Raw genomic sequence first — 248,480 nt, 5'->3', positions numbered from 1 at the left:
CTTCACTGTGAAGGGGAAAAAAAAAGAAAAAATTGTTAAACAATGCACATACATTTTCAGGTTCACTGCTGCAGCAGACCACATTGAAATCCTTACAAAAATCCTTTCTGTAATGTGGCGTGGCATGGTCCCAATCATCCAGCAGCGATCTTGCCACTTCTTCCCAGAGTTGTCGAATCAAGACTGTGTCGGAATGGTTCTGATCACAGGAGTCCCACAACGCTGCTCGCTCATGCACTGATTGAATAAGAGTGTCAATATCAATCTCTGGTTTGCGATCACGTTGTTCAACCTATAGAAAAAATAGAAAAAAAAATTGGTAAGTAAAACTGACAAAAAATTCAATTACAACTCTGATAATGAAAAGAATACTTACACCACGTCTTTCCTTCCCAGAAGCTTGAGGCCAACGACTCTGGGAAGATTCATTTCCACTTGACTGCTGCTGCTCTTCCTCACTGTCAGATACCTGTAAAGAAAATACATGACTCACATGTATAGTATTGACAGTCAATACATACCAAACAGTATATCAAATGTGCTTACGTAATCACTGTCATGTCTACCTTGGGATGATTCACTTGAGGACATGTTGTAATCGCAGTCAGCAGTCAAGTGAAACACTACAGAAAAAAACAGAAGAAAAATTAAACTTGTTAAGAGCCAAAAACCCCCCCAAAAAATACTTACATTACAGGCAGTAGTCCAACAGCACAGCAGTCAGGCAGCAACAGCAACAGAGATGGCAGGACCGAAGCACTAAGGACGGCAGCACAAGTGAAACACTTGGAAAAATTGAGTCACCAATTGCTGCATAAATAGACAATTTTAATAATTACAAAAGGACATATATTGGGACGAGACAAACTTCACAAAATAGTCACATAATGAGTGAAAAATGACGGGAGAATAATGACCATTACCCGGAAAAGAAAGGCCGGTATAGCCCTATTGTCAGTAACCCCTGGGTAGAGGAATGCTGAGGCTGGTCAGAGTGCCAGACGGATAGGCGACATGTAACCAGAAATGACAGGTAGTAATGCACGTGTAAGGGGATAGGCACCCTGCCATACCAATTACATATCGACCAACAGAAGGCAAAGAAAGGCCAGGCTCAGCACACAAATGTACAACTGGTAGCCACCAAAGGGGCACACAAAATAACATATGAAGTGGGGACTAGACAGGGCACAAAAAAGTAATAGGACAGCCATGGTATGCCCTACTAAAAAGTACAAGTCTCAGGATGAGATTATCTTCATTTCTACCTTTAACAGTGAAAAGACAACCATGAGGGAGTGTCTATGGAGACATTGGGGCATCTTAAAAACTGAACCTTCTTTATCTAGCTATGTCCTTGACTACCCTCTAATGACTTAAGGCCCTTTTACATTTAGCGATGCACCAGCGATCCAACCAGCGATCCGACCCGGTCAGGATCGCTGGTGCATCGCTAAATGATCGCTGGTGAGCTTTCATACAGAAAGATCTCACAGCGATGCAGCAGCGACGCAGCGCACGATACCATTCACACACAGCGATCCTGCGTCCTCCTGCCCGCCTCCACGCGTCGCTGGACGTCACAGCAGGAAGCCCAGCAGGAAGCGCCCGATGAGAAATGGAGCCGGACATTCTCGCGCGATCAGCGATGGACAGCGGGGGAGCCGGTCGTTGGTAAGTATCACACATAGCGATATCACTAGCAATATCGCTATAACGTCACAAAACCAGTGACGTTTTAGCGATATCGCTTAGTGTAAAACCCCCTTTACCGTAGGAGCCCTAATTTGGGTGACATGCTTGTCCTCAGTCACTATACCCCGTTCCTTAAAAATCCCTTTGGAAGCTGAAATCCACCTCTAGGCTGCTTTCCGTGTGGCAATTGTGTGGCATGTGCTAATATCTTGAGGTCTTCCTCTTTTACCTCAGCAGTTGGCTTAAAAACCTTCCACATCAAGAAATACATCACTTGCAATTCTTCTCAAGTAGTGTACTATGCCACATGTGGGTGCCCAATGACATATATTGGACTTACCTCCCATAAACTTAAGACCCAAACTAGGGAACACGTGCGGGACATTTTGGCGGGTGCAGACGCCATCGAGGTGGCGCATTTAAAAACGATCCCGCGCCATTATAAATTAGTTCACCAATCCAACCCCAAGTCCTTTAAATCATGAGGAATCCAACTTACCACTGTGGCATCAGGAGAGGCGACATTAAGCGCCTCCTCGCACAATGTGAATGCAAGTGGATTAGCACTTTGGGGACAATGACCCCTTATGGCCTCAATGGGGTTCCTGAACTGCTGCTGCCCCATGTGGCACACTTTTTAGTTTTGTATTTATTAATTGTTTTTATGTGTGTTTTTTAACTAGTCACTATTGGTGTCTTCTATTGTTGTTTCCATAGATATACTGTAGATACTAATGTTCACCTGGGCCACTTGCCTTGCCTGGACCTGCGGTTTTTCCATGACCGTATTGGACCTCCTGCTGGATGCCTACCATCTGTGACTTCCTCATCTCTTTTCATCGGGACCACAAATCAAGGATGACCTGCACATATTATCCTCCATGGGATTATCTCTTTTGGGACTTTATTTATGTGTAGTAGCTTTTTTCTGTGATGGTTAATTCAGCAGGATGTGTGTCCTAAACTGTATCCCTGCGAGGCTATTTAGCATTGTGTGTGTCTAAAATTGTTTCTTAGTATGGTTATATACAATATTAATATGGATTTGATATACCATTTTTGAATTTGTGCATTTATGTATGTTTTTTGAGGATGTCTTTTTTGGGCATTCACTTGCTTGACATATGCATTTTTAGCAGGGTTTCACCTGTCCTTGCGGGGGTTCTTTTTGTGGTGGCACCATTTTTTAACAGAGCATTTTACTGCATTCCCCCTTTTTTCCATACTGTATGTTCATGAGTCTTTTTTGCATTAATACTTATGGGAATATTCGGCACACTGGTGTCTTTAGCTGAAGCATATATCTTTGGAGTTTCTTTGTACAAGTGAAACTGTCATGATCCCAGTGCAGGTTTTTGAGCTGCACACCAGGGGTTAATGTCTGGAGCTCTGTGCAGGTTTTGACCTGCACACTTGGGGTTAATGATTGTGGCCTCTTTCTGGTTCTGGGAGAGCTTCATAAACCCCTGGGTAGCTTCAATCCCTGCCAGTTACACTTTTGCCTTTGGCCTAGTGTGCTGACCCCCGTGTGCCTGTTTGTTGCTATAGCTTGTTTATATGGTTCTGACCCGGCTCTGTTTCCCGTTGTGAGTTTGCCTGTTGATTTTGTACTGCGTTATTATCTGTGTATGACTCATTGCCTGTGACCTGACTACTCTCTGCTCGCCCCTCTTGTACCTTGCAACTATCTGTGTATGACTCATTGCCTGTGACCTGACTACTCTCTTGCTCGCCCCTCTGGTACCTTGCAGCTATCTCTGTGTGTGACTCATTGGCTACGTCCTGACTATCCTCCCTGTCTATGCCCCTTGGTAACTTTGTCTCGCAGTTACTCTGCTAGGAATTGTCTTGCAGCTCCTAGCTCTGTGGAGTTTAAGCCACGCCTCTAGCAGTCACGTGCTTCAGGTCCTGCGGCTCTGAAGTACACATCTATTCGGTTGCTGCCCGCTCCACAGGTAGCTTTGAGCACTGTTTGCTTTACTCAGGACACGCGCACTGGCTCAGTGAGCAAGTTCAGTGCGGTGTCTCTGACATTATAACTGGCCTACAATTTTTTTTTCTCTCCTCACTTCTGCAGCATGGACCCAATGTGTGCTTTATCTGAGCAGGTGAAAAGCTTTACTCAGTCACTGCAGAAGCTTAGTTTGGAACACCAAGCTCTGGCCCAGTCACAACGGCGGGTTGAGGACTCAGTTCAGGGGGTACTTTCCGCAGGCTTCCAGCAGGTGGGGAATAGAGATGTCATTTTAGTCCCACCTGAATCCCCGGTTAAATTGCCAGATATATTTTCTGGTAACAAGGATGAGTTCAGGGCATTTAAGGAGGGCTGTAAGCTTTTTTTTCTTTGAGACCCCGCTCCTCTGGGGATGAGAAACAGAGGGTGGGGGTGGTGATGTCCCTGCTCAGGGGGTCCCCACAAGCCTGGGCATTCTCGCTTTCCTCTTCTGCCCCTGAGAGAATGTCTGTGGATGCATTTTTTGAAGCCTTAGGGCTTATTTATGATGAGCCTGATAGAGTGCGGTTGGCTGAGGACAAAGTTATGAGTGTCTGTCAGGGGGAGCACTCGGCCGAATGGTTCTGTACTGAATTCAGACGTTGGGCAGCGGAGATTTCCTGGAGTGATGCTGCCCTTCGGGGGGCTGTTCCACAGAGGCTTGTGTGAACGTCTGAAGGATGCTTTGGCACTCCATCCTCCGCCTGACTCCCTGGAGGATGCCATGGTCCAAGCGGTTCGCATGGATCGCAGGCTGCGGGCTAGAGGCATTATGCAACTGGAATCGCCCTTATTCTTCAGTGGAGATGAGACCCAGACTCTTCCTATGGCTATGGAGGTGAGCGCTGTCACCTGTGAGGGAAAGGAAAGAAGACGCCGCCGGGAAAAGCAGTTGTGCTTCTATTGTGGGAAATCTGGACATTGGAAGAAGGACTGCCCCTCCTGTCCATCATCCTCCAATATGGCGGGAAACAACTAGGTCTGGGTAGTAATCGAGGAGGCTACTCAGACCTTGAGGTACAATTTTCCTCATGTGCAAAAATGGTGCTGCAGGTGGAACTGGAACTTGGTTATGGTCCTGTTCAGACTACTGCTTTTATTGACTGCGGTTCGGCTGTGAACCTGATTGATACCAAGGTCATGACTCTTAATAAGATAGGGACAGTCAGGCTTCATGATCCTGTTAAACTTGTGGCAATTGACTCATCTCCTCTTACCCAAGACAGTATCTGTTGCAGGTCTGAACTTTTTTCTCTGAAAGTGGGTTCCACTCATGTGGAGAAACTAAGTTGTCTGGTGCTAGATAACTTGCCTGCAGGACTGGTACTGGGGATGCCTTGGCTTCAACGCCATAATCCTACCATTGATTGGGTTACAGGGGAAATCACTCAATGGGGATGCAATAATAAATGTGGTAACCGGGGAGATCTTGTTAACGCTGTTAAATCAGTGTCTGTGTCGTCTGTCGATCTGGAAGGTATTCCGGAGTACCTGAAAGATTTCGAAGACGTTTTTTCCGAAAGTGAGGCTGAGGCACTGCCACCACATAGACCCTATGATTGTGCCATTGATTTAGTACCCGGAGCCAAGTTACCTAAGGCTCGATTGTTCAATTTGTCTGGGCCTGAGCGCCAAGCCATGAAGGAGTACATAGCTGAGAGTCTCCGCAAAGGGCATATCAGGCCTTCTGTGTCACCTGTGTCAGCAGGGTTCTTCTTTGTGAAGAAAAAAGATGGTGATTTGCGGCCGTGCCTCGACTTTCGGGAACTGAACAAGATAAAGGTTAGGAACTCTTACCCACTTCCCCTCATCCCAGACTTATGTAACCAGTTAGCTGGGGCCCAATGGTTCTAGAAGTTAGATCTGCGGGGGGCCTACAATCTGATAAGGGTTCGGGAAGGGGACGAGTGGAAAACGGCATTCCTCACATCAGAAGGACTCTTTGAGAACCTGGTAATGCCATTTGGGTTAACTAATGCACCCGCTATTTTCCAAAATTTCATCAATGTTGTGTTTTCTGATCTGATAGGCCGTTTTGTTATTATTTATTTGGATGATATTTTGGTGTATTCCCCGGACAGTCAATCTCACTTGCAACATCTAAAGACAGTTCTCCAGAGACTCAGGGAGAACCAATTGTTCGCCAAATTGGAAAAATGTTCGTTTTTTGTACAGGAGCTGTCTTTTTTGGGGTTGATTGTGTCCTGTGAGGGGTTTCTTTTGGATCCTAAGAAGGTGCTGGCGATCGCTGACTGGGTTCAGCCTCGAGATCTCAAGGGGCTCCAGCGCTTCTTAGGATTTGCGAACTATTACCGGAGATTCATTAAAGGTTTCTCACAAGTGGTGAAACCACTCACGGATCTTACCCAGAAGGGAGCTGATGTAAAAAATTGGTCTGTACTCGCTAAGGAATCCTTCTCAGCGATTAAGAAATGTTTTATGTCTGCCCCGGTGTTGGTGCAACCTGACCCGTCCAAACCATTCATTGTGGAGGTGGATGCCTCTGAAGTGGGGGTGGGGGCTGTGCTGTCCCAGGGTCCGGCCACCCTTACCAATCTCAAACCCTGTGCCTTCTTCTCCAAGAAGTTCTCTTCAGCTGAGAAAAACTATGATGTAGGCAATAGAGAACTTCTTGCGGTCAAGCTGGCGTTTGAGGAATGGAGGCACTTTTTGGAAGGGGCGGCTCACCCTATCACGGTTGTCACGGATCACAAAAATTTGGCATACCATGAATCTGCTAAGAGGCTTACTCCTAGACAGGCCCGTTGGTCACTTTTTTTTTCACGATTTCAGTTCTCAATTACTTTTCGACCGGGGTCCAAAAATGTTAAAGCGGATGCCCTGTCCAGAAGTTTTGATCCAGTGTCTCCCCCTGAGCCGCCGTTCTCCATTCTTCCCCCAGGGGTGGTAGTGGCGGGGGTCTCAACTGAGTTGGAACAAGAAATCCTAAGGGCTCAGGCCCTAGCTCCGGCAACCAGGCCAAGCGATAAACTGTTTGTTCCAGATTCATTGCGGCCTAGACTTCTGCAGGAGTTTCATGATTCTAGGCTGAGTGCTCATCCAGGTATCACGGCCACTAGAGAGGCAGTAGCCAGGTGTTTTTGGTGGCCTTCATTAAGGTCCGATGTCAAGGAATTTGTTTCTGCTTGTGGCATATGTTCCCGTTCCAAAAGCTCGCATAACCGACCGACTGGGGAACTCATACCTTTACCGGTTCCTGATAGGCCATGGACTCATCTTTCCATGGATTTTATTACCGGCCTTCCACCTTCCAGGGGCAATACCGTGATCTGGGTGGTGGTGGATAGGTTTTCTAAACAGGCCCATTTCATTCCCTTGGCAGCATTACCTTCAGCAGAAACGTTGTCAAGATTGTTTGTGCAGCATGTGGTCCGATTGCATGGGGTACCCCTGAATGTTGTGTCTGACAGAGGTGTGCAGTTTGTGGCCAAATTTTGGAGGGCGTTCAGTATGAAATTGAGCATCTCACTCTCCTTCTCGTCGGCATATCACCCGGAGAGTAATGGTCAGACAGAACGCACCAATCAATCCCTGGAACAAATTCTCAGGTGTCTGACCTCCGCCAGACAGGAGGATTGGTGTGATGCGTTACCATTGGCTGAATTCGCTTTTAACAACCGGGTGAGTCAGTCCACCAACATGTCCCCATTCCTGATTAACTATGGCTTTAATCCGCATTTTGGGGAGTTTTCTCGGGTGGATTCCGGTTGTCCAGGAGCAGAGGGGTCCATTCAACGGTTAAAAAACCTCTGGGCTGAAGTCCGGCGTAATATCTCTCGAGCCCAGGGGAGATACAAATATTTTGCGGACAAAAAGAGAGCCTCGGGAGACATGTTTCAGGTGGGAGAGAAGGTTTGGCTCTCCACGCGTAACATCAACTTAAAGGTACCATCAGTTAAGTTGGGACCAAAGTTCATTGGTCCCTACGAGATTATGGAGATAGTCAACCCTGTGGCATATAGATTGACTCCTTAAAAATATCTAATGTGTTCCATAAGTCTCTGTTGAAACCAGCAGGATCTGTCAAAGAGAACTCTGAGACTGTTGTTCCTCCAGTGCTGGTGGAGGGTCAATTGGAGTATGAGGTCGGACATATTGTGGACTCTCGGCGGGTGCGCCGCTCTTTGCAGTACCTGGTCCACTGGAAGGGGTATGGACCAGAAGAGCGCTCATGGGTCCCTGCTCGCTCGGTACATGCAGATCGCCTGGTTCAGGCGTTCCATGCCAAGTACCCGGGGAAGCCTGGGGGTCCAGAGTCCCCCCGTTGAGAGGGGGGTACTGTCATGATCCCAGTGCAGGTTTTTGAGCTGCACACCGGGGGTTAATGTCTGGAGCTCTGTGCAGGTTTTGACCTGCACACTTGGGGTTAATGATTGTGGCCTCTTTCTGGTTCTGGGAGAGCTTCATAAACCCCTGGGTAGCTTCAATCTCTGCCAGTTATACTTTTGCCTTTGGCCTAGTGTGCTGACCCCCGTGTGCCTGTTTGTTGCTATAGCTTGTTTATATGGTTCTGACCCGGCTCTGTTTCCCGTTGTGAGTTTGCCTGTTGATTTTGTACTGCGTTATTATCTGTGTATGACTCATTGCCTGTGACCTGACTACTCTCTGCTCGCCCCTCTTGTACCTTGCAACTATCTGTGTATGACTCATTGCCTGTGACCTGACTACTCTCTTGCTCGCCCCTCTGGTACCTTGCAGCTATCTCTGTGTGTGACTCATTGGCTACGTCCTGACTATCCTCCCTGTCTATGCCCCTTGGTAACTTTGTCTCGCAGTTACTCTGCTAGGAATTGTCTTGCAGCTCCTAGCTCTATGGAGTTTAAGCCACGCCTCTAGCAATCACGTGCTTCAGGTCCTGTGGCTCTGAAGTACACATCTATTCGGTTGCTGCCCGCTCCACAGGTAGCTTTGAGCACTGTTTGCTTTACTCAGGACACGCGCACTGGCTCAGTGAGCAAGTTCAGTGCGGTGTCTCTGACAGAAACACTACTGAAAACAGAGAAGAAAAACTAAACTTGTCAAGAGCAAAACAAAAACCAAAAAAAATATTGACACCAATACTTACAGCCTGTAGTCCAATGGCAGTGTGGTGTTTGCAGGTACGCAGGATGCAGTGACGAGTCGCGAGACAATTTGGTGCTTTCTATAATAATGTTTATAAGACTAGAGGGAACTTTCCTCAGTCACGGCCTGATCACCAAAAGGGGTAACACGGGTTGCCCTCGCAAGGGCTCTATACAAGCAAACACAAACGGGTAGAACACGTCTACTTCCGGCAATAGCCGGTCACTATAGGGCCGCGGTATGGCCGACTACGGGTCCTTAAATATATAGTCAACTTAGCCATCCAGAAGAACCTTGCCGTTCAGGATGGGTGGTCTTTCGGCGTAGTAGTTGCTGGGCCCAGTTGCTGAGGTGTTGACGAAGTCTTAGCACGCTCCGGCGCGCTGATGACACTGGAGCCCTACAGGCCCCGGCGGAGTCCTTGGACGGTTGGGCCGCAGCCCCCAGACTGGGGCAAGCGGCAGCGATGTGTGGTGGCAAATGACAGGCCACCTGCGCAGCTAACGACTGCGACGGGGAGTCCGTGGTCAGCAGAGACCCAACCCCTGCTGTGAGCCGGAGCGGGACAGTGGTGGCCGCCGATGGCACTGGGCTTGCTGCGACCACGGGTGAAGGCAGAGCGGCTGCGGGCAGCGGGAGACAGGCCGCAGCCGCGGGTTGGAGCGAGGCGGCAGCGACCGCTGGTGGCCGCGGGCAGGCCGCAGCCGCAGGAAGGAGCGAGGCGGCAACGGCCGCTGGTCGACGCGGGGCAGCGGTTCTCAGACGGTCGTCTCGGCGCCGTCCCACTGATGTCCAGGGGAAGTATATCTCCTGTCTCTGGCTTCCTTCCTGACTCTGGTGAGTCGCTCTGGCTCTCAGTCGCTCCCACAATCTCCTGCTCCTGTCTCATTCTGCTGACTCATTGTCCTGGGAATTCCCCGCCTCCTTTATACTGGTCCCTCCCCAGCCCATCTGTCTGTCACAACAGTCCGTCCCCGAACTCTGTCCCCCGGAAGCAGTTTCCCCCGGAACCCAGGTGACGGTCTCCTTGGTTTCGACCCGGACACTCGACAGGGACCCTCTCTCCCACACTGCCCCACCCTGTATGCTTGCCAGTCCTCGGGCGATGGCTTAAGTAGACTCGAGTTAGTCTTTGGAGACGACAGTTCTTGTCGCCATACGAACTGGTCCTGTTCGTAACGTTCAGGGGGTTTGCCAGCTGTTGACCGTTCTGAGCGTCTAAGTTCGACCGGGGTGGAGCTTTCTGGGGTGGTGGATGGTGGTGGGTTGGTCGATTCTGGCAGGCTAACTGGGTCCGCTGCAATGTCATTACTTGGAGGGCCTGCGGATGTGGCTGGGAAGTCCTCTTCATCATCCAAGTCCCAGACCGTTGACGGGGGGTCGGGGACCTGAGTGATCGGCTCGGGTCGCATGATGTTACGCTGCGGATGACGGTAGCGAGAGTGGACCCTCTGGACCGTGACGCCGAACCCTCCCCGAGCGAGCGCACCAAGTGGACCGACCCCTATACAGGGACCGTTAGGGAACAGACTTGGGGAGTTCAAGCGCCACGGCAGCCAGGACCAGGGGTCGGCTCAGGAGGGTGAGCAGATGATGAGGAGCAGTGGAAGATCCGGAGAGGAAACAGGATGACCAGGGTCCAGAGGTGGAGGGAGGTGCAGAAGGACGGAGGCGGATGGCGGGAACCAGGAAGAGGCAAACTGAAAAGGGAAGGAGACACAGAAGGTTACCAGGAGGCACAGGCGGGAGAAACAGGGATAAACAGGAGGAAGAGGCAAAGACTCAAGGGGTAACCAGAGAGCGAGCTGCAAGCAAGCAGCTGGTAGCAGCGAGCGCGGCCTAGACAACAGAGAGATAACTCAATAGTCAGGCGCCTTCACTAAGGGAGGGTGGCCTGAAATACCTGGTGGTGGCCTCTGATAGGTCAGGAGGCTGGTCCGGGTCAGGTCACGCAGGGCAGGCGGCTGACGGCAGAGGCGCATGGCCTAACCCTCCGGCGCGTGCGCAGAGGCACAGTGCGCGCGGCCGAGGGAAGTGGAGGAGTGTGTCGTGACGCCGGCTGCCGGAAAGCGAGAGGAGCGGCTGCGCGCATCCAGGCTGCGTCAGAGGAGGGAGTCGGACCGGGAGCGGAGGCAGTGAGTATGGCAGCGGGAGCGGGGCAGTGGAACGGGGAGTGGTGCTGACAGTACCCCCTCTCTTACACTCCCCTCCCCCGCGTCTGGCTAAAAATCTCTTAGGAATGCGTGGAGCATTGATGTTCCCCTGCGGCTCCCAAGATCTCTCCTCGGGACCAAAACCCTTTGAATCGACCAGAAAAAAGGTTTTACCCCTAACCCTTTTCGAGGCCAGAATGTCTTTTACTTCAAAGACATCATCAGACGTGACAGGAAGAGGAGAGGGGTTCGGGGCCGGGTGGAACCGATTCAAGACAACTGGCTTAAGGAGAGAGATGTGGAAGGAGTTGGGGACCCGAAGCGACGCAGGCAACTCCAGTTTGTAAGATACGTTGTTAAGGCATTTGAGAATCTTGAAAGGCCCAATGTAGCGCGGTCCCAACTTGTAAGAAGGGAGCTTTAGCCTAATGTACTTGGCCGAAAGCCAGACTTGTTGACCCAGGAGGTAAGTTGGGGCATCCAAGCGTCTTTTGTCAGCGTGCCTCTTCATGCGCTCCCCAGACTTTCTGAGAGCTTCCTTAGTCTCAGACCAGATCCTAGAGAACTCTTGTGTCAGGGATTCGGCTGCAGGCACACCGGAGGAAGCGGATATAGGTAGAGGGACACCGGGGTGCATGCCAAAGACCACGAAGAACGGAGACTTGGCTGATGACTCGCTGGGATGATTATTGTAGGAGAATTCTGCCCAGGGGAGTAGATGGACCCAGTTGTCTTGATGAGCGTTAGAGAACTGCCGTAAGTAGGACGCTAGCACCTGATTAACGCGTTCTACTTGACCATTGGACTGGGGGTGGTACGCAGATGAAAAGTCCAATCTTACCTCCAGAAGTTTACACAAGGCCCTCCAAAATCGAGAGGTGAACTGTACACCTCGATCAGAAACAATATGCTGCGCAAAGCCGTGGAGGCGGAAGATGTGCTGGATAAAAATCTTTGCCAACTCTGGAGCGGAGGGCAGTGCTGGAAGAGGAATAAAATGGGCCATCTTGGAGAAGCGGTCGACCGCTACCAGGATAGTCGTAGATCCGGAAGAGTTTGGCAGATCCGTGATGAAATCCAAAGCTATATGTTGCCAAGGAACCGAGGGAATCGGGAGAGGAAGCAGATGGCCGGAGGGTGGCCGCCTAGGGATCTTGACCTTGGCGCAAGAGGGACAGGAGGCCGTGAAGTCCGTCACATCCTGGCGGAGTGAGGGCCACCAATAAAAACGAGCTATGAGCTCCAACGTCTTTTTGACTCCGACATGTCCAGAAACTTTAGAGGAATGTCCCCAATGCAGTACCTTTTTTCTTTCAGAGTCAGGAACGTAGGTCTTGCCGGGAGGAGGAGTAATCAATCTCACAGGGGCCACTGTGATGATCTTAGCTGGATCGATAACGTGAGTTGGTTCCTCCACCAGACCAGGAGTCTGCAGAGACCGGGACAATGCATCCGCCTTGACGTTCTTTGGCCCGAGACGGAAACGCAATTCAAAATCGAACCGTCCAAAGAAGAGAGACCATCTGGCCTGCCGAGAGTTAAGTCTCTGGGCTGACTGGAGCTATGCAAGGTTTTTGTGGTCGGTAAAGATGGTAAACGGATGGACCGACCCCTCAAGAAGGTAGCGCCACTCCTCCAGTGCCAATTTTATGGCCAGCACCTCGCGATCCCCGATGGCGTAGTTACATTCTGCCGGCGAGAAGGCCTTTGAAAAGAACCCGCAGGTAATCAGTCGGCCGGACGGGGACTTCTGAGAGAGCACTGCACCCGCTCCGGTGGAAGAGGCATCTACCTCCAGGATGAATGGCTTGTTAGCCTCGGGTCGATGTAAGACAGGTGCAGTCGCGAAGGCTTGTTTTAAACAGGAAAAGGCCTCTTCAGCCTCCGGAGGCCAGAACGAGGAGTTGACGCCGTTGCGAGTGAGACTGGAAATGGGTTTGATGACGGATGAAAAATGTGGCACAAATTGACGATAATAGTTGGCGAAGCCGAGGAACCTTTGAATCGCCTTGACCCCCACTGGACTGGGCCATTGAAGAATAGCCGACAGTTTTTCAGGATCCATCTCCAGCCCAGAATCCGAAACAATGTAGCCCAAGAAGGGCAAGGAAGACTGCTCAAAGAGACACTTCTCAAGCTTCGCGTAGAGGCGATTCTCCCGCAGACGTTGTAGAACCAGACGGACACTCCTCCTATGGGACGCCAGATCCGGGGAAAAAATAAGGATGTCGTCCAGATACACCACCACGCAGGAGTATAACAGGTCTCGGAAGATATCATTGACGAACTCCTGAAAGACCGCGGGAGCATTGCAGAGACCAAAGGGCATAACCAGGTATTCGTAATGCCCGTCCCGGGTGTTAAAGGCGGTCTTCCATTCGTCACCAGGGCGAATGCGGATGAGGTTGTAAGCTTCGCGTAGATCCAACTTCGAGAAGATGCGGGCTCCCCGCAGCCGGTCAAAGAGTTCTGGGATGAGAGGCAAAGGATACTTATTCTTTACAATAATGTCGTTCAGACCCCGGAAATCAATGCAAGGATGGAGAGAACCGTCTTTCTTCTTCACAAAGAAAAACCCTGCTCCGGCCGGGGAGGAAGACTTCCGTATGAAACCTCTGGCTAAATTCTCACGAATATACTCGGACATGGCCGTAGTCTCTGCTGGAGACAAGGGATAAATTCGCCCTCGGGGCGGGGTCGTCCCGGACCGCAGGTCAATAGGGCAGTCATACGGGCGATGCGGGGGAAGAACCTCTGCTTCTTTCTTATCGAACACATCAGAGAACGCCCAGTATGCGGCTGGTAGGGCCTGAGGAGGCTGGAGGGGGACTGGTCGGGCGGACAGGCCCCAGGCACCTCTCTTGGCAAGGATGCCCCCAGCGGAGGACCTCACCGGAGCACCAATCCAAGACAGGTTCATGTGTCCTAAGCCACGGAAGACCAAGCATCAGAGCATGGGAAAGGTTGGGAAGAACGTAGAAAGCGATCCACTCCCGGTGCAAGGCCCCGATTTGCAGACACACCTCCTCCGTAACCAGGGACACGGATTCTTGTAGGGGTCTTCCATCTACTGAGGCGATGACACGTGGCGTCTTCAGGGAAATCACGGGAATCTTGTACTTCTTCACCTCCTTCAACCTAATGAAGTTCCCTGCCGCGCCCGAGTCCACCTCCGAACCACGTCTCTGACCAAAAACCAGCTGAACCGAAAGGGTAAGGGGATGAGAGGAGTGAGACACACCTAGGTCGGCCTCTCTTACCTTCCCTAGGTGGAGGAGTTTCCCAACCTCTCAGGACAGGAGCGTAGGAAGTGAGACGCGCTGCCACAATACAGGCACAAACCCTCCGTCAGTCTCTCCTTACGGCGCTGTTCTGCCAACTTGACCTGATCCACCTGCATCGACTCTGGCGCCGGACTGGAGGGCGCCCCAGGGGAACGTGGACTGGACGGCCTGTGAAAAGAAGCAGATGGTCGAAGCGGTCTCCTATCTCTAGCAGTCTCCCGAGAGCGCTCCTGGAACCGGAGGTCGATTCGTGTGGCCAAAGAAATTAGATCCTCCAAGGAGGTCGGGGTATCTCGCCCTGTTAGTTCGTCTTTAATCTTGCCAGAGAGACCACGCCAGAAGGCCCCAACCAAAGCCTCGTTATTCCACCCCACCTCAGAGGCCAAGGTACGGAACCGGATGGCGTATTGTCCGACCGTAAGAGTACCCTGGGTGAGGCAAAAAAGAGACTCCGTGGCGGAAGCCAACCGTCCGGGCTCGTCAAAGACTTTACGGAAAGTGTCTGTGAAGGTCTGGAGGCTGGAGACTACGGGATCATCCCGCTCCCACAAGGGATTCACCCAGGAGAGTGCCTCACCCTCCAAATGGGAGACAATGAAGGCGACCTTGGCCCGGTCAGTGGGGTACTGTTGGGGCAGGAGTTCGAAGTGCAACCTGCACTGATTTAGGAAGCCTCTGCACAACTTTGGATCGCCGCCATACCGAGGCGGTCTACCAAGCCTGGGAGGCGGGGAAGGTACGGGATCAGAGCTGCGGGACGAATCGCGCCCGGCAGCCGACTGAAGGGAAAGCAGCCGATCGTCGACCGAAGCCATATAGGAGAGAATATGGGACTGGTTGTCCCGTTGTTGAACCAGCTCCTGCTGGAGGCTGGCCAGTTGGGAGGCGTTACCTGGGTCAGCGGCCTGCAAGGCCGACAAGCGGGAATCCATGGTCTTCATGAACGACATAATACGGGTCTGGTTTTCCCTTAGGAAAACCAACTCCTTTTGGGCAGTGGCCCCGGCGGGGTCCATGGCCTGACTATACTGTTACGCTGCGGATGACGGTAGCGAGAGTGGACCCTCTGGACCGTGACGCCGAACCCTCCCCGAGCGAGCGCACCAAGTGGACCGACCCCTATACAGGAACCGTTAGGGAACAGACTCGGGGAGTTCAAGCGCCACGGCAGCCAGGACCAGGGCTCGGCTCAGGAGGGTGAGCAGATGATGAGGAGCAGTGGAAGATCCGGAGAGGAAACAGAATGACCAGGAAGAGGCAAACTGAAAAGGGAAGGAGACACAGAAGGTTACCAGGAGGCACAGGAGGGAGAAACAGGGATAAACAGGAGGAAGAGGCGAAGACTCAAGGGGTAACCAGAGAGCGAGCTGCAAGCAAGCAGCTGGTAGCAGCGAGCGCGGCCTAGACAACAGAGAGATAACTCAATAGTCAGGCGCCTCCACTAAGGGAGGGCGGCCTGAAATACCTGGTGGTGGCCTCTGATAGGTCAGGAGGCTGGTCCGGGTCAGGTCACGCAGGGCAGGCGGCTGACGGCAGAGGCGCATGGCCTAACCCTCCGGCGCGTGCGCAGAGGCACAGTGCGCGCGGCCGAGGGAAGTGGAGGAGTGCATCGGGACGCCGGCTGCCGGAAAGCGAGAGGAGCGGGGGCGCGCGTCCAGGCTGCGTCAGAGGAGGGAGTCGGAGCGGGAGCGGAGGCGGTGATTATGGCAGCGGGAGCGGGGGCAGTGGAACGGGGAGCGGTGCTGACACATGGGATCAGTGGAGACACAGGGGCGCAACATATTTCGGTGCACAGTACGAGTGAGAGGTGCACTGTCTCTTTCCGATTGTATTTCATACACAGGCCCGTCAGGGCTTATCCGGCGCAACACTCGGTACGGCGTCTCCTCCCACCGTGGTTCTAACTTGTCTTGGGGGCGTTGATCTAGTACGAGTACCCGATCCCCAGCCTGGAAGTCAGTTGGTGGGGGTAGCGCTCCCCCTGGGTGTTCTATATCCTGGAGCTTTGTATGGACGATTTGGTGGAGGGTTGGCAGCCGGTGCCGGTGGTTTCGGACCCACGAGGATAGAAGTTCCTCCGGGTTTAACTCCACTTCCGTGATTCCTTTGCCTTCCTGTCCAAACAGCAATGAGTAAGGGGTGTAACCAGTCACCCGGTTATTATATACCCACACCAGCTCCGGGACGTATTCAGGCAAGCAGGCCTTTCGGTCGCTCTCCAGGGTACGCAGCATTTGGATTAGTGTCCGATTGAATCGTTCACAGGCTCCGTTTCCCTGCGGGTGGTGTGGTGTAGTCTGAGACTTATCGATACCGTAGAGATGATGTAGTTCTTCCCTGACTTTTCCTAGGAAGCACGCCCCTTGGTCCGAATGTATTCATTGTGGACAGCCGTACACTTGGATAAAGTTCTTACAAATCGCATAGGCGGCCGCCTCTGCTGTTTGGTCTCGGGTGGGGGTGACCACGGCGAACATGGTGAAGTGGTCCACCATAACGAGACAATGTTCATCCCCCTGATAGGCATGACCTATGGTCAGACAGTCCACCGTAAGAAGCTCCAGAGGGGCTCATATTACAATAGTTTGCACCGGGGCTCGTTGCGCGGGGGGTTTAGTGAGCTCGCACGGGCGGCAGGTCCGACAAACTTCCTCTACAGCAGCGTGCAAGCGTGGGTGGTACACTATCTGCTGCAACCATTGTAAAGTCTTTTGAGCACCAAAATGAGCCCCTTTTTCATGGGCTTCCTGGGCCAGTTGGTCAAGATGGGCTCCGGGCACGATCACCTGCCATAACGTAGCTGACGTGGCTCGTGACATGGCTTTTTGGTATAAAAGTCCCTTTTTGATGGCTAGTTTTTCCCACTGGCGCAACATCAGCAACATATCTTGGGTCAAAGTCTGTCTTTGTGAGCCCGTGGGCAATTTACCGGTGGCCACCCATCGGCGCAGGAGTCCAATTTCTATATCTTCTTGTTGCTGCTGGATCCAGTTGTCATGGGCTGTTCCAGCATCCCTCCTAGGCGTCCCAGATGAGATGCTTCTTGCGTGTGGACTGTAAGCGCGGCGGTGGTGAGGGTGAACGGCATCTCGTCTGCCTCTAATTTGTCGTCTCGACTTCTCCCTGGGGTGGTGTGTCGGATTCTGGAGAGCGCGTCGGTGTGCACATTTTCAGCTCCCCGTTTGTAGATGATCTTATAATTGAATTTGGCCATCCAAGCCACCCACCGCTGCTCGAGGGCCCCAGTTTGGCATTCTCCAAGTGGGCTAACGGGTTGTTATCGGCCCGCAATACTACCTCGGAGCCCGCCAGGTACTCTGCGAAGCGCTCCATCATTGCCCACACTACCGCGAGGAGCTCGAGCTTAAAGGTGCTGTAATTGTCCGGGTTGCCTTCTGAGTCGTGCAGCGACCGGCTACCATAGGCGATCACTTTCTCCAGGCCGTCCTGCACCTGTGACAACACAGCTCCTAGTCCCTGGAGGCTCCCGTCGGTATGCAGGATGAATGGTTGCGAGAAATCCGCATATGCCAATACCGGGGCGTCTGAGAGAGCAGCCTTGAGATCTTGAAACGCATCCTCTTGTGGGTGCTGCCACTGGATCTTCCGTCCATTCGCCCCGGCGGGAGCCCCCTTCAGCAGGTCCTGCAGGGCTCGAGCTTGGCGTGCAAAATTCTTCACGATCCGAAGGTAATAGCCGGCCAACCCCAAGAAGTCCCGCACGTCCTTCACGTCTCGGGGGTAGGCCACCCATGGATGGCAGCGACCTTTTCCTGGGATGGTCGGACGCCCTCCACCGAGATGGTATGCCCCAGGTACTCTATTTGGGTGCGGAACAGGTGGCATTTCTGGGGCTTTACCTTTAACCCGTACTTCTGCAGCCGGCCGAGCACCTGCCCCAACCGCTTCAGGTGGTCCTCGAACATGGCGGAATAGATGATAATATCATCCAGGTATATCAATGTGGCTTCAAAGTTGAGGTCTCCCAGACACCGCTCCATCAACCGCTGGAATGTTCCTGGGGCATTGGCCAGCCCAAACGGAATCCGATTGAACTCAAACAGTCCCATGGGCAGGATGAATGCCATCTTGGCCCTGTCTTCCTCCGACATCGGCACCTGCCAGTACTCACTGGCCAGGTCAAGGGTTGAAAAGTATATCGCGTTCCCCAGGGCGGACAGAGACTCTTCTATGCGGGGCAGTGGATACGAATCCTTGATGGTGCAGGCGTTCAACTTCTGATAATCCACGCAAAAATGCAGAGTGCCATCTTTTTTCCTAACCAGGACAATAGGGGCCGCCCAAGGGCTTTGGCTTTCTCGTATGACCCCCTTTCGGAGAATTTGGGCTATCAGAGTTTTCACTTCCTGGTATAGCTGCGGTGGTATTTGCCGATATCACTCCTGGATGGGGGCCGCTCATGCCGTAGGGATCCCATGCGTGATGGCCGTGGTACATCTGAAGTCGTCCTTGTGGCTGGCAAAGACACTGTAAAATTGTCCAAGAAGTGTCTCTACTTGGAGAAGCTGGGCTGGCACTAGGCCGGAAAGTTCAGCCTGCATTCTCTCCAGGATGACTCGACCTTTTTCTTGGGCCGAGGATGTGGCAGCCTGTTGGGTTTCTACACTTACTGCCCAGGGATCTTCGAGTTACACCCTCAACTGGACCGCGGGGTCTGGCAGCATCTCCTCCAAAGGCCTCACTAGTTTGGCCATTTCGGCCCGGGGCTTCAGGGCGATATCTTGGTCTTCCAGGTTGACACAATGCACCAGGACGGTCCCCTCCTGCACCGTGGCCAGGGAGCGGGCTACCAGTATGCCAGGGTGCAGGCGCTCCAAGTAACATGGTTCCACCTGCACCTCCACGCCCTCCAGTGGCATCGGGGTGCGGATCAGCAGAGCTACCACCGTCTGCCCTGGAGGAAGCACGAGCGGGGGGGCTGCTGGCGCGATGACCTTGCCCAGCACCTCACCCTCCTGGCACTCCTGGAGCCCTCGCGCCTCCTGCACCAACCGCTGGAAGACCTGCCCTTGGGCTGTGCGAGAACCCCAGTAGCTCAGAATCTCTTGTGTGGGTTCGTTGAGGAGGAGGTTGCCGAACTCTCGTAGTATGTTCATACCCAGAATGACCGGATGTTTGCTGTCTGTGTCTCCCTAGGTCAGGACCACTCCCCGGCGGCCGAGTGATTTGCCGCTTATCGAAATCTGCATCCAGGCTACTCCGACGACAGGAACTGGTAGCTGGTTGGTGGCTACCAACGTTATCACTGTCCCCCACAGAGGTTTCACTGCTTTGGGAAAATGCTGCCGAAAATAAGTCTCTGGCATGGTCGTAACCTGCGATTCCGTATCCACTAGGCATCGCACGGCACGGCCTTCGATCTCTGCCCATACCACTGGGCACCGCGCGACCAGGTCTTCGTGACTTCCTCCACCCCAGCTCTGGGCGGCGTCTCCACGGCTCAGGGTCCTTCGCTCTACTTGGCCAGCGGGGTGAGTTTCCCCCGGAACGTGGGCACTCTCGGGTGGAGCGTCCCAATTCTCCACAATCGTAACAGACGAATGGTCGTGGGGACCAACTTGGGTGGGGGCCGCGATGGTTCATGCCTCCATTACCCGGCCCTGGCCGACTCCTTGTGGCCGCTTTCTTGGCTTCTGCCAGTTCACCTTTAATACTCTGTATCTCTTGCTTCACCTCTTGTACCCAGTGGGGTTCGCTCAGGGCGCTTATGGATGCTTCGATACTCCGAGCCATCCCCACGGGGACCATCACCTCTTGCTCCTGTTCTCGAACCCGTGCCTCCTTCCCTATCTCTGAAAAGGTTGGGTGTGGGTCCACTTGCACCCGCTCTCGCAAAGCCTGTCTTGTCAGGGTGTCTCGTAGCCCGGTCACTAACAGGTCACGTAATGTTACGTCCACGGTCCCCACGCCAACTCCATCCTTCCTTTCAATGGCTAAAAACAGTTCCTTCAAAACATTCATATACTGAATCACTGTTTCCCCCTCTTTCTGCGTCCAAACATCTGGATTCTCAGTTCCCCCACATCGGTCGGGTCCCCATAGGTCTCTTCTAAGATCTGTAACACCCTGACGAAGGTGTTTCGCTGCCCCAGGGCCTCAACATTACGATATCCAGGGCTTCCCCGTCCAACGCCATCAGGGCAACTTCTGCCTCTAGGTCAGAGGTAAGCGGATGCATCCTGAATAACCCACGCATTCGCTCCGTCCAATTACACAGCATAGTATTGCTGCCGGAGAACCTGGGTAGATTGCTTAGCATAGCCCCCAAAGAAATGCTGGGCCGGGGGCCCTCGTTGTCCGCGCTCGGAGACTGCATCCTGCCGACTATGCCAAATGTGGTGTTTGCAGGTACGCAGGATGCAGTGACGAGTCGCGAGACAATTTGGTGCTTTCTATAATAACGTTTATAAGACTAGAGGGAACTTTCCTCAGTCACGGCCTGATCACCAAAAGGGGTAACACGGGTTGCCCTCGCAGGGGCTCTATACAAGCAAACACAAACGGCTAGAACACGACTACTTTCGGCAATAGCCGGTCACTATAGGGTCGCGGTATGGCCGACTACAGGTCCTTAAATATATAGTCAACTTAGCCGTCCAGACGTCCCTCGCCATTCAGGATGGTGGTTTTTCGGCGTAGTAGTTGCTGGGCCCAGTTGCCGAGGCTTTGACGAAGTCTTCGCTCGCTCCGGCGCGCTGATGACACTGGAGCCCCACAGGCCCCGGCGGAGTCCTTGGACGGTTGGGCCGCAGCCCCTGGACTGGGGCAAGCGACAGCGATGTATGGTGGTCAATGACAGGCCACCTGCGCAGCTAACGGCTGCGACGGGGAGTCTGCGGTCAGTAGAGGCCCGGCCCCTGCTGCGGACCAGAGCGAGACAGTGGTGGCTGCCGACAGCACTGGGCTTGCCGCGACCATGGGTGAGGGCAGAGCGGCTGCGGGCAGTGGGAGACAGGCTGCAGCAGCGGGTTGGAGTGAGGCGGCGGCGCCCGCTGGTGTCCGCGGGCAAGCCACAGCCGCAGGCAGGAGCAAGGCGGCAACGGCCGCTGGTGGCCACGGGCAGGCCGCAGCCACAGGCTGGATGAAGGCTGTGGCGGCCGCTGGTCGACACGGGGCAGCGGTTCTAGGACAGTCGTCTCAGCACCGTCCCACTGATGTCCAGGGGAAGTATCTATCCTGTCTCTGGCCTCCTTCCTGGCTCTGGTGAGTTGCTCTGGCTCTCAGTCGCTCCCACAATCTCCTGCTCCTTCTGTCTCGTTCTGCTGACTCATTGTCCTGGGAATTCCCTGCCTCCTTTATACTGGTCCCTCCCCCAGCCCATCTGTCTGTCACAACGGTCCATCCCCGAACTCTGTCCCCCGGATAATGGTCCCCTTGGCTCCGACCCGGACACTCGACGGGGACCCTCTCTCCCACAGCAGCACCAAGACGGCACCAGCAGGACTGGAGCACCAGGACCGGAGCAGCAGGACCAGAGCAGAAAGACCAGAGCAGCAGACTGTCTACAAGGAATAGAAAAAAAATTAGTGCAGAGTAAAGACTGCAGAGACAGACAGACATTTTCAAACCTTCCATACTTACATAGGAGACTGATGCTCACATCCACAGAAGCCAGAGAGTAATGGCTTTGCAGTGTCCACACTTCCTTTTATAGGGCTGGCAATTAGCAGGTGGTATATCACTTCCAGGCCAAACCCATTAAAAGTATGCATGCGTTTCGAACGCAAGCGTACGCATGTCCTTGCGTACGCTTGTGTTCCCATAGACAGTAATGTGTTGTTTTGACACACTCCATCTTAATCATCCGCATGCGTATGGCGGCGCATAATTGACGCCTCCAAAAATGCAACATGTTGCAATCGCCGGACACTTCCGCACACTGCGAAAAATGCATGCGTACGCAAACGCATGCGAACTGATGCAAACGCATGTCCCTGCGTACGCCATGTTAAATATATGTATGCATGACGCATGCGGATGAAACGCTGCGCACAGACGCAAATGTGAAACCAGCCTAAGCGTTTACACAATTAACAAGCCAGCACCTGCAGCACACTACTGTATTGGTTTGGTGTGTACGGATGTAATATTTGACTAGCAAAACAGATATGCAAAAAAAAATGTTTGTGGCATGCACACTTTGTAAGGTGGACAGTTGCAGATAAATATCTGGATTTCAGGGATTTTTTTTCATTTTTTTTCCACAGGCTATTATAGCTCCTCCTCACTTGCTGCCCTATAACATGTAATGTGATAGTTGCAAGACATTATGTGAAAGCTCATCTTATTGCTCCTGATGTCACGTCAGCCTTGTATAACTGATGTGCAATGTGTAAAAGATCATTTCTAGCTAACATTCACATCATGGGATGTGAGTAATGACACTTTGCAAGATCACAATAAATTTCATTTTTGTATCTTTGAAACAATATTTTTAATTTTTGCATTTTCATTTTTTCTCCATTTTTTCTAAGAGCCATAATTTTTTACATTTTCTGTACATATAGCTGTATGAGGGCTTATTTTTTGCATGTCAAGTTGTAGTTTTAAATGACGTCATCCATTTACCATGTAACCTGCAGGAAAACATGTAAAGAATTCAAAGTGCGGTGAAATTGCACAAAGAAAAGCCGTTCCACAATTGTATTTTGGTTCTGTTTTTTACGGCATTCATTGTGGAATAAAAATGAACTTGCAATATTGTTTTCCAAGATAGGATGCTTACGGCGATACCAAACGTGCATACAGCTCTGACAAAAATTAAGAGACCACCACATCAAAACCCTGTCATGGCCAGCCCATTCTCCAGACCTGAACCACATTGAAAACCTCTGGAATGTAATCAAGAGGATGATGGATAGTCACAAGCCATCAAACAAAGAAGAACTGCTTAAATTTTTGTTCTAGAAGCAGTGTGAAAGACTGGTGGAAAGCATGCCAAGACGCATGAAAGCTGTGACTAAAAATCATGGTTACTCCACAAAATATTGATTTCAGAACTCTTCCTGAGTTAAAACATTAGTATTGTTGTTTTTAAATGATTATGAACTTGTTTTCTTTGCTTTATTTGAGGTCTGAAAGCACTGTTTTAGTTTTTTTTTTACCATTTTTCTTTTGTCAGAAAAAAATACAAAATTTATTGCTTAGAAATTCGGAGACATGTCAGAAATTTATAGACTAAAAGAACAATTTACATTTTATCCACAAATATAAAGAGAAAAATCAGACAAACTGATCATTTTGCAGTGGTCTCTTAATTTTTGCCAGAACTGTATTTGTATACAGGGTGGGCCATTTATATGGATACAACTAAATAAATTGGGAATGGTTGGTGATATCAACTTCCTGTTTGTGGCACATTAGTATATGGGAAAGGGAAAGCTTTTCAAGATGGTTGGTGTCCATGGTGGCCTTTTTGAAATCGGTCATTTTGGATCCAACTTATTTTTTTCAATGGGAAGAGGATCATGTGACACATCAAACTTATTTTCACAAGAAAAACAATGGTGTGCTTGGTTTTAACATAACTTTATTCTTTCATGAGTTATTTACAAGTTTCTCTTTGTTACAGCCATTGACATGTCGCAGAGGTTAACACATGAGGAGCGGATAGAAATTGTATTGATGTCTGGTGAACGCAGTACCAGGTCATTGCAGCAGATTTCAATGCAAGACACCCTACGCAAGAAAACTGTCACCATCAGGGGTGGATTAAGGGTAGCCAGGGCCCGGGGCAGTTCAGACTCTGTGGGCCCCCCTCGTCACGTGACGGGGGTCACGAATCGTAGAGCCACACTCTACATAGAGAATAATGGGGCCTCCAGCACCGACCTCCACCTGCAGAGCCCCACTCCACATAGAGAATAATGGAGCCTCCAGCACCGACCTCCACCCGCAGAGCCGCACTCCACATAGAGAATAATGGAGCCTCCAGCACTGACCTCCACCCGCAGAGCCGCACTCCACATAGAGAATAATGGAGCCTCCAGCACCGACCTCCACCCGCAGAGCCGCACTCCACATAGAGAATAATGGAGCCTCCGGCACCGACCTCCACCCGCAGAGCCGCACTCCACATAGAGAATAATGGAGCCTCCAGCACCGACCTCTACCCGCAGAGCCGCACTCCACATAGAGAATAATGGAGCCTCCAGCACCGACCTCCACCCGCAGAGCCGCACTCCACATAGAGAATAATGGAGCCTCCAGCACCGACCTCCACCCGCAGAGCCACACTCCACATAGAGGATAATGGAGCCTCCAGCACCGACCTCCACCCACAGAGCCGCACTCCACATAGAGAATAATGGGGCCTCCAGCACCGACCTCCACCCGCAGAGCCGCACTCCACATAGAGAATAATGGAGCCTCCAGCAACGACCTCCACCCGCAGAGCCACACTCCACATAGAGAATAATGGGGCCTCCAGCACCTACCTCCACCCGCAGAGCCTCACTCCACATAGAGGATAATGGAGCCTCCAGCACCGACCTCCACCCGCAGAGCCTCACTCCACATAGAGAATAATGGAGCCTCCAGCACCGACCTCCACCCGCAGAGCCGCACTCCACATACATGGCTGCTCTCAGTGCTCTGTGCTGTGCGCACAGGACCTGTGATGAGGTCACAGGAGGGGAGGAGTCAGGGGTCACATGATCGGGGGGGCCCTGACACCTTACCTCCTGTGATCTCATCACAAGCCTTTGCACGCTACCAGCAGCATCAGCGTTCACGCTACTTGTAGATGCTGCTGGTAGCAGAGCACATAATGCCGCCCCCACGGTCACTCACTTTTAGGTGGTGAGAAGATGGAGTGCCATTGCAGCAGCCAGCAGGAATGTGGTGGGGGCCCCCTTAGAAGCTCTTGTGGTGGGGGCCCCGGGGCTGAAGCCCCGCCTGCCCTGCCTATAATCCGGCCCTGCGCGGTGGCGGATTATAATGGGGCAATTTACTGGCCTGGGCTGTGGGCCCCTTAACCCCACTGGGCCCGGGGCAACTGCCCAAATTGACCTCATTATAATCCGCCACTGGTCACCATTCCCATTTTATTTTGGTGTATCCATATAAATGGCCCACCCAAAAAAGTTTGCCTTATCGCTGAACATAATGTTCTGTGTAAACTGAGGGTCCTGCTCCAATTTTTGTTTTGCCCTTTCTGCAAATTCAGCGCGCCAATCTGGGTCACTAACCATTCCCATTTTATTTAGGTGTATCCACATAAATGGCCCACCGTGTATATATATTTTTTTCATTTAAGTGGCAAAAAGAAAATTCAGAACTTAGTAAAAGCAAAAATGTACTTGTGGCGACATGTTCCATAATGCTTTAATTTTTTGGTCTATGTGCTTTGAGAGGACTTGATTTTTACTCCCTCATTTGATTTTTTAGTGATACCATTTTTGGGTAGAATTAAAGGGCTTAAATGTATGAAAACATATCCAAAAAGTTTAGCTGCTCTTTAAGGTGTATTTACAAAAATCTAGCAGGCTGTCAATCACCTGATGCATGAATGAAATGTTCTTTCTGAGGTGGAAATTATTTATAACCTCGCTTAAATATCATCTTTCCCAGCACAAAAAATGACCCCACACTGTCTCTCTTATGATATATGGCGTCCACATTACCCTCTCTTATAAAATGACTACATTTATTGTGTAATATGACAACGAACCACACTGTCCTCCCTTATGTATTATGGCCACCACACTGTCCCACTTTAAGTAATATGACCTCCACATTGTCCTCCTTATGAACACAGCCCTCTTCACACTGTCCCATATTGTATCCTTTCCATACTGTGTCCGTCCACACTCCTTGCTGCCTCCTCTTCTTATTGTGCTCCATCCTTACACTTCCCTCCATGTTGCTCAATTTCTATACTGTACCCCACTTCACACTATTCCCTCACGTTTCTCTTTTCTATAATGTGTTTTTGCGATATTCCTCACTCTTTATATTGAACCTCCCTCATATTAAAAGTCCTTTGAATTTTCAGCTCTATAAAGAACTTAACTTCTCTTTGCTCCAACTTCTCAGCCTCTGTGGCCCTGCAGAGAAATCAGCAGCGTGATGAGGTGACCTCAATGTGCTGCAGCAAATTTAACAGCATGCTCATGCCACTGATTTGTGTTCTTGTAACTTCAGAAAAGCAAGTGTGATTGCAACTTAATTTATATTCACGGCTTAAACAATTGAATGCAAATGACTGAAAGGAAACTTCCATCCCTCACCCTCCCTCCACAAATATGCTGGTTTTCTTAGGCTAGTTTCACACTAGTGTTTGGCAGGGCTGCGGATGGCTTCATCCTTCATGAAGCTCCGCTCACTGCCGCACCTCTTCCTTGAGCTCCGCCTAAGTCGGCATGCGTCCTGCGTACCCTATCTTTAACATTGGGTAAACAGGACATGTAGTTGTATGCAGATGCTTCAGAATGTGTCGTCTTGAAGCTGCGCCGAGCTGCATTGTACACAGCATGTTGCATTTTGTTGCGGTTGGCGCAGCGTCAAAACGACACATGCAGAGTCATCTGAATACATCCGCATGGCCTGCATACCCAATGTTAAAGATAGGTACGCAGTGTTAGGCGTCGGGTTTATCCTTCTGCACAGGAAGAATTCCGAGCCTTGCCTTCTGCGGTCTCCCATTCAGACCTGGCTGCAGAGGAGCCTGCTCAGCAAAGACATCGTTCCCGGCGCTTTGCTCAAGCTAGTGCTGTCGGGTTGGTTGCTGCTGCCGCCATCCCTCGTGCAGCTATAGCAGCCTACACTAGCCAGCGGCGAGTGGCTCCTGGGACTAAGTCACTTTTTCGCTCCACTGAGCATGCCCGTGGCTCAACCTCCCATTGGAGTTCAGGGGTCACATGCCCAGGTCCCGTGCCTGTTCCGATTGGACCACGGGGAAGGTCCCGGAAGGTCGCCACTATAAAAGACTTGCATGTCCGCTCGGCCATGCGCTAATATAGACTCATATTCAGATGGCTACTTGTGTGTGAGATGAAGGATGCTTGTGAACCGCTGACTGACTCATTAAGACTCCCTCCCTCTGGTTGTGCTTATTTACAGGGTTAGGGTGTAAAGTCAGCGCCACAGATCTCCCAGCTCCTCTCACATGTTAGTGCCTGTGTGTGCCAATCTGCATAAGGCACCACTGTACCGCTTGTACAGCAGCTTCCATCAGTGCGGCGCCGTGCGCAGACACTGCGCTTTCCGGCTCTGGCTTAGGCTGGTTAGTGGCGTCTGCCAGGGCGGCGCTGCATGCTGTTGGTGCGGTTATCCCCAGTCACTTTGTCCAGACATCGCAGTTGCGGTGCTGAACGCTAGTGAGGCTAGAGGGACTGTAACCCTGTGTCCTTGGGGAAGAGTCCTGTGTCTCTACACTGGTGCTCTCCTTGCCGGGCTCTGTGAGCGAAACAGGCTCCGGCGTTTTTGTTTTGCGATTCTGCGCAGTAACAGATTTCGCTCCTGTACACACCGGGTCAGTGGTTAACCAGCCGGTGTTCAGTTAGTACTCCACCATTACCGAGCAACAGCTTACCATCTCTGCACGGTGGACCCCGGGTTGCAATCACACTTTCTTATATTTTATATTTAGTGCGATCCGCAATCCTAACACGCAGGCCGCATGCCAACGTAGGCGGAGTTGATGGAAGAGGTGTGGCAGTGGGTGAGGCTTCATGGAGGAAGAAGGCTGCCATCCACAGCCCTGCCAAATGTTAGTGTGAAACTAGCCTTATTTGGTTTGGGAAGGGAGGGGGTATAGGAAAACAATATTCTTTCATGATGGCTCCGCGAATTGTAAGTAGCAGCCCTAGGCACCGGACCTCCGGTGCCTAGTGGAAGTTAAAGCCCTGTGCCTTATGCACATGTATGCTGGGCTATGCATGTTCATTAGAAGGGGATACGTTACATCTAGTAGTAGCTTATCTCCAGGAGAACAGAACAATAGGGCAGATGAGGTGCACTGTAATTGACAGATTTTTATTTTCCTGACAACTGCCATTGGGGAAAAACAAAAGCACCCACATAGATGAGAGGAAGAAAAAAGTTGTCGGATCACACAGCTGTGTGATCTGACAACTTTTTTCTTCCTCTCATTGTGATCTGACGATCAGACGGAATTTTTTGGATCGCTGCTGGCAAATTCAAGGCTACCAGGCACATTGACACAGTGAGGCATTCCATTTTTCTCTATATTTTTTCTGTTGGCCCACATAGATGGTCAGCCCATCCTGGTCCCAACTGTGTATAGCTACTTTAACACTCACAGAAAGGAGGAGATCAAAGAAGTGGCAGGAGCAGTGGTGGATTTTTGTCAGAATTTGCAGAGCATCTATGTAGGACTTATACATACTCTCAACCTGCAAAATGATAGGCGATTTTTAATGAAGACTTTTAAGAAACTTGCTTAATTTTACATTTAGGAGTCAAACTATAAAAAAAACTTTGAAATTTGGTTCGATCACATAGTAAAATCCATTTCAATTCTCTGATATAGGTAAATCAAGTTTCCTCTCTCTTTTACAAAAATATTGTAGTTTAAAGTTCTATACGTTTTACACATAGCTACACTAAAAGAGCATACAAAATTAAAAGCTACTCTGTGGCTAATAGGTCCACAAGCTCTAATTCTGGGATGCAAAAGTGTTAGGAGACAATATTGTATTTGATATATTGTATGTTTCACCCAAATCAAAAGTAGACCAGTTTCTAAATTCACTTTTCCAACAGATTCATCAAAGCTTTTATGCTAGACTAGCATTTCTGGTGTGAAACAAGCACCAAATTCATTAAATGATGTGCATCTCTTAATGAATTTGGTGCCTTCTATTCCAGCAAAACTGGCACAGTACAAGCGTGTGCTATGCCAGACTTGATGAATCGGACTCATTGTCTATAAAATAGCTGTTTAGAAACACAATCGTAACAGAGCTTATATTGCATTGAGCATGTGTTAAAAATTATAGTCTACATCAAAAAGAAAAAGACAATAAACCCAAGTGCATAAGGGTCTTTAGGGTGAGTTTTGCATATGGGGCTCTGGTTAATTTCATGTGTGCATAGATTGATATTTACTGAGTATGAAAACACTTGTAGGTAGCATGAATAGTATTCTAAACATTTGAACAAATTAGTTCATTAAATGCAGAGGGGTTTAAGTCTGCACAAGCTTTGGACTTCTTTTTAGTTATCTTTCCACTTGTTTTGATGTATTTGTCCTTATTATGGATAACATGGATGTATTGGTCAGTGCTGCTGTTTTGCTGGTCACTGCTAGATGCGTTAGATACCGAGTCAGACTCTGTAAGACAATGTTCACGTTTGTGCTTTGATTTTACTTTCCGGTGGCGTTCCACAAAATGTTCATCAACATCATAGTTCCTCATAGTCATTTTCTTGCGATGATGTGGTGGTTTATCTGAGTCAAACTGAAATCCTCCTTCCCAGGATTTATACTGCATTCGTGCTAATTCTCTGCCTGATAAAATCTGACTGTCAGTACGGTCTCCAATGTAAAAGCGAGGAGGATGACGGAGATCTGACAATGAGCGGGGCCGGTTGGATCTGCAGACTAGATCTCTCTGAAGTTCATCCTCTTCTTCCTCACTAAGGTGTGGTGAGTATGATCTTCTTGGAGTCTGAACAACATATTTCCTGACATTTCTTGGGTATAGCTCCACTATGTCACCAGACTCATCCATTCGGAAATGTCTTGGAAGCCTAGATGTGGAACGAAGGAGTTTTTTCCGAGACTCGTGCTCATTAACAAGAAAATACCTTGTGTGTGGACGAAGAGAGACAACACTTGGGGCACTAGATCCATGATTCTCAGATGATACATGTTTATTTCCTTTTCTGAACAAAGGCTCTGATAAGGTATCTTCACTTTTCTTCTTGTGGGCTACTGGATTGTAGCTTTTAGTTCTGCAGGCATCATTTGAACTTCCTAGTTTTACACTTGGTGGTCTGTGAATAAAACATAAATTATTTATGATCATAGTTATGGTCTTGCAGCAATCAGCCAAAGCATTTAAACTTACCTGACTAATATTGTGTAACACATGGATAAGCAGGCCCATACACAGCCAGCTGGGTGCTCTCACACCTTTGTATCGTATACAGCAGGGGTCCCCAACCTGTAGCTCGAGAGTCACATGTGGCTCGTGGTCCCATGAATTGTGGCTCGCGACTGTCTGCGAGCTTGGTGCATTAGCTCCAGGTCCAGCAAACAGGTGTGAAGAGCACATCTCAAAATGGTGAATTTTATGAGCAGCCCTGCACAGAAGTGCAGATCTGGTTGCACATTTACTGGTCTTAGGGGTTTAGAGATGTTTTAGGTATGGTACACTGGAGGATGGTACTACCTGTTAGAGGAGGTGGTCAAAGCTGGATGTGACAGTGTGTTAGGAGTCCTTGATTAGGAGAATACTGAATGGGGGTATTGTGGGAACCCCTGGACCTCAGTGTACTGCTTTGGAGTGATTTCTGTGGAAAAGCTTTGGTTATCATTATACCTGTAAGGGGGGCTTTGGTTGACACTACTTTGAAGGGGGTGGGAGCTGGATGTGGCTCACGACCCTCTCTCTAAGCTGAATGTGGTTCTTAAGGTCAGAAATGTTGGGGACCACTGGTATACAGAATTAACATTTTCAGCAATGTTTTTGCACTGTTTCTCTTTTGTGGAATCAGACTAGATGGACTAACCTTCAATACTCCCTCACATCAGAAAGCCTAACTGTCCATGACCCTGTCACTTTTTTGTAAGTCATTCTTTCGTAATGTCCATTTAAATCAGCCAAGATTAAGAGAATGAACATTCTCTAAAAAAGGCATTAAACACACAACGAATGAGAAAAATGCTTATGTCACAGGTGCAATGATTTTTAAGATTGCATATTGTCCTATGTAAACAGGTGATGTTCTGTTGATAACATAATGTTATATTCACAAAGAATGCTATTTGGTTTGCATGTAGCAAATTGGTGGTTTATTACTGGCTCCGTTTCTTTTGATGTAAACTCACGCCTGGCTGCTTTTGTCAGATATTACCTGTGCATGCCAGGAACATGCCATAAGACCTGAATTTGTGTCATAGTTTTAGGTTAAAAGAAGACACAAGTCCATTGAGTTAAACGTATAACCCAACATGTTGATCGAAAGTAAGGAAATAACCCCATGAGTCAGATACTAATTGCTCCATGATAGGGGGAACATTCCTTCCCAACTACATGCATGACATCTGCCTAGTTTCTCTGATCAACATCCCATCTCCAAAGTGTAGTACCCATAATCTGTAATATTACATTTATCAATAAACACATCCATGTCCTCATTGAACTTATTTATTGGATATGCTCTGATCTAGTCACAAAGACCTCACATTTTTGCTGTTGTCAAAATCTCTCAGATAGTTAAATTTGCCCATTGTAACGAGATAAACAATGTTATTCGTTTGACTTGTCAGTGGTTAATTGTTTTGGCTGATGTATGATCTATGGTGAGCTGAACCATCTTTGTAACAAGTCAAGAATAGCAGTAAATCTTAGGGTCCGGTTTTAGTGGGGATGTGAAAATGAATGCATTTAGATTTTAATGATCTCCAATGATATGTTTTAGGTTAATAAACTCTTCGATAGAACACATTTACAGATTATCACATTAATCAATAGTGTACACATACCTGCTTGAGTTGTTCTCTGCCTGCTGCTGATTTACCCTGGATGCAGAAGGGCTCAGGTTTACATTAGGGATTTGGGGGACTACCACACGGGGGGCAGATTGGCTTATTGTCTGTATTCGACTGTGTTTGCTCCCGGGAGATTCAAAGTTCACTACACTTCCATTCTTCCTTGGAGTTGAAGAGTGTACAGATGATTCTTGGCTCACTATGTCACTGTCTTGTTCTCGCTTTTTATCTACTCCATCTTTCTTCTGAAACCGGGCTGGGAACACAAAACATTGCAATTACATAGTAAGGACATTACAAAAGACCCTATTGAATGTGAGATTGAAAATGCAATCAGACTGAGATTTGATGAAAGTGGGAAATGGTTTGATCTATTTATGACAAATTATGGAACTCGACAGGCAAAAAGGATAACATTATCAAATCCTTCAACCCATTTATAAGTTATTGTTGCCACAGTGGCACCATTTCCAATGACTAAGATGCATCTGAAGCAAAGTAATTTAATTTATTTAGTTCTAAAGATGAGCAAATCGATTTGCAGGACCCTGGTTTAGTGACCAGGTCAGTACTCAGTGGCCACTGGACATCGGCCATGCGAACCCCTTCCTACATGCCGTCATCCACGGCTCCTTTTGATTAGCTAGTCTGATGTGATGTTGTGTATGACGTCACTACACACTGACTAATCAAAAGAGGAGTCACAGAGGACAGCAAGTAGGAAGCGGACCACAGTGCTCCTTTTCACTGGCTACAGAGTACTGACCTGGCCATCAGATCAGGGTGCTGCAAATTTATTTGCTCATTTCTTTTCATTATTAATGTTCCATAGCAGATGTTATTGCTAATTCTTTGTTGCTTGTTGGAGGTGTTTTGGTGGCCTGTATTGTAGCTCAACTAGTGCTTTCTTTATGGAAGAAATGCAGCAGCAATCTTTGCTATATGTATCTGTGCCTGTTTTCCCACTAAAATTTTGCCCATTTCTATCTTTAAATTTAGCCCTAGTAATATTTTGATAGGGACATGTTCTATAATAGTATTAATTCTGAACAAACTAATCTGCTATAATTTTACTTTTAAATAAAACTGAAAAATTACAATTTTTGTGGCTTTCTAGTGTAATTTAAATAGTAGTAACTGTTCACCTGCTTCATTCCTTAACTTTAGAAACCTTATTAAATTGCTTAAAACTTATTAGAATTATGCATGTATTTTAAAAAGGGTGATATGCACTACCCGAGAGAGGCCAATAAACAGTGTTGTGAAGGCGTGATGATCTGCTCTGTCACAGTTTACTTTCGATCCTGCTGGTGCTGTTAGCAGCTGATCAGAGGGGGTGCCGATTGTCGGCCCACTACAATCTTATATTGGTGATTTATCTGTAGGATGTCATTAATATTGGAGTAATAGAAGGCTTCAGAGAAGAGGCGGAGGTTGCATATTTAACGAATGAGGGTGGAGGAATGTGTAGTAAGTATATCTTTAGTGGGAACTGATCAAGTAGGCAAGTTGTGAGCACAGATGGATACTAGGGGAAGGAGACCACATAAACTACTATACTGGTTAAAATAAAGCCTAAAATTCTTCTCCAAGTAGGCTTAGTAGGATGGAATGCAGTATAGTTAGGCACAATAGAATTTCATATCTGCTCAATCCGGTTTCAGATTTTATAGTCATTAGTGAAAATGTTCCTATATAACAGTAACAATATAAGACTTATTCTGTTTATGATATACTATTTCAATTTCGGATTTTTAACTCCTACTTTCAATTATTCTAATGTATATCTAATATATAAAGCTGAATGTGTGTGTGTGTGTGTGTGTGTATGTTTGTATGTATGTATGTGTGTATGTCTGGGATTGGCATCTGCACTGTCGCAGCTACAGCCACAAAATTTTGCACAGTCACACGTCTGGAGCCCGAGAGCGTCATAGGCTATGTTGTGAGGCAAAATTTTAACCCCGCGCGTTCCAATTCACCAAACAATTTGGCCTATTATTCTTATCATTTCTATGGTGTTATCATCCTTCTGTAAAGCTGGAAATAACACAATTTATTACCGTGCCAACACAGACCACCCTCTGACACAGACTGCAGAGGGAGACCAGTATCACGCAGGATAGGATTAGATACACGGCTCAGCAGTCAGTATCACATAGGATAGGATTAGATACACATCTCAGCAGTCAGTATCACACAGGAGAGGATTAGACACATGGCTCAGCAGTCAGTATCACACAGGATTAGGGATGAGCTTTCCGATATTGAAATATCGGAAATCGGCCCGATATTTGCGATATCGGAATTCCAATTTCCGATTCCGATATTTTTTTCACATCAGAAATCGGAAATCCCATAAACCTTCAGCCTTTGAGCGCTCCGTGGAGCCAATCAGGAGCTGAAGAATTGCTGACAACATTGGGTAACTCCCCTAAGCTTGGTAGGAGGCATCCAAACTTGCTAGCTAGGGGCTGCGCTGCCATTGGCTGGCTGGATGGTGTGATCAGGCAGTATAAAAGGCTGCGCCTGTCATTTTTGCCTCACCCTACTGTGAAAGCAGATAGGGATAGGTTGCTGTTGGAGATAGGAAGAGATCTCGGATCTAATAGCGATATAAATTGTTTTTCAGCGACTGTAGCAGCCCCTGTGTGTTACAGAAGCAGTCTTTTTCCTCACTGACCCCGCTCAGTTTCATTTTTTGTGCTGTGCAGGCTCTCAGTGAGGTGCTTAATGAGACAGTGCAGCGCACATTCACTGCAGCTGCTGCACCTCCTCTTGCTGCAGCACTGTGTGGTGTGTGTCTCACTGCCTTTTCACAGCCTTTTCTTTTCATCCCTTAAATCCCCTTCCACTATTTTTTCCTAAAAGTGTAGCTTCACCATCCAGTAGATTTTGGTGAACGCTATATAGGGATTTTTCAGTGAGGGGTTCACCCTGAACTCCCCCCCCCAATCCCTTACCCCCATTTATCCCTCAATTTTCCTCGTGCTCGGGTGCGCTTTGCACAGTTTAGTCACCTCCGCTGCGCAGACCGTCTGTGTGCTTTTTTTTGGGGAGTGCAGCACCCACTAGGTCAGTCTTTGTAGTCACATCAGACTGCAGGACCCCTAGTGCGGCAGTTCTATTGCGCACCCCCACATTTTTCACCAGTAAATTCACTCTCAGTGCCCCTATAAGTGTTACTTTACCTCACAGCATCTATTGAGGTTAAACACTATATAGGGATTGTATTGTGAGGGCCCAAACCACCCCCTGTTCCCTGTTGCGCTTTGCACAGTTAGTAACCTCCGCTGTGTAAGCCACATGTGTGCTATTTTTTGTGGAGTGATGCACCCACTAGGTCAGTCTTTGTAGTCACATCAAACTGCAGGACTCCTAGTGCGGCCTGTTCTATCGCGCACCCCCAAATTTTTCACCAGTAAATTCACTCTCAGTGCCCCTACAAGTGTTACTTTACCTCACAGCATCTATTGAGGTTAAACACTATATAGGGATTGTATTGTGAGGGCCCAAACAACCTCTGTGGCTGGTGCCACACAGCACCTGGCCCAGTCCCGGAGAATCCTTTTTTTTTGGTATCACAGCAGTGTCATTTACTGCGCTGTGACATCCGACCGTAACGTGTACACCAACACCACAAACACACGTTACTCTTTGTGTAGGCCACACTAGATTCAAATAAAGTGTAGCAGACACCATCATCATACAGTGCCATTAGTGTTTCTTATACCTGTTTGTAGTCCTACAGCAATAAGCACACTAATCCCTAATAATTGCTTTCTTGCCATTCTGAATCCATCGATAGAGATGAAGAAGACATGGAGTAAGGGACGTCCCTGCGGCGGCCGCGGAAGAGGTGCATCAGCAGCTAGACATGGTGCACATCCAGAGCAAGAAGCATCCCCAAGTCACTCAGCACCTACTTTCACCCGGCAGCAGTCATTTATGCGCAGCTTGTTAGGACCGCAGGGCCATAGGCTGATAAGAGAGGATCAAGTAGAAACCGTTGTTGGTTGGATGGCAGCTGAGGCATCCACCTCAATGAGCGCAGCATCCTCCCAGGACCTCTCCACCACATCGGGTCAGGCCACTGAAGAGCAGCACCCATCTGCTTCTTCACCGCCCTCTATGAATGTAGTATATATGTAGTATGTATCTATGTTGTATGAATGTAGTATATATGTAGTATGTATGTAGTATGTATGTATGTTGTATGAATGTAGTATATATGAAGTATGTATGTAGTATGTATGTATGTATGTTGTATGAATGTTGTATATATGTAGTATGTATGTAGTATGTATGTTTTTTTTTTTTTTTTACATTCAACACATTAGCCGGAAGATGGGACTACTACTGTCCCATCATTGGCTAATGTGTCAATCACTGTCATTGTAGCAGGCATCGCCCGATGGGACTTCCCATCGGGCGATGCCTGCACACACACAAGACCCCCGGCAGGCCCGCATAGACCCCCGAGAGGCCCGTACAGGCCCCGGCAAGCCCGTACAGGGCCCCGGCAGGCCCACATAGACCCCCGAGAGGCCCGTACAGGCCCCCGACAGCCGGCACAGGCCCCCGGAAGGCCCGTACAGGCCCTGGCAGGCCCGCACAGGGCCCCGGCAGGCCCGCATAGACCCCCAAGAGGCCCGTACAGGCCCCCGACAGCCGGCACAGGCCCCCGGCAGGCCCGTACAGACCCCGCATCATGATGCGCACAGACCGCGCATCATGATGACATCATTTCAGCAGTCAATCACAGCCACAACAGTGGCTCATTGCATTATGGGGACTTCCGATTCCGGTATCCGATATTGAAAAAATATCGGTACTCGGTATCGGAATTCCGATACAGCGAATATCGGCCGATACCCGATATTTGCAGTATCGGAATGCTCAACACTACTCATACTGTTTTCCATGGGCTCTAGTACCGCCAGCTAGTGCCCATTTCCATGACTGCTGATTTCACAGCATGCCGTGTTTCTGGGCTCTAGTACTGCCAGCTAGTGCCCATTTCTGTGACTGCCACTTTCACAGCATGCCATGTTTCTGGGCTCTAGTACTGCCAGCTACTGCCCATTTCTGTGACTGCCACTTTCACAGCATGCCGTGTTTCTGTGCTCTAGTACTGCCAGCAAGTGCCCATTTCTGTGACTGCTGATTTCACAGCATGCCGTGTTTCTGGGCTCTAGTACTGCCAGCTAGTGCCCATTTCCGTGACTGCCCCTTTCACAGCATGCCGTGTTTCTGGGCTCTAGTACCGCCAGCTAGTGCCCATTTCCGTGACTGCCACTTTCACAGCATGCTGTGTTTCTGGGCAACAGTACCGCCAGCCGTACCTCGTTAGACCAAAGTGGAAAAAAAGGACGACAGATGCCAAACACCTATAGGCAGAAGCACAAGAGGCGGTATCCAGCCACGCCGGCTGTTTCCTGGCAGTGAATTGCGGACACAGGTGCTTCCCCCGAGGGGTAAACAGAGTTCCAGCATCGCCAGCTGGTTCTTGGGAGTGCCCAAGGGCACGGGTACCTCCTGCTCCAAACCGTGTTTCGACAACGCTTGCCGTTACACGGTCGTGTCTGCTGCACTGTTCCATGCCCCCGCTGTACATCATTCCAGCTCAGTTTGCTGTTATCCGTGGTGTCGGCAGTGTAGGAGCCCCCTACGTGGACTCCGGGACCTGGCGCTCAAGGCTGGTCTCGACAGTGCCAGTAGGCCCTGCTCCTCCCCTGCTGCGACTGCGGAGAAAAGAAGACTGTGTCCGGGTTGCGGGGGTAAATGTGGCTCTTGCCCCTTCTGCCGAGAAGATATTACTCCGGTAGAAGACCCAAGACAGGAAGACAGATGCAGAAGACCCAAGACAGGAAGACAGATGCAGAAGACCCGAAACAGGAAGACAGATGCAGAAGACCCAAGACAAGAAGACAGATGGAGATGTCCCCGGACTCACGTCTTTTTTCTCTTGAACTTGCGTCTTTGTGGGGTTTTTTTGGGCTTCTCGGCAGTGCTTTTGGCTTATGCCACTACTACATTGTGGTATCCGGGCTACAGTAATGTCAGCTGTTGCCCAGTACAGCCACTGGCATTTTTACCTTCTGCTGCTTGTCTGGGTTCAAGTAACGTCAGCTAGTTCTCAGTGGAGTCAATGGCTTAGGTCCCTCCTTTGTGGTATCCGAGTTCCAGTAACATCTGCTGGTCCTTGGTAGTGCATTCTGGCACAGGTACCTCCTGCTTAGTTAACGGGCTCCGGTAACGTCACCTGGTGCCCGTTAGTTCCATTGGCTCTTATGCTGATTTCTGCTGCCTATACGGGTTCCAGACTCACCAGCTGGTTCTCTCAAGTTCCTGTGCCTACTGTTATTTCTGCGTATTTCCTCTGGGTTTGGGACATTCTGCCACCAGTCAATAGCAAAATAACCATAGACGGAGGTTTAGGAAGCAGTAGGAGCAGATGTACATGAACCAAAAGCAGAATATCAATATGCAGAATTACTGAATAACAGTAATATAATCAGCAGAAGAAGACTAAGCATGGTTAAAAGGGAGTGTATCCGTTCCTCCACGTGGTGCTCCTGCAAACTCCCTGCAAAGCAAGGTGAGCTGAGCGCAGACACATGTCAGTCAAAGGGCATATTGACACCACCACTGGCAGTTTTAATTTAATAATGTAAAATCAGTAACCCTAACCCTAACTATCCCTAACCCCTAACCCTTAACCCTTACCACTAACCCTAACTAACCCTAACCCTTGCCCTAACCCTACTAACCCTAAACCTAAACCCTAACCCCTAACCATAACCCTACTAATCCTAACCCCTAACCCTAACCCTAACCCCACTAACCATAACCATAACCCCTAACCCTAATAACCCTAACCCCTAACCCTACTAACCATAAGCATAACCCTAACCCTAACTAACCCTAACCCCTTACCCTTACCCTAACCCTAACTATAACCCTAACTAGCCCTAACCCCTAACCCTACTAACCCTAACCCCTAACCTGTACCCTAACCCTTACCCTACTAACCATAAACCCTACCCCAACTAATCCTAACCCAAAGAAAAAACACCACTGTTAAGAAGATGGCGACCAGTTTTCCTGCTACAGGTTTCGCTCTGTGCATTTTTCTAGCGATTTTTTTGCTCCTCTGCCTCTGCAAACTCCTTCCCCGTTATCCTGAGGTGTTCCCTCTCCATTTTATCCATTATATAGCACTGTAGTGGTCATTTTGTAATTCCGATTTTTTTCTCCCATTGACTTGCATTGATATCGGAAATCGGAAATTCCGATATCCGATATTTTCCAATATTGGAAATCAGAATTCCAATACGATATTGGGCAACATCGCTCATCCCTACACAGGATAGAATTAGATACACAGCACAGCAGTCAGTATCACACAGGATAGGATTAGATACACAGCTCAGCAGTCAGTATCACACAGAATAGGATTAGATACATGGCTCAGCAGTCAGTATCACACAGGATAGGATTAGATACACGGCTCAGCAGTCAGTATCACACAGGATAGGATTAGATACACAGCTCAGCGCACAGTATCACACAGAATAGCATTAGATACACGGCTCAGCAGTCAGTATCACACAGGATAGGATTAAATACACGGCTCAGCAGTCAGTATCACACAGGATAGAATTAGATACATGGCTGAGCAGTCAGTAACACACATGATAGGATTAGGTACACGGCTCAGCAGTCAGTATCACACAGAATAGGGTTAGATACACGGCTCAGCAGACGGTATCACACAGGATAGGATTAGATACACTGCTCAGCAGTCAGTTTCACACAGGATAGGATTAGATACACTGCTCAGCAGTCAGTATCACACAGGATAGGATTAGATACACAGCTCAGCAGTCAGTATCACACAGGATAGGATTAGATACACAGCTCAGCCGTCAGTATCACACAGGAGAGGATTAGACACATGGCTCAGCAGTCAGTATCACACAGGATAGGATTAGATACACAGCTCAGCAGTCAGTATCACACAGGATAGGAATAGATACACGGCTCAGTAGACAGTATCACACAGGATAGGATTAGATAGACAGCTCAGCACACAGTATCACACAGAATAGTATTAGATACACGGCTCAGCAGACAGTATCACACAGAATAGGATTAGATACACGGCTGAGCAGAAAGTATCACACAGGAGAGGATTAGGTACACAGCTCAGCAGACATTATCGCACAGGATAGGGTTAGATACACAGCTCAGAAACAGGATGTTCCAAAGGAGAGGACATTTTCATTCCAAGAATTCCACTCATTCCATCTGATTTGTTTTTTGATTTTAAATGCCTCCAGTTTCCAGTTCAACTGCTATTTGCAATGTCCATTAACAATGCTCAGGGACAGTCCTTGAAAGTAGTAGGGATTGATTTGCAATCTCCATGCTTTTCTCATGGTCAACTTTATGTGCTCTGTTCAAGAGTTGGAACTGCCAAAAATCTGTTCATCTTTGCACCGAAAGGAAAAACCAAAAATCTTGAATGAGTTGAAAATAAAATACTATCAATTCTTGGGTAATCGTTTAGTTAATTTGTGTTGCAAATCTGTAGTGTTGAATATATGATGTGAAATGTTTTTATGTGCAATATAATCATTATAATTTGTTATAACTAACCACAGTTGGTTACTTTGCCCAGGCAACGCTGGGCTCTTCAGCTAGTATATATATATATAGATATTAAAAGCCGGGTAGTACTGGTTGGTGCAGCAGCTTAGGTGCTGAGCCGTTTGTTTGATAGCTCCAGGCCAGGTTTTATTGGAGTGATGAGTGGAAATCTGTGATAGGACTCATGACTCTCACACTTGCTCCAGTATGAGTTTTGCTGGGGGCTTAGCCATTTTAACTGAGACAAGGCATCTATCTACTGACACAGAAAAGGCTGATGGAAAAGCTTCAGAGTGTCGCAGGTCAAACGCCTCTCTCACAGCCAAACCAGATCTCACACTTTGCACTGACGAGGGGCAGTACCCCGAAACACAGTGTCTGCAAATTGAGATTCTGGCTTGGCTTTTATCCTAAGTCATGTAACAAGGCTCGTTAAAGGGTCGACATTGACTTTTAGGATTGCTACTTCCAATAGGTGGCACTAGAGTTCTAGTCCTCCTCCTCTCTGAAGAGACAATTTGCATAATTAGCATATTTCCCAGAGGAGCATTGCGGCTTTAAGTCTCCTCATCTCGACATGCTTAGCATGTAATTCTCCGCAAGCAGAAATGATCCTCTTGGATATCAGTCAGACGCCTCTCTCACAGCCAAACCAGATCTCACACTTTGCACTGACGAGGGGCAGTACCCCGAAACACAGTGTCTGCAAAATGAGATTCTGGCTTGGCTTTTATCCTAAGTCATGTAACAAGGCTCGTTAAAGGGTCGACATTGACTTTTAGGATTGCTACTTCCTATAGGTGGCACTAGAGTTCTAGTCCTCTTCATCTCTGAAGAGACAATTTGCATAATTAGCCTCTGGACTGACATGTTATGTTCCCGAGGAGGAAATGCCGAGTTACTGGAAAGCCAAGCTTGCATACATCACTGGTAGCATAAGCGGCATGGTATGTTAGTAAGCGCCTAGCCGGGCAAGACTTTGTTGTTTTTGGTTTCTTTACTGTTTTTTTTAATCTTTTTTGGCTGAAAATAAATCCCCATGTTTTCTTTATATGGACTGTGTTTGCCTATGTCACTACCACGATGCCCAACAACACCCTAACATGTTACAACTTATACAGTTGTTTTAAAAAATTTTGCCCACTTCCTTATTTCCTATTCTTTACATGTTTCACACACTTAAATGTTTCAGATCACGAAACAAATTTAAATATTAGACAAACATAACACAATTAAACACAAAATGCAGCTTTTAAATAAAGGTCTTAAATATTAAGGGAAAAAGAAATCTAAACCTACAGGCCCCTGTGTGAAAAAGTGATTGGTCCTTCCCTTAAAACATAAATTAATGGTAGCTTATCACATGTTTGGGATGCTGAGTTCAAATTCCCTAGCCACATCCAGGCCTGATTACTGCCACACCTAATCTCAATCAAGAAATCACTTAAATAGGACCTGCATGACAAAGTCAAGTAGACCAAAAGATCCTCTATGGATTATATAGCGATCCAAAGAAATTCTGAAACAAATTAAAAAAAAGTACAGCAATTGAGATCAGTCTAGAAAAGGTTATAAAGCCATTCTACAGCTTTGGGACTCCAGCGAACTATTGTTAGAGCCATTATCCACAAATGGCGAAAACAAGGAACAGTGGTGAACCTTCCCAGGAGTGGTTGACCGACCAAAATTACCCAAAGAGCACAATGACGAATCATCCAAGAGATCACAAAAGACCCCACAACAACATCCAAATAACTACAGGCCTCACTTGCTTCAGTTAAGGTCAGTGTTCTTGAATCCACCATAAGAAAGAGACTGGGCAAAAATGGCCTGCATGGCAGAGTTTCAAGATGAAAACCACTGCTGAGCAATAAGAACATAAAGGCTTTTCCCAGTTTTGCCAGAAAACATCTTGATGGTCCCCAAGACTTTTGGGAGAACACACTGTGGACTGATGACACAAAAGTTGAACTTTTTGGAAGTTATATGCCCATTACATCTGGCATAGCAGTAACACAGCATTTTGGAAAAGGAACATCATACCAACAGTAAAATATGGTGGTGGTAGTGTGATGGTCTGGGACTGTTTTGCTGCTTCAGGACCTGGAAGACTTGCTGTGGTAAAAGGAATCATGAATTCTGCTGTCTACCAAAAAATTCTGAAGGAGAATGGAGGGTCATCTGTTCGTGACCTTAAGCTGAAGTATACTTGGACAGGACAATGATGCAAAACACACCTGCAAGTCCATCTCTGAATGGCTTAAGAAAAACAAAATTAAGACTACACTAATCAAAGCCCTGACCTTAATCCAATTGAGATGCTGTGGAATGACCTTAAAAGGCAGTTCATGCTCAGAAACCCTCCAATGTGGCTGAATTACAACATTTCTGCAAAGATGAGTGGGCCAACATTCCTCCAGAGAGTTGTAAAAGACTCTTTGACAGTTATTGCAAACGCTTGATTGCAGTTGTTGCTGCTAAGGCTGGCTGCTAAGAAACTTTCTCATGCTAACGGTGACATCAGTGAGGTGAATGGAGTTCAGCGGCTATGAACTCTGCTCACCTTATTCATGTCATCGCGAGACACTGATGTTGTGCTATCATTCGCAGCTAAGCATGTTTGCTGGATGGCAGGCTGAATGCTCGCATCATGCCAGCGTTCAATTTGGCATCTATATATAGCAAAGCTAGACTCGTCAAGGGACAATAGAATTTTCTTCATGTCGGACAAGTGACGGATATGGTTGTTTATTATTTTTGATTTTCTACAGGGGACATGGGTTTAATGGATTTCAGGTGTAAATGTAACTTTGTTTTTTATATTTAAATAAGTGTATAAAATAAGGTGTTGCGTTTTATTTCAAATAAAGGATTTTATTTATGCTGTGTGTTTATTTCCAAACTTACTATGGGGTTAGTAATGGGGGCATCTTATAGACACCTCTCCATTACTAACCCCTGGGCTTGATGTTAACTGCCAATACAAAGAGCTGACATCAACCCCAACTCTATTGCCACCGCCACAGGGCAAGTGGGAAAAGCAAGGCTAAGTGACACTGTTGGCGCCTCTTATTTTTGTGTAAGCAGGTGCTGAGATGCAGTACGCAGGGATTGCAGAGCAGTATGGTATAACAATACTATTTATTTTTTTAACAGTAAAGGTTAAAGTAATCTCCTCACAGGGAGTTAATAAGCAGTGGCAAAGAGATTGGAACAACAGGGGTTAAATGAAATAAGCAAAATGGGTTCGACAGTCTAAGTTTCAAGCAACACTTATTGTAGCTCCTGGTGGGGTCCTTAGTCTACAGTCCGATGGGGGTAGTAGTAGTCCTCAGATGGGGTTCAAGGTTAGCAATCCATCTTCTGATGGCAGCGGCCGGTCTCTGGTTTTATCTGATGAGCCCCTAGTCCATAAACCCGCACGATCAAAGCGGGAAAAACTGCAGAAGTCTCTGTACAGAACGTAGAGGTGATGCCTGCTCTCCAGCAAAGGAAACCACACTGCAATGTCCTGTAAACAGCCCACGATTCTCTGCACACGTGTGGTCTTTTGCTTAGATGGGAGCACGATTCCCCACACTCACTGTTCCACTAGAGCACTCAAAAGAACTCGGCCGCAGAACGTCGTGGTGCTGCTGCTCGGAGCGGAGAGCATGCTTCTTCCTGCCTTGCACTCTCCCTGATGGTGGGAAACTGCAGGCTGCTTCGCGCACTTTTTGCTCTGTCCTCCCTCTTAACACGCCCCTCTTTCCTGGTCATGGGGTTTGTCCAGTCCCCTATTCCTTCCCCCGGGCAACACGGGACGCTGCCCCGACAGTTGCGGACCCAGCTCAGTGCAGATACCCGCAGCCCGGTATTCCTCCTTACACTTGCACTGTTTTTGGGGAGGCTAAGGGCAGATATTAGTAGCTTAGGAGGAGGGGCAATATCTCTGCCCCCTTCCCAGGCTATTAATATCAACTCACAGTTGTCTGTTTAGCCTTTGCTGGTTTGAATTTATAGGGGGACCCTACATAATTTTTTTTCTCAGATCCCCCGTAAATTCACCAGTAAAGGTTAAACAAACAGATGTGAGCGCTTATTAATAGCCTGGGAATCTTTTGGGATATTGTCCCTTTTCCCAGATTATTAACATCAACCTAGAGCAGTGGGCTTTCTCTCTGCTAGTTATGCAAATTACACAAGAGCACACGCCATTTTTTTTATTTAATTCTTCATTTTACACAGGATGTACACAGCGGGTGCTGAATGCAACTTCCATCATTGTTTTCTGATTATGCTGATCACAGGGAGACCAGGCGACAATGATGAGAGCTGCCTTCAGCAGCCGACACCTGGTAACAGCGTGAACTGTACTGCTTCTTCCCAGGTGCTGTTATGTGTCACATTGTGCATGTCTGCGGCATGCATTTTGTCCGTGATGCTGATAAAAAAACTTACATGTCTGTGGGTATTTCACAAGAAAAACCTAACATGTGTGCACCACCATTGAATACAATGGGTGTGCATGTGTCCATTTTGCGGTCCTTAAAAAATGGACCGCATACAGACACAAAAAACAGACGTGTGAGGTGTGCCTTACTCCTTGGGTTCAGCGCTAAGTCTCTTCCGATGCTCTGGGTGTCTTTTACTGTTTGTAATGCTGACTTCATGTCGCAGCACTGCAGCCAATAACTGAGCTCAATGTCGCAGCACTGCAGCCAATAACTGAGCACAGTGGCTCCACCCGAGTTGACGGCACAAGTCGCTCAGACCTGCTATGCTCAGCTAGTGGCTACAGCGCTGTCAATGTGACAACACAGTAGACAGTAACAGACACTGGGAGCAGAAGTGGAGACTCAGCACTGGACCTGGGAAGGGTGAGTATAGCTAAGCTTTTTTTTTTTTAAACAAACTGCAGCTGGAACAAAAAGATGTTTTCAGAATCCAGAAAATCTTTTTAAAGTTTATAAACCAAAATATAGTGGTTAAAATCATTATTGTTTCATGTAATAAGCAAGGGATGTGATCATTTTGCTGTCAATCATATCGTGTCAGTGCAGATGTGACACAATTTTAGGAGAGAAAAATAAACTACATTTGTAATTAGCACTAGCAATATTTTTTAAAACCCACCTACAGCCATTTGAAACACTTTTTTCTTGTCTTCAGTCCGTTCCTGTAAAAACAATATGTGGTGAGATAGAGGTATAGTACAGTACATGTCATTATGGCTACTCCCTGGAATCTACTTACAGTTTGGATCTGTGCTCTTAGCTGATTATTGGTGAATTTTAATGACCTTGCAATACTCTGAAGGTAATAAATCAACATGCTACGAAAAAACAAACATAAAATACAATTATTCATAATGAATGCACTTAAAGGGGTAAGAAATCATGTATGAGAGGGTGAAATGACAATAGTAGAATGCATCAGGCCAAAGAGATCACACCACTGCAGTATGTAAGCTAATATCTAATATAGAATTGCCAATGGGCTCTGGGTATTCCGATATGGCAGCCAGGATTCAATGAGCGGCGCGGGATTCAAATCCCCCGCCCCGCCGACTGAGCCAATGAGCGTTGCCGCCGCTTATTGGCTGATCTGCCCGCCGGCTGAGGCTTGGCAGGGAATTCAAATCCCACGCGGCAATGCTCATTGACTCAGTCGGCGGGGGATTACATACTTATCTGACCGGGAGGAGCGTTGCCGCGGCGCTTCTCTTCTCTCCGGAGACCAGGGCAGGAGTGCGGTGCCAGAATCGCGCATGCGCATAGCGCTATCCCGCGCCATTTTACTGAAGACACATTTGCAGTGTGCCTTCTGCAATATGGTGCCAGACAGTGTGGTATGGGCATGCGTGTACACCGGCGCCACACTCCTCCCCCCCACACTCCTCACCCGGCCTCCGGTAGAACGTGACAGCGCTGGAGCACAGGGAAGAAAGGTGAGTATAATTTTTTTTTTTGTATGTGTGCAGTCTAATAGGGGTGAGAGGACCATACATATCAGGATAGGGGGTGAGAGGTAGCATGCATACCAGGATAGGGGGGTTCGGAGACCATGCATGCCAGGATAGGGGGGTGAGAGGACCATGCATATCAGGATAGGGGGGTGAGAGGACCATGCATATCAGGATTGGGGAGTGAGGGGACCAGGCATACCAGGATAGGGGGTGAGGGGACCATGCATATCAGGAAAGGGGGGTGAGAGGACCATGCATACCAGGATAGGGGGTTTCGGGGACCATGCATATCAGGATGGGGGGGTGAGAGGACCATGCATACCACGATAGGGGGGTTCGGGGACCATGCATATCAGGATTGGGGGGTGAGGGGACCATGGATGCCAGGAAAGGGGGGGAGAGTACCATGCATACCAGGAAAGGGGGGTGAGGGGACCATGCATACCAGGATAGGGGGGTGAGAGGACCATGCATACCAGGATAGGGGGGTGAGAGGGCCATGCATGCATTCAAATCCTGCGCCTCACCGCTCATTGGTTCAGCCGGTGGGGCTGGGATTTGAATCCCGCGGTGCTCAGCCAATGAGCGGTGCCGCGCGGCTTTGGCGGGGGATTCAAATCCTGTGCAGCACCGCTCATTGGCTCAGCCGGTGGGGCGGGGGATTCAAATCCCCCGCCAAAGCCACGCAGCACAACTCATTGGCTGAGCCGCCCGCCGGCGGATGTTCATTTCACCGCATTCCTGATGCAATAGCATCGGGCCTATTTCTAGTTAATTAATAAGACTGAATTCATACTTTAACTCTAAGGGCTCGTGCACATGACCGTTGTTTCTGTCAGAGTGCTGTTGGTTAAAAAATGGATCACACTTGGTCCAATGGTTTTCAAGGAGGCGGTGCAGATGAGCAATTTATTTTACTGACCGAATCGCTGTGTGAAAAAATCACAGCAAGCACGAGTTTCCTGCGTAAATCGGATGAGACTCACCCATTCAAGTCTATGGATGTGAGAAAAAAAATGGATGCCACATTCGATTTTTAAGGCTACATTGCAATTTTGTATCATAGGAACCTGTAGATGGTGAAAAAAAAATCATCCCACATTACTGGAGAAAATTCTGAACAATTTTATACTGTCATGTGAACCAAGGTCTTGAAAACTCGCCAATTGTCGGGCTATTTTCCTTCACTAGGATGGGGTCACATCACTATTTTGCGCAGGTGAGTCATTGTAGAGCAGGAGAGCAGACTGTCAGTCATTATATGCCTCACACATGTCTCATTCTCAGGGCGATCTATGTCCGGCACATAGATCTTAACAGGTCATTTAGATGTGAAGAAAATGTGTATTTCTCTAGAATAAGAGTTTTTATCGCAGATTTCTAGGTATCATTTTATTAAACTTTCTGTGACCTGCCAGTCCATATAGACGGCTTAAACAAGAGGGTTGATCCAGCTAACAGATTCCCTTTAGTGCTAGAAAGAAAGGGAGCGAATGTTAGAAATTGAAGACTGCAGTACATGCTGCATCCATTATCCATTCACCACTAGATCTTTAAGCTCTTTCCTTGACAGTAGTACACCGATAGGGCTAAATGTTAGCTATTTGCTCACCCAATTCAGTGACATTTGGTCTCTTCTTTAGCTATTACCAAAATAAATATTTGGCCAATAATGTTTTCTAAGGACTGTGTTGAATAATGTGCATCACCATTTGGACCATGATCCAAAGTTTACTTACAAGAGGAGAAGCAGAGCTGGAAGTACTACTACAGGGCTACTGACATAGCTCATGACGTTGTTGAACCAGGCTGGAAAATCTGTTTGAATAGTTTCTGAAATGATGTCATAAATTTTCTCTTGTCCACTGTTGAGATAATAGTTGCAAAGCTGTTTATACGCAAAATAACAAAAAATATAATTGGTTCATTTTTACATTAAAAAATATTATTTTACACTCGAGAGTATAATTTTAAAAATGATACATATTAAAAATATATAACAGACCTAAAGATTTATTACAACTTTATTATTTTTTACCCTTAGTACAATTATTAATGAAAATAATGTAACTACCGCATATACTCGAGTATAAGCCGACCCGAGTATAAACCAAGCCACCTAATTTTGCCACGGAAAACTGGGTAAGCTTATTGACTCGAGTATAAGCCGGGTATGCATTGTCCCCTCATCCCTGTCCTGGTATGTGGCTCCCGCTGTCCTGTCCTGTATGTGGCTCCCCCCATCCTGTCCTGCTGTGGCTCCTCCTGTCCTGGTATGTAGCTCCCCCTGTCCTGTATGTGGCTCCCCCCGTTCTGTCCTGGTATATGTGTCTCCCCCTGCCTCACATTCCTCAGCCCCCCGTCCCATCGTGTATGGCTCATCCCCGTCCCATCGTGCATGGCTCAGCCCCCCCCCCCCCCGTACTACTCACCCTCCTGGTGCCGTCACTGGATTCATCCCTGCATCTTCCTTGTCCCGGGGCTGACAGCTTCTTCCTGTGCAGAGCAGTCACATGGCACCGCTCATTAAGGTAATGAAAATGTGCTCCACACCTCTGGGAGTGGAGACGCGTGCATATTCATTACCTTAATGAGCAGTACCATGTGACCGCTCTGCAGAGAAACAAGCTGCAAGCCCCGGGACAAGGAAGATGCAAGGATGAATCCAGCGATGCTAGGAGGGTGAATATGATGTCTTCTGTTAACTGGCGGCTGCAGCTGTCACTGTGCCACAGCTGCCGGCTCCTGTCGCTCCCTCTCCCCTGCCAGCAATGACTCGTGTATAAGCCGAGAGGGGGTGATTTCAGCACAAAAAAGTGCTTAAAGTCTCAGCTTATACACGAGTCTATACAGTATATTTTTCATAAATATGTTCATGCACAGGAAATCTGGTTATGAGGGTAATAATGGACTAATCGTAAATGCAACAGCAATCTGCAAACATCAAATACACAAAGTACACTATTGTTACACACAATAAAATGTGAGGTTATTGATGTACGTTTTGATTTAAGTGTGTGAGCCCATCTGGTAGCAACAAGGTGACGTTTTTTTGATGGGAGTCTATACTAAGCAGACTCATGTCTCCATGTGCCTAGGCCTAAAATACACATGACACTACACCACAGACGGCGCTTGCTGCCCCAAGCTTCCAGCTCATCTCAGGACCTCTGCCTGGTCCCTGCCTGGCACTTTAGCCCCTCCTGCACATTCATACTGCCGTGATTGCTTCTTTTTCTCTTGTGCTTTAAGTGAGGTTTGAAAAAGACCTGACATAGGGTCCAAACGTTACCTCAACGCACTATTCCCCTGTGGTGTCTTCAATAAAAATTTTTTTGCATTGAAAATCAAAATTTCCCAGAGTGCAGCTGTTTTCTCTTCACTGGATGACCATCTGGACTAAGTTCCAGGTTCAGCTTGCACCTACCTCATATCCACAGAGTGCACGCCTTGTCTGTATCACTAGGCCTAAAATAAACTGGGGAATAGGATCTATCAAAAAAAAAGATGACTTGTTGGCATATGGTCTCACACACTTTGATCAAAATGTGTACTAAGAACATCACATTTTCACCATTTATGTTTGTATTACAACCATGGCACCCTTGTACTTGCATATTAACTTGATGCTATATGTACTGCTGACCTCTCTTGTTTTTCATTATTATTTGGCTAGTTTGTCTGTAAGCCTTTTTAAAAACATGCTGATTTTTTCACAGCTAGCCTTTCTTTCAAATGGTTACAAATGCTAGAGGCCACAGGCCCAAAAAGGCTAGTTCAGACTGACTAGGCGCAAACCACTCCGTCTGGCAGATATTAGAGGAATCCCTGGCTTTCACCCTTTAACCCCTGTGCAGGCATCTGGTCTTAAAACAGGGTACACTGGATGGCTTCCACAGAAAGGCTGTTATCCAAAGGAGTGAACCAGGGCAAGAAAATGTTCAGGTAGCAGCGTCAAAACCAAGAGGGCAGCCAAGGTGCAAAATCGTCAAGCAGGATAAACGACAATAAACAAGCCATGGTCAAATCAAGGAACACATACACTAAACAGGAGCAAAACCACAGAACTCAACCAGAGGAGCACAAATTTATATCTGACAGCTTCCAGCAATAAACTGGAAGCTTTAGTAGGGCGTGGTGCTTTCCTGTTGGCTGAAGCAAATAGCTGATAACTCCAGCTGGACAGATCATACCCATACTGTCAGACAGGAAATTACTGCAGGTCCTAGTCACCCTAGCTTTAGTAGCTGGATAGAGCCTGCGGCATTGACATGGGTGTGTCAGATGCTGCAGACCGTTACACTGCATCTGACTACAGAAGATCTCAGCAGTTTGCTTTGCAGACTTCTTCCTGGTCCTTCTGACTCTAGGAACCAGTGGCAACCTTCCCCCGGCTCTAGTTGACGCACCTCGACTGAGGTGTTTATAACTTCCAGCTTGCTGCTGGGAGTTGCGGGTGGTATTTCTATTTCCATTTCCCTTTCCCTGTTGAGGCTTGGAGCTATAGCAGTCAGCTATCTTCCTCTTTGGTGCTTGGAGGATGTCTGTGTTTCTCTCTGAGTCTACTCAAGCTAAGTGTTCCCCTTGTTTGTGTATCCCTTCTGTCTCTAGTTGTAGCTGGGTTTGACTAGTCACTATCCTGTACTTCCCTATGCAGGGCTTATTGCTAGGGTCAGGCATGGATTAAGTATACTGCTTGGTGATAGGGCAGAACCTCTGTAGGGATGTTAGGGCAGACAGGGTGACGTTAGATCTGCTAAGGGTCTCCACTCCCCCTTTCCCTAGTGTTGGGTTCCCTTCCCCATATCCCTTCGAGTTGTACTTAGTCTTTCCTACACTATGCGTGACAGGCATCCAGAACTTCTGGTCTCAGCTTCGTTTCTATCACCAATGCCACCTGCAGAATGAATAAGGTGGCGTCTAGTGGAGATGTGACACATGTAATTTGTGATATGTTGCCAACATTATGAAAAACTGCTATATGTGAGCTGAAGTTATTTTAATACAAGGCAAATGCTATGAAGTATAAAGTCCCAAACCCTACCCCCTGCCTTAGCCAACATAATTACAGGGCAGTCAAAATACCACTGTCACTTCCCTTTGTGTTTACACCCAACATGAGAGTGCAGGGGTCATGACCGAATTTCTATAAGAGCACAGTGCCACCAACAATAGAAATTATAGTTCATTGCTCAAACAGGTTAGTCATCTCTAAGGCCAGTTGTAGATACGAATATTATACAGGTACATTTGTGCTCCTATATTATTGCGAGTCCTGGTCCAACCATGGGTCTAAGGACTGAAGCTGACAGCTCCTTAGAGATCTGTGAAGCAGTCAGAGCCTTAGATGCACAGTCAGATTATTAGCATTTATCATAGGGGTGCATAAATGCATGCTCAATATGTTAATCTAAAACTGTTCTTTAACTATAAATGTGCCGTGATCTCCAAATGAGAAACCATTCAGCATGAGAATTATGCAATATAACAAGGATGGGGGAAGAACATTTCTTGGCGCTTAGTATATTTTTAGTGGGTGGACATACTTTTGCAGATGACATACCTAAAAGGTCCACAGTTAACGGATGGTTTATACCTTACGATAGCAAACACAGTGGGCAGCATGCAAAGAAAAAGCATGAAGAGAAGCATAGCCAGGTAAAAGTTGTTAGACCTGTAAGGAAAGATAGAAAATTATTTCTCTGTGATTAATACCTATCTCACCTTATACAAGCTTGGTTTTATTTAATTATGTTGTTAGGTACCACTAAGTATAATTATAACAGAGCCCCTGACGAAGCCACCTTGTGGTGGCGACACGCGTCGGGCACTCTACAAGCTCCCCCATGTGAGCGTATTTGATTAGGCCAGTGTGGGCAGGATTTAGCCTTTACAACCTTTCTGAGATCATGTAATCCTTTTTAAGTTAATTCTGGCATGGCTTGCATTTAATTAGCTTATCTCTTAGCCTGTCTTATAGTATCCTATACACTGTCTCTTATGTGTGGCTTTAGCCTATTATGGCAAGTGGTTCATCTATTCATATGGGCAATGTTGATATCTGATTTTTACACTGTGAGTACCTTAACCAATTTTTTGGTAGCGTCTTGGAGCATTCAAATGCATTTATATAATTATGCTTTATAGATTCTATATTTTAAATGAATGCTCTTGACTTTCAATATATATACTCCCTATCTGTGACCATCATGGCCTGTTTATTTCTACGGACAAATTTGTAACATTAGTTGTTCCAGATAGGCGGTTGCATTACTTATAGCTATCTTTGATCTAGCTACCTTTATTTGTTTTCTATTTGACTGTGTAAATATTTTATTGTTTGCTACCCACATTGTTTCTCATCTTTGAACTGCAAAGCCCTTTATTTTTGCTCTCAAGGGGTGTTTCTTGTTTGGTCTACCATGAGCTCTCTGTGTGCTCTTGCATTGTCACTTTGTATGACTTTTAATTGTTTTTTAATTGTTTTTATCTGGTGTTATTCATGTGCCCCCAATAAAATTTATAATATTTTCGTGATCCCTGCTTTTTTTGGTCAGTAGCTTTCTCTACTATTTTTGCATAATTATAACGGATGCAATAGCATTCTATAACCTTAATATGATCTCTAATAGCTAATTACATCTGTAACATTATTTTATATAGAGAGTTGATTATAATTCATAGTAATGCTCAAGATCATTTATTTTTTATTGTGTTTTACCATAATTTTAAGGTTGATGCTTTTTGTTAAATAAATTTTATAAAAACAGCAGAAAAGAATTGCTACATGGGCAATTACATGAACTTTTCAATTCTGTTAGGATCATGGATAAAATGTATCATTTAAATATTAATACCTGAGAAGAAGAACCATATTAATTACAGTAGATTTACCAACTATCAGTATATTCTTAAAAGGATTGTTCCACAAATATACTATATTTTAATTAATAGATCTTGAAATATTAATTTATTCCACAATTGGATGTGTTAAAAAATGTTCCTGTGCCGAGATAAGCTTATAAATTTGCCTCTCATTTATAATATTTGCTTTGTCCGACCCTGCCATGCTCCTTCAGATCACAGCTACTGGCCACGAGGGGAGCATAAGTCAATTATGATAAGTTAGTATACAGACAAAGAAACAGGAGCTTGCAGCTGCTGCTTTCTGAGGTAACACAGGATGGAGTGTTTCTGCCATGTCTCCAGCACTTTTAGCTCATCATAAAATACTGTGCTAACATGTCATTAACTTAGTGAATGTTTTTCCCAGCAATATGCGCTCCTGAAGGATGATGATGGAACTTGATATTTAGATTCAAGGATGTTTTTTATTTTTGATTAAAAATAGAATACAACCGGTTTCGACTGCTAAGAGTCTTCCTCAGGTATAATGTCAAGAATATAAACGGATCTGTCTGAACACATTTTATAGCAGATCTCCCTGCATGTGGTTTTGGGTGGGGGCTGAAAGGTCTGTTTTTCAGACACACCCAGATACTCAGATATGCAGGATTTTGCACTCTGAGGAATCAAACAAAACCCATATACCAAATAAATGTTACACAAAAAGTTTCACACAAAAAAATTTTCACATAAAAAAACAATTAAAAAGTATATATATATAAAAATATTCCAAACTTTTCACACAAAAATTATTTTTATTTTTTTTTTCTCCCTTTTTCTAAAAACACTATAAATAATATTATGTGTAAAATTTCTTTAAAATGTTATTAAACATACTGAAGTGTGATTTGATACAAAAATATAAAATCCTACAAACATGTACATTATAGCAAAATTTAAAACTCTTCCTTAAAACTCTTCCTAATTTAAATATCATATGCCCTCTATAACATCATTTAATCCATCCGGGTATAATGTACCCAGACGGAAGATCCAATATGATTCTTTCCGGTTTAGCTTTTGTATCCTATTAGTACAATTCTCAGGTATTTGCGCCAGCGGAGTCACAGAAATATTGAATGTTTTATTATGCTTCAAAGATAAGTGCCGGGATAAACTCTGCTTTAAAAAAACATTTTTAGTATTGTGTCTGTGGCCATTCATACGGGATCGTAAGGACTGAGTGGTCCGACCCACATATTGCAGCCCACAGGCACAGGGGATAACATATATAACAAAATCACTATCACATGTTAATTTTTGCGTGATTGCTATGGTTTCACCCGTACTGTACGACGTAATGTATTGAGCCATATGACTGATAATTTCACAGGTACAACATTTTCGGGAACCACATCGATAGATACCCAGTTTGAAAGCATCAGTTTCATTTATCCTAATTTTTTCTTTTTTCTTTATACATTCCCGTTCCTTATCTTGGGTCATTCTGAGATTACTAGGGGCAATTATACCCTTCACCGTTTGGCCCCTACGAAAGGTAATATTGGGTCTATCTGGTAAAAGTTTTTTCAAAAAAGTATCCTTTTTCAACAAGTACCAATATTTGTTTAAAATATTTCTTATCTCTGTATTACTATGATTAAAAGCGGTAATAAAATTGTGCTGCCACCCATCTTTTTTTCTTTCCTTATTCCTATTTTTGTTTACATTAATTATCTGCTCAGGTTTTTGTCCTCCTCCTTTAGTTATCGCCTCTTCCACTTCCTTGTTTTTATTGTTCTCTCTAGATTAAAACTCCTGCTGAGTTCTTTCTAGATTAGTTCTGTATGCTGCCATGATTAATCGTTTTGGATATTTCCTATCCATAAACCTATCAATGAGAATTTTCGATTGTTCCATATAATCTTCCTTATTTGTATTGTTTCTCCTAATTCTGCGGAATTGGCTATAAGGAATGTTTTGCTTCCATTTTTGATGGTGTGCACTTCGATAATCGAGGAAACCATTTGTGTCAGTTTTCTTGAAATATGTTTTCGTGCAAATTTTTTTATTTTTATGGGATATTTCTAGATCAAGAAAATTTATTTTTTCCTTATTAACCTCTGCCAAAAAAGTAATACCCCAGTCATTCCTGTTTAATGCCACAATAAATTCTTGAGCTTCAACTTCAGTGCCTTGCCAAAATACAATTAAATCATCAATAAAACGACGATAATATATTATGTTGTTACAATTACGTACCTTTTACAATTCCAAGGCTAATTTTGCTCTCACGGAGGGTTCATTTAAACCCCGAAGAACCTTTACTGCTTCAGAAGCAGGGGCTATTCAAAAAACGAATATTAAAAATATCATGAATAAAAAAAAAATTGGGAACCAGCTAAGCAGAAAACTAGTGTCATATCTTCCACTCCGGGTGTGATTCCTTCACAGATACATAACAAAGGAACTTATGGGGCAGCTAGTGAGGAGACTAGTCTATATAGTTCTGAGGGGGATTTATCCATTAGGGAGGAAGAGGAATCCAACAATTCACTCTTCTCCTTTTTTCCCCCCAATCCAGTAGAATCTAATACAAAACTACAGGAAACAATACGATCTCAGAATCATATATCTGAACTGTGTCCTAGTATTTTCACAATACATGACACCACTGAATCACCTAATCTTTACACCACAGAAGTGCAAGCACCATCTCCTTCTCCAGCAAATTCCAATATATCTTTTTTAGAGATTGTACCAAGAGCAACACTACCACCCACGGAGGTAATTTTACCCAGTCTGGAGACTGGCTCGTTGGTAGCATCCCCAATACAGGTACAAAAGAAGAATCTGATTACAAAGTATTTTCCCCCAACACTGTTGTAAGCCTCAAAAAGAAAAGGAGGACCAGAGGTTCTAGAGGAGGGAGAAAAGAAAAAAACTATGGTGTTTTCAAAAGAGGGAGGGATATAAAAAAGAATATTACTGAACAGAATATAGGAAATAGCACAATAAAATTATTCAATTTATCAAAATATCAACTTTCTAAGGCTGAAGAAGCAATTTTATCTATAGGGCTGGGTTTCTGTCCTACACAGGGAGCCAGGCCTTTGGATTTATTTCTAGATCTAAATAAATATGTCCGCAAATTAACACTTATTAGACAATTTGCTATTATGGATCGAACAGCAGGGTGCAAAGACAAGGATGAAGTAAAAGTGGATACCATACAACTCAGCAAAAGTATACATAAAAATGTTTGTCCCAAATCCACTTTTAACCCCACCCACCATCGAGGTAGCCATTTGGATACTTTTTATGCTTTAGTATCCGAGGAATTTTGGGAATTAAATAAGACTGGGGGTAAAACTATACAAAAAGGGAAAACAGAAACTAGGAGCTTAATATGAAATGGACCAATAAGGCATAAAGGACCCTTTCAAAAAACTAACATTTCAAAGGAAGAAAAAGAAGCCTTAAACAAACTAAAGGACAATGATAAAATTGTAATTAGAGAGGCAGATAAAGGAGGGGGTATTGTCATTCTGGACCGAGATGACTATTTGGAGGAAGCATATAGTATACTATCGGATGCAAAATACTACACAAAATTAGATGCTGATCCTTCCAAGAAACATATTGAAGAATACCATAGGTTGATAGACACTGCCTTTAACCAAAATATTCTAAATAAAAGGGAAAAACGTTTCCTGACTAACAAAAATCCGAATACAGCCCTCTTTTATCACCTGCCCAAGGTGCATAAAAATCCTGTGAAACCTCCTGGAAGACCGATCATTTCGGGTATCGGATCATTAACCAGCCAGCTGTCGCATTATATCGACTTGTACTTACAGGATCTAGTCAGAAAATTACCTTCTTTTCTCCTAGACTCCAGTCAATTAATAAAAGAATGCGAAAATTTCGTTTGGGAAGAAAAGTACATGTTTATAACTTTAGATGTACATGCCCTTTACTCCAATATTGATCATATATTGGAAATTAATTCAGTTTCACATTACTTGAATGGGATTGCAGATATGCCAGAACAACAGAGACAATTTTTAATAAGGGGTTTAAAATTCATATCAGAACATAACCTTTTTACCTTCCAGGGGCAATTGTTCCATACAGCGGCTTGGCACCGCAATGGGGACTCGGGTAGCGCCAAGTTTTGCAAATCTTTTCATGGGGTGCTTCGAGTCCTCATCGCCCGTGTCAGCAACCTTACTGTAACAACATAATATATTATCGTCGTTTTATTGATGATTTAATTGTATTTTGGAAAGGCACTGAAGTTGAAGCTCAAGAATTTATTGTGGCATTAAACAGGAATGACTGGGGTATTACTTTTTCGGCAGAGGTTAATAAGGAAAAAATACATTTTCTTGATCTAGAAATATCCCATAAAAATAAAAAAATTTGCACGAAAACATATTTCAAGAAAACTGACACAAATGGTTTCCTCGATTATCGAAGTGCACACCATCAAAAATGGAAGGAAAACATTCCTTATGGCCAATTCCGCAGAATTAGGAGAAACAATACAAATAAGGAAGATTATGTGGAACAATCGAAAATTCTCATTGATAGGTTTACGGATAAGAAATATCCAAAACGATTAATCATGGCAGCATACAGAACTAATCTAGAAAGAACTCAGCAGGAGTAACATAGTAACATAGTAACATAGTTATTAAGGTTGAAGGGAGACTTTGAGTCCATCTAGTTCAACCCATAGCCTTTCCTAACTTGCCCTAACATGTTGATCCAGAGGAAGGCAAAAAAACCCCATGTGGCAACAGCAAGCTTCACATTGGGGAAAAAAATTCCTTCCCGACTCCACATACGGCAATCAGACTAGCTCCCTGGATCAACGCAATATTAAGGAGACTAGTGTATATACCCTGTAATATTATACTTTTCAAGAAAGGCATCCAGTCCCTTCTTAAATTTTTGTAGTGAATCACTCATTACAACATCATATGGCAGAGAGTTCCATAGTCTCACTGCTCTTACAGTAAAGAATCCGCGTCTGTGAGTATGCTTAAACCTTCTTTCCTCCAGACGTAGAGGATGCCCCCTTGTCCCCGTCACAGGTCTAAGAGTAAAAAGATCATTAGAAAGGTCTAATCTAGAGAGAACAATAAAAAGAAGGAAGTGGAAGAGGGGATAATTAAAGGAGGAGGAGAAAAACCTGAGCAGATAATTAATGTAAACAAAAATAGGAATAAGGAAAGAAAAAAAGATGGGTGGCAGTACAATTTTATTACCGCTTTTAATCGTAGTAATACAGAGATAAGAAATATTTTAAACAAATATTGGTACTTGTTGAAAAAGGATACTTTTTTGAAAAAACTTTTACCAGATAGACCCAATATTACCTTTCGTAGGGGCCAAACGGTGAAGGGTATAATTGCCCCTAGTAATCTCAGAATGACCAAAGATAAGGAACGGGAATGTATAAAGAAAAAAGAAAAAATTAGGATAAATGAAACTGATGCTTTCAAACTGGGTATCTATCGATGTGGTTCCCGAAAATTTTGTACCTGTGAAATTATCAGTCATATGGCTCAATACATTACGTCGTACAGTACGGGTGAAACCATAGCAATCACGCAAAAATTAACATGTGATAGTGATTTTGTTATATATGTTATCACCTGTGCCTGTGGGCTGCAATATGTGGGTCGGACCACTCAGTCCTTACGATCCCGTATGAATGGCCACAGACACAATACTAAAAATGGTTTTTTAAAGCAGAGTTTATCCCGGCACTTATCTTTGAAGCATAATAAAACATTCAATATTTCTGTGACTCCGCTGGCGCAGATACCTGAGAATTGTACTAATAGGATACAAAAGCTAAACCGGAAAGAATCATATTGGATCTTCCGTCTGGGTACATTATACCCGGATGGATTAAATGATGTTATAGAGGGCATATGATATTTAAATTAGGAAGAGTCTTAAGGAAGAGTTTTAAATTTTGCTATAATCTACATGTTTGTAGGATTTTATATTTTTGTATCAAATCACGCTTCAGTATGTTTAATAACATTTTAAAGAAATTTTACACATAATATTATTTATAGTGTTTTTAGAAAAAGGGAAAAAAAAAAATTTTTTGTGTGAAAAGTTTGGAATATTTTTATATATATACTTTTTAATTGTTTTTTTATGTGAACATTTTTTTGTGTGAAACTTTTTGTGTAACATTTATTTGGTATATGGGTTTTGTTTGATTCCTCAGAGTGCAGAATCCTGCATATCTGAGTATCTGGGTGTGTCTGAAAAACAGACCTTTCAGCCCCCACCCAAAACCACATGCAGGGAGATCTGCTATAAAATGTGTTCAGACAGATCCGTTTATATTCTTGACATTATACCTGAGGAAGACTCTTAGCAGTCGAAACCGGTTGTATTCTATTTTGAATTAAAAATAAAAATCATCCTCGAATCTAAATATCAAGTTCCATCATCATCCTTCAGGAGCGCATATTGCTGGGAAAAACATTCACCAAGTGTTACTACCTATGAAAGCGCTGTCCAGTGCTCTCACTAGTTCCCAGATCTTTGCAGCAAACTGAATGGAAAGACGAATGGAGTGATCCAGGGACGGGATCTACATGCAGTATCTCAAGACACCAAATAGGTGAGTGTATTCACACTGAGTATATACCTTTGATAATTAACTACTACACTTAGAAGATTGCGCTTCCCATTTTTGTCCCTATAATCCCCTCTTATTTCATGTCATTAACTTAATTTATGATGAGCTTAGAGGGCTGGAGACTTGGCAGAAACATTTACTATTGTACTACCTCAGAAAGCTGCAGCAAGCCCCTGCTATTTTGTCTCTCTGTATAATCACTTATCTTAAGTGACTGATGTTACCCTCTGGCCAGGAGCTATGGTATGTGCCAACCTCGAATTGGAGTAGCTTTACATGGTCAGACACAGCTATTACACAGTACACAACAGGGGCACAATTATAAGATTATCTCAGTACTAGAACATTTTTTTAAACACATCAAGTTGTGGAACTTATTACTCCAAGATGCATTAATTAGAATGTACTTTGTTCATGGCACAACCTCTTTAAGGCTGAATTCATATATCCATATTTCACATTCTGTGTATGGACCACAATGCCCGGACTGACTGTGAGTCTTCTTACCTAAGCATATAGCCTAACTAAGCTGCTTGAGTCAAGAGGACCACAATTGGTCTTGGCATTGCAGTCCATTCACAGACCATATACAAATTTAGCTTTAGGCCGTTTTCACATTTGCGCTTTATAGCGCAGCGACGGCCTGCGCACGGCCACCGCTAAGCCCCGCCCCCTGCCGGCTCCCTGCCCGCCCCATCCGGTCATCGTCGCCTACTAGCGCACATGGATGCTTGCGATCTGCGCACCCTATCTTTAGCATAGGGTGCGCAGATCATGCGCTGGCCGTGCTCTAGCAGGATTTTGCCATGCGCTGCGCACTTTTGAAGGTGCACCCGTGTGCGCCGAATGCAGCATGTTGCATTTCGGCGCGCACGGCGCAACTTCAAAAGTGCGCAGCGCACGGCAAAATCCTGCTAGCGCACGGCCAGTGCACGATCTGCGCACCCTATGCTAAAGATAGGGTGCGCAGATCGCAAGCGTCCATGTGCGCTAGTAGGCGGCGATGACCGGATGGGCGGGCAGGGAGCCGACAGGGGGCGGGGCTTAGTGGCGGCCGTGCGCAGGCCGTCGCTGCACTATAAAGCGCAAATGTGAAACCGGCCTTACTTCATGTTAAGTCCTCAAAAACATGACCTTCTAGTGTGACCTTATCTTCAACTGGAGGAAATTGGAGCAATATATTTGTAGTACTGTATAACCTTCCCAGGCAATGAACTTCATTTATCTTTATAATGTAATTGAGAGCTGAGATACTGTATTGTGCTTCTGCTTCTTATGAGCTACTTACTACTGACCTTGAAGCTCGGAAAACTTGCTGGTGTGGAACATTGCATGTCAGCACTGCCCAGCTTCTTAAATACATCAGTCCTATCAATTTGAAAACATTGAAAGCAGGAAGACAAGGAGAAAAAAAAGCTCCCATCCTGGAAAATGATAAGGATGATGAGTAGGTTTACCATTAGAAAACTTCTACTATTACAAATAAACACACACAAACATATTACTTGGTTTCCCAGTAGTCTTTTCTCTAAATCCATATTGTTCATGTATTTGTGTATACGAGCGTACATGCATCTACGCTTTGAGACCTGTACAGTGTTGTTTTCAAGAGCCCCCTATCAGGGAACTATTCAATTGTAAACTAAATTGCTATGTCAATTGGGTCACTAAGCAAGTCATCAACTCTCAGGCTCTGTGAACACGTTTGGAATTTCCGTGGAAATTTCCGCGGGAATTCCTGAATTTCATTCCGTGGGAAATATGCGAGAAATCCGCATTTTAAATTCCCGCGAATTTCCTGCGGAAAAACTAGCGATTTGCAAGCGTAATTAGCTTTCACAATGCTAGCGTTTTCCAAGCGATCTGTAGCATCGCTTGGGAAACTGATTGACAGGTTGGTCACACTCGTCAAACATAGTGTTTGATGTGTGTGACCACCTTTTTACTATTGAGGCTGCCTATGCGGCATCAGTAGTAAAAAGATCTAATGTTTAAAAAATAAAAAAACATGTTTTTCTCACCTTCCGGCGTCCCGCGCAGCGTTCCCGATCATCGGGATGCTCTCGGCAAGTCCCGTTCCCAGGGATGCCTTGCGACAATGACCTTTGAAGACGTAGCGGTCTCGCAAGACCGCAACGTCATCAAAGGTCATTGTCGCAAGGTATCCGTGGGATCGGAAGATGCCGGGAGCATCGCTAAGGCCTGCTGACGCTGCAAGTACCGCCGGAAGGTGAGAATAACATGATTTTTTATTTTAAATCTTTTTTTAACAGGGATATGGTACCCAGAGCCTGGAGGCTGGAGGTACCATCCGCAAATGTTCCGCTTACTTTTCGCATGGTGGGCACAGCCACATGCAAAGTAAGCAGAACAATGCTTTCCTATGTGTGTGGATTTTCCCGCAATTCCGCACAAAGAATGAACATGCTGCGTATTTTTCCGCGATGCAATTCTGCCATGGAAAAATACGCAGCATTAGCACAACATGTACGGAATGCCATAGGATTGCATGGGATGCTTTTTTTTTGCGTTTTCATTGCAAAATCGCGTGTTTAAAAATGCAGCGAAAACGCAAAAAAAAAGCTACGTGTGAACTCAGCCTCAGCAGTGAGATTTGTGAGTGTAATGTGGCAGGACGGTGGCTCTGTGGTTATGACCAAAGAAAACATCTGCAAGGAGTTTGTACAGTGGGTACGGAAAGTATTCAGACCCCTTTAAATGTTTCACTCTTATTTCATTGCAACCATTTGGTAAATTCAAAAAAGTTCATTTTTTTTCTCATTAATGTTCACTCTGCACCCCATCTTCACGGAAAAAACAGAAATGTTGACATTTTTGCAAATTTATTAAAAAGGAAAAACTGAAATATCACATGGTCATAAGTATTCAGACCCTTTGCTCAGTATTGAGTAAAAGCACCCTTTTGAGCTAGTATAGCCATGAATCTTCTTGGGAATGATGCAACAAGTTTTTCACACCTGGATTTGGGGATCCTCTGCCATTCTTCCTTGCAGACCCTCTCCAGTTTCATCCGGTTGGATGGTGAATGTTTGTGGACAGTCATTTTCAAGTCTCTCCAGAGATGCTCAATTGGGTTTAGGTCAGGGCTCTGGCTGGGCCAGTCAAAATTGGTCACTGAATTGTTCTGAAGCCACTCCTTTGTTATTTTAGCTGTGTGCTTAGGGTCATTGTATTGTTGGAAGGTCAACCTTTGGCCAAGTCTGAGGTCCAGAGCACTCTGGAAGAGGTTTTCATCCAGGATATCTCTGTACTTGGCAGCATTCATGTTTCCTTCAATTGTAGCCAGTCATCCTGTCCCTGCAGCTGAAAAACACCCCCCCATAGCATGATGCTGCCACCACCATGTTTCATTGTTGGGATTGTATTGGGCAGGTGATGAGCAGTGCCTGGTTTTCTCCACACATACAGCTTAGAAATTGTAGGTGATAATTCTATCTTCTTCTCATCAGACCAGAGAATCTTTTTTCTCATAGTCTGGGAGTCCTTCATGTGTTTTTTAGTAAACTCTATGCAGGCTTTTATATGTCTGGCACTGAGGAGAGGCTTCTGTCAGGCCACTCTGCCATAAAGGCCCGACTGGTGGAGGGCTGCAGTGATAGTTGACTTTTTGGAACTTTCTCCCATCTCCCTACTGCATCTGTGGAGCTCAGCCACAGTGATCTTGGGGTTCTTCTTTACCTCTCTCACCAAGGCTCTTCTCCCATGATTGCCCAATTTGGCTGGACGGATAGGTCTAAGAAGACTTCTGGTGGTCCCAAACTTCTTCCATTTAAGGAATATGGAGGCCACTGTGCTCTTAGGAACCTTGAGTACTGCAGAAATTCTTTTGTAACCTTGGCCAGATCTGTGCCTTTCCATAATTCTGTCTCTGAGCTCCTTGGCCAGTTCCTTTGACTTCATGATTCTCATTTGGTCTGACATGCACTGTGAGTTGTGAGGTCTTATATAGACAGGTGTGTGCCTTTACAAATCAAGTCCTATCAGTTTAATTAAACACAGCTGGACTCCAATGAAGGAGTAGAACCATCTCAAGGAGGATCACAACAAAATGGACAGCATGTGACTTAGATATGAGTGTCTGAGCAAAGGGTCTGAATACTTATGACCATGTGATATTTCAGTTTTTCTTTTTTAATAAATTTGCAAAAATGTCTACATTTTTTTCAGTCAAGATGGGGTGCAGAGTGTACATTAATGAGAAAAAAATAACTTTTTTTAATTTACCAAATGGGTGCAAAGAAACAAAGAGTGAAAAATTTAAAGGGGTCTGAATACTTTCCGTACCTACTGTATGTTCTTCCCGTGTTTGTGTGGGTTTCATCCCTCCCACTCTCCACAGACATACTGATAGGGAATCTAGATTGGGAGCCACAATGTGGACAGCAATGATAATGTATGTAAAGAGCTGTGGAATATAATAGCGCTATATAAGCAAAGCATAATAATAATCGCCACAATTCAGAGTTACCCACATAGTTTGTGGATACATTGAGTGTTGACAGGAAAAATGCGGCAGCTGCATAAAATATGCATATTTTTTATGCATTTTACTTGTGTTTTTACTTGTGCTTTTGATGCAATTTTACTTTATTTCCTTCTCATTCAAAAAACAAAACTGCAAAAATGAAAGTTTCCCAGTCTCTAAAGGATTAAAAATACATTATAACTATTGCTTATTGGCAACTGTTTAGCGTGCCTGATTATCTTCATGTGAACATAGCATAGCACTTGAATCATGATGACAATTGCCGAGTGTTTTGGGCCTTAAATGGGGGGGGCGTATGTATACTTAATGCCCAGGGTAGCAAAAACAGTAAGTAATGCCTTAGGCATGTGTCATGCATTTTATACTGTATATGTAAGCTGAAGTAGGCACTTGGAGAGGCACATGGCAGACATTTTGAAAATTGGGGAATGTGAATGCATATGGATGGTATTGCAGGCATTTTAAATAGTGAATATATAGCTAAAATTTAGTATGAAGGTGTGATGGATCACACAGGGGAAGGGGTGTGTCGACTTCACTCACCTCTGGGGAGGGTAGAGAAGGACTCAGCAGGGATCGGCTCTCTGGCACCACCACTTGCCCCAGATCAGTCACCGAACTACACCAAGGGCAAATAGTCGCCGGAAAGGCTTCCCTTATAGGTACGAGGTGAGGCGCTCCCAGTGGGGGGGGATATGCATCACCAGTCCAGGCTGTGGATATATATATATATACCTCCTGGCCATCACTATTGTGGCTCTTCACTAACACAAAACGGTATGCTGCAACCAGTTACTCGTTCGATATAAGCCGACAGCAGGCTTATATCAGGTCAGAAACCAACACCGGGGTAGCGTATAATATAAGCAACCAAGCGTGCGGACGTGAGGATTCGTGAGTTGAGATAAAAGAGTAGCCCAAGATTAATTTTATATTTAATCACCGAAAGGCGCACCAGAAAGTTACAGATATATATATATATATATATATATATATATATGTTATGAGTTCATTTTCCCCTTCAATGAAGAATGTCTCAAGTGGGGTACCACAGGGCTCTGTCCTGGGCACTGTATTGTTCAACATCTTTATCAACGATTTAGATGAAGGAATTGAGGGTAAACTGATTAAATTTGCTGATGACACAAAGCTAGGAGGGATAGCTAATACTAGAGAAGAGAGAGAGAGGATTCAAAAAGATATAAATAAACTGGAGAAGTGGGCAGCAACAAACAGAATGGTTTTTAACAGGGAAAAATGCAAAGTACTACATCTGGGCAATAAAAATGAAAAAAGCATATACAGAATGGGAGGAATAGGGCTAAGCAACAGCACATGTGAAAAAGACTTGGGCATACTAATAGATCACAGACTGAATATGAGTCAACAGTGTGATGCAGCAGCAAAAAAGGCAAATGCAATTCTAGGATGTATTAACAGAAGCATACAGTCTAGATCACGTGAAGTCATTATTTCCCTCTACTCCTCTTTGGTCAGACCTCATCTGGAATATTGTGTCCAGTTTTGGGCACCACATTTTAAAAAAGACATCAACAAACTGGAGCAAGTTCAGAAAAGAGCGACCAGAATGGTGACCGGTCTGCAAACCCTGTCTTATGAGGAAAGGTTGCAGGATTTGGGAATGTTTAGTTTGCAAAAGAGAAGACTGAGAGGAGACTTAATAGCTGTCTACAAATATCTAAAGGGCTGTCACATTGTAGAAGGATCAACTTTATTCTCATTTGCACAAGGAAAGACTAGAAGCAATGGGATGAAACTGAATGGGAGGAGACACAGATTAGATATTAGAAAAAACTTTTTGACAGTTAGAGTGATCAATGAGTGGAACAAGCTGCCACGAGAAGTGGTGAGTTCTCCTTCAATGGAAGTCTTCAAACAGAGGCTGGACAGACATCTGACTGGGATGATTTAGCGAATCCTGCTTTGAGCAGGGGGTTGGACCAGATGGCCCAGGAGGTCCCTTCCAACTCTACGATTCTATGATTCTATGATTCTATGATTCACCATTGAGGTCTGATGAACTCCCTCTTCTGGTGAAGGAAGGTAGTGAGGCTGATTACCAAGCACCTGAGCTGGGAGAGGATGACTGGGCGACGGGGGTCTCTGACTGGATATAAGGCAGCCGACGCCCTTCTGCCTCGCTGGTGATTTCTCTGTGGAATTCTAGGAGACCAGTCTGATTCCTGCTCCTCAAAAGCTAAGTTTTCTGCTTTGCCTTTTTGCATTTGTGTTTTGGTTTTAGTTTGCCTTGCTTTTCTGGATTCTGCCATTCCCTGCTGGGGTGAGCTGAATTCCTTTTTTGTCGGTTTGCTCTGTCTTCAGAAAATACCTGAGTACTGACATAGTCTTTTTGAAGCCTAGCGTCTTCAGGGCCTTTTTCCCTGTCAGTCTGCTGGCTCTTATTTTGATAGGGTTTTTCACGGATTGCAGACAGCAGCTTTCCTATCCTGTCCTATCTAGTTAGCTTGGGCCCCATCATTTGCTCAGTCTATCTTTCTATCTGTGTTTTTTCTTCTTGCTTCACGGTCATTATATGTTGGGGGCTGCCTATTGCTTTGGGGTCTGCTCTGGGGCAGTTTAGATTTCCCTTTCTGTCTTTAGGCTAGGCAGTTCTCCGGCTGTGATCGAGGGGTCTAGGGCATCGTAGGAACCCCCCACGGCTACTGCTAGTTGTTGATAGGTTCAGGGGTCTGCAATCCGATAGCTGCCAACTTCTCTGGTTTTCTCGACTTAGCTAGCATTTCTGCTTTTGCCTCCTATGGTGACTCATTCATAACATATATACACAAAAGCACATATACAAGTATACAGTCAGGAGTGTAGTACAAGGGTATGGTACAGATAGATTGCAATTACTGTGTTATGTAGCATGTGACCACAGGGAGGCGCTGATGGATCACAGGTCCAAATCTTTGTTACGTGATTCTCTGTCCGTGTCAGCTAACGGCCTCCTGCCAGTAGAAAAGCTCAGTCCAAAATGAGGAGCTGCCTATTATCCACTAGGCTGCTCCCTCCCACACGCAGCACCAGTCCCTGGGCTGGACAGCCTCCCTCCTCCCATATCTGAGAGTATAGTTTTCCAGGCAGAACTGTGGATGCCCATAACTTTCCGCCCGAGGGTCTAACTGACGGCGAAGGCGCCACTGGGTTCTGCTGGATTTTATCTGTGCAGAGAGACCAAATATGCTTACGGTATGTAATTCCTGGTAGCTATGCTTTATAACTCAATAACACAGAGTTCTACAGGTGGCTGCAGGGTATGGGCGTGTGGGGGAAGGAATGCTGATTCTGATTATGTGCTCGACTAGGCTCAGAGGTATTGCATTCTGTTATTATAGGTCATTTTCCAGATTCAATATCCCAGAGCCTTGTGCTGGGATCTGTGGTGCCACGATGTCTGCCTGTGGCTTGAGTCACACAAAGGACTCCAGTTGACTGGTCCTGCACAAGAATTCACACCTTTGTGATAACTGCAAAACTTGGTGCTGGAAGACACAGGGTCTATGCCTTTCGCCCCCTGGAGACAGCTTCAAAGGCCTATTTACTTGGGCTAATTAAAGAAAAACATTGGTCTGCTCTGTTCAAGGAAGTGCCTTCCCTTGATAATGAGGTCCCATTGATTGAGGTGTATTTGAGTTCCCTTATGGCCTGGGGGAATGTCAAGGGTGGGAGCTGAGTATGGAGGAAGTATTTTTGGGTCAAACTGCATCTGACAGGGAAATCCATCAGATATCAAAATGATATCTATTAGATATCATTTTCCCATATCTCACAGAAGGGTCATCTTGCTGCACTGTACATGAAGGATATATGGCGACACTTAGCCAATTGGCTATAGTGAACATGTAACAGTTATTCTGTAAGTTAGGCATGTAACTGCTACTTTATATGACATAGCAGGTCCTGTATACAGTACAGGACAACGTAGCTGGATTAGATGATGTGGTAGTCACTTTATTTGCATTTTTCTGCTTGTTGAAGAGGCTCAAAAAATACCTTACAAGATTGGATCCAAAAATGTGCTGGCAGTCACTCCTTTTCACCTCCAAGCAATATAATATGGCATCAAACCAATAGAGTAAAGCCTATAAATACTGTATATACAACTTGAATATATTTTTGAGTACATACCATATCATTCCTTGGTTGTAGACCAGATGTAGAACGTTCTCAGCAATTTTGAATTCTCCATATTCTGGCTGAATACATATGAAACATTCATATAAATTCCAAAGGATCATTACATAATGTAGGTCAAAGACTGTAAACAGGGTTAAATCCAAACCACAAAACAGGCAAATCAAATTACATCTCATTCCCCTGTTAAACATCCAAACATAATTTAGCTAATAACTATCCATACTCAACAGCGAGGACAGACATGGAGAGATGATCCCTCCACAGAGCATCATCCTTGCACGTATTAAACAATTATGGAAAAGACATGTCAGGAGGAATAAAATCTTATTGTCTGTGAGAGATACTGACACACCCCAGCCACATAATTTATGAGCTGTATACTTGCAAATGACGTTGACTACGCAAATCTTATAATGGTCTCTGTGTTGTGTAAATTCACAATTTAACAAAAACCATCTGCAACTACCATCCAGGTAATCTAAAATGTAGAAACTTGACATCTGGTAATTCTAAAACCCATCAGATGCTAAAAGTCACAGAAAATACGTATATGTATCCTTTTCTAGAAACACTCATGTCTCCACTAAGTGTTTCTAACTATTTTAGAAATATTTCAGACCCATATTCAAAATGTTTTCTTTTCTTGAGCTGAGGATTATAATTTTACAAGTATTTTATCTTCTACTCACAAATTTGCTTTCAAGGTCCCAGCAACAGCAGTCACTCAAATACCGTACAAATAGGCCACGGAAGAAGTCAATAAGGAGGATACTGGCCACGGTGAAAATCATATCAATAATGGAAAGCTTCAGCATCTCCTGGAATGGGAAGATTCCACTCATTAATGTAAATGATCAAAACAATTTCACTAAAGTTTCACATGTTCTTAAATAAAATAAAACAAATGAGTGTTTTGCTAGAGATAAGTGACTTGAACTGCGACAGTATTTGTCATGCCTATGCTACTATTTTAATTAATGCACAATACAAAAAATGTTTGCTAAGCTTTTAATATATATATATATATATATATATATATATTTACTGCTCAAAAAAATAAGGGAACACATCCTAGATATCACTGAATGAAACATTCCAGTTGCAAATCCTTATTCATTACACATGTAATGCATTGAGAGCAATAGAACATAAAAATGATTATTGTAAATTAAAATCAATATCCCATAAAGTGTGATTGACTTGGAGTTATATTGTGTTTAAGTGTTCCTTTTATTTTTTTGAGCAGTGTACATATACAGTATATATATATGTATATATATATATATATATATATAGTGGTGTAGTGACCACTGTGTCTGCTAGGGGGTGCTGTGTGGGTGTCCCAGGATGGATAGTCTTGTCCAGAGTGGTAACAGGAGCAGGGTGCTAAAGGATCGTAATATATCCCAAGGTGGGTGGCCTTGGGATGAAGGCTTGATTATTTCCGATCAGCAGAACTGATCTTTCGTGCCAATGTGTTAGGGAGAAGCCTTCAGGTGATTGGTGAGACAGGTGGGATCAATCACCTACAAACCCACCTAGGGCGTGTGTCTAGAACGCCATAGTAAAGTGTATGTGTGTGAATGCTTGTAGGACCTGTGATGAGGTCATAGCCATGTGATCCGGTGGGTGTGGCTACGGACCATATAAGGTGGCCAGGGAAGGTCAAATGAGTGAATGCTTGGACCCGGTTGGTCCATATGGAAGGTCTCGTCTGGTTGATGTGTCTGCCTTCCTGAGTACACGTGGAGACGTGTGTCTGATAGCTCCCTGGAGGGAATGAACGTCTGCACTGAGAAGCAGCCATGAGGTAACCCTGACAGGGGATATAACAGTGAGGCTAGAGAGCCTGCGTACCGGACATAGCAAAGCCTTTGTGACCACAGGATTAACAGAGGGGAGCTCTGTCATGGACGCTATGCTGATTTGATATGAACTTTCTGTTGCTGTTTGATGGTTTATGCTGCATAATAAACTGAATGGACTGAGTTTGCCGGACCTGATTTACTGGCTACCTAGCGAGTATCCCCTCTCTGAATAACAAGTGCTACCTAACTGTATATATATATATATATATATATATATATCTATATATACATGAGTATACACAATTAAGAGTCAGCCACACTTGAAATGCATCAGTATTTGTTATGTCCATGCTACAACAAAGCTGCTTGATCTATATATATGTACAGTGAAGGGCAGAAGGGTGACAATGTTGTGAGCATTTGACTTTCAGGCTCCATATTTCATTATCCACTTCTGCTTTGAACTTGAGACTGCCATGATTTTATAGACAATTATCTTACATATATCATACTTAAATTTGACTTGCAACTATTGCAACTATTTAGCATATGATTAGTTATGCAGATTCTGGTCATGTTGCTACATTGTTACTGTTTTTCTCCTAAAGACATAAATTTTAAATTTTAGCATTTTGTAAATCCACCTTTGGCTTTCAACACTGCCTAAATCCTTCTGGGCATGCTCACATTCAAACATGTGTTGACTGAAATTTGATCTCAGGTCTCTTCTACATGTTCCCAAAGTTGGTGCATACTGGTAGACTTACTTGGGTATGTATACAGTTTTTTCTTCAATTCTACCCACAAGTGTTTGATTGGGTTTCAGGTCCGGGGACTATTGGGACCATTCCAGCAACTCTACTTCATTGTCACTGAACCAGTCTCGATGTATACTTTGTGTTGTTGTCCTGTTGGAACACTATGTTGTCCTTTTCATACCCATAGTACTTGAGTGTATGAAGTAACTCATCTTGGAGGAAACTCACATATAGCTCAGCATTGAGACCACCATCGATCCTGGTCAAGTATACAATTTCCTTCAATTTCTCAATCTGTTAGCCCCTTGTTCCCTTGTTTCTTTCAGACACACACTAGTCTATTGATTTTTGTGTCATTGCTACAAATTACCCAATTCAAATCTTTAAATGTCCATTTTTCGTACTTGTTTGCAAACTCGAAGCAATGCTTATTATGACAATATTGGAGTTGAGGCTTCTTCACCTTTTTTCGGGCCACCGTTCCAGACTTGTGTAATGTGCATCACATGGTGCTTGCATCAACGTTTGTGAGCTCAATATTATGAAGCATGTGAGCCACCTCCACTGCCATGTTTGTCCCACCAGAACTGATAGACCTTGAGATGAACCGACTTGTTGACTCTGATATTTTTTGCCTGGATGTCCACCTTTTGGCATCTGAATGGATAGACAGACTTAATTTCATATTCTTCCAACTGTCATAGCACTCACATGATGCAGTTTGGCAATTTTCTTGGCCAAGAGACCGCTATCGATGAGCTGGATGATGCTGTTTCTCTTTTCTTGGTTGTCTTCATGGTTGCTCCTTGATTCGAACCAGTGACCTTTCACTTGGGAATCAACCTAATAATGTACTGAGCTATTAGGGAATGTGAGAACAGGTTGTATCTTGAAGTATTCAGGAAGAAAAATATTTTTCAACCACCAGGAGCAAAACAGTAATAATGCAGTGACATGACCAGAATCTGCACTACTAATCATATGCTAAATAGTTGCAAGTCAAATCTATGTGTGAGATGGCCAAGATGATTATTTATAAAATCATGGTAGTCACACGATCAAAGAAGTAGTGGATGGTGAGATATGGAGCCTGAAAGTCAAAAGTTCAAAACGTTGCTACCCTTTTGCTCTTCACTGTATATACAGTATATATATATATATATATATATATCTATATCTATATCTACAATTAAGAGTCAGCCAGACTTGAGACGCGTCAGTATTTGTTATGCCCATGCTACTATTTTAATGAAGTCACAATAAAAAAGTTTGCTTTTAATTTGCTTTCCTGGATTGGAAAACCCTTTTTCTTAACTTCAAACAAAGCCGCTTGATACCTTGCAAGCTTTATCTGTGCTCAGTGGAGTGGATTGCACCAGGAACCATATTGAACAAAATACATATATTTCATGAGTATCCACAAACTGTGCAGGTATCTTTCTCACATAGCATCCTGCCTTTGTGTGTTGTAGCCTTTAACCACATTTTTCCTACTGTACATAAGTCATTTGCCATGTACCACTGTCATTACTCACCTGTCCTACATAGGTTTCCCAACATTCATTTTTATGTGGTCGGATGGTTGGTATAATAGACAATGTTGTCTGGTTGTCAATAAGTGCCAACGGCTTTGTCATGTTCTGCTCAAATTCTAGAAGTGTGGAGTTTGTGTCCATTCCAATAGCAGAAGTTGCAGTAGAAAACACAGTGACTGCTGTGGTAGCATAGAGAGGGGCAGCGTCTCTGAATGTGTCATTACTGCTATTCTGAAACAAAACATGCCAAAAAAAACATGAAAATGCTTGGATCTGATAAAATAAAATCTCTTATACTCTCCTCAGTGCCAGCGCCGTTCCAGCGGTGTCGACACTCTCGTTCCCGGGGCTCTCGTGTGGTTGTTATGACACATGAGCCTGGTGCCCAATCAGTGCTGGTGTTACTGGCTGCCCCTGTCCTTCCTCCTGATGTTCGATTTGTCCAAAGGTGAGGCCAGTGATGCCAGCGCTGATTGGGTGCATGGCTCAGGTGTCATAACCACATGACAGCCCCTTGAACACGAGTCCCAACACCGCTGGAATGGCGTTGGCCCTGAGGAGAGTATAAGCTTTATTATTTTATTGGGGCCAAGAGCGGTGTATTAGAAGGGGTTGTCCAAGTTTGGGTTGGTCCATATTTGCTGACTTTACATAGTTTCTTTTTTTGGGCATAGATTGTTGACAACACATGTAAATTTCCTCAAGGATTCTATTTATATTATATTGTTATTTGATCTATTAAGACTATTTTGATGGTTGGTTTCGATAGACGTGGGCGTCTCAGATTTATTTCAGGCTAATTGTATTTCTTCATGTTATAGTTGACTTTTTAAATGTTTTTATACTTGTGTGCTTTATGTTTCAATAAAATATTTTCCATTTTTTGGTGGTCCCTGTATTCAGTTTTGTTATAGAAACACGAGTGCCGGCATGGGAGGTAAGTATAAGCTTTTTTATTTTATTGGCGCTAAACATTTAGATCAAGAAGGGGTTGTCCTAGTGCTGGACAGAGTTGTCCACTACTAGGTGGAAGATGTGAAGTTAGTTCCATGGCTTTATTGATAATTCATTTGTGTAAAAGCTTCACTTTTAACTTACTTCACTCATGCTGTTTACTTTGTCCAGTAGGGCAATGATTAAACTGTACAAGTTGCCTAGATACAAAACCAGAACCCTGAAGACAGAACAGATAAAGTGAATATCTGGATAACAAGTCTCCATGAAGCCAGTATCATCTGAATTATGCTCTTCATTCTCACCTCGCCAGCTGGAATCGTAATGTTGTTCTAGGATGATACATTTCCAAGGCAGCTACCAGCTCAAATGCTGAAGGAGCAATCATGGTTATAAGTGAAACCACAACGCTCACCTGTGAAGAAGTACACAGCATCCACATATATATCAGACACAACATATTTAAATTCAAGTGTTATTGATTCTCCATTAAATGTGTTTTCCTATCAGGACCACCCCTGCCTCTATGCCTTATTATATCAGGATCACATTCTTGGACACTCCATTTACTAGTGTGAACTTGTGAAACCTATCTGCTCATGTAATAAATGGTCCATTCGTTTGCAAAGTAAATGTTTGGCTGATCACATCTTCTCTCACAGTTCATCATGAGATAGAAGCCGAATGAATTCTAAAGCCCTCTTTACATTTAGCGATGCACCAGTGATTCCGACAACGATATGACCCGGTCAGGATCGCTGGTGCATCACTAAATGGTCGCTAGTGAGCTGCCAAACAGGCAGATCTCACAGCGATGCAGCAGCGGTCGTTACTTACCTTTCAGACGCGGCGATGATGATGTCCTCCCGCCCGCGTCCACACGTCGCTCGTCGGCGCCAGCAGGAAGCGGCCGACAAGAAATGGACGTGGACGATCTCGCGCGATCAGCGACAGCCAGTGGGGGAGCCGGTCGGAGGTAAGTATCACACATAGCGATATCGCTAGCAATATCGCTGCTGCATCACAAAATGGGTGACGCTTTAGCGATATTGCTAGCGATATCGCTATGTGTAAAGCCCCCTTTAGGGCTCGTGCAGATGACAGTATATCTCAGACGAGTGCCATCTGTTGTTTTGATGGCCAGCACTTGTCCCAATGTTATTCTATAAGGCAGTGCACGTGTCCAATTTTTTACCTAGTCAGTCTGAGGAATAAATCACAGCATGCACAATTTAACTCCAATAATTAGATTGCACTCTCACATTCATGTCTATGGGTCCGTGGAAAATATCAGACCACACTTGGGTGACATCACATCACATTTCCATTGACTGACTTTATCGGCGAGGTGGAGAAACTTTTTTTTTGCTCTACACCTGCAAGAAAATCAGATCCTACTCTGATCAAACTCTGATAAAAGTATGATTAGCATAATCAGACCGATTTTCTCGGATGTGCAGAAAGCGGTTGGTTGTTTTTCTAGATGACTCACATACATACGCAATTTAACATGACAATGCCAAGCAATATTAAAGACTTTGTCATTGCTTACTTTTAGCTACAAGGCATAATATTTTTGCCCCAAGGGAAATATTTGTTAACCAATAAACCTAGCAATATTGGGCAAACAAAAATAATGAAATCAATAAAAAGGGTTTATTTGCAAAAAAAAAAATGGAGAAATGCATGCATAAAGTATTGATACTATCATAAAATTAAAAATGCAAGTAATAAAACATAAACTGAATTCATGAAGCCAAACTACTGATTGGGTGGACTGTGCGTAATGTAAAGAGCTTAGCCACACGATTTAGACAATGCGAAACATACTAAACCAGATTATTACCCCAGAGAAAGGAAGAGAATTAAGCTAATTTACCTCATTTTTCTCCCAAAGTGATAGCTCTATTTTTGTACGTTCCAGTTTTTGAGATCTGTCTACCACAAAGTAGATAATGTATATACTGCCGGCAAGCGAGAGTAGAACTAAGATATTGGCAAGAATTCTTAGACTTATTGTAACTGCCCTGGAATCAGAACATGTGGTAAAGTGAAGATGGTTTCATATTTGCTTGTGATACATATAGGTAGAGATGCAAAATTACATTAAAAATTACCTTTATCTTAAAGAGGATGCATAGGATTGAGATTTTGATGATCTATCCTTAGGATAAGTCATCAGATTGTTTGAAGTCCTTCAGCCCTCACTCCCACCAATGAGGTCCTATGGCAGCTGGAAGTATATAGTATAGAGAGCTGGGACACCAAATCTCAGCATACTGCATAGGCCTCTTTCACACTTCCGTTTTTTACAATCAGTCACAATCCGCCAGGTTTTGAAAAAAACGGATCCGCAATTTTCTTTTGAGGATCCGTTTTTTTCCCCATTGACTTCCATTATTGGCGGATTGTGACGGATTGCCGTCCGTTGCATCCGTTTTTTTTGCGGATCCGCCAAAAGTTCCTGTCCGTCACCATCCTCAAAGATTTGAAAACGGAGCTTGCAACGTTTTTTTCTGTGGCGGATCCTCCAGACACTCATTTAACCCGAAATTCTTTCTGGTGCCGGACAAAAAAAAAATTCTCTCTCTCTCTCTCTCTCTCTCTCTCCTTTTCCAGGCTGCGATTCCTTTAAAATTCTTCATTTGTCGGATCCATAAAAAAAACGGACGGGTGCCATCCGTTGTCATCAGTACTAAAACGGATCCGCCATCCGTCCTTTTGGCGGATCTTGACTGATGCAAAAAACTGAAGTGTGAAAGAGGCCATAGTGGTAGTTTTCGAGTACTATAGCATCTGAGAATGGTCACTAATCAGTGAAAAGGAGATTTGGTATCCCAGCTCCTTAAACGTTTTTTTTCAGAGACGCCCCAGGGCCTGCTACCAGTTATCAGTTGGGGTGCCTGACATCGACCCCATCTTCCCCCACTGATCCTATATTGATGAACCTATTCTAAGGATGTCATCAATAGCTAAATCTTAGTCCCTTTTAATAAGAAAAATCACACTATAAATATCAAACCTTTGAAAATACAACGCTACGAACCAACAAAGCCTAATATGTTTATTTGTTACAGGGATTGTTACAACCGTCTGATCACATACTGTATCTGATTACCTTGTATATTGCTGAAATGAAATATAGCATGTTCTCATGCAAACAGCTTATTCCAATAAATTGATTACATGTACAGTATGTTCATCTCCGAATGCCATTTTTAGAGTACATATATTACATATAATATTAGATTCCTTTTTGTCCTGAGTTATGGTCTGTACTGTATTCCAGAGCTACAGTATATTCACAATTTTACATGATTAGACTTTAGTGGTAAACTCTATCCTTATCAGTGCACACGGAGCAATGTAACAAGAATAACATGGGCGCATCTTTTTCCATCATACAATCAATTTAACTATGTAACAAAATCGCATCTAACACAATGTGAAACCTAAAAAAGTAGTTTAGAGTTGTACTTACAAATTCTTGCTTTTTCGCTTTTCCTGCTCTTCTAATATTGCTTCCTTTTAAGAAAAGTAAGAAAAGAAGCAAATTAATAGCCAACCTCCAAAATACAATTGGTCAATATAATAACATCAGTTGTTATTATGGTAAAGATTGTCTCTCCTTACAGGGAATCTGTCAGCTGTCTCATGCCACCCGAACCACAGGCAGGATGAAATACAGGCAGGCAGCTCACTTTGAGGCATTTCAGAGAAAACACAGCTTGAAAAATGAGCCAAGCACAGAGAGAGGAGTCTAGAAGCCCAGCCTGCTGGGCGGCTGGCTTTGATCTTTCTCCATCCAGCTTGTTTTCATTGATTCATCTCTCCCTGAAGCATATGCCTACTGCCTGCATACTGCCTGTGGTTAGGGCAGCATGAAGATCTTAATAGGAACTGCAGAATTTATTGTGTAACTTATGCTTAAGGGAGCCTCAAAATGTAACTGTTGTCTTATTTTTTTCATAAATCAATACTACACATGAAAATAACAAACTTTGTAATATATCTTATTAGAGAAATCTACTTCTTTCTCCTTCTGGATTGATCATGCACTTTCAAAATGCTGTATACAGACAGGACAACATGGGATCGCATCTAAGAAAATGTTCTTCCTCTCAGAAAGAATCAGCTGTGATCCACTACTGTCCGGCCTGTTTACTCTCTTTTGCTTTCCCCCCTGCCCAGGAGATGTGGTATGATCAGACCAGGTTCCTGCATGGCCAGACACAGCCATTACACAGTACACAGCAGGGGCACATTTATAAGATTAGCTCAGCACAGGAACATTTATTTAACACATGCAATTGTGGAAGTTATTATTATTCCAAGATCTATTACTTAAAATCTTCTGCACTTTGTGGGACAGACTCTTTACTGAAGAGCCTTGAACTCACTCATATGATAAATATGATTATACCGTACATACTCGAGTATAAGCCGATATTTTCAGACCATTTTTTGGGGCTGAAAGTCCCCCTCTCGGCTTATACTCGAGTCATATACGCCAGGGTGTCGGCGGGGGGAGGAGGAGTGGGGGTGTCAGATCATACTTACCCCCTCCTGGATCGTCTCTGCAGCCCCCTGCTTCTTCCAAGGTCTCCGGCGCCTGCCTTCAGCAGTCACGTGGTACTGCTCATTAAAGTCATGAATATGCCCATATTCATGACTATAATGAGTGGTACCACGTGACCGCTGAAGGAAGGAATAGCTGACGGAGACCATTGGAGAAGCTGGGGGGCTGCAGAGACCGCGCCAGGAGGGGGTAAGTATATGCAATGTTCACCTGTCCCCGTTCCACCGCTGCACGCCACTCTGTCTGCCGGGTCCTTTGTCAGTGACGTTCAGGCAGCAGAGTATGCGATGATGTGGTTAGTGCATGCCGCGCCCTCTGCTGCCTGAACGTCACTGACAGAGGACCAGGCAGACAGAGCGGTGCGCAGCGGTGGAACGGGGACAGGTGAATATCTAAGGTGCCGAGTCCTGAGGCAGCGGCGACATCGGCACCTGTCCCCCATAGCGTGCCGGTGTCCCCGCCTGCTCAGGACACCGGTCCCTGGCCCCCAGCGACAAGATGTGAGTATGTCTTTTTTTTTGCAGCAGCAGCATATGGGGGCATAATCTATAGAGCATCTTATGGGGCAGCATATGGTGGCATAATCTATGGAGCTTCTTATGGGGCAGCATATGGGGCATAATCTATGGAGCAGTGTTATGATTGGGTCACCGAGGAGGAAAGCAAGACCAAGCTAAGCCACAGAAAACCAGAGTGGTTGGTAACTAAGCAGATTGCAGACCCCTGATCCTAGCCACACAACTAGCAGTAGAAGTGGAGCGTACCTACGATGATTCTAGATGCCTCGACACAGTCAGAGAACTAAATAAGCCTAAAGCAAGAAAGGGGAAATCTAAACTGCCCCAGAGCAGACCCAAAAGAAATAGATAGCCCCCAAACATATATTGTCGGTGAGACAAGATGAAAACACAAACACAGGTAGGAAAATAGGCTGAGCAAACGATGGGGTCCAAACTAACTAGACAGGACAGGAAAGGAAAGACACTGTCTGCAATCACACAAAAAACCCTTCAAAAAATGCACAACACATTCTGATAGAAAAAATACTGAAGTCACTAGACTTCACCCACTATATCATCAACCTGGTATATTCTGAAAACAGAGCAAAGAGAGGCCAATCTAATAAGGGACAAAAACAAACTGGCACAAACAGTAACATAAGGATGGAAATTCAGCACAGCCCCAGCTGGGGCTGGCTGACCACACAAAACTGAAATAGACAAAACCAAATCAAATGTGAACAATAGCACTTAGCTTGAGCATTCAGGGACTGAGCTGGAAACTAAGACCTCAGGAGGCAGGAAAAATCACCAGCAGAGATAGAGGGAGTTGGCTGTCTTAAATCAAGTCAAAAACTCCCAATGTCCAATCATCCTCCTCATTATCAGGTGGCAGGCCTCTGTTAATTAGATCAGCTCCATTACCTCCAGTAACCACCAGAGGGAGCCCAGAAAGAGAACTCGTGACCCCTCTGTCAATAAAATCATCTCCACTACCTTCACCAGCAACCAGAGGTAGGCCAGAAAGTGAATTCACAACAGTACCCCACCTTAAGGAGGGATCACTGAACCCTCATCCACGCCATCAGGCCGATCAGGATGGGCCCGGTGAAAAGCATGAACCAATCTATTGGCATGAATGTCAGAAGCAGAGACCCAAGAATTATCCTCCTGGCCATAACCCTTCCATTTGACCAAGTACTGGAGTCTCCGTCTAGCCAAATGAGAATCCAATATTTTCTCTACCTCATATTCCACATTGCCTTTAACCAATACAGGGTCAGGAGGTGCCACCATAGGAACTACTGGCTCCACAAACCTCTTCAACAGAGATTTATGAAACACGTTATGGATCTTAAACGTAACTGGAAGAGCCAATCGAAAAGAAACAGGATTAAGAATCTCCAAAATCTTATAAGGTCCAATGAATCTTGGCTTGAACTTTGGAGACACAACCTTCATGGGAACATTCTTTGACGGCAACCAAACCATATCACCCACTTTAAACCGGGGACCAATGGTGCTATGCCTGTTGGAAAACCGTTGGGCTTTTTCCTGAGAGAGGGACAACTTATCCACCACTTGGTCCCAAATCTGCTGCATTCTCTCTACCACAGTATCCACACTTGGGCAGGTCGAAGATTCCACTTGCCCTGAAGAAAATCGAGGATGAAACCCAAAGTTACAGAAAAAGGGCGACATAAAAGTGGCAGAACTAGCTCTATTGTTTAGCGCAAATTCGGCCAAGGGCAAAAATGAGACCCAGTCATCCTGATCAGCAGATATAAAACATCTCAAATAGGACTCCAAAGTCTGGTTTGTTCTCTCAGTCTGCCCATTTGTCTGAGGATGAAACGCAGAGGAGAAAGATAACTGAATTCCCAGATTGGAACAAAAAGTTCTCCAAAATCTGGAAACAAACTGGACTCCTCTGTCCGACACAATGTTCTCAGGAATCCCATGCAACCGAACCACCTGTTGTAAAAACAAGGGCACCAACTCTGAAGAAGATGGCAACTTTGGGAGTGGGACAAGATGGATCATCTTAGAAAATCTATCACAAATCACCCAGATAACAGTCATTCTCTGAGAGACAGGAAGATCAGAAATAAAATCCATTGAGATATGGGTCCATGGCCTCTTGGGCACCGGCAGGGGCATCAACAACCCACTAGAACGAGAACAGGGTTTAGACCGAGAACAAGTCCCACAGGACCGCACAAAATTCCTGACATCACGAGATAAGGCAGGCCACCAAAAAGACCGACTCACCAAATCTCTGGTACCAAAAATACCTGGATGACCAGCCAACACGGAGCAATGAATTTCAGACATTACTCTCTTCTTCCACTGGTCAGGAACATACAATTTTCCCACAGGGCAATGCTCAGGTTTGTCCTCCTGAAATTCCTCCAGGGCTAGAATGGCAGTAGGCTCGGTCACAATAAGAGAATCCACAAAGAAACTCCTAGAAAGGGCGTCCGCCTTAACATTCTTAGTGCCCAGAAGAAAAGAGACCACAAAATTAAGACGAGTGAAAAACAAGGCCCACCTAGCCTGTCTAGGATTCAAGCGTTTGGCTGATTCAAGATAAATCAAATTCTTGTGGTCGGTGAGGAACACAACTTGATGTCTAGCTGCCTCCAACCAATGTCTCCACTATTCAAATGCCCATTTCATGGCCAACAATTCCCGATTCCTCACGTTCAGCCCTTGCGTTCAGATGGGGAGAACTTTCGAGAAAAGAAGGCACAGGGATTCATTTTATAAGTTACCGGATCTTTTTGGGATAAAACAGCTCCTGCACCAATCTCAGAAGCATCTACCTCCACCTGAAATGGAAGTGAGACATCAGGTAGCCGTAGAACCGGAGCAGAAGTGAATCTCCGCTTAAGCTCCTGAAATGCCGAGACTACCTCTGGAGACCAATTCACCACATCAGCGCCCTTCTTGGTCAGATCAGTCAGTGGTTTGACAATACCAGAAAAATTACCTATAAATTTACGATAGAAATTAGCAAAACCCAAAAACTTCTGGAGAGTCTTCAAAGAAGTGGGCTGAACCACATAAATGGCCTGTACCTTGGTCGGGTCCATTTCAATAGCCGACGGAGACAAAATAAATCCCAAAAATGAAATCCTCTGTACACCAAAAAGGCATTTCGATCCCTTAACATACAGGGAATTTTCCCTCAAAATCTGGAACACAGTCCGGACATGTTCCACATGAGAATCCCAATCACTGGAAAAGATCAAAATATCATCCAGATAAATGATCAAAAACTTATCCACAAAGTCCCGGAAAATATCGTTCATAAAAGATTGGAAGACAGAAGGGGCATTAGTGAGCCCAAAAGGCATCACCAGGTACTCAAAGTGTCCCTCCGGAGTATTAAACACCGTCTTCTATTCATCCCCGTGCTTGATGCGAGTAAGATTATACGCCCCCCTGAGGTCAAGCTTGGTAAACCAGCAGGCACTTTTAACTCTGGAAAATAAATCAGAATTCAGGGGTAACGGGTACTGATATTTAACAGTGATTTTGTTAAGGGAACGATCGTCAATGCAAGGCCTTAATGAGCCATCTTTCTTGGTCACAAAAAAACCCCAGCACCTAAGAGTGAAGAGGATGGTCTAATATGACCCTTCTCCAACGACTCCTTGATATAAGATCGCATAGCATCATGTTCGGGTACCGATAAGTTGAAAAGCCGACCCTTGGGAAATTTACACTCGGGCATCAACTCAATTGCACAGTCATAACTCCTATGAGGAGGCAAAGATGCAGACTTACTCTCACTGAATACATCAGAAAAATCAGCCAAATAATCAGGAATATCATGAGACTGGGGAGAGGTGGAGAAAACAGGAGTGTCACCAGGCCCGGATTGGTAATATAACCAACCGGGCATTTTCCCGCTGGGCCGCTGTCATGTGGGCCGCGGGCGGCAGCGCCTGATCATCTGCCGCTTGCCAGCTGATGCGGCCACTGGCCAGGCTGTTGCTCCTGCCCCCGGCCCTATGCGGGCACGTGGATATAGTTTCCAACCCTCACGCACAGCAGGGAGATAAGCCGCCACGCCCCCACACGCACCCCATCCTCACCGTAGCATGAGACCTCCCCCCGCAGCCACTCACAGCGTCACTTGCTTGCTCTCTTCTCTGTTCACAGGACCTGTGATGAGGTCACAGGAGGGGAGGAGTCAGGGGTCACATAATCAGGAGCCTTTGTCCAGACCCCTGATCATGTGACCCCTGACTCCGCCCCTCCTGTGACCTCATCACAGGTCCTGTGCGCTCAGCCTTGCCTCTTGGTGTCTGAAAGACTCTGCTGTGCTGTTGTCATGGTGCTGGATGAGGTAAGTACCGTATGTGTGGGGTCAGGAGGGGTTTACAGGGTAGATGTAGCAGAGCTGTTTGTGTATGAGGTGTACGGAGTGGAGCTGTGTGTGTACGAGGTGTACGGAGCGGAGCCGTGTGTGTACGAGGTGTACGGAGCGGAGCCGTGTGTGTTGTGAGTTCATTTTTCCCTTCACCATTGAGGTCTGATGAACTCCCTCTTCTGGTGAAGGAAGGTAGTGAGGCTGATTACAAAGCACCTGAGCAGAATGATGATGACTGGGTGACTGGGATTGCTGACTGGATATAAGGCAGCCGACGCCCTTCTGCCTTGCGGGTGATTCCTCTGAGGGATTCTTGGAGACCAGTCTGATTCCTGCTCCTCAAAAGCTAAGTTTTCTGCTCTACTTTTTGCATTTGTGTTTTGGTTTTGTTTTGCCTTGTTTTTCTGGATTTCTGCCTTTCCCTGCTGGGTGAGCTGAATTCCTTTTTGCTCTGTCTTCAGATAATACCTGAGTACTGATATAGTCTTTTTGAAGCCTAGCGTCTTCAGGGCTTTTTTCCCTATCAGTCTGTTGGCTCTTGTTTTTGAGAGGGTTTTGGCGGATTGCAGACAGCAGCTTTTCTATTCTGTCCTATTTAGTTAGCTTGGGCCCCATCTTTTGCTCAGCCTATCTTTCTATCTGTGTGAGTGTTTTTTCATCTTGCTTCACCGTCATTAAATGTTGGGGGCTGCCTATTGCTTTGGGGTCTGCTCTGGGGCAGTTTAGATTTCCCTTTCTGTCTTTAGGCTATGTAGTTCTCCGGCTGTGATCGAGGGGTCTAGGGCACCGTAGGAACCCCCCACGGCTACTGCTAGTTGTTGTTGTTAGGTTCAGGGGTCTGCAATCCGATAGCTGCCAACTTCTCTGGTTTTCTGGACTTAGCTTGTATTTCTGTTTTTGCCTCCTACGGTGACTCATTCATAACAGAATCACCCGCCATACCGCAGATCCTAGGGTACTCAATAGCAGGAAAGAATTGTAAAAAAAAAAAAAAAAGTTTGTATATTTTTTCCTCTATATCTCTGAGGCCGTAGGGGGAATTTTTTTTTCTCTCAATGGAGATAAAGCAATTGTCTGATCGTGTGGAGCAGCTCGCTGCGGAAGTGCGGGGAATTTCCACCTACCTTGCTCATTCACGTGCTGCTGAACCAAAGATCCCTACTCCTGATGTGTTTTTTGGGGATCTGTCTAAATTTTTGAATTTCAAAAATAATTGTAAATTATTTTTTGCCTTGAAGCCTAACTCGTCAAGGAGCTCCGCGCAGCAGGTTAAAATTGTCATCTCTTTGCTGCGTGGCGATCCCCAGGATTGGGCGTTTTCTTTGAAACCAGATGATCCTATTCTGACTAATGTGGACGCATTTTTTTAAGCCTTGGGGTTGTTGTATGACGAACCTAATGCTATTGATCAGGCTGAAAAGACCCTGTTGGCATTGAGCCAGAGTCGAGATTCTGCAGAATTGTACTGTCAAAAATTCCGAAAGTGGGCGGTCCTTACTACCTGGAATGATAATGCCTTGGCAGCTCTCTTTTGGAAGGGTTTGTCAGAAGCCGTAAAAGATACTATGGTGGGATTTCCTGTTCCCTCTGGTCTTGACGATTCTATGTCATTAGCCATTCAGGTTGATCGACGTTTATGTGAACGCAGGACTGCACGAGATGTGTTGCCACCTGTTGAACAAGTGTATGAACCTATGCAATGTGATAGAGTTTTGTCCAGGGAGCAATGTCAGGAGTTCAGAAGGCGTAATAAGCTGTGTTTTTTTTGTGGAGATGCCTCGCATATTATTTCTGTCTGTCCTAAACGAGAGAAACGTTTTGCACACACGTTTTCTGTGGGTGGTGTTCAACCTAAGTTTCTTCTGGCAATTACTCTGATCTGCTCCCTGTCCACATTTTCCACCAAGGCTTTTGTGGATTCGGGAGCAGCCCTGAACCTAATGGACTTGAATTTTGCTAAACGTTGTGGATTTCCGATGACACCTCTGCGGACGCCTATCCCTTTGAGGGGGATTGATGCTACTCCTTTGGCGAAAAATAAACCTCAGTTTTGGACCCAGGTGGTAATGCGGGTCGCCCCAGACCATCAAGAAAATTGCAGATTTTTGGTGTTGCATAATTTGCATGATACCATTGTTCTGGGGTTTCCCTGGTTGCAAATTCATAATCCAGTTTTGGATTGGAAATCTGTGTCTGTGGTGAGTTGGGGTTGTCGGTGTGCCCTTAGTGAGGCTCCGGTTTTTTCCACCTCTCCTCAGTCGCATGATGTTCCTGACTATTTGGCGGACTTTTATGATGTATTTAGTGAGAATGAGTCTGCGTCTTTGCCTCCTCATAGGAGTTATGACTGTGCAATTGAACTGAGCCCGGGGTGTAAATTTTCTAAGGGTCGTCTCTTCAATTTATCTGTACCCGAGCACGAGGCTATGCGATCCTATATTAAGGAGGCGTTGGAGAAGGGTCATATTAGACCATCCTCTTCACCCTTAGGTGCCGGTTTTTTTTTCGTGGCCAAAAAGGATGGTTCATTAAGGCCTTGTATTGATTATCGTGCCCTCAACAAAATTACTATTATATATCAGTATCCGTTACCCCTGATTTCGGATCTATTCTCCAGAGTTAAAGGTGCTTGCTGATTTACCAAGCTTGACCTCAGGGGGGCGTATAATCTTATCCGCATTAAGCATGGGGATGAATGGAAGACGGCGTTTAATACTCCAGAGGGACATTTTGAGTACCTGGTGATGCCTTTTGGGCTCACTAATGCCCCTTCTGTCTTCCAGTGCTTCATGAACGACATTTTCCGAGACTTTGTGGATACATTTTTGATTATCTATCTGGATGATATTTTGATCTTCTCCAAGGATTGGGATTCTCATGTGGAACATGTTCGGACTGTGTTCCGGATCTTGAGGGAGAATTCCCTGTATGTCAAAGGATCGAAATGCCTTTTTGGGGTACAGAGGATTTCAATTTTGGGATTTATTTTGTCTCTGTCAACTATTGAAATGGACCCGGCCAAGGTACAGGCCATTTATGATTGGGTTCAGTCCACTTCTTTGAAGGCCCTCCAGAAGTTTTTGGGTTTTGCTAATTTTTATCGGAAATTTATAGCAAAATTTTCTAGTATTGCCATGCCATTGACTGATCTGACTAAAAAGGGTGCTGATTAGTGTTGAGCATTCCGATACTGCAAATATCGGGTATCGGCCGATATTCGCTGCATCGGAATTCCGATACCGAGTACCGATATTTTTTCAATATCGGATATCGGAATCAGAAGTTCCCATAATGCAAAGAGCCACTGTTGTGGCCCTGATTGGCTGCCGAAATGACGTCAGCATGATGCGCGGTCTGTGCGCATCATGATGCGCCGTCAGTTCGAGCCTTCCGGGGGGGGGGGTCTATGCCGACTGCCCGGGGTTCTGTACCGGCCTGCCGGGGGTCTGTGCCGACTGCCCGGGGGTCTGTGCGGACTGCCGGGGGACCGTACCGGCCTCCCGGTGGTCTGTGCCGACTGCCCGGGGGTCTGTGCCGGCCTGCCGGTGGTCTGTGCCGACTGCCCGGGGGTCTGTGCCGACTGCCCGGGGGTCTGTGCCGACTGCCCGGGGGTCTGTACCGGCCTGCCGGGGGGCTGTGCCGGCCTGCCAGTGGTCTGTACCGACTGTCCGGGGGTCTGAGCGGCCTGCCGGGGGTCTGTACCGGCCTGCAGGGGGGCTGTGCCGACTGTCCGGGGGTCTGTGCAGGTTGCGGGGGTCTGTGCAGGCATCATCCGATGGGACTACAAGTCCCATCGGGAGATGCCTGCTACCATGACGGTGATTGACACATTAGCCAATGATGGGACAGTAGTAGTCCCATCATCCGGCCTATGTGTTGAATGTAAAAAAAAAAAAAAATACTACATACATACTACATGCTACATACATACTACATACATACTACATGCTACATACATACTACATACATGCTACATACATGCAACATACATACTGCATATATACCACATGCATACTACATATATACCACATATATACTACATGCATGCAACATGCATACTACATATATACCACATATACCGGGGGGGCTGTGCCGACTGCCTGGGGGTCTGTGCCGACTGCCCGGGGGTCTGTACCGGCCTGCCGGTGGTCTGTACCGACTGTCCGGGGGTCTGTGCAGGCTGCGGGGGTCTGTACCGGCCTGTCGGGGGGCTGTGCCGGCCTGCCGGTGGTCTGTACCGACTGTCCGGGGGTCTGAGCGGACTGCCGGTGGGCTGTACCGGCCTGCCGGGGGGCTGTGCCGACTGTCCGGGGGTCTGTGCCGACTGCCCGGGGGTCTGTGCGGACTGCCGGGGGTCTGTACCGGCCTGCCGGGGGGCTGTGCCGACTGTCCGGGGGTCTGTGCCGAGTGCCCGGGGGTCTGTGCGGACTGCCGGGGGTCTGTACCGGCCTGCCGGGGGGCTGTGCTGGCCTGCCGGGGGGCTGTGCCGACTGTCCGGGGGTCTATGCAGGCTGCGGGGGTCTGTGCAGGCATCGTCCGATGGGACTACAAGTCCCATCGGGCGATGCCTGCTACCATGACGGTGATTGACACATTAGCCAATGATGGGACAGTAGTAGTCCCATCATCCGGCCTATGTGTTGAATGTAAGAAAAAAAAAATACATACTACATACATACTACATGCTACATACATACTAATTACATGCTACATACATGCAACATATATACCACATGCATGCAACATGCATACTACATATATACCACATATATACTACATGCATGCAACATGCATACTACATATATACCACATATACCGGGGGGCTGTGCTGACTGTCCGGGGGGCTGTGCCGGCCTGCCGGTGGTCTGTACCGACTGTCCGGGGGTCTGTGCAGGCTGCGGGGGTCTGTACCGGCCTGCCGGGGGGCTGTGCCGGCCTGCCGGTGGTCTGTACCGACTGTCCGGGGGTCTGAGCGGACTGCCGGGGGGCTGTGCCGGCCTGCCGGTGGTCTGTACCGACTGTCCGGGGGTCTGTGCAGGCTGCGGGGGTCTGTACCGGCCTGCCGGGGGGCTGTGCCAGCCTGCCGGTGGTCTGTACCGACTGTCCGGGGGTCTGAGCGGACTGGCGGGGGGCTGTGCCGGCCTGCCGGTGGTCTGTACCGACAGACCCCCGGACAGTCGGTACAGACTGAATGGGACTTCTGGTATCGGAATCGGCGATACCCGATACTTTTTTCGTATCAGGCCGATACCATCCGATCCGATATTTTAGGGTATCGGATGGTATCGCTCAACACTAGTGCTGATGTGTTGAATTGGTCTCCGGAGGCTGTTTCTTCCTTTCAGGAGCTGAAGCGAAGATTCACTTCTGCCCCACTTTTGCGACAACCTGATGTCTCACTCCAGTTCCAGGTAGAGGTGGACGCTTCTGAGATTGGTGCAGGAGCTGCTTTGTCCCAAAAGGATCCTGTAACATCTAAAATGAATCCCTGTGCTTTCTTTTCCCGAAAGTTCTCTCCATCTGAACGTAACTATGATGTGGGGAATCGGGAACTGTTAGCCATGAAATGGGCATTTGAGGAGTGGAGACATTGGTTGGAGGGAGCTAAACACCAAGTCGTGGTCCTCACTGACCACAAGAATTTGATTTACCTGGAGTCGGCCAAACGCTTGAACCCTAGACAGGCTAGGTGGGCCTTGTTTTTTACACGTTTTGATTTTGTGGTCTCTTTTCTTCCTGGCACTAAGAATGTCAAGGCAGACGCCCTCTCTAGGAGCTTCTTTGCTGATTCTCCTGTGGTGACCAAGCCTGCTACCATCTTAGGTGAAGGCGTAGTTCTTTCTGCCATCTCGCCCGATTTGAGACATGCTCTGGAAGAGTTCCAGGAGGCCAAACCTGAGCGTTGTCCCAGTGGAAAGTTGTATGTTCCTGACCAGTGGAAGAAGAGAGTGATGTCTGAAGTTCATTGCTCTGCATTGGCTGGTCATCCAGGTATTTTTGGTACTAGAGATCTGGTGAGTCGGTCTTTTTGGTGGCCCGCCTTGTCTCGTGATGTCAGGAATTTTGTGCAGTCCTGTGGGACTTGCTCCCGGCCTAAACCTTGTTCTCACTATAGTGGGTTGTTGATGCCTTTGCCAGTCCCCAGGAGGCCATGGACCCATATTTCAATGGATTTCATCTCTGATATGCCTGTCTCTCAGAGAATGACTGTTATTTGGGTGATTTGGTTCTCTAAGATGGTTCATCTTGTACCACTCCCTAAGTTGCCATCTTCCTCTGAGTTGGTGCCCCTGTTTTTGCAACAGGTGGTTCGCTTGCACGGGATTCCTGAGAACATTGTATGTGACAGAGGAGTTCAATTTGTGTCTAGATTTTGGAGGACTTTCTGTTCCAAGCTGGGAATTCAGTTGTCCTTCTCCTCTGCTTTTCACCCTCAGACCAATGGGCAGATGGAGAGAACAAACCAGACCTTGGAGTCGTATTTGAGATGTTTTATTTCCGCTGATCAGGATGATTGGGTTTCATTTTTGCCCTTGGCCGAATTTGCTTTAAATAATAGAGCTAGTTCTGCCACTTTGATGTCACCTTTTTTTTGTAACTTTGTGTTTCATCCTCGATTTTCTTCAGGGCAGGTGGAGCCTTCTGCCTGCCCAGGTGTTGACACTGTGGTGGAGAGAATGCACCAGATCTGGGACCAAGTGGTGGATAAGTTATCTCTCTCCCAGGAAAAGGCCCAGCGGTTTTCCAACCGACATAGGACCATTGGTCCCCAGTTTAAGGTTGGTGACATGGTTTGGTTATCATCAAAAAATATCGCTATGAAAGTGGCTTCTCCTAAGTTTAAGCCTAGATTTATTGGACCTTACAAGATTTTGGAGATTATTAATCCGGTCTCTTTTCGTTTGGCTCTTCCTGTCACATATAAAATTCATAATGTGCTTCATAAGTCCTTGTTGAAGAGGTTTGTTGAACCAGTTGTTCCTGGGGTGGCACCTCCGGACCCTGTATTAGTTGAAGGTAACATGGAATATGAGGTAGAGAAAATACTGGATTCCCGTCTGGCTAGACGGAGACTCCAGTATTTGGTTAAGTGGAAGGGTTATGGTCAGGAGGATAATTCCTGGGTCTCTGCCTCTGATATTCATGCCAAAAGATTGGTGCGTGCCTGTCATCGGGCTTACCCTGATCGCCCTGGTGGCGTGGATGAGGGTTCGGTGACCCCTCCTCAAGGGGGAGGTACTGTTGTGAGTTCATTTTCCCCTTCACCATTGAGGTCTGATGAACTCCCTCTTCTGGTGAAGGAAGGTAGTGAGGCTGATTACAAAGCACCTGAGCAGAATGATGATGACTGGGTGACTGGGATTGCTGACTGGATATAAGGCAGCCGACGCCCTTCTGCCTTGCGGGTGATTCCTCTGAGGGATTCTTGGAGACCAGTCTGATTCCTGCTCCTCAAAAGCTAAGTTTTCTGCTCTACTTTTTGCATTTGTGTTTTGGTTTTGCCTTGTTTTTCTGGATTTCTGCCTTTCCCTGCTGGGTGAGCTGAATTCCTTTTTGCTCTGTCTTCAGATAATACCTGCGTACTGATATAGTCTTTTTGAAGCCTAGCGTCTTCAGGGCTTTTTTCCCTATCAGTCTGTTGGCTCTTGTTTTTGAGAGGGTTTTGGCGGATTGCAGACAGCAGCTTTTCTATTCTGTCCTATTTAGTTAGCTTGGGCCCCATCTTTTGCTCAGCCTATCTTTCTATCTGTGTGAGTGTTTTTTCATCTTGCTTCACCGTCATTATATGTTGGGGGCTGCCTATTGCTTTGGGGTCTGCTCTGGGGCAGTTTAGATTTCCATTTCTGTCTTTAGGCTATGTAGTTCTCCGGCTGTGATCGAGGGGTCTAGGGCACCGTAGGAACCCCCCACGGCTACTGCTAGTTGTTGCTGTTAGGTTCAGGGGTCTGCAATCCGATAGCTGCCAACTTCTCTGGTTTTCTGGACTTAGCTTGTATTTCTGTTTTTGCCTCCTACGGTGACTCATTCATAACACGTGTGTGTACGAGGTGTAAAGAGCGGAGCCATGTGTGTACGAGGTGTACGGAGCGGAGCCGTGTGTGTACGAGGTGTACGGAGCGGAGCCGTGTGTGTACGAGGTGTACGGAGCGGAGCCGTGTGTGTACGAGGTGTACAGAGCGGAGCCGCGTGTGTATGAGGTGTACGGAGCGGAGCTATGTGTGTACTTGGTGTACGGAGCGGAGCCTTGTGTGTACGAGGTGGAGCCATATGTTTACGGGATGTACGGAGCGGAGCCAAGTGTGTATGGGGTATACGGAGTGGAGCCGTGTGTGTACGGAATGTACGGAGCGGAACCATATGTGTACGGGATGTACGGAGCGGAGCCAAGTGTGTACGAAGCATACAAAATGGGCTTTTCCAACAGACACAGGAGTACATGACGGAGCCCCGAGGAGCATTTTAAAACACACACATGACTTTCCACCTGAAGTGATGTGCTGGAAGCTGACTGGAAATGAGATAATTTCTTGAGGAGATTGTGACGGAATCAGGAATGCTTCAGATCCATCACCGTGTCCTCCTCCGACAGCGCAGACAGCAGGATTGCCTTGGAATCGGGGATGCCGGCCTTGTGAGCGGATCATGATATGTCCTGCATCGGGAGGCTCAGGTGGGCACTACAATGGGAGCCAGGCTGCTATAGTATCTTTATAGAATCTTTCTTTATTTATTTCTTTCTCTGTTCTTTCTTTCCCTCATTTTCTTTCTCTCGCTCTGTTCTTTCTTTCTCTCTCTAATCTTTCTTTTTTCTTTCTCTCTCTCTGTTCTTTCTTCCCCCTTCTTTCCTCTTTCTTTCTCTCTGTTCTTTCTTTCTTTCTTTCTTTCTTTCTTTCTTTCTCCTCTTTCTTTCTCTCTCTGTTCTTTCTTCTTTCTCTCTCTGTTCTTTATTTCTCTCTCACTCTCCTTTCTTTCTCTCTCTTTTTTCTTTTTTCTCTCTCTCTCTGTTTTCTCTCTTCCTTAGTGCCAGTCAGTGTGCCCATAATGCCAGCCACTGTGCCCTCAGTACCAGTCAGTGTGATCAGCAGTGCTAAATGGGTGCGATTAGGCGTGGACATGGGTGTGACTAGTTGCGAAATGGGTGTGGCCGGGCATGGCAGTCCGCAGTCTTTGTCCCTCTTTCCCTTCTTCAAAAGTTGGGAGGTATGATAGGGGCAGCTATGACCAGGGGGTCTGGTTGCCCAATGGATAGCAGTTCTCCCAGGAATTCTGTCACCATGTGTACAAAAGGGGACAGAGCTTTGGGAGGAGTACTGTACCTAAAAGCAATAAATAGGACTGAGCTGAAATACTGGGCACAGCTCTGACTACATGTTATATAGTCGTGTTAATCTCCTCTCACTTCTTGTAACCTACAAGTGTACAAAGATATTATATAGTCACCATGTGACTAGTGGGCCTATGTAACTTCAAATGCCAGGGCTGAATTTTAGTCCCAGTCCGGCCCTGAGTGTCACTAAGAACACACTGACGGGGTCACCACAGACACAGATTTCCAATTCAAAACAGGAATATGAGTTTGCAACCAGGGAAAACCCAGAACAATAGTATCATGCAAATTGTGCAACACCAAAAATTTTACAATTTTCTTGGTGGTCCGGGGCGATCCGCATTATCACCTGGGTCCAAAACTGAGGTTTATTCTCCGCCAAAGGAGTAGCATCAATACCCCTCAAAGGGATAGGAGTCCGCAGGGGTATCATGGGAAAACCACAACATTTAGCAAAGTCCAAATCCATCAGATTCAAAGCTGCTCCTGAATCTACAAAAGCCTTAGCGGAAAATGTAGATAAGGAGCAGATCAGAGTAATTGCCAAAAGGAACTTAGGTTGTACACTGCCCACAGCAAATGTGTGAGCAAAATGTTTCTCTCGTTTAGGGCAGACAGAAATGGTATGAGAGGCTTCGCCACAGAAAAAACACAGCTTATTACGCCTTCTAAACTCCTGAGGTTGCGCCCTAGACAAAACCCTATCACATTGCATGGGTTTAGACGTTTGCTCAAAAGGCGGCAACGCCTCTCGTGTAGTTTTATGTTCACGTAGACGCCGATCAACTTGAATGGCTAATGACATAGAATCATCAAGACCAGAGGGATCAGGAAATCCCACCATAACATCTTTTACGGTTTCTAATAAACCCTTCCGAAAGAGAGCTGCTAAGGCACCGTCATTCCATGTAGTAAGGACCGCCCACTTTCGGATTTTTTGACAGTATAACTCTGCAGAATCCTGACCCTGGTTTAATGCCAATAGGGTTTTCTCAGCTTGATCAATAGCATTAGGTTCATCATACAGCAACCCCAAGGCTTGAAAAAATGCATCCACATTAGTCTGAATAGGATTTCCAGGTGTCAGAAAAAAAGCCCAATCCTGGGGATCGCCGCGCAGCAAGGAGATGACAATTTTAACCTGCTGCACAGAGCTCCCCGATGAGTTAGGCTTCAAGGCAAGAAATAATTTACAATTATTCTTAAAATTCAAAAATTTAGACCGATCCCCAGAAAACACATCAGGAGTAGGAATTTTTGGTTCAACAGCAGGTGATTGAGCGAGATAGGTGGAAAGTCCCCCGCACTTCAGCAGCGAGCTGCTCAACACGATCAGACAATTGCTTAATCTCCATTAAAGAAAAAATCCTCTTACGGCCCCAGAGAAACAGAGGAAAAAATATATACAAAAAAAAGAATTCTGACACTTTTCTCTTTTTTTTACAATTCTCTCCTTCTTTTGAGTACCCTAGAATCTGCGGTTTAGGCTGGTGATTCTGTTATGATTGGGTCACCGAGGAGGAAAGCAAGACCAAGCTAAGCCACAGAAAACCAGAGGTTGGTAACTAAGCGGATTGCACACCCCTGATCCTATCCACACAACTAGCAGTAGCCGTGGAGCGTACCTATGATGATTCTAGACGCCTCGACACAGCTAGAGAACTAAATAAGCCTAAAGCATGAAAGGGGAAGTCTAAACTGCCCCAGAGCAGACCCCAAAGGAATAGATAGCCCCCAAACATATATTGTCGGTGAGACAAGATGAAAACACAAAGGCAGGTAGGAAAATAGGCTGAGCAAACGATGGGGCCCAAACTAACTAGACAGGACAGGAAAGGAAAGACACTGTCTGCAATCATGCAAAAAACCCTGCAAAAAATGCCCAGCACGTCTGATAGAAAAAATACTGAAGTCACTAGACTTCGCCCACTATATCAGCACTCTGGTATATTCTGAAAACAGAGCAAAGAGAGGCCAATCTAATAAGGGACAAAAACAAACTGGCACAAACAGTAACATAAGGATGAAAATTCAGCACAGCCCCAGCCGGGGCTGGCTGACCACACAAAACTGAAATAGACAGAACCAAATCAAATGTGAACAATAGCAAAAGAACACTTAGCTTGAGCATTCAGGGACTGAGCCTCTAAACTAAGACCTCAGGAGGCAGGAAAAATCACCAGCAGGGATAGAGGGAGTCGGCTGTCCAGTCAGAAAACTCCCAATGTCCTATCGTCCTCCTCATTATCAGGTGGCAGGCCTCTGTTAATTAGATCAGCTCCATTACCTCCTGTAACCATCAGAGGGAGCCCGGAAAGAGAACTCGCGACCCCTCTGTCAATACAACCATCTCCACTAGCTTCACCAGCCACCAGAGGTAGGCCAGAAAGTGAATTCACAACAGAGCAGCATATGGGGCATAATATAAGGAGTTTATTAGGTGGCAGCATATGGGGCATAATCTATGGAGCAGCATATGGGGCATAATCTATGGAGCATCTTATGTGGAAGCATATGGGGCATAATCTGTGGGGCATAATCTATGGAGCAGCATATGGGGGCATAATCTATGGAGCAGCATATGGGGCATAATCTATGGAGCATCTTATGGGGCCATAAACTTTTCGGAGCAGCATATGAGGCATATTCAATGGAGCATCTTATGGGGCCATTATTAACCTTTTTTTCAGTATTATATGGGGCATATTTTGTATCTAGCATCTTATGGGGCCAATCATGAACTGTATGGAGCATTATATGGGGCTCCTGATTCCATATGGATATTCAAAACATTTAACTTACTGATGTCTCAATTAATTTTACTTTTATTGGTATCTATTTTTATTTTTGAAATTTACCAGTAGCAGCTGCATTTCCCATCCTAGGCTTTAACTTGAGTCAATAAGCTTTCCCAGTTTTTTGTGGCAAAATTAGGGGGGTTGGCTTATACTCGAGTCGGCTTATACTCGAGTATATACGGTAATTTCAGAGAAGAGAAGGATGGGGCATTTACGTTAGTAATGGCGAGATAAGACATATGACATTGCTAAAAGCATTTTGTACCCCCTTACTCTTCTCTCCCCATAGAGAACACACAAGTGTTCATGTGTATAGGAGAGGCAGAGATAGGTGTCTTTGAAATGAGCTAGCTATTGAGTTCAGCTGGCAACTATCTAACGGGCATGGGCACTGTTAGGCAGCATTACATCATATTTATGCCTCAATTTATTGATTTAATGATAAGATGATTGTTATCAATACATTTACAAGGCAATATAGAGGATATTGCCAGGTTATGGAAGCAAATAAAAATATTGAAAAAGTTTCCACCAAGTTAATAATGTATTCCCCTATCGATAGGATAAAGTATAAGATATTGATCACTAGGGGCCCAACAGTTTGACCACCAGGGTTTTTGAGAACACGTCGCTGAAGATCTTTATGAATGCAGCAGAGGTCAAGCATATGCATCTCTGTCCCTTTCGTTCTTATAAAGGACCTGTCATCAGGTCAAAAGTGGCCATTTTTTGCCCTTATTTTATTCCCACCTAATAGTCTAAATGTTATGGTCTTTACTAAGAGGGTGGTACTCACAGGATTCTCTGAGGACGTGTCTTTAGGCTGCTATGCATAATTACCATGTGAGCCGTGCCCCCTTTATAAAGACCATGAAAAATAGCACAGTGGGTGCACTGAATAAAAAGACCAAAAACTGTTGAACCATATGAGAGTTTTAAAAAAAGAAAAAAACAATACTAGGAGGGCAGCAGGAATAAAATAAGAGCAAAAACTGGCCACTTTTTATCTGGTAACAGGTCATCTTTAACTACAAAACATATTAGAGCTATGACATATCCATGGCCTTCCTGCACTCTATGTATGATTTATGCTAGGCTCTAGATCAAATAGTTGCAAGGAGGTGGCTGGTTCCCTCAGTTGTTACTCCTCCTTCCGTATGACCCCCTGGCATGTGGAAGTCCACTACTCTTTGGCTGCTGCAAATGCTGTGGGTGCGGTTGGAAAGTGTGACAGGGAGAGAGTAGGAAAATCAGTGCTGTCCTCGTGCCTTTATTCTTCATCACTGAATCAATAAAAAGTTATTTTCCCCGTTGGAATGCAGCTACCTTCTGGACCCTTTATTTGTCTGGACTGCTGTGACTCGGAGAGAAGGTAATCTGTGGGAAAGAACTGTGTTGGATCCTTCTGTTTATGTGCAAGGAACCGGGGGTGCTCGCTGATCGTGTGCTCAGTGGATTCTGCCTAAGTGCTCTCTCTTTAAAGCACCTTGCCACCACTACCCCCCAGTGCCCTTGACACATAGTCATGAAATGATTGAAGTATGTGATAAAGAACTCACTCTAATACTATTGACTATCGCAGCCGTTTTGCTTTCAGAAGCTTCCGAATTCCCAATGAGATAATCCCATGCACAGAAGATTCTCCAGCAGAAGGTGTAGTTTTCATCGGACGCACTTGCCAAACTCATCCGTGAATTCTTTGCCATTCTGAGAAATTAATAAAAGATTATCTTCCTGCATATAGTTAGAAAGAATCACATGGGAAATGCTTAAGAACATCCTAAATAGGCACTGTAAGTGGTTTATACCTTGTGGGAATAAAAGGACAAGAAATAGGAAAGACCCAATGTGGCTAAACAAAGAAGTAAGAGGGGCAATTAACAGTAAAAGGAAAGCATTTAAACTACTAAAGCAGGATGGCACTGTTGAAGCTCTAAAAAAAACTATAGGGAGAAAAATACATTATCTAAAAAAACTAACTAAGGCTACTTTCAGACTTGCGTTACCAGGCGCAGCGCTCGGCCGCCGCTAAGCTCCACCCCCCGGCCGCGCCCCCCGGTCAGCTCCTCCTATGGTCGCATGACGCTGCATGCGGTCAGCGTACCCTATATCTAGTGTTGGGTACGGTGGCCGTGCGCTGGTGTGTTTTTGCCGGCACATGCGCCCTTTTTGCGCTGCGCCAAGCGCACAAAAATGAAACAAGGTGCGTTTGTCGCACGTCGGCACAGCGCAAAAAGGGCGCATGCGCCGGCGAAAACATACCAGCGCACAACCAGCGTACCCAATGCTAAATATAGGGTACTCTGATCGCATGCAGCGTCATGCGAGCATAGGAGGAGCTGACCAGAGGGGGCATGACCGGGGCGGAGCTTAGCAGCGGCCGAGCGCTGCGCCTGGTAACGCAAGTCTGAAAGTAACCTAAAGCTGCCAAAAAGGAAACAGAGAAGCACATGGCTAAGGAGAGTAAAACTAATCCCAAACTGTTCTTCAACTATATCAATAGTAAAAGAATCAAAAGTGAAAGTGTAGGCCCCGTAAAAAATTGTGAGGAAAGAATGGTTGTAGATGACGAGGAAAAAGCTAATATATTAAACGCCTTCTTCTCCACGGTATTCACAGTGGAAAATGAAATGCCGAGAGACAAAGAAAACCCTATATTAAGGGTCACGAATCTAACCCAAGAAGAGGTGCAAAACCGGCAAAATAAGAATAAAATAGATAAATCTCCGGGTCCAGATGGCATACACCCATGAGTACAAAGAGAACTAAGTAATGTAATAAACAAGCCATTATTTCTTATATTTAGGGATTCTATAGCAATGGGGTCTGTTCCACAGGACTGGCGCATAGCAAATGTGATACCAATATTCAAAAAGGGCTCTAAATGTGAACCTGGAAATTATAGGCCAGTAAGTCTAACCTCTATTGTTGGTAAAATATTTGAAGGGTTTCTGAGGGATGCTATTCTGGATTATCTCAATGAGAATAACTGTTTATCTCCATATCAGCATGGGGTTATGAAGAATCGCTCCTGTCAAACCAATCTAATCAGTTTTTATGAAGAGGTAAGCTATAGACGGGACCAAGGTGAGTCATTGGATGTAGTATATCTTGATTTTTCCAAAGCGTTTTTATACCGTGCCACACAAGAGGTTGTTACACAAAATGAGAATGCTGGGTCTGGGGGAAAATGTGTGTAAATGGGTAAGTAACTGGCTTAGTGATAGAAAGCAGAGGGTGGTTATAAATGGTATATTCTCTAACTGGGTTGCTGGGACCAGTGAGGTACCGCAGGGGTCGGTGTTGGGACCTATTCTCTTCAACATATTTATTAACAATCTGGTAGAAGGTTTACACAGTAAAATATCGATATTTGCAGATGATACAAAACTATGTAAAGCAGTCAATACAAGATAAGATAGTATTCTGCTACAGATGGATCTGGATAAGTTGGGAACTTGGCCAAAAAGGTGGCAGATGCGGTTTCATAATGATGAGCGTAAGGTTATACACATCGGAAGAAGGAATTAATATCACCATTACACACTGAATGGGAAACCACTGGGTAAATCTGACATGGAAAAGGACTTGGGGATCCTAGTTAATGATAACTTACCTGGAGCAGCCAGTGCCAGGCAGCAGCTGCCAAGGCAAACAGGATCATGGGGTGCATTTAAAGAGGTCTGGATACACATGATGAGAGCATTATACTGCCTCTGTACAAATCTCTGGTTAGACCGCACATGGAGCACTGTGTACAGTTTTGGGCACCAGTGCTCAGGAAGGATATAATGGAACTAGAGCCAGTACAAAGGAGGGCAACAAAATTAATGAAGGGGATGGGGGAACTACATTTCCCAGAGAGATTAGCAAAATTAGGATTATTTAGTCTAGAAAAAAGATGACTGATGGGCAATCTAATAACCATGTATAAGTATATAAGGGGACAACACAAATATCTCTCCGAGGATCTGTTTATACCAAGGAAGGATGGTCACAAGGGAGCATTCTCTGCGTCTGGAGGAGAGAAGATTTTTCCACCAACATAGAAGATGATATTTTACTGTTAGGGCAATGAGAATCTGGAATTCCTTGCCTGAGGATGTGGTGATGGCGAACTCAGTCGAGGGGTTAGAGAGAGCCCTGGATATCTTCCTGGAGCTTAACAATATTGTATCTTAGGCCTCTTTCACACATCAGGTTTTCGCCGTCAGGCGCGATCCGGCGCTTTTGACAGAAACCGGATCCGGCGAAATGCAATGCCGGATCCGGTTTCCCCCCCATTGACTTGCATTTGCGCCGGATCGCGCCGGATGGCCATGCGTTTCATCCGGTTATCGCCGGATCCGGCAATGTGTCGCAATGTGTCGCGATCCGGCGTCTGGAAAAAACGTCTACTGTAACGTTTTTTGTCTCCGGCGAAAAAGCCGGACACGCCGGATCCGGCGCGTCCGGCTTTTTCACACAACGAAAGCCTATGAGCGCCGCAATGCGCCGGATCCGGCGAAAGCCTGATCCGGCGGCCGGATCCGGTTTTTTGGTCTGAGCATGCTCAGTAGCTCTGCCCACAAGACATATATAAAAGCAAGACAGTGGGACCCACAGCCACACCCAACATGCCACCCAAGACAGCAACCAGGCGCAGGAGAAGGCAGGAGACCACTGCAGCACCATCCGCACCACCACCACCCCAAATGGAGCAGCAAATAGAACATGCTGAGGAGGGGAGGCCAGCAGCAGAGGAGAGACGGTAATTATCAAATAACCCATTCCTCCAAACTAGGGCTATTGAATATCAAGATATTCATTGGCCCTTTGTTTCTCTTTATTCAACAGCCGCCCAATAGATGCAGCAGCAGCAGCAGCAATGGCAGCAGCTTCAACACCACCCACAGGCATGGAGTATGGCCACCAGGAAGACAGCACATCATCTTCTGGGAGCCCTCCCTCGCATCGTCAGCGTTTGACGGTAAGTTTTTATTTCCAAAATCCATCTTCTCTGTAATATATATCTATTCATGGCCTTTTATTTCAAAACAGGAATCACAAGATGAAGAGGAGCTCCCAGAAGAAGAAGGAAGGGGTGGACAGACACCTGGAGTGGGCTCACAATTGGTAAGTTTTTTGCATCAAACGCAGAAACACAACATCACACTACACACAACACATAGAAAACAATGTTCTGCAGACCACACACAGCAAACAAATGCCTACATCCAAAGACATAACTTTTTTTGTTTTCTTCTCTAGTCTTCCCAATCTGGTGCTTGGCCAAGAGGTGCTCGCAGTGCCTCCCAGGGTCGTCGGCGACAGCAACGCGGCGGTCACCAGCGTGTAAGTATAAATATTTTTGCTTTGTTTTTTTGCACTTTTTATTTAATTTCTTTTGTGGAGGCTAATTATGTTATTTTTGTCTTTTTCTTTAACAGCCTTCACAGCGTGCTCCTGACTCTGACGTTGAGGATGGAGGGATTGATATGGACCGCCTCATCGATCTTGTCAGAGAAAGGGAGCCGCTCTGGAATATGGCTGACCGCCGCCACGCTGACCTGATCGTTACCCGACGACTCTGGGAGGAAATCTGTTCGCTCCTTGTGGGCCGCTGGGAGGACCTCGATGTTCGGGCCCAGATTACAGAGCGTAAGTATATACAGTACCGGTTGCTTGATGTAAACCAGTGTTTCCCGAACTCCAGTCCTCGTGGTCCCCACGGATCATGTGTTCAGGATTTCTATTTACTATGGAAATCCTGAAAACATGACCCCTGGGGACCATGAGGACTGGAGTTTGGGAAACACTGATGTTGTATACTAACCACTCCTTTCTCGTTTCAGGGAACAGAATTGTGAATCGGTGGCGGTCTGTGAGGGATCGTTTCAAGAAGGAGTTCAATAAAGAGATGCGGGCCCCGAGTGGATCTGGAGGACGCAGGAGCAAGTACAAGTACGCAGAAGCCCTGTCGTTCCTCCGTGAAACAATGGTCACCAGAAGGTAAATATTACACACCACATGTGAAAAAAAATGTTAGATGTAAATTTTTTTTTCAGCCAGGGACATACCATGTCAGTATTTTAATTGTTTTTTTTTCTCTTTATTCCACAGCACGGTGAGCAGCACTCGGGAGCCTGCACGATTGGACCCTTCTGAGGCGATCCCTGAGGAGACCGGCACCGAGGGACACTTCGACCGCCCCGGTACATCTGCACCTTCCCAGCCTTCCCACACATTCAACCCATCTGTCCCATCCACCAGCACAGGAGCATCGTGGCCGCCCACATTACATGAAGCTGCTGGTGAGGAGATCGCTTTCCCTTTACCCCACCCTTCTGCCCCTGCCACCTCTAGTACACCTGCGGGTACTGGGCGGCAGCGGCAGAGGGGTCAGGAAAAGACTTATGCGCCAGAGTTCTTGCATCTGAATGCATCTTTCCAGAACTGTCTAAAAGTCTTGTCAGAGCAAATCTCCGCAGGCTATCAGCAGATCAACTCCAGCATTCTGGAGGTGAAGACACTTCTGCAAACCATGCATTCAGAAGCAAGATCTTCGCCAAACCACACCTTTTTCAGGTCTGTTGTGGAGCGCATGGAAACGCTCTCTCCTGCCCAGCAGATGCATGTAATGCATTCATGCCACGCTGCTCTCCAGCAAGTTACCTCCCAACCTCCTCCTCCTCCTCCCACCACAGTAGTTCCTCCACCTGCACCCCCTCCAGCCACTTTCCATCCTCCCCCTCCTATTACATCTACACCCCCTCCAGCCACTTTCCATCCTCCCCCTCCTATTACATCTACACCCCCTCCAGCCACTTTCCATCCTCCCCCTCCTATTACATACCATCCACCTCCAGCCACTTTCCATCCTCCCCCTCCTATTACATACCATCCACCTCCCCAGCACCATCCACCTCCCCAGCACCATCCACCTCCCCAGCACCAGCCACCTCCCCAGCACCAGCCACCTCCCCAGCACCAGCCACCTCCCCAGCACCAGCCACCTCCCCAGCACCAGCAACCTCACCAGTACCAGCAACCTCCACAGTACCTGCAAACTCCCCAGTACCAGCAACCTCCCCAGTACCAGACATCTCCCCACTTCCAGCAACCTGCCCCGTACCAGACATCTCCCCACTTCCAGCAACCTGCCCCGTACCAGACATCTCCCCACTTCCAGCAACCTGCCTCGTACCAGACATCTCCCCACTTCCAGCAACCTGCCCCGTACCAGACATCTCCCCACTTCCAGCAACCTGCCCCGTACCAAACTCCATCCCCATACAACTTGCCATCAACATCATCTGCTCCTACAGTCCCTGCCCAACCCTCCACTCCACCACCCACCACCTCTTCTGCTTCCCACATGTCCACCCATTCTGTAGTTTTTTCCATACCTTCACCTCTAACTGTTCCTTCCCCACAACGATCCCAGTCCTCTCTCCACACTCCCAGTGTCGAAGTGTCCCGCAGCCCCTACAGCAGTATTTCCACCACACACTACACAGAATTATAATGTGTGTTTTTAAATAAAAATGACCAGTTTTATGGTTTCAGTTTTATAGTTTCAAATTTTTATTAAACATGTTTATTAAAATTTTAAAAAAGTTTACTAAAAAAAACATTTTTCAATAAAAGTTAAATTATTTTACACTGGTTGTCTGTCATTTCTTTCTGCGGCGAAAAAGGTTAAATACAGGGTATTTAAAAGGTGAAATGGTATTCAAAACTAGGTATATAACTGTGGGTAAATTTTAGCTTTTTGCCACAGTTGTGTTCCTGGTTGTGTTTGAAGCAAAGTATTTCACCTAAAAAGTTGTGTTTATTGTTGGTGATTTCCTAACAATGTACACAACTTTTGTTTAAAGGTGAAATACTTTGCATAAAACACAACCAGGTACACACCTGTGGCCTAAAGCTAAAAATAGAGACCATGACAAGATAGCCAACTTTGGTTGGCAAAGGTATATACTGTTGGTACAGAAGGTACACAAGTTTGGGGCACAAATCTTTCACACTCTGTCATCCTACCAGTGTACTCTGCCTTGAGGTGACATAAAGTATAGTGCAAAATTGTCCCTCATTACTGAAACCGTCACAGAACTTCTAGTGGTAATGTCATGGTAATCTTGCAAGGTGGTTTCTTCAGAGGTGTCCTCAATGGAAATGGGTTCCTTGCATATAACAAAATTGTGGAGTACCACGCACGCTTTGATCACCTCGTCCACAGTTTCTGTCTTGAGGTTGATCGCAGTCAATAGGACCCGCCATTTGGCTGTCAGAATACCAAAGGTACATTCAACCATTCTTCTTGCTCTTGTGAGGCGGTAATTAAAAATGCGTTTTGGTCTTGTCAATCCTCTGCTAGAGTACGGTTTCAAATGGTGTTCTGACAGCTGGAAGGCTTCATCCCCTACACAGACAAATGGCATAGGTGGACCAGATGTTTGCGGCAGCGGTCTAGGTGGTGGGAACTGGAAGGTGTTTCCATACAGTTTACGCCCCATGGCAGACAGTTTGAAAACTTGAGAGTCATTGGAGCGGCCATAGGCCCCAATATCAACCGCAATAAATTTGTATTCCGCGTCAGCGATGGCCATGAGGACAATTGAAAAATATTTCTTGTAATTGAAATATTCCGATCCAGATCCAGCTGGCTTTACAATGCGGATATGTTTCCCGTCCACAGCGCCCAAGCAGTTTGGAAACTGACATATCTGTTGAAACTTGTCAGCAATTTCAATCCACCTCTCTGTTGTGGGCTCTGGTAAAAACTCTTCAGCTAAGGAGTCCCACAGTGCACGGCATGTGTACTTCACAATTCCAGATATGGTGGAAATCCCGAGTCTGTACTGGAAATGCAGTGACGAAAGTGATTCTCCAGTTGCAAGAAATCTGTGGGGAATTAACAAACAATAAATTAGTTTTAAATCACAGCATTATACCAAAACTGACCTAACACTTGGAGATACAAATTACCACCAACAAGATTGCAGTGAAAGTGTGCTCTGATGCGATCATATCCAATAAATGTGGCTTACCTTAAAGTCACCATCAGACGCTCTGCGGGTGAAACGGAGAAGCGGCAATAGGTGTCCGCTTTTCTTATGAGGTGTGCAATGCGCTCCACCAAGTAATCAAAATTCTCCATTTTCATCCTAACATATCCAAAAAATTTATCCGGGTTTCGTCGAAGGTCCATGCATAGTGTAGAATAGACCCCACGCGTCATTCTCTTGGCTGTGATGGGGTGGATCCACAAACGTCGTCTACGATGCCTGATGCGCTGCTGTCTCGCTCTCTCCTTCTCCAGAACAATCACCCTCAAACGATTTGCCTCCGCTGTAAAATCCGCCAAATTCTTCAAAATATTTCCAATGACAACATCCATCTTCGCCAGTAAACTTGCTCTTCTCTCCAACCTGCACTTTCTCCTCTACAACCTGTCAAAGAAGGGCTGTAGGAACATGCTATATATAGTTTTCCAGTAGCCAATCCCGTTCGGAAGGCCACAAGGGTCAATTTTAAAAACCGGATCCGGCGTAATCCGTCGAAAAACGGATAGAAAAACGGATGAACCGGATGAGACGGATCCGGTTTTGTCTGTCAAGAAAAAGACGGATCCGGCAGAAAACCGGATCCGTCACATCCGGTTTTACTAAACATTTGCCGGATCCGGCGTTCCGGCACGACGCCGGATCGCGCCTGACGCCGAAAACCTGATGTGTGAAAGTAGCCTTACAGTTTTTAGATTTTTTAGAAGGAAGTAGATCTGGGGATTTATACTGATGGAATATAGGCCGAACTGGATGGCAAATGTCTTTTTTTCGGCCTTACTAACTATGTTACTATGTTACTATGTTAATCATAGAATAGTAGAGTTGGAAGGGACCTCCTGGGCCATCTGGTCCAACCCCCTGCTCAAAGCACGATTCACTAAATCATCCCAGACAGATGTCTGTCCAGCCTCTGTTTGAAGACTTCCATTGAAGACTATGGCCAAAGAGACTATAACCTACTGGAATATTTATAGAGTTTACTACATATGACTACAGAATGGATTTTATTAGCGGTTTCATTATTTAACTTATGTTTTAAGATACATAAAAGTACCTATTTCTTTATCTTACAGCCCCACCCTATTTAAACCAGAACAAATCGCTATCTATTCAGAAAGAAAGATTTTCCTCTGGCTGACCCAGCCCATGCATTACATGACACCATCAATTGTTCCTCCTCCTCAGTTCTGCTGTTCTCCTGCTCTAGTAAATCCTTTTCTAGGTACCTGAGAATCATGACATACAAAATATCATACTGGCATAAAATACTGTATAATAGCAAATTACTTTCTTAATAGTGTGATGAAACTGTATGCAAAGACTGCCAGTCCAACAAGGAAATATGCCAATGGCAGACGATACCCAGCTCGTCCTATTTTTCTTTCACGTCCATAGTAGCCATAAAATAGCACAGAGTATTGGAGATAACCCTGTAAAATGGCTAAAGGTTAAATAGAGACATGTATTTACATTTGACATCAAATGATTTAAAGGGGTTTCCCACAAATTAAATTTTTTGTGCTGTAAGTGGGTGTATTCATCATCTTTACGGACATAAAAGGGAATCTTGTTAGTAAGATAATTCCCCACTGCCAAAACCACATTTGTGGACATGCAGGTCTTTGAAAGCTAAATCCATCAACATTTTAGCTCATATGCACATTAAGGGCAGGAAAACAACCTTGGAGCCAGAGGTTCAGGAAGTGACGCCCACAGCACTTAACATTTCATTTGCATAAGAATTATAATGCTGATTTTCCTGGAAAAAAAACACACAAATTGATCTTGGTTTGAGTTGGTATACATGCAGCATATAAACGCATGTTCACATTGGCCATAAAGCATGCAAAACCTACAAAAGACAAAATGAGAAAAACCCTGTTGTATTTAAATAAACAAAAAACCAAAAGTGCATTTAAGTAATAGAGAGTTCTTAGCAATACTGTATTTGATCAAATATAGCATAAAAGCCGTCCAACCATTGACAAGGTGACTCTGTGGTCGGGGGGGTCCTACACAGTCTAATATTAAAAACCTTATCATGTGTCAAATTCGACGTTAGGATGTGAATAAGGGCAGACAAAAGGACCGTGTCCCAACCAGTGGACACCAGTCACCGGAAGCCTTTAAATACAATTTCCAGCTCAGGAGAGGGAGGCCACACCCCGGCTTGAACAGAATGCAAAAATACAAAGAAAAAAAAACACAAAAATTGAGCTTGGTTTGAGTTGGTATACATGCAGCATATAAACGCAGTGTAGACAGTGTAGGACTGCCCCGACCACAGAGTCACCTTGTGGGGAGCCATGCATACTAGGATAGGCATGAAGAGTCATGCATACAAGGATAACCATTTTTGGGGTTTAGTGTGAAATAATGTCCAATTTGCCTTTTTTTCTGTTTTTTTTTTGTTTCAATACACACAAAGGAAATAAACGTGTATAACAAAACACGTGTAATTGCACTAATTTTCTGGGAGAAATACTTAATTTTCTGGAACAATTTCAAGTGTGCCAACTGTACGTTATATATCTATTCCAAAAATTAATTTAATAATGTGACATATAGAGAATTATTTGTGCATGTACAATTCTTGCTTAGGATCAATTAACTAATGGAGCTAATATATAATGAAAAGGCAGAGTTAACTAATGAACTGGCCACAATGTACTGTATACAGTATAACATGTATATCTTAAGCAGTGATAAATGGCTTTTAAACATAGATTAGAGCCTTGCCCCAAGTGACCAGATGGTGTTCAGGTCCTGTGCAGCGGAAAATTCCTTATCAGGGATTTTCTTGTTGACAGTGCTTCCAAATGGTGCTCCTGCTAAGATCTGTAAATGAGAAAGAAATATGTGAAGAACAATCATAATTGGTTACAGTTATTAGGCTGCGTTCACATGAACATACAGATATAGCAAAGATTATCTTGGTCTCAGACTACACAGTGCTGAGACATCACTCCTAAAAAAAAGTTTAATTCGACACCTATCTTGATTTTGCTCATGGTTTCTGCAATGCTGTTATCCTAAGGCTAGGGAGACACATGACCACGATGGCTGTGTAAGGAGGAAGACCAGGCTACGGGTACCTGTACCAAGCTAGGTCCAAAGCTGTTGAGGCTGCCTCCCTTGTTGCCTGGGGGAAGGAAAGAGGAGCTGGACCAACCTCATGACCCAGGTAGGAGGGACAACATAAAAGAAAAATTGCGCGCAGCAGCAGGCAGTTTGGCGTGAACCAGGAGCAGCAGCAGCGCGCAGCTGGGTGAGCGGCGTGCTACGTCCCATGAGCACTGGTGCCGTGATAGGCTGCATTTGTCGGCTGCCGCCGTCTTCAGCGGGACCGCTGAGGAGAGAGGTGCATGCGCCCAGTGGCTGCAAGCGAGAGAGGTGCCGTGCGCCCAGTGACCGTGAGTACCGCGCACGTGCAGAGGAGAGGAAGCCAGACATACCCTTGCGGCCTTCCCTGCCGGTTGTTATAAGACAGTTCCCGTTTGACTCTGGAAACCCTGCGGCCTTGTTTGCTTCGGCCACACAAGTTCATTGACTAGGGTGTTGTGAGTTCATTTTCCCCTCTGTCACTGAGGCCTGGTGAACTCCCTATTCTAGTGAAGGAAGGTAGTGAGCCTGATTATCAGGCACCTGGGACTAATGAAGACGATTGGCTGAGTGGAGTCACTGACTGGATTTAAGGCAGCCTACGCCCTTTCTGCCCTGCGGGTGTTTTCTCTGTGGACTCTTGGACACCAGTCTGATTCCTGCTCTCCTAAAGCTAAGTTTTCTGTTTTGCCTTTTTGCATTTAAGATTTGTTTTTGTTTTTCTTGCTTTTTGGATTCTGTCACTCCCTGCTGGAGTGTGCAGTGTTCCGTGAGCTCTGTCTTCTGAAAGTACCTGAGTGCTGATTTAGTTTTTGAAGCTTAGTTGCTTCAGGGCCATTTTTATATCAGCTTGTTGGCTTTTGTCTCTGATAGGGTTTTGGCAGATTGCAGACAGCAGCCTTCCTATCCGTTCCTATCTAGGTAGTTTTTGGGCCCCGTCTTTGCTCAGCCTGTCTTTCTGTCTGTGTAAGTGTTTTCATCTTGCTTCACCGTCATTATATGTGGGGGGCTGCCTATTGCTTTGGGGTCTGCTATGGGGAAGTTAGATTTCCCCTTTCCTTCTTTAGGCCTATGTATCTCTCCGGCTGTGATCGAGGGGTCTAGGTCATCGTAGGAACCCCCCACGGCTACTGCTAGTTGTGTTGATAGGTTCAGGGGTCTGCAATCTGATAGTTGCCAACTTCTCTGGTTTTCTGGACTTAGCTAGCATTTCTGTTTTTGCATCCTACGGTGACTCAATCATAACACTAGGGGCTCAGCGGAAGTTACCGGAGACTGACCGCTGCTGCCAGAAGTTCCAAGGACCCCCTCTGTGGACATCTCCCTGGCCGCTACCGGTGCTACAACCCCTGCGAGATCATCTACTGTGGAGGAGCATAAAGGACACGATAAGTTCCCTAACTGGACTCTTATTATTCTGCACCTGTTGTTTTTATTAACTATTCTTTAGCCATTTATCTCCCTGCGAGGATTTGATACCTTGTTACATTAAATTGTTAAAATCTTGTTAACCCTTGCTTTGCCTCCTGTCTGTCACTGCATCCCACAACCTGCTTACAGCTGCAACAGCAATTTTGTTAACATAGTTTGCTTGGTGCAGCTACTACTTCACAACATTAACCCCTTTGTGACATTTGACGTACAATCCCATCCATGTGCCCTGGGACGTAATGCCCATGGACGGGATAGTACCTCATGTGCAATCAGCCACGCTCACGGGGGAGCGCAGCTGATTGCAGATGGGTGTCAGCTGATAATCACAGCTGACACCTGGCACTAAGTGCAAGGAGTGGTCACGGACCGCTCCCGGCACTTTAACCCTCGGAACAATGTGATCAAACAGCGTTCCGAAGTTGGCAGGGGGGCTGACAGCCCCTCTGCCTTTGGATCGGAGACCCCGCATCATGCAAATCAGCCTTCACAAAATGAGTGTCCTATAGTGGGACACAGTGTAAAAGTAAGAATTAAATAAAAAATGTTTTTAAAATAATTGTAAAAATATTTTAAAAAATAATAAAAAAATCAATAGTTATTCCATCAATAAATAAATATTTAAATAAAAAAATCTAAACAATAAAAGTACACATTTTTAATATTTCCGTGTCCGTAATGATCCGACCTATAAAACTGTCCCACTAGTTAACCCCTTTAGTGAACATCATTAGAAAAAAACACGCAAAAAACCAATGCTTTATCATCATACTACCGAACAAAAAGTGGAATAACACACGATCAAAAAGACGGATTTAAATAAACATGGTACCGCTGAAAACGTCATGTTGTCCCACAAATAAACAAGCCACCATATAGCTCCATCACTGTAAAAATAAAAAAGTTATAGCTCTCAGAATAAAGTGATGCAAAAATAATTATTTTTATATAAAATAGTTTTTATTGTGTAAAAGCGCCAAAACATAAAAAAATCTAAATGAGGTATTGCTGCCATCGTACTGACCCGAAGAATAAAACTGTTTTATCAATTTTACCACATTGCAGAACAGTATAAATGCCCCCCAAAAGAAATTAATGAATTGCTGTTTTTTGTTCATTCTGTCTCCCAAAAATCAGAATAAAAAGCGATCAAAAAATATCATGTGCCCAAAAATGATACCAAAAAAGTCAACTTGTCCCGCAAAAAGCAAGACCTCACATGACTCTGTGGGACAAAATATGGAAAAATTATAGCTCTCAAAATGTGGTGATGCAAAAACTATGTTTTGCAATAAAAAGTAACTTTTAGTGTGTGACCGCTGACAAACATAAAAACCCACTATAAAAACCCGCTTTGAATAGTAAATCACACCCCCCTTTCTCACCCCATTAGTTAGGAAAAAGTAATAAAATAAAAAATATATATTTATTTCCATTTTCCCATTAGTGTTAGGGCTAGGGTTGGGGCTATAGTTAGGGTTAGGTTTGGGGCTAAAGCTAGGATTAGGGTTGGGGCTAAAGTTAGAGTTAGGGTTGGGCAAAAGTTAGGGTTAGGGTTGGGGCTAAACTTAGGATTACGGTTACAGTTGGGATTAAGGTTAAGGTTGGGATTAGGGTTAGGGGTGTGTTGAGGCTAGGGTTGGAGTTAGAATTGGGTGGTTTCCACTGTTTAGACACATCAGGGGCTCTCCAAACGTGACATGGCGTCTGATCTCAATTCCAGCCAATTTTGCATTGAAAAGTCAAACGGCGCTCCTTCCCTTCTGAGCTCTGCCATGCGCCTAAACAGTTGTTTACCTGCATATATGGGGTAACAGCATACTCAGGACAAATTGTACAACAACGTTTGTGGTCCAATTTCTCCTGTTATCCTTGGTAAAATAAAACAAATTGGATCTGAAGTAAATATTTTGTGGAAAAAAAGTTAAATGTTCATTTTTTTAAACATTCCAAAAATTCCTGTGAAGCACCTGAAGGGTTAATAAACTTCTTGAATGTGGTTTTGAGCACCTTGAGGTGTGCAGTTTTTAGAATGGTGTCACTTTTGGGTATTTTCAATCATATAGACCCCTCAAAGTGACTTCAAATGTGATGTGGTCCCTTAAAAGAATGGTTTTGAAAATTTTGCTGTAAAAATGAGAAATCGTTGGTCAACTTTTAACTCTTATAACTTCCTAACAAAAAAAATTTGGGTTCCAAAATTGTGCTGACGTAAGGTAGACATGTAGGAAATGTTACTGATTACGTATTTTGTGTCACATATCTCTGTGATTTAAGGGGATGAAAATTCAAATTTGGAAAATTGTGAAATTTTCAAAATTTTCACCAAATTTACATTTTTTTTCACAAATAAACGTAAGTCATATCAAAGAAATTTTACCACTATCATGAAGTACAATATGTCACGAGAAAACAATGTCAGAATCACCAGGATCCATGGAAGCTTTCCAGACTTATTACCTCATAAAGGGACAGTGGTCAGAATTGTAAAAATTGGCGTCATTAACTTGCAAACCACCCTTGGGGGTAAAGGGGCTAGTAGATGTGAATCAGGTCACATTGCTACACCTACACTACTGCAAAAAACAAGTTGCAAAAAATCCAATCGAGTCTGATTATTAGTGACTGACTTGTTATGATCGCGGTAGTGCAATGCGACCTGACTCACTTCTGTAACTCTGCAATGTAGCAGCTGTACAAAGCAAACTTTGGTTGCACAACGACTGTCGTAGCCAAAGTCACTATGTAGCCCTAGCCTAAGATAACCTTCTGTAACAATTCATCAAGTTGACACATTATGAGTCATAGTAACCTTTACTTCATTTGTAATTTTGGTTAGTGCGATGTCTGTGTGCCAAATGGGTTGCACAAGGACAGCACACCACTGACAAAGTTGATAGCCAGATTATGAGTTACTTTCCACATGCACTGATGGTCATTGTGGATATGATCACAGCATGCACAAGTTAAATTTGTTTTGAAGATTAGATAGTGCCAGTTTCAACGTGTCTAGTGGCACAAAGCTTGTACGACTGTCCTCGATGCATAAGCACAGAGCTATACACAAACACATCCATGTCTGCAATTCATAGTGTCAAACTAGAGTAGAAAGTCAGAAAATTCACCAAATTTATCTCATTGTCTCATGTTGGATGGTAACATTGTTTTCCAAGTTTGCATAATTTCTTGTTTGGCATACTTTTAGACTAAACGTAGCCCTTTACGGAAAAAAAAATATCTAAAATTCAAGAAATTAAGTTATTTGACAGAACACATTATATATAGTGATGTTTTATTAGAATTTGATGCAAAATGCTGGATCCTATGCACTTGATGTACTTGTAATCTTAGATTCTTTCTATTGCAACATTTCAGTATTTAGTTGTTCTAATCCTTTTCGATCTTCCATTACCTTCTACTCCACTATAAAACAGACACTCGTAACCTTCTTACCTAACTCAAAATAAAACATTTATTTCCACAGTGACAAACTGCAAAATCACAAGGACACAATTCAGCCAAAATGAGAGAAGGACTAAATAGAAGGAGCCCCACGTCTGTCTTGGTGTAAGGTGATTTGCCTCGTTCTGATGATAAATATCCCTTGTCTTTTATAGAGGTTACAAATAGTGGTCAAAAGAGGGTGTCATAAATCTGCTAGAGGTTTGTATCAGGAACATGGCTATACTGTATATCATCAGTTAACTGATATGTCTAACCAGCAGTGTCGACATTGAGGCATAAAGTAATTATCTTTTTTTCAATATCTGTGAAAGGACATATACAGTGCCTACAAGTAGTATTCAACCCCCTGCAGATTTAGCAGGTTTGATAAGATGCAAATAAGTTAGAGCCTTCAAACTTCACACAAGAGCAGGATTTATTAACAGATGCATAAATCTTACAAACCAAAAAGTTATGTTGCTCAGTTAAATTTTAATAAATTTTAAACATACAAGTGTGGGTCAATTATATTATTCAACCCCTAGGTTTAATATTTTGTGGAATAACCCTTGTTTGCAATTACAGCTAATAATCGTCTTTTATAAGACCTGATCAGGCCGGCACAGGTCTCTGGAGTTATCTCGGCCCACTCCTCCATGCAGATCTTCTCCAAGTTATCTAGGTTCTTTGGGTGTCTCATGTGGACTTTAATCTTGAGCTCCTTCCACAAGTTTTCAATTGGGTTAAGGTCAGGAGACTGACTAGGCCACTCCAACACCTTGATTTTTTGCCTCTTGAACCAGGCCTTGGTTTTGTTGGCTGTGTGCTTTGGGTCGTTGTCTTGTTGGAAGATGAAATGACGACCCATCTTAAGATCCTTGATGGAGGAGCGGAGGTTCTTGGCCAAAATCTCCAGGTAGGCCGTGCTATCCATTTTCCCATGGATGCGGACCAGATGGCCAGGCCCCATGGCTGAGAAACAGCCCCACAGCATGATGCTGCCACCACCATGCTTGACTGTAGGGATGGTATTCTTGGGGTCGTATGCAGTGCCATCCAGTCTCCAAACGTCACGTGTGTGATTGGCACCAAAGATCTCGATCTTGGTCTCATCAGACCAGAGAACCTTGAACCAGTCTGTCTCAGAGTCCTCCAAGTGATCATGAGCAAACTGTAGACGAGCCTTGACATGACGCTTTGAAAGTAAAGGTACCTTGCGGGCTCGTCTGGAACGGAGACCATTGCGGTGGAGTACGTTACTTATGGTATTGACTGAAACCAATGTCCCCACTGCCATGAGATCTTCCCGGAGCTCCTTCCTTGTTGTCCTTGGGTTAGCCTTGACTCTTCGGACAAGCCTGGCCTCGGCACGGGAGGAAACTTTCAAAGGCTGTCCAGGCCGTGGAAGGCTAACAGTAGTTCCATAAGCCTTCCACTTCCGGATGATGCTCCCAACAGTGGAGACAGGTAGGCCCAACTCCTTGGAAAGGGTTTTGTACCCCTTGCCAGCCTTGTGATCCTCCACGATCTTGTCTCTGATGGCCTTGGAATGCTCCTTTGTCTTTCCCATGTTGACCATGTATGAGTGCTGTTCACAAGTTTGGGGAGGGTCTTAAATAGTCAGAAAAGGCTGGAAAAAGAGATAATTAATCCAAACATGTGAAACTCATTGTTCTTTGTGCCTGAAATACTTCTTAATACTTTAGGGGAACCAAACAGAATTCCGGTGGTTTGAGGGGTTGAATAATAAATGACCCTCTGAATAAACTTTTCACAATTTTAAAAAAAATTAAACAAAGCACTTCCAGGCTGATCTACAGTCCAAATGTCACAATGCCAAGTTAATTCCGAATGTGTAAACCTGCTAAATCTGCAGGGGGTTGAATACTACTTGTAGGCACTGTAGCACAACGATCAAATGGCCGCATGCCACACAACCATGTTACTGCTCCTAACAAGCTCTAATTCCACAGACCTATTACATAGCAACTACGGTGGTCCATGGTATCTGCTTTATACCAATAAGGAGGTACATAGAAGTTTTGGCCCCGATTCATAATTGCTTTTGGTCCTTTTTTTTGTCTGCACCCAAATCATTATTCCATCTGTGCCTATTTTAAGTCTATTTCATATGTGCTCACCACCGGTTAGTTAAAGGGAATCTGTCACCCCATTTTTGCCACCGCCATCAGGGGCTTATCTACAGCATTCTGTAATGCTGTAGATAAGCCCCCGATGTAACCTGAAAGAGAAAAAAACAAGTTAGAATATATTCACTGGGGGGCGCGGTCAGGTGCGGTGGGTGTCGTGGTCCGGTCCGGCACCTCCCATCTTCTAGTGATGACGTCCTCCTTCTTACTTCTGCCGCAGCTCCTGCGCAGGCATACTTTAACTGCCCTATTGAGGGCATAGTAAACTGCAGTGTGCAGGCTCCAGGAAAGGTCAGAGGGGACCGGCGCCTGCGCACTGCAGTACTTTACTCTGCCCTCAACAGGGCAGATAAAGTACACCTGCGCAGGAGCCGCGGCAGAAGTAAGAAGGAGGAAGTCATGACTAGAAGATGGGAGGCGCCAGATCGGACAGCGACACCCATCAGACCGGACCGGACCACCGGGCGAGTATAATCTAACTCGTTTTTCTTATCTTACAGGATACATCAGGGGCTTATCTACAGCATTACAGACTGCTGTAGATAAGCCCCTGATGGTGGTGGCCACAGCTCATAGAGCAAAAATGGGGTGACAGATTCCCTTTAATTTTTTCCAACTTGTGGACGGAGTTTAGCAATTCTAAATACTTTCGTTTGATTTGTCAATTATAACGCAACGAGTCGCAAGGTTTGACGTAACTCTACTCCAGTCTACTTCTAGAGTGATTTTCTGCACTTAAATAAATTTAAATAAAATCACATCTTTTGCATCATTTTGGAAAAAATGCGACTTTTTATTTAAAAAATTCCCAAAAATCAGCAAATACCAAAAACAGTGACTTAAAAACCCTGCAAATGATGAATCAGGGCCTTTGTGTCTATTTTGTGTCACATTACAGAGATTCCCTTTAGAAGCAAGGTATTATCTCCATACAGTGACATGAGGCAGCTCTCGTGTGTGAAGCCATAGCTACGGCTTGTACTATGCTCTTTGCCTATGGCTCTGTTGTGGTGATCGTGACGACATTGATGAAAATAAAAGTTAAAAGATTATCACAAATGTACTTCAGTCCTCCCCTGGAGTGTTTTTTTTATGTACACCAGGTAAGCTTCGAATGTTGTTTTACTACACTTTTCGAAACGAGCGACTTTTGCACTACAAAATCACATGAAAAGTTAAAGACAAAAATAAAGATGATTTTTTGATTTTGCACAAAATTTGTGAACCATGCATGCCATTTTGGATAATGTGGGAAAAAAACCCAGCAAAGAATACCACAAAACAAAAAAGAAAAGTGACTTAAAAAAGTTATACCTCCATATGGCATGAGATACAAAGGCCTAAGGTATGCTATATACAGTATATATATATATATATATATATATATATATATTTGCTACGGTACTTCTTAAAGAAAGTCAAAGTTCCAGTATTTTCACTATTTTTAGAATGTATTAGACTTTCTGTAAGGCCCTTTTCACACGTGTGTGTTTGCAGTGAATGTGGCATCCATTTTTTTCACAGATGCCACATACAGTGGCTTGTGAAAGTATTTACCCCCTTGTCTTTATACCTATTTTGCTACATTATTACAACCATTGGATTTTTGTAATCTGATTTGCGTGTGGGGTTATGAAGGTGGATGAGGAAGACGGATCCTCCGTCGAAACGCGTTGTGGTTTAACCCCATCTCTCGTCTGAGTCTCTTTCCTGCACTCCTAAGACGGTTTTCCATTTTCTCATAAGGTAGAGATTAGCTCATATTTCTGTTAAACATTTCTGACATGTATGACGTTCTTTTTTAGTTTCCATATTAGTAAAACATCAAGCAATAATTATCTGTCAACACCAGTTTTAATCCATGTAGCCGTACCTCTGGTAATACTACAAAGGCTCCAGTCATAATTGTAAGGACAATGTTAATGCCAAATAACCATCGTAAAAAGATAAAATATGAGGCAACACCCGATCCAAAGTGACCTGAAACAGTAAAATAAAGTGTTATGTATCTACTGGATTAAATTTTCACTTAGATATAATTTTGGAGCCGCCTGCAGGTAGTATAATAAGGCTTAATATATTTATATGCTCTTGCGGCTACATTGTAGTAACATATCTACTTCAAGCAATTCTAGTGAACAGTCCTTCCTTATGGACCACTCTATGGTAAGTGCTTGGTATTTATTAGGATGTTGCTTATTGCTAAGAAAAGTCACTATTTAACATACTTACTCTCAATCTTCTTTATTCTCATTTCCCAGGGAATAAAGAGGACGACAAAGTTATAAGACAGGCGACTAAATTTTTTCCAAAGCTGTAGGAAAAAATAATGAATATTTAATTACTTGAATCATAGTTATTACAGTACATTGTATGAAAGCATTCTGTGTTAACAACTGAATTTCTATAGATTAATTTAATAGGTATAATTTATAGTCATTTTAGTTTTGGTGGTGAAGAAATAGGGACAATTAATATATAAGATGCTTATGCTGTCAGGATAATTCTCGAGTCTTGGTAACTATCCAATTATAGCTAAAGAGGACCTACTATGAGGGTAGGGTACCATGGTACAACTGCCATATGTAGCCGAAGACTATGCATTAAATAATGTGAACTGGTTCTTCTACCTCCAAGTGGTCATGGCTTGAATCTGTACAGAGCAACCACATTTTGAGATGGCTAAACTTAAGTCTCAAGAACATTTATATGAATACCATATAGATCTTGAAATTTAGACATTTTGGGGTCATTAGATATATTTTTTATTGTTAGTTAGGTCTTGTTATCTCATTGTGACCCCTTGGGACTTATACACCTTCATTTTCCTTGAAGGTCACCATCTCACTTACCAAAAGTGAAATGATGGTAAGTCTGCCCACTGCATCACCTAAGTGCAGCACTTAAGTGTACTATGACAAATTAGACCAGAATTTAATATGATGTATACAGACTGCACAGCATGTATATTTATCTGTCTTCCTGCAGGCATCTCACACAGCTTTTCCCAACCTGTGATCATTCTTACCACTCCTGCATGTATTTACTTGGTATATTCATAAACTGACCAGTGCACCACCCCCCTCACCACTTCTCACTACCGGTCTGTTTACTCTGCCTGTGATATATCCTGCATCTGGCTCAACTTTGATTATCTGATCAAGATGAGTACAGCCCAGTGCATCACGTAAGTACAGCACTTAAGTGTACAGGTATAAATTAGACCAGAATAATACCAGAATTAAACCAGAAGGGAACTGAAGGTAACAGGATACATAGTCTCAGTAAACAATGCTTCTGTTTGTTTTCTTTCTCATCCCTATAGTCCTTCACTTCCTACTAACCCCCTAATCCATAGACCTAGTAATGAACTGGTCATATCTCCCTCCCCATTCATCTCACCTCCTCCTCAGAACTGTTCCTCAACATAGGATCCTATGTCTCCAAACACTCTCCAAATCCTGGTCTTCCTCACCACATCCCTACAGTCACTTCTACCTCTCATCCATGATCTATCACAAATTTCAGCAAACTTTCTAATCTTATACTCATTTGCCCATTCGCTGCTTCCCCGTTCCTCTAACAGGAGCTCCATGGAACACTCACCCTGTCTGCAACAAACTTTCATAAATCCATAATCTTTTCATCACTAGCAAACTTTCCTTCCTTGGCATCCCCAAAAACCTGGCTCATCCTCTCTGACACAGCCTCTCCAGCTGTACTTTCTTATAGTGGATTCCATCTTTCTCACACGAACGCCCCAGCAGCAAACATGGTCAAGGAATTGGTTTTCTCCTGCAAGATTACTGCTTCTTCACCCAAATTCTACTGCCACCCTCATTTACTCTCCCTTCTTTTGAGGTTTACCATGTCCACATCTACTCCCCTTATAAACTCCAAGTGACTGTCATTTACCGCCTCCCAGGGCCAGCCACCACCTTCTTCGACCACTTCTGCACCTCTCTGCTTCATTTCCTTTCAACTGATATCCCCACTGTCATTATGTGTGACTTCAACATCCCCATTGACACTTCCACTTAGCTGTCTCTAAGCTTCTATCTCTCACCTCCCCCTTCGACTCTGCTCAATAGTCTGCTGGAGCCACTCGCAAAGAGGGCGACAAACTGGACCTCATCTTCATCCGCCTCTGGTCCCTATCTAACATCTTTAACTCAATTTCCCTCATTCTGAAAAACAACCTACTCACATTCTCTTCCCTCTCCTCTCCAGGTGCACAATCCCTAGTCCACAGACTTGCACACCCTTGCAGATATCTCAAATACCTTGATTTACACTCATTCTCTGAATTCCTTCATCCTCTTGCAAACATAAGTTCCTTACACAATGCAGATGCTGCTGCCTCTTTATAAAACACCACGAGAGCTGCAGCTCTCGAATTGGTTGCCTCCTCATACACCCCAAAGCACACACAATCGACAGGCAACCCTGGCTCACCAGCCTGACTAAAGAACTGAGGCGGACTTCTAGAGTTGCTGAACGGAGATGGAAAAGCTCCCACTCCAATGAGCACTTCATCACATTCAAACAGTATCTCACTACTTTCAAGCCCACACTCACTGCAGCAAAACAAACATACTTCTCATCACTCATATCCTTTCTGTCTCACAACCCTAAACAGCTATTTAGCACTTTCAAGTCTCTCCTCCTTCCCCAAGCACTACCTCCCTCTCCTCTCATCTCAGCTGAATACTTTGCCTCATCCTTCAAGCAGAAGATTGATAACATCAGACAAAGGTTTTACCTTCAGTCCCCAAAGCCCCTTCTCAGAAGTACTCATCCCTCCTCCTCCAAAACCAACTACTTCACCATTATGGAAGATCAACTTTCCTCTCTACTCTCCAGGTCATATGTCACCACCTGTGGACTTGACCCGATCCCGTCCCACCTCAACATAAACCTCACCACAGTCTTCATCCCAACCTTAACCCATATCTTCAACCTGTCACTAACAATTGGTGTCTTCTTCTCTTGCTTCAAACATGCCTCGATCATACCCATCCTCAAAGAGCCCTCCCTTGACCCATCCTCTGTGTCTAATTATTGTGAAATATCACTTCTCCCCTATACCTCAAAACTACTGGAATATCATGTCCATCTTGAGCTGTCCTTCCATCTCTCCTTCTGCTCTCTCTTTGACCACTTATAATTTGTCTTTTGACCGCGCCATTCTTCTGAAACTGCCCTGACTAAAGTCAACAATGATCTACTAACTGCCAAATCCAAGCGACACTACTCTGTCTAACTTCTCGTGGACCTGTCCTCTGCCTTCGACACAGAGGATCATTCTATCTTACTATGGATTATCTCATCTCTCGACATTACAGACTTGGCACTATCTTGGATCTCTTCATAGCTAGCAGACAGGACATTCAGCATCTCTGACTCACACAACACCTCCTCATCTCGCCCCCTATCTATCGGTATCCCCCAATGTTCACTTATAGGATCTTTTCTCATTTCCATCTACACTGCAGCCTGGGACAGCTCATAGAGTCCCACAATTTTCAATATCATCTCTATGCTGATGACATACATATCTACCTCTCTGGACCTGATATCACCTCCTTACTAACCAGAATCCCACAATGTCTGACTAGTACTACTATTTCATATTTCATCTTTGCTAGACTTCTAAAACTTCACAACCTCCAATCCTCACAAGATCTCCTTCTTTACTTTCATCTTATCTCCTCTTCCCACAATCGCATACAAGATGTCTCCCGCGCATCCCCCTTACTCTAGAACGATCTATTCCAACATATCTGACTCTTGCCTACCATGGAAATCTTCAAAAGGAACCTGAAGACCGACCTCTTCCGACAAGCGTACAACCTGCAGTAATCCTCGTTTCACCATACTGCTGCATGACTAGCTCGTGGGCAGGGTCCTCTCTCTTGTATCAGTTGGTGACTTGTCTTGTTTAAGATTATTGTACTTGCTTTTTATTATGTATACCCTTTTTCATATGTAAGCGCCATGGAATAAATGGTGCTATAATAATAAATAATATTAAAATTGCTTGGATTGAAATTCTAAAATTAAAATTCTCAACAAATGCAGGTGAGAATTTTCTATCACAGAAAATAATGATGACTGCCCAGATACTGTCGCACAATTAGAATATAGGAGATCACTATTAGGGTTGATCGAATAGCTTCAGATCAGAGCTTATCTGAATTGCTGTAGCATTTACTGAATAGCTGCATTGGGAACCCGGATACCTGGATCGCTCCCGATGATCAGCTGTTCGGCTCCGCAGCCGCATGTGTTGCGGCTGTGTGACAGTCACAACACATGCATGAAGAGCCTGTTTGTTGGGCTCTCCATACATGTGTTGTGACAGTGAAACAGTTGCTACACATGCAGCTGCGGAGCCGCACAGCTGATCATCAGGAGCGCTCCAGGTATCCGGGTTCCTGATGCAGCTATTTGGTAAGCGCTATAGCTATTCGGATAAGCTCTTATCCGAAGCTACTCGCCCATCCCTAATCACTATTCCACCTAACTTTTTACTTATAGTACATTTGCTTATTCAGGAGAATACAAAAGGAAGAATAGTCAGTGTTCCCCCAGAAAACAAAGATAGTACTGTCAGTAGCTGGTCATGTGATGTTTTGCTGATGTCTCATAAAATTTATGGCAGCGCTTAGAGGGATAAATGCAAGATGAGTGTTAAGGGCTGTTTATATTTAGCGATGCATCGCTAAATGATCGCTAGTGAGCTGTCACACAGGCAGACCTCACAGCGATGCAGCGCACGATACTCACCTTTCACACACAGCGATCCTGACGTCCTCTGGTCCGCCTCCACGCGTCGCTCGTCGTCACAGCAGGAAGCCTCAGCAGGAAGAAATGGAGCCGGACATTCTCGCGCGATCAGCGATAACCAGCGGGGGAGCCGGTCGGAGTCAAGTATCACACATAGCGATATCGCTATAACGTCACAAAATCGTTGTGGTTCCTTTAGGAACCAAAATAGAAGCTGAATAGAATAAAGTGGAAGTTGAACTACATGGAAGTAATGACGCCCATACACATTAGGCAAATCTATGGGTTGAGCTGACAGTCTAAAATATAGGCACCCAGCAAATAATTGTCAGTGAAGATAAGGAACCAATATGTCCAATTTAGGCCTTTTGTTCTATAGAGATAAGCTGCTGCCAGAGATGTCTAACAATGGCTCTCTCATTGAAAACACTGGAGTGCTCAGCAGAACGGTTTCTCCCATGTATGGGAGAGTTGGCCGAGATAGCTAATGGTAGAACGATCTACAATAGCAATCTAATGTGTATGGGAAACTTAAGTATACTATATGTAAAAAAAGTAGAAGACTGATAGATAATCAGGTAGGGGGTGCAGTTATAGAAAAAAAATGGCAGTGCTCTTTTAAGAAGAGAAAAAGAGGAAACCCAGCAAACTGACTAATTATTGTAAAAATTACAGGGGATATTCAACCAGATAATATAAAAGGGTCTAGAAATTATATTATAGAGATTGACTAATACATGCTTTTACAAAATTCTGTGTGTTTCTGTATCAATTGTCTCATCTCATCTACATCGATCTTTTGAAACCACAAAGAAATCTTGAGTAACTTGATAATAAATTATTTGACATCATTGTCATCATACTGGACTATTATCTGTTCATTAATACAGCACAGCAATAGGGAACACGCATTTCAATGACACAGTATAGACCTTGGGCTTTTAACAAATTAACGTTTGTGCCTACAGCCAATTGTATACATGACTTTTATTTAAAAGTACACAATAAGAAAAATGGTCTACTTGTTCTTTCAAGAAGCTTGATGAATTGTCTGCATTATGGCCAAAAGGCCTAACTTCAGCTGATCAATACTTAATTAGCCATAATTGTTGTGATTGTAAGTTATCCCCCATCCATATGATTACTGATTGCTAGCGGTCCAACTATTGGGAGACAAGTCTTTGGCTTTCTCTGGCAGTCCCATTCAAGATGTATTTGTGTGATAACTGGAAGTATAATTACTTGGTCATCTAGTGATCAGTAAGTTATCTGCTATCTTATGGGAATAGCCTTTTAAGTTTATGTGTACTGTGATATTTTACATGAATATGTCTCACATTATTAGGGAATAATATTATAGGGTCCATTCTTAGAATATAGGAATTTGCAGCTAATTGGCCAGTCATATGATAGCACATATTTTGTGTATATCAGTGTGTATATTTATCTACCAAATTGTGCACTACTTGTTAGGAAACATCTATTATATACTTACCTAAAATTGTCCGTCACCCACTTCCATCCAGACGTCCTCGAATCCTACAATCCACCGCTCTGCACCGGAAGTATGCCGACTGCCATATTGGAATATCCAAGTGATGGGTATTCCAATATAGCACCCGCTGGTGGTACCAGGCCCTTCTGCAGTACCACCAGCAGGACACCCACGCCGGACCCCGCCGCTGGACCCCTGCAAGGACCCCCCGCCGGATCGCCGCCAGGACCCACCACCGCCTGACTACACGCGCTAGATCCTGCCACTGCGTGAACAACCAACCTCCGCCCTCTGGTGGTGCCGCACCCCATCTCCAGCTGAATCTGAGCTTTTGGGATCTGGCTTGTGAGCAAGCAAGTAATACCTTTTATCGCTCCAAACTCTGTGATATAATTATTATCTGTTTGTAGGGAAACTTGCTGAGGACTACACATATGACTACCAGATGGGGAAGGTGACTGACTAGTGACTCTATTTACAGCTTTCAGAGGAGGAATAGATTGAATGGAAACTTACTGAACACTATAATTACAGATAACGGAGGTTGAAAGAAACAAATGAAGGTAAAGTAGAACAAGATATTGTAGAATTTAGAGCCCAGGCAAAGATTTATGGGAGTGGCAGGTAGAAAGCAGAGAAGTGTGTCATGAGACACTTCGCAGCTACCTGCCCATAACAGAACAAATTAAGGCTACGGTCAGACGAGCATAGATTTTCTCATGCAAGAGAACTGATTATACAAATTTCACTCAGATCAAACTCTGATCAGCACAGGTGAGGAAAAGATGGAAAATAAAATGTCTCCATTGTGTGAGTGTGCAGAAGTTGGACTACACTCTGAGCGCAGTCCGACGTTTTCCATACACCCATAGATTTGTATGGGTGAGAGCAGTTCGATTCTCATGTTGCGATTTTTTTCTCATGCCAGCCTGGCATGAGAAAATAAATGGTGATCGATCAGCACTGCCCCATCGACTAACATTAGTCTAAGTACTATCCAATAAAACAGCAGATAGCACTCTTGATATATACACTCATGTAAGCGAGCCCTAAAGTTCTTTGGATCGGGCAGGTTTATCTGCAAATGGTGTATATTACACGTAGAAATGGTTGAATTATTTGACAGCAGAATTATGGCTGTACAGCGTTTACATTGCATTTAGGATGGTTATTCATCTTTATGTCATTAGTAGAGATGCGCGACTTTGCCTTTTTTCCGGTCGAGTCGGGTTTCATGAAACCCGACTTTCTCAAAAGTCGGGTCGAACGAAATCGGCCGATTATCATGAAAAGTCGAAGGCCGACTGAAACACGAAACCCAATGCAAGTCAATGGGGAAGAAAAGTCGGCAGTGAGTGGAGGACAGGAAACACACCTACAGTGCCCATTTTAATGCCAAAAACATCAATTCTTATTACTTAAGCTTGTCAACCTTAATTTACTTTATAAAAATAGTTAGGCATTGAAAACTGGGGGTTATTTGGCTAAAGTTGTGGGGGGGTAGGGCTGGCTCCAGATATTCGTGGGCCCAGGGCCAAAGAGTGTACATGGGCTCCTTTAACACAAGCCACAATTCATGATCCTCTGATACGGCAGAGAAATAGCAGTATAGTACAATGAAAAATACTTCACTTCTTACATGTCATGACTGATATCCATTTTAAATTCTCCAATAGCTCCAAAAACGGACAGTATATTACTCCATACAGTATTATGGCCACCGCATAGTGCGCTATACAGAGTAATGAGGCCCATATATTTCTCCATACAGAATCATTGGTCCCATATAATGTTTGAAACAGTATATGATGAGCTCCACATAATGCTACAGTATATGTTGGTCCCCATGGATGAAGCTCCACTGTGTTATGGGCCCAAATAATGCTCCATATATAATGGGTCCCATTTCTAATGCTCCAGTGCATAATGGGCCCTGTAAATGCTGCTCCAGTGTCTGATGTCCACCTTTGGAATGCTCCAGTGTATGGTGGGCCTCATATATCATTCTCCAGAGTATAGTGCTCCCCAAAAATAGCTGTCCCAACATTGAAAACAATTAAATAAGTCTCCTCGCTAGGGAATCCCTGTACTAGTCTGGACTCCTCATCGCCCCCATCTTCCATCTCACTGCACTAGGACTGTTTAGGCAGAGGGCGTACAGACATTATGTCATCGCGCTCTCTGACCAGAATGTCACTGTCAGGAAGTGCGGAAGATGTCACGGTGGTGGAGCAGGGAGAGATAAGTATTTCAACTTTGCAAGTGCTGTGATCCTGAGCAAGCAGGGGGTGCCCACTCGTTGGCGATGGCACTGGCACAGGGCTCCTCATAGTACACCAGTGTGTCTGACGGCGGGTATGCACCCCCACCATCAGAGACACTTGATTCTACTATGAGGGACCTTGTGCCAGTGCCATTGCCAAACAGCGTGCCCACCCACATGTCCAGGGCAACAGCACTCGCACGGGTGCGTGCGCCAGATGGTGACCCCGGCCCTGTGGGTGGAGGCAGCCCTGTTAGGGAGGTGTAAAAATTGGCATATGTTGATGTTGGACATTCAGCAGCTGCAAATGGAGTAATTGGAGAAGTCCGCGGAAGAGGAGGACAAAAGCAAGCCATTTTTCTGGCAACCTACGTGTCAGCAGGGGAGGGTGGGAAAAAATCCTTTGAAACCCATGCATGGTTCATTTTAATGAAGGTTAGATCATCAACATTTTGGGTCGACAGATGGGTCCTTTTTTCTGTCAGGATTCATCCAGCAGCACTGAAGACTCATTAAGATAACACACTAGCAGCAGGGCAAGCGAGTTCCTGTAAGGCATATTGTGCCAATTCAGGCCAGGTGTCAAGTTTACTGGCCCAATAGTCAAAGGGGAATGACCGGTGAGGGAGAACATTGATATGGGAGGAGAAGTAGTTTGTTACCATAGTTGACAACTGATGTCTCCTGTCACTTTCGATCGATGCAGTATTACCAGTCGTGTGAGCGGTACTTGAGAAATCAGTCCACAACATGGTCATGAATCCCCTGTGTCCAACGTCACTTCGACTGTGTGCACCACGAACACCTCTTTCATGTTGCCACCTATGGCTTGTTGGAAACACATCACTGCTGCTGTGTGCTGGGAATGCCTCAAACAAACGGTTTACCAGAGTTGCATGTTTGTTAGCCAATATTAGCTCTAGGTTCTCCTGTGGCATGATGTTTTGGAATTTGCCTTTATAGCGTGGATCCAGGATGCTGGCCATTTTGGCAATGCGGTGGTCCCTTTTTAGGATCTGCAAGGCATAATCACACATGTGGGCCAATGTTCCAGGTGTCAATGATGCACTGCGAGTGCTGGCTGGAGGAGCACTTTCTGGCAAATCCACATCCCTCCAGTCAAGCCCAAACCCTGTACCTGACCTTGCCACGCCAACATTTTTTCTTGCCTCCTGAGAAGCATCCTCCTCCCCAAAATAATCATCCCCATCCTCCTCCTCCTCTTCCTCTTCTTCCTCCACCTCGTCCACGAGACTTCCCTGACCAGAAAATGGCTGACTGTCATCAAGGCTTCCCTCCTCCTCTTCCTCCTTGGCTGCAGACGCCTGCTCCTTAATGTGCGTCAAAGTTTGCATGAGCAGACGCAAAAGTGGGATGCTCATGCTTATGATGGCATCGTCTGCGCTTACCAGCCGTATGCATTCCTCAAAACACTGAAGGACTTTACAGAGGTCTTTCAGCTTCGACCACTGCACACCAGACAACTTCATGTCTGCCTGCATACTGCCTGCCCGTGTATCCTCCCACAAATGAATTACTGCCTGTCTCTGTTTGCACACCTCTTAACCATGTGCAGGGTGGAGTTCCACCTTGTTGCAACGTTGATAATTAGGTGGTGCTTGGGAAGGTGGAGCAATCTCTGCAGCTTCTGCATACGACTGGAGTGTACGGGCGACTGGAGGATGTGCGAGCACAGTCTTCGCACCTTATGGAGCAGGGGTGTTAACTCCGGATAATTATTGAGGAAGCACTGCACCACCAGGTTCAAGGTGTGAGTCAGGCAAGGTATGTGTCTGAGTTTTGAAAGGGCTATGGCTGCCACAAAATTCTGTCCGTTATCACTAACTACCTTGCCTGCCTCAAGATGTAGACTGCCCAGCCATGACTCAGTTTGTCGCTGCAAGTAGTCGACCAGTACCTCCGCAGTGTGTCTGTTGTCTCCCAAACACATCATCTTCAACAGAGCCTGCTGACGCTTACCACTAGCTGTACGATAGTGGGACACCTCATGTGCAACACTGGCAGTTGCGGATGGAGTGCTCGTGCGACTGCGCTCTGTGGACGAGCTTTCGCTTCTGGAGGAGGAGGAGGGTTGAACGCCTACAGCCAACTGTTTCCTATACCGTGGGCTAGGCAGCACTGTCCCACCGCTGCTGTCCCCTGTGGACCCTGCATCCACCACATTAACCCAGTGCGCAGTGATGGACACGTAACGGCCCTGGCCATGCCTACTGGACCATGCATCTGTTGTGAGGTGCACCTTTCAACTCACTGATTGCTTGAGTGCATGGACAATGCGGTCTTTCACATGCACGTGGAGGACTGGGATGGCTTTTTGTGAAAAGAAGTGTCGACTGGGTAGGTCATAGCGTGGTACTGCGTAGGCCATGAGCTCGCAGTAAGCTTTGCTTTTAACCAACCCGTAGGGCATCATCTCTAACGAGATTAGTTTGGCAATGTGGCCATTCAAAGCAAGTGTACGCGGATGAGAGGATGAGTACTTTCTTGTCCTACTCAGAGTCTGTGGTAGGGTGAGCAGGACTTGAGAGCTGCATATGGTGGAACTAGCGGTGGACATGGTGGACTGAGAGAGGGTTGGAGATGGTGTTGGTGGTGTTGCTGATGGCCTAGATTCAGTCTTTCGTAGAAATAACATTGTGATTCCATGACTGCTTTGACCTTGCGATGACACCTCGACATTTGCTGCTGGTGGTGTGCTAACCGGTGGGCTTACAGTGGGGGAAGCGATGTAGCATTGCTGACTACCTTCATTCGGAGCAGGTACACATGTGGTACGTGAGGTGTGGTAGTCCTTCTTGCAAGTGCATGGTGGTTAAATGTCTAAGCATGCAACTGGTATTCAAATTTCTCAGATTTTTCCCTCGGCTAAAGGTCTTTGCGCACTTCTTACAGGTAACCTTTGCCTGATCATTAGGATTTTGTTCAAAAAAGTGCCACACTGCATTCTTCCTACTATGGAAGACATTTTGAGACCTTGCACGCTGAGCTAATTTGACCATCTGGCCAAGCTGTCCTGCAACTCTTTTGGTTTTTGTAACGCGTTTTTGGACTGCTACAGTCCTGCCAGATAACAGCTGTTGCGATGTCGTTGCCTGCTGCGGATCCTCCTCCTCCTCTTCTGAGCTATTGGCAGTGGCACCCTCTTCCCCCAATGGATGCCAATCTGGGTCAACAACTGGGTCATCCATCACCTCCTCTTCAATTTCATGTGCACCTTCCTCTGTGTCACCGTGTAAGGTGGTATAGTATGCGGGAAGGGGCACCTGAGTTTCATCATGGTCCGATTCTGCCTCAGTACACTGCGAGGACAATGTAGTACTCTGAGTGAATGTACCAGCAGAAAAATCTAGCAGTGGCTGTGCATCAGTGCACTCCATGTCAGATTCATCTGCTTCTTCCTCAGGTATGTGTCCTAGCTGCAATACCTTCATCACCCATCTCTCCTGAACCCCAATCAATCACCCCTGTATCTGTTTTCTATCCATGGTATGTGTCCTAGCTGCAATACCTTCATCACCCATCTCTCCTGAACCCCAATCAATCACTCCTGTATCTGTTTCCTATCAATGGTATGTGTCCTAGCTGCAATACCTTCATCACCCATCTCTCCTGAACCCCAATCAATCACTCCTGTATCTGTTTCCTATCAATGGTATGTGTACTAGCTGCAATACCTTCATCATCCATCTCTCCTGAACCCCAATCAATCACCCCTGTATCTGTTTCCTATCAATGGTATGTGTCCTAGCTGCAATACCTTCATCACCCATCTCTCCTGAACCCCAATCAATCACCCCTGTATCTGTTTCCTATCAATGCTTTATCTGTCCTTTTAGATCTGTCCATTTGGCTAATTTTTTTTTTTTTCTTCTCTGAGTTCTAAAGGCCCTTTTACATTTAGCGATGCGCCAGCGATCCGACGAGCGATCCGACCCGGTCAGGATCGCTGGTGCATCGCTAAATGATCGCTAGTGAGCTTTCATACAGAAAGATCTCACAGCGATGCAGCAGCGACGCAGCGGACGATACTCACCTTTCACACAGCGATCCTGACGTCCTTCCGCCCGCCTCCACGCATCGCTCGTCTCACACAGCAGGAAGCAGACGACGAGAAATGGAGCCGCCCGATCTTGCGCGATCAGCGATGGATAGCGGGGGAGCCGGTTGGAGGTAAGTATCACACATAGCGATATCGCTAGCAATATCGCTGCTACGTCACAAAACCGGTGACGTTTTAGCGATATTGCTAGCGATATCGCTTAGTGTAAGACCCCCTTAACTAATTGTCTCCTGTGTCTGGCCAGTCTCCCTATTGCTCCTCCCTCCTTCTGATCACACCTGGTTTGTTTGATGTGCAATTGACTTCTTATAAATTCAGACTCTAAGGTCTGTCTGACCTCTGTCCGTCCAACGATGTCGTCTAAGGATAATATCTGAAATAATGCCTGAAATGAGCCTGAAGTGACCAGAAGGTACCACTAAACGCTGCATTTACATGTACTAAATTTCTTTTGCCTCCTGGACAGACATCTGACTGGGATGATTTAGCGAATCCTGCTTTGAGCAGGGGGTTGGACCAGATGGCCCAGGAGGTCCCTTACAACTCTACGATTCTATGAATCTATGATTCTAAATTACTCTTACCATGATGACATACGCTGTAACTGTTTTGGCTCCTTTAATCCTCACTCTCCTTCGCTATCCACAAACCCCGACACCCGCTAACCAAATAGTAATCTCTCCTTCCCTCTTGCCTCCCCACCTGACCTCCTCTGCTGAACTGCTCCTCAACCTCAGAGCTCTCCCAATAAAATACAAAACAAGCCACCCACCCTCCTTCTCCCACATGCTCTCCCTCTCTCTGCTTCTCCTAACTGCTGGCGACATATCTCCCCACCCTGGACCCCCACAGCTCATACCTCCCATGACTACCCCTTCTATCGTTCCCAAAACAACACAAACACCAGAAATCTTTCCCACCTCAAATCCGTGCCCCTGACAACCACCACCCTGCTCCCGCTCTCTGGATCACTCTGGAATGCCCGCTCCGTTTGCAATAAACTCCATGTGATTCATGACCTCTTTACGTCTCGTAACTTTTCCTTCCTTGGCCTCACCGAAACATGGATTACACCCTCCGACACCACCTCCGCTGCTGCGCTATGTTACGGCGGCCTCCACTTCACCCACTCTCCTCGCCCTGGCAACAGACATGGTGGAGGAGTGGGCCTTCTCCTTTCTTCCAACTGCACCTTCAACCCAATCCCACCTCTTCCCTCCCTTGTCCTCCCCTCTTTTGAAGTCCACTCCGTCCACATCTATTCTCCCTCCAACCTCCAAGTAGCCATCATATACCGACCTCCAGGCCCGACCACTTCCTTTATTGACCAATTCTCTACCTGGCTCCTTCACTTTCTCTCTACTGACATTCCCACCATCATCATGGGTGACTTCAACATCCCCATTGACACCCACCAGTCGGCAGCCTCTAAACTCCAGTCCCTTACTTCATCCTTTGGACTTACTCAGTGGTCCTCCTCAGCCACCCACACAGATGGACATACATTAGACCTGGTCTTCACCCGCCTCTGCTCTCTTTCTAACTTCACCACCTCCCCTCTCCCTCTATCTGACCACCATCTACTCACTTTCTCATCCCTGTCCTCCTCACCTGTCACCCACGTCCAGCAGCATGCGCACCCCCACAGAAACCTCGCACATCTAGACACTCGCACACTCTCTGACTTTACTCTACCACTGTCCTCCATAGCTTCACTCCACGACACTGCCACTAGTTTCTACAATGCCACTCTTGCATCAGCCATCGACTCAGTCACCCCTGTCATGCATAACAGAGTGCGACGAACCAATAGACAACCCTGGCACAATAACACCACTAAAAAGCTTCGGCAAGCATCCAGAATTGCAGAATGGCGCTGGAAGAAAACGCATTCGCAAGACGACTTCACTGCACTCAAACAAGCAACACTTGCATTCAAATCAGCTCTCACCTCTGCTAAACAGGCCTTCTTTACATCCCTTGTATCTTCCTTATCCCACAACCACCTTTATGCCGATGATACTCAGATCTACCTCTCTGGCCCAGACATCACCTCTCTGCTCTCCAGAATCCCAGAGTGTCTATCAGCCATATCCTCCTTCTTCTCCTCTCGCTTCCTCAAACTCAATGTGGACAAATCTGAACTGATCATCTTTCCCCCATCTCACAGATCTTTCTTACCCGACCTTTCTATAACAATTGACAACACCACGCTTTCCCCCGTACCGGAGGTCCACTGCCTCGGAGTAACCCTTGACTCTGCCCTGTCCTTCAAACCGCACATCCGAGCTCTCTCCATCTCTTGTCGCCTCCAGCTCAAAAATATTTCCAGAATCTGTCCCTTCCTCAACCCTCAATCTACTAAAATGCTTGTGCATGCCCTCATCATCTCCTGCCTTGACTATTGCAACATCCTTTTCTGTGGCCTCTCTGCTAACACCCTTGCACCTCTTCAGTCCATTCTCAACTCTGCCGCCCGACTAATTCATCTCTCTCCTCGCTACTCCTCCACTTCTCCCCTCTGGAAATCTCTTCACTGGCTCCCATTCCCTCAGCGTATCCAGTTCAAATTACTAATACTGACCCATCTACAACCTGTCTCCTCCTTACATCTCTGAACTAATCTCCAGATACCTCCCCTCACGTAATCTCCGGTCCTCCCAAGACCTCCTTCTCTCCTCCACACTTATTCGCTCCTCACCCAACCGCCTCCAAGACTTCTCCCGAATAGCCCCCATCCTCTGGAATTCCCTGCCCCAACACGTCCGGCTATCAACCACACTCGGATCCTTCAAACGGAACCTGAAAACCCACCTCTTCATGAAAGCCTACAGCCTGCAGCGATCCCCGCTGCCTCCTCACCACTACTGGAGCTACCGCCTCACCATCACTGGAACCGCTGTAACCCTCCAACCTACTGTCTCCTTCCCCACCATCCTGTAGCACGTAAGCCCGAAAGGGCAGGATCCTCTCTCCCCTCTATATCAGTCTGTGATTGTTAGTTTGTTTGCTGTAAGTGATATCTGTAATCTGTATGTAACCCCTTCTCATGTACAGCACCGTGGAACCAATGGTGCTATATAAATAAATAATAATAATAATAAATTCATCTTGGACTGGGGAATTCACGATTTGACTTGCTAACCCAGGCATGGTATGTGAAAAGAGCTCCATGGAGTAATCGGTAGTGTGGCCTGTCACATCCTTCACTTTTGGTAGGGGTGAAGGACACAAGGAAAGGTGTTGTTCCTGACCAGGAGCCTCCAATGACGACTCACTGCTTTTATTTTTTGAAACTTCAGAAGAGGAGGAGAGAGAGCTGGAGGCTGTGTCAGCAATATAAGCCAAAACTTGTTACTGAAGTTCCGGCTTTAAAAGTGGTTTACCTACTCCCAGAAAAGAGAGCCTTCGAGGCCTTTTGGAGCCAGACGATGAGGCAGGATCCTGCCTTAGGTGCTATTGTGCTTTTGCCACTACCAACAGATGCAACACCACCACCATCGGGACCAGCTGGCAACCCCCGCCCACTTCCATGGCGTCTTTCACCATACTTGCTCATTTTTGTGAAAATGTACCCAAAATACCACCAGGTATATGGTACTGTAAAACAAGATAAAAGGTGTATCTACTATTGGTGAGAATTTGAATCTCACTAGAGATTTGAGGACACTGAACTATTGTCTCAGGCCCAGTAGAGATTACACCTCAATGTAAAAGGCTGAAATTAGATGGTGAATAACAAGGTGAAGGGTATCTATAGGATTGGTGAGAATTTGAATCTCACTATAGATTTGAGGATGCTGAACTATTGTCTCAGGCCCAGTAGAGATTACACCTCAATGTAACAGGCTGAAATTGGATGGTGAATGACAAGGTGGAGGGTGTCTATAGGATTGGTGAGATTTTGAATCTCACTATAGATTTGAGGACGCAGAACTATTGTCTCTGGCCCAGTAGAGATTACACCTCAATGTAACAGGCTGAAATTGGATGGTGTATGACAAGGTGTAGGTTGTCTATAGGATTGGTGAGGACGCAGAACTATTGTCTCTGGCCCAGGAGAGATTACACCTCAATGTAACAGGCTGAAATTGGATGGTGTATGACAAGGTGGAGGGTGGCTATAGGATTGGTGAGATTTTGGATCTCACTAGAGATTTGAGGACGTAGAACTATTGTCTCTGGCCCAGTAGAGATTACACCTCAATGTAACAGGCTGAAATTGTATGGTGTATGACAAGGTGGAGGGTGTCTATAGGATTGGTGAGATTTTGGATCTCACTAGAGATTTGAGGACGCTGACAATGATGCTCTCAGTCCAAGTATGGACGCAGGCAGCCTAATAAGCAGGACTGCTGCACAGTGCACACACAAAAGGGTGGAAAAATGAACCCTTGGTAACTGTGCAGAAAAGAGGAAGAAAAGTATTTTTGCTTTTAAAAAAGCAGTTTGCACAGCAGTGTGCAAACAGCAATGCAGCTATCAGGGAGCCTTATAAGGCAGCCTAATAACCAACAGAGCTAATGCACAAAAATAGAGCCTCCCCTGTCACTGCATACAAAGTGTTGTGTTGTAAGTGGAAATCGCTAACAGCAGAAGCAGTTTTTTGGTTCTTCTTCCCTGCCTAACGCTCTCCCTACAGAATCAGCAGCAGCAGCAGCTCTCCCTATGCTAAGATCGGCATAAGTAAGATGGCGGTCGGCGTTCACGCCCTTTTATAGCCCCTGTGACGCCACACAAAGCCAGCCAATCACTTGCATGCCCTTCTCAAAGATGGTGGTGACCGATGCCTATGTCATCGCGTTGCCGACAGTGTGCGTCCTCCATCATTGACTGAAAAAGGGCGCTGGAAGCATCTTTTGAAAAGCAACTTTGGCGCTCTGGTCGTCGACCTCGTGCCCGACCTCACGCTATGGTCGGGTTTCGTTTCATGAAACCCGACTTCAGCGAAAGTCGGCGACTTTTGAATATGACCGACCCGTTTCGCTCAACTCTAGTCATTAGGTCTTTGCTCATATGCATATTAACTGCACAAAATGCATTTTCCGGAAGCATTTAGCAAACACACAAATGACAGCATTCTCTCCTCATACAGCAGACTTGGGAATTTCACAGAATAACTGCTCCATAAATCAATGTGGGAAAGTTAATTAATTTTTACAGAGCTATTTCACATTTTATTGCGTGACTGAAGTATTTTAATTAAACAAAGAATTAACGGAGGCCACTAACGGTTTTCGAGTCTGCAGGACAGGCTTCTTTCATTTGAGCTCCATCGTTTATTTGTATTAAGGAGCAGTCAGTTGGGTAAATTGATGAGATAGAAATTACACATTGATGTCAGAGTAAAGGGCCTGGACCAGCACTGATAAAGCTGGGCTAACTCTATATTCTGCTATCACTGATAATGGAAAAGCTGTGGAGTGCACAGAGGTTAGAATCTGTATAATGTCAAGTGTTAGGCACCCTACATGATCTTCATGTAAAAGATGACTATTATTACACCGTAAATACCGAGACCTATGCAGCACAGAGATAATGAAATCACTGCAATAAACCGATTGTTGAGAGGCGCAGAAATAATATTTACATTCGCACACCAGGAGTTGATAATTATTTATGGTTTTTATTAAGTTTACAACGCAATGCCATTGTCGCATGCAGGGCTGGCATTTAGGGGTGTCAGACTGGGCCCCATTCCCTTGATGGCCCTCAGCTTCTACAGTAGGAGCTACAGTGATAATAGCATTAAAAAATTAAAACAAATTAATAATACACATATTTGGTATCACTGCATTCGTAAAAGTTTTATCCATCAAAATATAAAGTCAATTTATCAGTTCGGTAAATGGCGCAACGAGAAAAAAAATAAAACTCCAGAATTACTGTTTTGGCAGCCGTAACATTGCAATAAAATGTAATAAGAGACGATTAAAACACCATATCTGCTCTGAAATGGTATTAGTAAAAATGTCATCTGAGGGTGCAAAAAATAAGCTCTTACCCAGCCCCAGATGCTGAAAAATGGAACTGCTATGGGTCTTGGAAAATGGTGACAAAACAACATTTTTTTGTTTTAACAAATCTCAGAATTTTTTTTCACCTCTTAAATAAAAAACAATTCTTTGGTATCTGCATGCCTGTACTGACCAGGAGAATCCTATTTTCAGGTAAGTTTTACCTTATAGTGAACATGGTAAATAAAAACTTCAAAAAACCCTTGTGAAAATGCATTTTTTTTTCCAGTTTCAACTCACTTGGAATTTTTTCCCACTTTCCATTGTAACATGTGGTAGAAATGAATGATATTATTTAAAAGTACAACTCATCCTGCAAAAAAACAAGCCCTCATACGGCTTTGTGGGCGGAAAACTAAAAATGTTTTTGCCCTTGGAAGAAGGGAAGGAAAAAACAAAAACAAAAAAGAGGAAAATCGCCTGAGGATCAAGGGGTTAACATCCTTGTAATAGACATAAAATAGCAGCATTGGCGCATCCTGCATGCTTCCCTCTCCTGATATTTATGATGGGTTTAATATCAAACTAAAAAATTAAACCTATCTCTAAAATATAATTAGGGTTTGGATACCTTGGAAATTCCTAAATGTGCAAACAGTTATTAGGCAGATCACATAGTGACTATATAACAGCACAAGGCAGGAAGTGTTGTTATAGGGATTTTGGAACACCAAGATGGTGCTCAATAATTCAAATTTAACCTAGTTTGAGTAGATGATCCTATGAAAAAGTTCTTCTTACTGACTGTCCAGTTTGTAAAACCTATTAAATATTTTTTGGTAAGTCTTAATTACTATAATGAGTCCTGTGTTCAGAATCCTCATCTTTTGGTCAGAATATAAATGGTTATAAAGAGCGTCTCTCTGGAGGACCCGTCCTGCATGTCACAGACCGCCTAATGTGTGACTCTTGCAGACCTGTTACATCGGTTGAATCCATGATCTCCTTTAATTTCTAATGTCCGGCAAAAGCTTTCTTAAAGGAACTTCCCACGAAAAATGTTCACTATAATCAATAGATCTTGGAATAAAAATAACATGATCGGTACAAACAACATCAACGGGGAGAGGATAACACAAAAGAAAAAAAGAGTATACAGACAGGACAGCATTGGGTCACAGCATGCTAATTTTGGTCAGGTAAAGCATGTTTAAAAACAGGCAAGAATTGTTTTACCTTATTTTTTATGTTCAGGCAATGTTCCTGCACGGTCAAACACAACCATTACACAGTACATAACAGGGGCATATTTATAAGATTATCTCAGCACAGGAACATTTTATTTATAACACATCCAAATGTGGAAATTATTATTATCCCAAGATCTATTAATTAGAATAAACTTTATTTGTGGGACACCCCTTTAAGCATTAATCATTGTCCTAGGGGTACTATGAGGTTTAACGAAATGGAGATGGGATGACAGAAAGCTCCAATTTTGTGAGATCAGCTTCTGAAGGCTCTTTTTTTTTTATTTCAGTAAGACCTTGCCTGAAAGCACATTTAGGTTATTTTGATGTGGAAGAACTTGACTGGCCACACGGAGTCGTGACCTCTTTATACACCTTTGGAATGAACTAAAACAGTGACCTCAAAAATGCTACTCTGGATCAATGGCCAAATATTCCCACAGACATGCTTCAAAACTCTTGTAGAACGTTTCCCCAGATGAGTATAAGCTGTTATAGCTGCAAAGTGAGGACGGCTCTATATTAATAACTATGGATTTAGAATGGGATGTCATAAAAGCTCCTTTAGGTGTATTGTGAAGGTGTCCTGATATTTTTAATTTCATGATGTACAGGCTTAGATTAAATTAAATTTACAAAATAGCATAACATTTTATTTTTAACTGAGAAATAGCAAAAGTATTCCATATTTATCCTGCTTTGATCTATAAAATTTGAAGGTGCTATGCAATTGAATATTTCACATGATCTGCATTGAACGCTAGTTAGGGATGAGCGAGTATATTCGTTAGGATTTGGTACTCGGCGAGTAATGCGGTACTCACGGTACTCGAATCCTAGTGAGTAATTTTACCACTGGCCTCACAATATTCCGATCGCCCGCCTGCATGTGTCAGCCAATCACAGTAAAGCCACCGCCTTCTTTGTTGTGGCATTACTGTGATTGGCTGGTCGCGCACCGTCATATGTGTGTGCGGGGGGTCTGTGCGGGCTCTGCCAGGCTAATTGGGGGTCTGTGTGGGCTCTGCCGGGCTTATCGGGGGTCTGTGCGATCAGCCCGGCAGAGCCTGCACAGACCCCCGATCAGCCCGGCAGAGCCCGCACACACACAGCCCCACAGATCCCAACACACAGTCTCTGCCCGCACACAGTCTCTGTCCATTACTCGCATTTCCCATAGACATACATTGGACTCGCTACTTGTTAAGAGTACCCGAGTATTAGGAGCTACTCGCAACGAGTACAGCGAGTCCGAGTATTTCACTACTCGCTCATCCCTAATGCTAGTCAAAAATCACTCAAAATCCGATAAAAAGCATTGTATTAAAACCTTGTGTGCACTGTGTAAATGTAAATGTGGACTAATTCTATTACGATTAATGTACAAGTCTTCGACTTGGTGTGGAAGCTTATTGGAAAACATACCCTTGTAACATGAGGTGTCTTTGTATAAAATAAAAGGCATATAGTGCACAGATTCACATAATTGAATGGGTGGACTTTTTTCTTATCTGCCAAAACTAAATTTTGCAGCAGCTCTTTGCTTCTACTTAGTGCTGCAGATCCCTCCCTCCTCTGTATGCTCTCGACTAGCTCTAACTCTTTAACTTATCATCAAGCTAATCTATGTATAGAATTCACCTTCTGTGCACGATCTGCTCCTGTACAGTACCCTGTACATTATTTCAAGCTGCTTTATAGCAGTGTTTAACTCTTCCGCACTTTTCTACAGTCAAGCTTGTAATTACTAGCCAGTGTAGCGCTGTGTTTGCAACTGCAGATCTGTTGTTGCATATGGCAGAGGATAATCTTCTGTTATATGCATCAACAAAGCAGAATTTGGAGTATCACATCACTAATCTCTCAGCAGCAAACAGCTCAATTTCTCTCAGCCCCTATATACACAGTCCAACAGGCAGTGTATCACTCTTCTTCCCAGCCCTTCTCTACAGTATATATCCACATCCTGCAGTATATCACTTCTTTCAGGGGGGCATTTATGTACATGTAATCGAAGTACATGTATCAAAGTACGCTGGCAGTTATAACATGGCTGAATCTAACACGCATCTCTATTCCCTTCATACAGGTATTTTACTATTTCTAGCAACTTCACAGAGTCCTGCATGTGTCCAACCTATATCATTCATCTTTGCAGCATATATAATGGTATTTAACTATTTCCAGCAACTTCACTGAGTCCTGCATGTGTCCAACCTATATCATTCATCTTTGCAGCATATATAATGGTATTTAACTATTCCCAGCAACTTCAATGAGTCCTGCATGTGTCCAACCTATATCATTCATCTTTGCAGCATATATAATGGTATATAGTTATTTCAACTCACCCTGCTTGTCCCCTTATGCTATTGAGGTCAAGTAACTTTTCAAAGTGGTTTATGATCCATGTAGGCCTGGACACTTGTTTATCTCCTAAATACATTTATTGTGTCCTGCTGTCCTAACTTAGTTTGATTGATTGGTAACGAGAAAGGAGAGAGAAAAAAGAAAGGAAAAAAAAAAGGAAGATCTTAGAACTGGCCTTCTGTAAATTCAGAGCTAGCCTGGGGAAGGCATTTAGGCAGGGGGGCATTTATGTACATGTAATCAAAGTACATGTATCAAAGTACGCTGGCAGTTATAACATGGCAGTTAGACAGGGCAGGAGACAGGTAAGACAAATAAATAAATCTATTCCCTGTACATTTGGGCTACCACAAATATTTACCATATGCATTTGTATAATTTATATCCTGGCCGCTGCATTTGCACACATCCACCGCATCTGGCATTAACTCTCTACACTCCATCCATATTGGTCCCTCACTCCTTTCCTCTCCTATGTATAGCACTCATGCTCTTTTCACATTGCTACACAGCACAGATCCATTCAGTCCCACCATTCAACATCAGACACGCTCTCACAAATCACTTAGATTCCTACACAACTCTACCAAGAGGTGAAAACTATGTTGGCCCAAATGTTGCGAAAGGGGGTGATACGGGAAAGTCAAAGCCCCTGGGCAGCCCCCATTGTGTTGGTCCGTAAAAAGGATGGTACCTTACGATTCTGTGTGGATTATCGAAAGCTGAATGCTTGCACAGACAGTCCCACCATTCAACATAAGAGACGCTCTCACAAATCACTTAACCATCTGCTCACTCTTTCTATCCTCCTTCTCCTAGTCGCAGGAGACATTGCTCCCAACCCTGGTCCCCCATGTTATAGAATGTCAAACCCCCCAACTGCTACACTCAGAAACTCTAATCTTATTAATATTCCCTGCCTGCCATCTGTCTCTCTTAATTGTGCCCTTTGGAATTCTCGCTCAGTGTGTAACAAACTCTCCTTAATTCATGCCATCTTCCTTTCTAATTCTCTTAACCTTCTGGCTCTTACTGAAACCTAGATCCAGCAGTCAGACACTACCACTGCTGCTGCTCTTTCATATGGTGGACTACACTTCTCTCATACCCCAAGATCAGACAATAGAGCAGGTGGAGGCGTTGGTCTGCTCCTATCACCAAAATGTACCTTTCAGGTTATCCCTCAAGTACCCTCACTTGTCTTCCCTTCTTTTGAGGTCCATGCCGTCAGACTCTACACCCCCTTTTCCATGCGAGTGGCGGTGGTATATCATCCTCCCGGCCCCTCCCATCAGTTCCTGGATCATTTTGCCACTTGGCTTCCATATTTTCTCTCCTGTGACATCCCTACCCTCATCATGGGCGATTTTAACATCCCCATTGCTCTTCCCCTCTCCCAATCTGCTACTCACTTTTTATCTCTAACCTCCTCATTTGGCCTTTTGCAGTTTACTAATTCTCCAACGCATGAAGATGGAAACTCCCTCGACTTGGTCTTCTCTCAGCTTTGTGCAGTGGATGATTTTGCAAACTCCCCTCTCCCGCTCTCTGACCACAACCTTCTTTCATTTTCTATCAAGAACTGCCAGGCTGCTCAGGTCACCCCCACTGTCTATATTTATAGAAACATACAGGCCATTAACACCCAGAAACTTATTAAGAACTTGCAGTCTTCATTGGCCCCTATCTCCTCCCTCTCATTTCCTCATTCTGCATTGAAGCATTACAATGAAACACTTCAAAGTGCCCTGGATGAATTTGCACCTCCTATACATAGAACACCACAACACAGACGGCGACAACCCTGGCACACCCTGCAAACACGTTTCCTGCAGCGGTGCTCCAGGTGCGCCGAACGTCTGTGGAGAAAATCCAACCTACCCGAAGATTTCATCCATTACAAGTTTGTGCTTTGAACATACAACACTGCCCTTCACCTCTCAAAACAAACCTATTTCAACACCCTCATCACCTCACTGTCCAATAACCCTAAACGTCTCTTTGACACTTTTCATTCTCTACTCAACCCAAGAGTACAGGCCCCAACCACGGAGCTTCGAGCTGACGATCTGGCCAATTACTTCAAAGAAAAAATTGACCAGATCCGGCAGGAAATTATCTCCCAGTCACCTCATACCATGCACTGTCCTCCCTCCCCCACTGCATCTAGCTCACTCTCTGATTTTGAACCAGTCACAGAAGAAGTAAGCAGGCTCCTTGCATCTTCTCGCCCAATCACTTGCAACAGTGACCCATTTCTGTCACATCTACTCCAGTCCCATTCCCCTGCTGTCACCCCTCACCTAACTAAAATATTTAACCTCTCTCTCTCTTCTGGTATCTTTCCCGCCTCATTTACGCATGCCATCATACATCCACTACTTAAAAAACCATCCCTCGACTAAAACTGTGCCACTAACTATAGACCTGTCTCAAATCTTCCCTTCATCTCTAAACTCCTGGAACGCCTGGTCCACTCCCATCTTATCTGCTATCTCTTTGATAACTCTCTTCTCGACCCTCTCCAATCCGGTTTCCGCTCTTTACACTCTACTGAAACTGCCCTCACTAAAGTCTCTACTGATCTACTAACAGCTAAATCAAATGGTCATTACTCTATGCTAATTCTCTTGGATCTCTCTGCAGCATTTGACACTGTGGATCATCAGCTACCCCTCACTATGCTCCGTTCCATTGGCCTCAAGAACACTCTTCTCTCCTGGTTCTCCTCCTATCTCTCTGACCACTCCTTTACTGTATCTTTTGCTGGTTCCTCCTCCTCTCATCTTCCCCTTACTGTTGGGGCTCCTCAAGGATCAGTCCTAGGCCCCCTCCTCTTCTCTTTGTACACTGCCCCTATTGGCCAAACAATCAGTAGATTTGGTTTCCAGTACCATATCTATGCTGATGACACCCAATTATATGCTTCTTCTCCTGACATCAAGTCTGCCTCTCTAGAAAACACCAGCGATTGTCTAAATGCTGTGTCTAGTATCATGTCCTCACTATATCTGAAACTGAACCTGTCAAAGACTGAACTCCTTGTGTTTCCTCCCGCTACTAATGTACCTATACCCGACATTGCCATTTCTGTGTGTGGTTCCACTATTACTCCCCAGCAACATGCCCGCTGTCTTGATGCCATACTTGACTCCGAGCTTTCCTTTGTCCCCCACAAACGATCACTGGCTCACTCTTGTTATCTGCACCTCAAAAACATTTCTAGAATTTGACCTTTTCTTACTTTTGACTCCGCAAAAACTCTTACTGTTTCTCTTATTCATTCTCTTCTTGACTATTGTAACTCTCTTCTAATCGGTCTCCCTCTTACCAAACTCTCCACCCGACAATCTATCTTGAATGCTGCTGCCAGGATCATATTCCTCGCCAGTTGTTACACCGATGCCTCTACCTTGTGCCAGTCATTACACTGGCTACCCATCCACTCCAGAATCCAGTACAAACTTATTACTCTCACCCACAAAGCTCTTCATGGCTCAGCACCACCCTACATCTCCTCCCTTGTTTCAGTATACGATCCTACCCGCACCCTCTGTTCTGCTGATGACCTGAGGTTAGCATCCACAATAATCAGAACCTCCCACTCCCGTCTCCAAGACTATACATGTGCTGCGCCAATTCTTTGGAATGCACTTCCCAGGTCAATACGATTAGTCCCCAATACCCACAATTTTAAGCGTGCCCTGAAAAATAATTTATTCAGACTGGCCTACCGCCTCAACACATTAACCTAATCTATCGCTGCGTGGCACAGCCAAAAGTTTTTACCATAACCAGGTTCCCCGCATCATGTTCCCACATGCTTTATGCATCCATTAGCCCTCTGTGTCTGTACTGTTACACACTTAACATTATGGCTGGTCCACACAATCAGGGCAACTGTTACCACCCACCTTTTGTGTCTCCCTTTTTTCCTCATAGATTGTAAGCTTGCGTGCAGGGCCCTCATTCCTCTTGGTATCTGTTATGATCTATGTGATTATTGTTATGCTGTAATGTCTATTGTCTGTACAAGTCCCCTCTGAAATGTAAAGTGCTGCGGAATATGTCGGCGCTATAGAAATAAAATTTATTATTATTTATTATTCTGTCACCTTTATAAGCGACTGCATCCTGCAGTTTATCTCACCTTTCAGGTCTTCTATGCTGACCCCCCATCCTGCAGTATATTCTTTCTTTTCGCCTGTCTACATAGAGAACATCCTGCAGCACAATGTTCTTTTTGGTAATCCGCTCATAGGCACACTGTGGCTGCATTTTATAAGCTCAACGCTGTAATAAAGGAGGATTTGCCCTTTTCATAACATCATCCCTCACAGGAGTAGCTTATTTCCTGGCAGAGCAGAGATATGCTGGCAGGAAACCAACTGAGAAAGACTGCACTGCCCACGATCGACTAGAAGCAGTAGAACCACACCAGGATGTTTTCAATGGTAACTAGAGGATAAATAGATCCTGGTTGAACATTATTAGGGGAGTACTACGTACAAAATGTGACAAATTTAAAAATTAGTTACATTGGCACAAATTAATAATAACCATGACTTATAAAGTATTGAACCCCATTGGGAGTTTTTGGGGTTTGCTACCTCATAACTTGGAATTTTACTGGGTTTATTTTTTTAGCAAGGAAAGTGTTTCCAGCGAGCGTTGAAGGAACAGTAGTAGACGTTTTAGCAAAAAAACCTCAATATTTAATGAATCAAAAATGTTACATATTTCAACATGAAAAAGGCATCCGCCGAAACCCATAGTATTAAAGCTGTGTGCCCACGTTGCGTTTTTTAAGCGTTTCTGCCGCGTTTTTGCCGCTGCGGAAATGCTTAAAAAATGCTAGCAAAACGCATCCCCATGCAATTCTATGGGATTTCGCAGTTGCTGTGCCCATGCTGCGGATTTTTCCGCTGCGGAACCACATAGCGGTAAATCCGCAGCATGTCCATTAATTTGGTGGAATCGCAGAGATTCTGCCACCATAGGATTGCATTGAAACACTCACTTTACGCATGTGGCTATGCCCACCATGTGTAAAGTGAGCGCTTCATGTGCAGATGGTACCCAGGGTCTGGAGGAGAGGAGACTGTCCTCCATGCCCTGGGTACCATATTCCTGTAAAAAATAGAATTAAAATAAAAAATAGGGCTATAGTTACCCTCTGTCAACCCCGCAGTCCTCCCGGCCCCCAGCAGTGCTGCCAGCAACTTCCGTTCCCAGGGATGCATTGCACAAATGACCTCTGCAGCATCAATAGTAAAAAGTTGGTCACACTTGTCAAGCACTATGCTTGACAAATGTGACCAACCTGTCAATCACTTTTCCAAGCGCTGCTTCAAATTGCTTAGAAAAGCGCTAGCATTCTGCAAGATAAAAACGCTTGCAAAACGCTTGTGTTTTACGAGAAAACACATGCGTATTCCGCATGCATTTTACCCGCGGCGGGGAGCTGTGGAAATGCTGCGGACAATTCCGCAGCATTTCTGCAATGTGGGCACATAGCCTAAGGGAGGTCAGGGGTGAATTTTTTGTCTATATATGTAACATTTTTGATTCATTAAAGATTGAGTAGATTTTTTGCTAAAACGTCTACTACTGTTCCTTCAACGCTCACTGAAAACACTTTCCTTGCTTGGATACAGCTGTGCTTAGTCTTGACTGAACTACATCTGTGCTGGAACGTTTTAAAAGGCCGTCATAGTGGTGAGCTGAAATTTAATATTTTTTCCTTGCTTTTTTTAGGGTTTGCATCAGTTAATGTAAATATCATGCCTACAACTGTGAACATTTACTTTATTGTGAAGCAAACAACAAATAGGACAAAATAATGAAAGTGTGCATAACTATTTACCTCCCTAAAGTTGGTACTTTGTAAAGCCTCCTTTTGTGGCAATTACAGCTGCAAGTAGCTTCGGATAAGTCTCTATGAGCTTTCCACATTTTGCCACTGGGATGTGAATATACTGACAGACCAGGCGACACCTAAGGGGGTTTTACACATAGCAATATCGCTAGTGATATCGCTATAACATCACCGATTTTGTGACGTTATAGCGATATCGCTAGCGATATCGCTATGTGTGATACTTACCTCCGACCGGCTCCCCCACTGTCCATCGCTGATTTCTCCATTTCTCGTCGGGCACTTCCTGCTGGGCTTCCTGCTGACGCCGACGAGCGACGCGTGGAGGCGGGCGGGAGGACGTCAGGATCGCTGTGTGTGAAAGGTGAGTATCGGGCGCTGCTTCGCTGCTGCATCGCTGTGAGGTCTGCCTGTGTGGCAGCTCACTAGCGATCATTTAGCGATGCACCAGCGATCCTGACCGGGTCGGATCGCTGGTGCATCGCTAAATGTAAAGTGGCCTTTAGATTGCACACAGGGGGACTTCCTTTCGCTAAGCATGTGACTTATGAAGGTAATTGCTTGCGCCAGAAATTTTTAGGGGCTTCATCGCAAAAAGGGCTGAATACATATGTACATGCCATTTTTTAGTTATTTCATCTCATACATTTAATTTATGCCTATATTTTTCTCACTTCACTTACTTAGAATATTTAGTGCTGATGTTTCACACACAAATCGGATAACAAAAAAATTTAAGCACAGGTTATAATGTAACAAAATATGTAAAAAGCCAAGGGGGCGAATACTTTTGTAAGCCTCTGCACATTTTTATAAAATTATAAGTGGAAAAAGTGGAGAAAAATGCACATCCAAATTTTTTGATTAAAAACATTCAAATTTTATTCCATCCTGATTAAAAACACAGCATGTCATATCACTACTTATATTTCATAAAAATAACCTGATGCGTTTATGGCGTGTAGCCACCCTCAGCAGGCAATATGATTATGAACTTGGTAAGCCCTGAAATTTTCATGTTTTTCCATATATGGCAAATTATTATAAAACCACATTGAGATTTTGGGGATGATCCTTTAAAAAAATTCTCAACTGTGATATAGGTAAATAACAAGATTAAGAGAGCAGTTGATCAAAATAATTACATATAATTCTTGACTTTTTGGAAAAAATGAATCTTGAATGTATTTCTGTATCTTTAGCACAATTTTTATACTAAGCAAAACTATTTATGGATCAGCTGATCATCATTTAATATACACCAATTTTTAGTTGTATTTCTGTGAATCGCAACAGATGCAGCAGGAAATCGGTCCTTCCACATGAAACTTTTCATTAAAAAAATTAGCGTGCTTTCAGGGAAACAGATTCATGTGCCTATAATTAAGAGCTGTGCCAGCTGCATTGGTAATTGATTAATAAAAAAAGTTCTTAATTAAATGATTGTAATAGATGACTATCTCACTTAACTATAGTCTGCCATTTTACTCAGATGCAGTGACAATGATAACTTTGATAATAACTTAATACTGCATCAATCCCAAAGGGCCTCATGTTGTGGAGCTCTTTCATCTATGGGTAGACAGGTTCCTTTTGGAGCATTATTCATGTAGTGTTCTCTATATATCATGTATATCTCTAAAACAAATCATGGTTAACTGTCAGAAAACAAGACTGTAACCTCTGGCTATCAGCACAGATGTTGGGAGTGAATCCTCCACTGTATATGTAGGTCCACAGAGAGTGACATATATATTGCTCAAAGAAATAAAGGGAACACAAACAATCTGTTGCAAATGGAATAGTGTTCCCATTATTTTTTTTAGCAGTATATATAACTAGATGGAGGCCCGATGCTATCGCATCGGGAGAGCGGTAATGTCACGATAGGGGCAGGCTTTGCAGCGTTGAGAATCTCTCCCCCCATGTGCTCACCCACTTATTCACTCTCTCTTTCCCCATGTGCTGAGTTCTCCCGTCTGTGCTCTCTTCTTTGACCTGTCTAACCCATGTACTATCCCCCTTGTCTGCTGTCTCTCTCCTTCCTGTGCTGTGTTCTCCCCTCATGTGCTGTCCTGTTTGAGCTGTCTCCCCCCTGTGCTCTGTCTGTCTCACCCCAATGCGCTTTCTCACTCCCCCATCTGCTGTCTTCTCCTCTCATGTCATCTCTTGTTTGGCCTGTGTACTCCATCACTAAACAGTCAGTGCACAGCATGTCAGGAGGAATTTCTATTTAAAGGGGCTTTCCCATGAAGGAAAATTCATTTTAAAAATTGTCGGTGTCTGACCGTGTACAGAACATACCACAGCTCCTGGGCAGGGGAAGAAGCAAAACACAATACTGACATTAGAGCAGGAGATTGCAGAGGATACATTTTGTGAGGTAAAATATTGTTTAAAAACATAGAGATATTTTACATCACAAACTGAATCCTCTGTGATCCCCTCTGTAATGTCAGTTTTGTCTTTTGCTTCCTCCCCTGCCCAGGAGATGTGTTATGCTCCGTACATGGTCAGACACAGACAATTTTTAAAATGAACTTTCGTTTGTGGGAAAACCCCTTCAATGTGACCGGCATCCTCTGCCTGCAGACACGTCGTGCATCTGCCACCGGGATCAGCCGAATGATTCACAATTTACGCAGGTGCAGTGGTGACGGTGTTCCGCTGGTGGTACTGCGCAAGAGGCTGCGTGAGTGTGTGAGTGTGTATGTGAATGTATGTGTGAGTGTGAATGTTAGTGTGAATATGAGTGTTTTAGTGTGTGTGGTGTATACAGCGTATAGAGTGTGTGTGTGGTGCGTCGGTGTTCTGCTGGTGGTACCGCGCAATAGGTTGGTACCAGAAGCAGTTTCCATATTGAGGCACCCATCACTTGGGTGTCCCAATATGGCGGTCGGTGAACTTCCTGCACTTGGAATTCTGGGATACAATGACCTCTGGACAGAACAGGAAATGAAAACATTGCAAGGCAATTATATAAATAGATTGCCTTACCTCTGCTCCAGCTGCTTGATAACCTCTTGTTCTGGTAAGTCGTCCTTCATACTTCAGCACAATCTCTTTAGCCTGCCTGTGAGACAATCAACAATCACAATTCATTATTAGGTCATATGAAAGGGAGCCTGTGACATCGGATAATGCTGTTAGCACGCAGACTTAGGGTTAATCTTCAGATTAATAATGCTAGGAAGGTATTTGGCCTCTGTCCTGAAAGCGCAGCTCCTGGGAGAAAATGATCTTTATTCCACCTTGAGCTGCCGGCTTTCAGTCATACAGACGTGCCAGCATGGAAATAGTCAGTGCTCACAGTACTGTGAGCGGCGGCTGTAAGCACGGCTTGGCACTCAGTGCAGAGCTTGCTGTCAGTCACAACGATGGGGTGTACTTGCAGTGATCACTAACAGAGCTGGAAGCAATAAATGTAGCTGTGTTATCTGACGTAACAGGATCCCTTTAACTAATACTACAAACTGAAATTTTTTTGGTTGTTCTAAAAGTTTCTTCAGACTCAATACAATACAATACAATAGTTTGATCTAAAAAGCTTGTTAAGTGAAGGAAAGTAATATTTCTGTTCCCGAAACAGTTCCAGTCCATCCAGCCTGAATTGGGCCCTACTCGTCTCTGAATCCCACTTGTACCTGCCTGAATCCCAGTCCTTCCCATAACGGTTCCTGTTCCTCTAGTCTGAACTGTACCCGCTCGCCTGCCTGCCAGAGTGACAGCTGTGCCTGCCTGCCTGCCAGAGGGTCAGCCATGCCTGCCTGCTTTCCAGAGTGTCAACAGTGCCCGCCTGTCCATCAACCATGCCCGCCAGTACTTGCCTGTCTATACATCAGTTGGGCCAGATAGTATATCTACAGTACTTGCCTGCAACTATTGTTACAGTATCCTGTCCCCTTGGGGTTCAGCTGCTACTGCCAGACGTCGCCCTGCAGTGGTACCTGGCAGTCACCTGCCGCCGCACAAGCCTGAGATCACTACTAGAGGCTCCAGCAAACACCAAGGTAGCTGCTTAGTCATGCCCCTCCAGCGTGAGTCTGGTTTGTGGCACAGTGAGGTGAGAGCATTACACAGCGGGAGCTATAGGAGAAGGAAACAGAGCCTGACACTGGAGCTAGGACAGTTGAGTTACAGGAGGCTAGTACTAAAAAATTGAAACCTGGTAAGGCTCCTACTACTTTTTAATATCGATTTGTTTAAATCTAATATTGAGTAGAAACTTGTTTTCTAAGAAAGACAAATAAAGGTTATCTTTAAAGATTCACACTTCACAATAAGTTGTAGTGACATTGTGACTAGCTAGAGCCGTGTTATGCATAGAAATCACAAGACCCCTTACCAAAAGTTCTAATTGGGCTCACCTCTAAAATATATATATGTATATATCTACCGACATATATACTATATATATATTGTAGATATTCTCTCTATCTGGTAGTCATTAGGCATTCAGCATTAGATAATGGGTTGTTTCTCTCTTCAACTTAAAGATATGTCCAGTCTTGTCAGCTTAAGTGAGCTGATGGCCTTAGGCCTCTTTCACACTTCAGTTTTTTACAATCAGTCACAATCCGCCAGGTTTTGAAAAAAAACGGATCCGCAATTTTCTTTTGAGGATCCGTTTTTTTCCCCATTGACTTACATTGTAGGCGGATTGTGACGGATTGCCGTCCGTTGCATCCGTTTTTTTGGCGGTTCCGCCAAAAGTTCCTGTCTGTCACCATCCTCAAAGATTTCAAAACGGAGCTTGTAACTTTTTTTTCTGTGGCGGATCCTCCAGACACTCATTGAACCCGAAATTCTTTCTCGGTGCTGGTCTCTCTCTCTCTCTCTCTCTCTCTCTCTCTCCCTCCTTTTCCAGGCCGCGATTCCTTTAAAATTCTTCATTTGTCGGATCCGTCAAAAAAACGGACGGGTGACATCCGTTGTCATCAGTACTAAAACGGATCCGCCATCCGTCCTTTTGGCGGATCTTGACTGATGCAAAAAACTGATGTGTGAAAGAGGCCTTAGATGAACACCTAGCCTGTTTATATGCAGAGCTAGCCAGGGGTACTAATCAAATCCTGTAAAGCGTAGATGTAACCACAGCCTACCTGGCTTTGCTACATACCTAACCCCCCACTTTGCCCAAAGACTGGGCACCATTTGCCAACACACACAACCTATATGGATGACAAAATACTTATTTCATGCTATAAAATGCTATTTAATTATTTAAAAAACATATAATGCGGTTTTCATGTTGTTTTGTAAGATTCTGTCTCTCAAAGTGGAAGTGTACCTACAATAAAAATTGCAGACCTCTCCATTCTTTGTAGGTGGGGAAACTTGCAAAATTGTCATTGTATCAAATACTTATTTTCCCCACTGTATATACACATATACATAGAGGAAATTTATATGCTTGAGAAAGGTTCTCAATTGAACCAAAACGTTGCTGACCCTGAATGGGCTATACAATAACTTTTTTCTAATCTTCTAAATAGAGTGCTGCCTTCAATTTATTTTTAGCTATCTGGGGGATTGGTAAATGCTAGGATGGATTGGCTCCGCCTCCTATATTAACTTATGTCTGTTTGTCAGTGCTGCTTCTTTGCTTCTTTTATATATATATATATATATATATATATATATATATATATATAGTGACAGGGTCACTGGCACGGTATATGAGGGGAGATATGTGTCACTGTGCATAATGGTGTCAGTGATGTGAAACCACAGTTTCTCCTCCAGTATGGTAAAAAATTCAATAAAGGAGTCTGTGTGATTATTTCAAATTAAGGACTTTATTGGGTCTATGTCTTTATTTATCATATAACTATAAGATTAGTAATGGATAGGCGTCTTAATGACACCTCCCCATTTCTAATCCGTGAGCTTGATGTCACCAGACAATACAAAAGTGACATCAACCCCACAAATATTACCCCACTTTCCACCACTACAGGGCAAGTGTGAAGAGCAAGGCTAAGTGCCAGAATTAGCGCATCTGAGGCGGCTGTGAGCTGATGTTTTTAGCCAATATACATGGCCCCTTCCCAGGCTATTAATATCAGTCCGCAGCTGTCTGCCTAGCCTTTGCTGGCTCAATTTTATAGGGGGACCCCACGTCAATTTTTTTCTGGGGTTACCCTGTAAAATAGCCAGTAAAGGCTAAGCAAACATCTGTGAGCTGATAATAATAGCCTGGGAACCTTTATGGCTATTGGCTCCTTCCCAGAATATTATCATCAGCCATCAGCAATCGGCTTTCCCTCTGCTGGTTATGAAATTTATGTGGGAGCCCACGCAATTTAAAAATTTTTTTTTCAAATAAACAGATATTACGTTTTACGCAAATTTTGTGTGTATCTTTTATTTAACTCTTTTATTCAACCATTTTTGTTGTGAACACTTTTGACCTGACTTCTGAGTTTGAGCTCGCTCTGGTGGTTGCTGCAGGTAATGGAGCTGGTCGGGTTGACAGAAGTCAATCACCTGAAGAGGATGATTGGAGGTCAGGTATTACAGACTGGGAAAATTTAAGTCAGCAAGCTTCCCTCAGTTGTTGCTGGTGATTTGGTTTTCTTCCTGTGCATTTTGAAGTCCGCTTTCCCCCTGCTTGGTCCTGCATCATTCAGATAAGCTATTTGTTTGCTGGAATCTTTTTATATTTGATTCAGTTTTTACCTTTCTCTGCTTTCTGCTTTGCTGTGTGGATTCAGCATTGTTCCCTGCTGGGACCTGTGCTGGACCGCGTTCCATATGCCACAGCTTATGTCAGTCTGTTCAGTATTGCTAGTCCCCTGTTATATCAGTATCTTTTGTTTTGCTTCCAGTTCACACCAGAATTCTGATCTAGTGGTGGAGAGTAGAGTTGAGCGAAACGGGTCGAAAAATTTCAAAAGTCGCCGACTTTTGGTAAAGTCGGGTTTCATGAAACGAAACCCGACCCTAGGGTGAGGTCGGCCACGAGCTTGGCGACTTTAGCGCTAAAGTTGCGTTTCAAAAGTTTGTTTTTCGCTCTTTTTCAGCCAATCAGGATCCACGGACACTGTGGGCAACGTGATGACATAGGCAGGGGTCACCACCATCTTTGAAAAGGGCATGCAAGTGATTGGCTTGCTTTAGGGGGCGTCACAGGGGGTATAAAAGGGCGTGCACACCGACCGCCATGTTACTCATGCTGATCTCAGAATAGGGAGAGCTGCTGCTGCTGCTGATTCTGTAGGGAGAGCGTTAGGCAGGGAAGAAGACACCAAAAACTGCTTCTGCTGCTAGCGATTTTGCCTGTACAACACACCAGTCACTGTGTGTGCAGTGCAAGTGGAGGCTATATTTTGCTGGATCAGCTGTGTTGGTTGTTAGGCTGCCTTATAAGGCTTCCTGATAGCTGCATTGCTGTTTCCCACTGCTCTGCAAACTGCTTTTTTAAAAGCAATCCAAATTGTTTTTTTTGTCCTGGTGAGGTACTGAGCGTGCATTTTTCCACACCGTACAGCGGTGTACGCTCCTCACACAGTACTGTGTAACGGCTGTTATCACGGCCACAGTGAAGCTATCTGTGTGTCACTCTGTAAGAATAAGTCGAGGACATGTTCCGTTCTTACAGACCTACACCTTCTAGTTTTGTCTGCTTTTCAAACAGTTAAGTATATTTGCTGTTTGATCACATTCAAAACTATAGAGACACAGCGCGTGTCAGTCCGTATACTTAAAAAACACGGAGCTTGACAATTTTACGGACACCGGACAGCGGTGTACGTGCACGCTGCTCTCTCAGTACCATGTAACGGCTGTTATCACGGCCACAGCGAAGCTATCTGTGTGTCACTCTGTAAGAATAAGTCGAGGACATGTTCCGTTCTTACAGACCTACACCTTCTAGTTTTGTCTGCTTTTCAAACAGTTAAGTATATTTGCTGTTTGATCACATTCAAAACTATAGAGAGACAGCGTGTGTCAGTCCGTATACTTAAAAAACACGGAGCTTGACAATTTTACGGACACCGGACAGCGGTGTACGTGCACGCTGCTCTCTCAGTACCATGTAACGGCTGTTATCACGGCCACAGCGAAGCTATCTGTGTGTCACTCTGTAAGAATAAGTCGAGGACATGTTCCGTTCTTACAGACCTACACCTTCTAGTTTTGTCTGCTTTTCAAACAGTTAAGTATATTTGCTGTTTGATCACATTCAAAACTATAGAGAGACAGCGTGTGTCAGTCCGTATACTTAAAAAACACGGAGCTTGACAATTTTACGGACACCGGACAGCGGTGTACGTGCACGCTCCTCTCTCAGTACCGTGTAACGGCTGTTATCACGGCCACAGTGAAGCTATGTGTGTGTCACTCTGTAAGGATAAGTCGAGGACATGTTCCGTTCTTACAGACCTACACTCTATGGAGATTCCTATTCTGCCCAATTCTATATACACCTTGTAGTTAGTCATACACTAGCCAATTTCTGCCTGTAACATAGCGGTGTGATAGTAACTGGGCCTCACACAATCCAACAGTGTCCACAAGTGTGTTCAGAAATTCTACATCTCCCCTGTCCTATAGTGACATTTTTCACACCTACAACTTTGAGCCTGTGACATAGCGGTGTGATAGTAACTAGGCCTCACACAATCCAACAGTGTCCACAAGTGTGTTCAGAAATTCTATATCTCCCCCGTCCTATAGTGACATTTTTCACACCTACGACATTGAGCCTGTGACATAGCGGTGTGATATTAACTGGGCCTCACACAACAGTGTCCATAAGTGTGTTCAGAAATTCTAAATCTCCCCTGTCCTATAGTGACATTTTTCACACCTGCGACATTGAGCCTGTGACATAGCGGTGTGATATTAACTGGGCCTCACACAACAGTGTCCACAAGTGTGTTCAGAAATTCTACATCTCCCCTGTCGTATAGTGACATTTTTCACACCTGCGACATTGAGCCTGTGACATAGCGGTGTGATATTAACTGGGCCTCACACAACAGTGTCCACAAGTGTGTTCAGAAATTCTACATCTCCCCTGTCCTATAGTGATATCTTTCACACCTGCGACATTGAGCCTGTGACATAGCGGTGTGATATTAACTGGGCCTCACACAATCCAACAGTGTCCATAAGTGTGTTCAGAAATTCGACGTCTCCCCTGTCCTATATACACCTTGTACCTTGTTTAACATTACTATATAGTTTGTGGGATTTTGTGTACATTTTTACCAAAAATGAGGAAGGCTGGTGGAAGAGGCCGTGGAATTGGGCGGGGGTTGCCAGCTGGTAATGATGGTGTTGGTGGTGGATCTGATGGTAGTGGCAAAAGCAAAATAGGACCGAATGCAGGAGGTGTTGAGCCTGCGTCATTGTCTGGCTCCACAAGGCCTCGAAGGCTTAGTTTTCTAGGAGTTGGCAAACCGCTTTTAAAGCCAGAGCATCAGGAAAAAGTTTTGGCTTACATTGCTGACTCAGCCTCCAGCTCTATCGCCTCCTCTTCTGAAGTTGTAAAAAATAAAAGCACTGAGTCGTCATTGGAGGGTCATGTTCATGAACCACACCTTTCCTTGTGTCCTTCACCCCAACCAAGATTGAAGGATGACGCAGGCCATACAACTGATTACTCCATGGAGCTGTTTTCACATACCATGCCTGGGTTATCAATGAAATGGTGAATTACCCAGGTCAAGATGAATCTGACATGGAGTGCACTGATGCACAGCCACTGATAGATGATTCTGCTGGTACATTCAGTCAGAGCACTACATTGTCCTCGCAGTGTAATGAGCCAGATTCTGACCCTGATGAGACTCAGGTGCCCCTTCCCGCATACTATACCACCATACACGGTGACACAGAGGAAGGTGCACATGACATTGAAGAGGAGGTGATGGATGACCCAGTTGTTGACCCAGATTGGCATCCATTGGGGGAAGAGGGTGCTGCTTCCAATAGCTCAGATGAGGAGGAGGAGCATCCACAGCAGACATCGACATCGCAACAGCTGTTATCTGGCAGGCCCGGAGCACTGCAAAGACAAGTTCCAAAAATCAAAAGAGTTGCTGGACAGCTTGTCCAGACGGTCAAAATAGCACAGCGTGCAAGGCCACAAAATGTCTTCCAAAGTAGGAAGAGTGCAGTGTGGCACTTTTTTGAACAAAATCCTCATGATCAGGCCAAGGTTATCTGTAAGAAGTGTGCAAAGACCTTTAGCCGAGGGAAAAATCTGAAAAATTTGAATACCAGTTGCATGCTTAGACATTTAACCAGCATGCACTTGCAAGCGTGGACACAACACCAAACCTCAAGTACCACATGTGCAACTGATCACAAAGAAGGTAGTCAGCAACGCTACATTGTTTCCCCCACTGTAAGCCCACTGGTTAGCACAGCAGCAAATGTTGAGGTGTCGTTGCAAGGCCAAAGTTGTCAGGGAATCCCACTGTTATATCAACGAAAGACTGAATCTAGGCAATCAGAAAGAACACCAACTCCATCACCATCATCAACCCTCTCTCAGTCCGCCCTGTCCACCGCTAGTTCCACCATATGCAGCTCTCAAGTCCAGCTCACCCTCCCAGAGACTATGAGTAGGTCAAGAAAGTACTCAGTCTCTCATCCGCGTACACTGGGTTTGCCAAACGAATCTCATTAGAGATGATGCCCTATCGGTTGGTGGAAAGCACAGCTTTCCGCGAACTCATGGCCTATGCAGTACCACGCTATGACCTACCCAGTCGCTACTTCTTCTCTCGCAAAGCCATCCCAGCCCTCCACCATCATGTGAAAGACCGCATTGTCCATGCACTCAAGCAGACAGTGAGTGGAAAGGTGCACCTCTCAACAGATGCATGGTCCAGACGGCATGGCCAGGGCCGTTACGTGTCCATCACTGCGCACTGGGTTAATGTGGTGGATGCAGGGTCCACAGGGGACAGCGGTGGTGGGACAGTGCTGCCTAGCCCACGGTATAGGAAACAGTTGGCTGTAGGCGTTCGACCCTCCTCCTCCAGAAGCGAAAGCTCGTCCACAGAGCGCAGTCATACGAGCACTCCATCTGCAGCTGCCACTGTTGCACACGAGGTGTCCCCCTATCGAGCAGCTAGTGGAAAGCGTCAGCAGGCTGTGTTGCAGATGATGTGTTTGGGCGACAGACACACCGCGGAGGTGCTGGCCGAGTAGTTTCAGCGACAAACTGAGTCATGGCTGGGCAGTATACATCTTGAGGCAGGCAAGGTAGTTAGTGATAGCGGCCGTAATTTTGTGGCAGCCATAGCCCTTTCAAAACTCAGCCACATACCTTGCTTGGCTCACACCTTGAACCTGGTGGTGCAGTGCTTCCTCAACAATTATCCGGAGTTAGCAGCCCTGCTCCAGAAGGTGTGAAGACTGTGCGCGCACATCCGCCGGTCGCCTGTACACTCCATTCGTATGCAGAAGCTGCAGCGATTGCTCCACCTTCCCAACCACCGCCTCATTATCGACATTGCAACAAGGTGGAACTCCACCCTGCACATGGTTGAGCGGCTGTGCGAACGGAGGCAGGTCATAATGCATTTGTGGGAGGATACACGGCCAGGCACTTTGAGAGCAGACATGGAGTTGACAGGTGTGCAGTGGTCGAAGCTGAAAGACCTCTGTAAAGTCCTTCAGTGTTTTGAGGAATGCACACGGCTGGTAAGCGCAGACGACGCCATCCTAAGCATGAGCATCCCACTTATGCGTCTGCTCATGCAAACTTTGACGCACCTTAAGGAGCAGGCGTCTGCAGCCAATGTTGACGAGGAGGAAGAGGAGGAGGGAATCCTTGATGACATTCAGCCATTGTCTGCTCAGGGACCTCTCCTGGACGAGGTGGAGGAAGAAGAGGAGGAGGAGGATGATGATGGGGATGATTACTTAGGGGAGAAGGATGCATCTCGTGGGGCAAGTGAAAATGTTGGCGTGGCAAGGTCTGGTACAGGGTTTGTGCGTGACTGGAGGGATGTGGATTTGCCAGAAAGTGCTCCTCCAACCAGCACTCGCAGTGCATCATTGACACCGGGAACATTGGCCCACATGTCAGATTATGCCTTGCAGATCCTAAAAAGGGACCCCCGCATTGCCAAAATGATGAAGGATGACGACTACTGGTTGGCCAGCATCCTGGATCCACGCTATAAAGGCAAATTACAAAACATCATGCCACACGAGAACCTTGACCTAATATTGGCTAATAAACAAGCAACTCTGGTAAACCGGTTGGTTGAGGCATTCCCAGCACACAGCAGCGGTAATGGTTCTCACACGAGCCATATGGGCTTGGCAGAGGTGTTCGTGGTGCACACAGCAGAACTGGCATTGGAGACAGGGGTTTCATGACAATGTTGTGGACTGATTTTTCAAGTACCGCTCCCACAACTGGTAATACTGCACCGATGGAAAGAGACAGGAAACAGCAGTTGTCAACTATGGTTACAAACTACTTTTCCACCCATATCGATGTTCTCCCGCACAGGTCATTCCCCTTTGCCTATTGGGCCGCTAAACTGGACATCTGGCCTGAATTGGCACAATATGCCTTACAGGAGCTCGCTTGCCCAGCTGCAAGTGTGCTATCGGAAAGAGTCTTCAGTGCAGCTGGATCAATCCTGACAGAAAAAAGGACCCGTCTGTCAACCCAAAATGTGGATGATCTAACCTTCATTAAAATGAGCCATGCATGGGTTTCCAAGGGTTTTGTCCCACCATCCCCTGATGACACATAGGGTGACAGAAAAATGGCTTGCTTTGGTCCTCCTCTTCCTGGGACTTGAACAATTTCGCCTTTTGCATCAGCTGAATGTCCAGCATCAACATATGCCACTTTCTAAAACTCCCTAACTGTGCTGCCTCCCCCCCCATGGCCGGGGTCACCACCTAGCGCACGAAACCGTGCGAGTGCCGTTGCCCTGGACAGGTGGGTAGGCCGACTCTTGGGTGCGGGCACTGGCACATGGTCCCTCATAGTGCAATCAAGTGTCTCTGACGGTGGTGGTGCACACCCGCCGTCAGACACACCGCCGTACTATGAGGGGCCCAGTGCCAGTACCGACGCCCACGAGTGGGCCCCCCTTGCTTGGGCAGGGCCCCAGCATTTGCAATCTTTACCTCTCCCTGCTCCTCCGCTGTGTAGTCTGGGCCGTCAAATCCATACTGGGCCTGACACCGTCTGAGCCTGCCTCCTGATCTATAGACATATATTTTGAATGTGTACACTATGCTATCCATACATGTTATCCAGGGATACGGTACCCTTTCTCACCTTTGTGCAATCACGTGTAATCCATACTGGGCCTGACACCGTCTGAGCCTGCCTCCTGATCTATAGACATATATTTTGAATGTGTACACTATGCTATCCATACATGTTATCCGGGGATACGGTACCCTTTCTCACCTTTGTGCAATCACGTGTAATCCATACTGGGCCTGAGAACGGCTGGCGAGCTGTTAAGCAAGCTACAGCACCTGTGGTTTGCACACGTAAGTTTTTCATTTTTTCAGGAATGACGGTTAGGCCTATTTCCGGAACTGCGGTTGACCTGCACTTACTGGGAAATCATCGTTCGCGGGTAATAATTGTAATCCCAGATCCCCATCACTAACGTTGTTCAGCGGGTTATCTGCACCTGTAAGCGACAAACGCTGGCCTTTTCAGTGTAGCGCACATGCAGCCACGGACATGTAAGGGCATGACACACCAGTTATTGGCCAATCTCATGTGCCAGAGCCTCGCGTGTCCCGCTAGTAAGCCGGACTCGGACCGCGGGGCATGACGGAGTCTCATTCGTTAACGGAATTAAGCTTGCAATGTGTGCATCTTTTTTGTGGCTGGATGGTTGAGGTTGCCCATGTTGAGTCAAATTACGCCGTAAGCTCCACTCCTGGTGGTGCCCTTCTGGACATTCCTTTAAGGTTCAGCTTTGCAACCATACTGCCCACGTAAAACAAACACTTTGCCTTCATGAACGCTGTTTGGAGGGTCGTGACTCGTGGGAATAATGCCGCCCAATAAGTTAACCTGCTAGAGAGATCCTTCGTTGCTCCCAAGCATGACATCACACTCCCTAGGAGGAAGGTAATGCCAATGTGGCGACCATACTCCTGGGGGCGACACAAGTGCACTGATGCCCAGCCACTGCTCGATGAATCTGCTGGTACATTGACCCAGACCACTACATTCCCCTCGCACGCTACACGGCCTGAATCTGACCCTGATGAAACTCAGGTTACCCTTCCCATATACAGTTCCATCTTACACGGTGACAAAGAGGAAGCTGCAGATGAAAGTGCAGGTTCGGTACACCCGCCGTCAGACACACCACCGTACTATCAGTGGCCCTGTGCCAGTGCCGTCGCCAATGAGTGGGCCCCCCCTGCTTGCTCAGGATCACAGCACTTGCAAGGTTGAAATACTGTGCAGTGAGATGGAAGATGGGGACGACGAGGAGTCCAGACTAGTACAGGGATTCCCTAGCGAGGAGACTTATTTCATTGTTTTCAATGTTGGGACAGCAATTTTTGGGGAGCACTATACTCTAGAGAATGATAGATGGGGCCCACCATACACTGGAACATTCCAAAGGTGGACTTCACCCTTTCTTGCTTTAGGCTTAGTTAACTCTTTGGCTGTGCCGAGGCGTCTAGGGCATCGTAGGTACGTCCCATGGCTAATTCTAGCTGTGTTGTTAGTTTTAGGGGTCTGCAATCCGCTAAGTTACCAACCTTTCTGGTTTTCTGGTTGCCTAGCTTATTCCCTGGCTATCCTCCTTGGTGACCTAATCATAATGTAATCACATGTAAAGCGCCATTTATTCCATGGCGCTTTACATGTGAAAAGGGGTATACCTAATAAAAACGAGTAATGTAATCTTAAATAATGCAAGTCGTGACTGGTACAGGAGAAGAGAGGACCCTGCCCACGAGGACTCACAATCTACCAGGGATGGGTGAGGATACATTAGACGAGGTTAAAGCTGGTCGTGCAGTGGCTTGGTCAATCAGTGGTTACTGCAGGTTGTAGGCTTGTCAGACGAGGTAGGTCTTCAGGTTCTTTTGAAGGTTTCTCTATTAGGCTAGAGTCTGATATGTTGTGGTAGAGAGTGACCGAGTAGGGGTGATGCGTGGGAGAAATCTTGTATGCGATTGTGGGAAGAAGAAATAAGAGGGGAGTAGAGAAGGAGATCTTGTGAGGATCGGAGGTTGCGTGTAGGTAAGTACCGGGATACAAGTTCCGAGATGTATGAGGGGGACAGGTTGTGGATGGCTTTGTATGCCATGGTTAGGGTTTTGAATTGGAGTCTTTGGGTAATAGGGAGCCAATGCAGGGATTGACAGAGGGGAGAGGCCAGAGAATAGTGGGGGGGACAGGTCGATTAGTCGAGCAGCAGAGGTTAGACTAGATTGGAGGGGTGCAAGAGTGTTAGAGGGGAGGCCACAGAGCAGGAGGGTATCTGTCCCCTCTGTCATACATATCAGACAGATACCCTCATATATATATATGAGAGAGAGCTCTGGCAAAAATTAAGATACCACTGCAAAATTTTCATTTTGTCTGATTTTTCTCTTTATAGGTGTTTTTTTGGGTAAAATGTAAATTCATAGAATCATAGAATGGTAGAGTTGGAAGGAATCTCCTGGGTCATCTGGTCCAACCACCTGCTCAAAGCAGGATTCACTAAATCATCCCATACAGCTGTCTGTCCAGCTTCTGTTTGAAGACTTCCATGGAAGGAGAACTCACCACCTCTCGTGGCAGCCTGTTCCACTCATTGATCACTTTAACTGTCATAAAGTTTTTTCTAATATCTAATCTGTGTCTCTTCCCATTCAGTTTCATCCCATTGCTTCTAGTCTTTCCTTGTGCAAATGAGAATAAAGATGATCCTTCTACAATGTGACAGCCCTTAAGATATTTGTAGACAGCTATTAAGTCTCCTCTCAGTCTTCTTTTTGTATGCATTCCCAGATCCTGCAACTCTTCCTCATAGAACATGGTTTGCAGACAGGTCACCATTCAGGTCACTCTTCTCTGAATTTGCTCCAGTTTGTTGATGTCTATGTAAAATTTGGTGCCTAAAACTGGACGCACTATTCCAGATGAGGTCTGACCAAAGAGGAGTAGAGGGGGATAATGACTTCACGTGATCTAGACTGTATGCTTCTGTTAATACATCCCAGAATTGCATTTGCCTTTTTTGCTGCTGCATCACACTATTGACTCATGTTCAGTTTATGATCTATTAGTATACCCAAGTATTTTTCACATGTGCTGTTACTTAGCCCTATTCCTCCCATTCTGTATATGCTTTTTTCATTTTTATTGCCCAGATGTAGTACTTTTCATTTTTATCTGTTAAAAACCATTATTTTAGTTGCTGCCCACTGCTCCAGTTTATTTATATCTTTTTGAATCCTCTCTCTCTTCTCTAGCATTAGCTATCTCTCCTAGCTTTGTGTCATCAGCAAATGTAATGTTAGGGACGGTGGAACGCACTAAATATTAAATAACAGAAAGTGCGTTCGCCGCCCGAGGTCCACCGTGCAGAGGTGTTAAACTGCTGCTATATAATGGCAGACGCACAATATGGTGGTATGGCACACGCGGGTTGAACGTCACCCGGCGTGCGCTGGCGATCTCTGTTATTATCACAGAGGTGCCTAAGACATAAACATAAATGCCGAGCCTGTTGACCTCACAGGTCTCAGTGGTGTGCACGCACGGTATATGGTCACAGGACTAGGCCCAAGACTCAGGGTAAAAGTCCGTCAGACCTACCGTGCATGCGGCGTTGCTACCGCGGATGCCAACAAATGCTGCTGACTGCAGCGCGGCGACTGATCCAGCTGCAATACGACAATGCCCAAGAGGGGGCGCATTGTCGGACGCTAGTTCTGTGAGATGTGCACTGTGGCCTGTAGCGTGCCACTGGCTGACGCAGACTCTATGACTAAGTCCCTATCCACACATGTAGTATCAGAAGGAGGGGATCTTAATGAGTCAGGTACATGCATCCATCATCTTTCACACAGATAGCAACTAGAGTCTATACTAGCGCATGGCCGAGCGGCCATGCGACCCTTTCATAGCCGGGACCTTCCGGAAGCTTCCAGATCTCTGAGATGGACCAATCAGATCTGGAGAAGGACCTGAGCATGTGCCTCTCGATCTCCAATGGGAGATCGTCTCGTGAGCATGTCCAGTAGCGTGACGGGAGGACTTAGCCTCTGGAGTGGCTTGCTGCAGAGCAGGCTGCGCTGCTAATGCTGGCCCAGAGGTGGCAGCAACAACCAGACCCACAGAGCTGGTTTGAGCAGGGTGTCTGGAATGCCGGGACTGCTGTGCAGGCTCCTGAGCGGTCGGTGGAGAATGGGAGACCGCTGAATGCAAGGCTCTGGATTCCTGCTGTGCAGTTGCAGTAACCCGACGCCTAACATTACCCCCCCTCCTAGGGCACCCTTCCCTCTGAGCCTCGCTACGCTCAAATGCTGCGATCAGGAGCGGGGCGTGGATGTTCTCCACTGGTTCCCAGGTCCGGGCCTCTGGGCCATGACCCTTCCAGTCCACCAAATACAATTTTTTGCCATGCACAATCCTGTGTCCCACAATGGCGTTGACCTCAAACTCGTCCGAAGACAAGTCTGATGTCCCGGCAGATGACTCAGAAAACCGAGCCATGTGAACAGGCTTGAGAAAGGACACGTGGAAGACATCAGAGATGGCCAAGTGTGCTGGAAGTGCCAGACAGTAGACCACTGAACTGATCCACTCGAGGACCTTGAAGGGACCAATGTATGGTGGAGCGAACTTGGAGGACTCACCCCGCAGCCTGATATTTTGGGCAGAGAGCCACACCAAGTCGCCAGGGGCAAAAGTTGGAGCTGGGCACTGATGTGTGTCGGCGAACGCTCTCATTCTCTCTTTAGAGGCTCGAATAGCATCCTGGGTGTGATCCCAAATGTTGCGATCTTCCACTGCCCAGTCTGCCACCCTGGAATCAGTGGAAGATACTGGCATCGAGACAGGAACGAGCGGATGCTGGCCATAATTAAGAAGGTACGGCGTCTGACCAGTGGAATCAGCCACTGCATTATTCAGGGCAAATTCAGCCCACGGTAGTAAGGATGCCCAGTCATCCTGCCTGGCAGAAACAAAATGTCGCAGGTACGTGACCAGAGTTTGATTGGCTCTCTCAACCAACCCGTTTGTCTCGGGGTGATAGGCGGAGGACAAGTTTAGCTCGATACTGAGAAAACTACAGAGCTCCCTCCAAAACCGAGATGCAAATTGGGGACCTCAGTCACTGACTATTTTGTCCGGCATACCATGCAAATTAAATACATGCTTTATGAACAGTGCGGCGAGACCGCGAGCGGAAGGCAGCCGCGCGAGTGGCACCAGATGCACCATTTCAGAAAAATGATCGGTGACCACCCAGATGACCATGCTGTCACTGGACTTGGGCAGACCGACCACAAAGTCCATGCCGACCATCTCCCAGGGTCTGTCTTCCACCGGCAAGGGATACAGTAACCCAGCCGGCCTCTGCCTTGAAGACCTGTTCCAAGCACAAGAGACGCTTGCTTGAATGTACTCATTAGTGTCCCGAGCCATGTGCGGCCACCAATAAGACCTTGCCAGGAGTTCTGTGGTCCGCTTAATGCCAAAGTGACCACCCACCCTGGACGCGTGTGCCCACGCGAGGACCTCTGGTCGCAGGCGAGGAGGGACAAAGGTCTTGCCTGGCAGTACTGCCTCAAGAGCAACCGGAGCCACGGTCCTCAGGCTCTCAGTGGGGACAATTAGCCAAGGCTCAGCCTCCTCTTCCTCTGCTGAGACCACCGAGTGTGAGAGAGCATCCGCACGGACATTCTTCTCTCCAGACAGATAGTGCAAGGCGAAGCGGAAGCGGGAGAAGAAGAGTGACCACCTAGCTTGACGAGAGTTCAATCGCTGGGCCGTTTGTAAATAGACCAGGTTTTTATGGTCAGTGTACACCTGAAAGGGAAAGCAGGCTCCCTCCAGGAGATGTCTCCACTCGGAAAAGGCCAATTTCATGGCCAGCAACTCCCTGTCCCCGATGAAGTAGTTCCTCTCCGCCGGTGAGAAGGTCTTTGAGAAAAAGAAGCAGGAATGCTTCCGACCTTGAGCATACTTCTGGAAAAGGACTTCTCCTGCACCGACAGATGAGGCATCCACCTCTAGGATAAACGGTTTATCCACATCGGGACGGTGGAGGATAGGAGCGCCAGCAAAATGGATCTTCAGAGAGGAGAAGGCTGTGGAGACCTGCCCTGACCAAACCTTAGGATTGGCTCCTTTCTTGGTGAGAGCAACCAAAGGAGCTACCAGTGTGGAGAAGTGGGGAATGAACTGACGGTAATAATTAACGAACCCCAAAAAGCGTTGCACCGCTTTCAGAGAATGGGGCTCCTGCCAGTCCATTACTGCTTGTAATTTGGCAGGATCCATAGCCAACCCCTGGGCCGAGATGATGTAGCCCAGGAACGGCAAGGACTCCTGCTCAAACTGGCACTTCTCCAGCTTGGCGAAGAGATAATTCGCCCACAAACAGTCGAAGACCTTGCAGACGTCTCTCTGGTGAGAGGTCAGATCTGGAGAAAAGATGACGATGTCTTCCAGACAGACCACCACCGAGGTAGAGAGCATATCGAGAAAGACGTCATTTACGAAGTCCTGGAAGACAGCAGGCGCATTACAGAGGCCGAAGGGCATGACCAATTATTCATAGTGGCCATCCCTGATATTAAAGGCTGTCTTCCACTCGTCTCCTTCGTGTATGCGGATCAGGATGTACGCCCCCCGTAGATCCAATTTCGTAAAGATCTGGGCCCCTCGCAACCTGTCAAACAACTCAGAGATCAAAGGAAGAGGGTATTTGTTTTTCACTGTAATGGCGTTGAGACCACTGTAGTCAATGCAGGGGCGCAACTCTCCGCTCTTCTTCTGCACGAAGAAGAACCCTGCACCAGCCGGTCGACACCGACTTTCTGATAAAACCTCTTGCCAGGTTCTCCCGCATATATTGTGACATAGCCTCCATCTCGGGGAGTGATAGAGGATACATGCGGCCTCTAGGAGGTTCCGCGCCTGGCAATAGATCTATCGGGCAATCGTAAGGACGGTGCGGAGGAAGCATCTCGGAAGATTGTTTGGAGAAGACGTCCGCATACTGCCGGTAGCGTCTAGGAAGCATGGAAAGATCCGCGGGCACCTCTGTGGAGGTTACTTGAACACTGCCCCTCATGCACCTTCATTCACAGTCCTTGCTCCAACCCAGTATACTCCCTGAAGACCAATCTATATGAGGGGAATGGCAACAGAGCCAGGGAACTCCGAGAAGCACCTGGTCGATGCCATCTGGCAAACTGAACAGGGACAAGGTCTCATGGTGGGATGGTGAGATTGAGAGCCCTAGGGGTGCTGTCTGGTGGGTAACCTGAGATGGCAAAGGCGCACCATTAACCACCCTGATGGTCAAGGGTTGGGGAAATAACACCAGCGGAATAGCGTGCTTTTGGGAGAAGGCCGAGGACATAAAGTTCCCTTCTGCCCCGGAATCCACTGTGACCTCTACCTCCCAGGTGGACGTCCCGCTATCTAACGTCCCTCGGAATACCGGTTTGGGGGAGAAAGGTTTCATATCAGATAGACCCCCACCTACGACCGCTGTGGACACGTGTTAGCCGAGTGGCCAAACTGCCGGCACTGGTAAAAGTGTGCGGGGCTTCGAACCGGAAGCGGCTTGGGACCGGTGCAAGACACCTCCATGGGTTCAGAAGGTATAATCTCCTGAGTGGGAAGCTCTAGCAGCTCGGAGAAAGTGGGAGACAACTTAACCCTTTGTCTGGATTGTGCATGCTCCAGCCCGTGCTCCGTAAACCGGAGATTAATGCAGGTGGAAATGGCAATCAACTCCTCCATACTTACGGGGACCTCTCTAGTAGCTAGAGCATCTTTGACATGCTCTGCTGACCCTCTCCAGAACACAGGGACGAGTGTCTTATCTGGCCACTCCAGCTTGGAAGCCAGTGTCCGGAAACGGACGGCGTAATGGCTGACTGAGAGGGATCCCTATATTAGGGCTAATAGCTGGAGAGAGGTGTCGTGAGTGACCCGTGGTCCCAAAAAGACCTGCTTTAAGGACGTTAGAAACTGAGCAGTGCTCAGAACCACGGGATCATCACGCTCCCACAATGGCGTAGCCCACTCTAACGCCCTGCCCGACAGGAGGGAGACAATAAACCCCGCCTAAGGCCGGTTTCATATTTGCGCTTTATGGCGCAGCGACGGCCTGTGCACGGCCGCCGCTAAGCCCCGCCCCCTGCCGGCTCCCTGCCCGCCCCATCCGGTCATCGCCGCCTACTAGCGCACATGGACGCTTGCGATCTGCGCACCCTATCTTTAGCATAGGGTGCGCAGATTGTGCGCTGGCCATGTGCTAGCAGGATTTTTCCGTGCGCTGCGCACTTTTGAAGGTGCTCCGTGCGCGCCGAAATGCAACATGCTGCGTTCGGCACACACGGGCGCACCTTCTAAAGTGCGCAGCGCACGGAGCACCTTCAAAAGTGCGCAGCGCATGGCAAAATCCTGCTAGCACATGACCAGCGCACAATCTGCGCACCCTATGCTAAAGATAGGGTGCGCAGATAACAAGTGTCCATGTGCGCTAGTAGGCGGCGATGATCGGATGGGGCGGGCAGGGAGATGGCAGGGGGCAGGGCTTAGCGGCGGCCGTGCGCAGGCCATCGCTGCGCCATAAAGCGCAAATGTGAAATCGGTCTTAGCCCGCTCTGTAGGGAACCGTGCGGCTAGTAGCTCAAGCTGAATAGAGCACTGGCTCATGAAACCCCTACAGGTGGCGCTGTCACCCGAAAACTTGTCGGGCAACGGGAGACGGGATAAAGTCGGTGCAGGTGTGGGTGTGGGCATATGAGAGACAGCCTCTGCAACTGCCTGTGCAGCGGCCGCAGTAACCTTCGCAGCTGAGGTGGGACTCTCAAGAGCCGCCAACCTGCCCTCCAGCTGCCGAATGTACTGCAGTAGTTGCTGCTGGTCCGCCATTACTAGCCAGACCCTGGCGCTAGTATAATGTTAGGGACGGTGGAACGCACTAAATATTAAATAAAAGAAAGTGCGTTCGCCGCCCGGAGTCGACCGTGCAGAGGTGTTAAACTGCTGCTATATAATGGCAGACGCACAATATGGTGGTATGGCACACGCGGGTTGAACGTCACCCGGCGTGCGCTGGCGAGCTCTGTTATTATCACAGAGGCGCCTAAGACATAAACATAAATGCCGAGCCTATTGACCTCACAGGTCTCAGCGGTGTGCACGCACGATATATGGTCACAGGACTAGGCCCAAGACTCAGGGTAAAAGTCCGTCTAGACCTACCGTGCGTGCGGCGTCGCTACCGCGGACGCCAACAAGTGCTGCTGACTGCAGCACGGCGAATGATCCAGCTGCAATATGACAATGCCCAAAAGGGGCCGCACTGTCGGGTGCTAGTTCTGTGATATGTGCACTGTGGCCTGTAGCGTGCCACTGACTGACGCAGACTCTATGACTAAGTCCCTATCCACACACATAGTATCAGAGGGAGGGGATCTTAATAAGTCATTCGCAGGTACATGCATCCATCATCTTTCACACAGATAGCAACTAGAGTCTATACTAGCGTATGCCGAGCGGCCATGTGACCCTTTTAAAGCCGGGACCTTCCGAAAGCTTCCAGATCTCTGAGATGGACCAATCAGATCCGGAGAAGGACCTGAGCATGTGCCTCCCAATCTCCAATGGGAGATCGTCTCGTGAGCATGCCCAGTAGCGTGACGGGAGGACTTAGCCTCTGGAGTGGCTTGCTGCAGAGCAGGCTGCACTGCTATTGCTGGTCCAGAGGTGGCAGCAATAACCAGACCCACAGAGCTGGTCTGAACAGGGCATCTGGAATGCCGGGACAGCTGTGCAGGCTCCTGAGCGGTCGGTGGAGAATGGGAGACCGCTGAATGCAAGGCTCTGGATTCCTGCTGTGCTGTTGCAGGAACCCGACGCCTAACATGTAATCAGTGTGCCCTCAATTCCTTCATCTAAATCATTGATAAAGATGTTGAACAATACAGGGCCCAGGACAGAACCTTGTGGTACCCCACTTGAGACATTCTTCCAACTGGATGTGCAGCCATTTATGACCACTCTTTGAGTCCAATCACTAAGCCAGTTATGAATCCACCTAACAGTTGCTTTGTCCATTCCATACTTAGTCATTTTTTCAATAAGGATGGTGTGAGATACTTTGTCAAATGCTTTACTGAAGTCAAGATATACTATATCTACAGCATTTTCCTGATCCACCCAGTCAATGATTCTGTCATAGAAGGAAATTAAGTTAGTCTGACATGACTTATTATTTACAAACCCATGCTGACTCTGATTAGTCACTTCATTCTTATCCAGGTACTTACATACATGTTGTTTAATAATTTGTTCAAAGATCTTTCCTGGTATAGAATTCAGACTCACCAGCCTCCAGTCTTCTGGGACTTCTCCTGTTCTCCATGAATTTTCAAAGATTATGGAGAGTGGTTCAAAAATTTCTTCTGCTATCTCCTTCATTACTCTGGGGTGTAATTCATCTGGACCTGGAGACTTGAGTTAATTTATGTTAGCTAAGTGTTTCCTCACTATCTTTCTGTTTATAGATATCTGTTTATAGATATGTAAATTGCTCTTTTATTCTATAAACTACTGACAGCATGTCTTAATTTCCAATCACTTAATTTTGTATTTATTTTCAGAAAATGAGAAATGGTGAAAATAACAAAAAAATACAGTGCTTGCAGACCTCAAATAATGCTAAGAAAACAAGTTCATAATCATCTAGAAACAACAATACTAATGTTTTACCTTGGGAAGAGTTCAGAAATCAATTTTTTGTGGAATAACCATGATTTTTAACCACAGCTTTCATGCGTCTTGGCCTGCTTTCCACCAGTCTTTCACACTGCTTTTGGGTGACCGTATGCCACTCCTGGTACAAAAATGTAAGCAGTTCTTCTTTGTTTGATGACTTGTGACTATCAATCTTCCTCTTGATTACATTCCAGAGGTTTTTAACGGGGTTCAGGTTTGGAGATTGGGCTGTCCATGATAGGGATTTGATGTGGTGGTCCTTCATCCACACATTGATTGACCTAGCTGTGTGGCATGGCGCATTTTCTGGCTGTAAAAAACAGTCCTCAAAGTTGGCGAACATTGCCTGAGCAGAAGGAATCAACTGTTTTTCCAGGATAACCTTGTATGCGGCTTGATTCATACGTCCTTTGTAAAGATTAACCTTAAATTTCAAAGTGGTTGCAAGACACTGTGGCTTGTACGCCTCTCCAGGTCTCCATCTAACCATTAGATGACCAGATGTTGGGCAAAGCTGAAATTTAGACACATCAGAGAAGATTACCTTACTCCAGTCCTCTGTGGTCCAATCCTTATGGTCTTTGGCAACCTTCAGCCTGGCTCTCCTTTGCTTCTCATTGATGAAAGGCTTTTTTGTAGATTTACATGACTTGAGCCCTGCCTCTAGGAGCCTGTTACGAACTGTTCTTGCCGTGCACTTCACCCCAGCTGCCATTTGCCATTCCTTTTGTAGGTCACTTGATGTCATCCTGCTGTTGCTGAGTGACATTCAAATAAGAAGACGGTCAATTCTGTCAGAGAGCCGTTTTTGCCCTCTGCCGGTCTGTCGTTTTGTTGTCCCCAATGTCTGCTGCTTGACTTCGTTGTAATGGACTGCCGTCTTAGAAATTTTAAGGATGGCGGCAACATGATGCTCACTGTATCCTCTGTTAGTAAAGCCAGAATTGAGCCCTTCTTTTCCTCACTCAAGACTTTTCTTTTCAACTCCTTTGGCATGGTTAAGTTATTTTTTCATTCCTATTACTTTTGGGATATTACTAGCACTTGTTTTGCCATCCAGCTTGTCCTATTGCAAGAGGATTGTGAACACCACAGCAGGGTTTTTCATACTTTCCTTTGCTAAATTAGATTTGGTTCAGGTGAGCACCTAATCAGAAGCACATTAAGTAGAATGAGGTGTACTCTGGTTGGAATTCAACTGACATTGGAATGTTGGAATGGAATGGCTGTCAGACATGTAGAGAAGCTGATTTTTATAAAACTGTGCAGTGGTCAGCTTTGCCAGCTTTGTGTATATATATATATATATATATATATATATATATATATATATATACAATTATATTCACTTATATTTGTTTTGTGTGTGCAAACATTATATTTGAACATGGTATGTAATGATATTATGGTCTTCAATGGAGAATGTAAAAGAAGATGTTTGACAGGGAAATTACATCACAATTCTTTTTTTTTTTTTGCTACATAATATATTTAGCTTGCAAATCCGCAGAGAAAAACGCATGAAAATTCACATCAAATCCACATCAAAACCGCACAGATTTTCATCTGGGTTTTCTGCCAAGAGAGGCAGAATCCGAGCAGAATTTTACCAAAATGTGCGCACATACCCTAAAGCCTCTTGATTTCCCAAGGAACCCTCGACCACACAGTATTTCTCTACCAGGCTCACCTGGTCATTGGTGATCGGAAGAGCTCCCTGTTAAATCAAGCATTGACTAAGCCTTGGCAGTGAGTGTACAAACCAGTCCATTACTACTCTTTCCACCATCTGCGCTGGTGAAGAAGTCTCAGGCTGCAGACATTTTTATGCCAGGTGCACGAAGTCAAACATCTGAGGCTGATGAGGCTTGTCCCTGCGATAGTTCCAGTGGTGTACACATTGTTTCCTGACTGCAAGGATTTCTCCAAGATGAGACACGATCTCTACCTTTAGTTTGCAGTGCTCCTTGGCATAGTGAAAGTACACCTATTGCTGTTTCCAAGTTAGATATGGTGCCAGAACCTCTGGCCACCGTTCTGGAGGCAGTTTCTCTCTGTCCGCTACCCTATTAAAAATCATCAGAAAAGTCTCCACGTCATCACTCACAGTCATTTACTGCAATGTCCCTCTTACCGTCTTTCTTACCTGGGACTGTGCTGAGTCTGCAGCTGTTGTCATTGCTGCTGGATATTAACTGGATATTAGCCTGGACCAGCTGCTTGACAAGCGCCTCCATTTTCTCCAGCTGGGATTGCACTGCTGCAGCTGCTTTCATCAGTTTCTGCACAGCAATCTCATGTGTTCTCTAGGATTTCTGCCCATACTCCAAACACAGATTGTTTGTGAGGATTTAACTCTTTGGCAGTTGTCAGTATTCACACAGGCACGCAGCTTCTTGTCCTGCTCCAACAACCTCTGACAGAAACTGAGCAACATTTCCAAGGTCTTTTCACCTCCACACTCAAGTGCAGTGCAAATACCAGAGGTGTTTCCCCCTCTACTCCCAGCCAAGTTTCATATTCGTGAGACTTGCCACCTTGGTGATACACACCTCCCATCAAGGATTCTGCCAACTGCTTGTCTACAATATACAGTATATATATTTTGCAGAGTCATGGCCACCAATTTTTAGAAACTAGTAGAAGGACATATATGGTAGCATACACACTGAAAATATGTCCTGTAAATATGTTGCTATTGAAGCCCCCTCTCATCAGCAATATTCTATGGCCATTATAGAGTGTGATTCTTCCAAAATGTTCCTTTTCTACACACATGCACTGAGTATGGTATCTCCACAATGAAACCCCCACAGTTTCACCCCACATGTAAAGTATGATGGCTCCACAGTGCCTCCAGAATCGTGTGATGTCCCCACAATGTCACTAACACAGTATAATTGCCCCATAGCATGATGCCACTAAAGTGCCCCCATAGTATGATATCACCATAGTACCCCTTCATGCACACAGTATTATGGCCCCCACACAGTATCATGACCTGTCAGTATGATGCCCCCACATCCTCCTTAGTATAAGGGCTCTCACAAAGTATGAGAGCCGATACACAGATTGAGAGCCCTTACATCCCTTCACATAAAGTGAGGTCCTTGACAACCCTGTACAAAGAATTAAGTCATAGCAGCCCCCTCACACAGAATGAGGGCCCTATAGCTGCGTGGGATGCCACTATGGATGGTATGCCCTTGAGCTAGAGCTAGAAGCAATGATTATATCTTGAAAAAAAGGACTGGAGTCAATTACTATAATTAGAACTGAATTACTTAAACCAGAATTCATTCCAAGAACTGAATATCTAAAACTAAATTTAATTGCAAGAATTGAATAGAGATAGACAAATACTAGAGCTCTAGTGCCAAGTTAGAATCAATTACTTGACATAAAGTTAAATAATTAGAATTAAAAGTCAGTATTTGAACTACTGACTAATAGCTGACATTGTATAACTATAACTATAGTCAATTGCTTGAACTTGAACTAAATGACCAGAACAAAATTTTGCTAGAAATAAAGCTGATTGGCTAGAACTAGACAATTAATAGAAATAGAAAATAAATTATATTTACAGTACAAGAGGAGTCATCATAAGTAGAGTTGAGCGAAACGGGTCGGTCATATTCAAAAGTCGGCGACTTTCGCTGAAGTCGGGTTTCATGAAACGAAACCCGACCATAGCGTGAGGTCGGCCACGAGGTCGGCGACCAGAGCGCCAAAGTCGCGTTTCAAAAGATGCTTCCAGCGCCCTTTTTCAGTCAATGATGGAGGACGCACACTGTGGGCAACGCGATGACATAGGCATCGGTCACCACCATCTTTGAGAAGGGCATGCAAGTGATTAGCTGGCTTTGTGTGGCGTCACAGGGGCTATAAAAGGGCGTGAACGCTGACCGCCATCATACTTCTGCCGATCTAAGCATTAGGGAGAGGTTGCTGCTGCCGATTCAGAGTAAGAAAGAGCGTTAGGCAGGGAAGAAGAACCAAAAAACTGCTTCTGCTGTTAGCGATTTCAACTTACAACACAACACTTTGTTTGCAGTGACAGGGGAGGCTCTATTTTTGTGCATCAGCTCTGTTGGTTATTAGGCTGCCTTATAAGGCTCCCTGAGAGCTGCATTGCTGTTTGCACACTGCTGTGCAAACTGCTTTTTCAAAAGCAAAAATACTTTTCCTCTTTTCTGCACAGTTACCAAGCGTTCATTTTTCCACCCTTTTGTGTGTGCAGCAGTCCTGCTTACTAGGCTGCCTGCGTCCATATTTGGACTGAGAGCATCATTGTCAGCGTCCTCAAATCTCTAGTGAGATCCAAATTCTCACCAATCCTATATACACCCTCCACCTTGTCATACACCATCCAATTTCAGCCTGTTACATTGAGGTGTAATCTCTCCTGGGCCTGAGACAATAGTTCAGCATCTTCAAATCTATATTGAGATTCAAATTCTCACCAATCCTATAGACACCCTCCACCTTGTCATACACCATCCAATTTCAGCCTGTTACATTGAGGTGTAATTTAAACTGGGCCTGAGACAATAGCTCAGCGTCCTCAAATCTATAGTGAGATTCAAATTCTCACCAATCCTATAGACACCACCCACCTTGTCATACACCATCCAATTTCAGCCTGTTACATTGAGGTGTAATCTCTCCTGGGCCTGAGACAATAGTTCAGCGTCCTCAAATCTATAGTGAGATCAAAATTCTCACAAATCCTATAGACACCCTCCACTTTGTCATACACCATCCAATTTCTGCCTGTTACATTGAGGTGTAATCTCTCCTGGGCCTGAGACAATAGTTCAGCATCCTCAAATCTATAGTGAGATTCAAATTCTCACCAATCCTATAGACACCCTCCACCTTGTCATACACCATCCAATTTCAGCCTGTTACATTGAGGTGTAATCTCTCCTGGGCCTGAGGCAATAGTTCTGCGTCCTCAAATCTATAGTGAGACTCAAATTCTCACCAATACTATATACACCCTCCACCTTGTCATACACCATCCAATTTCAGCCTGTTACATTGAGGAGTAATCTCTACTGGGCCTGAGACAATAGTTCTGCGTCCTCAAATCTATAGTGAGATTCAAATTCTCACCAATAGTAGATACACCTTCTACCTTGTTTTACAGTACTGTATAGCTGGTGGTATTTGGGTACATTTTCACAAAAATGAGGAAGTATGGTGGAAGACACCATGGAAGTGGGCGGGGATTGCCAGCTGGTCCCAATGGTGGTGGTGTTGCATCTGTTGGTAGTGGCAAAAGCACAATAGCACCTAAGGCAGGAGGTGTTGAGCCTGCGTCATCGTATGGCTCCACAAGGCCTCGAAGGCTCTCTTTTCTGGGAGTAGGTAAACCACTTTTAAAGCCGGAGCTTCAGGAACAAGTTTTGGCTTACACTGCTTACACAGCCTCCAGCTCTCTCGCCTCCTCTTCTGAAGTTGCAAAAAAAAATGCACTGAGTCATCAGTGGAGGCTCCTGGTCAGGAACAACACCTTACCTTGTGTCCTTCACTCCTACCAAAAGTGAAGGATGTGGCAGGCCACGCTACCGATTTCTCCATGGAGCTCTTTTCACATAACATGCCTGGGTTAGCAAGTCAAATCGTGAATTCCCCAGTCCAAGATGAATCTGACATGGAGTGCACTGAAGCACAGCCACTGCTAGATTTTTCTGCTGGTACATTCACTCAGAGCACTACATTGTCCTCGCAGTGTACTGAGGCAGAATCAGACCCTGATGAAACTCAGGTGCCCCTTCCCGCATACTATACCACCTTACATGGTGACACAGAGGAAGGTGCACATGAAATTGAAGAGGAGGTGATGGACGACCCAGTTGTTGACCCAGATTGCCATCCATTGGGGGAAGAGGGTGCTGCTGCCAATAGCTCAGAAGAGGAGGAGGAGGATCCGCAGTAGGCAACGACATCGCAACAGCTGTTATCTGGCATGACCGTAGCAGTCCAAAAACGTGTTACAAAAACCAAAAGGGTTGCGGGACAGCTTGGCCAGACGGTCAAATTAGCACAGCGTGCAAGGTCTCAAAATGTCTTCCATAGTAGGAAGAGTGCAGTGTGGCACTTTTTTGAACAAAATCCTAATGATCAGGCAAAAGTTAACTGTAAGAAGTGCGCAAAGACCTTTAGCCAAGGGAAAAATCTGAGAAATTTGAATACTAGTTGTATGCTTAGACATTTAACCACCATGCACTTGCAAGCATGGACGGACTACCAAACCTCACGCACCACATGTGCACCTGCTCCGAATGAAGGTAGTCAGCAATGCTACATTGCTTCCCCCACTGTAAGCCTACCGGTTAGCACACCACCAGCAGCAAATGTCGAGGTGTTGTCGCAAGGGCAAAGCAGTCATGGAATCACAGTGCTATTGCTATGAAAGACTGAATCTAAACCATCAGCAACACCACCAACACCATCACCAACCCTCTCTCAGTCCGCCATGACCACCGCTAGTTCCACCATATGCAGCTCTCAAGACCAGCTCACCTTTCCAGAGACTCTGAGTAGGACAAGAAAGTACTCATCCTCTCATTCGCGTACACTGGCTTTGAACACCCACATTGCCAAACTAATTTCGTTAGAGATGATGCCCTACCGGTTGGTTGAAAGCAAAGCTTTCCGCAAGCTTATGGCCTACGCAGTACCATGCTATGACCTACCCAGTCGGCACTTCTTTTGGCGAAAAGCCATCCCAGCCCTCCACGTGCATGTGAAAGACCACATTGTCCATGCACTCAAGCAATCAGTGAGTGGAAAGGTGCACCTCACAACAGATGCATGGTCCAGTAGGCATGGTCAGGGCCGCTACATGTCCATCACTGTGCACTGGGTTAATGTGGTGGATGCAGGGTCCACAGGGGACAGTGGCGGTGGGACAGTGCTGCCTAGCCCACGGTATAGGAAACAGTTGGCTGTAGGCGTTCGACCCTCCTCCTCCTCCAGAAGCGAAAGCTCGTCCACAGAGCGCAGTCGCACGAGCACTCCATCCACAGCTGCCAGTGTTGCACACGAGGTGTCCCACTATCGAACAGCTAGTGGTAAGCGTCAGCAGGCTGTGTTGAAGATGATGTGTTTGGGAGACAACAGACACACCGCGGAGTTACTGGCCGACTACTTGCAGCGACAAACTGAGTCATGGCTGGGCAGTCTATATCTTGAGGCAGACAAGGTAGTTAGTGATAACGGCCGGAATTTTGTGGCAGCCATAGCCCTTTCAAAACTCAGACACATACCTTGCCTGGCTCACACCTTGAACCTGGTGGTGCAGTGCTTCCTCAATAATTATCCGGAGTTAACACCCCTGCTCCATAAGGTGCGAAGACTGTGCTCACACATCCGCTGGTCGCCCGTACACTCCAGTCGTATGCAGAAGCTGCAGCGATTGCTCCACCTTCCCAAGCACCGCCTAAGGTGGAACTCCACCCTGCACATGGTTCAGAGGCTGTGCAAACAGAGGCAGGCTGTAATTCATTTGTGGGAGGATACACGGGCAGGCAGTTTGCAGGCAGACATGGAGTTGTCTGGTGTGCAGTGGTCAAAGCTGAAAGACCTCTGTAAAGTCCTTCAGTGTTTTGAGGAATGCACACGGCTGGTAAGCGCAGACGACGCCATCCTAAGCATGAGCATCCCACTTATGCGTCTGCTCATGCAAACTTTGACGCACCTTAAGGAGCAGGCATCTGCAGCCGAGGAGGAAGAGGAGGAGGGAAGCCTTGATGACAGTCAGTCATTGTCTGCTCAGGGAAGTCTTGTGGACGAGGTGGAGGAAGAAGAGGAAGAGGAGGAGGATGATGGGGATGATTATTTTGGGGAGGAGGATGCTTCACAGGGGGCAAGAAAAAATGTTGGCGTGGCAAGGTCAGGTACAGGGTTTGTGCGTGACTGGAGGGATGTGGATTTGCCAGAAAGTGCTGCTCCACCCAGCACTCGCAGTGCATCATTGACTCCTGGAACATTGGCCCACATGTCTGATTATGCCTTGCAGATCCTAAAAAGGGACCCCCGCATTGCCAAAATGATGAACGATGACGACTACTGGTTGGCCAGCATCCTGGATCCACGCTATAAAGGCAAATTCCAAAACATCATGCCACAGGAGAAACTAGAGATAATATTGGCTAACAAACAAGCAACTCTGGTAAACCGTTTGTTTGAGGCATTCCCAGCACACAGCGGCGGTGATGTTTTTCCAACAAGCCGTAGGTGGCAACAAGAAAGAGGTGTTCGTGGTGCACACAAGCGAAGTGACGTTGGACACAGGGGTTTCATGACCATGTTGTGGACTGATTTTTTAAGTACCGCTCACACGACTGGTAATACTGCATCGATCGAAAGTGACAGGTGACAGCAGTTGTCAGCTATGGTAGCAAACTACTTCTCCTCCCATATCGATGTTCTCCCTCACCGGTCATTCCCCTTTGACTATTGGGCCAGTAAACTTGACACCTGGCCTGAATTGGCACAATATGCCTTACAGGAGCTCGCTTGCCCTGCTGCTAGTGTGTTATCTGAACGAGTCTTCAGTGCTGCTGGATCAATCTTGACAGAAAAAAGGACCTGTCTGTCGACCCAAAATGTTGATGATCTAACCTTCATTAAAATGAACCATGCATGGGTTTCAAAGGATTTTGTCCCACCCTCCCCTGCTGACACGTAGGTTGCCAGAAAAATGGCTTGCTTTTGTCCTCCTCTTCCGCGGACTTCTCCAATTACTCCATTTGCAGCTGCTGAATGTCCAACATCAACATATGCCAATTTTTCCACCTCCCTAACTGTGCTGCCTCCCCCCCACAGGGCCGGGGTCACCACCTGGCGCACGTACCCGTGCGAGTGCCGTTGCCCTTGACAGGCGGGTGGGCACACTGTTTGGCAACGGCACTGGCACAAGGTCCCTCATAGTAGAATCAAGTGTCTCTGATGGTGGGGGTGCACACCCACCGCCAGACACACCGGCGTACTATGAGGGGCCCTGTGCCAGTGCCGTCGCCAACGAGTGGGCCCCCCTGCTTGCTTAGGATCACAGCACTTGCAAAGTTGAAATACTTACCTCTCCCTGCCCCACCACCAAGACGTCTTCCGCGTTTCCTGACAATGACATTCTGGTCAGAGAGCGCGATGACATCACGTCTGTATGCCCTCTGCCTAAACAGTCCAAATGCAGTGAGATGGAAGATGGGGACGACGAGGAATCCAGACTAGTACAGGGATTCCCTAGCGAGGAGACTTATTTAATTGTTTTCACTGTTAAGACAGCTATTTTTGGGGAGCACTATACTCTGTAGAATGATATATGAGGCCCACCATACACTGGAGCATTCCAAAGGTGGACATCAGACACTGCAGCAGCATTATGCACTGGAGCATTAGAAATGGGGCCCATTATATATGGAGCATTATTTGGGCCCATAACACAGTGGAGCTTCATCCATGGGGCCCATCATATACTGTAGCATTATGTGGAGCTCATCATATACTGTTTCAAACATTATATGGCACCAATGATTCTGTATGTAGAAATATATGGGCCTCAATACTCTGTATAGCGCACTATGCGGTGGCCATAATACTGTATGGAGTAATATACTGTCCGGTTTGGGAGCTATTGGAGAATTTAAAATGGATATCAGTCATGAGATGTAAGAAGTGAAGTATTTTTCATTGTACTATACCGCTATTTCTCTGCCGTATCAGAAGATCATGAATTGTGGCATGTGTTAAAAGAGCCCAGTGACACTCTTTGGCCCAGGGCCCATGAATATCTGGAGCCAGCCCTACCCCCCCGCACAACTTTAGCCAAATAACCTCCAGTTTTCAATGCCTAACTATTATTATAAAGTAAATTAAGGTTGACAAGCTTAAGTAATAAGAATTGATGTTTTTGGCATTAAAATGGGCACTGTAGGTGTGTTTCCTGTCCTCCACTCCCTGCCGACCTTGGTTCCCCATTGACTTGCATTGGGTTTCGTGTTTCAGCCGACCTTCGACTTTTGACGATAATCGGCCGATTTCGTTCGACCCGACTTTTGAGAAAGTCGGGTTTCATGAAACCCGACTCGACCAGAAAAAAGGCAAAGTCGCTCATCTCTAATCATAAGAACTATATCATCATAAGAAGAACCAATAAGTAGACCAACAACTGAATGATTGGAAGTAAAATCAGTTTCTAAAGCAAGAACTAAATGACTAGAACTATTGTCAAATACTAGACCTAGAACGGAATGACTAGAACTAATGTCAATTACTAGACCTAGAACTGAATGACTAGAACTGGAACCAATTACTAGACATATAACAGAATGACTAGAACTAGAGTCAATTTTTAAACTTGGATCAGAATGAGTAGAACTAATTACTAGACATAAAACAGAATGACTAGAACTAGAGTCAATTACTAGACTTAGAACAGAATGACTAGAACTAGAGTCAATTTCTAAACTTAGAACAGAATGACTAGAACTAGAGTCAATTACTAGACTTAGAACAGAATGACTAGAACTAGAGTCAATTTCTAAACTTAGAACAGAAAGACTAGAACTTGAGTCAATTACTAGACTTAGAACAGAATGACTAGAACTAGAGTTAATTACTAAACTTAGAACCGAATGACTAGTACTAGAGTCAATTACTAGACATAGAACAGAATGATTAGAACTAGAGTCAATTTTTAAACTTAGAACAGAATGACTAGAACTAGAATTAGGCTCAGTTATTAAAACTAGAACTAAATCACCACATATAAACATACTTAAGTGAGCGCAGCTTCTGTCTCATTGGCCAAGGTCTGCATCGGATATTTGCAACAATTTCCTTCTGGATTTGTATGTTTTGGAATATAGTTTCTGGATCATTATTATCCTCCTTTCCCTCATCATTTTCATCTTCATCTGAAATACTGACAAAACAAACCATAAATATAGTCTAAAAATTATAGCATGTAATAATGTATCAATTTATGTCTTAACATTTGTTTTCCCTCATTGTATCCTGAGAGTCAAGCCTTTTGATTTTGTCAATTATTCAGCAATTAAAGGGTTTTTTGTTAATGACTCCATTTTACTGGTACATATATATATATATATATATATATATATATATATGTATATATATAATAACTTTTATTCATTTTTTGAACTGAGGGGGAATAAAAAAAAATACCCATAATTTTTGGGGTTTTCTTGTAAGGTGTTCAAATTGTAAGGGTGTTAAATTGCTTTATTTGGGAGTTGTTCAATTTCTAAATATGCAAAACCAAATTGATATACTATAATGTGTTTTACTTACTTTTGCATAAAAACACTTTTTAAAAAGTAAGTCAACCCATTCTGAGAGACGTAACTTCTTGCTTTTTTTGTTTTTTTACAAACAATAAAGTACGTTTTTTTTTGCAGGATGAGTTGTAGGTGTCATTGCCAAAAAAAGAAACCAATCCCATCTTTATGTTTTTTTTACATTATTCAGCATAAGAAATAAATAATGTGGTAACTTTATTGTCATAATGGTTGTGACACTGCTCTGTGGTATGAGCTAACTAAGCGTCCTCTCCCCTCTGTACCAGTCGGTCATTGTAAATTTGTTTACTGTTAACGATATCTATAACTGTGCATGTAACCCCCCTTCTCATGTACCGCACCATGGAATTAATGGCGCTATATAAATAAATAATAATAATAATTATAATAACTAGATAGGATCACAACAAGGAATGTACAGCATACAATGTCAAGGGTTAAATAATTTTAGTCATTGGTGATTTTAATATGCTAATGAAGCAGATCTATATGGCACACCTCATGTTGAACGCTGTAATCAATACTTTTCCATGGGACAATCCGTAACTTTACTAAGTAATGATATCTATGAGTACCATCATGATGGTCAAGTAACAAATTCAGCTCTGCTACATCTGTACATACACTTACTACATTCAGTTATACTGTTGTCATTTAGTCATAAGATTTCTACAACACAATGTAACCAACAATCATGAAAATTAAATCGAAAACAAATCAATGCAGTTTCTATTCGATCACAATACCCATTAAATGAGCCATGTATTTCAGCCGCTGTCCATGGTGCTGAATCCATCAATTCAACAAATGTAATACTTCACTTTTAGCTGGTAACATACAGTTCAATTGAGATGAGATTGACTGCTGAAAAATATATTATACTATATTTCTTATTTTCTATCTCCATGGTGTATATAACACATCAAAAAATAATGTTATAAAAAACATGAAAGTTCATTTCACCAATAATAATAAAAGGTTTCACATATGCTGTAAATTGGCTTACCTCTGCGGGGGGACCCTGTAGATATTGGTGTTCCTCCTGGCACCTTTATATCTCTTAGTGGACTTTGTGGGCTTCAGTGCTGAAGATGCACTCGATGTTGTCATTTCAGTATAATCCTTCCTCTGTCAGGAGGAGCTGATCTCTGTGCTAAGTGAAGAATTCCCCCTCTGTTTTATTGCCTGGAACGCCCACCAGTGTGACAGGGCTGAGGGCTACAAGTTTCTAATGCATGGTCTCATGCTTGAGAAAACACGCAATGAACTTCCTATTCTATTCCATAATATTATTATAACAATAATATCTGTATTCCAAAAGAAATATCTACCTCTGTATTCCTGCCATTGATTTTACAAATAACATTACTTAAGACCTTAATAAAAACTTAATGTTTCTTTAAAAAAATTGGTGCATCTCAGGCAAATCCTGCACCACAAACTGATATGTACTCCAACTATGGGCAACTTTTTTTTCCAAATTAAAGTTTACACACAAATATGCAAGTACAATTGATCCCTGGGAGCCAGTGCACTGCAGTTTCTCTGTGCTGGCTCTCAGCTTGATAGCTAACAATAAGAATGGCCTACTCACAGTCCATGGGTGTGGCAGAATGCAGCCACCTGGAGAGACACTGCAGACTGCCGCATTAGGTGGCTCAACTGTGCCCCCCTGCCGACTGCGCCTGGGGCACATGCCCTGGCTACCTCCCCTAGATATGCCTCTGGCTAACACTAGAGAATACAGAAAAAGGATTCAGAAGGATCTAGATAAGCTTGAACCATGGGCAGTGACTACAGGGAGAAATTCAAGATTCTAAATCTGGCCCAGAAAAATGAAAATTACATCTACAGAATAAGAGGAAAAGAACTAAGCAAAAGCATGCGTGAAAAAGACTTGGGTATACTAATAGATCACAGACTGCATATGAGTCAACAGTGTGATGGAGCAGCAAAAAAGGCAAGCTCAGTTGAAGAATTTATTAAGAGAAGCATAGAGTCTAGATCATGTGAAGCAATTATCCCCCTCTAGTTCTCTTTGGTCAAGCCTCATCTGGAATACTATGTCCAGTTCTGGGCACCACATTTAAAAAATACATTGAAAAACTGGAGCAAGTTCGGAGAAGAGCTACCAGTATGGTGAGCGGACTGTAAACTATGTCCTACGAGGACCGGTTAAAGGATAAGGGAATGTTTAGCTTGCAAAAAAGAAGGCTATGAGGAAACTTTAAAGCTGTCTACAAATATCTAAAGGGATATCACAGTGTAGAGAGATCATCCTTATTCTCATTTGCACATAGAAATTCAAGAAGCAATGGAATGAAACAAAAAGGAGAAAATACAGATTAGATATTAAAAATTTTTTTTTGACAGTGAGGGTGACCAATGAGAGGAACAGGATGCCACAAGAGGTGGTGAATTCTCCTTCTATGTAAGTCTTTAAACAGAGGCTGGACAGACATCTGTCTGAGATGGTTTAACGACTTGGGGTCGGGGCATGTTTGTTGCCCTTTTAAACTGCATTGCTCCCTTTTCCTTAAACCTCCTCCTGCCCCACACGGGGTGAAGTTTATGGCCATAAAAAGAGGAGTAAGAGACTGAGGCATCAAACATTCATGGTGTACTGTACCAGTCACTTGTAATCTGAATCAGAAGCCAATGTTTTAGGTGAGTGACATGTCTGTTTCCGGATGCTTCTGCAACTGCTATGCTATATTCGATGAAAGGGAATGTGTTCTTGGGAGGCCAAGTAGAGCTCCTGAAGCTGTAGCTTGAGTGCAGCTATCTTAAGGCTATGTGTGAACGTTGAGTATTTGCTTGAAGAAATATCCACACGCGTTTTTTCATGCGTTTTTGTAAATCCATAGAGCTAAATAAAGATATATTATTAAAAAAAGAATTGTGATGTAATTTCCTTGTTCAACCTCTTCTTTTTCATTCTCTATCGAAGACTATAATGTCATTATATACCATGTTGAAATTTATAATGTTTACACACACAAAACAAATAAAAGTGAATATATACAGTGTGTATATATATATATATATATATATATATATATAATACCAAGCCTGAGGTTTAGTAATGAACAGGTGTCAGATAGTTACCCTCATTAATAGAACGGTATATGCTGTAAGTAAAGACACGCACACACTCACAATCATCTGCCTATGTAGGAGAATTAACATAATTAACTTACATATGCTTACAGAAACCAAGCAGTGGGGGCACCCCAATGCACAGATCATATAGTGGGGTCCAACCCCAGCTTATTCAAAATAGCATAGACAACAACAAGAAGAAAAGAGAATAAGCTATATAATGGGGGATCACCACAAACACATGATTGACATAAAGAGAGACAATTTTATTAACACATATACACCACAAACACTATAAAAACATTAAAAAGTCACACATGTGACATGGCAAACAAAGGCTCATAATAGAGCACCCACCCTGTACTTGCACCCCACAATAACAGGTGATCAAATACCAGCCCATATAAACAGCATACCATCAGATATCTGGATATAATTGATGCCTCCAAAAGCAGGAGAAAATAACTCCTGTACCTACTTGGAAACTTAATAAAGCACCTAAGAGATCATGGACATGCATAAAGGCTGGTCACCCTAGCCAAAACATCCCTATAGTGACGATCATACAAAAACATGCAGTGCTAATAAGACCCAGTGCCAGGAGCATGGACTAAAATAGAAAGAGTCCATACTCCGTGCATAAAAACCTGGAGCACTGGCGTCAAATGGCATAACCTGTGTGGGGTGGAAGCAGGGGGGAAGGAAATACCCGACGCGTGTCGCCACCTGCAGTGGCTTCGTCAGGGGTAGTGAGTGTGGCCTAAATGAATCTTTATATATGTAATAAAATTTCAATCATGGAGCTCAGCTGCATCACTTACCGGGTTAGTTTCATGTTACCGGCAATACTGCGCATGCGCTGGCGTTTGCTGACAGGAAGAGCGTCATAGCCCTCATTAATCATGAAGACCGGGTTAGTTTCATATTACCGGCAGTACTGCGCATGCGCCGGCGTTTGCTGACACAGAGAGCGTCATAGCTCTCATTTACCATGGAGACCATAATATACACAAGTTGCGTGCGCTCTACTATAGCAATACCGCGCATGCGCTCTCTATGGAGCACTAAAAACATCACAAATCATAGTTATCATAAAAACAGAAAACCAAGGTATAATTCAATACAAACGCTGCACAGCAGCAACACAGCGCATGCGTCCACTTGAGATAGAAAGAGCATCATAGCCCTCATTTACCATGGAGACCGGGTCAGTTACATGTTACAGGCAGTACTGCGCATGCGCCGGCATTTGCTGACAGGAAGAGCGTCATAGCCCTCATTTACCATGGAAACCATAATATACACCAGTTGCGTGCGTTCTACTATAGCAATGCCGCACATGCGTTCTCCATGGGGCACGGGAAACGCATCACAAATCATGTTTGTCATAAAAACAGAAAGCCAAGGTATGATTCACTACAAGCGTTGCACAATGGCAGCACAACGCATGCATCCACTTGAGATAACAGGAGGCGCATCATGAGTCTTATTTATCAACGCAACCAACAGTAGAACTCTGATGCAACAAACTGCCCAGCGTACATAATAATCATAGAGACTGATATACTGCGTATAGCGCATATATAGGCGTTCAATAAAGAATGCACATGACTAACAAGTTATTGTACATAAGGTATTTACATGTACCTAAACCAAGTATAGAAGTTTCAAAGTAACTATGCAATACACCATCCAGCATAAACAATAGTCGCAAGGACTGATGTAATGCATGTGGCGCAAATATAAGCATACAATGAAGAACGCACAAAGCTGAAAAGTTATTATAAGCGCCAATACATGAGACTTCTATGCATGCCCAAGATAAACCAAAACAGTGACAAGGGGCCAATGAAGCCCATATGCAGCTCAATGCCCTAACAAATTGCAGGTTAAACCTATACTACTTTTTACAACGATGTAACACAATATTTGAATATGTGTCACAAATGCATATTAAATTCACATAGGTAAGTAGTCGCCTTACTGCATAGAATGCAGCAAGGATACTATAATCAAACTAATAGCAATAGGAGTGACCGGGTCTATCAATAGGGCCAATACTCCCATGTTCACACAGTGCTGCACAGGAAATAAGTCTCTGATAAACAGATCAATATATAGAATTTTACCAATACAACATGTAAGATAAATGAAAATAGTGCAGAACAGATATACTATTAGCTAAACCAAATGAGCAGAATCTCTAAAGGCAATACATTGCAGTACGTGCATATTTATTTTTGATTTTTACGATTTATCTCAATATGACCCACATAGATGAGCGCGCAGTATAGTCTCAATACACAATAGGTGAAATCACTGTTACCACATAAATAAGCAATACCAGAAAAAAAGGGACACAGCATAGTATAATGGCAAAAATCGGCTGTACAAATATATATATATAAGTACATGCGGCCAAGAGCTTTTTGAAACAAATATGAATGCCCACATTCACTTGTCATATAAGAGGCATGATATCAGCCCCTATGAATTATAATTATTGTTAGAACGCTATAAACAATAAAGGACGGCACTGAGCATGATGTGAACATTATAGTAATACAGAAGCTCAAAAACCATAACGCACTGAATACTTTGGTAGGGCGAAGGAGGCAAAAATATTATTATAATACAGCATGAGGCCCACGAAACACCAAAGATTAATGCTGGGAGTAATATGATCCCCAAAATAGTACATAAACTCAAAAGACTCAACACCATAGATGTCTCCATACACAGCATAGAATAAGGTGGTACTCAAAGATGATTAACAATGAACAGAGTCAGGCACAGATGTCTTGCCAATAAGGGAAATATCCCAATCATGAACTGGTTTGCTGTTTATATCTAGGCAAAAAAGACAATGTAGTTAACACTCAGACAGTATCAAAAAAAGGGACAAGGCAGACATGACTGAAAGGAACAGAGGCTGAACAGGGACCCATGGAACAGAACAGTCCCTGTTGAGCCTAGGTATTTAGATACAAAACAAGGATATTGGTAAAGTGAAGATCAATTCTGTTTGTAAAACCCCGTAAACAACAAATCCTCATTGAGGCCAGTAGGGGCTAAAGAGTTCAAATTGAAAATCCATTTTGATTCTCTTCTGAGAAGTTCCAATGTTATATCTCCGCCTCTGATGTCAGGTTGTACAAAGTCCAATCCAAAGATCCTCGTTCCAGTCCACTGTGAGTTGTGTGCAACCAGGTAATGCGAGGCCACTGATGTAAGCGAATTGCCCTTTTCTTTGTCTTTCTTCGCCATAGTAATGGTAGAGAAGTGTTGCTGTATCCGTCTTCTCAGCTCTTGAGTGGTCTGTCCCACATATACCTTAGGACAAGGACATATCAAGGCATAGATTACAAAGCGTGACTTGCAATTAAAATAGGAATTCACTCTGGTCTGGAATGGAGAAAAAGGGAGAATCAACAAATTACTATTAGCCATATACGGACAGACATTACAATTTCCACAAGGGAAGGTGCCCCTTAGCCGTATGCCCCTATTAAGCCTGGTGACAGGACGTTTAAAATGGCTGTGACTCAAACAATCTTTTAGATTCCTAGCCCTCCTAGCCACCAAATCAGGCCGTGTGGAAATATGTGGCTTCAATCTCGATTCGCTAAGCAAAATTCCCCAATGTCTTGCAAGTATACCCCGCACATCATGCCACTGGTTATTATAGGTGGTTATTATACCCAGTGGTTTAGATGGATCTTTAACCCGAGGTTGTAACAAGTTCTCCCTATCGATATCCCTGGCTGTCCTGAACGCATCCGATATTACCTTCCTGGGGTATCCCCTATCTTTGAAGCGGCAGGTCAAATTCCGTGCCTCAGACAAAAAGTCATCCTTGTTGCTGCAATTTCTTTTGGCCCGAAAAAACTGGCCTTTAGGAATGCCCTTTTTTAGATGTTGAGGATGAAAACTAGCGAAGTGCAGCAAACTATTCGTGGAAGTTGGCTTTTGATAAAGAGTAGTGACAATCCGAGACCCATTAAGGGAGATTTTAAGATCCAGGAATTCAACGTCACTTTGTGAGAGATGTAAAGTCAACCGAATATTCCAAGGATTGTCATTCAAGGAGTCCACGAAGTGACGACAATCATCCAGGGTGCCTGTCCAGAGAAAAAGTATGTCATCAATATACTGGTACCAGTATGTAATGTACCTAGAAAATGCCTCCAGACCAAACACCCTGGTGACCTCCCACCATCCCAAGAATAAGTTTGCATACGAGGGCGCACAACGTGCGCCCATCGCGGTCCCAGTGATCTGTCTATAGTAGACACGATCAAAGACAAAGCAATTTTTGTCCAATATGAAGAACAGCAAATCCAATAAAAAAGAGTCATGCTTTCTGTCTCCTGTGGAACATTGATCTAAAAGAAGGAAACTGCCTGTATGCCGAGATCATGGCGTATGCAAGTATATAATGACTCAACATCCAATGTGACTAACCAGACCCCAGGTGGAACTGTAAGGGCATGCAGTTGTTGTGTCAAGTGAGTAGAATCTCTCACATAAGATGTAAGAGAGGTCACTAGTGGTTGTAGAAAAACCAGAGAGGCTTCATGGAGTACTCAGGCCAATGGGTTATTTGATACTACGCCCACGATTTCAGGTGTTAGTAGTATGGGAGATGCTGACTTTCAGAGTGTCTCAAAAGAGCTGATGGGGTTACACAAATCATTGACCAAAACATGGTGGAATGTCAAAACATTGGAAGAGTATAAGAGACTTGGATTGATTCCAAGAGGTTTAAGGATTCAAATCTTCCCTGCTTGGGAAGCAGATATGGATTTTCAAAAAACTTGGGAGAAGGGCCTATTGAGTTGTTCATTTATAATTATAGATATGCTCATACAACACGATCAGGGCATTTTGACTGTGATTAAGGATAAAATTAAGGCCCTTGAGGCAAGGTTAGATAAGTTTGATAAAAAATTGTTGGTTGAACCATTTGAAAGCCAACTCAAGTCTATTATTGACAAATTTGAAAAAGAGGTTATTGCAAGTAAAAGGCAAAAATTTTAAAGGGATCAAATGGACTTTGAAGGTGGGCGTGCCTATAGATGGGTGCACAAGGGTAATAAGAGGGTCACCAGTACCGTCAGTGGGGCGAACAACATGGCCGCCTTGCATGAACTTCCCTCCAGTGATTTTTTGTCCTCCGAACCAAGCGACGTAGAGGGCGTAATAGGAGGGGCCGACGCAAGAGGCACCACACAGAGAAAGCGGACCCGCAACTACAGAACTTGGTCTCCCAAGTACAAGCGGGAGACCAGACAGAACAGGAAACGGTAACATCTTTGCCTTCGCTATTGACCCCACCAGAAACTGGTAAGCTACAGATTATTAATTTATCATCCTACACCCTTTCACATGCTGAGATTGCCATTTTGGAGAGGGGACTCTCTTTTTGCCCTACCAATGGCTTAGACAAATTCACTTTGATCAAGGATATATACTTGTTTTGTAGGCAGTTGACGTTTAAACTATTATACCATCAGCCTTCCATGATTGACGACTTGCCTCCGATGGAAAGACAAGCCTTTAGAGACCTGCTGGACCTTCTTGATGAAAACATTGGTGGACAATCGAGAAGGCGTTTTCAGGGTAGGTTACCATCTCAGGCAACTCCCTCTTTGTCATTGTTTCCTTCAGTGCAAATTTTCTTTGACACTGTATGTAGGGAGATAAAGTGCCTTCAGTTAAACCCCATGAGTGGCAGAAATCTGAGTAAGTCGGAACAGGCCGCCATTGCTAGGCTTGGATCTAACCGCGATTTTGTGATCCGAGAAGCAGATAAAGGTGGTAACCTGGTTATCTGGCCGGTTGATTTGTATTTGAACGAGGCTAAACGTCAATTAATGAATTCCAATTGTTATCAGGTTTTACCTTCGGATCCCTCTGCCGCTTTCAAGGCCAAATTGGATAGATTGTTGGATTCTGCCTTTAATTGTCATATCATAACCAAACGGGAAAAGGATTGTAATGTCTGTCCGTATATGGCTAATAGTAATTTGTTGATTCTCCCTTTTTCTCCATTCCAGACCAGAGTGAATTCCTATTTTAATTGCAAGTCACGCTTTGTAATCTATGCCTTGATATGTCCTTGTCCTAAGGTATATGTGGGACAGACCACTCAAGAGCTGAGAAGACGGATACAGCAACACTTCTCTACCATTACTACGGTGAAGAAAGACAAAGAAAAGGGCAATTCGCTTACATCAGTGGCCTCGCATTACCTGGTTGCAAACAACTCACAGTGGACTGGAACGAGGATCTTTGGATTGGACTTTGTACAACCTGACATCAGAGGCGGAGATATAACATTGGAACTTCTCAGAAGAGAATCAAAATGGATTTTCAATTTGAACTCTTTAGCCCCTACTGGCCTCAATGAGGATTTGTTGTTTACGGGGTTTTACAAACAGAATTGATCTTCACTTTACCAATATCCTTGTGTTGTATCTAAATACCTAGGCTCAACAGGGACTGTTCTGTTCCATGGGTCCCTGTTCAGCCTCTGTTCCTTTCAGTCATGTCTGCCTTGTCCCTTTTTTTGATACTGTCTGATTGTTAACTACATTGTCTTTTTTGCCTAGATATAAACAGCAAACCAGTTCATGATTGGGATATTTCCCTTATTGGCAATACATCTGTGCCTGACTCTGTTCATTGTTAATCATCTTTGAGTACCACCTTATTCTATGCTGTGTATGGAGACATCTATGGTGTTGAGTCTTTTGAGTTTATGTACTATTTTGGGGATCATATTACTCCCAGCATTAATCTTTGGTGTTTCGTGGGCCTCATGCTGTATTATAATAATATTTTTGCCTCCTTCGCCCTACCAAAGTATTCAGTCCGTTATGGTTTTTGAGCTTCTGTATTACTCTAATGTTCACATCATGCTCAGTGCCGTCCTTTATTGTTTATAGCGTTCTAACAATAATTATAATTCATAGGGGCTGATATCATGCCTCTTATATGACAAGTGAATGTGGGCATTCATATTTGTTTCAAAAAGCTCTTGGCCGCATGTACTTATATATATATATTTGTACAGTCGATTTTTGCCATTACACTATGCTGTGTCCCTTTTTTTCTGGTATTGCTTATTTATGTGGTAATAGTGATTTCACCTATTGTGTATTGAGACTATACTGCGCGCTCATCTATGTGGGTCATATTGAGATAAATCGTAAAAATCAAAAATAAATATGCACGTACTGCAATGTGTTGCCTTTTGAGATTCTGCTCATTTGGTTTAGCTAATAGTATATCTGTTCTGCACTATTTTCATTTATCTTACATGTTGTATTGGTAAAATTCTATATATTGATCTGTTTATCAGAAACATTTCCTGTGCAGCACTGTGTGAACATGGGAGTATTGGCCCTATTGATAGACCCGGTCACTCCTATTGCTATTAGTTTGATTATAGTATCCTTGCTGCATTCTATGCAGTAAGGCGACTACTTACCTATGTGAATTTAATATGCATTTGTGACACATATTCAAATATTGTGTTACATCGTTGTAAAAAGTAGTATAGGTTTAACCTGCAATTTGTTAGGGCAATGAGCTGCATATGGGCTTCATTAGCCCCTTGTCACTGTTTTGGTTTATCTTGGGCATGCATAGAAGTCTCATGTATTGGCGCTTATAATAACTTTTCAGCTTTGTGCGTTCTTCATTGTATGCTTATATTTGCGCCACATGCATTACATCAGTCCTTGCGACTATTGTTTATGCTGGACGGTGTATTGCATAGTTACTTTGAAACTTCTATACTTGGTTTAGGTACATGTAAATACCTTATGTACAATAACTTGTTAGTCATGTGCATTCTTTATTGAACGCCTATATATGCGCTATACGCAGTATATCAGTCTCTATGATTATTATGTACGCTGGGCAGTTTGTTGCATCAGAGTTCTACTGTTGGTTGCGTTGATAAATAAGACTCATGATGCGCCTCCTGTTATCTCAAGTGGATGCATGCGTTGTGCTGCCATTGTGCAACGCTTGTAGTGAATCATACCTTGGCTTTCTGTTTTTATGACAAACATGATTTGTGATGCGTTTCCCGTGCCCCATGGAGAACGCATGTGCGGCATTGCTATAGTAGAACGCACGCAACTGGTGTATATTATGGTTTCCATGGTAAATGAGGGCTATGACGCTCTTCCTATCAGCAAATGCCGGCGCATGCGCAGTACTGCCTGTAACATGTAACTGACCCGGTCTCCATGGTAAATGAGGGCTATGATGCTCTTTCTATCTCAAGTGGACGCATGCGCTGTGTTGCTGCTGTGCAGCGTTTGTATTGAATTATACCTTTGTTTTCTGTTTTTATGATAACTATGATTTGTGATGGTTTTAGTGCTCCATAGAGAGCGCATGCGCGGTATTGCTATAGTAGAGCGCACACAACTTGTGTATATTATGGTCTCCATGGTAAATGAGGGCTATGATGCTCTCTGTGTCAGCAAACGCCGGCGCATGCGCAGTACTGCCGGTAATATGAAACTAACCCGGTCTTCATGATTAATGAGGGTTATGACGCTCTTCCTGTCAGCAAACGCCGGCGCATGCGCAGTATTGCCGGTAACATGAAACTAACCTGGTAAGTGATGCAGCTGAGCTCCATGATTGAAATTTTATTACATATATAAAGATTCGTTTAGGCCACACTCACTACCCCTGACGAAGCCACTGCAGGTGGCGACACGCGTCGGGTATTTCCTTCCCCCCTGCTTCCACCCCACACAGGTTATGCCATTTGACGCCAGTGCTCCAGGTTTTTATGCACGGAGTATGGACTCTTTCTATTTTAGTCCATGCTGCTGGCACTGGGTCTTATTAGCACTGCATGTTTTTGTATGATCGTCACTATAGGGATGTTTTGGCTAGGGTGACCAGCCTTTATGCATGTCCATGATCTCTTAGGTGCTTTATTAAGTTTCCAAGTAGGTACAGGAGTTATTTTCTCCTGCTTTTGGAGGCATCAATTATATCCAGATATCTGATGGTATGCTGTTTATATGGGCTGGTATTTGATCACCTGTTATTGTGGGGTGCAAGTACAGGGTGGGTGCTCTATTATGAGCCTTTGTTTGCCATGTCACATGTGTGACTTTTTAATGTTTTTATAGTGTCTGTGGTGTATATGTGTTAATAAAATTGTCTCTCTTTAAGTCAATCATGTGTTTGTGGTGATCCCCCATTATATAGCTTATTCTCTTTTCTTCTTGTTGTTGTCTAACTTACATATGCTGTAACAAAACAGCAACTGTCAGAAATATGCATGAAATGCAATATCTGTTTCCTTTTCAAAAATATAAAAAAAAATTGTGTTTGCTGCTTCATAATTTTCATAACCAGCAGAGGGAACGGCGACGGCTGAGGGCTGATGTTAATATTCTGGGAAGGAGCCAAAGATTCCCAGGCTATTAATATCAGCTCACAGCTGTTTGCTTAGCCTACTGGCTAGTTTACAGAGGAACCACAGAAAAAAATTGACATGGGGTACCGATATAACATTGAACCAACAAAGGCTAGGCAGACAGCTGCGGGCTGATATTAATAGCTTTATGTTATGGAGCACAATCTTGCTGACAGGTTCATTTTAGAGGGTTATTAGTTATTTCCTTCCTCTGTTATTTCGTGTAAGTGTGCAAACACATTCATTACACATGTGATGTATAGGGAGTAGAGTTGAGCGAAACGGGTAGGTCAAATTCAAAAATAGCCGACTTTAGCTAAAGTCGGGTTTCGCCAATCTAAACCTGACCATAGTTTTGAATAACATAGTAACATAGTTTTGAAGGCTGAAGGAAGACCTTATGTCCATCTAGTTCAGCCTATTTTCAGTGCAGCTGTTCTGCATTGTTGATCCTGGAGAAGGCAAAAAAACCCACAGAGTAGAAGCCAATTTTCTCCATAGGGAAAAAAATTCCTTCCCCTAAGCTGGGTCAACCATCTACCTATAATATTCTGTTATTCGTAACCTTCTATACTGTTACTCACAAGAAAAGCATCCATTCCTTTCTTAAATTCATTCAGTGAGTTGGCCATCACCACTTCCTCAGGAAGAGAATTCCAGAGCCTCACTGCTCTTACCGTGATGACATAGCGTGAGGTCGGCCATGAGGTCGCCAATCAGAGCACCAAAGTCGCATTTCAAATAATGCTTCCAGCGCCTTTACTCAGCCAATGATGGAGGACGCACACTGTGGGCAACGTGATGACATGGGCAGCTGCCACCACCATCTTAGAGAAGGGCATTGAAGTGATTGGCTGGCTTTGTGTGGCATCACAGTGGGTATAAAAGGCTGTGACCGCCGACCGCCGACCGCCATCTTACTTCTGCAGATCTTAGAATAGGGAGAGGTGCTGCTGCTGATTCTGAACAAGGAGAGCGTTAGGCAGGGAAGAAAAAAAAACCTGATTCTGCTGATAGCGCTTTTCACTGTACAGTTAGTGAGCAGTGAAAGGGGAGGATTTTTGCTGTGTGCAGCAGCGCTGGTGGTGATTAGGCTGCCTTTTAAGGCTATCTGCTAGCTGCATTGCTGTGTGCACACTGCTGTTCAAACTGATTTTTTCAAAGCACTCCAACTTTTATTATTTTGTCCTGGTGAGTTACTGAGCATTCATTTTTTCCACACACCATATAGCGGTGTACGCTCCTCACACACTACTGTGTACCTGCTGGTATCATGGACAAATAGAAGCTATCTGGGTGTGACTCTGGAAGAATAAGCCGAGGAGTTTTTCCATTTTTCCAGACCTACACCTTAGAGTGCTGTCCGCTTTTCAAACAGTTTCATATATCTGCTGTTTGATCACGGTCAAAACTAGACAGAGAAAGCGTGTGTCAGTCCGTATACAAATAGACGGAGATTGACAATTTTCCATACAGACACCGTATAGCGGTGTACGCTCCTCACACACTACTGTGTACCGCCTTGTATCACAGACAAATAGAAGCTATCTGTGTGTGACTCTGGAAAAAAAAGCCGAGGAGTTTTTCTGTCTTTCCAGACCTACGCCTTAGAGTGCTGTCCGCTTTTCAAACAGTTTCGTATATCTGCTGTTTGATTACGGTCAAAACTAGACAGAGACAGTGTGTGTCAGTCCCTATACAAATAGACGGAGATTGACAATTTTCCATACACACACCGTATAGACCTGTCCGATTCTCAAACAGTATTGTATATCTGCCGTTCGCATTACAGTCACATCTATACAGAGTCAGTGTGTGTGTGTGACACTCCGTAAATACATATACGGAGATTGTTAGTTACACGAAAAACGTATACAGCTGCACACTTCTGATACAGTTCTGTATATCTGCTTGTTGGAGTACGGTCCAATACATACTGTGAGAGCGTCTGTGACTAACAAAATATATACGTAGATTTAATTTTTTTAAATACACCTTACACAGCTGGACGCCCCTCATACAGTACCATCTCTCTGCTGGTATTTTTGGTACATTTTCCCAAACATGAGGAAGTATGGTGGAAGAGGCCGCCGACGTGGGCAGGGGGGCGCAGCTGGTACTGATGGTGGTGGTGCATCGGCTGGTTCTGGCAAAAGCACAATAGCAGCTAAGGCAGGAGGTGTTGAGCCTGCGTCATCGTCTGGCCCAAGAAGGCCTGTAAGGTTTCCTTTTCTTGAAGCAGGAAAACCGTTTTTAAAGCCGGAGCATCAGGAACAGGTTTTGGCGTACATTGCCGAAACAGCCACCAGCTCTATTGCCTCCTCTTCTGAACATCCGAAACCTGCAAGCACGGAGTCGTCAGTGCAGGGTTCTGGTCAGGAAAAACACCTTTCCTTGTGTCCTTCACCCCACCAAAAGTTAAGGATGCGGCAGCCCACACTTCAGATTACTCTTTGAAGCTTTTTTCACATACTATGTCTGGGTTATCCAGTCAAATCCAGAATTCCCCAGTGCATGATGAATCTGACATGGAGTGCATTGATGCACAGCCACTGCTAGATGATTCTGCTGGTACATCGACCCAGAGCACTACATTGCCCTCGCAGTCTATTGAGCCAGAATCTGACCCTGATGAAACTCAGGTGCCCCTTCCCGCATACTATACCACCTTCCACGGTGACACAGAGGAAGGTAAAGAGGAAGGTGCAGATGACTTTGAAGAGGAGGTGATGGATGACCCAGTTCTTGACCCGGATTGGCGCTGGCAATAGTTCAGATAAGGAGAAGGATCCGCAGCAGGCATTGACATCGCAGCAGCGGTTATCTGCCAGGCCCGTAGCTGTCCAAAAACGTGGAACAAAAGCTAAAAGAGTTGCAGGACAGCTTGGCCAGACAGTGCAAGGCCAGAAAATGTATACCATAGTAGGAAGAGTGCAGTGTGGCACTTCTTTGTCCAAAATCCTACTGATGAGGCAAAGGTTACCTGTAAGAAGTGCGGAAGGACCTTTAGCCGAGGTAAACAACTCAGAAATTTGAATACCAGTTGCATGCTTAGACATTTAATCAACATGCACTTGCAAGCGTGGATGGACTTCAAAACCTCTTGTAGCACATGTGCACCTGCTCCGACTGAAGGTAGCCAGCAACACTCCATCGCTTCCCCCACTGTAAGACCACCGCCACCATTAAGCACACCACCAACACTAAATGTGGAGGTGTCGTTGCAAGGCCAAAGCACTCAGGGAATCACAATGGTTTTGCAACACAACACTGAATCTCCGTCCGGTCCACCGCTACTTCCCCCATATGCAGCTCTCCAGTCAAGCTCACCCTACCAAACACTCTGAGTAGGACAAGAAAGTACTCATCCTCTTGCGTACACTTTGTTTGAACGCCTACATTGCCAAACTAATCTTATTAGAGATGATGCCCTACCGTTTGGTTGAAAGCGAAGCTTTCTGCGACCTCATGGCCTACTCTGTCCCACGCTATGACCTACCCAGTTGGCACTTCTTTTCTCGAAAAGCCTCCCCTACCCTCCACCGGCATGTGAAAGACCGCATTGTCCATGCACTAAAACAGCCAGTGAGTGGAAAGGTGCACCTCACAACAGATGCATGGACCAGTAGGCATGGCCAGGGCCGTTACATGTCCATCACAGCTCACTGGGTTAATGTGGTGGATGCAGGCTCCATTGGGGACTGTGGTGGTTGAACAGTGCTGCCTAGCCCACGGTATAGGAAACAGTTGGCTGTAGGCTTTCGATCCTCCTCCTCCATAAGCGAAAGCTTGTCCACAGAGCGCGGTCGCATGAGCACTCCATCTGCAGCTTGCAGTGTTGCACATGAGGTGTCCCACTATCGAACAGCTAGTGGTAAGCGTCAGCATGCTGTGATAAAGATGATGTCTTTGGGCGACAACAGACACACCGCGGAGGTACTGCCAACTACTTGCAGCGACAAACTGAGTCATGGCTGGGCAGTCTACATCTTGAGGCAGGCAAGGTAGTCAGTGATAACAGCCATAATTTTGTGGCAGCCATAGCCCATGCAAAACTCACACGCATACCTTTCCTGGCTCACACTTTGAACCTGGTGGTGTAGTGTATCCTTAATAATTATCCGGAGTTAACATCCCTGCTCCATAAGGTGCGAAGACTGTGCTCGCACATCCGTCGCTCAAACGTCCACTCCACTCGTATGCAGAAGCTGCAGCGATTGCTCCACCTCCCCAAGCACCGCCTAATCATAGATGTTGCAACAAGGTGGAACTCCACCCTGCACATGGTTGAGAGGCTGTGCGAACAGAGGCAGGCTGTAATGCATTTGTGGGAGGATACACGGGCAGGCAGTTTGAGGGAAGACATGGAATTATCGGGTGTGCAGTGGTCAAAGCTGAAAGACCTCTGTGAAATCCTTCAGTGTTTTGAGGAATGCACACGGCTGGTAAGCGCAGACGACGCCATCATAAGCATGAGCATCCCACTTATGCGTCTGCTCATGCAAAGTTTGACGCACATTAAGGATCAGGCGTCTGCAGCAGAGGAGGAGGAGGGAAGCCTTGATGACAGTCAGCCATTGTCTGGTCAGGGAACTGTCCTGGACGAGGTGGAGGAAGAATAGAAAGAGGAGGAGGAGGATGAGGGGGATGATTATTTTGGGCAGGAGGATGCTTCTCAGGGGGCAAGAGAAAATATTGGCGTTCCAAGGTCAGGTATAGTGTTTGTGCGTGACTGTAGGGATGTGGATTTGCCAGAAATTGCTCCTCCACCCTCCACTGGCAGTGCATCATTGACACCTGGAACACTGGCCCACATGTGCGATTATGCCTTGCGGATCCTAGAAAGGGACCCCCGCATTTCCAAAATGATAAGAGATGACGACTACTGGCTGGCCAGCATCCTCGATCCACGCTACAAAGGCAAATTACACAACATCATGCCACAGGAGAACCTAGAGATAATATTTTCTAACAAACAAGCAACTCTGGTAAACCGTTTGTTTGAGGCTTTCCCAGCACACAACAGTGGTGCTGGTTCTCCCGTGAGCTGTAGTGGGCATAATGGAAGAGGTGTTTGTGGTGCACACAGCCGAAGTGGCGTTGGAGACAGGGGTTTAATGATCATGTTGTGGAATGATTTCTCAAGTACCGCTCACACGACTGCTAATACTGCATCAATTAAAAGTGACAGGAGACGGCAGTTGTCAACTATGGCTACAAACTACTTCTCCCATATCGATGTTCTCCCTCACAGGTCATTCCCCTTTGACTATTGGGCCTCTAAATTGGATGCCTGGCCTGAATTGGCACAATATGCCTTACAGGAGCTCGCTTGCCCTGCTGCTAGTGTGTTATCTGAAAGAGTCTTCAGTGCTGCTGGATCAATCCTGACAGAAAAAAGGACCCGTCTGTCTACCCAAAATATTGATGATCTAACCTTCATTAAAATGAACCATGCATGGGTTTCAAAGGATTTTGTCCCACCTTCCCCTGATGACACATAGGTTGCCAGAAAACTGCCTCGCTTTTGTCTTCCTCTTCCACGGACTTGCCCAATTCTGCCATTTGCAGCGGCTGAATGTCCAGCTTACACATCAACATATGCCATTTTTTAAACCTCCTTAACTGGGCTGCCCACCCTCCAAGGGCTGGGGTGAACACCTGGTGCACCCGGGCAAGTGCTGTTGCTCTGAACAGGTGGATGAGCCCACTGATGGCCGACGGCACTGGAACAGGGCCCCTCATAGTACAATACAGTGTGTTATGATTGAGTCACCGTAGGAGGCAAAAATAGAAATGCTAGCTAAGTCCAGAAAACCAGAGAAGTTGGCAGCTATCGGATTGCAGACCCCTGAACCTATCAACACAACTAGCAGTAGCCGTGGGGGGCTCCTACGATGCCCTAGGCCCCTCGATCACAGCCGGAGGACTACATAGCCTAAAAACAGAAAGGGAAATCTAAACTGCCCCAGAGCAGACCCCAAAGCAAAAGGCAGCCCCCCACATATAATGACGGTGAAGCAAGAAGAAAGAACAAAACACAGACAGAAGGATAGACTTAGCAAAGATGGGGCCAATGCTAGCTTAGATAGGAAAGGACAGGAAGGCTGCTGTCTGCAATCCGTGAAAAACCCTATGAAAATAAGAGCCAACAAACTGACAGTAAAAAAGGCCATGAAGACGCTAGGCTTCAAAAAAGCTATGTCAGTACTCAGGAATATTCTGAAGACAGAGCAACAGGCAAAAGGAGATTCAGCTCACCCCAGCAGGGAATGGCAGAATCCAGAAAAGCAAGGAAAACAAAACACTAATGCAAAAAGGCAAAGCAGAAATCTTAGCTTTAGATGAGCAGGAATCAGACTGGTTTCCTAGAAGTCCACAGAGAAATCACCTGCAGGCCAGAAGGGCGTCGGCAGCCTTATATCCAGTCATTAACTCCACTCAGCCAGTCATCATCATCATCAGCCCCAGGTGTTTGACAATCAGGCTCACTACCTTTCTTCACCAGAAGAGGGAGTTCCTCGGGCCTCAGTAGTGAAGGGGAAAATGAACTCACAACAGTATCTCCCCCTTGAGGAGGGGTCACCGAACCCTCAACCACGCCACCAGGGCAATCAGGGTGAGCCCAATGAAAGGCACGCACCAATCTTTTGGCATGAATATCAGAGGCAGAGACCCAGGAATTATCCTCCTGACCATAACCCTTCCACTTAACCAAATACTGGAGTCTCCGTCTAGCCAGACGGGAATCCAGTACTTTCTCTACCTCATATTCCATGTTACCTTCAACCAATACAGGGTCTGGAGGTGCAACCCCCGGAACAACAGGTTCAACAAACCTCTTCAACAAAGATTTATGGAAAACATTATGGATTTTAAATGTGACAGGAAGAGCCAAACGAAAAGAGACCGGATTAATAATCTCCAAAATCTTGTAAGGTCCAATAAATCTAGGCTTAAACTTAAGAGAAGCCACCTTCATAGCAATATTTTTTGATGATAACCACACCATATCACCAACCTTAAATTGGGGACCAATGGTCCTATGTCGGTTGGAAAACCGCTGGGCCTTTTCCTGGGAGAGAGATAACTTATCCACCACTTGGTCCCAGATCTGGTGCATTCTCTCCACCACAGTGTCAACCCCTGGGCAGGCAGAGGGCTCCACCTGCCCTGAAGAAAATCGAGGATGAAACCCAAAGTTACAAAAAAAAGGAGACATCAAAGTGGCAGAACTAGCTCTATTATTTAAAGCAAATTCGGCCAAGGGCAAAAATGAAACGCAATCATCCTGATCAGCAGAAATAAAACATCTCAAATATGACTCCAAGGTCTGGTTTGTTCTCTCTGTCTGCCCATTGGTCTGAGGGTGAAAAGCAGAGGAGAAGGACAACTGAATTCCCAGCTTGGAACAGAAAGTTCTCCAAAATCTAGACACAAACTGGACTCCTCTGTCAGATACAATGTTCTCAGGAATCCCGTGCAAGCGAACCACCTGTTGTAAAAACAGGGGCACCAATTCAGAGGAAGACGGCAACTTAGGGAGTGGTACAAGATGAACCATCTTAGAGAACCTATCACAAATCACCCAAATAACAGTCATCCTTTGAGAGACAGGCATATCAGAGATGAAATCCATTGAAATATGGGTCCATGGCCTCTTGGGGACAGGCAAAGGCATCAACAACCCACTAGAGCGAGAACACGATTTAGACCGGGAGCACGTCCCACAGGACTGCACAAAATTCCTGACATCACTAGACAAGGAGGACTACCAAAAAGACCGACTCACCAGATCTCTAGTACCAAAAATACCTGGATGACCAGCCAAAGCAGAGCAATGAACTTCAGACATCACTCTCTTCTTCCACTGGTCAGGAACATACAACTTTCCACTGGGACAACGCTCAGGTTTGTCCTCCTGGAACTCTTCCAGAGCACGTCTCAAATCGGGCGAGATGGCAGAAAGAACTACCCCTTCGCCTAAGATGGTAGCAGGCTTGGTCACCACAGGAGAATCAGCAAAGAAGCTCCTAGAGAGGGCGTCAGCCTTGACATTCTTAGTTCCAGGAAGAAAAGAAACCACAAAATCAAAACGTGTAAAAAACAAGGCCCACCTAGCCTGTCTAGGGTTCAAGCGCTTAGCCGACTCTAGGTAAATCAAATTCTTGTGGTCAGTGAGGACCACGACTTGATGCTTAGCTCCCTCCAACCAATGTCTCCACTCCTCAAATGCCCATTTCATGGCTAACAGTTCCCGATTCCCCACATCATAGTTACGTTCAGATGGAGAGAACTTTCGGGAAAAGAAAGCACAGGGATTCATTTTAGATGTTACAGGATCCTTTTGGGACAAAACAGCTCCTGCACCAATCTCAGATGCATCCACCTCTACCTGGAACGGAAGTGAGACATCAGGTTGCCGCAAAACCGGGGCGGAGGTGAATCTTCGCTTCAGCTCCTGAAAGGAAGAAACAGCCTCCGGAGACCAAGTTAACACATCAGCACCCTTCTTAGTCAAATCAGTCAATGGCTTGGCAATACCAGAAAATTTTGCTATAAATTTCCGATAAAAATTAGCAAAACCCAAAAACTTCTGGAGGGCCTTCAAAGAAGTGGGCTGAACCCAATCGTAAATGGCCTGTACCTTGGCCGGGTCCATTTCAATAGTTGATGGGGACAAAATAAATCCCAAAAAAGAAATCCTCTGTACTCCAAAAAGGCATTTAGATCTTTTGACATACAGGGAATTCTCCCTCAAGATCCGGAACACAGTCCGAATATGTTCCACATGAGAATCCCAATCCTTGGAGAAGATCAAAATATCATCCAGATAGATAATCAAAAATTTATCGACAAAATCTCGGAAAATATCGTTCATGAAGCACTGGAAGACAGAAGGGGCATTAGTGAGCCCAAAAGGCATCACCAGGAACTCAAATTGTCCCTCCGGAGTATTAAACGCCGTCTTCCATTCATCTCCATGCTTAATGCGAATAAGATTATACGCCCCCCTGAGGTCAAGCTTGGTAAACCAGCAAGCACCTTTAACTCTGGAGAATAGATCAGAAATCAGGGGTAACGGATACTGATATTTAACAGTAATTTTGTTGAGAGCACGATAATCAATACAAGGTCTTAATGATCCATCCTTCTTGGCTACAAAAAAAAACCCGGCACCTAAGGGTGACGAGGATGGTCTAATATGACCCTTCTCCAACGCCTCCTTAATATAGGATCGCACAGCCTCGTGCTCGGGTACAGATAAATTGAAGAGCCGACCCTTGGGAAATTTACACCCCGGGCTCAGTTCAATAGCACAGTCATAACTCCTATGAGGAGGCAGAGACGCAGACTCATTCTCACTAAATACATCATAAAAGTCCGCCAAATAATCAGGAACATCATGCGACTGAGGAGAGGTGGAAAACACCGGAGCCTCACTAAAGGCACACCGACAACCCCAACTCACCACAGACACAGATTTCCAATCCAAAACTGGATTATGAATTTGTAACCAGGGAAACCCCAGAACAATAGTATCATGCAGATTATGTAACACCAAAAACCTGCAATTTTCTTGATGGTCTGGGGCGACCCGCATTACCACCTGGGTCCAAAACTGAGGTTTATTTTTAGCCAAAGGAGTAGCATCAATCCCCCTCAAAGGGATAGGCGTCTGCAGAGGTGTCATCGGAAATCCACAACGTTTAGCAAAATCCAAGTCCATTAGGTTTAGAGCTGCTCCCGAATCCACAAAAGCCTTGGCGGAAAATGTGGACAGGGAGCAGATTAGAGTAATAGCCAGAAGAAACTTAGGTTGAACACCACCAACAGAAAACGTGTGTGCAAAGCGTTTCTCGCGTTTAGGACAGACAGAAATAATATGCGAGGCATCTCCACAGAAAAAACACAACTTATTACGGCTTCTGAACTCCTGACGCTGCTCTCTGGAAAAAACTCTATCACATTGCATAGGTTCAGACATCTGTTCAACAGGTGGCAACACCTCTCGTGCAGCTCTGCGTTCGCGTAAACGCCGATCAACCTGAATGGCTAAAGACATAGAATCGTCAAGACCAGAGGGAACAGGAAATCCCACCATAGTATCTTTTATGGCTTCTGACAACCCCTTCCGAAAGAGAGCAGCCAAGGCATTATCATTCCAGGTAGTAAGTACTGCCCACTTTCGGAATTTTTGACAGTACAATTCTGCAGAATCACGACCCTGGTTCAATGCCAGCAGGGTCTTTTCAGCCTGATCAATGGCATTAGGTTCGTCATACAACAACCCCAAGGCCTGAAAAAATGCGTTCACATTAGTCAGAATAGTATCATCTGGTTTCAAAGAAAACGCCCAATCCTGGGGATCGCCACGCAGCAAAGAGATGACAATTTTAACCTGCTGCGCGGAGCTCCCTGACGAGTTAGGCTTTAAGGCAAAAAATAATTTACAATTATTTTTGAAATTCAAAAATTTAGACCGATCCCCAAAAAATACATCAGATGTAGGAATCTTTGGTTCAGCAGCATGTGAATGAGCAAGGTAGGCGGAAATTCCCCGCACTTCCGCAGCGAGCTGCTCCACACGATCAGACAATTGCTTTATCTCCATTGAGAGAAAAAAAAAATTCCCCCTACAGCCTCAGAGATATGGAGGAAAAAATATACACACTTTTTTTTTTTTTTTTTATACAATTCTTTCCTGCTATTGAGTACCCTAGAATCTGCGGTATGGCGGGTGATTCTGTTATGATTGAATCACCGTAGGAGGCAAAAATAGAAATGCTAGCTAAGTCCAGAAAACCAGAGAAGTTGGCAGCTATCGGATTGCAGACCCCTGAACCTATCAACACAACTAGCAGTAGCCGTGGGGGGCTCCTACGATGCCCTAGGCCCCTCGATCACAGCCGGAGGACTACATAGCCTAAAGACAGAAAGGGAAATCTAAACTGCCCCAGAGCAGACCCCAATGTAAAAGGCAGCCCCCCACATATAATGACGGTGAAGCAAGAAGAAAGAACAAAACACAGACAGAAAGATAGACTGAGCAAAGATGGGGCCAACGCTAGCTTAGATAGGAAAGGACAGGAAGGCTGCTGTCTGCAATCCGTGAAAAACCCTATGAAAATAAGAGCCAACAAATTGACAGTAAAAAAGGCCCTGAAGACGCTAGGCTTCAAAAAAGCTATGTCAGTACTCAGGAATATTCTGAAGACAGAGCAACAGGCAAAAGGAGATTCAGCTCACCCCAGCAGGGAATGGCAGAATCCAGAAAAGCAAGGAAAACAAAACACTAATGCAAAAAGGCAAAGCAGAAATCTTAGCTTTAGATGAGCAGGAATCAGACTGGTTTCCTAGAAGTCCACAGAGAAATCACCCGCAGGCCAGAAGGGCGTCGGCAGTCTTATATCCAGTCATTAACTCCACTCAGCCAGTCATCATCATCAGCCCCAGGTGTTTGACAATCAGGCTCACTACCTTTCTTCACCAGAAGAGGGAGTTCCTCGGGCCTCAGTAGTGAAGGGGAAAATGAACTCACAACAACAGTGTCTCTGACGGTGGAGGGGCCCACTCGCCGTTAGACACCCCAGCCCACTATGAGGGGCCCTGTGCCAGTACCGTTGATCACGAGTGTGCCCCCCCGCTTGGTCATGGCCACAGCACTTGCAAGTTGCAATACTTACCTCTCCTTGCAGCGACAAACTGAGTCATGGCTGGGCAGTCTACATCTTGAGGCAGGCAAGGTAGTCAGTGATAACAGCCATAATTTTGTGGCAGCCATAGCCCGTGCAAAACTCACACACATACCTTTCCTGGCTCACACTTTGAACCTGGTGGTGCAGTGTATCCTTAATAATTATCCGGAGTTAACATCCCTGCTCCATAAGGTGCGAAGACTGTGCTCGCACATCCGTCGCTCAAACGTCCACTCCACTCGTATGCAGAAGCTGCAGCGATTGCTCCACCTCCCCAAGCACCGCCTAATCATAGACGTTGCAACAAGGTGGAACTCCACCCTGCACATGGTTGAGAGGCTGTGCAAACAGAGGCATTCTGTAATGCATTTGTGGGAGGATACACGGGCAGGCAGTTTGAGGGAAGACATGGAATTGTCGGGTGTACAGTGGTCAAAGCTGAAAGACCTCTGTGAAATCCTTCAGTGTTTTGAGGATTGCACACGGCTGGTAAGCGCAGACGACGTCATCATAAGCATGAGCATCCCACTTATGTGTCTGCTCATGCAAAGTTTGACGCACATTAAGGATCAGGCGTCTGCAGCAGAGGAGGAGGAGGGAAGCCTTGATGACAGTCAGCCATTGTCTGGTCAGGGAACTGTCCTGGACAAGGAGGAGGAAGAAGAGAAAGAGGAGGAGGAGGATGAGGGGGATGATTATTTTGGGCAGGAGGATGCTTCTTAGGGGGCAAGAGAAAATGCTGGCGTTCCAAGGTCAGGTACAGTGTTTGCGCGTGACTGTAGGGATGTGGATTTGCCAGAAATTGCTCCTCCACCCACCACTGGCAGTGCATCATTGACACCTGGAACACTGGCCCACATGTGCGATTATGCCTTGCGGATCCTAGAAAGGGACCCCCGCATTTCCAAAATGATAAGAGATGATGACTACTGGCTGGCCAGCATCCTCGATCCACGCTACAAAGGCAAATTACACAAAATCATGCCACAGGAGAACCTAGAGATAATATTTTCTAACAAACAAGCAACTCTGGTAAACCGTTTGTTTGAGTCTTTCCCAGCACACAGCAGTGGTGCTGGTTGTCCCATGAGCTTTAGTGGGCATAGTGGAAGAGGTGTTTGTGGTGTACACAGCCGAAGTGGCGTTGGAGACAGGGGTTTAATGATCATGTTGTGGAATGATTTCTCAAGTACCGCTCACACGACTGCTAATACTGCATCGATTAAAAGTGACAGGAGACAGCAGTTGTCAACTATGGCTACAAACTACTTCTCCCATATCGATGTTCTCCCTCACAGGTCATTCCCCTTTGACTATTGGGCCTCTAAATTGGACGCCTGGCCTGAATTGGCACAATATGCCTTACAGGAGCTCGCTTGCCCTGCTGCTAGTGTGTTATCTGAAAGAGTCTTCAGTGCTGCTGGATCAATCCTGATAGAAAAAAGGACCCGTCTGTCTACCCAAAATATTGATGATCTAACCTTCATTAAAATGAACCATGCATGGGTTTCAAAGGATTTTGTCCCACCTTCCCCTGATGACACATAGGTTGCCAGAAAACGGCCTCGCTTTTGTCCTCCTCTTCCTCGGACTTGCCCAATTCCGCCATTTGCAGCGGCTGAATGTCCAGCTTACACATCAACATATGCCATTTTTTAAACCTCCTTAACTGGGCTGCCCACCTCCCAAGGGCTGGGGTCAACACCTGGTGCACCCGGGCAAGTGCCGTTGCTCTGAACAGGTGGATGAGCCCACTGATGGCCGACGGCACTGGAACAGGGCCCCTCATAGTACAATACAGTGTCTCTGATGGTGGAGGGCCCACTCGCCGTTAGACACCCCAGCGCACTATGAGGGGCCCTGTGCCAGTACCGTTGATCACGAGCGTGCCCCCCCTGCTTGGTCATGGCCACAGCACTTGCAAGTTGCAATACTTACCTCTCCCTGCTCCACCGCTGTGTAGTCTGGGCAGTTAAATCCTTCACAGGGACGGCCACTAGAAATTTGGTGTATTGATCGATGATGGTTAAGATGTAGCTATGGCCTGTCCTGCTGGCCTCTACCTTCAGATGATCAATGGCTACCATTTCTAATGGATGAAAACTTACAAGCGGATGCAGTGGTGCTTTATGATCACCTTTTGCAGTTGTGATAGTCAGACGTGTGACATTCCTGCCAGCATTTTTCAATGTCTCCTCTCATGCCAATCGAATAGAATCACCTACGGCCTGTGGCTTCTGTCTTTTGCACTCCAAAATGACCAGACACATCATGATAGGCAGTGAGGACCATGTCTACATCTCTCCCTGTGAACACAATTTGATGGAGACGAGTAACGGTGATGTGATCCACGCTACTGCGATAAAGCAATCTTTTCTTCACAAAGAACCGTTTTCACTGTCTCCACAGACACAGTAATTGAGGGTCTGCATCGCCTCTGCAACATCTACCGGGAGGTTTTCCGGCGATGAGTAATTCCCAAATTTCTGCTAACACTCGACTTTCCATCTGTACTTTTATCCATGCAGTTTCCAGTAGCGGAGAGTCTGGACTGCCTTACTGAGATTGAAATATATACGAAGATTTAAAAGTAACACAACACTGTATACTGTTGTATGCTTCGACTACCTTTCCCTTTTTCTACTTGTTAAATTCTGGTGTAATACATATTGAGCCTGTGAGTGTGTGTCTGACTCCGGAAGTATAGGCGTAAATTTACAATTACCCCTAGACTGGATACACCTGGTATGTGCTGATCCAGTACCTTTGTTCAAAATTTTGTATTAGGGTATCATCCATAGTGAGTGAGCGTGTATGGTTTACGCCTTCTATATATACGGTGAATCGGAGATACCAATTTTTACCCTATACTCAATACAGCTTGTATCTTGTTATACAGTACCTTTGTTCGACATTTAGTATTACTGTCAAATCCATACTGTGTAAGAGTCTGAGACTGACTACGGGACTATGTATACAGAGATTTCAATTGTACACTATAATATACACTCACTGGCCACTTTATTAGGTACACCTGTCCAACTGTGTGTTAAGACTTAATTTCTAATCAGCCAATCACATGGCGGCAACTCAGTGCATTTAGGCATGTAGACATGGTCAAGACAATCTCCTGCAGTTCAAACCGAGCATCAGTATGGGGAAGAAAGGTGATTTGAGTGCCTTTGAACGTGGCATGATTGTTGGTGCCAGAAGGGCTGGTCTGAGAATTTCAGAAACTGCTGATCTACTGGGATTTTCACGCACAACCATCTCTAGGGTTTACAGAGAATGGTCCGAAAAAGAAAAAAAATCCAGTGAGCGGCAGTTCTGTGGCCGGAAATGCCATGTTGATGCCAGAGGTCAGAGGAGAATGGGCAGACTGGTTCGAGCTGATAGAAAGGCAACAGTGACTCAAATTGCCACCCGTTACAACCAAGGTAGGCAGAAGAGCATCTCTGAACGCACAGTGCATCGAACTTTGAGGCAGATGGGCTACAGCAGCAGAAGACCACACTGGGTACCACTCCTCTCAGCTAAGAACAGGAAACTGAGGCTACAATTTGCACAAGCTCATCGAAATTGGACAGTAGAAGATTGGAAAAACGTTGCCTGGTCTGATGAGTCTCGATTTCTGCTGCGACATTCGGATGGTAGGGTCAGAATTTGGCGTAAACAACATGAAAGCATGGATCCATCCTGCCTTGTATCAACGGTTCAGGCTGGTGGTGGTGGTGTCATGGTGTGGGGAATTTTTTCTGGGCACTCTTTGGGCCCCTTGGTACCAATTGAGCATCGTTGCAACGCCACAGCCTACCTGAGTATTGTTGCTGACCATGTCCATCCCTTTATGACCACAATGTACCCAACATCTGATGGCTACTTTCAGCAGGATAATGCGCCATGTCATAAAGCTCGAATCATCTCAGATTGGTTTCTTGAACATGACAATGAGTTTACTGTACTCAAATGGCCTCCTCAGTCACCAGATCTCAATCCAATAGAGCATCTTTGGGATGTGGTGGAACGGGAGATTCGCATCAGGGATGTGCAGCCGACAAATCTGCGCCAACTGTGTGATGCCATCATGTCAATATGGTCCAAAATCTCTGAGGAATGCTTCCAGCACCTTGTTGAATCTCTGCCACGAAGAATTGAGGCAGTTCTGAAGGCAAAAGGGGGTCCAACCCCTTACTAGCATGGTGTACCTAATAAAGTGGCCAGTGAGTGTATATACTTGCTATCTTGTTATCCAGTACCTTTTTTTTACAACATTTTTGATTATGGTCAAACCCAGACTGAGTGAGCGTTTGAGGGTGACTCGGGAAATATATACTGATATTTCAAATTTGGCCAGCACTGTATACAGCTGTACGCTTGTGTTACATTACCCATTTACAGCTTTTCATATTCTTGTGTAATCCATACTGGGCCTGAGAGCGTTTGTGTCTGCCTCCTGAAATGTATACGGAGATTCAGAATGTTTACACTATACTATATATACCTTGTATCTGGTGATACTGTACCCTTTTTCACCTTTTTATTTTATTGGGTAATCCATACTGAGCCTGTGAGTGTCTGTGTATGACTCATGAAATATATATGGAGATTTACTGTTATCCCTAGACTGTATAGAGCTGTACGCTTCTGATACAGTACCATATATCTGCTGGCATTTTGGGTCAAGTTTCTAAAACATGAGGAAGTATGGTGGAAGAGGATGCGGACGTGGGCGTCGGGGCCACCTGGTACTGATGGTGGTGGTGGTGCATCTGCTCGTAGTGGCAAAAACACAATAGCAGCTAAGGCAGGAGGTGTTGAGCCTGCATCATGGTGTAGCTCTGGAAGGCCTGTAGGGCTCCATTTTCTGGGAGTAGGTAGACTGCTTTTAAAGCCGGAGCATCAGGAACTTTTTTTGGCTTACATTGCTGAAACAGCCTCCAGCTCTATCGCCTCCTCTTCTGAAGTTTAGAAAAATGCAAGCACTGAGTCATAAGTGCAGGCTTCTGGTCAGGAGCAACCACTATCCTTGTGCCCTTCACCCACACCAAAAGTGAAGGATGCGGTAGCACACACTTCAGATTACTCCATCGAGCTCTTTTCACATACCATGCCTGGTTTAATTAAAAATGTGGCCCATCATTTACTGGAGCATTCAAATGGGGGACATCTGACACTGGAGCATCATCCATGAGGCCCATCATATACTGGAGCATTCTAAATTGGGCAGATCAGACACTGGAGCAGCATCTATGGGGCACATGATACACTGGAGCATTAGAAATGGGGCCCATTATATATGGAGCATTATTAGGGCCCATCATACACTGGAGCATCATCCATGAGGCCCATCATACACTGGAGCATCATCCATGAGGCCCATCATATACTGGAACATTCCAAATGGGGGACATCAGACACTGGAGCAGCATTTACAGGGCCCATTAGACACTGGAGCAATAGAAATGGAGCCCATTATATATGGAGCATTATTAGGGCCCATCATACACTGGAGCATCATCCATGAGGCCCATCATATACTGGAGAATTCCAAGTGGGGCATATCAGACACTGGAGCAGCATCTATGGGGCACATGATACACTGGAGCATTAGAAATGGGGCCCATTATATATGAAGCATTATTAGGGCCCATAAGACATTGGAGCATCATGAGGCCCATCATATACTGGAGCATTCCAAAAGGGAGACATCAGACACTGGAGCAGCATTTACGGGGCCCTTTATACACTGGAGCATTACAAATGGAGCCCATTATCTGTGGAGCATTATTTGGGCCCATAACACACTGGAGCATTGTCCATGGGGACCTTCATGTACTGTAGCGTTACGTGGAGCTCATAATATACTGTATGGAACATTATATGTGGCCAATTATTCTGTATGGAAAAATATATGGGGCTCATTATTCTGCATGGCGCACAATGTGGTGGCCATAATACTGTATGGAGTAATATACTGTCCTTTTTTGAGCTATTGTACAATTTAAAATATATCAGTCATGTGATGTAAGCAGTGAAGTATTTGTCATTGTACTATACCTATATTTCTGTGCCGAATCAGAGCATCATGAGTTGTGGTATGTGTTAAAGGAGCGCACTGACACTCTTTGGCCCAGGGCAGACGAAAACCTGGAGCCAGCCCTACCCCCCCACAACTTTAGCCAAATAACCCCCTGTTTTCAATGCGTAACTATTATTATGAAGTAAATTAAGGTTGACAAGCTTCAGTAATAAGACTTGATGTTTTTGGCATTAAAATGGGCACTGTAGGTGTGTTTAATGTCCTCCACTCCCTGCCAACTTTGCTTCCCCTTTGACTTGCATTGGGTTTCGTGTTTCAGTCGGCCTCCGACTTTTCCCTATAGTCGTCTGATTTCGTTCGACCCGACTTTTCATGAAACCCGACTCGACCCTAAAAAAGGCAAAGTCACTCATCTCTAATAGGGAGTATTTTAAAGCTGGAAAGAAGTCATCATGTTCGGCCCATAGATATAGTAATATCAAAGTCACTATATCACAGAGAGGAGATGCTAGAGAAAGCCATGTTTCGTGAGGGGCTGCATTTGATTTAGATTTGCTGGTCACTGATACCCAAGACAGTCAGGTTTAGATAGATATTATCAGAAGCCAAATATTATCTCATTTCATAGTAGCAACTATAGATCTGAGCAGAATATGAGTGAGGTAGGAGAGCACTTGTGATGAGGCCAGGGGCCTATTAGAAAGCCACAGATGCACATGTGATGAGGTCAGGGGTCTAATAGAAAGCCACAGATGCACCTGCTGAATGTAGCATCATAATCAATCCTTTTTAATTTGCCATGAGTTATATCATATTATTGCAGGAAATTATCAGAGAAAGTATCAGTGAATCATTATGTACAGTAGTTCTATGACCCATTTACAATGGAACAAAAATAATCATCAAATGTTATGCAGGTTGTTCATCACAGATCTTTCCATTTTGATGTCTAGAGATGAGTCAATTTGTTTGGAAAACATTCGCCAATCTCAAATTCGGCATGAATTAGCATATTTGAACTAGGGTTCGGTTTCACAAACATTTTTACTTAAAGTTGCAAATTTTGGTCATAGTTTGGTAAATTATTGCGTCTCCTCTCCACTAATACTTTTGTTATTACTTTGGCTAGGATAGTGGTGCTGTATGATAAGCGGGTGGGACGGGGGATGTGTTTGATGAGGGGAAGGGGTGTGTCTAGGTCAGAAGGGCTGCAGAGTGTAATTTTTTTCATTTTTTTTTCTTTAATAACTTAATGTGTGTACGTTCCGGTGGCCAATCAGGGCTCAGATACCATCAACAACATCATGATACCAGGTCTTCTGTGATCGGCTGTCAAAGTCACATGTCTCTGGCCATATAAAAAGTGGACATCTTGTTTTGCTTGCACCATTTTCTCAGTGTCAAAGTGCAGAGAAGCCAATCCTGCTAGTGTTCCAAGTGAACTTATCAGTAAGCTAGATAGGATCCTGTCCTTTGCGAAATCGATCTTCCAGCATCTCACTAGATTGTACAAAAACTGTGTGGCTGTCTTAGGAGGACCCATTTGCTAATCCAAATCGTTAGTGATAAAACTGTGTTTAATTGACAAATCAGAAGGCCATATTTCCAATTAAAAATCGTTATGCCTAGTATTGGAGTGCAGCCAGGAGGCCCAATTTGCTAATCCAAATACAGTTAGGTCCATATATATTTGGCAGAGACAACATTTTTCTAATTTTGGTTCTAGATATTACCACAATGAATTTTAAACAAAACAATTCAGATGCAGTTGAAGTCCAGACTTTCAGCCTTCATTTGAGGGTATCCACAATAAAATTGGATGAAAGGCTTAGGAGTTTCAGCTCCTTAACATGTGCCACCCTGTTTTTAAAGGGACCAAAAGTAATTGGACAGATTAAATAATTGTAAATAAAATGTTCATTTCTAGTACTTGGTTGAAAACCCTTTGTTGGCAATGACTGCCTGAAGTCTTGAACTCATGGACATCACCAGACGCTGTGTTTCCTCCTTTTTGATGCTCTGCCAGGCCTTCACTACTGTGGTTTTCAGTTGCTGTTTGTTTGTGGGCCTTTCTGTCTGAAGTTTAGTCTTTAACAAGTGAAATGCATGCTCAATTGGGTTGAGATCAGGTGACTGACTTGGATATTCAAGAATATTCCACTTCTTTGCTTTAATAAACTCCTTGGTTGCTTTGACTTTATGTTTTGGGTCATTGTCCATCTGTAGTATGAAACAACGACCAATCAGTTTGGCTGCATTTGGCTGGATCTGAGCACACAGTATGGCTCTGAATACCTCAGAATTCATTCGGCTGCTTCTGTCCTGTGTCACATCATCAATAAACACTAGTGACCCAGTGCCACTGGCAGCTATGCATGCCCAAGCCATCATACTGCCTCTGCTGTGTTTTACAGATGATGTGGTATGCTTTGGATCATGAGCTGTACCACGCCTTCGCCATACTTTTCTCTTTCCATCATTCTGGTAGAGGTTGATCTTGGTTTCATCTGTCCAAAGAATGTTCTTCCAGAACTGTGCTGGTTTTTTTAGATGTTTTTTAGCAAAGTCCAGTCTAGCCTTTTTATTCTTGATGCTTATGAGTGGCTTGCACCGTGCAGAGAACCCTCTGTATTTACTTTCATGCAGTCTTCTCTTTATGGTATATTTGGATATTGATACGCCTATCTCCTGGAGAGTGTTGTTTACTTGGTTGGCTGTTGTGAAGGGGTTTCTCTTCACCATGGAGACTATTCTGCGATCATCCACCACTGTTGTTCTTTCTTTCTTTCTTTCTTTCTTTCTCAGGATGTACCAAAATGTAGATTTTGCCACTCCTAATGTTGTAGCAATTTCTCGGATGGGTTTTTTCTGTTTTTGCAGCTTAAGGATGGCTTGTTTCACCTGCATGGAGAGCTCCTTTGACCGCATGTTTCCTTCACAGCAAAACCTTCCAAATGCAAGCACCACACCTCAAATCAACTCCAGGCCTTTTATCTGCTTAATTGAGAATGACATAACGAAGGGATTGCACATACCTGTCCATGAAATAGCCTTGGAGTCAATTGTCCAATTACTTTTGGCCCCTTTAAAAACAGGGTGGCACATGTTAAGGAGCTGAAACTCATAAACCCTTCATCCAATTTTAATGTGGATACCCTGAAATGAAAGCGGAAAGTCTGAACTTCAACTGCATCTGAATTGTTTTGTTTAAAATTCATTGTGGTAATGTCTAGAACCAAAATTAGAAAAATGTTGTCTCTGTCCAAATATATATGGACCTAACTGTAGTTTGTGATAAAACTGAGTTTCAGTGACAAATCAGAAGGCCAGATTCACACTTCAAAATTGTGATAACAGTGTTGCTCAGGCACACTGTGTAAGAAAATAAATAGTGATTGTTCATTTAGTGACAGGTAACTGACAACTGTGAGCCTAAAGGCCCCGTTACATTTAGCGATGCACCAGCGATCCCGACCACGATATGACCTGGTCAGGATCGCTGGTGCATCGCTAAATGGTCGCTAGTGAGCTGCCAAGCAGGCAGATCTCACTAGCGATGCAGCAGCGGTCGTACTCACCTGTCAGACGCGGTGAGGGTGACCGTCTTCCGCCTGCGTCCATGGCTCGCTCGTCGGCACCAGCAGGAAGCCGACGACGAGAAGTGGACCAGGCCGATCTCGTGCGATCAGCGATAGCCAGCGGGGGAGCCGGTCGGAGGTGAGTATCACATGTAGCAATATCACTAGTGATATTGCTACTGCGTCACAAAATCGGTGACACACTAGCGATATCGCTATGTGTAAAACACCCTTTAGCCAAAGGGAAGGAAGTTCCAGCCCCAGGTAAAACCAACGAGTGTTTACCCCACGTCACAAACGTCCAAACCCACAACTGACTGTGGGGAGCCACAAATGGGCCATTCTGCAGAGCTGTTCACACATTCTATTCCATGAGCATCAGAGGTCTGCTCCAAAGATTCACAGAATCCAGAGGAGGAGAGCATTTTTACTGATGCCCAAACTTTTTTCATGTTGAATCTGAGGTCGGACCAAGTACAGTAGCATCTGAGCAGAATGCAGATCCTCATCATCAGACGTTAACCATCAGGTTGAAGTGATCCTGATGAGACTCAGAAACCAGACGCGGACTGTACTGTGGTGTCAGGGCAGGAAGAGGAGGAGGGTGACTCTCAGGGTGAAGAGTGTGAGAACAGAGAGGATGACAATAAGGTTGTAGATCCCACTTGGTGTGAACACAGAGGTACGCAGCTGAGTAGCACAGCAGAGAAGATGGAAGAGGAAGACAAGGAGGTTAAGTTGTGGCTTCCCACACAGACACGAAGTGATGCAACCATGACAAGCACAGCATCCTCAGCCCCAACTCAGGCTGTGGCAAGCACCAGTTGTGTGCAAGTTCGCAGGGGCGGCAAGGGTTGCCTAACCTGGGCCTTTTTTGAGACTGCAAAGGATGACCCAACTCCCGTTATCTGCCAAATTTGCAAAAAAGCTCAGTAGAGGCAAAAAGTGCAATAATTTGACAATTACATGTATGAACTGGCACATGCGCAATCAACATGCCTTAGTGTGAGAATCTCAATGTGCTAAAATGCGGACTAGTGAGTCTCGCCAACCACCGTCCATCCCATCAACAATATCTGCTGTTTCTTCTTCCTTTGTCACCGAAACAAGTGTCCTCACACAGGTCTCTGGCTGCAGAAACTCCAATTTTTTACCCCCTACAGTCAGGGTGAGTGAGAGCCCAACAGCTACTATGGAAGTGGACATGACTGCTATTTTTGTGTCACCTAGCACAACACATCTTTCTCAAACCACCATAACATCATCGCCTGTAGTTCACTCACAGTTCTGCAGTTTGTCCTGTTCTCCATACTCCAAGCTCTATCAGCGCAGTAGCCACACCTCGGTCCCACAGTTATTGTCATGTGAAAGAATATTTCCTCCTACACATGCCAAAGCTAAGAGCTTCAACTCCACCATCTCCAATCTGTTGGCCACGGAAATGCTACCTTTCCATTTTGTGGATACAGACACTTTCAGAAAGTTGATAGCCATCACAGTCCCTCAGAACCAGTTGCCAGTCGCCATTAGTTCTCTAAGAAAGCTGTGCCTGCAGAATGCCAGCATGTCACAAACAGCATCACCTGTTCCTTGAAAAAATCTATGCCTGCCAGAGTGCATTTCACCAATGACACCTGGCTGAGCAAACGTGGACAGGGGCATTACATCTCACTGACTGGGCACTGGGTGACTTTGGTGGCTATTGGTGCAGGTGGTGAAGGAGCTGCTTCACAAGTTTTTGAATCCCCATCACATCCAAGCATAAACTTGGCCATTTTATGTGCTAAGCTTTCTCAATTTTTCATATTTCTAATGCAATAATGCAATACATTTGTCATATTTCATGTTTGCATGCTATGGCGCTACAGTGAGCTTCCTTTTTTGTTTGAATGTATATGAGTTGGTGACTTTAGGTTAAGCACCTGTTCACACTTAGTTTATGCTTGGATGTGATGGTCAGTTTTTTTAAATTTGTATTCGTTATCCTTCTGACTGAGCACTCCACCTCTTAGCCACAGGCGTTTTTAATCACAGCAGGGCCACCACCCCTCCACAGAGATATAGATTTCAGTCTAAGGAAAGGATTTACACAGGTTCCCATACAGAAGAAGGCCTTAGTTTAAGTGAGGATTGGCATTAGGTTAGGGTCCTGGAATATGAGAAATGCCTTACCGTGGATTCCAGGTGCACATAAATTGGCCATTTTATGCGCTAATCTTTCTCAATTTTTCATATATCTAATGCATTAATGCAATACATTGTTCATATTTCATGTTTGCATGCTATGGTACTACAGTGTGCTTCCTTTTTTGTAAGCCATAATCATCAACATTAACAGAAATAAACACTTGAAATAGATCACTCTGTTTGTAATGACTCTATATAATATATGAGTTTCTCTTTTTGTATTGAAGAATTTAAATAAATTAGCTTTTTTATGATATTCTCATTTTGTGAGAAGCACCTGTACATCACAGGACACAATGGACTGGGGTATATTTATCACAGGAGACATGGGGCTGAGGCATATAAATAACAGGAGAAATGGGTCTGCTGCATATACAGCACAGGAGACATGGGACTTCGGCACATACATCACAGAAGACACTTTGGAGTTGGGGCATAGACATCACAGGAGACATTTTGGGTCTGGGGCAACTATGTCACAGGATACAATGGGCTGCAGTATATGTATCGCAGAAGACACTTTTGCGCTGGGGCATATAGATCACAGGAGACATGGGGCTGTGGTATATACATCACAGGAGACACTATGGTGCTGAGGCATACACATCACAGAAGACACTTTTACTGTGGTGCTGGGGTATAGATGTCATTGGAGACAAGGGGCTGCAGTGTATAAATCACAAGAGATATGGGACTGCTGTACAGACATCACAGAAGACGCTGGGCCTGTGGTATAATCATTACAGGAGACTCCAGGGCTGCAGTATAGACATAACAGCGGTCACTTTGTTGCTGTAGTATAGACATCACAGAAGACACTGGGACTGAGATATTGTCATCACAGGAGAAGCTAGGGCTGCAGTATAGAAATCACAGAAGAAGCTGCCACTGTGGTCCTCTTCTGTGGGACGGGAGCACATCGAGTTAACTCCACCCACAAAGGACGTCCTCACACTGGCACTGCATTTTATTGCTCGCGCTTCAGAATTCAGTAGTGAATGCTGGCCTGAGCACTGCAGTCCCCAGGTATCTGCCTGGGGCTGGAGAATCCATAAAAAGCCTGTTCCATTAAATTATGCTCCAATAAGAAAAGTTTTATTTTTTTTAATTATCTACAAAAAATCCATTATTTTATAATATTGTATCGCCAAGATTTTTTTTACTGATTTCCCAGTCTTGTGCATTCAGTCAGTCCTGCTCCAGAGTACTATGAATACTACAAAGTTATCTGTGTTACATGTGAATTATTTCTGGGATTCGGATCATTTTGTATGGTCCTTTCCAGGTGGAAACAGGAATCGATTACTCTATGGAGGTACATTATTATTAGACACAGTAGCGTAGCTACCGGGGGGAGGCAGAGGGAATGGTGGCCCCGTGCCCCGCGCTCTAAGGGAGCCCACCTGGAGCTACGCTACTGCAACTGTATCGGCGTTTCGCCCCTCCTGAACCAAAACCCCAGCTACGCTTTTGACTAGACATAAAACTCATATCTTCATATTTGGAATGAGGTGATTCTATTTTTCCTTATGGTAAATACTTTTATGCTTCCTTGGGGACCCACTGGTTTTCCTTTTTCCCTGCCACTAAAATGATATATAAATCATGGGCACAGATACATTAAGGAAGGTGCATGTCGCACTGGATATAACTCCTGTCGACCTCTAAACCACTAAGAGCTATTTTTATACATCACAATAAATTTTACTTCTCCATACTGGATCAAAAACTTGTACACGTCCACGTATATCTGCAACATATAAACAGCTGAAACATAATTCACTTGATACAAATCTAAGGAATTTATTAGTTATTCCCTTATCTTCAAAGTGCAGACTATCTAAAAGCAAATTTAATTTTATCACCTATGTGGTTTCAAGCTTTACTATACCTCAAAGAGCTTGCACATCTCGTTATACTTTGGCTATACTTTATGGAAAAAGACTTAGTTGCTTTTGTAGGCTCCAATTTACACATTCATAACATGATCTCAAAGTTTTACGAATCCATAATACCTGTAGAAGATTATGGACCACACTATTATACATCGAATTATCATGACTTGTGTTGTACTGCACTGTGCACATTGAATAAAGCATTTTGGAGATAACCTATCCTTGAGATATATTGCTTCGATCGGAGAATAACTGTGTAATATTATACCAACTTTTTTGACCTTGAGAGACACATTAAAGGGGGCTTTACACATAGCGGTATCGCTAGCAATATCGCTAAAGCGTCACCGATTTTGTGATGCAGCAGCGATATTGCTAGCGATATCGCTACATGTGACACTTACCTCCAACCGGCTCCCCCGCTGGTTATTAGTGATTGCGCGAGATCGGCGGCTTCCTGCTGGCGCCGACGAGCGACGCGTGGATGTGAGCGGAGGACGTCATCATCACCGCATCTGACAGGTAAGTAACGACCGCTGTTGCGTCGCTGCGTTGCTGCTGAGATCTGCCTGTTTGGCAGCTCACTAGCGACCATTTAGCAATGCACCAGTGATCCTGACCGGTGATCCTGTCAGAAGACAGCGTGAGCGTCCAGAAGTATAAAGTTTACCTCTGGTCACTGGTGTCAGCTGATGGGACTACAGCTCCCATCAGCTGACACTTGTTGCCGCTAATTACAGTGAGAGTAGGATAGGTGGATGGGAGTATTTATCAGCTGCTCCTGCGCTGTAAATAAATAATTTTAAAAAAATACCTGCGTGGGTTCCCCTCTATTTTTGATAACCAGCCAGGCAAAACTCACAGCTGGGGGCTGAATTATATAAATTCCAGGATCAATAGACATGTTAATTGTATGCAAATGATGAAAAATGGAAACAGCATGTGTCACCTAAATGTGCTAGCATGGTCTGCAGTGTCTCCAATCTTGTTTTTCATTGAGCACAAATAGAAAGTCATTGGGAGGCAATTTCAAAGGGAACTGCAAAAGTTTGATTCTTTTTTTCTTAAATTAAAGTTTTCTTTGCAGCAAATCAATTTGAGTGGAATCTAATTACTGGAAAGTCTCTATTGCCCTGGAAAGGCATGTGTAATTGTTCTGCTCATTAGAGCAAAAGATGAGGTAAAAATTGTTGTTGTCACTATAATAAGCTGTAATACTTTTTTAGTGACGTCTAATATTTTAATAGCGCCATCTGGTATTACGTGTTGTTTCTCTTATCTGTCAATTGCATTATGGGAAAAACCAATGCATTTTGGGTAAGAAGGTTCTAGTGAAGCAGTCATTTTGTAAGAAGCAGTCTAGCAAAACAGTTGTGTAGAACTTTCTCCTCCATTATGTTACTAAAACTCCATTATCCTGGATGTTTTACCATATCCACAAACTGTATATTTTGATTCAGGTAAATCAACTTGTTGACCAATAAACACATTAGATTACAGAGAACAATCTGCTTATTTTGGAAGACAGAGAAGGTTTATGCTGTGTAATGTATAATAATTAGATCTGTCTCTTTAAGCAAGCCAGACTTATGGGACTTGGTGGGTGGAGACAAGAGGGATGAGAAGGGAAGTTTCAGTTTCACTTCTGTGTAGCATGGGAATGCAACTGTTATGCTGTGTGCTGGAGGACGAAGAATAAAACATATCTAAAGTTTAATACCTTGAATTCTTCATAACGTGTGGATATTACAACTGGCGACGAGGATGGGATATAATCACCTACTGCTGTGAGTACGGACTCTATTTTACCGCTTCACACGCCAGCACCACTGAGAGACTCTATCATGGCTGACTACTTGCACACATTCCCACAGTTTGATATGACTGATGTCATTAATCTCTCCCATAACTGGAGAAAATGGCTAAACAGATTTGAGAATTTCCTAGAAGCCATGGACATAAAGGAGGAGAAAAGAAAGAGAGCTTTGCTCCTGCATTGTGCAGGCACAGGAGTCTATGACATATACAGTACGTTACCTGCAGCAGAAACAGACACATACAGCAACTGCACTAAAGCTCTCACTGGCTATTTCAACCCCAAACAGAATATCAGATATGAAAGATATAAATTCAGGATTGCCAAGCAGCTTCCAGAAGAGTCCATAGACACTTATGTCACACGGCTAAAAGAGTTAGCACATGGATGTGCCTTTACAGATGTAGATGATGAAATCCTAACTCAAATAATTGTCACCTGCTCGTCTAATAACCTAAGGCGTAAGGCTCTGCAGCAGGATATCTCTCTACATGATTTGCTCAAAATGGCCCGTGCTATAGAAATAGCAGATCATCAGGCTACCGTAATGGAGATTGGGGATAAATTACATGTGCATAATCTCAAACAGAAAAATTTACCAGACAAACAAGCCCAGAAACAGAAGAAATGTTATAGATGTGGACAGGATTTCCCTCACCACCAGAACAAATGTCCAGCTATGGGACAAACCTGCAGTAAATGTGGAAAAGGGAATCATTTTGCAGCTGTTTGCAAATCAGCGCACTACAAGCCTCCGCTGCCTATGACAAAATCTGCAGATGTAAAAGTGATAAATCAGGACACAGAAGAAATGTCTGCGACTGAGAACTATGTGTTCACTACCTCTGTCACTGGTTCAGTACAGTCTCCCTGTGTTACACTCTCAATCTGCAACACTGACATTACCTTTACAATAGATACAGGAGCTTCAGTGGATATCATAGATGGCACTATATATGAACAATTGAAAACAAGGCCAGTCTTACAACAAGTGCAGACTAAAATCTTTCCTTATGGATCTAAAACACCTCTAGCTATAATGGACAATTTGATGCTGAAATTAGATATAAAGAAAACAGGCAGAAAACCACTTTCCACACATTACAAGGATCGGGAGGATGTCTTCTCAGCTATCACACTGCCTTGGAGCTAGGGCTCATCCAGATTATTCATACCATAACTGACCCTGCAGATATGGATGTACAAACTATGGTGAACAGCTTTCCCTCCCTATTTAGTGGTTTGGGAAAACTAAAGGACTCTCAAGTACACCTTCATGTGGATGACAATGTTCATCCAGTAGCCCAGCCTCACAGGCGTATTCCATTTCACCTGAGACAGAAGGTAGAAAAGGAACTCCAATTGCTCATGGATGAGGACGTTATTGAAACTGTTACTGGTCCCACTCCGTGGGTCTCTCCACTTGTGGTAGTTCCAAAACCAAAGACTCCTGATCAAGTGAGACTGTGTGTTGACATGCGCCTGCCCAACACCGCTATCCAGAGGGAAAGACATATCTCACCTACGATTGATGACATTATTCATTTATTAAATGGAGCCACCGTCTTTTCAAAGCTCGACCTCAATAAGGGATATCATCAATTAGAACTGAGTCCAGAGTCCCGATATTTGACCACATTTTCCACCCATGTGGGCCTCAGAAGATACAAAAGATTGACTTTTGGAGTCTGCTCAGCAGCAGAAATTTTTCAGGATGCAATAAGGAGTGTCATTCAACACATCCCAAATGCCTTTAATTACAGTGATGACATATTGGTTTTTGGTAAAACTCAAGCTGAGCATAATCGTGCTCTATATGCTATCTTCGAATGCCTGCTTTCTGCTGGACTCACTTTAAACAAAGAGAAGTGCGAGTTTGACAAGGGTTCATTAGAATTCTATGGTCACATCTTCTCGGCAAAAGGAGTACAACCAGACCCCAAGAAAGTGGAAGCTATCAGAACAGCCTCAATTCCACAGGATGCTAGTGAAGTGTGTTCTTTCCTTGGAATGGCAAGTTACTGTGCTAGATATATTCCGAATTTTTTCAACAATCAGCAATCCACTACGGGAACTTACAAAACAAAGTTGTATTTTTTAATGGTCTCAAGGCTGTGAGGCCTCTTTTGAAACAATTAAAAATGAACTCTGCTCGACAACCACTATGGCTTATTTTGATCCAGCTCTTCGAACTGAACTGATTGTGGACGCCAGTCCCGTGGGACTGGGTGCTATTCTAGCGCAATACAAGGATAACAATCAAAATCCTCACATCATTTCTTATGCAAGTAAGAGCTTAACAAACACTGAAAGAAAATATTCTCAACCTGAAAAAGAAAGCTTGGCAGTTGTCTGGGGATGTGAACACTTTCACTTATTTCTCTATGGAGCTCCCTTCACCATTGTCACAGATCATCAAGCACTTCTTACAATTTTTGGAAATCCCAGAGCTAAAATGCCTGCACGAATTGAACGATGGGGCCTACGTCTACAGAACTACAACTATAAAATTGTTCACAAACCTGGAAAATACAGCAATCCGGCTGATTATCTTTCAAGACATCCTACTAATGATGATATACCTGTGCATTCCTCCATTGAAGAATACCTACGTTTTGTTACAGATCATGCCGTGCCAAAAGCACTTTCTCTTGATCAATTTATAAATGAAACAACAAAAGACAAGACACTCTGTGCCCTAATACAAATCATCCAAAATCGAAGGTGGCATGAAATTCAAAAAGAAAAATTTCCTGATTCTGAGATTGATCTGAAAGAGTTAAAACTATTCTCAAACGTACGTGAGGAATTATCAGTCACTGAAGAACACCTCATTCTTCGAGGTACCAAACTAGTCGTACCTAAGACTTTGCGTAACTTAGTCATACAGATAGCACATGAAGGTCATTTAGGAATTGTTGGCACAAAGAAGTTACTCAGAGAAAAAGTGTGGTTCCCAAATATGGATCACTTGGTGGAAGAAAAGATTAGACGCTGTTCTACTTGTCAATTAATCACTCCATCATCAAACTTAGAGCCATTACAAATGTCTCCGTTATCCACTGCTGTCTGGGAGGAAGTGGCAGTCGATATATATGGACCATTGCCAAATGGCCAATACATTCTCGTAACAATTGATGAATATTCTCGATACCCTGTCATTTCATTTATCTCTTCAACATCTGCTAATAATGTCATACCAGAGCTGGACGACATTTTCTCGGCATATGGTATTCCAAAAGTGGTCAAAACAGACAATGGACCTCCATTCAATGGACATGTGTTTACACAATTTTCTGAATACTTGGGATTCAATCACAGGAAAATCACACCTTGCTGGCCGCAAGCCAATGGAATTGTGGAACGTTTTATGCGCACTCTGGGGAAACGTATCAAGGCAGCGAGTCTGGAGCACATCCCACTGAAACAGTCATTATACAAATTCATGCGTAATTACCGCAATACGCCACACTCCACTACTAATGCTGCTCCAGCTCATTTAATGTTCAGCAGAACCCTGCGTATACGTCTCCCTGATGTGACCAGCCATCCCCGACCGAGTGACTCCTCAGTGAGATCCACAGATTTCTCCAACAAACAAGCCATGAAACGTTATGCAGACAGAAGGCGAAGGACACAGTCAAGTGCCATCGAAAGAGGGGATGTCGTGGTGGTACGTCAAAGACCAACCAACAAGACCTCACCTGTATATGGTCCTGCAAAATATTATGTTACCAAAAGGAAAGGCAGCATGATCACAGCTGAACGAGATGGACACTCCATAACGCGAAATTCTTCATATTTTAAAGTCATACCGTAGAATGATGACAATGAACTCTCTTTGGTGGAAGATTTGGTATCCGATGGTGGAGAGGACCAACAAGAGGTAGCTGGTCCATCAACAATGGACTCTCTCAATGAGCCCAGACGTTATCCTACACGAGAAAGAAGAGCTCCATCGAGGCTTATTGAAGAAGTGTAACTACAGTTTTGTTTGTTTTTCTTTTGTTGTTTGTTTCTCTGGTTTTAGAATTGAACAAATAAGACAAAACGGACATATGATTTCTTTGGACGTTTTCATGTTGTTGCATTTATCAGTAATATAGATTATTTATAAAAAAAAAAAAAAAAAAAAAAGGGGATGATGTAATGTATAATAATTAGATCTGTCTCTTTAAGCAAGCCAGACTTATGGGACTTGGAGGGTGGAGACAAGAGGGATGAGAAGGGAAGTTTCAGTTTCACTTCTGGTAGCATGGGAATGCAAGTGTTATGCTGTGTGCTGGAGGACGAAGAATAAAACATATCTAAAGTTTAATACCTTGAATTCTTCATAACGTGTGGATATTACATGCTGTATTTCATATTGCACTCGGTGATAACGTGTAAGAATACAGAATAGTAAAACAGGCTAGTTGCAAGAGATAGTGGATTGGACTATATGGAGCAGCCATCATCCATACTACTGCGTACGAATATTGTAGCATCTGCCATACAGTCACAAGTAATGAGAGTGCAGCCCTCCAGCAAGTGCAACACAAACAGACCACGCTGAAGTCTGTTCCTATCTGGACTCAGGTCCGCACACAGACATTCAGCAATCCACATACAGAAACGCAGTGCTTGCTAGCCGAGCATCTTCAGTCATGACGCGGTCTTAACCCCTTTACTCCCAAGGGTGGTTTACACGTTCATCACCGGGCCAATTTTTACAATTCTGACCACTGTCTCTTTTATGAGGTAATAACTCTGGAATGCTTCCATGGATCCCAGTGATTCTGACACTGTTTTCTCGTGAGTCATGACATATTGTACTTCATGAAAGAGGTAAAATTTCATTCGTATAACTTGTGTTTATTTGTAAAAAAAAAACGTGAAAATTTTTCAATTTTCCAACTTTGAATTTTTATTCCCTTAACTCACAGAGATATAGCACACAAAAAATTTAATAAGTAACATTTCCCACATGTTTACTTTCCATCAGTACAATTTTGGAACCAAAATTTTTTTTTTTTTTAGGAAGGTATAGGCTAAGTGCACACGTAGCAGAAATTTTCTGCTGAAAAACAGGACTCCCTTCCCAGAAACCACGTGTTTTTTTCTGCGCGTATTCTAGACACATGGAAAAAGCCAGAAACGCGGAAAAAAACGGGAAATTAACGAGCATGCTGCGTTTTTTACTGCGATGCGTTTTTTCGCGGTAAAAAATGCATCAATGTGCACAAAAAGTGCAAAATGCTTAGAAATGAATGGGAAGCTTCTTTTTCGCGCTTTTCCCGTGGATTTTTTGGCAAATCCACAGGAAAAACGTGAAAAAAACGCTGTGTGTGAACACAGCCATAAGGGTTGAAAGTTGACCAGCGATTTCTCATTTTTACAACACCATTTTTTTAGGGACCACATCACATTTGAAGTCACTTTGAGGGGTCTATATGATAGAAAATACCCAAAATGACACCATTCTAAAAACTGCACCCCTCAAGGTGCTCAAAACCACATTCAAGAAGTTTATTAACCCTTCAGGTGCTTCACAGGAATTTTTTGAATGTTTAAAAAAATGAACATTTATCTTTTTTTCACAAAAAAAATACTTCAGGTCCATTTTTTTAATTTTACCAAGGGTAACAGGAGAAATTGGACTGAAAATGTTATTGTACAATTTGTACTGAGTTTGCTGATACCTGATATGTGGGGGAACTACTGTTTCGGTGCTTGGCAGAGCTCAGAAGGGAAGGAGCTCCGTTTGACTTTTTCGATGCAAAATTGGCTGGAATTCAGATCGGACGCCATGTCACGTTTGGAGAGCCCCTAATGTGCCTAAACACTGGAAAACCCCACAAGTGACCCCATTTTGGAAACTAGACCCCCTAAGGAACTTATCTAGATATGTGGTGAGAACTTTGAACACTCAGGGGCTTATAACGTACCGCTGTACAATTAAAAAATCATATTTTTTCCACAAAAATGATCTTTTCACCCACAATTTTTATTTTCCCAAGGGTAACAGGACCCCAAAAGATATTGTGTGATTTGTCCTGAGTACGCTGATACCCCATATGTGGGGGTAAATGACTATTTGGGTGCATGGCAGAGCTCGGAAGGGAAGCAGTGCCATTTGACTTTATTGGCTGGAAATGAGATTGGATGCCATGTCACGTTTGGAAAGCCCCTGATGTGCCTAAACAATGGAAACCCCCAGAAATGACACCATTTTGGAAACTAGACCCCCAAGGAACTTATCTAGATGTGTGGTGAGAACTTTGAACCCCCAAGGGCTTCACAGAAGTTTATAGCGTACAGCCTTACAACTAAAAAATCATATTTTTTCCACAAATTGTTGTCCAATTTGTCCTGAGTACTACTGTATGGGTACACGTCGGGGCTTGGAAGGGAAGTAGTGACGTTTTGGAATGCAGACTGTTGTGAGTTCATTTTCCCCTTCGTCACTGAGGTCTGGTGAACTCCCTATTCTAGTAAAGGAAGGTAATGAGCCTGATTATCAGGCACCTGAGTCTAATGATGATGACTGGCTGAGTGGAGTCACGGACTGGATATAAGGCTGCCGACGCCCTTCTGCCCTGCGGGTGATTTCTCTGTGGACTTCTAGGAAACCAGTCTGATTCCTGCTCCTCTAAAGCTAAGTTTTCTGCTTTGCCTTTTAGCATTTGTGTTTTGTTTTTTTTGCCTTGCTTTTCTGGATTCTGCCATTCCCTGCTGGGGTGAGCTGATTCTTCTTTTGCCTGTTGCTCTGTCTTCAGAGTATTCCTGAGTACTGACATAGTCTTTTTGAAGCCTAGCATCTTCAGGGCCTTTTTCACTGTCAGTCTGTTGGCTCTTATTTTCATAGGGTTTTTCACGGATTGCAGACAGCAGCCTTCCTGTCCTTTCCTATCTAATTAGCTTGGGCCCCGTCTTTGCTCAGTCTATCTTTCTGTCTGTGTTGTGTTCTTTCTTCTTGCTTCACCGTCATTATTTGTGGGGGGCTGCCTTTTGCTTTGGGGTCTGCTCTGGGGCAGTTTAGATTTCCCTTTCTGTCTTTAGGCTATTTAATTCTCCGGCTGTGATCGAGGGGTCTAGGGCACCGTAGGAACCCCCCACGGCTACTGCTAGTTGTGTTGATAGGTTCAGGGGTCTGCAATCCGATAGCTGCCAACCTCTCTGGTTTTCTGGACTTAGCTAGCATTTCTGTTTTTGCCTCCTACGGTGACTCAATCATAACAGAATCACCCGCCATACCGCAGATCCTAGGGTACTCAATAGCAGGAAAGAATTGTGTTAAAAAAAAAAAAAAAAGTGTGCATATTCTTTCCTCTATATCTCTGAGGCCGTAGGGGGGAATTTTTTTTTTTCTCAATGGAGATAAAGCAATTGTCTGATCGTGTGGAGCAGCTCGCTGCGGAAGTGCGGGGAATTTCCGCCTACCTTGCTCGTTCGCATGCTGTTGAACCAAAGATTCCTACATCTGATGTATTTTTTGGGGATCGGTCTAAATTTTTGAATTTCAAAAATAATTGTAAATTATTTTTTGCCTTGAAGCCTAACTCGTCAGGGAGCTCCACGCAGCAGGTTAAAATTGTCATCTCTTTGTTGCGTGGCGATCCCCAGGATTGGGCGTTTTCTTTGAAACCAGATGATCCTATTCTGACTAATGTGAACACATTCTTTCAAGCCTTGGGGTTGTTGTATGACGAACGTAATGCTATTGATCAGGCTGAAAAGACCCTGTTGGCATTGAACCAGGGTCGAGATTCTGCAGAGTTGTACTGTCAAAAGTTCCGAAAGTGGGCGGTCCTTACTACCTGGAATGATAATGCCTTGGCTGCTCTCTTTCGGAAGGGTTTGTCAGAAGCCGTAAAAGACACTATGGTGGGATTTCCTGTTCCCTCTGGTCTGGACGAATCTATGTCATTAGCCATTCAAGTTGATCGGCGTTTACGTGAACGCAGGATTGCACGAGAGGTGTTGCCACCGGTAGAACAGACGTCGGAACCTATGCAATGTGATAGAGTTTTGTCTAAGGCGCAACGTCAGGAGTTCAGAAGGCGTAATAAGCTGTGTTTTTTCTATGGAGATGCCTCGCATATTATTTCTGTTTGTCCTAAACGAGAGAAACGCTTTGCACACACGTTTTCTGTTGGTGGTGTTCAACCTAAGTTTCTTCTGGCTATTACTCTGATCTGCTCCCTGTCCACATTTTCCGCCAAGGCTTTTGTGGATTCGGGAGCAGCGCTAAACCTAATGGACTTGGATTTTGCTAAACGTTGTGGATTTCCTATGACACCTCTGCAGACGCCTATCCCTTTGAGGGGGATTGATGCTACTCCTTTGGCGAAAAATAAACCTCAGTTTTGGACCCAGGTGGTCATGCGGGTCGCCCCAGACCATCAAGAAAATTGCAGATTTTTGGTGTTACATGGTCTGCATGATGCCGTTGTTCTGGGGTTTCCCTGGTTGCAAATTCATAATCCAGTCTTGGATTGGAAATCTGTGTCTGTGGTGAGTTGGGGTTGTCGGTGTGCCTGTAGTGAGGCTCTGTTTTTTTCCACCTCTCCTCAGTCGCATGATGTTCCTGACTATTTGGCGGACTTTTATGAAGTATTTAGTGAGAATGAGTCTGCGTCCTTGCCTCCTCATAGGAGTTATGACTGTGCAATTGAACTGAGCCTGGGGTGGAAATTTCCCAAGGGTCGGCTCTTCAATTTATCTGTACCCGAGCACGAGGCTATGCGGTCCTATATTAAGGAGGCGTTGGAGAAGGGTCATATTAGACCATCCTCTTCACCCTTAGGTGCCGGTTTTTTATTGTGGCCAAAAAGGATGGTTCTTTAAGGCCTTATATTGATTATCGTGCCCTCAACAAAATTACTATTAAATATCAGTATCCGTTACCCCTGATTTCGGATCTATTCTCTAGAGTTAGAGGTGCTTGCTGGTTTACCAAGCTTGACCTCAGTGGAGCGTATAATCTTATCCGCATTAAGCAGGGGGATGAATGGAAGACGGCGTTTAATACTCCGGAGGGACATTTTGAGTACCTGGTGATGTCTTTTGGGCTCACTAATGCTCCTTCTGTCTTCCAGTGCTTCATGAACGATATTTTCCGAGACTTTGCCGATAAATTTTTGATTATCTATCTGGATGATATTTTGATCTTCTCCAAGGATTGGGATTCTCATGTGGAACATATTCAGACTGTGTTCCACATCTTGAGGGAGAATTCCCTGTATGTCAAAGGATCAAAATGCCTTTTTGGAGTACAGAGGATTTCATTTTTGGGATTAATTTTGTCTCCATTAACTATTGAAATGGACCCGGCCAAGGTACAGGCCATTTATGATTGGGTTCAGCCCACTTCTTTGAAGGACCTCCAGAAGTTTTTGGGTTTTGCTAATTTTTATCGGAAATTTATAGCAAAATTTTCTAGTATTGCCAAGCCATTGACTGATCTGACTAAGAAGGGTGCTGATGTGTTGAATTGGTCTCCGGAGGCTGTTGCTTCCTTTCAGGAGCTGAAGCGAAGATTTACCTCCGCCCCGGTTTTGCGGCAACCTGATGTCTCACTCCCGTTCCAGGTAGAGGTGGATGCTTCTGAGATTGTTGCAGGAGCTGTTTTGTCCCAAAAGGATCCTGTAACATCTAAAATGAATCCCTGTGCTTTCTTTTCCCGAGAGTTCTCTCCATCTGAACGTAACTATGATGTGGGGAATCGGGAACTGTTGGCCATGAAATGGGCATTTGAGGAGTGGAGACATTGGTTGGAGGAAGCTAAACATCAAGTTGTGGTCCTCACTGAGCACAAGAATTTGATTTACCTAGAGTCGGCTAAACGCTTGAACCCTAGACAGGCTAGGTGGGCCTTGTTTTTTACACGTTTTGATTTTGTGGTCTCTTTTCTTCCTGGAACTAAGAATGTCAAGGCAGACGCCCTCTCTAGGAGCTTCTTTGCTGATTCTCCGTGGTGACCAAGCCTGCTACCATCTTAGGCGAAGGGGTAGTTCTTTCTGCCATCTCGCTTGCTTTGAGACTTGCTCTGCAAGAGTTCCAGGAGGACAAACCTGAGCATTGTCCCAGTGGAAAGTTGTATGTTCCTGACCAGTCGAAGAAGAGAGTGATGTCTGAAGTTCATTGCTCTGCATTGGCTGGTCATCCAGGTATTTTTGGTACTAGAGATCTGGTGAGTCGCTCTTTTTGGTGGCCCACCTTGTCTCATGATGTCAGGAATTTTGTGCAGTCCTGTGGGACTTGCTCCCGGTCTAAATCTTGTTCTCGCTCTAGTTGGTTGTTGATGCCTTTGCCGGTCCCCAGGAGGCCATGGACCCATATTTCAATGGATTTCATCTCTGATATGCCGGTCTCTCAAAGAATGACTGTTATTTGGGTGATTTGTGATAGGTTCTCTAAGATGGTTCATCTTGTACCACTCCCTAAGTTGCCGTCTTCCTCTGAGTTGGTGCCCCTGTTTTTGCAACAGGTGGTTCGCTTGCACGGGATTCCTGAGAACATTGTATCTGACAGAGGAGTTCAGTTTGTGTCTAGATTTTGGAGGACTTTCTGTTCCAAGCTGGGAATTCAGTTGTCCTTCTCCTCTGCTTTTCACCCTCAGACCAATGGGCAGACAGAGAGAACAAACCAGACCTTGGAGTCATATTTGAGATGTTTTATTTCCGCTGATCAGGATGATTGGGTTTCATTTTTGCCCTTGGCCGAATTTGCTTTAAATAATAGAGCTAGTTCTGCCACTTTGATGTCACCTTTTTTTTGTAACTTTGGGTTTCATCCTCGATTTTCTTCAGGGCCGGTGGAGCCTTCTGCCTGCCCAGATGTTGACACTGTGGTGGAGAGAATGCACCAAATCTGGGACCAAGTGGTGGATAAGTTATCTCTCTCCCAGGAAAAGGCTCAGCGGTTTTCCAATCGACATAGGACCATTGGTCCCCAGTTTAAGATTGGTGATATGGTGTGGTTATCATCAAAAAATATTGCTATGAAGTTTGGCTTCTCCTAAGTTTAAGCCTAGATTTATTGGACCTTACAAGATTTTGGAGATTATTAATCCGGTCTCTTTTCGTTTGGCTCTTCCTGTCACATTTAAAATCCATAATGTGTTCCATAAGTCCTTGTTGAAGAGGTTTGTTGAACCAGTTGTTCCTGGGGTGGCACCTCCAGACCCTGTATTGGTTGAAGGTAACATGGAATATGAGGTAGAGAAAATACTGGATTCCCGTCTGGCTAGACGGAGACTCCAGTATTTGGTTAAGTGGAAGGGTTATGGTCAGGAGGATAATTCCTGGGTCTCTGCCTCTGATATTCATGCCAAAAGATTGTGCGTGCCTTTCATCGGGCTCACCCTGATCGCCCTGGTGCCGTGGTTGAGGGTTCGGTGACCCCTCCTCAAGGGGGAGGTACTGTTGTGAGTTCATTTTCCCCTTCGTCACTGAGGTCTGGTGAACTCCCTATTCTGGTGAAGGAAGGTAATGAGCCTGATTATCAGGCACCTGGGACTAATGAGGATGACTGGCTGAGTGGAGTCACTGACTGGATATAGGGCTGCCGACGCCCTTCTGCCCTGCGGGTGATTTCTCTGTGGACTCCTAGGACACAGTCTGATTCCTGCTCCTCTAAAGCTAAGTTTTCTGCTTTGCCTTTTAGCATTTGTGTTTTGTTTTTTTTGCCTTGCTTTTCTGGATTCTGCCATTCCCTGCTGGGGTGAGCTGATTCTTCTTTTGCCTGTTGCTCTGTCTTCAGAGTATTCCTGAGTACTGACATAGTCTTTTTGAAGCCTAGCATCTTCAGGGCCTTTTTCACTGTCAGTCTGTTGGCTCTTATTTTCATAGGGTTTTTCACGGATTGCAGACAGCAGCCTTCCTGTCCTTTCCTAGCTAATTAGCTTGGGCCCCGTCTTTGCTCAGTCTATCTTTCTGTCTGTGTTGTGTTCTTTCTTCTTGCTTCACCGTCATTATTTGTGGGGGCTGCCTTTTGCTTTGGGGTCTGCTCTGGGGCAGTTTAGATTTCCCTTTCTGTCTTTAGGCTATTTAATTCTCCGGCTGTGATCGAGGGGTCTAGGGCACCGTAGGAACCCCCCACGGCTACTGCTAGTTGTGTTGATAGGTTCAGGGGTCTGCAATCCGATAGCTGCCAACCTCTCTGGTTTTCTGGACTTAGCTAGCATTTCTGTTTTTGCCTCCTACGGTGACTCAATCATAACAGCAGACATTGATGGAATGCCTTTGGAGAGCCCCTGATGTGCCTAAACTGTGGAAACCCCCCACATGTGACCCCATTTTGGAAACTAGACCCCCCAAAGAACTTATCTAGTTGTGTGGTGAGCACTTTGAACCCCAAGTTCTTCACAGAAGTTTATAATGTAGAGCCATAAAAATAAAAAATCATATTTTTTCCACAAAAATGATATTTTTGCCCCCAATTTTTTATTTTCCCAAAGGTAACAGGAAAAATTGTACCACAAAATTTGTGCAATTTGTCCTGAGTAGGCTGATACCCCATATGTGGGGGTAAACCACTGTTTGGGCGCATGGCAGAGCTTGGAAGGGAAGGAGCACCGTTTGACTTTTTCAATGCAGAATTGGCTGGAATTGAGATCAGATGCCATGTTGCGTTTGGAGAGCCCCTGATGTGCCTAAATAGTGGAAACCCCCAAATTCTAACTTCAACCCTAACCCCAACACACCCCTAACCCTAATCTCAGCCCTAACCCTATCCCTATCCCTAATGGTGTGTGCACACGTTGCGGATTCTGCTGCGGATCTGCAGCGGATTTGGCCCTGCGGATCCGCAGCAGTTTCTGCTGCGTTGTACAGTATCTTTATATTCAATGGCAAATCCGCAGCAGAATCCGCATCGTGTGTACATGGCCTTACCATAGCCCTAATCCTAGCCCTAACCCTAGCCCTAACCCTAGCCCTAACCCTAATGATAAAATGGAAATAAGTACATTTTTTAAATTTTATTAGTTTTCCCTAACTAAGGGGGTGATAAAGGGAGGTTTTATTTACTATTTATGGCGGGTTTTTATGTTTGGCAGCTGTCACATGCTAAAAGACGCTTTTGATTGTAAAAAAAAGATTTTGCATCACCACAATTTGAGAGCTAAAATTTTTCCATATTTTGACCCACAGAGTCATACGAGGTCTTATTTTTTGCGGGACACGTTGACGTTTTTATTGGTACCATTTTCGGGCACGTGACTTTTTTTATTGCTTTTTATTCCGATTTTTGGTACGCAGAATGAACAAAAACCAGCATTTCATGAATTTCTTTTGGGGAATGCGTTTACACCGTTCCACGTGCGGTAAAATTGATAAAGCGGTTTTATTCTTTGGGTCAGTATGATTACAGCGATAACTCATTTATGTCTTTTTTTATGATTTGATGCTTTTATGCAATGAAAACAATTTTATATAAAAAATAATTGTTTTTGCATCGATTTATTCTGTGAGCTATAACTTTTTTATTTTTTCACTGAAGATGCTGAATGGCAGCTTGTTTTTTGCGGGACAAGATGACGTTTTCAGCGGTACCATGTTTATTTATATTCGTCTTTTTGATTGCGTGTTATTGCACTTTTTGTTCAGCAGGATGATGATAAAGCATTGTTTTTTGCTTTGTTTTTTTGAAGGGGTTAACTAATGGAGTTAACTAGTGGGACAGTTTTATAGGGTGGGTCGTTTCGGATGTGGCGATAGTAAATGTGTGCATTTTTAGAATAAAAATTCTCCAATCAAACATGTTAGAAAATTAATTTCAAAAACAGTGCAATGCACAATTAGCACCCAATAGTAAAAGGTAGGACCGACTCATTTATAACTTGAAAACAAGGAGGAAAAGGAGTCCAAAGCTACATGAAAAATAATCATTTTATTAAATATTCAAAAAGCACAAGAGAACAGGGTGAAGTCAAACAAAAAGACAGTCAACAGAGGATGGTAAGCAATGTACCCAGAACAATAGCAAACTGATTAACAACAAAAGAGGTCACTCATGTGTAACAGGTTGGAGGTTGGGATGGCTAAAATAACAATGTGTGCCAGAGGTATATAGCCAGTTGTAAAAGGTTTTAGGATCTTGGGGAATGTTTTCGGATGAGAGGGTATAGCAATCACAGCATTAAGAGGGGATATAGACAAGCTGCTTCTACCAATCATCCGGCCCTTCTACATCCCTCTCCTAGAAATAGAACTTCGCCTGACGTGGTAAGGTTCATCTTCACGTTTAATGGCGAGTGGAATGCAATGAGGGAGTCCCTCACTAAGCACTGGGACATTCTAAAAACAGATCCTACCCTCTCTACTTTGGTACCACAATGTCCCCCTATGACTTATTGTAGAAGCCCTAATTTGGGTGACATTTTAGTACACAGCCATTATGCCCCTTCTAAGAGGAATCTTTACAATTCTCGTGGTCCCCAAAGGGATGTTTTCCCTTGTTGCAACTGTGTTGCTTGCAAAAATATTCTACGCACATCATCCTTTCAATCTGCCGATGGCACACAGACGTTCTCTATAAGACAATATATTACCTGTAACACCACACATGTGGTCTATTATGCCACTTGTAGTTGTCCAAAAATATATGTGGGATTAACTTCTAGACAACTCAAGATAAGAACGAGGGAACATGTGAGAGATATTTCGGCAGCAGCATCAGTTGCGGATATATCTCAATTAAAAAAGATACCCCGACATTTCAAGACCTACCATGGGTGTGATCCTAAAACCTTTAAGGTCAGAGGTATTCAGCTCATTCAAGTGGGCATAAGGGGAGGTGATGTTAAACGCCTCCTTGCCCAAAGTGAATGCAGATGGATCACAGTCCTGGGGACTATGACTCTGCAGGGCTTAAATGAGTCATTAGGATTTGCATCTTTCTTATAGCCCCCTTCTCCATGGTTTTGTTGCTGTTTTGCTACCTTGTGGTACTCCTCTGCTGTCTCACGTAATTTTAATCTTATTTTGCTTTTAACATTTTTGTTATTATTTTCTCCTTACTTTTTTTCTTTGTCCTCATTATAGGATCCTATCCTCTAACTCAATTGGTTGTCCTATTGCATGACATGCGGTTCTGGATTCAGGAAAGAAAAATCGGCTCTGGCAGAACAAGAAGAGGGAAGTTTATGTCTAGGAAGAACAAAAAAGAGAGGCACAAGGGGAATACTAAATGCTGACAAGAAGGATTTGAGAACTTTTATTAACCAAAAATCTTGTCTTTCCCTTTCCACTTGGATGTTTGACAACCTCTTACATACTTGTGAATTAATGGACAATTTTGTATTCAATTTGCATTACGTTGTCTATATTAATCATTGTTTTTTTATACTAGTTATTCCTTGTTTCCCCTTTCTTCTTATTCTCCCTGATTGCCTTAAATACATTAAATAACATTCTACATAATTATCTGAATATTGAATTGTCCTGGTAACAATATATTTAAATCTACCAATTATTACAGATTTGCTGTTATTTTTATTCTCCATTATAAAGATTCAGTATACATTTTTGCAATGGAGTTCCGCCTCTCCCCCCTGTTCTTTCCCACAGCGTTTTTCGCCGCTATGTTGCAGCTAAGGTGCTGGCTGCTGCATGTGACCTCACTCTGTGGGCGGATGGTGGGGTGGATGTGGTGCTCATTTCTCTATTGCACATGTCCTGCCCACACTCTTGCGATTGGCTGCCTGTGTGTGATGTCATCCTGTGGGCAGGGGACTGAGCAGACACGAGGCTCATTCTTTTTGTGCACACGTCCGCCCACTTCTCTCCTATTGGCCCGTCGCCCTCATTCCAGCTCAGCAATTGGGTATTTAATGAGACAATGCACTGATGATAGCCACGCCCCCCGAGGAAGCGGACTTGCCGCGAAACGCGCGTGGGGGTCTGTCATGATGGCTGCATTTGTGAGGCATTGAGCCTTTTAATTTCTTCATGTATCGGGTCAGTGTGCAATATTTTGGTTTCACCATTGTGGAGTGTGCTTGATGTTCTCCTTGCTATTACAGCAGTATGGCTGAGTTCACACGTGGTGTTTTTTTTGCGTTTCCACGGCGGTTTTAACCGCGCGATTTTGCCACGAAAATGCGAAAAATAAGCATCCCATGCATTCCTATCGGATTCCGCAATGCTGTGCTAATGCTGCGGTTTTTACCGCGGCGGAATCGCTTCGCGGTAAAAAACGCAGCATGCTCATTAATTTGCGGAATCTCGGCGATCCCGCACCCATAGGAATGCATTGTTCTGCTTACTTTCCGCATGTGGCTGTGCACACCATGCGGAAAGTAAACAGAACAATTGCGGATGGTACCCACGGTCCGGAGGAGAGGAGACTGTCCTCCGGGCTTTGGGTACCATATACCTGTAAAAAAATAGAATTTAAAATAAAATAAATTGTTATTCTTACCTTCCGACGTCCCGCGCAGCCTTCCCGCCTCTCTCCACACTTCCGTTCCCAGTAATCCTTTGCAAAAATGCCCGCGATGGCGTCCGTTCTCACGGGATCGCGAAGTCTCGCGGTCATTCGCGCGACGTCATCGCGAATGACCGCGAGACATCGCGATCCCGCGAGAACGGACGTCATCGCGGGCATTTTCGCAAAGGATTACTGGGAACGGATGCGAGGGACGTTGGAAGGTAAGAATAACACCATTTTTTATTTTTTTTTACATTCTATCTTTTACTACTGATGCTGCATAGGCGGCCTCAGTAGTAAAAAGTTGGTCACACTCATCAAACACTATGTTTGACGAGTGTGACCAACCTGTCAATCAGTTCTCCAAGCGATGCTACAGATCGCTTGGAAAATGCTAGCATTTTGCAAGCTAAATACGCTTGCAAAATGCTAGTTTTTCCGCGGGAAAATCGCGGGAATTTAAAATGCGATTTTCCCGCGGAATGGAATTCCGGAATTCTCGCGGTAATTTCCACGAGAGTTCCGGTACGTGTGCACTTAGCCTTAGAGTGCGCTATATGGATACTTTGTTTACTTTTTTATTACTTCCATTTAGCTGCTTTCAATGGGGTACTTAGCATGATTAGCACTTTCAGTGTTTACAACACGCTATATACCTCAGGCACACATTGTTATTTTAGCCATCCCAACCTCCAACCTATTACATATGAGTGACCTCTTTTGTTGTTAATCAGGCTGCTATTGTTCTGGGTACATTGCTTCCCATCCTCTGTTGACTGTCTTTTTGCTTGACTTCACCCTGCTCTCATGTGCTTTTTTATTAAAAATTATCTCCCAATCACCTCATACCATGCACTGTCCTCCCTCCCTCCCTCCATCTAGCTCACTCTCTGATTTTGAACCAGTCACAGAAGATGAAGTAAGCAGGCTCCTTGCATCTTCTCACCCAACCACTTGCACCAGTGACCCATTTCCGTCACATGTCCTCCAGTCCCTTTCCCCTGCTGTCACTCCTCACATAACTAAAATATTTAACCTCTCTCTCTCTTCTGGTATCTTTCCTTCCTTATTTAAGCATGCCATCATACATCCACTACTTAAAAAACCATCCCTCGACCAAAACTGTGCCGCTAACTATAGACCTGTCTCTAATCTTCCCTTCATCTCTAAACTCCTGGAACACCTGGTCCACTCCTGTCTTATCTACTTTCTCTTTGATAACTCTCTTCTCGACCCTCTCCAATCCGGTTTCCGCTTTTTACACTCTACTGAAACTGCCCTCACTAAAGTCTCTAATGATCTACTAACAGCTAAATCAAATGGACATTACTCCATGCTAATTCTCTTGGATCTCTCTGCAGCATTCGACACTGTGGATCATCAGCTCCTCCTCACTATGCTCCGTTCCATTGGCCTCATGGACACCGTTCTCTCCTGGTTCTCCTCCTATCTCTCTGACCGCTCCTTTACTGTATCTTTTGCTGGTTCCTCCTCCTCTCATTTTCCCCTTACTGTTGGGGTTCCTCAAGTATCGGTCCTAGGCCCCCTCCTCTTCTCCTTGTACACTGCCCCTATTGGTCAAACAATCAGTAGATTTGGTTTTCAGTACCATCTCTATGCTGATGACACCCAATTATATGCTTCTTCTCCTGACATCATGCCTGCCTTTCTAGAAAACACCAGCGATTGTCTAAACGCTGTGTCTAACATCATGTCCTCACTATATCTGAAACTGAACCTGTCAAAGACTGAACTCCTTGTGTTTCCTCCCGCTACTAATATACCTATACCTGACTTTGCCATTTCCGTGTGTGGTTCCACTATTACTCCCCAGCAACATGTCCGCTGTCTTGGGGTCATACTTGACTCCAAGCTTTCCTTTGCCCCCCACATCCGATCACTGGCTCGCTCTTGTTATCTGCTCCTCAAAAACATTTTTAGAATTCGACCTTTTCCTACTTTTGACTCTGCAAAAACTCTTACTGTTTCTCTTATTCATTCTCGTCTCGACTATTGTAACTCTCTTCTAATCGGTCTCCCTCTTACCAAAATTTTCCTTCCTCCAATCTGTCTTGAATGCTGCAGCCAGGATCATATTCCTCAGCACTCGTTACACCGATGCTTCTACCTTGTGCCAGTCATTACACTGGCTACCCATCCACTCCAGAATTCAGTATAAACTTATTATGCTCACCCACAAAGCTCTCCATGGCTCAGCACCACCCTACATCTCCTCCCTTGTTTTAGTATACCACCCTACCCGTGTCCTCCGTTCTGATGATGACTTGAGGTTAGCATCCTCAATAATCAGAACCTCAGGCTCCAGGCTCCAAGGCTTTACACGTGCTGCGCCAATTCTTTGGAATGCACTTCCCAGGTCCATGCGATTAGTGCCCAATCCCCACAATTTTAAGCATACCCTGAAAACGGATTTATTCAGACTGGCCTACCGCCTCAACACATTAACCTAATCTATCCCTGTGTGGCACAGCCAAAAGTTTTACCAGGTTCCTCGCATCATTTTCCCACCTGCTTTATGCATCCATTAGACCTCTGTGTCCGTACTGTTACACACTTAACATTATGGCTGGTCCATACTATCTGGGCAATTGTTACCATCCACCTTTCGTGTCTCCCTTTTTCCTCATAGATTGTAAGCTTGCGAGCAGGGCCCTCATTCCTCTTGGTATTTGTTATAATCTATGTGATTATTGTTTTGCTGTAATGTCTATTGTCTATACAAGCCCCCTCTGGAATGTAAAGTGCTGCGGAATATGTCGGCGCTATAGAAATAAAATGTATTATAATTACATTTTCCTTCTTGGTAGAGCAGTTTCAATGTGGAGGAGTGTAATTTGGTAGGGGAAAGAGTTAATAGTTTGGTTGAAGGCATTGCTACTTAATTAGAAATATTTGCCACTCTGCTAGTATTTCCAGTTGCGAGCCAGAAATGTATTAACAAAGAAAAGGATTTCAAATTAAAAAGAAAGACTAATACTGCTGTTACATAAGTGTGTAGCAAACTTTTGGCAGTGGTGGAAGGCTCCAGCTCCAGCAAATGAATCATCTCAGTATAAAGTTTCACTTGCTGCTGATACATTAGTCGTGTGAAATAGTGAGATTTACCAGTGGCTGCTGTGTGGAGCCATATAATGTCTAGAATAGCTTTTCTAGACATAATAAACCATATAATGCTCTGCTGAGATACAGTAATGATAATAGCAGAGCTCAAGGAAATCAGGTTAAAAAGTCCAACAGATCATAACGAACAATAAATATATCTATATAATGTTCACAAGGTCAATAACCGGGACAAAAGTGTTATTAGTTTTGGTAACTTCAGGTTTATAAAACAATCTTCCAATGATTGTGCAAAGGTGGAAAATGGGAGAATACTGGGGCTGTAACGCTTGTCAAAATACAGTATCTGAGATATTACACATAGATACTATGAAATTTACAATGTCTGTTCTATGTTTTCACTGTATGTAGGGATGTCAAGGATGGGCATTCAGGAATTTGCCACCATGGTATTGTTTTTTTTTTTCTTTTAGTAAATGAATAAGAAGAAAGCCAGAAAATTAAGATCATGGCAGACATTAGGATTAAAATGTGTAATTGCCGCATGCCGATCCTGCTCTTCAAATACACAGCAATTTACTATACAGCACATGAGGATCCGGCTTTGTCTGCATGCAGTATAAAAAAATCAGAGCTGAAACTTCTAAGTGTCAGGAGGCTTTTCATATCTGTGGCTTGCTCATTGTAGTGTGGAAATATTATGGCTTTTTACTACTGATCTAAACCTTATAATTTTGCAGCGAATTTGACCCAAAATTCACCTATATTAGAACTTTTTATGACTAGTGCCAACTCTAAAAGGGGTATACTTGTGATGTAACAAATGCTTAATAATCTGCCAACATTGTAATTTATGTAAAAGAAAGCAATATTGATGTATTTTACATCTTTATTTTCAAAACTAATCCAGTTTGGTCACCAGAAAAAGAAGGGAATAGGAACTTCTGCCCCTCCCCTGCATGGGAACCTCCTGGAGGACTCCTTTCTTTAGTATACTTATGACCTCATTTCCGAGAGCTTTTTGTTCTCGTATATAAGATCTTTGAGGTGGGAGAGAGAGTCTATCCTTAGGCCCGAGCTGATCAGGCTTACCAACCAAGGGCTGTTCAAGATTTCCCTCCAAGCTGGGAGAAAAAGGCTTAGACTCCCCCCCACCTTGGGGAACTGTCACTAAGAGGGTTTCTTGTCTCGGGATGAGTTACCGAAGAGAAACCCCCTATCTCTCCTTCTGTCATCCTATTTCTGTTCTGCAAGAACTTTCTGTTATGAAAGGACCGCTTAAACACTGTAGGACCCAGATTTGGGAATCCCTTCTTTTATCCCCTGCCTTTTGGAGGATGTCATCTAGCGTCTCCCCGATTAGGAACTTCCCTTCGCAGGGGATTGACCTAACTTCATTTTAGTCTGTAAATCCCATGGCCAACATTTGAGCCACAACGTTCTTTGGGTTGCGTTTGACCTGGCTGCTGCTTTAGATGATAATCCCATGGAGTCAGCTGATGAGTCCACCAAGAAGGCCACCGCTCCCCTTATTTACTGGAAAAGATTCCAGAATCTTCTCCCTGGGTGTACCTTCCATTAACTGTCTCTTTAGTTGATCCACCCATACCATAAGGGCTCTGGAGGTATATATTGCCACTATAGCTGGCTTCAGATTTCCCCCAGCTGATTCACAAGCGCCCTTGAGGAAGGTATCGGCCATTTTCTCTAAGGGGTCCTTCAGAGTACCCATGTCCTGCTCTTTTTGCCGGTGGTGCTGGTGTTGCTGCTGCCTGGGCTGCTGCTTGGGCTGCTGCTCCTGCTGCCCCTCTTGCTGGTCGCTGTGTTCCATTCTCACAGGATGCTTCCAGCCAGGAGCGATTCCAGCACTTTCATTTTCGAATTTCGCGGTGTGTGACGTCACCTCCTCTCCCAGACTGCACCTCTGTCTGCCCCAGGGAGTGCGCAGTGAGCATGCGGGGAGTGCGCGGTGCGCATGCGCCGACTGCGGGGACCCAGAAGTCATTTGTCCATTTTCGGGGCAGCACCATATTGGTACACCTCTGCACCATGGCGCTGCCCGTGTGTGTCCCGGGTCCCCACCAGCCCCAGCCGCCTTTCCGGAGCGGTGGCTCGGTCCTCTCCCCCCCGCTCACCCTGTCGAGCCCTTTGGCTGCAGCGGTGGTGGCTTCAGGAACCGACCCCACCATGACAGGGGCCTCCCCGCTGTCAGCCCCCGGACGGGACCGCCCTGGATCTCCTATTAGGTAAGCTGCTGCTGCGGCTGCGGTTCTGTAGATCACCCGTCAGGGACAGGAACCCAACTGGGGGTGGAGGAGAGGTGCCGCCCTTTTTATCTGTAGGTTCCTGTCCCTGATAGGCGGATCCCCTCTCTCCATGGTGCTGTCATGGGTGAGAGAGAAAGATCCAAATTCCACAGCAAATGCAATGCAAAAAATATTTAGTTGATCCAGCACATTGATAAAATAGAAAACTTTATCTTCTGTATAAAAAAAGCCCCATATAACATTATAATGTTCATATGAAAGTGCCATTGGGGAACAATTTAGTTTTGGTTGACACATTTCAAAGTATGATACTTCTTACTCATAAGCTGATGATTTTTTAAATTTTTCACATTGGCATTCTGGATGATAAAAAAGCTGAATGAGATGTTTTTCATAGTTAGTACTAGTTTCTATTCTTAACCTTTTAAGTTGTTAAATATATGTTAATGTGTATTGTAAGCAGTTTTAGTATTTTACAATTTGGTTAATGACAAAGAAAAACTTCACAGTTCCAAAATGTTTTTTCTTCTTTTCTTTTAGTGCCATTTTTGGCATTGACCTAAACATACAGTAGAATATGAATAAAAAAACCTTGGCACTCCAATGTAAATGTTGAATAATGTGTTCTAATCTTTGGCTATCAAAAAAGTGCAGAATTCATTTAAAATGAATGGGATGCTTCTTCTATGCGTTTTTGAAGCAGGACAAATGCTTCAAAAACGCTTAAAAAACGCTTACGTGGGCACACAGCCTTAATGGTAACATAAACATGTGGTAACACAAGTCTTCATATGATTGAAAATATGGAATAGTCGAGTTAAATGTTGATACCAACACATAGGGTACAGGAGTATAGTAAGTATACAGAAGAACAATGTAGGCACACTTGATTATATATTCTTTATAGATAATGTTGAAATTTGCAGTGATGGATATGCCAAATATGAGGATTATTTTATGTTGTAGATTTAAAGGGAGTCTGTCACCCTAAAATCACTAAAGCCACTTATACAGACATGGAAGAGATTAAGCCCCCATATTCAAAATAATATCTTTATTATTTATTTATTTATTATTTCTTGGATTAGTTTCCATAAAAAAATAATGTTTTGTGTGGAAATGAGGGGACTCCAGTGCACCCATGGCCAAGGGCTCAGTGCCCCTTCAATTTTCAAATTTTCTACCGCCATATTTTGGTGGCCTCAACAGGAGACAGTGATGAAAAACAGTAATGACACTATGTGTGCGTGGCTGCAGTGTCTGTGTGGAAGTGTGTCCATCTAGCTAATCAGTGGATCTACACTCTACACAAACACTAAAGCTGTGCACATAGTGTCATTGTCGCCCTTCATCGCTTGCTTTTGTCTGCCACCTCTGCTTTTTTCTTTACTGCAGACAGGAGCCAGCAATGACACTGAGTGCGGCTGCAGTGTACGTGCAGGGTCACTGATTGAGTCAGGCAGCGCATCAGTGCTGTCAATCAAGATGTGACCTTGGTCAGTAGGCAATAAGAGAGGGCCATAATGGTCATGGTCAGTAGGCAATAAGAGAGGGCCATAACGGTCATGGTCAGTAGGCAATAAGAGAGGGCCATAACGGTCATGGTCAGTAGGCAATAAGAGAGGGCCATAACGGTGCAGTTCTTGGCCACGAGCAAAGTAAAATGAAGACCCCTCATTTACAAAGGAAATAAATCATTATTGCAACTGAACCATTAAAATCTAAGCCACAGGTAAGATATTTATGGGGGCCAAATCCTGTACATACCTGTATATTAACATTTTGTAGTTGACAGATCCTATTTAAATGTAACCTTTTGTATTTTTTTCAGTGTTTTGTTCTTTGTTAAGCAGTATTTGTTGTTTTCCTTTCAGTTTCTTTTCTTATTTAGGGACTTTTCACTTATTATGTTATTAGGTCGCGCTAGAAGTGTGTCCCAATTGGCGTTTACAAGTGACAGCCCTTGGGACCTTTGTCAGCAACTGACCATGTTTGTGTGATTATTATGATGAAAATACATCATCGTCGTCCTATTCACAGCTTCCATTATGGAATAAGAAGAGCTTTTAATACGACTTCTTTCATTTAGTAATGTTACTGTGAAAAATATAGGTTACACTCGTATGGTTAGCTAATATAAATCTTAAATGTTGTACAGCTGCAGTAGATGGATACCTCAATATCTAATTTACAGCAATCACATAATCATCATTCACAGTTCATAAGCACAGAAAAAGCAACACCAGAACATTTTACAGAAACATTTTTTTGTCATTCATTATAAAAAGGATCAAAATTAATTACTCTGAATAGTTTCTGACTTTAAATTAGAATCTATTACATTGTGGTAAAAGGAAAAGACCTGAGATGTCTCGTGTACAACAGTGTATAGGACAGACTTTCAAGCCAGGCCATAGAAAGGCCAGTAATAAATGAGTACGACTGGGAAATTATTATTCCAACGGACAGATCCAGGCAATGAAAGTAGTAAAATGAGCAACACACATCTGTAATATCCTGCTGTGCTTTAGTTATTAGTTTTTTATTGCTGTGGCTGGAAAGAACAAATTCTTACCCCGTTTTTGATTATCTATGCAATCTGTTGGCATTCATACATTAGTACTGGAAAAGGAGAAAGGGCTGTGAGTTGTCTTGTCGATCCATCTAGTAATAGAGACCTAATAATAATAGTTTTATTTCTATAGCGTCAACATATTCCGCAGTACTTTACATTATAGAGGGGACTTCTACAGACAATAGACATTACAGCATAGCAATAATCACATAAATCAACAGGTACCAAGAGGAGTAAGGGCCCCGCTAGCAAGCTTACAATCTATGAGTGTCATGCCGGCGCCGCTTGTCAGGTCGGTACCTGCGCCGCCTGTCAGGTCGGGGCCGGCGTCACCTGTCAGGTCGGGTCCCGCTCCTGACTCTGTTCGCTGCTGACTCCAGTCGCTCCTGACCTTCTGCCTTGTTGTGTCATCCGCACCTGAGCCGCCCCTCTTGGTATCAGCTGTCACGGTATTCGACTCCTTTGGGCCTGCTCCTAATGGTCCCTGTATAGGGGTCGGCTCCACCTGGCCAGCTCGCCCCCGGTACCGCGACCCAGAGGGTCCACTCTTGCTACTTCTTACAGTATAATCAGGCCATAGACCCCGCTGGTGCCTCGGCAACCACGCAAAAAGAATTGCTCTTTTTGCGGGAGAACCAAACCCGGATTATGGCTTTTATGAAGTCCATGGACACTCGGTTATCTCCCATTCAAACCTCTGATCCAGGGAGCGCCCCTCTGCTGGTGGGACTCCAGCAGGAGCTCGTGCAGGAGCTCACGCAGCAGCGTGACACACAGTTCCATATTCACATGGCGTCTGTTGATGACCGTTTGCAGTCCCTGCAGTCTTCTGCAGCGGCCTCTGCCCCGCCCTGCGACCCTGCATCTCACCCACCGCCATGTTTGGGGAAGCCTCCAAGGTATAGTGGGGATCCCAAATTGTGCCGGGGGTTTCTCAATCAGTGCCACCAACATTTCGAGCTGCTGCCCCAGCAATATCTGTCTGATAGGGCTAAGGTGGCATTTATCGTGTCCCATCTCGAAGGGGAGGCCTTGGCTTGGGTGAACCCCCTGTGGGAACGGGAAGATCTGGTGGTATCCCGCATACAAGACTTCCTGGACACCTTTCGCCGGGTCTTTGATGAGCCTGGGCATCTGGCCTCCACCATGGAGTCCCTTTTCAATCTCCGACAAGGAACTTTTGTGGGACAGTACGCTATTCGCTTCCGGACACTGGCCTCAGAGCTGGGGTGGAATAATGAGGCATTGGTAGGGGCTTTTTGGAGGGGGCTTTTGGGGAAAATCAAGGATGAGCTTGCTGGTCGGGACACCCCCACCTCTTTAGAGGACCTTATATCCCTGGCTACTCGTATTGACTTGCGGTTCCAGGAACACTCCCGCGAGACACTCAGAGAAAGAGGCCCATCTAGGTTTAACCCAGCCCCTAGCCCTCGTTCGACCAAGCCTGCCAGTAATTCTGCCCCGGAGCCCATGCAGGTGGATCACGTTAAGCTATCGGAGCTGCGGCGCAGGGAAAGATTAGAGCAAGGTTTATGCCTCTATTGTGGTGGAACCAACCACTTTCTGTGTTCTTGTCCGGAGAGGCCGGGAAACTCCTCTGCCTAGGCCAGGTAAGAGAGGCCTCCCTTGGTGACTCTGTTCCCTCTCTACCCCTTACTATCTCAGCATTAATTCTCTTAGGTCGGGGGCGTAGATCTGTGGAGGCGTATGTGGACTCGGGTGCGGCAGGCAACTTCATTCGGATGGATGAGGTGGAAAAGTTTCGGATTCCTGTAGTCACCCTGGAAGAACCGTGTGTGATCACCTCGGTGGATGGCAAGCCATTACCTGTCCCCGTCACCATGGTCACTCTCGAGCTGGAGATGCCGATCGGAGCCCTACAGCACGAGAGAATTGCTTTTTATGTTTTGCCTAACTTGTCCAACGTTCTGCTCCTTGGCCTGCCCTGGCTCAGGTCACATGAGCCAGTCCTTGCTTGGCGTTCTGGGGAAGTCCTTCGCTGGGGTCACTCTTGCCAAGAACGTTGTCTGCTGCCTATTATCCATACCAGTCTCCACCAAGTGCCCACGGATCTTCCTGGACTTCCCGTGGCCTACCATTCATTTGCGGATGTCTTCGACAAGAAGGAAGCTGAGACCCTCCGCATCGGGCCTACGATTGCCCAATTGAGCTAGTTCCTGGAGCTACTCCCCCCAGGGGAAGAATATACCCGTTATCGCCTGCAGAAACCTCAGCCATGACGGAGTACATCCGGGAGAACTTGGCCAGGGGCTTTATCCGGAAGTCATCTTCTCCAGCAGGGGCCGGGTTTTCTTTGTTTGGAAGAAGGATGGATACCTTCGCCCTTGCATTGACTACCGAGCCTTAAATAACATCCCGGTCAAGAATAGGTATCCTTTACCACTTATCCCCGAACTATTTGACCGCCTGCGTGGGGCCCAGATCTTTACTAAACTGGATCTACGGGAGGCCTACAATTTGGTCCGAATACGTGCCAGAGATGAGTGGAAGGCTGCCTTCAACATGCGGGATGGCCATTACGAATATCTGGTCATGCCCTTTGGACTTTGTAACGCCCCAGCAGTCTTCCAAGAATTTGTTAACGACATCTTCCGGGATCTTCTGTACTCGTGCCTCATGGTGTATTTAGATGACATCCTCATCTTTTCACCAGACCTGTACTCTCACAGGAGGAGTGTTCGCCTGGTCTTGCAACGCCTGCGGGAGAATCGGCTCTATGCCAAGATAGAGAAATGCCTGTTTGAACAGACCTCCCTACCCTTCTTGAGGTATATTATCACGGACTCGGGGTTGCAAATGGACCCAGAGAAATTGTCCGCGGTGCTCAAATGGTCGCGACCTATCAGAGTGAAAGCCATTCAAAGATTCTTGGACTTCGCAAATTACTACAGGCACTTCTCCGCATTAATCAAGCCTATTGTTGCCCTTACCCGGAAGGCAGCAAGACCGAACATCTGGCCCTCGGAAGCCGAAGACGCATTTCTCACCCTGAAGCGGGCCTTTGCCACGGCTCCGGTTTTGCATCGGCCAGAGGTCGGCAAGCCCTTCATCTTGGAGGTAGACGCATCTTCTACAGGGGCTGGGGCGATCCTTTCCCAAAAGATGTCTACTGGGCGCTTGGCTCCGTGCGGGTTCTTCTCCAATTCCTTTTCACCCGCAGAATGTAACTACATGATTGGGGATCGAGAGTTGCTGGCCATAAAGATGGCGCTGGAGGAGTGGCGTTATCTCCGGGAAGGGGCAGTCCATCCCTTCACAATAGTCACTGACCACAAAAACCTGGCCTACCTCCAGTCGTCTCAAAGACTCAACTACAGACAAGCCAGGTGGTCATTGTTTTTCTCTCGCTTCGACTTTGAGCTCCACTTCCGACCTGGTGACAAAAATATCAAAGCAGATGCACTCTCCCGGTCCCTGCAGTCACCCGAAGTGGAGGAGGCTTTGTCGCATGTTATCGATCCAGCCCGGTTTATCACGATAGACCCTGTGAGTCTTCATTCCGTGCCCCTGGCAAGACCCTCGTTTCGCAAGGCAAAAGGGTAGAAGTACTACACTGGGGTCACTCCTCCAAGATCGCTGTACATGTTGGCATCAAGAAGACCCTTGCTCTGGTTTCCCGTTATTACTGGTGGCCTTCTCTCCACCAAGATGTGCTAGACTTCGTGGCCTCCTGCTCAATTTGCGCCAGGAACAAGGTACCTAGAAGCTTGTCCTCTGGCCTCCTTCAGCCGTTGCCTATTCCCAAAGCTCCTTGGCAACACATTGCCATGGATTTTGGTACCTACTTACCCTGCTCTTCCGGATGCACGACCATTCTGGTAGTAGTCGATCGGTTTTCCAAAATGGCTCATTTTGTTCCGTTACCTGGCCTGCCCACAGCTCCTGAATTGGCTAAAATCTTCATTCATCAGATTTTTAGATTACATGGGCTCTCTCAGCGAATCGTGTCTGACCGCGGGGTACAGTTTACCTCCCGCTTCTGGAGAGTGCTTTGTAATCTCTTGGGCATATCTCTGGATTTCTCTTTAGCTTATCACCCACAGACCAACGGGCAAGTCGAACGGGTCAACCAAGTCTTGACCTCCTACCTGCGGAACTTCTCTAATGCCCATCAAGACAATTGGGGCGATCTTCTTCCGTGGGCAGAGTTCGCCCATAACAATCATTCTAATGAATCCACCACCAAGTCTCTGTTTTTTGTGGTCTCCGGTCAAAACCCAGGGGTACCTCTTCCAGTATCTTGATCCTCTGGCGTACCCGCCGCCGATGCCCTCTCCCAAGAGTTTTCCCAAGTCTGGAGGAAGACCAAGGAGGCTCTCATACAAGCCGCGGTCCGGATGAAAAGACATGCCGACAAGAGGCAGTGGGATCTTCCACCGTACCATCCAGGAGACAAGGTTTGGCTGTTGACCAAGCACATCCACTTGAAAATCCCTTCTTATAAGCTGGGTCCCCT

The 248,480-nt window shown here is 45.0% G+C and overlaps 1 protein-coding gene across 1 annotated transcript; it reads right to left on the bottom strand.

The window, feature by feature from the left end:
- Positions 1 to 28,407: 28,407 nt before the first annotated feature.
- Positions 28,408 to 181,033, bottom strand: TMC3 (transmembrane channel like 3). The gene is made up of 22 exons (XM_073568572.1): positions 180,894 to 181,033; positions 179,344 to 179,490; positions 147,605 to 147,680; positions 116,757 to 116,838; positions 116,398 to 116,504; positions 107,137 to 107,235; positions 105,685 to 105,827; positions 96,907 to 97,054; positions 77,243 to 77,286; positions 75,641 to 75,788; positions 74,067 to 74,176; positions 73,906 to 73,981; positions 72,808 to 73,038; positions 69,396 to 69,524; positions 68,698 to 68,765; positions 61,334 to 61,462; positions 52,080 to 52,190; positions 48,256 to 48,381; positions 45,805 to 45,883; positions 45,685 to 45,727; positions 31,909 to 32,170; positions 28,408 to 30,194 (listed from the first exon to the last, which is right to left on the bottom strand). The coding sequence occupies exons 1-22, from the start codon at positions 180,995 to 180,997 to the stop codon at positions 29,342 to 29,344; spliced, it is 3,315 nt and encodes a 1,104-aa protein (XP_073424673.1). The 5' UTR covers positions 180,998 to 181,033; the 3' UTR covers positions 28,408 to 29,341.
- Positions 181,034 to 248,480: the final 67,447 nt, after the last annotated feature.

The sequence above is a fragment of the Dendrobates tinctorius genome, unplaced genomic scaffold (assembly GCF_039654945.1).
Source record: "Dendrobates tinctorius isolate UK_male_01 unplaced genomic scaffold, ASM3965494v1 ptg000022l, whole genome shotgun sequence".
Lineage (NCBI taxonomy): Eukaryota > Metazoa > Chordata > Amphibia > Anura > Dendrobatidae > Dendrobates > Dendrobates tinctorius.
The sequence above is the reverse complement of the archived record's forward strand: the minus strand, read 5'-3'. Positions and strand labels throughout refer to the sequence as shown.

What these genes read in the sequence shown, in the direction of transcription:
- TMC3 (XM_073568572.1), bottom strand. Translation starts at nt 180,997, where the DNA reads ATGACAACATCGAGTGCATCTTCAGCACTGAAGCCCACAAAGTCCACT. An exon ending in CACTTTGGGAGAAAAATGAG is followed by an intron (nt 74,177 to 75,640) that starts GTAAATTAGCTT and finishes ACTTCTTCACAG; the next exon opens with GTGAGCGTTGTGGTTTCACT. An exon ending in AAGTAAACAGCATGAGTGAA is followed by an intron (nt 73,039 to 73,905) that starts GTAAGTTAAAAG and finishes GTTTTGTTTCAG; the next exon opens with AATAGCAGTAATGACACATT.